Raw genomic sequence first — 283,070 nt, forward strand, 5'->3', positions numbered from 1 at the left:
TGCGGGCTTTTTAAAATTCAACCCACGAAAAAAATGTTATCTATCTATCTATTTATTTGTTTGTTTGTTTATTTATTTATTTATTTTTTTACAGTGGTGCACATATTTTCCTCGAATTCATCAGGTCATAAAAAGAGTCCTGGTACAACTCTCGAATTTATAGACAGCCAGGAAAGGCAAATTTTGGACTTCTACAGACATTGGGATGTTGTGATGATTTGATAATGACTCTGAATAGTCTGTAATTATATTACAGTCCCGCTAATACCGCAACACCGCCCTCCCCCACCTCTCTCCTCCTTAAACAACATGATTTAATGCGAGGCCTTAAAAGCCGTACACGTATATGGAATAAATGGTTCCATTTTATTCTCCAAGCAGATCTTATTAAAGAAAGCAAAGCTGTATGTTTTTGGTGCCCTCAGGTGCAAGCCCCGAGAGAACTTGTCGCGAAGGCAGGCCTGCATAGAAAACATGTCTGGAGCTCACTTCGGGGGTTCATTTTTCATGTAAACACTTTTTTGGGGGTGGGGGGGGGGTCTGCGCTACTGAATCTACTTTGTGTTTGCTATTTTGTTCAGGAGACAGGAAGGTCAGCTTTTTGTATAATGTGCAGAATGATAGCAGCTACAGAGAATGATGACGGCTGATGCAGGGACGCGCTAATGGGGGCGGGCGGGGGGGGGGGGCAAAACAAAGATGCACAGCAAATTGACATGCATCTGTGCGAACAATGTTTCTGTATTCCTCAAACAGAATCGTTGGCTGTAATCCAGCTCCAGACTATTCGGAGGATTCTTGAAATGCAAACACTCAAATGGATGTTTGCTGTGTCTTTTACGCCAGTTTAAACTCGGTTTATGCCAGCTCTCAAACTGTTACGGCTGACTTAGGTCACGTGCCTCACACTGTGATGTACACACTCTATTCTCTATGACTCTTTGGAAGGGGAGGTGAGGTGACTGGAGATGAGAAATGACCCACAGGGCAGTGAAGTGTGGGCCCTGATTGCTATTAAATGCTCCAAGGACCACTCTAACCATCCAGGAGACAGGCGGAGTGTCGGACACCTGCAGAGGGCTGCACGGGGTCATGCAAACACTGCACAGCTGACAGAGGCACGAAGCCAAGAAGTCAAGAAGCAGCCACCATCAACGGAGGGGAGAACGCTTTATTTTCATTCTAAAACAAACGTAGCCGTCAAGTCAGCTCGTTGAAGTGTTTATCTGACTCTTTCATCGTGGCGACATAGGATGGCAACAGAAACGTTAATATGGGCGACACACACAAATAAAAAAAGTCATTTAAATCCAATTTTCTCATTCAAAATAATCCCCCTGTCGGATGAGTAGGGTGGTTGTTCCAACATGGCAGGAACCTGATGCTCAGGTCATTTATTAGTAATGTAATTTTGCGTTCATTTTAGCAACCTTAACCTTTCAGGGATAGCGGTTACTACAGTGGACAGCCTATCAATGTTATCAGGTTACAGGGTGCATGAAAGGTTTAAATACTCAAATAGAGTTGTCAGTGTCTATTTGAGCCCTCATATTCATGAAATGTGTGTAGCTTCATTGGCGTGCGAAGGCATGTTGATGTCTGACATGCATGCATGCACATACATGCAGACGGACGTTTAGCCATGAGAAAGCAGTCGTCAACGGCAGGAAGAATGATAATAGAGAGTAAATGCCCATCTGCCTCATGCGTTTGCGCCACACAACATCAAAGCTGGAAAATGTTACCATCTTCACACATTTGACAGTTATAATTTTTTAACTCATTCAGTACCAGCCAATTATAGACCAAGTCTGAAAAGACGTTTAAAAACGTCTTTGGGAGTGAATGAGTTTTAATTTACCTTGACTATTAAAAAAAGATTTTCATACCTTCTTCACAATCATGATTGTAAGCTGTCACCGATGACCGTTTTTCTTTGAAAACAGCACATCGCTAGAGCAACAGCGTGCGGGAAATGAGAAGCTTTCAATAAGTTTTCATCTTTAACATCTTCAGATGAAACACTCAAAAGTTTGAAGACAATCAGATACATTTTCGAATAGTTTTGTTAAAATATGACCCAAAATTGTGACAAATTCCAAAGTAAATCAAAATGGCCGACTTCCTGTCCAGTTCAGCGGATGGCTCCAAAACCTCGTACGTCTCCCAGAATTGGGTGAAACGTGCAAGAATGATTTGTTGAGAAGGAATTATGAAACACAAAATTTGATGCCCCTGCCCAGTCATCTGTCATGAGTCGAAAACTCCACCACTCCCCGTCCCAGGTGTTGAGATGGTACGGTCCAAGTTTGAAGTCAGTGGGGTTAACAGTCTAATACGCAGGTGTCAAATGCCGAGGGGCGTAGTTCAAACGTATATTGTGTGTGTGTGTGTGTGTGTGCTGTTGTAAATTTGGGATTTCTCCATTGTGACACGAATAAAGGTTTTCTTATTTTTATTCTTCAAAACCCCCCCCAAACAAACAATGGGAACCTCACCTCGTCAGGTGCTCTTGCCCGAATGAAACACTATTTATTTCCTGAAGTCACAGAGAGCCACAGCAGAAGGAGGAAAGAGCTGACCGACTCTAAAACATCATTCGCGTTACATTTTAGGTGCATCGAAAGTGCGGTCTGCGCTTTGAAACAACGCAGCAAGAGCAACAAAGATGTGACGTTTTGCAGTCAGTAGCTAAACATGGCAATTCTGTGCGATTTTTATGTCCTGTACAAATGAAGAACACAATGAGACAAAGGCTATTTATGAGACCATAAAATTCTGAGGTTATCTCAAAGTTTTTATTTGATGCTGACATAGTTGAGCAAGAAATGTGGGGACAATACCAAAGGTGGTCTTTTGGTTACTCGTATGTCCTATTATAGTTGTGCGCTAACAACCCTTATGCATAGTTTATTGTTACATTCGCGAGCAATTCCACTGGAAATTTTCATTATCTTTATTTCACTCAGAGCGAAAAGACAGCTCGCGATATTTCATGACGAATAACAAAACAGTTTTTGTTCCTTCATTTTTCATATCTTCACCCGAAGGTGCTGCGAGTAACATTTACTGAATCTCTTCATCAGTCCCGGTCATCTTTCACTCGATAATTATTCCTTTGAGTGTCCACATCTGGCCAGATCTCTTTCATTTAGTGTCTCTCACTTTATCTGGAACGTGCAGGCGACCGTGAGATGAATGGAAGGCAAGCCAGACTTGCAGATGTTTTTCATGGACTGCAAGGCATTATTTATGAGGGGGTTGTTACAGCATTTCCAGCTTGCTGAATTAATATACAGATCAATATACTGGGGGGGGGGGGGCAACTCCATTCGTCAAGCAATCATCCCGCATTTGTTTTATGCACTTTTGTGAGCCGAAAGAATATTCAAAGCAATTTCTTGCGTGGAAGTACTTGTAAGTAATCGTTGGCCGGCGCATGAGCTACTATGAACTAAAGACTAAAGGCATCGGTGACTTTGACACATGCCACTACAGCCAACATCACTGCAGATTCCATCCATCCGTTACGCTTGCACTTTCTTTCTTTTTCCTTCAGGAGCTTGAGGAAAAAACTACCCTTAAACTTGAGGAAAAAAGTCCCAACTTGATAAATTACAATAAAGACGATTGCTGACTTTCATACAGGCAGTTAAAATACCACTCTAAAAAGGTTTTGGGGGGCACAGCTTCATCAAGCCAACAAAAATTATTCTCATCAAAGAGCGAGAGTCATTCTACAAGCCAAGATGTGAATGTTTCGTTTTGTTTTTGTTTTACAGTCTGTCAAGCCTTTTTTTACAAATATGTGGACGCCCGGCAGCCACGGCAGAGTCAAATGGAAGCTCCTCTGCCAGCCCGGTGATCGTACCCCCCTGCCAAGAAAGTTGCGCCAATTCAGACCATAATAGAAGGTAACATACCCATCCGTGGCGGGGTCATAAATCGTCACTTTCAAATTTGGTGCCTCTCGTGAACGCTTTCAAAGGGACCAAGCAGGCGAAAGGGGCAAGATCTGGGCTGGAAGTTCCCAGCCCAGCTCGTTGATGGTCTGCACCGTGTGGTCTCATGATGGAAGATGACTCCTACTGACTGATGACCCCTGCGTTTGTTCTTTATGTCTTTCTTGACCTTGCCTCGGCAGTTCACACTTGTTGGCACGAAGTTTGAAAGTGACGATGAAGTCAAAAGTGTTGTGAGCGACTGGCTGAGACCCAAAGATTTTTACGCTGGGGGATTATGGAAGCTTGTGCATAGATGGGGAAAGTGTGTAACAGTGCTTGGAGGATACTTTGATTTATTTATTTTTTTTAAAAGTCCTTATACCGAAAAATTCACCTGATTGAATGAACCTCGTACCGTATTTTCCTCACTAAAAGGCGCACCTAAAAGCCATCCATTTTCTTAAAAGCTCACGGCGCGCCTTAAAATCCGATACGCCTTGAGTACGGTCATGACGGTAAAATTTCGACCCTAAAATGGCTCCTTGCTCGAGATATGCTGACAACGCAGAGTTCAAACTTAAGGCGATCAGTTACGCAGTTGAACACAGAAATAGAACAGTGGCAAGAGAGTTCAACGTTAGCGAGTCAACATTATAACTTGCTGTTGGTTAAGTGAACTGTGTCGCTGCTTTATTAAATATGTTTTACTGACATCTGATCGTTCCGTTGGTGTTTCCTTGAGCATAGCTCCATCTAGTGGATGCATTGTAGATTGCGTCTTATAACGCGGTGCGTCCAATATATGAAAACAATTACAAAATAGACCATTCATTGAAGGTGCGCCTTTTAGTGTGGAAAATACGGAAAATTGTGCTTTGTTGCCCTCATCCGGTTTTCCTCCAGCCATCCACGCTGTGAATTCTTTTGTCAAAATATTTCCATAGATTAAAAATCGCGGTAATCATGTCCTGTCACGTTTACCCATCCCGGCCAACAAGGGGGCTTCTCGTGTCACGTCCAACATGTTTTGTCCACGGTGGCCTGAAACGTGATACCTGCGGACGGTGGAAACGTAACATAAACATAGCATTAGGACTTCGACTATCCAGGAATGATTCCTCCCTGGGTAGTTTCAGCATCTGTTATGGACACCTTCTTGATCTCTCCCCAGTGAGGAGTTTTGGCATACCTAACCCAGATCAGGCTTCAGGGGCAGTCCTCGGACACGGTAGTTAAGTATAAAGGAATCGGCTCTCACTAATGCAATACAGGGAATGTGTGCAAAATGTGAAATAAAATCAACCTGCAAATAATAAAACTAGAACCACTTCTGCGTGTGTACGGTTTTTTTTTAACGTATCAACAGAAGATTTCGTAAGATTGAGATATATAACATGGCTATGGAGAAAATATTTACTGAATTCTTGATTGGTGTGGCGTCAGGTGCCACAATCCGTATAAATACCGCCTGTACACTTGTTTATAAGAAAGCCCCCATCTGGCTTCAACAAATAGTCAGACATGCCGCTGACCTCTGGGATTTTTCGAATGGAAAATATAACAGAGCTGTTTGCTGAGCGGGGTGGTGGGGGGGGGGGTAGTAGCGGAGCAGCAGTCAACTGTCAAGTGACAGACAAGACCATGTTGTAAAAAAGCACAGGCTCCATATCCCAGAGCCCAGCCCCTCTCTCAACCTGTAAACACAGACCGTCGCTTTTGAAGAACTATCCAAAAAACAGTGGCCTTATAAACGTGATGTTGCATTTCTTCAACGTGATCTAGTGGCTTGAAACGCAAGGTACATTTTAAGGAATTAGCTGACATATTTACAACGATGGCAAGGAGTCAACAAAAGGCACTTCTAGTTACAAGAAAAACGCGAGATGAAGGTAAAATGATCAACCATTCCGCAGCATCGTTTCAGCCTCAGCTCATATTTGGGTTGAATCTAAAGCACGGGATTATGATGCTTCTTAATTTGAAAGTACATTAAACAAGCCCGACATTTTTTTTTTGTTACTTTTACCTATTTTATGACCATCGTGGTTTAGTCTAGAAGGCCCCTAAAAGCAGCCGGTGACAGTTGATGCATACACAGAGCTGCTGTAACTTAGGGCAGATTCAGCATTGAAGGAAGTCAGAAGGTCAGATGTTTCAAATAAACACGACGAGGCTACAGTGGCTGTGTGTGGGTTTTTATTTTTTCCTTTTTTTTAATTTTTTTATTCGGACACATGTTGGGAGAGATGGCACGCATAAAAAACAAAATAATTATAATGGAGTGTTACATTGTTGAACTCATCAGTTCCAGTTAAACCTCGTGGCAATATTATTTGTGTTATGTTTTCAGAGAAACTTGATGTATTGTTGTTGTTGTTTTTTTAATTGCAGTCATCTTGTTTCGCTCGTCTATTTGAGCGCACCTGCTTTGATCACGTACCACAAACTGAAAGCAGCGTATGTGTTTACACATGCCGAATCACTATTATTATAATTGATTGACAGTGGTACCTCGACTTATAAACGTCTCTTCCTTCAAAATTTTCAAGTTACGAAACACCTCAACAGGCAAATATTGCCTCTTGTTACGAAAGAAATTTCAAGATACGAAAGGTAAAAATATAGTTTGAGCTACTCACACTATTCCTGTGAGCGCAACATACTTATAACTGCTCTGCCATTGGCTACTACCGAGCATCATCCTGGCATCCCATTGGCTAAGAGGGGTCTCTACCGAATGTGTCTATGTGTGTAGATGGACAGAAATGTGTCTCTGCAGCATCCTCGTCAATCGCTGCTCAGGCCATGAGGTCTTCCGATAGTTTTACGTAAACGTGAATCACCCAGAAAAGGTGTTCCAGAGTCGGGCGATCGCTAACTATGCTGATGTTTGCCTTGGACATTTTCAAAGGATTGTTAAAAGCCAACAAAAGCAAACGTCCTTGGATCAGTTTTTTACAAAACGTCAGGCAAAAACCACTTCGGAGAGAGAAAATGAATTCAAGAGGGCAAAACAACGATGAGGACGCAGTTAAAAGTTAAATGACCATCATTTTTATTCTTTATTCTCAGTTTTTTTTACTTTATGCACAACTCTCGTTTATTGTGCAATAATCTCATTGTAACATGTTTTGTCGCATATTTTGATGCATTTTTATGATTTAGAAAACATTTTTGCGGGGATTGGAACGGATTAGGGCATTCACATGGAAAATGCGCCTCTACTTACAACATTTTCTAGTTAATAAATTTCTTCCAGAGCCAATTAATTTCACAAGTAGAGGTACCACTCTATCTGACTAACGTCCAGATCATGAAAACAACGAATTCATGGCGTATTAAAAAAAATAGTAATTTTATCTTTTCATAACAAAACATCTTAACCGGTCACAACTATCGTGATATGATCATGATAAACTCTATTTGAATTACATTCCACGTTACATTATAATGACTTTTATTTTCCTTTTTTTTATGACACATTCTCAAAGATTGGAGTTGTCCTAATTGCTCAATGCAAAATAATATGACCTCCCGTTTTCCAAACTGATGATAGAGGGAGTAAAAAGCAACACTCAGCCACTCCGCTCGAAACAGCTGGGCCGCGATAGTATTCTACTTCAGACTGTTTAGCTTGATGGCCTTTCGTCCACATCAATCACAGGAGGAATGGAGCCACAAGCATTTAATCAACACTTCACTCAGTGAAAATGGTGGCTTATGTCTTCGTACCACTTCTGCACACATTCGACATAAACAGAGCGGTATGAGCGAGCAGCAGCCATTGCGTCGCGTCTTGTCTGAATGCACACGCCGAGAGAGAGATGAAAATCTTCCAGATGATGAGGACACGTTCATATTTTACAGTTCGCCAGATGTGCGCGGAGTGCTATGATAATAAACTGCTTGTTATGAAGCCATCATCTTCCAAAGCTTGTCTAGTCAACTTCAGTGGAGTGTGCTGGATGAATTTTTGTAAGATCTCATCGATGTCGCCTTTTAACCTCGGTACCGAAGGGGCTGCAGGGGAACGCTGACCTTGTAGATTTGAGAATGTGTAAATATAAATGCATTTGAGAAGTCACACAAAACCCTAGGTAGCATCTTGCCACATTAAAAGCAAAAAAAAAAAAAAAAATCGATGAACAAGTTGGGATATTTTACCGCAGAGACGATGAACATTTTAGGTAATACACACATAACAGGAGAAGTGACCGTGACCTCTTATGAACCGGACTTGAACGAGTCCAACTCACAGGAACACAGAGAACCATTTTAGAGCACGACCGTGTGTGAAATGTGATTTTTTTTTTTTTTTTTGCCCAAATAAGCCATCCTGCAACCGCGCCATATTTTAATGTAATTCACATGCCAACAGACACGGTGGTCCGCTGACTTTTGAGGCTCAAGAGTGGACACTGTGTAATATCAATATGTGATCAGAGACAAGATAAAGAAGCCGGGCGAAGTAAATTACTAGCAGAAAGGGAGGTAGGGGTGGAGTTAGCAAACGTGCTCACGGCCGCATGCTCAAAAGTTTGGACGAGGCTTATTTCCTTTATTATCACCTGCCTCAGCTGTGACTCAGAATCACCTACTTTGCCAATTCAACCGAAACCCACGTCACCGTTGTGATAAACTCCCCTATCAGTTCACACGTTCTAATATTACGCGTGAAATGGAAACTCAAGGTACTCCAGGCTTCCCAAAGAAAACTTCCACAAACTGTTAAGATGTGATTTTCATTCAACGTGATGCTGACTGGTTGTTCGTGACGTTCAAAGGCAGATCTGCGAATACTCCGCCCGTCTTTGAAAAAAAAAAATAAAACTCCGATGACATCACCAAGGCTCTGTCCAGTAATCCCGGCCGGTGAGTAAACTCCCTGCTGACAGCGTGACGAATGGCTTGTATGTTTGACTAGTTCGATACAAAGCAACCATGTAATCTAAATACATAAGGTAATATAAATACAAAGGGACCGTATAATGTCGCACAACAGCGGTGCCGGCACCAATTGTGTGTGGACCATCCGTACGCAAGACTGACATTTTCTTTCGGCCCCCCTCCCTGCTCAATCTCTACTCGGGTAGGCTGGCACTCTCTGTGTTTAAAAAAACTCCCCGGAAAGTTTATAGTGAGTGTACCTCTGCTGGGCTTTGTGTGACAAGTTTGAACGCACCATACCCATCAGCCTCAAAACAGCCGCGGACCTCCCTGGAACCCACTTTGCCACTTTCCATTCATGCATTCCCCCAACTTCCTTGAGATTTCCGTCTCTAAAATCCACTGTTGACAATAAATATTGTCTTTGTCACGCTACACGCAATGGGGCTGCTTTTTGTTTACCTCATGTTTTGTTCTGACGTGTTTGAGAGGGCCATCCTCTGTGTGATATTGAAAGATATTCCAGTGGAACGGTCAGGTAAAATGGTTGCCCTTCTGGTCAATAAATATGCAATAAAATGATTCCGTCTGCTAAGTAATGTTGTGAATGTGACAGACATGATCAGTCATCAATAGACTTCATCTCAGCCAGTTGGCACTTTGCTGAGAAGTAAATTCAGGGCATCCTCCATGTTTGGTTTCTTGTTTGTTTGTTTGTTTGTTAGCATGTTAGCATGTCTTGATCCAATCGATGTCTGTTCTCCATCTCAGACCAAGAATTTTAGAGTCAAGAGGGCCGAGTTAAACAGAAGAGAAGTGAACTGAACAGTTGTGCTGTGTACTATAGTGGAAAAAAAGTAATATGGTGGCAGGTGGTACTTTTGTTTGTTTTCTTCTAGATTTCAGATTTTTTTTCTTCCTAAAAGGTGAATTGAAGATTAGCACGGTTGTATTACATGGGTACCGGCCATTTTAAAACTGAGAGCTACGTCTTGGGTATTGATTAAAGTGACGGGCTACCAGATAGATCCACACTTCTGAAATAACAAATATGATCAAATTTTCGAGGTTCAATTAGCTCCTTATCCCTGTTTTCCTGTTAGCTTGTCTCCACGAACGCTATGATTTAGTCATGCTGAACTTTTAAGACGGTAATACTTCATCCATCCATCCATTTTCGAATCTGCTTATCTTCACAAGGGTTGCAGGGGGTGCTGGAGCCTATCCCAGCTGTCTTCGGGCAGTCGGCGGGGGGACACCCTGAACTGGTTGCCAGCCAATCGCAGGACAGACATAGACAAAAAAACGATTCGCGCTCACACTCGCACCTAGGGAAAATATGGAGGGTTCCACGGGAGGGAAACGGAGTACCCGGAGAAAACCCGCATAGGTACGGGGAGCCCATGCAAACTCCAACACAGGAAGGCCGGAGCCGGAATCGAACCCTGCAGCTCTCTGTTAATCAGCTGTCCACCGTGTCGCCTTAGAATAGTTTTGGTTAATATTTTGATATTTTATATGTCACCAGCTGGCATTCAAACTTCTGATTCATTGTAGAAATATATTCATTGAAAACATCACGCCGGCACTCATTCTGACCCGCCTCCATGCAGATTCAGTCCGCGCCGGATTTACACCAGTCACGAGAATACATATCCACTTTTTAGTGCAACCAGCAACAATTTTGCTTGCGACACAAAACACGTGTGAAGTGCTCTGAGCAGAGCGTGCAGATGTACCACTCGACTCAGATGCATTTAGTGGAGAAAACTGACGCGAGCCAAAGAAATGGCAGAAGTGGGGTGACAGTAATTATGAGTGGCAGCAGAACACATTTGCTGCCTGCTTAACTCTTTCCGTGTTAAGACCCGACTTTGATTTGAGACCTGGCAACTCCAACAGAGCAAACCAGCCATTACCTCACTGCTTTTATAAAAGTGCAGAATTCCTCTCCAAGCAAATCCAATTTACCCACAAACATTCATTCCAAGATCACATTTCTCTAAAATACTTGACCTCTGTTCATTTTCGCAATGAAGCTATTAAAAAACAGCATGGCTCAGCAGCTTTTGTCTTTCGTGGCTGTGATCTACCACGCTCTTAACACGTTACCTTTAGTCTGTGACAGATACTTGTACTTGCGTAACGATTTGGCACAATTGCCGAGTAGATTCAACATGTTCTTTTCTCATTTCAATCAAATCGTTGTCTGTCTGTCTAGCTTAGTTACGGACAACCATACGCTTTTTCCGCATGTAGCTGTAGTAGCATGACAACCTCTGTTCAAACTGAAAATATCTTTTTGCTCGGACTTTTATCATCACTAGTAGCAGACACTTAGCAGAGGAGATGCACGGCAGCACATTCTTCCACCCAAACATTAAAACGTGACACTCTGCAGCGACTCGAAGTCTGTAGTCTGTCATTGGATTTAAAGTGGATTCTTTTTTTTAGGTGCCAATTTTTTTTTTTTTGATGTAGTTACAGAGAAACCGCACTCGTTTAAAAAAGCAATTGACATGTTGTGTCTCTGGAGTATATAGCGTCTCATCATCTGAAAAACACCCCACCTTCTTTAAAGCAGAAAGGAGAGTATTTTCCCAAACTCACGGCCTTAGATGAATCTGCGTACGCTCACTGTGAATGTAGACTGTAGCAGAAACATTTAGAATATCAGGGGTGTCAAACTCATTTCTCTCACGGGCCACATTATAATTACCGTTTCGCTTGGAGGGCCGTTATGACGGAAACCATATAAAGAAGTCAAGAATAATGTTTTATTCAATTATTGTTTAAGTAACTGGAACGAGGGGTTTGGTAACAAGAAAATGCATCCAATATGTCACTGATTGATTACATATGAACATTTGAAATTTTGGTTGAGATTTTAGCAAACATCATGGAAGTTGTCAAATTTGATTTGCTTTTGTGGGCCACTTAAAATGATGTGGTGGGCCACATCTGGCCCCCGGGCCTTGAGTTTGACACGTGTGATTTTGATAATGCATCCCCTCAAATATTCAGAACATCACCATCCGCACATTGATTTTGACAGTCAGAAAATTAAAATAATATAATAAATATAAAATAAATAATAAATATAAATATAATAATAAAATACATGAAAACGATAAATAGATGGAAATTAGTTGGATAGGAATGATGATGTTTTTATCCCATGCTTTCTGCGCAAGCATAACCATGACAGAAAACGTCTGATTTCTGCGTGATGAAGTTGTAGGGTGTAAGGAAAGATCAGAACTCAAAGAGCAAATCATTGAAAAAATAAAAAATAAAAAAGGAGGACTTGTCACACGTGTTCAGTGAGCTTTCCTCTCTTTGAAAAATAAACAAACCCCTCGTGACGTACAGCTTCTTATCTCCTTTGTTGTTCCCTTTGCGATTTGCGTTACATTTCCAAAATAAGCAAAGACAACTAAAGTGGAATCCGACGGTCTTAGGAGGCGGCACCAAAATAAGTTATCTGTGCATGGAGGTGGCAGGACTTTGGCCAGGGATTGGTTGGGGAGGAAGACAAACTCGAAGATTTAGATCTCCTGAGACAATGACAGGGAGGACAAGACAGCGGAGATCGGATGAATTTGCTTTGAAATGAGGAGAGATTTATCTGAGTATAACACATGATGACAAATGGAGATGATATTTAGTATACAGAGAGATATGCGCGTTTTATTGATCGGAACTATATTATATTTAATTTATAAGTACTCTACATTCCAAACCAAATAGTGTACATACACATCCATTATCTGAACCGCTTTTCCTCAAGAGGGTCATGCTGCAGCATGCTAGCTAGCTAGCTAGCCATCTAGCTAGCTAGCTTGCCATCTGGCTGCCTTTCCAGCAGCTCCTATATTTTGTTGTTCTACTTCTTCCTTTCATAACTTTGCCGCTGTGAATTGGGAATTTCTCCATTGCGAGACTAATAAAGGTTTTCTTATCTTATCTTAATTATCCATCTATCTAGCTAGCTAACTAACTGTATATACACATACTACAAGAGCTCTTTAAAGTAATTTTTACTTAAAGTAGTAGGTATATATTAGCCTATATCAGTCTAATATACAAAAGGCCCCTCATTTAAAGACCCTCTATGTATATACAGGATCACTGAGTAGTCATTTGAGCGCTGCATGCCCCTCAGAAGGAATAAACACTGGTGTCAGTCTGAACCCTCCTGAACTCTAATTGGCTGCTAATTGGCAAATGAGCCTGACCTGTACACTTGAATACTCACATGAACACATAAACAAGCATAAGTCCGGGCACAGGGTTGGGAATTTTTTTTTTTTTTAGATTAATTCTCATTTTAAGGCGAGAACTAATGCTGCAAGTTAACAATGTTACCATCATTTGTATCTGGATTTGAGCTTCATTAATCTCATCGATATACAGCTGAAGTCAGACACATGGAGATATTAAACATACACTCTCACTTTTAGACTTTCCAATGTGCGGCAAATGAACCCGCGCTTGCCTTCATTGAAGCAAGGTAAATGCACCACTACACAATCGATGACTTACTCTATTGTTTTAACCCTTTCAGGGGCAGCGGTTGCAAAAGTGGACAGTTTATCATGTTATCAAGTTACAGGGTGCATGAAAGGGTAAAAATGCAATGCCATTTTATTTATTAAGAGATCTACTTGAGTAAACGTCAAGAATATGCTAATGCTAACAGCATGGACAAATATTTTAAATTTGTCATTAAGTTCATCACCGGTTTAAGCTTTAAAAGTAATCCGAGTTGACATAATCCTGGCACAAAACATTTAAACATTTGGTGCCTGTGACATTTAAAACTCTCCTTGACATTTTATGAGATTCTGAGAATTCTGCCAACAATCCCAAACCAGTTTGAATATGATGAAACATAAAGAGATTTAATGTTGGATTCTGATCGCGTAAAGAGATAATTAATTATTTTGTTCATTAGATACAACACCAAAGAAGTAAACACTGCAGATGTGCAACGGAATATGTTTACTTTCCGATACATTTCAAAGCCTCCTTTGGGGACACGGTGTTTAAACAGCGTTATAACTTGAACATATCTGGCTTTGATGGGTGCAATTGGAAGCCAAATTTCTAAAGAGCAACTCCGTGTGATGGAATGTTGTGTACAACAGTTCAGGGTTGGGATTCCTATTAAGCAGAGCAATAAGTAAGACACATTTTGCTCGTTGCTACGCCAAGAGCAAAAAGAGAAAAGAATTCATTTGAAAGAAGTCGAAAAAAAGGTACAGTGGTACAGCAAAGTTCAACTACAGTATATTTCATGAGGTGACCGTCTTTTAAGATTTTACTGTGCACATGGTCCTCAGTTTCCGCTCGTACGGGCAGATACGTAATCCAAATTTACATGAAAGTCAGAATGTAGGTTTTCGATTACACGCTCTTGGTGCACCTGACAATTTGGTGACAGAGAGTAGACTAGACTTTAGACCTGCTGAAACCAGGTCTAAGTTGTGGTGCAGGTGATGTAATGCGATTTTGGGGGGGGGGGGTTGATCTAGGTGCAGGCAGAAAGATTCTGTGCTCCGCTGATCTGTGTGTATCATCAGATTTCATCAATAATTGTGCTAATTTTTTTAATTCTTTTTATTGTTTCAGATAACGATCAAGCATTGCTGGTGAGTATGATGTATTTTATTTTTTTTAATGCTTTTGTCATGTTATTAGATAAATATTGATTGTGAATTGACCAGCTAATGGTAACGAAAAATACATGAGGTAGAAACTACCAAAATAAAACCAGTGACACACCGAACAGAAAAAAAAAGTCTTCTCACTCACCGACAGGTAGGTGACACTGTTCTTTTTTTCAACTTCACCACCAATTTGTTTTCACTTTTACCATTCACTTAATCATCTGTCTATTACTCATCTGCCCAAATCAACCAACCAACTAGCTGTCCATCGCTCTCTCTATCAAGCAAGCTTTCATAATACTAACCAATGAAAGAACGACACAAGTCGTTGTCGTTACAGGGCCATAATATGCGGTCGCTGTCCCTCCTCTGTTCTTCTGGCAAAATGTGACATTCGTGTTTTGACGAAGTAAAGCACAGACCGCTGCCTGGGTAATCCCAGATTTCCTATGGTCCGACTCTGACTTTTGCAAAGGGCTTTTTTTTTCAAATGATTGCTTTGCTACACTACTTCAGAAGGAGGCAGCAGGCATGAAATTCAATTACGGAGCACACGCTCCAGAGCCTCTTCTGCTTTAATCCCTCGTTTGCCCCCGAAAGATTCTCAACGTCTTTCAACCAAGTTCTCTCTCTTACCGAGTGTTATCCTTCTCCGCGCACCGAACATCTTGTATCATTTTCTCCCATGCAATAACTGGCTTTGAACTCAAGAATCCACCCATCCTTTGAGTTTTTTTTTTTTTTTTAATTGACACATTCTTGCACTTTTTACATATTCTGCCATTCTTGACCTCCGGATGGTACAGTTCATCCCTCTCACCCACAATGAACTTTCAAAAACATAAGTATGAACTGCAGGAAAGCATACAGTCAGTCGACCCGGCGTTGGTCATCCTAAGTAGCTAGACATTTTACGAACCAAATTATATTTCCCACGCGTATACTCATATTGAAAAAGGACACAAATGAATAATCAGCTTGGTACATCACCATTTCTTGTTTTATGGTTTGCATTATTTGTTATTTATTGAGTCAAAAGTAATCTTTAAACATTATTTAGGATTCCCATCCAAAATAAAATGTTATTGACTCAAACTATGACTAAAATCTGTATTTACAGCATAAGTATTAAATACCTCATTACCGTATTTTCCGCAAGGTGCGGTGCCCCCAAAAGCATTCAATATTCTCAAAAACCGACAGCACGCCTTTTTCACCCCTTGCACCTTATTTATGGATCAATATTCTGATTCCTTGGATATGGTTTATATATGTTCTGGAAAGTGCTTTGCTACAGCTACAGCGGTTGCAAAAGCTTGATATAAATAAATATGTGTTGTATTGTATTGCATTCCCTTTAGCCTAGCTCCATCTTGTGGATGCATAACGCAACTGCAGCCACAATTGTAGCTTCTATTCTATGCGCTTTATAACGTGGTGCGACCGATATATGAAACCCGTTTTAAAATAGACCATTCATTGAAGGTGGGCCTTATAGTGCAGAAAATACGGTACTTGCTGTCCTGGTCGCAAGGAGTTGAGATGTGCAGATTTGTTTCACTGATACATCTGGCAAGTCCTCATCAAGCTGTTCAATTACAATTTGGCTTACTGACATAAAGTACATGGCAAAATCTTTTCATTTTAATGTTGGATCATCATAACCGTGTCGTATCTCTCGATCCAAGGGGCTGTGGGAGAAATGCAGGGTTTAAGGTGGGTCAGTGCCAGGCACTCTGTTTGGTCTGGACCACCAAGAAATGCAGGGAAGTTTCCCTGCTCTGGATACTAGCCTGGGAAATCTAAAATCCCATATTCCTCTCCCATCCCCAGACCCTCTTGAGTATAAGATAGACAAGGGGGGTCTAATAATGTCATTTCCCCATACTCAAAATACCTCCACTTAACTATATTGACAAGAATCTTCTCATGCATCGTTTTATGTCTTCGTCTGGGACTCCAATTTGACCCTCTTCTACTCACTCTTTGACTTTCTACTTGTGTCTCTGCCTTTTCTTCTAACGTCCATATGATGGGATGTTTACGTGTGAGGCTCCGAGAGGCCGACTGGAAGCGGCAGTTGTGGTCTGGCCCGTGGTCAGACACTGATTGGCAAAGGGTAATGACATAATACCAAGACCCGTGCAGCAAATTGTTAGATGCGATGTCGATAGGAGCAGCTAAAGCAACAATCGAATTCTCGTAACGTTACACTCAATTGGAAAGCATTTCTCGAATCGAGTCAGTGAGCAAACTACAGATTACGCGCTTACTGGAGTCAAGTGAGTCAAGATCAGAAATATGTACAAAAAGCTGAGACAGTACTTGATAAAAGGCACGGCTGTTCTTTTATCGGAGTTGCGAACAAAGTCAGTTGATTGTATGGGAAATCCACGCTTTCTGCAAGAAGACATAGTTAATGGTGTCAGAAAGGGCAAGAGGCTTGGGACTCGCAAATCACATCCGCCGGCATGAGGCTTTTCAATCCAACATGATGCGCAATGGCTCCATTTGAACTTTCACACTGTCTGTTTACATGGCCCTTCAAGATTTGGGTGATTCCAATTATGATGTTTGTGATTCAGTGACAGACAGTTGTTTTTTTCTGAACGCTTAGCGGTTGATGGCAAGAAGTGGGACTCCCCGGGGGTTGCTGGCATGGGGGTGTGTAGTACAATGGATAGAAATAGCTTTCCAGACCACAGGGAAAGCCCCTATAAATTGTGGGACACTGGTCACAGTCTTGTTGATGGTCTTACAGCTGGACTAGTTGTGCTTGTTTGTACGGATGACGTTACGCGACGGGCCTTTTTGGCAACACTCTTCAAAATTCTTTGTTTGTCGACTTGCAGATGGGAAACAAGATGTGTTCATGTTCTCGAGAAGTCCTGGGGGAACAAAGGACTAAGGGGTGAAGATTTTGCCAAAATGCCGTGTCGCCTTGGCAGGACTGCAGCTCAAGCATGCCCAAAATGCCACTTTAATGTTGCTAAGGCGTTTGCCATTAGTCACATGAAGTCATAGTAACAAAAACTGCCAATATCCAAGACAGACAGCTTGCAATGAATCCGTTTGGTATTTAAAAGGAAAATGGTACCAGAGCTCGAAGGAATTTGTCCAGGAGCCATCAGCACCATGCAGGGACATTGGGAGTGAAATGTGGTGCATCGAGGCCAATAGTTTCAATAACATTCACAAGTTGGATCAGTCACTATCATGTGTGTCTTTATTAATTTTTATTTCTGATTTGAAATTGTTTTTATGATTCTGAGTCCTCAAGTGGATTGTTGATTTTGGTTTCCGTTGTTCTTTTATTATTTATTCTCAACAAATTACACAGGAAAATAATCAAGAGATGTAGGTTGAGTTAAATGTTCAGTTTACTTTTTAATCAATATTTATTCCTCAAATCAATAACAAGATTCCAAGGTTCCAGCACTGGTGTCACGAGATTTCATAATCAAAAGATAACTTTGACTGCTTCTTTGGTCCAGTAGCGGCACGGCTACTTCGTGGCAGCTAAACTGCTCATGATACGTCGGTAGCATGTACAAACTCCTCTCACATTATCATTGTGTTGTGTTGCATGACTTCTTTTACTCCATGTTGCTTTGGAGATTTCGCCACACAAGCAAAGGTGAAAAACGACTTTGTCATAAGACTTTCATCCATCGCAGGGCATACTGGAGTCTATCCCAGCTGTCTTCGGGCAGTAGGCGGGTTACACCCTGAACCGGTTGCCAGCCTATCGCAGGACACACAAAGACGAACAACCATCCGCGCTCACACTCACGCCTAGGGAAAATTTAGAGTGTTCCATTAACACTTCTTCTGAGTTTTCACCAATTTTATGGCCGTGGGGCTATACAAGATGTATACAACCTTCTCTGTCATTGTATCCAGTGTGAATATGTGGTAGAATATCTACATATTGTAAAGTTAAACAGATGATATGCACTTAAGTTGTAGAACTGTCATGGGAATTGTAGCTCCTGTGGATGCTAGCGTGTTGTGATAAAGCTAGCTTCGCGACTGAAATGCTAGTATTTGGTCATGACGACATCACCACTGCCTAACACCGCCAACTACTGTAGTGACTGGGGACGGTAGGAGGTCTAACGATGCCAATGAGCTCCAGCCTTGCTCTGAATCTAAAAAGCAGTCGAGAATTGGATGGATGGATATACGTAGAATTATACAGTGTATCAATACATAAATGAGAACAAAGGTCAAATAGTCAGCCTCCCAGCTTATTGGTTCAGTTACTTAAATATTCGACGCCGGCAGAAACCATATGCTGCGCTGGCAGCACTGAGAGCAACCGCTTTGTGCTTTACAATGAATCATAAGAGGGGACATTTTTCAGTTGAAATAGTGGCCCTTGTGAATGTGGTGGTGTAGCTATAGTTCCCCTCATGTCAGAATGTGTGGGAAACGCAAAAAAGGGGCCGTCAGTGTCACTCGCGTTGCCCTTCTCACCAAGATTTCTATATCTCACGAGTGCTTCTGAAAATGAGGGGAAAAATTGTTTTCAGCCGACAGTGAAAGCATTGAATTAAAAATAAAATTGAAACCTGACGGTGTCACACCTGTTAACAAACCAATTTCATTATTTGAAAGTCCAACGTCGGAGAAAGGTCTTGAAATAGCTTTCCCATGAGTGTCTGGTCAAAAATAAAATAAAGGGGGTTGGCAGAAGCCGCCCACAACACACTGGTCCGACCCTATCATGGGAACCATGCAGAACTGTCTGCAGATTTCCTAGCAGAAGACTTAAAACAGCCATCCCCGAATTCCCCTTCTACACATCACTAAAATCCAAATTCTCATTTATCTTGGGCATGCTATAGACTGGACGTTACTCCTTGCGAGTGCGTGCCTGCATAACTGCCAGACTCATCTTCAGCTCTGACACGTGTAGCTTTAAATGACTTCTTGACTTGTCTTAAACGCGGTGAGCGGGCAGAGGAATAAGCTCATCGCATTTAAAGTGGGAGAGTGAAGAGCCAATAAGACCCGCAAACAAACAAAAAAAAAGGGCATGCTAGCCACACACACATGCTAACGTAGCATTCTTCAACAAAAACATTGACATGAAACACACCGCAAAATACCATTTATTAAAAGAAAACATTAATGCTTCACAACTTACATCGCTGGAGTATCTTCTGAAAGGCCAAGAAAATATCCACTAGAGAAGAAGAAAAGTGAGGATTCCGGTTTCAGTAATTCGGGTTGTCGGAGTGGTAGATGAAGCAGATTCAGTTGAAAGAAGTCACCAAACAGCAATGTGCTTACCTTAATTCATTCTCAGACTACACTCTATTTTAGGGACCTGACTTGGCCACATAACCCTTTTTCCACTGTCGTTTTTTTTTTGTTTTTAAATAATCCTCCCTTTAACTGCGCTGTTATTCTGGCGTGATAAAGCAAAGCGAGCACATGCTATCTGCATTCTTGTGTGGTTGAATGGCTTTGTCAGGAAGAGTAATACAGTTTGATGCCTCCTCCTGTCACATTGAGATTGTTTACATGAGGGACAGCTCAGAGATCCAGGAACAAGACAACGCGCGTGCACCTCTTACCCACAAAGAACGGCCTCCGTGGGTGGGCAAGCCTTTGTTCCGCTCATGCATCAAAATCTTGAAGTGACCTTAGATGCATAAAATGATCAAACAAATTTGTGTTAAAAAAAAAAAAAAAAAAAGGTCAATTTCATGACAAAGATTCACTCCTCTTTTTCAACTTCTGTTCTTAAAACAGCCTTCGAGTCAAAACAAAAAGGTCACAGATGAAAAGGCCTCCTTCTTTAATGGCATCCGGGGAGTTTGGGAGGATTGTAGGGTGCACACTAAAGGTCAGGAGGTTAGTTGTGGTTCATGTATCTAAGGGGTCCATGAAAGAGGACCGAAGAGTCTTTACTGCATTGTGCTATCCACTGTTCAGAAATTTTGTTGCAACATAATTGAAGTTTAACAACAATCAAGTTGTTGTATGAGAAAAAAAGTGTAATTTTACCATTAAGAATTAAAAAATATATATCAGAAAATATTGTTATTTTAATCAAGGAAAGTTTTGATTTTAAAAACACATGTCGGCTAAAGTATGCACGAGGAAACTGAGGACTGTTGAGGATATAAATTGTAAATTTTGAATTACTGTTGAGGATATAAATTGTAAATTTTGAATTAGGTGCATATCATATGCAATATAGACTTGAAAAACACGATTTGTGCACATTAAAAGAAATTTCAGTGCATTAGTTCACAGTATCAAATGAATTATGTTGAAATATTAGGTGTATAATAAAAGCAAAAATAAAACGTGAAAAATACATGTAAAAAAAGCAATAAATAGGCTTTACGTGATCAGGGTTTTTGGGGTCGATTAGTTTAGATTAGTGTGAGGGGAAAAAAAAAACGTATTCACTCACTGTGCCCATCACCGAAATATATATCTATTTAAACGACTTGTATGTTGACACCTGTCATGGTGAAAATGTTATGAAAAAAAATGTTAACACCTCTCCCAAATTTTTCAAAAAATGTTGATCGTTAAATATAACATGTCATGTTTAGCTGAACATCGGCAGTCATTCGGGGAGCCTTTTGCTAAAATAATTGCGATCTTGGTTCAACGGTTGCCAGCAAGTCCATACATTTACTTAGCTGATACACTAAGTAGCCTTCGGCTTCTGCTTTAGTTATAATGTGGGTTTAAATTCATTTTGGCGGGTGTGGATAAAAACCTCGAAGACCGTTGGGCTGGTGATGTGTGAATAAATTGCGCCTGCCTTCAATAAATTTGATACGGTCGTGTTTCATGGGTGCACCCGGTTTAACTTTATATGCAGAATGGCCTCAGTGCAATACTTAAAATAAGATTATATTGACGTGTATACCTTAACGGAGCATCGTGTCGGACAAGCTTTGTGCTCCCTTCCCTTGAGGCATGTACCAATTAAAATGATGGGTTAACTCAAATGCAAATAACTAGCCAACATTAGCACATACATGTAAAATATTTTCTTTACAAAATAAGAGTGTGTGTGTGTCCGCAAAAGCCACTTTGTGAGTACACACTATCTGGCGCTTAATTTGAACTGGGTTCCCAAATGGCTCTGCTCTTGTCTGTCCAAACAGCAGCTTAGCCCATCGGTGGGAGTAGGTTTTGTGTATGGCCTACTCATTGACACTCACGTGTGAATTTATGATGCCCAGCACGAGCATTATAGAAAGCATGGCATGTTGTGTAACTTGAGCAACTGACCTCTGTGTTCAACTTTGATCCGAAGGAAGTCAGTTGCCAGTAAAAAGTAGTAACCTTTCCGGGGTCGCGAAATAATGCTGGCATGAGATCCCATCAGTGAACAGCCTACAAATCTTTATGAGATAAGACTTGGGATGTCGTACTGCATGTTTTTCGAACTTTACTCGCGACTTATGCTTCCAGGAGCCAACGCGACGACCAATAGCAACAAAAAAAACAGAGGGATGTTTAAGTGACACTCGTCTCACTTTGCAGGCGATTTGGAAATACGCCCACACTCCAGAAGCATGACAGTAAAAAGACACCATTAGCTACTTCTATGACAGCTTTGTAATAAATGTCACAAGTACAAACTCAGTCTCACGCAGACACTAGACACAGCATCAGCAGCGAGCGCGCACAGAGGGTCTGCAAAATTGCGTCGAGGGTTCAAGGTAAACAGAGACGCTCACGCAGATTGATATGTATCACGTTGAAGGACTGGAGAGATTTTATAGGGTGGAAACAATTCCGTTGTCTGTTCCATTTACTTTTTAAATTATATAATATTAAATATATTTTATTATCCATCCATTTTCTGATCCGCTTTTATCCTCACAAGGGGCATGGGGCATGCTGGAGCCTATCCCAGCTGTCATCTGGCAGTAGGCGGGGCACACCCTGAACTGGTCGCCTACCAATCGCAGGGCACACATCGACGAACAACCATACGCGCTCACACTCACACCTCGGGACAATTTGGAGTGTTCAATCAGCCTCCATCCATCCATTTTCCGAACCGCTTGATCCTCACTAGGGTCGCGGGGGGTGCTGGAGCCTATCCCAGCCGTCTTTGGGCAGTAGGCGGGGACACCCTGAATCAGTTGCCAGCCAATCGCAGGGCACACAGAGACGAACAACCATTCACGCCCACACTCACACCTCGGGACAATTTGGAGTGTTCAATCAGCCTGTCATGCATATTTTTGGAATGTGGGAGGAAACCGGAGTACCCGGAGAAAACCCACGCCTCACAACTCCACACAGGAAGGCCACAGCCAGAATCAAACCCTACACCTCTGCACTGTGAGGCCGAGCCACTCACCAATTGACCAGATATATTTTTTAATGATATATAAATACTGTATATATATTTTTAAATACATTACACATTTATCTTGTGGGGACAGGACTTAGAGGACACAAGGCCAAGCCTCCACTTCCCTCTCTACCTTTGGTTTTTAGTGTCCAAAGAAGCCAGACAGTACGTTAAAGGAAGGAAAAGTAAAAAGAAAGAAAGCTATATTCACTTCCAGCATATATTTTTCTTTCACAAGCAAAACGAATGAAATACTTTAATCATCGGAGATGGATTTTCACCTTTTAGGAAAACAAAGCAATTTGTTTTCTAATGAGTTATTAAGAACTTTTCAAATCACAAATGAAGCAATGCGAGCTTGTCGGGCTTGATGCTTGCCGAAAACATCATTCTTTCCCACGTGATAAGAGGACCGTAAAGCCTCTCCACTGAAATTATGCTGAAATGATGTCATGCGAGTTCTCTCAGCTATGACAACATCAACCATTTCATCGGCCCAAATTGCCAAGAGCAACATCCTCCATTTTTTTCCGTCCATCTCCTCCTTACAAGTTTTGAATATTTCAAACACAGAAGAAAGAATATGTGTCACTACTCTCAGTGAGTTGTGGAGTTTTTTTTTTTTAATCCGGCTCATCCTTTTCGACTAGATTGATCGATTCAGCGCAACATCTGTTTCTTGAAACAAACAGCGAGGTTGTAACTCAGTGAATGAATTCACAGCCTGATCCAGCTCCATTCATCCAGACCACTGGCCTTTCTGGACACTTTGACTTTGCTCTCTTTCAACCCTGTTATTTTGAACTATGTATGCACACTGCTTAATAGATAGATTGCTACACCGACGGATTTCAAAGCCGGTGAACTCAAGACCTTGTGGGACTATGTTGTCAATACCGGCACTTCGAGTACCGCTCCAAAACATCACAAGCCTTCAATCTTATTCTGCTACTTAAGCATGTGGAATTCCTGCTGCTCAGGTCTATGGATGCCACAATTTCATGTTTTGTCTTGACCACTGGCTACGTTGAAGCTACCTGTACAGTATATTTGAATATATAGCCAAAACTATGACCCTTCCAGATAACTGAAATGAAAAACTGGCATGGCCACGGCTGTATAAATTGGAGCAACTTTGTAAAAAACGTTTGTAACGAATGGGTCAATGTGCACCTGTGTTAGAAGACATGCCGTGAAATTTCGAAGTATTCCACAGCCAACAGTCAGAGAATTTGTTTACATGCAGTCAATAACATTTCCAAAAGCTAAATATTAGCAGGCGGCACGTTAGCATGTCGGCCTCACAGTGCAGAGGTGCAGGGTTCGATTCCACCTCCGGCCTTCCTGTGTCTGCGTTTGCATGTTCTCCCCGTGCCAATGTGGGTTTTCTCTGGGTACTCCGGTTTCCTCCCACATTCCAAAAACATGCACGGCTCCAGCATCCCCCACAACCCTTGTGAGGATAACTGGATTAGAAAATGGATGGATGGATGAATATTTGTAATATTTGGGTTTTGAAAGGCCAAGTAAACACCCACAAAAACCTGAATAAGACTCCTGGGTTGCCGCTTTTCTCACCCGAATATTTGATCTTATAAACGCGTATCTGAATAGCTCCATTGAATGGAACATTGTTTTGCGGTTTGCACATACTCTGTCCGCAAGGAATCTCGGTCTTTCGGATACAGGAAGTGTTTGTACGTGTGACGTCTTGCGCAACAGAACAAACCGGAAATACACGTCAACTCAGGTCGCAGCAAGGCAACACAATTTTGGAGCGGGGATGAAACCAACTACTTCATTAGTTTATTTATGTCACATTAGATCAAGACAGTGTGTTGAGACCTTCATGGAATCGAGTTCCATGGCCAAGCTGCACGTGTTCTACCTGAACCAGTTCAATGCAAGCAAGTTCATGCGCTTGATGATATTTTGGGTGAACTTATCTTAAACAGTTTTTAAATATACCACTTGTCCTTTTTTTGAGCGTCACTAGATGATCAAGGCCAATTTTTGACCGTCGATGTCGCCACAGAGAACTCAAACAAATGCAATCCGCAGCTGAATGTAAAGCCCCAAGCCCTTCTACTGTAAGACGACATCTTTTGTCGATTGATTCACCGAGTCATCGAAGGGGAAAGGTCATAATACTGTATATAAGTCCCCCCACCATGGTTCACAGCCCGTGAGACAAAAGTGCTGCTCAATTACCAGCCTTAGCTATACCCTGACCGGCCAACCACGGAGGTGACCACAAAAGAACTTGGTAGCATTCAGCAGGAAATATCACCACAGCCAATTACCCATGAGCTCATATGTTGCCAAAACAGCCTTTTAATCCGGAGAGGTCAGCTCACCGAGGGCTGGCGCAGCGTTCAGCATCAACTAAATCCAATGAGTCAGAGGGTGGCAGTCAAAGAGGGAAAGTGTTCATTTTGGCAAAATACTTATTTGAAGTGCCGCATGTGTCAAGGAAGTGTCAAGTGTTCATGCTACACTGAAAAAAAATGGCGTCTCGGCTAGTAGCTGGACATTTACTTTAAAAAATGTATCTGGATGTAAACTAAATGCTTACTCCACTTAAAAAAAAATTTGGATCCAGATAATTTTATTTTGTGCCACCACTTGACATAAAACTGAGTAAATTCAATACATTCTTTTTTTCTTCAGTGGAGAAAAACTTTTCGATTCAGGGAATGTTGTCATTTGGAATTTTACTGATTCACAGCAACTAACAGGGAGCATAATCAATTTGGGTTCCTCGAGCTTACTGTCTTAATGGCTGATGTTTGAAACAGAAAGCGTGGCACCTTTTTTTTTTTCCAATTTATTTGTAAATATCAGAATACTTTATTCAATGCAAACGATGGAAAGGGAAGGGAGTGTGGTTCCCTCAGCTGGTGAAAATCTTGGGGAAAATGTGTATTTGTTGAACGTATGCTTGTGTTTTTCTGTCCTGATCAATATTTTAAAAACAAACAAAAAATTCAGCAAATAACGAACAATTCATATTTAAATTATTGTCAATTTTCCAGATGACTGGTCTGGTAAATATCTTGAAAATTCCACTTCTGCAACACCACCGAGTCACACGAAACACTGGTCCAGAATGTTGTAAAAGGTCCACATCCAACAGCGCAACATTTAAAATCATACCTTTCAGACGTGAAATTAATACAATTCCCGTTTCCCAGACATACTTTCCAGACGACTCTTCCATGGCTTTCATCGAACCAATGACACCTCGAACTTATACAAAACAGTCGAGAGACGACAGTATGATGTTTTACATGGTTCATTCCTCGCAATCCTTGAAATAGTCCGTGCGGCGATGAATGATGAGCGCTTATGTGTTAAAAAAAAGAAAAAAAAGAAAAAGGAATATATATACACAAATGAAAGTATAGAAAGTCAAGAGACTCATACTGTACTTTGCTGTCTGGAGAGGAGGGGGAAAAATGGTAAAAACACCAATTGTGCCACAAATCTCCTCGGAGCCACGCGTGCCGTCATCTTTAGAGGTCAACTGGCGAGCTAGCATAGTATGAATAATGTCTACATTTGTCACAGTTAGACGTTTCACTGTGAAGCTGTGTTCTACTAAATTACTAATCTTCGGTATTATATTGGGATGATTCCTTCCTGGTGTAGGTCATTTTAAACAATAGACAATAAAATTCATTAGGAGAGGGAAGCCACTTGGCTGTGGGCACGGGTGTAACCTCAACAACCAACCATTCGCCCCCCCCCCCTCAAAAAAAAACCTTTTCACTTTTCAAAAATGATAGTTTTCTTCACACAAAGTCAATAGATGTTTAAACCAAGCCACCGTGTCTACAAACGAACAGCACCACGCCCTTGTTGATTTGTCGGACAAGTGTAAACATTATTGTTTACTTGGAACAAGTCACTGGTTGGGAATGCAAGCTGTTTGAGTGTGTGTGTGGGGTGGGGGGGGGGGGGGGTGGACGGACCATGAATATGTACAGTGTGCGACTGGCTGAATCTGCACGTATATACTTCACTACAGTGGCCAAACACTTCTTCCAATATTTGTAAGCACTTCAAGGTCCTGGTATGTAAACTCTCAATCGGAATTTTTTTTTGTGTGTGTAATTATTGCATTAATACTAATGAAGAAGAAAGACTGGACACATCTGCACGCTTTGTGAGGTCATTGCATTCTCCGGCGCAGGTCGCATTACCGCACAGTCAAAGTCTAATCAGGCAGAGTAAACAAAAGAGTTGAAGAGATAATTTTGAAAGCAAATGAAGGAAGGTCATCATCAGCCAGCAACTTAATGGCACAAAAAATCGATGTCAATTGATCTTTTCATGACACACACACACACACACATATATATATATATGTATATACTGTATATGTAGATAGTGCGTGCGGTCAACACTGTGCATTCAGATGACGGTTGAAAGAATATGAAGCAACTGGGCAAGGATTCCATCTCATGAACTCAATCCCTCTAAGCCTCGTCACAAACTCACAAAGGTCTTTGACAGATTCAGCTATGATATGCTTAAAACCCGTTTGTGCACCAATGTAGAATAAAGTCATTCGCGTGTGCAAAAGGGGCATTACTTCACCTGCCAGCTATGTTGGCCTTTTTGAAGGTGTGTTAAAATGTAATCAACATTTTTAAAAATCGTAACCTGTCACACACTACACTGTGTCCATATAAGGTCGATGCAGAGAAAGACGAAATAAAAACAAACAAACCGACAAACACAGAGTTCAGTCCAAATGTAATGATCAATTATGCCGATTCCCCTTACATATGGATCAATATTCTGATTTCTTGGACGTAGTATTTTAAAAGTACTGTAAAGTGCTTTGTGACAGCTGCAGCGGTTGTGAAAGCTCTCTATCAATAAAGCTGTATCGTATTATATTGTATTCCCTTTAGCATAGCTCCATCTAGTGGATGTATAACGCAAGTGCAGCCACTACTGTAGCTTCCATTTTATGCTCATTATAATGCAGAGTGCTCTATATATGAAAACAGTTTTAAAATAGGCCATTCATTGAAAGTGCGCCTTTTACTCCAAAGGCCCCTATAGTACGGAAAATACGGTAGTTATCTTAATTCTACTTTCCCGCATGAGATGTTTTGTCAGCTCCAATTTCTGCCTTCCCCCTTTTATTTCGGAAAGTGAAAAGCATCTTCTGTGTGGTTGCGATCTAATCCAAAGACCCACAAGCGAACAGCAACGATGGGTCGAAGAGAAACGTAGGATCCGTAGATGCACGAATGCTACAAAATAAGGAAAAAAAAAAAAAACAGTACCAAACCAGATGTTTTACATCTGGTAGGATTTCTTCATAACAGAAACACATAAGTTATTATTACAATTACTCATGTCTTGCCATGTAATTAGACATCACAGGAAAACCAGTCTGCTGCGTTTCGGCATCAGGAATAATGTACAATTTGTGTGCCAGTACGGTTAACTTGGACTCTAATTGGACACATGTGGCGGGATGTGTTCAAGTAATAATTCATCAGCTGACGATGAATGCACATTGAACAGTAAACTGGGAACATGTGTGCTGCAGTATTAAGTTGCTTGAACTGTCATGTAATAAAGCAGGTTCCCCGCAAAATTCAGCGAGACCAAAGTTTCTTTTGGCAAAAGATTCACCTCCAGTCGAACAGAAAACCAACCCCAAAGCGCAAAACTAAGCGCGCTTATTTTGCATTGGTCTACTGGCAAATCTTTTGTGATCTGCCCATTTCTGAACAAAGATGTCTGTGTGCTGCATTTGTGTTCCGGGTCTTCGCAACAGCAGAGCAGTACGACAGGGAATTAAACAACCACCACCTCAAAACGGAGTTTCTCTGCCTATGACTTGTAAGGATAGACCTGCGACTTTCAATGTCGTTGATGGACTAGTGGTGTCCAAACTACGGCCCGGGGTCCACTTGAGCCCCACCTTTCATTTTTTTTCAGCAGCCGTAAAATGACAAAGAACACACACACAAAACAACGAAAAATGACATTTAACATCGGCCGCAAAATTAGTCAAAAAGGTGAAGGTGGGCAGAGTCAGGTTGCCAGAAAAAAAGGTGCGATTTCTACTAATATATTTGTTAATTTAATGTTGAACTTTTCTTTAAATTTGAATCTACAACAAACCCAAAAATAACAATTGATCTTCAAAATACACAGAAGTGAATAAAGACTATTCCATTTTAGAGGCAAAAATATTTTCTTTCACTTTGTGCTCTATGGCTGATTTATTAAGACATCATATTCATGAATGATCCTCAAGTAACTGTTTGAAAAATGCTCACTTTACTCCAGTTTGCAGAGCTGGATCTATTCTGAGATATCGACGGCTGTTGGCCACCCCAAAAATCCTCCACTATTTGCCTTAAGATCTTAAAGAGAAAGCTTCACCTTCAAAGACTCCCGTATTTTGCGCACTATAAGGCGCTCCGGAGTGTTAAGACCCACCTTCAATGAACGGCCTGTTTTAAAACTGTTTTCATATAGAGGGCGTGCCGCATTATAAGGCGCATAGAATAGAAGCTACAATAGTGGCTGCGGTTGTGTTATGCATCCACTAGATGGAGCTACGCTGAAGGGAATACAATACAATACAACTTTATTGATATCGAGCTTTCACTACCGCTGCAGCTATAACAAAGCGCTTTACAAAACATTGAAAATACTACATGCAAGAAATCAGAATATTGATCCATATATAAGGCACATCGGAATATAAGGCACTGTCGGCTTTTGAGAAAATTAAATGCTTTTAGGTGCGCCTTATGGTGTGGAAAATACGTTAAATGATTTTTTTTTTTTTTTTTTTGTCCAGTCAAATGTCAGCTTTTGTGTGTTGCCTTGTAAATTGTCTGGGTGGAACGACCAAGTGTTCAGTCATTTTCGTCACAAAATATTGACCATGCAAAACTGTTGACAGCTTCATAATACTATACACATTTTTATACATACCGGCTTAAAAATAAGAACATTTAAATAAGGACAATTAAACCTTGATTTAACCTACATGGAAATATTGGTCTTCGGATTTAACATACAAATTCCACAGAGAGTAATATTGGAACACAAAATGCCCGAAGACTTTGTTGTTGTTTACTCAGGCACTACTTTATACATTATACCTGTCAGTGGCAGTTTTCGAGGGTGGCAAGCTGCCACCTTTACCAAATTCCTTGCCACCCCACTTGCCAGCCCTGTTGGCGAAGAATTTACAAATACTAAATTCAAAATGTTCCAATAAATGTTCCTTATATTGTTTTCAACTCTTTCAACAACTCTCCATATCAGTCAACGGGGAGGGACAAACTTCTCACAAAGTCTGTCGCTCAACCTTTTGCATCTCGGCCCACTCTTCATAATAAGATGTCAAACTCTCTAGTGTTTTATCTGTTCGGCGGCACACGGCGCTGTGGCATTCGGTTTCCTCAGTTTGCAGTTATCAGTTATGCAAAACCTTCGAGCAGTTTCCCCTTCCTTGTGCTGACAGCACGGCCCTGATGCTCAATTCGCGAGTCACCAGAGTCATGTTTGTTTTTTAAGTGGGGATAGGGTCGGCTGTAGAGCCAGACATTTCCTCTCTAATATCTTTTAAAACCCTAAAACATAAACTGTGTCATTACTTGAAATTGAGTTTTGCTCCGTGCCCGTAACGGCGAGTAAACAATTTGCAAATCTATGAAAATATATGAAAGGGGCTGCAGCCTTAGCTCATGCCGCCGTGCCACAATCGTGTTATTAATGGAAGAAACCAGATTGTTTGGATATCATATCCCCATGATAATTAAATCCAAATGTTTTGAAATGAAAGCTTATCCAGAACATGACTGCTGGCTGTATTACATATGAATTGATTCAGTGCATGTAAATAAATACACGGATAAGAGGGTTTGTACATGACTGAAAGCAAACACTGACCTTATTTTTCAGTAAACCCATAGTGGCTAAGTTATCTTGTTGCTATGAGAGCAGCCTTGTGGAGTCAACCAAGACAGAAAGCGGGGGGTGGGGGGGGGGTGCATGCGCAGCCCCTTCCAGATGGATGATGTTGCCACCAAGCACAACAAATGGCATCGGATGCTTGAAAGTGTCTGGCTTTGCCCCGTGCGTACAAACAAAAGACACCGTGTAGCAGAGACAAACGCGGCACTCAGCGACGCTCTCAAATTTCCACTTACCAGCATGCGCTGCTCAGGCCAGCTGCTTTCCATAAACAACAATTGGATTGACTTATTTCAATTTGCCACACTGACTGTCGTCTCCGTCGAAACTCCCCTCACAGATGTTGAGAATATTTACGTCCACTTTTTCCAGCGTAGTCATTCTTCAGAGAAGACAAGTGTGGTCCTCTGCAAGCTCCTCCGACCTCTTACTACGCTAATTCAATGCGCTATGCAGATCTGACAGTGACTTCCTTCTTTTTCTGCCTTCATTGTCTGTGGACAATGACAGTGCCATAAAAATGACACTCAGTGGCATCGATGGGATCTCGACATAATTTTTCTGGGAAAAAAAAAAATTGTGACTCAGGGCACCAAATTTGAGAGGTTGACCCAGTGGTGTCGCAATTTACACTTTTTCCTCAGTGAGCATCTAAAGCACTGGTGTCAAGGTCAAGGCCCGGGGGCCAGATTTGGCCCGCCACATCATTTTATGTGGCCCGCGAAAACAACTCAAGCATGTCAAGTTCCATGATGCTTGCTAAAGCCTGAACCAAATTTTCAAATTGTCATATGTAATCCGCAATAACAGTCAGTATCCTTGACTTCTGAATTTAAAACGCGTTATCCATCAATTTGTTGTGCGCTGTGAATGCAATATGTGGAGGTGATTAAACATTTACTGTATGTGGTTTCCCAAAATTCATGACGGCCTTCCAAGGGAAAACCGCAACTACAATGTGGCCCGCGACAAAAATGAGTTTGACAGCCCTGATCTAAAGGATCAACTCACAAATGTATTTTGTTTTTATTTGAGATGTGTATGTATGTGTGGGGCAAACAAAAAAAAGTGGTGATCACCATAAGATCAGAAAAAATAATTAGCTGGTTGCTCAGTTCATCCTGACAATCCTCCCGTCCGAGACTCTGCCTATTTGTTGGAAACATTTTTTTTTCTTTCAGAAACATTAACCCCAAAATTGATTCATTTCCATTATTTCCTCAACTGAAAAAAAATAAAATACAATTTTTGAACAAATAAACAGTTGGCGAGCAACCTGTTCCGCTTGCAGGGTTCATCCTGGACCGGCCAACAATCAATCATGGGGCACATACAGAGACGAAGAACCACTCACACTCAAATTTGAATGACTTTTACCTCATAATAAAATTCCTACAATGAAAGTCTCTCTTCCTAGTTTTAGCATAATGTATTTGACTCTGCTATATAAACGACATTTCCAGTCAAGGGGTGATAGTCATGTTTCTTGGGTTGTTCTGTTTTTGATCTGTGACGCATGGCGATGTCCTATAAAGGTTTTGAACATTTTACCAACCTTTTCGATTTACATTGCTGGCTAACGTAGTCGAAGCGGTTAAGAAATTGGAAGCACGTGTCTTTTTTTTACTTGTTTCATTTCAAGTTTTTTTGGGGCTGGCACATCAACAACGGTAATATCCTGTTCCACGTTTTTTTGCATCGTGTTTCATTCCCGTGCCACAAACCTAATCTCATGACGTGCCATCAAAGGCAGGCAGCCGTCGTGGAACTGGTCCACGGTGGGCAAACATGAAAGGGTATCAATTCGAGGCCTGATCCTAATCTCACGGTGTGTACCTGTTCTAATATCCAAGCATCTGTTTAAACAAGAAGCAGACTCCGGGGTCGTTATTGTAACCCCCCTTTTTTTTTTTTGATTGAATCAGGTAAATGAGCCAGGTATCAAATTTTGGATCTGAACATGAAGGTGGACAGTGCGGCGCTAACGTCACCACATACTTTGCTGTGAGTCATTGGCCGCGTCGGTTGAAAGGGGAGGAGTTAAAGAGTGTATGGAGTGACCTAATGATGTAGTCATTTACCATCGGGCAAGTCACTTCTAAAAATAACAGTCGGTTCAGACTGAAATAGCAGCTCTATTTCTGTTTGGTGTTTCTGTTGGAAGCCACTGGTGTGCGCTCTCCGGGGGGTGGGGGGGTGTGATTGCGATGGAGAGCAGGAAAAAGGGAGAGAATTTTGTTTTGTTTTTCACCCCCCTTCTTTAGAAAGAGGGAGGGAATACCTTGGAAGGATGAAGGGAACATTTTCCATCCATCCCGTTCGGAACATGCATCGTGTAACTATGTAACTTCGAGTCAAAACCGAATTCTGTTCTGAAGAACTCATCGGGTTGCCTGTCGCTTGATGGAAGACTCTGGTCTGTGTTTGCTTCTACGGTATCGCCTTCTCCTCACTCAACAATGGGCATGTAGCGACTGGAAGCAAATTGATCCCATTCGTCCCGCAGCTCACGGTTAAGCCACTGATGTGTCACGGTGATTACGAAGAGGGTCAAGAATTACATAATTAATCACCGCGACTCTTTTCATGCAGTCAGTATGAAGACGCGAGTGCTATGAATCATGGTGACATCAAGATTCTCTTGAATATGAATCCCCGTTGCTATCATGACATTCGCCCCATCTGTTCCACACAAACTCATGTTGAGGTTGGCTTGACTTTAAATGCCTTTTTTCCGCTACAAGAACTTCGGCGAGTCTTTTTTTTCCACCGCGTATATCGTGAAATGTGTTTGCCCCCCGTACAAAAAAAAATTACGAAAAGTGACGCGTGTGTGGGGGAGTAGAACAACAGCGCTACAATCCTGAGCCTCTTTGACGATGACTTCTCTGCAATTTGGCGCATCAAGACGCGAAATAATAGAGCCAGGATTTATTCACGTGTCCCTTTTTCAGACGAACCCGTTGAAGCGGGAGATTGCCCCCTTTCTGAAGTTTGCGTTTACACAGCTGTTGCGGCTCAACGCTTTGCGCGGTGACGTCAGCGAGGCAACAACAATTGCTTTCGATGTCAAGCATCCTGGGCAAGTGTGTCTCGGGGGTTTTAACGTCACGCGACGTTTTGGTTTACGCGCTGGCAAGTGATCCACCTTTGTTATGTTATTGTTATGTTTTGTTATGGTACCATTTTGGAAGAGGTCAAATTTGCGGCGACCCTTCAATGTGTATTTGGCAATGCAGAACATTGCATTGATTATAATTAAATCACACCACTCCTTCAATGTTTTTTTTTTGTTTGTTGTTTTTTAAGAGCCGTGGCACCTCATCGTATCTGTTGTTAATGAATTTAGAGAGAGAATAGACCGGAGAAAAGTACAGGTCGAATCATCATCCAAACCTACTCAGTAGTCCACATCCTCGGTTTATTTTAATCTGAGGCTTCATTTATTTTCTTTCTCGTCTCAAATAACCCACAAATGTCTGCTTTGAGGATTAACACAGATTTACCGGGTTATACACCGCCTGTACTGTCTATATCATGCAATTTTATCTTTCCGTGCACAAAGCGCCGCTTTCCGTCCATTTCGCCGCATCTCAATTTCTGTCAATCTTCCATTGAATTTATTTCTCCATCATATGAAAGTGTCAGGTAAGGATCTGAAGCTTATTCCTTACAAGTAACATCATCCGTTCACCTGTAAAGGAGCTATAAATCTGCTTGTGATTATTTAGTCTCTACTCATGAGAAATATTGGCATGAAATCCCATCACCTGGTCCATATAGGAGCCCCAGGGTGAATTTTCAGATGCCAACGGAGTGAGGAACTACATCACGAGATCCGAAAATGTCAGGCATAGATTGACTTGAGAGTTTGAAAAGAGTGGTTCACGTCTAGAGCTGAGGTGTGCCAAAAGCTGATATTGCCAAACGTGTAATCACATTTTGCATTGCGGTAAACTTCATGATTTGGAAACGGCTATCTTGATCAGACATCGATAAAAACGGACTCCTTGATGATGTCACCGCTAATGATAACGGGCTCCAAACAGGATCAGGGTGAAAGATTAAAGCGGGGATGAGGCACCTACAGTTAACCAGGTACATGATGTAATCGCTCTCAGGAAAATCGGCTGGGTTTAAACACATGAAATTCCAGAACCAATTGGAAGCAGATTTGACCTGACAAGTGTGATTGTAGCATGTTGTTTGAAGACCAGAAAGGAACTCTGAGAGTGTAGCTGGTGGGGCTTGTCATTATTATCATTTTAGTCATCCATAAAATCCTCAAACGTTGCATACTGTAGGTAGCGGGAATTTAAAAAGATGAAGATGAGCCTCAAGCTGCATGTGCCCAGCAACATAAAAAGAAAAGCCTTTGTAGCCACTGAAGTGAACTTTCAGACATTTGTTTCTAATTAGGTGCAGCTCCCGGGATTAGCTCAGAAGATACGTTCCTTCCAAACGTCTCTCTTGTAAACAAGCCTCTCCCTCTCTCTGTTGATCTGACTGAGGTCTTAATCCTTGGCTCCTGACAATCACCGGCACGAAAAGATCTGCTTACAATCTACCACTTTGATTGCTACTGCTTTGTCCACTAATGGTTTTTGTGCGCGGTGAATGCTGACATAAGTGCTGTGATACAAATGCTGTTTTATGTTGAAATATTCTTTCTGTGTTGTCCACTGCAAACAGCAGAACAAAGTGAACAAAATATGTGGCTTATTAATAGACATTGATAAACGTGTTTATGTAATGTAATTCCCCAAATGAATTGTTTCTCAAATTCTGGCCTTTGAAAGGCAAGCTCGATAACAGAAAAGCAAGAACGTGGCATTTAGGTCATGGCATTGCCATAGATTTTCCAGATTGCTATAAATACTTAATCCAGCCATTTTCTGATCCACTTCTCTTCACAAGGGGTGTGCTGGAGTCTATCCCAGCTGTCTTCGGGCAGTAGCAGGGTACACCCCAAACTGGTCGCCAGCCAATCGCAGGGCACACTTCGACGAACAACCATTCGTGCTCACAGTGACTCCGAGGGCCAATTTAGAGCGTTCCATTAACTTGCCATGCATGCTTTTGGAATGTGAGAGGAAACCGGAGTACCCAGAGAAAACCCACGCAGGCACAGGGAGGACATGCAAACTCCACACAGGAAAGCCGGAGCCGGAATCGAACCTTGAGCCTCTGCACTGTGAGGCGGACGCGCGAACCAGTCGATAACCGTGCCATGCATCACCTACTACACTCAAGGCCCGGGGGCCAGATCTGGCCCGCCACATCATTCTATGTGGCCCGCGAAAGCAACTCAAACATGTCAATTTCCATGATTCTTTCTAAAATGTCAACCAACATTTTAAATTCTCATGTGTAATAAATAAGAGCTATATTCTAAGCATTTTCTTGTTACCAAATCCCCTCATGATTAAACAATAGTGGAATCAGCAGTTATTCTTTACTTCTTTATATGGTTTCAGTCATAATGGCAAGTGAAACGGTAACTAAAATGTGGCCCACAGCATAAATGAGTTTGACACCCCTGATCTACTATATAAATACATACATATTTGTAAGGAGCATGACTTTGTAAAATGCACAGCAGAGTTGAATATGTGCGTTGGCCCCATGGGAAATTTTGCCAAATCTCCTCTGCATGGCACTTCCTCCTCATACTGGTTCACCAGCCTGGGCACACACAGCTGTGGAATGCCATCCCATTCTTCAACATTTTACGCATGTCAGCCATTATTTATTGGTCACATTGGCGTTCATGTCACACCGAAGATGATACGACAAGTGTTCAATGGGCTTTGAAGGTCAGGACTGCTGGCAGGTCATTCCGTCCTCTCCTAAAATGACTTCTCCCACTGAGATAGTTTGTGATAAAGCAGTGGGGTAAATCTGTTGGTGCCGCATCGCAAGTAAGAGTGAGTAAACCGAAACATGTTTTTAATTCGCTGCATCTGTTGCCAAAACCAACACAAACGGACTTGACATTGGTTGTGAGTTTGAGTCGACGACAGTACAATAAGACAACGGAGATACGGTTTACTTTGGTTGGACTATTTGAAAGGGAGCAAGCGTTGTAAGTTATATTGGCAAGAATCATCTACTGTTTTCTATCATTCTCCCATTGGATGTGATTTTGGGGTGTAGTCCTGGAATGAGATAAATTGAAAACGTGGGATCCGTAACCTTTTGATGCTGACTGGGAAAAGCACATTGGTCATGCGATTATGACTTCACAGTTTACACCAAACAATTCTTCATATTTATTGCTGTAATGTTTTGTCAAGAAGGTTTATAAGTTTGATCAAACACTTGTTTCAAGCAATAACAACAACTCAAGGTTGAAAATGGAACATTCAACATTTCTTCAAGATGAGGAAATGTGTAATCCCCCTAGCAAAAAGTGAGAACATAAATAAACCCATATGACTTGTGCATAGTAGTTTTAATGTGAATCCAGGTGTAATTTTGAACGGGAAGTTTAATTTTATTTCGGAGGGGACCATTTTCCTGGAATTTATTTCATTGAAACAACAGCAGTAGAAAGTTTTCAAAGTAGTAGAGCATGAGCTTTTTCAAGATAAACAGTGTAAATTGTGTTAAGTACAATTCTGCAATTATGGTGATCATCTTTCTTTCTTTAATTGATGAAAATATTCCTGAACAGTTAAAAAAAAATCAGCCGAGTAAGTGACTGATAATGCATTAATCGTTAAGGCAAAGGTGTAAATGATTCATTTTCAGTAAGTATCCCTTGTCCATCATTCCAGAATATGTGCCCGTCAGTAACTGATTCATTTCCAACTTCTCTTTACCTAAATCTTCAAGTTCGTGCATTGCAAAAAGGACACTATAACACATTTCCCCTTAAATTAGAAAAACAAGTCAACCTTTGCATGATCACCCCAAATTTCGACTCAGTCTCTAATCATCTTCCTAAGTTACCTTAAGCCCACGGTTATGAATCTTAAACTCCCTGCCTTTGAAGTCAGTATCACAATGTGTAGCTGAGTGAAATATCTTCATCCTTTTCGATCGTACTTTGATCAACTCCGAGGAGTGAAGTAGAAAACGACTTGAACTGAAATTGGACCAGTCAAGCAGAGCACATGCGAATTTTGCAATCGTTTATGAATGACAGAACCTAATATTATTTCACTGTTATTTACGTTTGCTCTTTGTTATTCCAGATCATTTCGCTTTGTGAAACTCAAGGACGGTGGAAAAAGCTGGCCAAAAAAAACGTATGGCATTATTATATTGTTGTCAGTTTGCCGTTCCTGAGAGGTGAGATAAATGGCAGAACCTTCATTCACTGTCTTTGGGCAGTAGGCTGGGGACACCCTGAACTGGTCGCCAACCAATCGCAGCGCACACAGAGATGAACAGCCATCCGCGCTCACACTCACACCTAGTGAAACTTTAGCGTGTTCCATTAATCTGCATGTTTTTGGAACGTGGGAGGAAACCGGAGTACCCGGAGAAAACCCACGCAGGCACGGGGAGAACATGCAAACTCCACACAGGAAGGCCGTAGTTGGAATCGAACCCTGCACCTCTGCGCTGTTAGGCCGACGCGTTAACCAGTTGACCACCGGGTCGCCGGTATTATTCAGATTGCATTTATTTTAAGATAAACTACGAAAAGTAACGAATTACAATATACACCCATTCCATTGGTCAGAGGGATATTTGTTCCGGCAAATTGTCTTAAAAAGTATTACGGCCCAGTGGTCGACTGGTTAGCTAGTTGTCAATCATACTGGCACAGGAGGAAAAGTAAGTGACCCGAAACGAAAATCAGTCTTTCAAAATAAAACAGGAAGTGACAACATAAACAACCCTCACTGAGGTGTGACACTCGGTGTCTGCAATGTCTTTTATTTCTATTTACATACATATTATATAGTTGATATGCCCTCCATGTATGATGCTCTCATCTCATATTCGTCTTTTATCATGTTGGGCTGATCTTATTTATTTTTAATTATTTTATTTATTTATTTATTTTTTCTGGGGTGTCTCAAAGAGCCACGAAAGCAAACCTGAAGCACATATGTTGTCAATTTTGATCACTTCTTCACATATGTCTGAGTGACTCAAAATGACTGACTCATCAACAATTTGGTATTGAGCAAGGGGCTTTTTTTATTCAATATTCAAGCTCTTTGGGCATCTTTATGTAGCGAATCTTGTTTGGATAAAGCATGGTCAAAAGGTTTTGTGGATACAAGTGGCTTTGTTGTGGATGTGTCACGGTATCTGGTAAATTGATTTTTGAGGGTATACTTGGTTCGTCCATTTTGAAATAGTTATTCAATTTCCCAGTATCAACAACAAAAAAAACAATTACCCTTTGCTAACCATTTTCAGATCTGTCAAACTTCAAAATTGAGAAAAAAAAATCAACATATGCCTCTGACCAGTTTTCTATGTTGAGTATTGTTTCAAATTATTGACTTACTGGAGTGACACGAGTTTGATCGACAGATCAGCTCCTGGGAAAAATGGCATTGAAGCAGGTTGGTGGGCATTAAGAGCTTTCAGTGACGCCCCAAGGCAGGCTCATGTTATACCCTGTAAGAGAAAGGCTAATATTTTACAGTCGGCGTGGTATTTACCAGAAGCTTGTATCCTTCACTTCAGATCAAGACGCAAAGTATCATAACATTCTGAGGATGAGCAATGAAGCAGCTTCTCATCTCTCTTCCGAGGATAAGGCTCACTTACTTATCAGTGAGGGTTCAGTCATTGGTCATATGGACTACAAAGACGTTCCGCACCCACCCCCCTTCTCCCCCTCAAAACAGCATTTGAGTACTCAGGAATAAATGTGGACGCCTAACATGAGATACTTAAGTCCGGCATGTGAAAAGTGACACCGGAGAACTCGTTGCATATGAACCGCAATGTGATGTAATCCATTAGAAATGGCAATAAAATGCGGAAAATCTTTATTTATAAAACTTGAGAAGGAGAAGGCAGACCGTTTGATTGATGGAATTGTTACTGAGTGCACTTAATAATGCTCTAAATTTGGATCTGATCTTGTATCCCTGTTGTGAGCAGGGAGTTCTGGCCCGCGATTCGGGCATTACCTCAGCTGCTTTGAGCAAGTGTTGTGTGCTTGAAAACCGGGCAAGACGGCCAATGTCATCTCGTCGTAATAGTAACTCTCAGCATGCTGAATTCGGCACAGCTGTTCTTCGGCTAACAGCGAAACAAGCTCGGTTGTGCACATTCGGATATATTCATCTTATTGCTGAAAACTGAAAACATGCGAAGTACTTCGGTTGGTTCGGGCCTGGTCACGCTGGGAGGTAAAAAGAGGTCTGGATTTTTCAAACTCTTGTACCCTGACTTGAATTCTGACAAGTGATGCCATTGTAACGTCCGATGAGACCATCCATCTATTTTTCCGACTGATAATCCTGTCACGGGGAAGCTAGATCCTAAAACAGCCAATTTGTTTTGTATAAATTGTGTCCATAAATGAAACTAAGACCAACACAGCACGTGGCGTAAACAATCACCGTTTATTTTAAAATGTGAAGTATGCGTGATGCCATCCGTGGCACCCGTCTCTGATGTCTTAACTCATTCAGAACCAGCCAATTCTAGACCAAGTCTGAAAAGACGTTTAAAAACGTCTTTGGGAGTGAATGAGTTTTAATAAGTTCTTGTCCAACAGCAACAAATGCAAAGTAAGTTTTGAATGTTTGACCTCACACCCCCGTTTCTTCAGGTGTTGTCCTGATTCTGACACAGCTCTCCGGAGCAGGGAAATTGCTGGATTTGCCAGACCACCTCTGTGATGGTGCTTGTTACAGCACAGTGACAAGCTGACTTTGATGTGTCGTGATCCTGTTCTTGTGTGAATCCAGCAGGTGGAAGTGAAGGGCTTTTCCTCCAGCATGCACACCTGCCGCCAATATGATCATAAGAAGAATAACAATAAGAAAATCTTTAATTGTCTCACAATGGAGGAATTCCCAATTTACAGCAGCAACGTTATGAAAGAAAGAAAGTAGAAGAACAAAAAGTAGAGGAGCTGCTGTAAAGCCAATCATGTTAAACCAAGCATTTCAGAACTGCCAAGATCCCATGTCTCTGTCGGAATATGGACCTCGTCGCTGCTGTTCCTCAGGTGTTTTCTATCCATCTCGTCACTTGTCGCCTTTGCGCTCGGGCCTCTGGTTTTGTAAGTATTGATGTTTTTTGTCTTTGAATCTCGCTCATGTTTTTGTTGTTGCGAAATTGGACCTGAGTCATTTCGTTGATATCTCGGAGTTTCTTTTTCCTTGCCTTTGCAAGCACTTTTTGTTAATGTCTTGTTTTCCAGATTCTTTTGACCAGCTAATTTGTCGGTGGGCTTTTGTATGAAATCAGTATTTTTGCACGGATTTTTGTTTGTGTCTACGTTTGTGGGATCCGATCACCATTCAGTTCGTCCCCGAACTGTGTCAACACGTATATGAATGAATCCATTTTGTGTATGTGTGTGTGTGTGTGTGTGAATTCAGACCCCTGATGTTTCTCTTTGCACTGGCTGAATAAAGCGGCCTCCCGCAAACCCAAATACTAACTAAAAACAGATGCCCGAAATAAGGCAGTAATGGGTTTTAATACCACAGCACGTTGGAAAAAAAAGTCAATTCAATTAATTTAATCTTATTTTGTCAATGGGCTGCCCATAATAAAATCATCTGGGTCCAGATATATGTTTTAAAGTAGATGTGTAGTCCAATGGAAAAAAAAAAAATCTGGATCCGATGATTTTATTTCATGCAACCACTTGACAAAAAAATTTGAGTAAATGTCCCACAAAACATACCACAGTGCCACTCTCACCGTATGTATAATTACGGTATATTCAGAATTATTCGTTGATGTTCTTGTCTGGAAATGTTCAGTTTCCACCTGGCCTCCTTAGTGGAAGTGAATTAGAGTGTAAAATAAATACAGTCTTTTAATAATGCATAATATAGTCATTTATTGAAGAAAGACTTCAATCCCCATTAGACTTAAATAGAGCAGATGTATGCATAACAATCATATTTTGATGTTTTTTTTTTCCATACATGAAATCAGATTTGGGAATGTGGCAATCAGTGTGTTGTTTTTTTTTTTCCACATGAATAATGTTCAACGGTTCAACTCTTAAATTTGCTGGAAAGAAATTCTGTTCATTTTGACAACGATAACATGTTTATGCAATTTTGTTTTTTCCCCCTATAAACGACGTGATGTCTGCAGTGCTAACTTTTACTTGAGATCCCGCGGGTGGAATTTGAGACACGCAAATGAAATTGTTTACTTTTTGAACAAGAGCACGATCGGTTTTCGCGCATTCCGCACATGACATGAATATTTCATTTGTGCAAGCGGCCTTCAAAGGCGATTTCAATACATGTCATGATGTGAGACGTTCAAGGAAAACTGAGAAGTTTTAGCATGTGCGCTAGTCCGACAAGGTTTTCGAAAAGTGCTTCACATATTCAGCTTTTAGGAACAAACATTAGCTGACACGTTAAAGCCCAGCGTTTTTTGTTATGGACGGTACGTAAATTGAATGAACAGCATTCAAAAATCATGTTATGCGTTGCATGTATTGTATACTTTATATGCACGTGTGCCTCTTGAGTTTTTAGAACAATCAAAATACATAACAGAGAGCAACACTGGATTCTCCGTGAGGAGTATTGAGTGTGGGCAACTGGTTTTCCCGAAAGGGAAAATGACCAAAATTAACGATGGCAACCGAACTTCATTTGGGAGCCATTTTTGGAGACATTCGCCGTCTTCTCTGACTTGCATTTCACCGCTAGAATAAAGATAGAGTTCACAAAAGGTCAAAATCCCATTCAAATAGTTTAAAGTGCATTTCCTCCCACAAATGATATGTAGCCAATCCAAAAGCCCTCAACTGAAAAAACCTTCAATCACGTCTGCCTTCAAAGTGCCGCCATCCCAACGAAGGAAAATCCAAAACAAAAAAAATTCCCAAAGAGTTGTCTTTAATACATCACATCAGTTTGGTGCATATTGTTTCTTGGCCAACACAAATAATACACGGTTTCTTTTAAATCAAGAAGGACATGTTGGGACAGCCAGCCAGGGTGCAGAGACTACAGAAGGGAAAACTAAATTACGATGCCTTTCTCATCTGACTTGTAGTTTCAGGACTGAAGAGAAACATTGCAAATCCCCAGATGTTTGAGCCTGCAGCTGAAGTTATTGATATTTTTGCTCGCTCCCAAATCTATGAACACAATCTATTAAATATTATGGCGAACTTCAACTTTTGTACCAGGGAAAGAGTCAGACAGATAACCGAACGAGTGGTGAGTTTATGATGAGCTGTCCATTGTAGTAACCGCTGTCCCTGAAAGAGTTTAAAAAAAAATCATTATGTAAAATGAACCTGATGGATAGGTCACATTTTAGCACTTGCCTACAAATAACCTCAACCATGTGTATCTATCAATGCTTTATGAGACGAAAGGTCCTATTTTTGTAGATGAATGTAGGTGTCCTAGGAGTTAAAAAAAAATAAATTAAAAATTGGTGCATGTTCATTTTCGTGACAGGGCAAGTCTACGTACCGGGAATTTGGCAGACCGCGCTACGACCGAGGACTTGACAATTTGTTGAAAGTAAGAGGCAAGTGGAAGCCAATCTACAGAAAGTAGACGAGACTTTAGACCCGGTGAAACCAGGTCTAAGTCATGGTGCAGGTGGTTGAACACCATTTTTTTTTCTCAATGAACAACAGTAAGACTCAATCAGGAAGTAGCTACATGGTCCTAAAAAAGCTGAAATTATTAGTATTTTTTACATTATAGTTTATTTTGTTTACATTATAGTGTATTGAGCCTGTACAGGATTGTGTTTGCTAATTTGAACCCTTTCATGCACCCTGTAACCTGATAACATGATAAGCTCTCCACGGCATTAACCGCTGTGCATCAAAAGGGTGAAAAAATAAATAAGTAAAACGAACTTGATTCATCTTGAGCAGGTCACATTTTTGAACGTGCATACAAATATCAACCATGTGTCTCTATCAATGCTTTATGAGGCTAAAAGTCCTATTTTTGAAGATGAGCGTACGTGCCCTCAGAGTAAAAATTGGCGCATCTTCATTTTCATGACAGAGCAAGTCTGGTTGACCATGTTTGGGAATTTTAGCAGACCGCGCTCTGACCGAGAGCCCTTTCTATCACTTTGTACGAGCACCTGACAATTTGTTGACAGAATGTAGACTGGACTTTAGACCCGGTGAAACCTGGTCTAAGTCGTGGCGCAGGTGGTTTAACACCTTTTTTTTTGACTGAGTGAACAATAGTAAGACTTGATCAGAAAGTAGCTCCAAAGTCCGAAAAAAAAGCTGAAATTATTATTATTTTTTAATATTATAGTTTATTTTTTTACATTATAGTGTATTGAGCCTGTACAGGATTGTGTTTGCTAATTTTAACCCTTTCACGCACCCTGTAACCTGATCACATGATAAGCTGTCCACTGTAGTAACCGCTGCTCCTGAAAGGGTTAATGTATTTTCAAATTAAAATGTACGTCTGCCTCATCAGCTGCTAAATCGGCTCATTAAAAAAAAAAAAAAACTCTTGTACTTCTGGGATTGGGTGCATTGTCGTGAGGATATGTCCACCTTTCTTGAAAATGAGGTATGAGGCCTGCTCAGCTTATATTCCTTTCAAATTCAGTCGCGGGCTGACTCTTTAGCCATTGTCGTGTCTGTGATGAAATAAGACATCTGCCGTGCTCTCCGAGGCCCATTAAGTCGCACCACCTTTGAGACGAGCGTGCGCCATCATGCTGTATTTTTTTTTTCTTTTCAGTGAACACATTGCGGTGAAGGGAAATGATCTATCACTTGGAGTAAACTGTAAACAGCCTAATGACATGTGGCAATATAAAATGGAAAATTCAAATAAACATCAGTGTGTCTGTTTGGAGGCACTGCTGGTACAATTGGCCAAACACTGGGCATTTGAGTAATCATTACCAGTCATAACTCAGCACTCTGAAGATGTTAAAATAAACAGTATACTTCGGTAAGGCATATACAACAAGGCCCAAATTTACTTTAGTCGTATCACAGGAATCTGTGAGGTAAAGGACACTCACCAGCCGTGCCAGAAACGGCATCTTTTAATGTCACGGCGTGTCTTTTCGTCAACAGCGAGGCGCTTTTTCTCGTGAAAAAGTCTCGATTCTATTGCCTTGGTGGCCTCGGCGGAGATTTTTTAAATGTCGCGTGACATACGAAGACACCTAAATTGTTTTGAAACCTTCAAAATTTACCAGAATGATTTACACCTGTAACTCAGAAAAGCTCAACAGAATATATGATGTGACCAGGAATGTTTTACAGGCTGTATTTCAGTGTTTAGCTTATAAAAAAAAACCTAAAAAACGAAACAGATAAAGCTTCTTTTTACTTTTTGATTATGAGCGTTCACCACAGTGGACAGCTTATCATGTTATCAGGTTACAGGTTCTTATTACTTGTGCATGAAAGCATTAAAAAAACCCAGAAATAGAAAAATGCAATATCCTTTTTGTCAGCTCTCTCTCTCTCTCTCTTACATGAGGTGTTTTCCAACATCTTACACTGAAACCTCAAAACGTGAGCACTCCAGCAGCTGAAAATTCCAGATTTTGGCAAATAAATTGGACCAAAACAAGCCCTGAAGTCGCCCAAAAACCCGAGCTCAAAGCATTCTCGTGAAAGTAATGTAACGACCTTAACCTACATCGTGAAACGGTGCATCTACGTGATCTTTGACAGTATTTATGATGCCACTGGAGTGGATGCGTCTTTTTCTCCGCGCTTAATACATCAGTCAGTAATAAACAAAAGACCAACGAAAAAAAATCGCACAACACAAACTCAGCTGTGTTGAGTCTTTCTGCGAAGCCCCCCCAAGTACTTGCAATAAAGACAATCATTGCTGCGTGTTCATCACTCCATCTCATTGTCAAAGTTGATCGTTTTTAAGCTTTATTCTTCAACACTCACTTTTTATTTGTAATTCTTTCTTTCTTTTTTTTTTTTTTTTTACTTGTATGATACTGTAATTAAGGGCGGCCCGGTAGTCCAGTGGTTAGCACGTCGGCTTCACAGTGCAGAGGTACCGGGTTCGATTCCAGCCACCAAGTGGAGGCCTCTCTACTTATGTCTACTTTTGAAATTATTGGAATGAATGTCCCAAGGGCAGCCCGGTGGTCCAGTGGTTGACGCGTTGACCTCACAGTGCAGAGGTTCAATTCCAGCTCCGGCTCCCCCGTGTGGAGTTTGCGTGTTCTCCCCGGGCCTGCGTGGGTTTTCTCCGGGTGCTCCGGTTTCCTCCCACGTTCCAAAAACATGCATGGCAGGCTGATTGAACACTCTAAATTGTCCCTAGGTGTGAGTGTGCACATTGCGAGTGTCATGTGACCAAACGCAGAAAACAGGTGTGCTGTGACGTGCGCAGTGCAAGCCCAGCGGCACTTTGCCGTCATTTAAAAATAAAAATAAAATGTCACCCTCTTCCTTGAGTGGCTGAAAACTAGTGGGTTCATTTTTAATTAATATTCCACAAAACTAATATTAATCAGTGTACTGTGTACTGTACAGAATATATTCATAATTCTGTGAATTATTTTTTCCATGGCAGGCTGATTGAACACACTAAATTGTCCCTACGTGCCAGTGTGAGCTTGGATGGTTGTTCGTCTCTGTGTGCCCTGCGATTGGCTGGCAACCGGTTCAGGGTGTCCCCCGCCTACTGCCCGAAGACGGCTGGGATAGGCTCCAGCACCCCCCGCGACCCTAGTGAGGATTAAGCGGTTCGGAAAATGGATGGATACTGTAATTAAGGCAACACATATGCAGTACTGTCCACCTGGGGGAGCTCCTCTCCTGATGGACAGCTGATCATGTTATCGGTTTACAGGGTGCGTGAAAGGGTTAAACGATGATATTAAAATGAAGGAGGCAAGTTATGTGTTGCAGAGTGTTCCGGTCCTTTGTGGCAGAAATGCTGACTTTGGGGAAAGAAGAGGTTCGTAAAAAAATGCTGGAATGAAGAGCGCAGGTGGTGGTATGCCCGGTGAGCAGAGAGCGAGGATGGGGTGGTAGTGCTGTCAGTGAGTGTTAACCAATGTGCATCTTTGACCATGCCACTCAAAACCAAGGCAGTAGTAACTTTTTAAAGAGTAAAAAAAAAACAAAAAAAAAACCTGTCAGATTTTTCATTGTATCTCATTTGATTATTTACATGTGCCTAATTTTGTCGCTGGCCAGTGTAAAATCCCTGGAGCCTACTTCAATATTTTCCACAAGCATTAATGAACCCACAGATGGAAGGCAATAATTGCACTGGAGGTGAAAATATTCGTGACAAAAAGTCCCAAAATGATTAACCAGTTAAAGTAAATAAAATGCTAAATGCTAACCAAGGCATGTGAAGTAAGCATCACATTCATATGTCACACAGCCAATCCCATGATAGCTTATTTCGAACCCAATATCCTGTTTCAGAGAGCACGAGTCTACGGCATGTTGCTTTTGGCCCCTTACCAAGTTGCCAAAGTATGAAAATTACCCATCAAGTAATAACATCCAGTTCTTTAAAAGCCATCAGCGTTCTTTTAACAGAAGTCTGCATGGCTGCGAGGCCAGACCAGACTGGCAGAACATGACTTCCACATCCACCGCCGCCGCAAACCACAAGCCCCCAAAATCAAAACCCCCTTTACACCCTTCACCCTGATGATCAACATAAATGGGGGGGGGGGGGGGGGGGGGGGTCATTCCGAACCCTTTGTAAGGCCACGTAATTCAGCAACCGCAAGACTTGGCGATTATAGCTGCTCATAAAACTTAGATAATACAGCATTGGCTTCCACTTGCCTCTATTGGGTTTTCTCATGTACTCACGGGCCTGCCGGACAAAGAAATAATGTGTTTTTTTTTTTTTAGGCTGGTATTGTTATTAAAGTTTAGTTTGGGGCGATGTCAGCCCAGTCACACTACAGTGATGACTAATACCTTTACATTGACATCCAGAGTTTAATTAAGCTCTCATCACAATTTTTCTTGAGACACAAATGTAGAAAGTAACCAGATTTCACTATTTCAACTGTTGTTCGGATGAATTGTGGCACATTCTCAGTTCCAGACTTTGAAAATGACATTTGTCGGTTAACCAGCTCGGCCAGCAATGACTTTGGCACGGGTTGCATAATAGTTTTTCGGGTCAAAGACAACTTGTGACAGAAGGGGAAACATGTACGGTAGATGAAACCGGATGCGAAAATGAATCACACATTCTCTGTCCGCTTGCGGTCTCCCTGCGGTTGTCGTGCTTTCCAGCCATTAATGGCTGGTCGCTGAAGTCACTTATTTTACTAAATCAAACACTGCAGTTGGCTCCGTGTGGCTTAATAAGCATTCTTGAAAAGGGCTAGTTTGCCTTGGCATCACACTGACCAAGCATGAAAGAGTAACTGGAGTGAACAGTTGTCAGTTTGCTGGACTAGAGCCCCCTCTTGTGGTGACTGACAGTACTTTCGTGGTGGCTTACAGTCAAGAGTGAAACCACACTCAATCAATGTGTTTCTGCTAGGAAAAGATGCCATTTATTTTTAAAAAAATATATATATACTACAATTCCTCACTGCAGTTGTCCGATGATAATCGTGAATCGTTCTTGCTGATTCTGGCAGCTAAAAAGTCTGGTAAATCAAACAAATAATCAGGATGTATTGTATTGAGGGCTTCTGGGCTGCGTTTCAGAAAGCAGCCTCTAGATGGCAGAAGGGAGCAGGTTTATCCAATCAGTAACCAGGTGGGCCTCTTTGAGGCTGACAAGAAAGTTAAACAAGTTAAAGAAAGTTAAACTCAGTTGCCTGCTTGAAAGTGAAGAGAAGGGCTTGAAACTATATGAGATTTTTTTTTTTAAGGCTCATTTTATAGAAGACATTTCTTTTTTTAAATCATTGAAATTTGGCACGGCTGTGAGTCAACTTAACTTTTTTTTTTTTTCCTTTTACTTTTCCTCACTGCGCCAACAAACCCATTCTCATAAAGCTCAAACAAAAGTTCCCAAGCTAACAATGGGTACCGGTCAGCAGGTGCACAGACAGACAGAGAAAGGGCCGGTCCTATTTCAGCACCCCCGGCAACGGCCTCATTAATGCAAACACCGCGTTGCTATGGAGGCTGCAACACATAATTAGTTCCTCCTCACGCGGTTTGGGCCCAGAGGGACAATTCCTCAACAGACATGGACGAGTCACCTGCTGCGGACCACAGACTGGACTTTATAGAAGACTACGTGCTGAGGACTCTCAAAGTCAAACACGAGCGCTGGCAAAAATGTGTGTCCAGCGGAGACAACTTGCAGATTCTGCAGGACTTCCTGGACCAACCGCAGCAGCGGATTTTGGTGATGTGTGTGACCTCGACCGGACTGTTACAGCCGGCCGCCGCCTTCACATTCCACTCCAAAAACAAAGCAGTGTACTTTCTAAAACGAAGTAAAACAGTCCTGACTGCAGAACGCATGGAGGATAACTTGGTGTGCGGCGACTTGTCTTGCTCGCCTCTTGACCAGTTTTCTGCCCTGATTGAGGAGGTAAGACGGCAGCGGAATTTGTATTCATCATGTGGATGGCTCCATTGATCCATCTTTCTACCTTACGAAGTAATCAAGCATAAATACCTTACAGAGAAAACCTTTCTCAACTGTCTGTGCTTTACGTGAGTATTTATTTTGGACTTTTTACTTTTGTGCATTTACTTTTGACATGAGACATTTGTACTTTCTACCGCTTCGTACCAAGGTAAGGCCAACCTCAGTTGATTTGATTCAGTGAAGCAAGATATTCCCCAGCCATGGCTTTATTTCTGAGAATCGGTTGATGTTGTCAACATGTCATTTTGTCAGTGACGCATGATGTGTGCACAGACATTTTTTTTTTTTTTACGAAGAATCAGAATTGATTGATTTATTGGCCATGGATGCAAAAATCACACAAGGAGTTTACATTCGGCTTACAACCCCTTCAGAGAAACGGACAAGACGACAACAATCAACATGGGGGGGGATTGAACGAGAAGCTTGGCGGGTCGCTGTTAAGCGCCCGATAGCTTCGATGTGAAAGGAAAACAGGAGGAAAAACAAAAAACAACTCAAACCATTATCTCAATGGGAGGATGGTTTGAGCCACCTAAAAATTTCATATTATATTTTACTTCATTCTGCATGTTTAAAATCGACATTCTTACCCTCTGTGGTTTGTGTTCCTGATTTTAAGGTACACTAACTGGCAGGGTGCTCTGAGAAGGTTTGGGGCCCAGAGAAAAAATTGGCGCTTCTCGACTTCATTGAAGATGAATCCATTTTCGTTGAATCAATTGTCGTCATAACCTCTGTCTTTCATTTGTTGTTTTGTAATGCCATTTGGATTTATGCCAAGGAATAAACCCTGTATTTTTATGGACTTTGTGTCATGCTTCATGCTACATCCTGAGGGAGTGATTTCTTGGACGTAGTATTTCAAATGTTCTGTAAATCGCTTTGTAACAGCTTCAGTGGATGTGATGGCTCTATATAATATTGAATTGTATTGTATTCCCTTTAGCATACCTCCATCTAGTGGATCCATAACGCAACCACAGCCACTATTGTAGCTTCTATTCTATGCGCCTTATAATGCAGTGTGCCCTATATATGAAAACAGTTTTAAAATAGGCCATTCATTGAAGGCGGGCCTTATACTCCGGAGCGCCTTATAGTGCGGAAAATACTGGATTTCTCAAGATCAGTACTGCAACATGACAATACTTAATTCAACGGTCCTTGTCAGTCATTGGCCCTTACATCTCACCTTTTTTGTCGCCCCGCCCTAGGTTGTGGCCCCACTGCTGTCCAACGGTCAGAACCACACCGAATGGCCTCGGGTGGTAGCCCAAGATGTCAGGCACCTCATCCACTCCCTCAAAAGCAGCGTGTTTGTCATGTCAGGCCAGGTCCAAGGAAAGACCCTGCTGCCCCTTACCGTTGGTTTGGAGAATGTAGAGCAAGCTGCCTTAGAGATGGATAACGGGTAACCCAAACAAAGTGGACTGTTCGATCATGCATTTGCCCCCCCCCCCCCCTCCCACCCCCTTGCCCCCCCACAACATTTACATTCAAACCTGTGAAATTTCTCAGGGGGGAAACAATAGATAAGAGCATCATCCACTCCTTGGAGTCAACGGTGATTGAGTGGAGCCATCAGATCCGTGCTGTGCTGATAAAAGACTCAGCAGAGGCCTTGCTTGAAGACAAAAAGCCCACACCACACACAGAGCTGCTCTTCTGGAAGAACAGGTTGGCAGATCTATTTCCTACATCTACGAAATAGCCACCGGCAACCTCGAACAAAAACGTTCAATGTTGTGTCACAGAGCCCCGGAGTTAAATTATTGTACAACTTTTTGTCATTTTTCCAATGTTGAATTTTTCATAACACCTGCACCGTTTCATGAGAAATGCTTGTTTTGGCATCTCCTGATTCTAATCAAAGATTTTTTTTTTTTTTACTCTGTGGTAGAGATTCTCTGCTTTTATTTTCATTAGCAAACACGCTAGCTGTGATCAATACAGACGACTTACATCATATAATTTGAGTCTTACTTAAAAATGATTTTTATTGGATGGATAATATTTGCAATACAATAATATATTTCTTCATTATGGGTGGGTTCGACAAAAGGTGGATTTATTTTTTCTGAAACATGATGGCTTCAGATTACAATGCAATCAACGCAGGGTAAAATATGAACCGTCCGTGTTTTTATACTGTCGGTGAAACCTATAAACGAACAATAAGAATATTTAAAAAAAACCTGATGTGCCAGGAAAACAAAAGACATGTTTCAAATCAGTGTGAAAAGAAAAAAAAAGGACACATAAGGCTGTTTGCTGTTTATGTTCTATTTATCGTAAAAACTAAAATATAAATTCTACTTTAACGCCAATATGTACCATGAAAGATTTGATTTTTCAAAGAAATCTCCACCGTATGCATATTGTTACAATCAGAGTGGCTGAGAAAATGACTCTCCCTTTTGTGCCTGTGATTACTTACCAAATAAAAACTGGAATCGCATAATTCAAATGCAGCCGTTGTTACATTTACAAATGATTTTATTACACAGACCTTTAGGATTAGTCATAAATTATCAAAGTTCCGCAAGCACTCAAAGCCAGACAAATATGACCTTTTTGTGTTCTCTATTCTCTATTATTATTATTATTTTTTTGCCTTTAAGATATGCTGATTTGGAGTGCATTTACTCCCAATTAACATCACACAAAGGCAACAAAATGGAGATGTTGCTTGACGCCGTTGAGAGCGGCTATTCTCCTGCTTTTCAGAACATCCGACGGGAAGTCCGTGCAGGTAATTACAGACTGCACAGTGTGGAAAACAAAAAAGAAAAAAAAGCGGAGTTTTTTGTATGTGTCTACCTTTGCCCATTTGATATTGAAGCTTGACTTTTCTCAAGTGATGAATCCGCTTTTTTCACTTGGCAGCTGTGGAGGAGGCAAGGGACGTCTGTACCTACTTGACGCCACTGCAGCCCCTGTTTGAGGACATGGAGAGTCGAGAGTTTATCGAGGTCAAAGGTCAGATCGGTCCCCTGATGCACATGGTGTGTCTTATGTGGGCCAACTCGGCACACTACAACACTCCACGGCGACTTATTGTTCTACTGCAAGAGATCTGCAACCTCCTCATACAGCAGGTCAGCTGGCGTTTTGCCCCCCCCCCCCACCCCCAAGACACAGAATTCCTAAGACACTCTTTTAAGGCTGTTTTCTTTTTTCTTTTTTTGTTCTGCAACAAAAGCAATTTCTGAAATAAGCACCTGTCAGTCGGTGGGTGGCCAAGTGAAAACGAAGTGCAATGTTTGCCCATTAAAGACAAGTTGAGAGTATCCCCCCCCCCCCCCCCCGAAGTTCCTTAATATAAAAGCCTCATTAAAGCTTCCTTGCAGTCTTTCTTTTCAACACCGCTTTTAGGGCAGTTTCGAAGATTTGTTGCACATTGCTCTTTCAAGAAACATCTTTGTTTGGACTTTTAGCCTGAAAGAAAAAAAAAATAGACCACCACTTGAATGCCTTATGTCAGGCAGTCAACCCCCTTTTTTGAGAACATTAAATGACCAAACCCCCACATCAATACACTGTGCACAGTCTTCCTGCACAAAAATATTGCACAGTTGTGAAGGGCACTGGGAGTGAGGTAACATTTTAGGATATTCCATAAACTATTATGTAATTGCAATATAATGTATCGAACGTGCAGGTGTGTCAGACTCGTATTTGTCGTGGGCCACATTTTCGTTACCGTTTCCCTTGGAGGGCCGTGATGACTGAAACCAAATTTTAAAAAGTCAATAATAACGGCTTATTCAACTATTGTTTCAGTTACTGTAATGTGGGGTTTGGTAACAAGAAAATGCTTACAATATGTCTCTTATTTATTTCATATAAGAAAATTTTGGTAGATACTTTAACAAGCATCATGAAAGTTGACATGTTTGCTTTGCTTTCGCGGGCCACATAAAATGATGTGGCGGGCCAGGTCTGGCCCCCAGGCCTGGAGTTTGACACCTGTGTACGATTGGGTGTATCTCATCCGGCTGCTTGGATAAACTGACCAATTGTTTCTCTCCCCCAAAACAGGCTCGAGGTTATTTAATACCAGAAGAACTTCTCAAAGGAGAGGTTCCTGAGAGTCTCCTGAAGGTGAAAACATGCCTGGAGATTTTGGAACACTTCAAGAGCATCTTCGAGGACCGTCGAACTAATCTGGGCCAGTACCAGAGGAACGGGAACTTGGTGAAGCCTTGGGACTTCCCCGCCACTTTAGCCTTCTCCGGACTTGATCTCTTCATCAACAGAATCATGTCCATACAGGTAAGTACGTCCAAATGGATGGCAGCCTTCAAAATGATTGCCATTCTATATTCGTATCCATTTCTTGTTTCCGTCTTTCGACCATATAGGACATCCTTTTGGCAGCGGTGGACTTCTTAAAGCTTGAGAAATTAGAGATTGGAGGCCTGAGAGGTCGTGCGCTAAACCAACAGGTCCAGCTACTTCACCAGGAGTTTATGGATCATTTCAAGATCTTAACAGAGAAGCCCTATGACTGCTTGGACCTCCAAAACAAGGTGAGGAGGAGTACTTTTGAATCTCACGTTCCTGCTTGGCCTCAACCACTTCTTTTGAGCCGCCAACCGCACAAGCAATTTCAACCCTGAACACTTCACAGCACACAAGAGGTTACTCCAGAACGCGCTATTTGCGACCCAAACGTCATTGTGTTGATCAACCAAGTTGTTCCTGAGTCACAGCGAGAAAAAACAATTTACTTTTCTTGTTATACCCACTTGGAAAATAGAGTTAGTCGGATGTAAAAAGGAATATGCTAATGTATGTCGGCTCAATCTGATCTCACGCAGCTCAGTGGGGTCTCGGCTTTGGGCCTAGCTGTGGTTTCTGTCCTTGCAGGAATTTGCGAAAGGTGTGCGGGACTTCAAGTTGTTAGCGGATGACACAGACCGGCGGCTAGGAGCCATCTTCTGTCAGGCTTTTGATGATGCAACAGGATTGGAGCATGCCTTCAAGGTACTGGAATTTAATCCCACTCTTTGAAAACACATCATATCCACATGCACTGAGTCGTCTCTTCTCCATGCCTGCAGGTCCTGGATATGTTTGGGAGCTTGTTGGAGCGGCCCAGAGTCGCTCAGGATGCTTTGGACAGATACCCGCGCTTGGTTAGCATGTTTGACAAGGATCTGGACAACTGCAAAGTCCTTTACCATGAACATATTGAAATTGCAAATGAGCTAGGTAAGTTTTGTGTTAAAAGTGCACATGGACTTCTAAAACCCAAACAAACATTGCTCCCAAAAGCATAGTCTCCTAAAGCGACTTAAAAATAACAGAGAGGAATATGGGAGAGACTCCACCTCACACATGACATTAATAAGAAATGAGTAGCTATGGAAAATGGATGAATGGTTGGATAAGTATGTATTTTATTGCACTATCAAGGAACCCGAGGACCCGAAACACCTCTTGCATCGGATATCATTACTGTATATTGAGCAAGTTGTCAGTGACCGTGCCTGCACTCGCCGCCTCTCTATCCTCAAAGGACACTTATTAATATGGATTTTTTTTTTTAACAGCCACTATTGCATTCGTTAATCTATTTATGGTGTTAAATAACTGGATTTTTGCAAACTGCGACATTTACCTTGATCAGAAATTATGCATGACAATATAAAAATAGAAGTGACCGTATTTGAGTGACCTTTTGTCAGTGAAAAAGTTTTTGGGCAACTTGGCACCACTTTAAAACTCTTGAATGGGTGAATTAATGAATTTTACCATGTCACCCCTTACAATCATTTTCTCCCATTGAATGTAGAATAAGAGCATCGCACAAAGCAGTTTACAAGAACATGCAGATATAATTGATGCTGTTCCTGTGAAAATAGCTGCTAACTTCTTCTCTGGCCTTCATTTGAAGGAATAATCCATACCCTATTTGAGCAATTGTTCTCAGTCGACCGGACTTTATGGTAAGCATTCGAATAACAGTTACACTACTTTTCCACAGGCTCTGCTCCGGTGAATAAGAATATGCCAGCGGTGGCTGGAGGGCTGATATGGGCCCAGGAACTGCAGCGGCGCATGCAGACGATCTTCTCCAATTTCAGACACCTCTCCTATCCGTGAGTGTTCACCCATCTCCACAGACAACAGATAAGACAAACATCCACACATAGAGACAGACAACCATCCGTGCTCACACTCACACCTAGGGACAATTTAGAGCACAGGTATCAAAGTCAAGGGGTAGGGGCCAGATCCGGCCCGCTACATCATTTTATGTGGCCCGCAAAAGCAATTCATGTGACAATTTCCATGATCCTTGCCAGTCTGTACCCAAGTGCAATAAATAATCTTCAAATTTTGGAATCATTTTGTTCCCCTGTTTACACTCACTTGAACAATAATCGAATAAACAAGTTGTTTTTAAGATGTGTTACAAGGAAGTAGTGACAGGTTCAACGAAGGCTAAAGTGACAGCCGAAACTGTCAGCTAGGTAAGAGTTTTTCTCTTCACCATTAACCTTGCCATGCATGTTTTTGGAATATGGGAGGAAACCGGAGAACCCGGAGAAAACCCACGCGGGCACGGGGAGAACATGCAAACTCCACACAGGAAGGCCCGAGCCGGAATCCAACCCTTCACCTCTGCACTGTGAGGCAGACGTGCTAATCAGTCGACCACCGTGCCGCCTGATCCAACTTAGTGAATCTTAATTTTGGAGACGGAGATATAGTTTGGTGAAGAAGAAATTGACCAGCCTATGCAGAGGCCTGAATGCAATCCCATCAAATTCTGTTGAGATAAACTACACCAGAAATTATGATGCAAACTGTTTTGTCCAACATGAATGAATGGATAACATTTCCAACAGACATTTCTCAATTCCAAACATTACATTTTCTGTAGTTTTCTGTAGGTAATGCAACGTCCGCGTTACCTTTTACATTTCCTGAATCTAATCTTGTGAAAAACTTATTCTCTGAGACAGGTGCCTGGAGTCTGCAGAAGGAGTTTGGGTCATCCAGAAGTATGAGGAGCTGATGCAACTTGTTGACAGGTCGGGGCGCCTCATCTTGCTATTTTGCATGACATGTCATCATGCAGCCATGTATGCATCAAAAAAAAAACTGAATGGCAGATTGAAAAGAACTGACAGTTAAAGTATTGCCATTACAGTATTGTTATTATGAGGAAAGTACAGCACAGTGTTATGCAAGGCATCCCTCACTCGCCTGGCAAGGACACACACGTCCAACGTACGTGGGTTGTTTATCGCCAGAGACGTGGGGTGGTGAGATAATGAATGAATTGGACCTTCTGCTGCCTCATTGTCATTCATCTACATGGTGCAATAATGAGATGAAATATCCTTTTTTCCTCTAAATTTGGAACTTTTGACAACATTTTGGAGAGAAATATCGAGCAGTTGTAATTACTATTTACTGGTTCATTGTTGCGGCCTTGCTTGGTTTTGTGTTGCGGTAAGGCTAATGAACTAAAATGTGCCGCACTCTGACGACTGTACCGCCGCTTGTGACTAGATATGATTTATATACTTGAGCTCAATCGCAAAATAGATGAGGACAAGTGCTATACTATAGCCTCTAATGGTTGTCAATCTATTGCACTATGTACGGTATTTTCCATACTATAAGGCATACTTTCAAGAATTCGATTTTCTAAAAATCCGACAGTGCCCCTTATAATCCGACGCACCTTATTTATTGCTCACTATTCAGATTTCTTGGACGCATTATTTTAAATGTTCTGTAAAACCCTATACTGTATAAATAAAGCTATATTGTATTCTATTCCCTGGTGCATAGCTCCATCTAGTTGATGCATAACGCAACCACTATTGTAGCTTCTATTCTATGCGCCTTATAATGCGGTGTGCCCTATATATGAAGTTGTAAAATAGTCCATTCATTGACGGTATCGCCTTATTCTCCGAAGTGCCTTATAGTGAGGAAAATCCGATAGATTGTTGATGTTATCCACCTTACACATATTGTAATCGTGCGTAACATATTTATTTAGGAAGTTGAAGTCAAACGGGTAACAGTAATGAGTCTTTATGCTTTCGGTAGCCCTCAATGTCGCGAGCATGAATCAGATAACGGCCCCATCTGCTAAATCTATTTGATTTAGTTAGCTTATGAAGCAGCCCACGTGGAATGCAATGCAGACATGCAGCTCCAGGCTTGATTGATGTTCTCATTACTGGAGCACTGCTCTGTAGATGATCTCACAGGAGTCTCATAATCTCACATGCCCTGTCGCCACTCACTGATGCCAAGTGAGAAATCGCCTTTTAGACCACATTTAACATCAAAACCTACGAGATAAATCATCTCATTGAGGGGGGTGGGGGACCATTGCTGCTTTGAATTATGAAGGAACCAATAACAGAAAGGGGGGGGGAAAAAGTCTTCTGTTCCCTTCTTGCTCGCTTACAGTTATAATTCACCTTTACACTGACCACTTAAAGCTTGTAATGCCCCAAGGTTTAATCATTGCACTAACATTACAGATGGTTTCGTTTTCAGCGCCGGCCTTCTATTTTGGACTCTTCTGGAATTGCTCCATTCTTACAATGTGACAATGTGACATTCCTGGAATGCGTCAGAACAACACTTTGCATGTTCCCCTTTTACCGATTCACTTTTGAATGCAATATTTTACGCTCAGAAATTGGACAGGGAGATCATTTGGCCAATTACTGTGTTGAGCAACTGGGCACTGCGGCTCATATAAAGATAGTTTGATGAGAGTCACTTTTCCCCCATGGCATCAAGTGAAAATAAAAACAGAAAGAATACAGAATTGGACATAATTTCAATATCAATTTTGGGCTAGCCCGACGAAAATGTGCAAGATGTATTCAGGGCACACTGGGAGAATAAAATCAAATGATAAACTAATCCAATAAATGCTGGTATCTTAAATCAAATCTGTAACCCTGTGAGCTTTCATGGAGCGTTGTGCTGAATTAATTTTTATTTTAGCCCAAACTAAACGGAAATTCTTATCAAGCTAAATGCCAGCATTTTAGTGTAGCATCCTCATCATACGAGAAAGGTAGAAAATTGTATTGATGAGGATTTCACATAGTTGGCCTGTAGTCAGACACAATTTCAAATAACAATTGACACGATTCTAACATGCTTGTTGAGGTGCTTTAAAAAGAAATATAAATAAATCAATCAATCAAATATTTAAAAAAAAAAAAGCAAGACGGCATCCTGGGGAGAGAACAAGCAGTTTGGTAATTATTTGTACATGATATTCACATTTTTCATGGTAGAGATTTCTTCAAATAAACGTATTCAAGCATATAATTACACAAATATTAACTTCATGGAGAACTGGAGTGATGATCTCTGCATCCTGCTTAACTCCCATTCCAGTTGCTGTTCAAAGAATCTCTATTGCTGCCATAAGTGAATGCCATCATTATTCTAAACATTCCTGCCATGATTGTGATGGGCATCCTTACTCATTACTCCCCACTGACAAAATGCTGCAAGATTTATGACCATTACCAAGACATTGGATTGCCTCTGTGTCTGCGGTGCCACTATCAGGAAATGAAGCTCACGGCAAAAATCCAATAAGGAGCGCGCATTGCGCGCTGAAGTACTCATCATAATAGTTGCTATTTACAGATTGATATAGCCGTACGGAGGCCTGACATATTGTCTGTCCCTGTCGTCTTGCAGGTGAAGCAATGTTTATCCTCATCCAACCTCCAGCTGTCCCAACTAACCCTCCATTTCGTGCGAGCTCTCCCAGCTATTTGCCACTTCTGTGGCTAATTTAATGCAAGTGCGAAACAATGTTGAAACCCCTCTGGTACCATATTTGTGAGAACGGCTTGATGTGCCTGAAGTATACATTTTCTCGGTATTACTATTTCAGATACTGTTTCGCCCTGTATGAGGCATGGACGAGGACCGTTGACAGCAGTTGTCTTCACAACCTCAGCCTGCCCTTAATCTGCAGAGACGTGTCTTCTCGGCTGATCTCCGTCAACTTCAGCGCACAGGTTTTATTACATGGATCATGATGTACATATTGTGCGGTTTACAGCTGAACAGTAGGTATGGAATGTCTTTTAAAACATGCCCCCCAACCCCTTTCTGTAGCTTGCATCTGTGTTGAGAGAAGTCAAGTACCTGGAAGCCAGACAAACTGAAGTGATTCCTGACACCGCAGTGCAGATTTATACCACCAGGTGGCAGTTGTGGCAGTTTGTGTCCAGCCTGGAACTCGCTGCAGGACGATACAACAAGGTGGATATCAGAAGTGGGCATCCCGTCATATTAATGCAAGGTCCATAAGTTCCGTCAGTAACCGAGTCCGTCCTTCATCGTCCAAAAGCAATTGATGTCAAGTACTTAATTCACACACAGGCGCCAAACAAACAAACAAAAAAAGAAAACTGCAGATGCACATGCGTGAAGAGTGTGGTGATTGGTGAAATAAAAACAGTGAGGTCTGTGGGACTCAACAACATTGTTTTATTTTTTTCTGTATTTGGCTGCGTGTCAGTCAGTGTGTGACACCTGCGTGTGACGTAGTAACTGCAAGTCCGTTCTCGACTATCTGACGCCAATGATTCAGACAGCCTAAATTCTGACAGCAACTCACTGGCTGAGTCACTGGATTGATGATTCTCACCTCTGGTTAATATACTTTCTGATCTAAAATCACATATGAAGTGACTCTCATTAATAATAAAAAACACAGGTTTTTTTCACAATCTATTGGGAAGACAGCACAGGGTGCTAGTGGTTAGCATAACTTTCTCTCAGTTGAGAATTTAGGGGGTTGGAATTGTCTTTATTATAACATGAACCCCAAAAAATGTTGTTTATCTTTTTCCACGGGACAGATTAATGGCATTCCCCTTCATTTCAATGTGCAAAGTTGATTTGAGATAAGAATGATTCAAGCATAATCACCAAATGAATTCAAGTCAAGGTGCCACTGGATGATGGAAGAGAGCCGGATTGACTCTAACAATTGTTATCTTTATTATTATTATGATTAATTTATTTCTTCATTCCATTTCACAATACTTCAAATCACATTTTTATCTTCTTCCCCTGACCACATATTTTAGGTGATTCAGTCTGTGCTTGACGTGGAGAATCCGCTACTCCAGAGGCAGCTCAGGGATATTGAGACCCAAATAAGAAAAGGTGAAGAAAGCCTGAGTTGGAACAGCCAAGGTGTGGACCCTCGGTGCGCACGTACACACTCATCACTAAGCGAGAAAACATACGAGGACATTTAAAGCTGTGAAGAAAAATACAGTTTTTGTTCACCCCATCTCTGTCATTTGATGACAATAGCAGTAAATAGACAAAGCAGTAGTTGGCAGACATGTTTGTGTTTTTGCACTCAGTCGTGAGGATAACTGCAAACCACCCAGAGAAGTGTTTAGAAAAGGCCATGCAATAACCAAAACAAAATGGAAAGGGGAATGGACAAACATTGTGTTAATCACATCCATTACAGGTCACTTCGTTGAAAGTCGAAGAGTAAATCAAATAGATACTTGTTGAAAAGAGCAATCAAAGTCTCCGAGGGTGAAAACAAAACATCATGATCATCATCATCATTGATTCTTCTTCTTTCAATGGCATTTCATGGTGCACTCTTTACAAAGCTGCTGGTGTATTTCTGGCATCCAGGGAATTTTCTTTGGGGTTACCATGGGTAACAAGCATGTAGTTTTTAAACCACGCAGCCATGAACTAACCGTAAAAAATATGATTGCACTGTGACTGGCAAAAAGTCTGTTGCAGTTCAGGTCATTTGTCTTTGGCGTATCCATACGAATGACCTTACACGTCCAAACACTTTTACTCTGGAGATTCAAATAACAACCAACAACCATATTTACTCAAACTTCTTGGATATTCCTAGGCATTTGGCAGTATATTCAAGAGTTGCGGGATTCCATCTGTGACCTGGAGAGCAGACTCCAGAAGGCCAAAGACAATGTGGAGGAGATCCAGAATTGTATCAAGTCCTGGGCAAGCCCGTTGTTTGACAGGAAGGAGGGGAAAAAGGATGCTTTGCTCAGTCTGGATGATCGTGCCGAAAGGCTAGATCGTTTTTATTGTATGATACGGTCATCCGGAGATCAGATTCATTTCCTCATGAAGGTAATAAACGCATTTCCCTGTGTTTGAAATATTAAATTGGTATGCAACTTGGTCAACATACCGTATTTTCTGCACTATAAGGGGTTTCGGATTGTAAGGCACACCTTCAATGAATGGCCTATTTTAAAACAGTTTTCTATGTGCCTTATAATTCAGGCGCACTGCATTAGAAGGCTCATAGAATAGGAGCTACAATAGTGGCTGCGGTTGCGGTATCCATGCACAAGATGGAGTTACACTCGGATTAGAGGCTTTTGGGAAAATGGAATACTTTTCAGCGCACCTTAACGTGCGGAAAATATAATCATTGCAATTGTCCAATGTGCTGTTCTCAGAGGAATCTTGAGCTTTTTCTGTCAGACCCATCCTCCGACGAGTGGAAAGCTTACGAGGACTACATTGATGACATGGTTATCGATGGGTTTTATCACTGCATCGAGTGTTCACTCAAGTTTTTCCTGGATAACACAGGTAAGCTAGTCCAAAAACTCCACAGTGGTCCAAAAAAAAACAAAAGTCATGATCATTCTTTAAAGCTCGGCAAGCATTGTCGGATCTTTCAAAAGCGCTTATACAATGGCGTGGTTCTGATCCTCAGCCCTTGAAACAATGTCCAAATGTCCTTGAGAAAGCTACTGAACCCCCATTTGCTCTTGATGCTGTGGCGACCGAATTTCTGACGCACTTAACATTCCTCTGAGCTACAGCTGATCCCAGATGACTTGAGGCAAGCGGTTGAGCGGTTTAGATTCTTCAATCATTTTTCAAGCAGACAATTCACACAAGCACACAAAGAAAACACAACATTGTTATTGTGAGGTCACAATACTATTCATGCTCTCCTTCCTCAAACCGAAATGTAATATAAAAATGTTTTTCTATGCCCCGACACTGTAATCGATGGAGCTGAAACGTATCGCTGCCTTGAAATGCTTCTTTTAAGACATGTTTTTTTTTCGGATTTTATATGTCACAAGGGTATTTCTATTGACAGCAGGCTTGGAATAGATTTGTACTTGCTTGCTGTCAAACTGGACTAGGATTCATTTCAAGAATTATTGCCAGACTGCCGCGACTGTGCCCTTCCTCTCATCCCACTCTCCTCCTTTTTTTCTCTCGTTTTATACCAGCGTGCTGCATCTGTAAGCAAACATGGCCCAAGTCAAGGACATTGTTTGCCATTTTTTTATTTTATTTTAGTTTAGTTTAGTTTTTACAATTTTGGGCGATGGTTCATATCAGGTTAAGTTTGAGAATGTCCTGAAATTAGATTCCACACGTAAGGCCACGGAAGAATATAGCAGCAATGTCAAAAAAAAGGGAGGATTGCGGATTATATATGCTTCCAGTGGCTTTGTGAATAAAATATTCCAGAATTCAATAAACTGACACCCAATGTGTCTCTTATGACAGGAGCTAATGTTCCCAAGAAATGCTGGAAAACTCAAATTTTACGACAGCAACCGTAATATGCATATGAATGCTTAATCTGTCTCATTCATTTTAATCCATTTCATTCCATGGCTTTAAAGTGTGTTCAAATGGTATTTTGGAAACAGTTATCAGAACGTCTGGGAGAGATAATCTGAAATAATTGGAGACAAAATATGCATTTCTTAAAATCAAAATTTCCGTTGATGCCTTCATTGAATAATTTTGCTGTTTGGACCAACTATCTTTCCTATCGCAGGACTTTCTGATATTTTTTTTTCTTTTTCAGAATAAGAACATAACACAGGAAATGTTATATTTATTGACCTTATCACATGTTAAACTTATCTGGATATTTCACATCGTATATCGTTTCTAGCCGTAAAAACGTAATATTTTGCCAATATTTAATAACCATTATTTTTTCATGCACATTTAATAACTTCAGAACCCACATTTTAAAAATCATTATACATGTCACTTGATAACCATCACATTTGTGTCAGCTATGCCGAATGGAAAGCATCTGACGCATTAATCCGGAAATAATGAAAATACGTTTTGCAGAAGCAGGAAGTGCTCGTTCGTTTGCCCGTGGACCAGGCTGGAATTAAACCCAAAGTTCTGATGTGTGAAGTGGTCATCCGACCTGCTTTTTATGGCTGAAAACCGAATCAAAACATCTCATTCGAGACCGCGCTTAACATCTAAATGCCTCATCACATTTATTATTTAAACCTGAGAATACCCGATATATCAGAAAATCTTGAGTTATGTCCTCCAAAATATTGTGGCCAAAGCTTCACCATTGAATTTATTAACTGTAATATAACTTCCGTTCTAACCCCCTTTTTCTCCCCTTCTTCATAAATATAAATACTAGAAATACTTAATCTCAGCTACATTATGTCCCCTTTTAGTTTGTATATGAAAGTGTTTATTCTGTTGTGTTCTCAGATGAAAAAAATGTGACAGTGCCCCTCTTTGAGGCCCAACTGATTCTGGAAGTTCCTGATATGGTGTTTATACCATCTTTGGCGTTTGGAGAAAGTCAAAATTTCTTTGACCTGGTCGAAAGTCTCATCAGCGATGTATACAGAGTCTCTTCATTGGTGCCGCGCTTGTCCCAGCACAGTTCCTTTCCCCACTACCAGGTATTGACGTCTCATGAATTTTGTCAGTGTTTTTTTTTTTTTTCCATCTCCATATTTGACCCTCTCGCAGGCTGACATGGAAGACATGGCAAACTTGACAGAGATGCGTCTTGTCCTCATGGATCGCGTGCAGAGCGTCATGGCGACTTGCTGCACTTTCCGCAATTCAATGGAACGCTATAGCTACCTTTATAGAGATGACAGGAAGGAGTTCCTGTGCCAGTTCCTCCGATACAGCCATGTTACGACCAGCCAGGAGATGCAGGTTCAAGATGAAAATTGCATCCCAGAGAGGCCACCAACATTAAATCACTTTAAACAGCAAGTGGATAGGTGAGTGCTTGTTTGTGAATCATTTTACACAGTTCCTAGATATTTTGAGAACCTGTCTACCGACAAGGATTAAGATTTACCACACCCTTTTTGGTCCGTTTTTTTAAAGCTTCATTGAGTTTAGCCTTCCATATCGACTGCTGGGCCAAAGTCAATCAAGGATTTTGTGACCATTATGACTCAGTGTGGAGCTAGTGGCTTGAACACGTTAAAAATCTAACGCCTTTTACATGCAAAGCGGAGCTCAGAATGTATACATATTTATTTACCTATTTATTTTACGCGAGTGTGCGCAAAGACGGGAGTCAGCAATTAATTACCGAACTGCTGAATTACGATCAAATAGTGTTTGGATGTTGACAAATACAAATTCCAAATTGACGACTTCACCCAGCAATTAAGTACTGTATGTGCATATTATCAGAAGCTAATGCTAAGGTTAACGCTAATCGATGCATGCAGCAAAACTCAGTGCAGCTCTTCTTGCCTTTTGGATTTGCTGTAGTAGGTTCAGACAGTCTTTCTCTTGAAAATGGTTCTGAATCTTCACACAGCCTAGTCATTCTGGTCATGCATGAAGAAACTTGGTGTGGTGTCGGTTTTTGCATGAATTAGTGCCAGTGCTACTCGGTAAAAATGACCAAAATATTGACATGGTTGATTAATATCTGTACTATTGTTTTACACTTGATGCTTAGAATCTTAGGGACCATGCCGCAAATAACAAAGTAGAACTCTGAATTGTTCACTCTGTAGATATATTCTGATTCCAAAAGAGTTTCATAAAATGTCAAACTAATTTTACGGTACCCTGTAAAACAGATGTCTTGAAAATGATTTGATGACCAAAAAAAAAAAATCAATTGATAGAAAAGTAGGACCAGGGCTTTGGCTCTATCTTGTGGTGTCTTTGAGCATGTCCGAAAAAAAGCACAATCGACAAATAGGTAAAATCGCGAGTAGCAGCAACATTACAATTTGTGCAATAAAGTCTGACCCAAAGGATTGAATCCTTTTTCATTTTTATTGTGATTGAGGTATGAGAAGATCTATGAGGAGGTGCAGGATCTGGAGGCGGTCCATGTCTTCCACGGTTGGATGCGTGTCAATGGCCGTAGCATGAAGACTGCCCTGCGCGACATCATCAAGAAATGGAGTTTCATGTTCAAACAGCACCTTATTAATCATTTAACTAACAGGTGGAGACCCGTCGAATGTACAAGTCATGCCGTGCATTCTTCCATTGCGTGTTGCTATGTTGCAATTGAAATATTAATCTTAAAAAAAAAAAGCAATCCTGAAATTCCCGTTTAAAGAATATTGTAATCTATTCTATAGTCTTTCAGGTCTTGAGAGTTTCATCATCACGTCTGAAACTGGCCTGGGCCAGCGAGTCGAAGGAGACTATGAAACCCTGGTGGGAGTTCTAGGCCACCTGCTGGCTGTCAAGGAGAGACAGCACGCAACAGATGACATATTTGAACCACTGCAGCAAACCTTTGCTTTGCTTAAGGAGTATGAGCAGGAACTTCCTGATGATGTGCACAAGCAGTTAGAAGTAAGGACCCCCATCACTCCATCAACTCCAATGAACAATTCCTCCATCTTGGCTTTTTTTCCTTCAGGAGTTGCCGGAGAAGTGGACCAATGTGAAAAAGAAGGCGGCGCTAGTCAAACAGCAAGTGGCGCCTCTGCAGGCCGTCGAGGTCACGAATTTGAGAAGAAAGTGCGCTTCATTCGAAATGGAGCAACACAACTTTAGGGAGAATTTTCGCCACAATGGACCCTTCAGGTAACAAAGGTCTGCTTTTGTAAAAAAAAGAATGTGTCCTCGAAAATGCAAACGCATAGTACGCTGTGGGTTCAAATGAACTGCCTTTATACCAGACCTCCAATTTACATGGATCTCACGATCTTTTTACGACTCAAAAAATTAGGGTCTCCACCTCACCCGAGACCCTAATTAGTTGAATAGAAAATGTATGGAATGACTTGTTCTCTCTCTCCCTGTGTTTCATGCTGTCTATCATCCATGACTGATATGGTCTGATACCAAATCCTGAAACGGACACCGATCATATAAATCAGCTGCAATTTATTCAATTTTAGATCTGCTCGGTAACAATTACTTTAATAATTGATTCATTTCTTTTATGAGGATGAATCAGATTTAAAAAAAAACATTTTATGATACAAAAACAAGATGTTATTTCAAATGGACAGTGTAGAAAAAGCACAATCATGATTCCGTTACTGGTTTGGTCTATTAACGTGCAATGTTAAGAGAAGTGGGAAGGGATGCTCACGGCAAACAGACTGGTCTGTTGTTGGCCGCAGGCAGCAAATTACGGGCTGCGGGTACTCCGGTTTCTCTTTTTGTAATCGGCAATTAAAAGGCATTGATCGACAGACGCCGATCATGTACTTTTCCACAGAAATCGTCCGATCACTATTTGTGGCTCATTGATCCGAGTACCACTAATAATGATAATGGGCGGCACGGTGGAGATGGTTCCCATGTCCGCCTCACAGTGCAGAGGTGCAGGGTTTGATTCTGGCTCCGGCCTCCCTGTGTGGAGTTTGCATGTTCTCCCCGTGCATGTGTGGGTTTTCTCCGGGTACTCCGGTTTCCTCCCACATTCCAAAAGCATGCCGGTTTGGTTAAATTGAACACTTTGAATTGTCCCGAAGTGTGATTGTGACCGCCGATGGGTATTCGTCTCTGTGTGCCCTGCGATTGGCTGGCAACCAGTTCAGGATGTAACCTGCCTACTGCCTGAAGACCATTGGGATAGCCTGCAGCACACCCGCGACACCTTGTGAGCATAAGTGGATTTCCAAAATGGATTGTTGATCCATCTGCATTTGTGACATTATACATAGGACATATCCAATTGTGATGTTTGAGTCAAATATGAAGGTGTTATATGTGGTAAAGTCCTCAATTTAGTCACTCGATTTTAGTTGATGCAGTGCGGTATCTTTGCACGAATGTCACCTTTCTCTGTGTTGTCACTCATAAAGGACTATATTATCTTGAGGCTCTCACATCTGACAAGGCTAATTGAATCTTACAATAATGACAAGTAATTCTTTGGTTGAGGCGCTGGCGCCTTGTCTGTAATAGCTAATTGTCGCATTAGTTATGTGTGTAATTGATCTCCTCATAGCGCAGTGATTAGATCCCATTGATGTTTTGGAAATCATTTTTAATTAGTAGTTTGCAATTTGTGATGAGGAAAAAGCCAGTCGTGTAACACTGCATGCAATCCCGGCTTTGGCTGTCAACGGCCGTTATTATTGAAACGAGACCTCCACCAGGGTTAACGCGAACCCGTTTGCATTCATTCAGATTCGACAGCAAGAATCCTCACCGGATGTTAGACACATTTCACCGGCAGATCCAGGAACAGGAGGCGGTGATGGCCTCTCTGGTGGAATCCGCCAGCTTGTTCGAGGTGACCGTCTCTGAATACAAACAGCTTCGCCAATGCAGGTAAAAGACCCTAAGGAGACTTGCAAAAGAAAAAAGCACCATTCTATGCCAAACGCGGCACTAACGAGCAATTAAATCAGTGACCCTTTTTTTATATTCACACTCTGAATGTGGTTGGTTTCACTTTATCTGCTGTCATTCATCCCTGAGGCGTGAGGTGGGCCTGCTGAAGGAGCTGTGGGACATGATCACCGTTGTGGAATCCAGCATGGCGGAATGGAAAACGACTCCCTGGGGGGACATTCACGTGGAGGACATGGAGGTTGAGTGCAAACGCTTCTCAAAAGATATTCGAGGGATGGATAAGGAGGTGAGGCAATGCATTGGCGAGACTAATCGGATGGCTAATGTAACCTAAAGCTGTGAAAATGGCCGACCTGCTCAGCATGTAAAGGCGAGCGATTTCCTATTTCCCATAACTGACCAAATATGCTTCCTATCCAATAACTCATCTGAATCAAAGATATTCAATAAGTTATTTACAGATCTATTTTAATACTGCACATATTTAATAAAGGGATCACCGCAAAATAATGGGACGATTTACAGTCTATAAAATTCCAGTTATCCTCATGAAAAAAATAAAACAAAAATATACTGGTGAGGTTGCCGACAAATTAAAACCGTTAGCACTATTTTTTTTCTTCTTTTAAGTCTACCGTGTACTCCAACAGCTAGCATCAGTTGCTTGGCCCCTTTTTTTTTTTTTAAATATCTCATATTTTTACTGCCACTTGTTGATGTAGTTAATAACGACTATCCCATAAGTAAGACATAATGACTGGCACATGACAGACAAAACATAGTAAAGAATACAATTTTCTTTGATGGCGGCGCGGGCACCCGCAGCGGCTCCTCTTGTTGTATGTTGTCTTGAGAGGGAAGAAATTTCATCTGTGCTGTATGTTGCACATTTGACAATAACGTTGTACTTGACTTGACAACTTTATTTATGATCAATGTGCCAATCGAATCATTGCTTTTTTATTAAATTTAAAAGGCTTCGAAAAAAAACAGAAGGACATATGGACTGGGAAGTCTACATATAGTTGCTTTATTTCAACCCCAAACATCACAACAGCAAAATGGGTCCGACGACCCTGGACTGGTTCTCTGTCGGTCTCAGTGCACACAAACAGCCATCCACAGAGTTACACGGATGGTCTTCAATGATACAACTTCACCAGAAAAAAAAAAAATTCTCGCCCTTCACACTGATGATCGATAGACAACAGCATTTGATGTTTAGTCAGTCATGGAGCTACTATTAACGGAATTAAACTATGGGACTTCGGGATTCCCTCAAGGTTTTTTTTTTTTTATTCCAACTTCAAATGGATGAACAAAACCAAAGAAGACTATTACAAGCTTTTGGACTTGTTGTTCTCTGGTGACACTTGTAGATTAGAGCGTGGGAGGCCTTCGCCGGTTTGGACAACAGGGTAAAGAACCTCCTCGTCTCCCTGCGGGCGGTGGCACAGCTGCAGAATCCAGCCATACGAGTCAGGCACTGGCATCAGTTAATGACGGCGACCGGAGTTCGTTTCAACGTGGACCAGGTTTGTGATACATTCTCTTTCACGGTGAATTTTGAGAGCCTCAGACAACCCAAAATATTGAAATAGCCACATTGGACCAAAACAACCCAAAAAACAAATATGGCTGGAGCCGCAAAAACTTAAAAGCCTTATATAAGCCTTACATTGAAGGCAATACATGCTGTATGAATCTATATTAGCGATATTTGCCTACTATCAAAATGACTACGCTGGCTACAAATACACAATGAGCCGTCACGATTAAATGCTTTTTTTCCCTGCAATGCATCCTGTAGAGAAGGGGTGCCCAACCTTTTTTGACGGAAAACGTTAAGAATGTTTATATCATGTTTGTCCTCCTACACAAACCATATTAAAACAAAAAATATATTTCCCTCCCACATCTTTTTCCATTTTCAAACATTTTTGAAAAAGCTCCGGGGAGCCGCTAGGGTGGCACTAAAGAGCCGCATGCGGCTCTGGAGCCGCGGGTTGCCGACCCCCGGTCCAGACACTGTTTTCATTCATGGGTGATTGTTTTCACTCAATATTGATATTGTTGATTGAAGTGAATTTCAGAACGCAGCCCTCATCAAAAATCAGACCAATTAGAAAGTATCCATCGTCATGGAAATTTAACTTAATCTGTGATGTTCATGTTAATATGCTTGGCGTGGAAGAGGTTAGTATGTTTTCATCTTCCAGGAAATATACAGCTCTTTTAACTGTACCAATTTGTCCATATTCTCCGAACAATCCTTCTTGCGGAAAGCACACTTTGATACTGGGCGGATCCAATTCCTTGCGAGGTGTGAATTGCTGACCGCTCTGAAAGTTTTGCCTGACAACGGTTCAACCTCGGTGCGTTTGTGCAATGTTTTGGGAATGCTTATCCACCACCCACCCCCACACCCCTGCAAATGTTTTCGAATCGCACAGCCTTTTGAGACATTTGAATTTTGCCAGCATATCGGTACAAAAGGTTATTGGGTTTTGTGCACAGGAAACCACTCTTGCCGATCTGCTGCAACTAAACCTGCACTGTTTCGAAGAGGAGGTGAGAGGGATCGTAGACAAGGCCGTGAAAGAGATGGCAATGGAGAAAGTTCTCTCGGAGCTCAACTCCACATGGACAGGTCCGGCCTTAACTTGCGCTGTGGGTCTTTTAGCCTCCTTTTCAAAGTATTTCTTCGACTGACACCCCCCCCCCCACCCCCCTCTAATTCATTCACAGGTATGCAGTTCCAATACGAACCCCACCATCGGACCCAAATCCCCCTGCTGAGTTCAGACGAGGAGCTGATCGAGACACTGGAAGACAACCAGGTCCAGCTGCAGAACCTCATTTCTTCCAAGTACATTGCCCACTTCTTGGATGAAGTTTCCTCTTGGCAGACGAAGCTGTCCGTGGCCGACTCTGTCATCTCCATCTGGTTTGAGGTGCAACGCACATGGACTCACCTGGAGAGCATCTTCATTGGCTCCGAGGACATTCGCTCACAGCTGCCGGAGGTGACCAAGAGATTCCCTCTTGACTTTTCACGGTTGATTCAACAGCGAGTCTCGATATATCTCCGTGGCTTTTGTCTTCGCCACGTAAACCGAGACAAAGTCATCATAGTGGCTTTTAACCAAGAATCCATTAATCGGCGCACAGTGCTAGTTTTAGAGCCGCGCTTAATCGACTTCGAATGGCTCCCATGATATCAAGGCTGAGCCTCTACCCAGATGTTTATTATTATACGTTTTAATTCTCCCTCTCTCATGTGGAAAACTAAATCCCTTGGCGGTGTTCCCTTGTGGAATTTTCTTGCAGGACTCGAAGCGCTTCGAAGGGATTGATGCCGATTTCAAAGAGTTGGCTAACTCGGTGCATCAAACGCCCAATGTTGTGGAAGCCACCAATAAACCCGGTCTGTTCGACCAACTGGAGAACATCCAGTGCAGGTGAGGGTGAAGCCAATTTGAATTAGTTGTGTCGTTTCCACCCCTTTTTTTTTTTAAACCGTTCTGAAGCGTAATGTGCATAAGATTCTCACATGAATTCACAAACCTGCTCACTCTCTGTACATTGCGTTTCCCTTGACAGGCTTTCCCTTTGTGAAAAGGCTCTGGCAGATTATCTGGACATCAAGCGACTAGCTTTCCCTCGCTTTTACTTCATCTCATCCGCTGATCTCTTGGACATTCTTTCAAATGGGACCAACCCACACCAGGTGGCTGCATTTTGATTTTTTTTTTCCTAAAGCGCAAAATGGCAAATTTTACAAGTTTTACAAGTTTTCAGTGGGGGGAAAAATGGTTCACTGCAGCCTTTTAGCTTTACGACTGAGCTCAATAACATGATCAGGCAGTCCTGCAGTAATCATAGCAAAAAAAACAGTGAATGATGTCAAAGTTGTTTTCCATGACTCCAAACCCCAATTCCATTGAAGTTGGGGGCACTGAGTAAAACCTAAATAAAAACGGAATATAACGATTTGCAAATCCTTTTCAACCTATATTCAGTCATACACATTCAGAAAACACGACAAATTTTACGCATGCGAAAGGACATGAGGGAGGAACATCACAACACCACCTCCGCCTTCTGGCATGCACACAAAATACAATTCCACGCAACCTTGCATCAGCCTGAGTGACTGCCGTAATTCCCGGACTATAAACCACAATTTATTTTCCCCCAAAACTTCGAACTATGCCGTTTTTACTGTGGCGCGGTGTATTTATGAATTTCTACTGACGAGTTTTAAGCCGTCAATGGTCTTGTCACATCTGATCGATGATATAACCGAATATGTCGCAGTGGACTATTGAGTCTGCCCTCATACTGAATATTCACCAGCCATTTGCAGTTGGAGTGCACGCATATGACGGCAGAGCGGGCTGCCTGAGGAGAAAAATCCAGAAGTCTGGTTGGGTAGCGCTGCGCTGCTGTTTAGGGAGCAATAGAGTGAGAAAAGAAGAATGTTGACTTGAGTTTTATGAGCGTAGGGAGCGTGTGCCATAAATACAGCCATCTCTGCAGTGCCACCTTTGTCTTCTTGTTTGTTTAGCGAGCAAATTTAACTCTTGCGTCTTTGACTTGTAGACCGGAAATTACAGTATTAAAAAAAAAAAGCTTAATTTTAATCTGGGTTGTCAAGATATGGTATTACTAGGATCAGAACGTTTATGCCAACGTGACCTGTTGCAGCAGCTCTGTTTTCGCAAATGTTGGTTGGTGTACATTTTTTTTCTGTGAAAAATGTCATCACCGTTGGGGAAATACGGTACCGGTATATATTTAAAATACTAAGATTCTCACACACTATATATTCAAGACCAGCTACTGGCTTTGCCAGCTTCTTGCCCGAGTGCACGCCAAGCTCCAGCGAGGATTCCCCTGGAGCTTGGACTGAGATGAACACAGTCACTGGGATGCAAAGCCCGCCTAAAAGTGCAGGCGAGAAAGAAAATGTCCAAGTCCTCTGTTTCAATTACTGTTATGGGGAATGTGAAGTTTTTGGCAACAGCAGCGGATGAGCATAACACACTGACACGCTGTCTCATACTTTACTGAGACATGACGTGAGTGTGTCCCGACCTGATCTCAAAATGGTGCAGTCGAACAGAGATTTGACTCGTAAGCATTCAAAACAATATAAGGCGGGACTGCTTATTTTGTCAACGCGACTTGGTATTGAACTGCTAGCTATGGAAAATATGTCCATCTATCCACCAATGGAATTCTCTTCTGTCATTATGACTGTGTACATTCTGCCATCTGCTCCAGAGGCACAGCATCGTGATACAATTCATGCAGCCGTTGCCAGGTTACAGAGCCTGCACCCAGATGCTCTCATCCTCATTCTTTTAGTCACAGCAGTTTAGACACTATGCTGCCCCCTTTTCACCAGTATGTCCACTGGACAGTTAAACATGGACTTGCTCTATGTGGACTCCAGGTTTCATGCCGAGAAAGAGCACCACATATGTCCTCATAGCCCAGAAAGGGCTGTATTGTGGCTCTGGAGTGGCTAGGACACAATATAGACTCGTACAAGACTTGTATGGGAACAGGAAGAAGGTGAGGTGTGTTGCTGGAGTGACACAAGACTTCGAGATGGAGGTGGGGCTGCCCTGAGAGGCTTCTTGTTTGCAAATGGTGATGGACAGATTGACATTTGAGGTCAGACAGGAGTCTTCTCTGGCTATGTTTGAAGATGACATTGTACACTGCACTGAGAGTCGAGAGCAGGTTCGTGTGAACCTTGAGAGGTGGAGTTATGGACTGGATTGGCAGCAATACAATACATGTGCGTGAATAATCGGGAGGGCAGTGGAATGGTGAGGTTACAAAGAGCGGAGCTGTAGGAGGGTTGTCAACACTTGAGAGCAATGGGGAGTGTGAAAGAAAGGTTACAGCAGAAGGTACAGAGGAGAAGGAGAGATGGCAAAGCATGATTGATGACCCTTGAATGGGTCAAGCCAAAAGGGGGAAAAAACAACAACGTATAAACACTTTCCTATGCTGTACATTATTGTAAATGATCATTATTCCTCTTTTTATCATTATGCACAGTATTACCATGGGTATTGTACTCCCCACTTTAGACTACTGATCAATATTAGTAAATAGTTAATTTGTAAATATAATGTTAACAATGTTCATCTCCGCACCGCTAATCCTCATCCGAGTCACGGGCGAGAAGCGGGGTACACCCTGAAATGGTTGCCAGCCAATCAATCGCAAGGCACACGTTGACAAACACCCATTCACACTCACATTCATATCGACTGACATTTTTGAGCGTTCAATTAATAAATAAATAACTCCTAACCTTTGACATTGATGCACCTGACATTAAGACATTCCTTTTGTACAAGAATTTTCCACTGGTTCAGCTTTTATCTCTGGACAGTTTCTCAGCAGCGTTCTGAGTCAACTTGTTGTAGTACCGCGAGCTTCCACACTGAGGCGATGTTGCTCATGGTTTTCTGGATTCTGTCAAGACAATTTTGCGACCCATTCCAGCCCCGGAGAAAGTCAACTCTAAACAATATTTTTCTTCAAAAATGTCTGAGATCAAACAACACAACATGCCTTTCTATTTGCAAACTGTGATAAAACATTTGCATGACTGAGCTGCTTGTCTGTACCTTGAACCTTAATATACGTTGTCTGATATTTTTCAGGTCCAGAGGCATCTGTCCAAGCTATTTGACAGCATGGCAAAAATGCGATTCGAAGCAGATGAAAAGGGGACTCCTTCTAAGACTGGTCTGGGCATGTATAGCAAAGAGGACGAGTACGTCCCTTTTAATCAACCCTGCGACTGCTCTGGACAGGTATAATCGAATTCTAATGTTGTTTTCATGTCTTATAAATTGCTTCGAGGGTGAGTTAAAATTTGATTAGGCAATTACTGCACAATTGCTGTGGCTGTAACTGAAAAATACATGTGAAAAACTCTCTAGCGCACGTGCATACATACACACATGCACAGACTGTGTGTGTGTGTGTGTGTGTGTGTGTGTGTGTATATATATATATATATGAATGCACAGGTTATTATTTTATTTTAAGGGGATCATATACGTCCCAATCGGGAATGTACGTAATTTCATGCACCCTCATCCTGCTTGGCGATTACTTTATTAGTCAGGTCTTCCTCCCCCATACATATACACACACACACACACACAATGTATGGCCTGCATAGACAACTTTCATATGAATTGTTCAGAACATGTCAAGTCAAAACATTAGAACTAACTACTGCCAAACCGTATGAAGAATTATATTTTGGACATATTATTCGTAAGAATGATTTTTTTTTGGGACGTACCATGTCAGCATTTACAGTGCAGGGTGGAAAAAGATGTGAACCCCTTGATTAAGGAGTTCTCCAAGAGCTAATCGGAGTCAGCCACCCCAGGGGTCCAATCAATGTCACGAGACTGGTGGTGTCGGTGTCGGATGCCTTGCCTTATTAAAACACACACACACACACACTCACACATCGGTTTTGAGTGTCTATCCTCAAGAAGCATTGGCCAGTGTAAACCATTCCTGACACAAAATACCAATAGTTAAGAACTGCATGACGCTGTAAAAGGGTTATAAAATTATCTCTTAAAGCTGTGCCTCCCACGATGCTACTGGCAAACTTTTGTGTGGACAGAGGTAACCGAGGTTGAGTTGTTTGAAAGGCTTTGTGTGGAACTAAAAAGGCACACCACACCAATATAAAAAACCTCATCCCAACTGTAAAGCATGATGGAGGAGCCTGGTGGTTTGGAACTGCTTTGCCGCCCCTGGGTCTGTTGTCATTGATGAAAAAAATGAATTATCAAGTTTATCAAGGCATTTTGCAGGAGAACATAAGACCATCTGTCTGCCAATTGAAGCTTAACAGAAGATGAGTGATGCAACAGAACAGCGGCCCAAAGGACAAACGTGAATCAAGTGAATGGCCTCGACAGAAGAAAATATGCCTTTTGGAGTGGCTCAGTCAGAGCCCTGACCTCAATCTGAGCGCTGCGCTGTAGCATGAACTCAAGAGATTCACAACTAACATCCCAATAGGGTCAAAAATTCCTCTTAGTGTTCATATACCATATTTTCCGCATCATAAGGCACACATAAAATCATTCAATTTTCTCAGTGCGCCCTATAATCCGATGCACCTTATATATGGTGTCACAGTCTCTTTATATTCCCCATTGAGTTGTTTTCCTGTTAGTGTGTTCCTATGCCATCAAGTGGTGATTATTAGTAGGAACCAATTGTGACCTAAAAGAGTTCTGCCTGACACTAATTGACATGTGCATTCACCAACACACACTCAAACAGACAACTACTTTGTGAGATCAGCACCGCCATCATGAAACAAAGATAATACCAAAAGCATAGTTGACTACTGACCAAACGAAGGAAGAAGAAGACAAGCAAAACTTCTCAGGATATTAAGCCCCTAGTGGATGGTCTATGTGCCTTTTTGTTAAATTATCTTCATAACTTTTTGTCTTTCATTTATTCTTTAGTAATCCCATTTGTATTTATAAGTTTCATGTCTGTGTTTGTGACCAGTTCTCATTGTTACAGCTGCAGTGTTTGTGAAGGCTCTATATGAAGCTGTATTGTATTGTATTCCCTTTAGCGTAGCACCATCTAGTGGATGCATAGCATGAGCACAGCCACTATTGTAGGTTCGATTCACCTTATAATGCCGTGCGCCCGATATATTTTATAGTGCAAGAAATACGGTTCTTCTTTGCATGGTATAAGCTTAAGACAACTGGTTTTCTGATTGTGATGGACAGGAAGATGAGATCATATTTCATGAGCGTTTATTCAGAAAGACAAATTGTTCGAAGGGGTGTGAAGATTTTCTTGTGTGTGTGTGTGTGTTTTTTGTATAAGGTGGAGGTGTGGTTGAACCGGGTTCTGGAATCCATGCGTTCCACTATTCGTCATGAGATGACCGAGTCAGTGGCCACCTATGAGGATAAACCCAGAGAGCAGTGGTTGTTTGATTATCCAGCTCAGGTAAAATGACGACATGAAGCTTAACACTTCCGATATTCAACACACTTGCACAGTCTAATGTGATCCTTTACTTTTGTTGTTTCAAATGTTCTGCCTTTGCAAAGATTTGTTTTGCTTAAAATGCCAGGAATGTATTTATTACTCGGCAAGATATTCTGTTGATCAGATTAGCGAGGGAGGTGTTATCTGTCAGTTGTGACTGATGACCTAATTTGATGATAAAAATGACTCATACCTCAAACGTGAATCGGATGGATTGCTCGCAACCTTTATCATCGTATGGTAAGCAGGAAGAACAAATGTACTTTTCAGATTAAGGACACAAGATACATTTATTTGCCGTTCCAGAAAATTGGAAATGTAGGATTTAACACGAGCAAAAATGATCGGGATGATTGATAATGCCCAACTTTGCCAAGACTAATTAATGTAAAATATTGATTAAAAAAAAAGAGTGAAGTAACGACTTATTTGAATGAGATCGACCTACCACGTCAAAACGGATTAATTTCAAGGTGACGAACGCTACGCTGTATTGTTTGATTCTTGTTGACTTTGAACCAAAGCGGATCAGATATTTTCTTAACACACATGGGAACCGCAACTCGTCAAAAGCTTGAGAACCAGCAAAAAATTTCCAATGTTCACAATGCTAATTTCCCGAAAGTTATAATTAAATATAATGACAGGAAGGTAAACAACATCATCCGTTCAGCCACGTCGAAGCTGGAACCTATCCCAGCTGACTTTGGGTGAGAGCCAGCACAGTACAGCTTCGACTGTCACTCATAGGGCGTCTGTGGAAATATCATACACCCGATGAGAATAATTAAACATGCCGAAAAAGTTTCGAAAGTCTATTAGAATATTTGTCTGCAGTTGAAATGTTTGATTTCAAGCACGGGGTTTTTCAGGAAGTGTACAGCAACAGGTATCCCGTTGTGGCCGCCTGCTCTCTGAATGAAACCTCAATACTGCGCCGCCGTCCCCACACCGCGATATTGATGCTTCGAGTATCAGAAACATTTTGTCATCATCATGGATTGGGTTGGCGAAGTTAGCTGTCATCCTATCAAGGCACCTTGTTGGAGAACTGCCAATCTGTTGTCTAATTACTTTTCAGATAATTACCCGGGCGGCTACAGCGACTGCATTATCTTGTCTTTTATCTGTATCGCATTTTAGCTCCTAACTGCATCGCGCTGCATATGCGCAACTTTACATTTTTGTTCTTTAGAAGAACAACAAAAATATTCGTCATCTGATATGTCATGCGTAAATCTCCGCACCCATCTATAAACCGGTCATGCAAATGAAGTACTGATTACACTTACCATTTTTAATGCCGACCCCAAAATAGAAATGCCTTCTCGAGTTAATTATGTGACCCCCCCTGCCCCACCCACCATAAAACAAAATGAGTTAGCGAATATTTTATGATGTGATTAATTTGCATCCTTTACTAACAAGAACACTTTTGCCCTTTTCTTTGGCCTATTTTAAAATTCAGGAGAGCCTGACCTATGAATACAAATGTACTACGGATTACAATTTTTTTTTTTGACGAGGGATGTTAGTCAAGTGTCACTTTTCCAGCTGTGACATACATCAACGCTCTCATCTTAAGTGGTAGCCATACACGTTTTTTTCCCCTTTTTTTTCTGTTTAGAGCGATCAGGAATCACATTTCTGCTTTGAACGAGCAACCGGAAGGAAATGAAATACGTTGGGTCAAATGCAACCATGTGGTAGCATTTATGGAAGCGACCTTCCCAAAAGATTCATTAAAAATAAAAAATAAAAACACTCAAGACTGGGTGCTATTAATTTTGTATGCAATGAAAAGAACCCGTAAAAGCACCATTTTTATGCCTGAAGCATATGGACATCCATAATGTTCATATAAACGGTGTCTATTTTTGGCTAACCTCCCCCCTTAAGTTTCACCTTCAGTCGCTTTTGTTTTTTAAAAAAAATAACTACCGGTAAATAAATCGCACGAACGAACGTATGGGCTTCATCAAACAGTGATCATGTTTTCTGTGTCTGCTTTCAAGGTGGCACTTACCTGCACTCAGATCTGGTGGACAAGCGACGTGGGAATGGCTTTTGCCCGTCTGGAGGAAGGCAACGACAGCGCTCTCAAGGAGTATTATAAGAAACAGGTGTCTCAGCTAAACACCCTCATTTCCATGCTGATTGGCCAGCTTTCACCTGGAGATCGCCAGAAGGTCATGACCATCTGTACAATCGATGTCCACGCCAGAGATGTGGTTGCCAAGATGATTGCGCAGAAGGTGAAAATGAGACTTTTATCAATCTTTTAGAATTGACAGCATATGCATGATGATCTGGAGTCTGTTTCTCAGACCGTGTCTATTTATAGCAGTGGATCATAGATCCGTTTTCGATAAATCCCAATTCTTGACAAGGTCGCATAGCCTTACCGTGTTTCCGAAAAGAAAACGCCCTTGAATTGGAGTCTTTTAAAAAGACAACAAGCCAAACATACTCATAAACAAAACAGGATATTGGCTCCGGACCAACAAGATTATGGAGAACAAAATCCAATTGAGAACGTGACTGAAATTAGTTCAGTGATTCACAGGGAAGCACTTTTTTTTCCCAATGTTTAAACCAGGGTCCCCAACCTTTTTAGCCTCACGGTCCGGTTTAACACCAGACAATATTTTCAGAGACCGGCCTTTAAAGTCCGGATAAATACAACAAAATAATATGATATGACCGGCATGAAAATTGTGGTATTTTCGAAACATAATACGAATCACGACACGACACGAGGAACGTACTATCTGGCCGCAACACTCTCTGGTCGCTATGGTAATGTTTACACGTGCCTTCATAAGATAGATCGCAAAGACAAAGTGACCTTTATTTTTTACTCATTTTGCTATCTCCTGGATGTCATTTTAGAGGTAACCTATCACGGGACTGAGAAGCCCGCCTTCACCTGCGTCAAGAGTGACATATTGTAGACGGATGTAACAGAGGATCCGGTATTTTTTCAAAATAAAACACCTTTCGGATTCCGAAATGAATCAAACGGAAATAATGTAAGTTATGTATTCTCTGTGCAGCCCGGTACCAAATGACCCATAGGCTGGTACTGGTCCGCGGCCCGGGGGGTGGGGACCTCTGGTTTAAGATTAAGATAACCTTTATTTGTCCCACACTGGGGATATTTGCATTTTTTTATTTAGTTTTTTTATTCATTTAAGCTATTAAAACAGATTTGAGACGCTACTCTCTCGTAAAAAGTATGACATTAACCCTCTCATGCACCCTGTAACCTGATAACATGATAAACTGTCCACTGTAGTGACCTCTGTCCCTCAAAGAGTTAATCCGACACTAGCTATGAGCATTGAATAACGCACCCATTAAATCCATGCAAGGTACAAGATGTCACAAGAGGCATAATTCGTGAGGACTAATAAAATCTAATTTGGGATTTTTTTCCACCAATTTGTGGCTTTCTTTTCACTTGCTATTTTTTTTTCCCAGGTGGAGAATTCTCAGGCGTTCGTGTGGCTTTCACAGCTGAGGCACCGTTGGGATGACAAGGAGAGGCATTGTTTTGCAAATATCTGCGATGCCCAATTTTGCTACTCCTATGAGTACCTAGGCAACACGCCGCGCCTCGTCATCACGCCTCTCACAGACAGGTATATTTGTTTTTTTTCTGTGTTCACGCTTTAACAACTGCACTGTCGTGATTGTTTCTGACATGGATACGAATTTGGGCCCGGTTGACAAACTGATTGTTCATTTTATTTCCGTTTTTTTTTTTTTTTTTTTTTGCTTTCCAAGTGACGTCCAGGCAATATCTTTTATGCGCTACTGTCGGTATTGTGCTGCTCGTCTTGTTGAGAATCCAATTTTTCTACCTTTGTTGCTGTTGCATTTTTCTATTTAACTCGTTCACTCCCAACGACGTTTTTAAACGTCTTTTCAGTCTTGGTCCAGAATTGGCTGGTACTGAATGAGTTTTAATTTGTACATTTTTTGGGGGTCGATCACACTGTTCGAAGACAAAAAAAAAAAAAAAGATTCCTGTAATCTTATGGATCACAACAGACATCCATGGCAAGCAAAAGCGTTTGGATTGACTCACCTGGGGGGTGGGGGGGGGGGGGCTTGACCAACATTTTGTTTGTTCCCGAGCACGTGTTTTCACAGGCTTCCTGACAAAGTTTTAACAACACAGAGATAAATACCTGCCTCGGAGAGCCATTTGGCAAACGGAAGAGTGTGATTATGCATCTCCAGATCTGCCAGATTGACCCGGTATTCAATTTGAAGCCAGAATAAAGCAGAAACAATGGGCTTTGATGTCCAGATCAGCAGGCACTGTTGCGAGAATTCACCATATGCTGCGCGCCCTTGCTGGGAGCCACGGTGTTCATTTTGATAATGGATCATGAATGAAGGGCCATTTTGTCGAACGATTTCATCCAAAACTTGAGAAACAGCTAAAAAGTGTGTTTGCCGCACTGCAGGGGGAAACTGTGCATCTCCCAAATCATCGTTCTTTGGACGACACGGAACATGCAGTTCATCCAATGAACGGGATTATATTTTATTTAAAAATATTTACATGTATTAGGCACCTTCAGCAGATTAAAGATAGATAAACGAAAGAACAACACTCATTTAAAAATGGACAATCCTAGTGTTCTGTCTTCACCAAAATTATTGGCAAGGTCACTTCCTCTGTACATGTTGTATATTGAAGACAAGGGGGATTTCTGCACATATTTCGTGGGACTGCCGCAAAGCCTGTTGGCACTTTGGTTGATACACTGTCTCCAGATGGGATCATTTGTCTTCTCCCATTTTCTGTCTCCGTTGATGCTTTTCAATATCACCCCCCCCCCAGCCCCCTTCTTCCATACATCATTTATTAACCAGCAACTCATTAAAATGGCTGCTCCACTGCTATCGAAAGCAAGCCATTGGTTGTGTTTATCACCCGGATCGATAATGCCTTGATTGTCTCCATCAGTTCACATTCATTCCGCTGCTGCTTTTATTGACATGAAATTGGTCCACTGTTTGTTAGTACCACCAGGTCCCGTCGGAGGAGAAATCACGGCTATTGCTAGTCAGCCTGTATGTTAATCAAAGAGCACAGAAGCTGATTCCATTATAATATAATGAGGGTTATCTCCAATGAATGCTCAGCGAGCGCAGGGAAACTCTTATGCTCATAAGAATACAAATGCCACGGGTTTGTTATTTGGACTGACGTGGCGGCTGGAATGTAATTTGAATGGGTTTTTTTTGGGGGGGGGGGCGCGTGCTTCCATACGAAGTTTCTCCCCGTCATTCCCTCAGATAAAATAACTTCCACTCCTCTAAAAGGGCTTTGACGAAGATTTTGGAGTGTCTCTGTGGTGTGTTGTCCAATTATCCAGACGAACATTTGTGAAGTCACACACTGATGTCGGACACCAGGGCTCAGCTTTCGATTGCTGTTCTCATCTCAAAAAGTCAACTTCAAAGAATCAAGTTTATGACGATATATCTGTGGCGTTATTTGTGAATCCGATTACAGAAATGGATGCTCTACACCAAGGGTGTCAAACTCATTTCACATTGTGGGCCGCATACGGCCACAAAGGCACAAGTAATTGGAATTGAAAAATATAGTCATGCAGATTAAACGAGAGTTATAAAGAAAGGAATTTTAAAACCATTTACATATAAAATCTCTATTTAATCCCTGCCTACACTTTACAAACTAAGGAGAGTGCTATTAAATATGTAAAAAATATTCACATGTCCTTGATAGCGTCTGCTGTGTTGGGTCTGTCTCAGTGACAGACTGGGACTGCTGTTGTCTTCATCTCTGATCAAAACAATATTGCCCTCTACTCTGATCAAAACAGTGTGTCCTTTAGGGGATACTCCATGAATTGAACCTTATTAAAAATATTCATTCCGTGTCTTTTATGCATTTTTTTTTCACTTTTAAATGATCCTGAAATTAATCCTGATCGAACCTTCTTGGGGGACGGTTCTGGCCCGCAGGCCAAATATTTGACACCCTTGCTCAACACAAAACTGCAATAAAATAAACAAAAATAAAGTGCTACAAAATTACACACACAAAAAAAGGTTTTCAGAGATCAGCCTTCTGTGTTCCATTCAAGCAGACACCGTCGTAACGGACTTGGTTCATTCTCCCTGTGGTAATTCAACAACCCTGGAGATAATTTTCTGAAAAATGGGACTACTGCTCGTATTTGTTAGCGCTCAAACAAGTCACTTAATCAGTCCAATGTTTTGTTTTGTTTTTTTTCACTGTGGATGGTCGATTCCAGTATTTTGTGATGAATTGTTTTTTTGCTTCCCATTTAGATGTTACATCACCCTGACTCAGTCCCTGCACCTGACAATGAGTGGAGCTCCGGCAGGGCCCGCTGGAACAGGGAAGACGGAGACAACCAAAGACCTGGGGCGAGCACTCGGCATCATGGTCTATGTATTCAACTGTTCTGAGCAAATGGACTACAAAGTGAGTCAACAAGTCCACACGCGGCGGCTTTTACATTTGAACTAGAGTGCCCGCTCCCTGCCAACCCATGCTATAGCTTTCCATCGTTATGTCTGTCAACATTATGGTATTCATTTGTCATTCAAGGTGTCAACCATCTTCTCCGCCCTTCTTTTTTCATCTTCCCTCTTTTTATCTTTCTTTTTTTCTCCCCCCCCCCCTTGGAAGTAGAGCTGATTTGCTCCAACCTGACAGTTATTTCTTCACAGAGCCTTGTCAAAATGCCCTCCCTCCACCCCGGCTGCAAACTGATTTATTATTCACTCATGTATACTCTTGCACACCTTCTGCATATAGAGTGGTCAAAGGCAGCATAAACATAATCTCGCAATGCCGCTACCTCCCGCTTCCCCAGATAGGTGCATCATTACAGGATCCAGGCATACAGCACCCCTGGCTATACACATCCCAGCAAGGGTGTCAAAAAGAAGTGCTAATATACTCCAGGAGGAACATGGGCTCTACCAACTGGCATCCCAGCCCCACACTATTGCTCATTTCACTTTTACACTCACATACGCATCCTCACGAGTTGCGCTCACAAGTTGAATCAATCCTCCACATCTGTGTTTTGCGTCAGGAAATGATTCCTTTTGGCTTGTAATTGGAGAGAAGTCAGCTGCCTCCTTCATCTTGCTCCAGCTACTCCCTAGAGGACAATTCATAACTCAGAAAGTTGATGCTAGAAAAAATAAAAAAAGTTAAATGTGGGTGGGAAGCATTCGAACTGCTCGTTTTGCTGTGAGATTCTTGTTTTATGAGAGGGTGTATAACGTCTATTTGTTTATGTGATCCAGCAATGAATTGACATCGGCTAGCAAGTTATAATATCAAAAATAGACTAACCCGAAGGTGCCTGTCGTACTGAAAGTAGTGAGGGGAAAATGAAGCTTGACAAAGCACTCTAGATGGCGCTCTCGGTTAAAGACAAAGAGGAGTGCAATGGGAAGTTATTACATTTCCACTGAATCTTTAAACATAGAGTGCTGTCTAGAGGAGTAAAAAAAAAAAATCACAAGTGCTTCATGAAGCTTCATTTGACCATCACGGACTAAAAGGGCATTTGTTCATTGCACTGAAAAGGAAATCATACACAGCTGTACTGTATAGTACTCACAGATACAATTTGGAGTTCAACGAAGATGGCCTTTAACCCTTTTAGCGAGAGCGGTTATGACAGTGGACAGTTTATCAGGTTACAGGGTGCATGAAATGGTTAATATGTAGGCAACTTTATATTGGGGGTTTCACATCAAACAATATTAAACAATATCCATACAAATATTCTGATGTTTTTAGATATTTTTGGGCCCTCCCACACCCCATCCCCACATATATTAAAACACATCGAAACATGTGTTTACCTTGATGTTTCATTTCTATGTCACTGACTTGTGTTTATACTGTCAGCATCCCTGAATTTCGAAAGGCTGAGGCATGGACAAAGAATTAATGCTAATACTGGTGTCAGTATATGTGATTATTTTCACATTAGTTCGCATTTTTTTTCAAACCATTTTTCTGTACTCTTCAGTGAATAATGCACGATTTGTAATGAAAGAAAATGCAGCATATGCAGGGCATGTGTGTTGTTGCACTGCAATCGGTATTGATCCAATCATTTCGCCAACCGTAACGCAGTCTTGGGTGTCACTGATGATGTACGCATTAGCGAAGTGATATTTGGACCGTCGCTTCCCCACTGCTGTTAAATGGTCATTTTGCAATATTATTTTAGTTTTTTACATAAATCGCTGAAACCACTTTGGACTTTCTAAAAGCTACCCCCCCCAAAAAAAAAGTTAAAAAAATTAAAGCATCTTAAGCCTGTAAATTCCAATTTTAATGTTCGCATTATTGTGTTTTTTAAAGGGAGTGCTAGTTGACATTTTTAGTGTTTTCCACCAGCTTCAATATTTTTTCCAGAATGCTTGGTTTTATACCATAATCGCAGAGCGATTAAAAAACTGGTTTTCATGGCGGTGAATTTGAAATGTATAAATATTCATACTAATGCAGTCAAATTAGTAACCAAACTGATTGCTAATCTTTGAGCAAAAACAAATAATCGCTCATCACCCTACAATTTTTTTTTCTTGTCATGATAATTTGTATAATACAGCTGGCATTTTAAGGTTAAAATCCCATGCCCCACCACCCAAAAAAATGTTTTAGGTAATTTGTCAAGACAGGTATGCATTTCTTTTTTTGCCACAAGGTTGTACATTGGAAGAAGACAAAAGTATCAAGTTGTCAAAAAATTATTATGGGCAACATGTACTGTCCATTATTGTGCTTGCATTCATCTTTCAGACTTTGCAAATGAAGAAATGTGTTTGTAACATACTGACATTTTTTTTTTTTGTAGTCTTGACTGCACTCTGTGTCTATCCTGACGGTCCATTTGAATATTCATCCTCTCGGTTCTCTTTTTGGTCTGTCCATCAGTCCTGTGGAAACATCTACAAAGGTCTGGCTCAGACGGGCACATGGGGCTGTTTTGATGAATTCAACAGGATCTCAGTGGAGGTGCTGTCCGTGGTGGCCGTGCAGGTAAGAATATGTCATGTTCTGCCCTCAAATTCATGTTCTTGGTTTAAGTCTGTGAGCTCTGAAAATATGCCTTTGCGCCACAGCTTTTTTGCCCCCCCCCCCCCCCTTCAAGCTGATTTGTCAAGTGGTCTAACCAATTTGTTTGGAAAAAAAGAGCCACAAATTGTATTTACACCATTCACTTGTACATTATTGCAATTAGTTAATTTTTGTCTTGCTGGAACACAACTATTTAACTCATTCACTCCCAAAGACGTTTTTAAACGTCTTTTCAGTCTTGGTCCAGAATTGGCTGGTACTAAATCAGTTTTAAAAAACAAACTTCAAACGGATGCGACTTCCGACCGAATTCAGGCGAAAACCTGGGATGACGCCGATCATCGATTAATTGCTAGTTATGAATTGTGTGGATAGCCGCAAGTAAGCATTGACGAATCATCCAAAGCAAGTGCTGCCAGATTGAACGGCACCATCAAATCAACTGTGCGATTGCAGTCCGCTAATTTGTAGTTTCAGCAACAAAGGAAGTTCAGCGCATTCAAATAAAAAAATAACAATAAATGAATCGTTCGCCATACATGCCAATCATGAGTGAGCACACATTTCCACATAACAGCGACATTATCACTATGAGCTCCTGTGTCGAGACTCTGGGATGGGTTTTCAGTCTTTTTCATGCTCTCTGTCACAATGATCCAGTCAGCTCCAGTCTTCACCATCCCTCCACCTCATACATAGAAACACACAAGTATAAACGTGCCTGACCTAGCTAGCCCGTTAGAAGTCAGGCCGTTTCTATGTTTCGGCTGATGTCGGCTCTTCTGTCATTGCGCATTCTGCTCTCCCGCATCAAAAGAAGCCTTTCTTTGTGGCTGCGGTCTCACGTGCATTCGTAATCCCGCCTTTGCCCGTTTTGACATGATTTTCATGTAAGTGGAACTGTCATGTCGCATCATATACAACTGATAAAGATGCTGATTACGATCGTGTTGATAATGGTGCCGGTGCTCCCGAGTCCCCTGGCTCATTAGTCACAGCTCTATAAAACAGTCAGTGCTATGCCCTTCCCTTTCTGTTATAGCTTGCAATGAAAGTCAAGCAGTCTTCTCTTCAAGACCCCCGCAAGTGAGCGTGGAGAATTTTAAAGAGCCACAGAAATGACTAGGTGTTGCAAGGTTTTAATGAATAATAAATCATGGTCCCTTATATGTGAAGAAGTAGACCTTGAGAGAGGAGCATCAAATCTGTGCTGTGACAGTCAGCAGCCTGTTTTCACCGCTTGGCCAGCATCAGTGAAGCCTGCGACACAGAGCAAACTCCCACCATAGCAAGCATAGCCCGGCACAACTAATCCATCCTCTAAAAGCGGAAACGGCTACCATCGCAGGGTGACATCCGACATTACCGGTGGGGTCTGCTTTGACGCAGGTGGCAGGGTGAGTCCCATATTAGGAAAGCAGATACAAACAGACGGCCGCCAGATGTGATATCACAAAGATAAATTGGCGAAATTCGAGCTTAATTTCAGCCAATACACACTTGTAATATCAATATTCTAAAGTCCTACCACACTATGTGCACATTTATCCAGACATTTATTTATTATATTTTTTACCTTTGCATTAGGATTTTATCTATATAGGTTTGTCTACCTTAGAGGTCTTGCTTGTCTCCTTCTTCCTTCGTTTAGTTATGCTTTTGGTCTTACTTTCATGGTAGCTACTCAGAGCTCACAAACTGCGAATAATCACCACTAGATGGCATCGGAACACACTAACAGGGAAACAACTCAATGGGGAAAAGAGACTGTGCAACACCATACATAAGGCGTATCGGATTATAGGACGCACTGTCGGAATAGTGAATGCTTTTCGGTGCACCTTATAACGGTATAAAATACGGTACTTTGATGAGTGCCCAACGTAGGGTTCACCATGAAAATGCAGAGTGTACCTGCAGTGAGTCAATCATCCCCTTTAAAAATAAGCCAATTGGATGCCCTACTTTTGCATTTTGTGATGCAGCAAGTTTCTCTTTTTCCTGTTCTCTCTCTCTCTCGGGCTAATTCGAGGGAGTGATCTGTTGCCGAGAACTCATCCATGAAGCAATGTTCTTCCTCTTTCCAGCTGTCAAGTGCGTTACACTCTTTGACCACATTAGTCGAACCCTTTTGAGGGTATTATTCTAACCCAAGGAAACTGCGAAACAGCTTTTGGAAACTGCTGAAAGATGATCACTTTTCTCTGATTCTGCTATTTATAATTTCACAATTTTCGACTGTTCATTTTCTATGGGGCTGATTTTCTGAAGGTTTGTGTCTGCAAAAGATGCGAAACCGCTTCGCCTTGAAACTTGCTCGTAAAGGGTGAATTCTATTGTGATATTTGGCTCACGCATTATGATTCATTCGAATCTAAGAATTGGGATCACTGTTTGCACCCAAAAAACAGATGCAAAGTACTTTCTTTTTTTTGTACTGTTGTGCAGGTCAAAAGTATTCAGGACGCCATTCGAGATAGGAAACGGAGATTTAATTTCATGGGCCAAGACATAAACCTTTGCCTAACTGTGGGCATCTTCATCACGATGAATCCTGGTTACGCTGGTCGGACCGAGCTTCCTGAGAACCTGAAGGCTCTTTTCAGGTCAGTCAAACGGCCGCCTCCTTGGTGAATATTTGATATAGACGCTCATAGACATATCCAATGAATGTTCAAAGTGAGCCAAACTTGTTCCTCACATTGATAAGTCAATGCAGAGCTCACGAAAGATGTCATTCAATTTGATCCCGTTACGTGATCATACAGTCGAAAGGATCTTATATTCCAGTGTTTTCTTTCCATTTTTTTTTTCCTCAGACCATGTGCCATGGTGGTGCCAGACTTTGAGCTGATCTGTGAAATCATGTTGGTGGCTGAGGGATTCATCGATGCACGGGTTCTTGCTCGGAAGTTTATCACGCTCTACACGCTGTGCAAAGAACTGCTTTCAAAACAGGTAGTCAATTCCTGTTCATAGCTGTGGATCACCAGATTCTAACATGGGATATTTCCTAAGAAAGAAGTCACAGATGGATTTTTTTTCTCTATACTTGTATTTACTGTAAAGGCCGCAAGGCGCTTTTTCCCCACCCAGACAATGCCGAACACAGCAAGTTATCCCGTTGCATCCCACAGACTTTCTCAGTCACGCTTGTTGTCACACGAGGCCAATTTTGCACACGAGCTTCATTCGGCAGCAGTCAAACATAGTCTGTGACAGTGCAGCCTTTTACAAAGCCGTTTTGTTTCCTGTTTGGGAGACGCAGGGGACGTCTCGACATGGCCGTGGTTAACGGTAGCGCCTGTCAACAGTTGAAATGGTGGGAGTCTGTCGCCAAGCAAACAACAGAGAGACGAGGGGGTCGCACTGCTGAGATGAGTGTTTTTATGGCAGTCGTTCCCCATGCTCAGTTCTCGGTCTTTGTGCATGTTTTTTCAGCAATTCTCTTAAACATCCACAATGTATCTGAACCAAATCCAGGTTTTCTGTCTGTTCCAATGCTTTTGCCCAAATGCGGTGTTGCAATACAATCTAGATTTAAAAGCTGTTTTTTTTTTTTTTTTTTACATACTCGAAAAAAAATGAGTCTGTAAAAAAAAATAAAAATAATAAATTTATGAATACTTACATAGTCACGGCCCAGTGGACCAGTGGCTAGCGTGTCGACCTCACAGTGCAGAGGTACCGGGTTAAATTCCAGCTCCGGCCTCCCTGTGTGGGGTTTGCATGTTCTCCCCGGGCTTGCGTGGGTTTTCTCCGGGTACTCTGGTTTCCTCACATATTCCAAAAACATGCATGGCAGGCTGACTGGACACTCTAAATTGTGTGAGTGTGAGCACATTTGGTTGTTCGTCTCTGTGTGCCATGCGATTGGCTGGCAACCGGTTCAGGGTGTCCCCCGCCTACTGCCCGGAGACGGCTGGGATAAGCGGATCGAAAAATAGATGGATGGATGGATTTATATATTCATTTATACATTCATTTATCGTCATCTTTTTTCATCTTTTTTTTTTTTTGTCGATACCACGCCCAAAAAAGAGCCAACATTGTCTCAATGTTGCTTTCTATCAGTGCGGATGCTAACATTCAGCCTGTCCTTGATCACAGTCTCGGAGGTGATCCCACCCAGCTCCATGTCAGCTATGTGAAGCGCTCTACTGCCAGTGTACTACTAACTATGATTGCGTCTTCCTTCTTTCTCCGAAGGACCACTATGATTGGGGCCTCCGTGCCATCAAGTCTGTACTGGTGGTTGCTGGTTCACTCAAGAGAGGAGATACCAGCCGTGCTGAGGATCAAGTATTGATGAGAGCCCTGAGAGATTTCAACATCCCCAAAATTGTGACGGATGACATGCCTGTATTCATGGGGTTGATAGGTGACCTGTTCCCCGCTCTGGATGTCCCCAGGAAAATAGACCTGCACTTTGAGAAGCATGTCAAGGAATCTATTCTTGACATGAAGTTGCAGGCTGAGGAAAATTTTGTACTCAAGGTGCAGTAAACCTAATTTCTTGATTGCCCGTGCTGCATCGGATTTGATTTGGGTGACAATTAATTCAAAACGCACACGAGTGCAAGCTGTTTGCGAGACCAAGGACAGAGGGGGGGGAAAAATGCAATCACAAGATGTCTGAGAAGTAGCAACAAAGTCCCTTAATGGGATTTCATCTTTAACAATTTAGAAAGATATTACAGTTGTGGCACTTTCATTCAGATTTATCTTAGTTCTCACCAAAACCTGTTTACTCCTCATCCTAATCCTCCGATGGGAAAGGGCCATTAGTGTCCAACATGTCTGAGATTTTTGGATGAATTGCGCAAATATTGCAGACGCCAGTGGTTGGCTGCGATGAGGCTTCGGCTGGCTGAACTGCCGATCCTGTGCCTTTCGTTATATTACAAACTGATAACACATGCCTGGAAGAAGGCATCTTATGTCATAGACGGATGAACACAGGACCACGGGAAAATAAGTGCAATTCGCCTCAGGTCAAATGGATACGGAAACCACATCACACAACATCAATGGTGGCCGGGACTGCAACATACAACTTAACCTTGGCATTGTGCGAGACAGCCACAGAAAAAAAAAAAGAGGAAAAAAAAAAGAGAGAGAGCGAGAGAATGGCAGCGCGATCAATAACAACCATCCCCCCCCCCCCCTCCAGAGCTTGAACTTTTACTGTCTTTGTTTGTGCAGCCAACCTTTTGATTTCACGCAACACAAGGGGGAAAGCAGCAGAGTGAGAAAGACTGCATGCCTTTAGCATTAGCCCGTGCTAGCGTTCGACTCTTTCACATCAAAGTTGTAATCAGCCGGGGCCTTTGAGAGTGGAAAACCACCTGGGCTCTCGCTGAATGGAAGCGGATGAGGAACCCCGAGGAGCAACATCGATATGGCATTGATTGAGCTCGCCATGTGTATGTTGGAGTCGAAAATGGGAAGAAAGCCCTTTTTTCTTTCTCTCTCTCTCTCTCTTGTCGCACATGCTTGTCGTGTCCCTTCTGAACTCAGGGGATCAGCGAAATAATTACGTAAATGTTACTCAATACGATGGTTCACTCTCAAACGATGGACATTTTTTTAACCCTATAGAGTGTGCCCAAAGTAACAATAGTCCCCAACAAAAATCAATAACTGCTTCCCATGTGTGCTCATTATTGTCCCCCCCCCCCCCAGATTACTGTCGCATATGTGGACCAAAGGAATTCCGTATTGAAAACTACGAGTGGGAGGTGGGAGCGTGGAAAAATAGCTGGAACCATTCAGTGAAATGTAAAATAGTCCGATGAATTATTAAAACACGTACCTCGGTGTCAGACCGCGGATGCCTTGCTTCAAAAACAAGATTATATTCGTGAACAGAGCAGATCTCCGTCCTTTTCACGTATGCAAGCACAAAAGTTCAGGATGAGGAAATGAATCAGAGGAAGAAAACAGTCACTCTGTGTCTTTTTTTAAATAATTTTTTTGCGATTCTCAAACAAAACATGTTTCAATATTTCTTTCTATCTGTTGTGCTAGGTGGTTCAACTAGAAGAGCTTTTGACCGTGCGTCACTCGGTGTTTGTGATCGGGAATGCCGGGACTGGGAAAAGCCGGGTGCTGAGGTCACTCCAAAAAACGTACCAGAACACAAAACGTCGACCCGTGTGGGTGGATCTGAACCCAAAAGCTGTGACGAATGATGAGCTTTTTGGCATCATCAACCCGTCAACCAGAGAGTGGAAAGATGGTGACGAGGGATTCATTCATTGCACCAATTGTCCAATCTGAGCTATGGAATGACCCGATTTGACCCAAAATGCTTGCATATTGTATGTCACAGGTTTGTTTTCTTCGATAATGCGCGAACTCTCCAATATCAGTCACAGTGGACCAAAGTGGATCGTTCTGGATGGAGACATTGACCCAATGTGGATTGAGTCACTCAACACAGTCATGGATGACAACAAGGTGCTGACGTTACATTAAAAGAGTACTAGGAGCAGTCGTTTTCTGCACTATAAGGCGCACCTAAAAGTATTCCATTTTCTCAAAAGCTGACAGTGCGCCTTATATATGGATCCATATTCTGAAATGTTCTCTAAAGCGCTTTATTTCAGCTGCAGCGGTTGTGAAAAATATAAATGAAGCTGTATTGTATTCCCTTTAGCGAAGCTCCATCCAGTGGATGCATAACGCAACTGCAGCCACTATTGCGGGTTCTATTTTATGCAACTTATAATGCGGCGCGCACTATATATGAAAATCGGCCATTCATTGAAGGTGCGCCTTATACTCCGTAGCGCTTTATAGTGCGGAAAATACGGTAACTCAGCCTGCAGGCAATGCCATGCAAATCATAATAGTAAATACATATGATTGTATATCATTGAAATGTGGACACAAACTTTAGTCCAATGTATGTGGATATATCGTGTATAAATATAGTTTCTTCTTATATCGAGGTTCTGACCCTGGCCAGTAATGAACGGATCCCTCTGAACTCAACAATGAGACTGGTATTTGAGATCAGCCACCTTCGGACTGCTACCCCTGCAACTGTATCCAGAGCAGGTATACGATCGATCTATACAGGGTATAGTTATTTCATTTTTATTAATTTTTTGTCAGGTTTCATTCATTTTAGTGACAAAAAAATAAAAGAGGGGATGTCTAAGATCGGATGGTCTTGCTTTCCATCCCTTGTATTGCCAACGTCAATCAACTCCAAAGGGTCATGTGTTCAATTAATTGCCACAAAAATGATATTTTTGCTATAATGAAAGCTAGTTTTTAGTTATCTTTATCAACATAAAATGTTGTTTCAATTAGTTTTGTTTTTTTAGGGCTTTTATGATGGGCAGGGACAAATATGTCATGACTTCTACCACCATTTGAAAATTAGAATCAGGTGTAGTGAGATTTGAGCTCCCCCATAAATTACATGACCTTTTGATTTTTCGGACTAAACACAATTTCGTGAGTACATGTTCAACCTACAGAGTTAATCTTAGAAACAAAGCGTTTGCATTCAAAAGACAAGTATTTTTATTTTTTTTAGCTGCCACACTATTAACTTTCACTCAAGTATAAGGCAACGTCACATGAAATAATTTGCATTTAGTGCACATAGGTGCTGATTTTTGCTGATGGTTTTCATGCACCCATGTACAGGTTTTTTTTGGGGGGGGGTAAAAATGTAATTATAGGAACCTTGTGTTATGAAGTTTGTCAGGCTGATGTGATAGTGGCTCACATTTCTGACTTCAATTCGTATTCATGACAATTTAATTACCGTTAGAATAATTTAACATCAAAACAACAGTGTATCAACAGCATGTTTTATTTCATGATCCATTATGTGCGTCAATACTACTTGGGGGCGGATGCAATGTGGGTATTATGAATTAAAGCTCCATCTGTCCCGCTCTCTTCAGGAATCCTGTACATAAATCCGGGAGACTTGGGCTGGAACCCTTTGGTGTCAAGCTGGATTGACAGCAGGGAGGAACAATCAGAGAAGGCTAACCTGACCATTCTATTCGACAAGTACCTCCCCCCCTGCCTGGGGGCCATGAGAATGAGGTGAGAGATTTTTCTTATCGCGTAATATCAGTAGGAAACGGCAGCATTTGCCATTATATGGGCAGAGAGGTTGCCAGAGGTGGTGTATTGGGCTGAAACAAACTGGCTAAAAACATTTGGATTCTTGCTGTCTATAATAAAGAAAAATGGAGGCAGATGAATATTTTGCTGCTTTTTGTAAGGCCCAAAAAAATTAATACATCATGATGTCAAATACCATGTTTTCCACATTATAAGTTGCATCTAAAAGCATTCAATTTTCTCAAATGCCAACAGTGCGGTTTATAATCCGATGCACCTTATATATGGATCAATATTCTGATTCCTTGGATGTTGTATTTTAAATGTTCTGTGAAGCGCTTTGTTCCAGCTGCAGCGGTTGTGAAATCGCTGTACAAATACTGCTGTAGTGTATTGTATTGTATTCCCTATAGCGTAGCTCCATGCGTAGAATGTTTGAGTGAGTTTGATTGTTCTTCAGTCTGATGACGCTTTTTTTTTTTTTTTAAAGGTTTAAAACAATCATCCCGATCCCTGACCAGAGTATGGTCCAGATGCTTTGCTATTTGCTTGAGTGCCTGCTGACACCGGAAAATGTCCCGCCTGACTCTGCAAAAGAACTTTATGAGCTGTATTTCGTTTTTGCTGCTGTGTGGGCCTTTGGGGGAGCTTTGTTCCAAGATCAGGTACTGTTCATGCATCTCGGCATATTTAAAAGATGCTAAAAGGTTGTGTCGTGAAAATATTATTCAAAACTTTGTGTTTTTTCTGCAACGCTCTCTTTCGACCAAAATGTAATTTTAAATGTGTTTTGAATTGAAGAAATGGCAGCCCTTTGAGAAAACGAGGGATCCATACATACAAGCTGGAAGATAAAAACTGCTCTCTCCGAGGAGAAATGTACTCTCCTTTATTTCCCCATCACAGATGCATTTAAATGCTAAGTGGGTTTATCGACTGGAGAGTTGGAGGGGGTTACAGGGACACAACAGCAAGTAGTTGAGCGGGAAAAATGGAAGTCAAGGTGCTGTCAGTCAGAAGGTGATGAGGATACTGTACCTCGCTATCTGAAGAAGACAAATGGATGCATAAAGGCTGCCTGCCATCTTTCATTTTTCACTATTTAACTGCGAGCGCAGTGCCTGTTTTTTTATTGGTTTTATTTCTATTCTCGTTTTTTTTTATTCATATCTGATTGAATGAAACAAACGGATCCATATCTCCAAACAGAGTGGAAGCCATTTTAGGATATTGACTGAAACCCCCGTGGTCTCTCTGTGTGAATGAAGCTGGTCGACTACAGAGTGGAGTTCAGCAAGTGGTGGGTGGCGGTGTTCAAAAGCATCAAGTTTCCATCCCAAGGCACGGTGTTTGATTACTACGTTGACTCGGAAAGCAAGAAGTTTGAACCCTGGTCCAAAATGGTGCCAATGTTTGAGATGGACGCCGACACCCCACTTCAGGTACCATGACGATGTGCGATTGGTTCATGTTGGACAAGGGGTGACAAAAATTTCATAACTTTTTAACAAGGGTCTCTATGTGTTTCAGCGAGACTCCAGGTTTGCTGTTTTTTTTCTTTTTTTGCCACCTCAGATTTTATGGACAAATAGAATACCGTATTTTCCGCACTTAAAGGTGCACCTCAAAGCCTTCTATTTTCTTAAAAGCTCACAGCGCGCCTTAAAATCTGATGCGCCTTGTGTATAGTCATTACGATAATATTTCAACCCCAAAATGGCTCCTTGCTCGAGCCACGCTGACAACGCAGAGTTCAAACTTAAGGCGATCGGGTTATGCAGTTGAACACGGAAATAGAACAGTGGCAAGAGAGTTCAATGTTAACGAGTCAATGTTAAAACTTGCTGTTGGTGAAGTGAACTGTGTCGCTGCTTTATTAAATACGTTTTACTGACATCTGATCGTTCTGTTGGTGTTTCCTTGAGCGTAGCTCCATCTCGTGGCTGCATTGTAGATTGCGTCTTATAATGCGGTGCGCCCAATGTATGAAAACAATTACAAAATAGGCCTTTCATTGAAGGTGCAGCTCATAATCCAGTACGCCTTTTTGTGTGGAAAATACGTTAATGCCAATGACATCATTGCACAACTTTATTTGAAAAATAATATTCTGCTATTAGGATTCATGTCCTGTTGTCCTGCTACATCAACCAGCTTGATAAGTTATGGCGTATCCTGTCATGATAATAATAATAATTAATCATGCTGGCATCACACATACAACGTCAATGTTTCTTTTATCCAGGCTTGTCTCGTTCACACGGCAGAGACCATTCGAGTGCGTTTCTTCATGGACCGGCTGCTGGAGCACCGTCGGCCCGTCATGCTCGTCGGGAACGCTGGCACCGGGAAGTCCGTCCTGGTTGCGGACAAACTGACATCGCTGGATGCTGACAAATACGTGGTTACAAATGTTCCTTTCAACTATTATACCACATCTGCTATGCTGCAAGGTATCAACGCACCGTGATTTGTTCATACAGTATACTCCCCACTATTCGTCGACATTGTTTGATTAAAGTCCCTTTCCAATTGCAATACCCAAATGCACAAACGTGTGATAAGAAAAAAACAAACAAACAAAAAAAAAACCTGCTGTCAAATAGTTTGTCAAGCGCACGGACGATATTATGGGCAAGTCGAGTAAATATTGGATTTACATTTGCGGAGGTCACATCAACAAAACTCTGAATCAATGCTAATGTTACGCCGCCAAAACAGTAACATGAAGGTAATTTGGATCTTGTCGTTTCTTTATCACTCAGTTCTCAGTTAGGTATTTTCGCTTCACGAAAGTCCCCTGACAGTGTTCACGTTGAGTTAGACACCCAGGTAGCTGGGATAGGATCCTTGCGACCCTCATGAGGATAAGCGGATCTGAAAACGGATGGATGGAGAAGAGTGACAGTGACTTCACGAGCTAATAAATTCCGCAATTCATTGTGCACTTTTAACCTTTTTGTCTGCCTCATAGCCGTGTTGGAAAAGCCACTTGAGAAAAAGGCAGGACGCAACTACGGACCTCACGGCAGCAGAAGATTGATCTACTTCATAGATGACTTGAATATGCCCGAGGTGGATGCATATGGCACAGTCCAACCTCACACACTAATACGTCAACATATGGACTACAACCACTGGTACACCACTTTTACTGACAGTAATTAAAAAAAAAAATGTCATAAGCAAAAGTTCATGAAGCCTCCTTTTTATCTAGGGCATTTCAAGTGTCATATAAAGTTTGTTACCCAGTTTAATTAGATGACAATTTTGCCATATACTAACACAGAAATGGTTAATTTCGATTATGGAGTGGCAGTGGCTGATGAATGTAAAACCAAATAATTTAGAGCACGCGTGTCAAACTCATTTTTGTCATGGGCTACATTTTAGTTTCTCTTGGAGGGCCGTTATGACTGAAACCAAATAAAAACAGTCAATACAGTAATAACGGTCAACTATTGTTTCAGTTTCTGAAATGAGGGGTTTGGTCACAAGAAAATTCTTACAATAAGTCTCTTATTTACTACATATGTGAATTTTAAATTTTGGTCGAGATTTTATCAAGCATCATGGAAGTTGACATGTTTGAGTTGCTTTCGTGGGCCGCGAACAATGATGTGGAGGGCCAGATCTGGCCCCCAGGCCTTGGGTTTGACACCTATGATTAAGAGGAACGGCCGCTGTGATAAAGCCATGTTTTGTTTTGTATTCAGAAAGGTGGGGGACTTTTATGAGAGTGATGAACATGATCCTCCCTTGCCCAGATTTTGTTTCTTGTTTTTGTGACCATCCTGAACATGGTTGGTCAGCCTAGTTGCGATATGCTCGAGCTTTAAGGCTTGCAAAATTGAGCGGTCTACTTAGCTGCGGCACAACGTGTTGACGACGTGCCGTTTATGAGTGTTGAAGCATGTCGCCGGCATTGGGCAGCATCTCATCGCCAATAGAATCACCCGTGAGCAATTAATCTTGCTTTATCAAAGAGAGCAATCCATTGCCAACATTTAAGATCAGTCAATAAATTTGTAAAATGAACATACTCGTGTCAAGAACTGATCAATGGTGTAGATTTGTGAAAAATAGGAAATGGGACCAAATTTGGAGGTTTATGCCTGAGGTGGAAAATATACTGGCTTTACTTTACAGGACCAGTAGTTGATGATTGTTCTGTGTTCTTCAAGGTATGACCGTAATAAGCTCCTTTTGAAGGAAATACAACATGTTCAGTATGTGTCCTGTATGAACCCCACGGCTGGAAGCTTTACCATCAATCCGAGGCTTCAGGTATTTTTCCGCACAAATACTCACACAGTTGATGAGTCATGGTTATATTTCAAATGTTGTGATGTTTACTTGTTTCGGAGTTCATTTTTGGTCGGCATCAGGAAATTGTCATAAAGTCACGGTCCGGAGAAAAACAATTGTCCATTTTTGTCACTTTTAAAGTTTTTACGTTAATAGGGTGTTCGCGTTTTGGATATTCCTGTCACATAAAAATTTAAAAGATGACAAAAAAATAAAAAAATGGACATACGTGTTTTTCTCAGGATGACAATGTCTACCTGTATAAAATTGCTTGGATTTTTGCACAATTTATAAATGCCAAAAGCTTGCGTCTCAAAATGATGTGAACACTACAAAAATCTAACCGCAGCACAAGTGTGCTGGTGTCAATAACTGCTCATTAGAAACTCATTTGATTTATTAATTGCACTGCTCAACAAATGTTTACTACATTTTTTTCATCAGAGATGCTGGTAAAATATTTTTTTTTGCGCTGTTTCTGAATCTGACCTTGTTTTTTGTCTAGCAAATCAGGGTTCCATAATAATAATAATAATGATAATAAGAAGAATTAAAATACCAGTTACATAATATGGAATATTGTAAGCAATATTTCTGAATTAAGGATTAGGTTCAACAACAGGTGGATTTTTTTTTCTGAAAGGGTCATAGCTGTAAATTGCAAAGCATGGTAAAAACTTAACTGTGCAAGTTTCAGAAGTCAAATTTAAAAACATAAAATGTATTTTTTTTATTGTTTTTTATTCCCTTCCTTTTTTAATTTTTTATTTTTATTTTAAGAATATAAACCTTGAAAACCTCTACTTGCAGGTTTCCGAGGCAATATTGCATGTGCTTGGTATCAAAGTTGGTTTGATCTTGCCGTGCTTCCCTCCCAAGCAGCACAACAGTACATGCATGATTCTTTTCGATGTCCATCGCCACCATTTTCCGTCTGATTGCTGCTCTGCAACCAGCTTTTTTTAACACAATATTTTTCTCCGCAGCGTCACTTCTCGGTCATTTCCCTTTCTTTCCCCGGAGCCGACGCCCTCGCGACCATCTACACTTCCATTTTGACGCGGCACCTGCAGAATGATGGATTCACAGCCAGCATACGAAAGAGCTGCCCCACTCTGGTCCAGTTAGCCCTGGCTCTGCATCTGAGCGTTGCCTCCGCCTTCCTCCCCACTGCAGTCAAGTTCCACTACATCTTCAACCTGCGAGACCTCTCCAATATCTTCCAGGTAGCACATAGATGGCAAACAGCCGTAAAGGATCGGGAGTCATCCGCGTGGGATTTACTTGAAGAGAACAACCTCAGGTTAAATCTATTCACCATCCGATGTCAGAGGTCACCTTTATAAGTCACTCACCGCTGTCAAGTTATTCCACTCTCTATTTTCACGGCTCCACTTCCCACATGGAAAAAGCCAAGCTACTGTCACTAATTTTTCATTTAAATGATTATTGATTTAATAGCTGTGCCCCGAAAGCCAGAAATAAGTCTGGAATATATAATGGCTTTGCACTCGCACGGGTATTACTGATGACTTCATGTATTTAAAGAATATAATATCAGGGCACGAAAGCTCAACATGGGAGGCGCTTTGGGGGCAATATTTAAGTCAAAATATTCCACGCTTTCATGGAGGGCAGGCTCTTTGATTTAACATACTCCATTGTATAATTAATGCCTCAAGCTGCTTGGTTATAGGAACTTCAATTTTCATAAATCCACCTGGGAATTTACCAAGATAGCTCGGAAGTCTTTTTCTGATATTGCAATATATAGGCGCAATGAACTATAATCATCGCTCAAATGCCCCGATTAAAATTTGGTGATGTAATAGCTGAAACTTGAGTCCTGCAATTTCTGGTTAATATATGAACAATACTAACACTTGAAGGAGAAAAAAACATACTACATAAGATTCCTGAACAGTTTAGTCGAAAGTGGGGGGGTGGGCGATTAATTTTGCAAAGTGACTATATGAGAAACTGGAGTGCTTGCCAAGGGCCAAGCCAACACGTTAACCTCAACTTTGTCTATATTTTGTTTAATGCATTTCGAAAAAGCGGATTGTCTGGTTTCAGTAAACCGCTGCATGTGTCGATATGATATGTATTATTTATTTATTTATTTTAGAAAATACATGATTATTTTTTCCACCTGTGCACACATAATAGCTTTCAAAATAAAAGCACCACATATTTTGCGTTTTATTTTGGCTTCATGGTCACTGTGAGCGTCGGTCAGATACTCTGGATGTGGCCCCCGGGCCGTACTTGGCCCAGGTCTAAAGGCTCTAAACCTGCTCCATATTGCTGGCCATCATGTTCGGAACCCGTTGTGAAGAACAGCATCAGAGTTCTAAGAAGTCACAAATCATAATGTACATTTCCGTATATTTTTCGGACCATAGGTGCACTGAATTATTAGGTGCCCTATCAATGAACCAGTCTATTTGAAAACATACATAAGGCACACCCGTTTATAACGCGCATTATCGTTGTGAAGCAATTAATTGTACCATATCTTGATATGATAGGATTAGCGCTATTATGCTAGGTTCAGTCCGGACACGAAATATTGGGTAGCGCAGCATGTCTCGCTTGCTTTTGTGCTATATGCTAAATGCTATCTGGGTTGCTAGCTCAACAGCATTAAACAAGTGAAAGCAATGACCGGATATGTCATCTTCATCGCACACCATTATCAAACCTTTTTTGCGCTGTCCGATCAGCTATATGAGACATGAGAAATGCGTCGCCAGAAATACTCAATTTGCGTTCGGTTTGAACGCAGCATTCGGCTCATAGGACTGACTACATTTCTCCTGATTCTTCCATTTACATAAACATTTTCCATTTATGTGGCAACATTTAACTTCATCATTTGTTAGATGTTTTTAGTTCAGCTTATTGACCGGTGCAGTAACTGAGACAAAGTACATTTGTGTTGTCAAGCTGAAATTTGAATGTATTAAAAACTCTAAGCAAGAAAATCAAAAGTCCCCAAAAAGTACCACCGGGAGACGAGGGGAACTTAAACTTGCAAATTATATGGTAAAGTCTAATAATGAGTTAATGTTTTAAAGTTGACGATGCTAAACTTGGAGATTTGACATAATTAGCATCCCAAAGCTCAAGCCCTAATGACCCCATAAAAAAGTTAAATCGTACACAGTCGAGTGGTGGAACGGGCCTGCGCCATGCGATCCAAGATGCAACTGACACCCAATCCGACGTTTTTCTTCATTCGTGTCTGTCTTTGCACAAATAGAAAAAAAAAAAAAAAAAGGAAAATCAAGTCACAGGCTTGGGAAGCTTGTTCTGAGTTTTTCTGTCATACAGGGTGTCTGGAAAAGTCACTGAGGACTTGTATATTATGATCAGCAGTCATGTTTCGTGAGGTACATACAGGAAATGATGTTTTCTATTCTTTTCAGAGCAGCACTGTGGATTTATTGTTTTTTTCTGAGCAGACATGTTTCAAAACTGACTGTAATGCCGCTTGACAGATGAGAATAGGTTGGCACTCTCCTCGCTCTCATCTGTACTTCAACAGTAATTGCCCTTACAGTACCACGGTTACACTTTTCACAGGCCGGAAAGTATAGTCTTCGTTGACAACTACAAAAGCCTGCCCGAATGTCTCCAAGTGACCACTTAGTTTTGAAAGCCAGCACTTTTGGTCATTTGGGCACTTGAGATGTTTACCTCGACTGAAATAATTAGGCAATTTATTTATGTATTAAGGTTTTTCCTCGAGGGTAGGAAACAGAGCATTTATACCTTTTTCCCCTTTTTCTTTGCTGGTGTTATCTTCTCATGTTTACTTTATTCTCTGGACTTCCTTATCTCCAAATTGCGCTTCCCCCATGCATTATAATGACCATGAGACCCTCCACAAAACATAAGTGATGTAACTGCTGAATTCCAGAGATCGGATCGAGTCACATGTGCGAGTCTCAAATCGTTTTCCTTTGGGAAGATTAAGTCAAGTCCTGTGATGAGTAAAGCCAAGTTACATTATTTATGCAGATTTATATGCAGGATGCTGTTTTCAAAGGGACCGATATAAACATGAAAACAGTTTTAAAATAGGCCATTCATTGAAGGTGCGCCTTATACCCCGAAGCGCCTTATAGTTCAGAAAATACGGTAATTTGAAAACTATTTGATCGTGACCACACTAAACGTGTGTCGTCCACTTTAAAACAATGTAATACAAAAAAGGTGCTCTGTATTTTATATTTTATTTTACAACTACACAGTTTCCCCGCATAGAATGATTTGTTTTGCTCAAGCGCACTTAGAAATTGTGGGTTGTAGTTATTCACACCATTAGGCAGTGAAATGAAACGGGGGAAAAAAAAAGATCTATTAAAAGTCCAAGTATTAGATGATTGATCGAGTACTTGAGGAAAGCATTTCGATCTCAAGTAGTGGTAATAATGTCAGCTGTGTCTGATTTGTCCACATATTGCCTCACACAAACTACACTTTACATATGCGACATAACAAAATGGACTCAGGACGCAGTTGTCACCTTCGGTGGTTTGAAATATGAAAGCGGATCAGCTTCAACTGGCTCGGCCCTCCCCAGAGATGATTCTGTTGATAGGAATCATTCTGGACCTGAGAGGAAAAAAAAGACGTCTTAGGATTTCAAAAGAGGATATTATTAATTGTTCCTGGTTTGCTGTGCGGTAGTTTGCATATTCACCATCTCGCTTCATTCCATAGTACAAAAAAAGTATGTCTCTTAACTCATTCAGTCTCAAAAACGTTTTTATGTCTTTTCAGACTTGGTTTGGAATTGGCTGGTACTGAATGAGTTTTAAGTATGTTAAAAACTCGAAATTCCTCGTAGGTCCATATGTTTGTGCGAGTGAGAGTGGCTGTCTTAAAAACCTGAATTTTGCGTGTTTGGTCCCCAGTGGCGACCGAGATTTTTATCTTTGGGCCAAGGCAAGAAACGCATTAACATTGACCGTCCATTTTTATGTTGAATAAAATTCACACACACAGTTACTGCATTCACAGTTACACGTCACCATTTTTTAAATTTTATTTTTTGGGAGTTACATGTTTCCTTGTTGTGTTATCAAATCCGTGAATTGTTGATATCATCTTTAGGTCAAGTTCTTTGACCCATTCTGTGCTTTATTGGAACAAGTTTTGAAATGATTTTGGGTGAAATACAAATACAGCTGTAAACTCTGTTTCAAAAATCTTTTGTTGTGACATATCCTTCGCATTGAGACCAATTTGGCAGATTGGTGCTCTGGCGTCCACGTTTTTTAGCTTATTAGATTTTTTTGTTGTTTGTTTCGTACCTAGCTCTCGGTTAGTTTCTAATAGGTGTAAATATATCCAATGCTTCACATATTAACCCCTTTCAGGGACATCGGTCACGATAGCGGACGGCTTATCATGTTAGCAGGTTACAAAGTATCATTATTGGTGCATGAAAGGGTTAAAAACTTGCAGCCAATATTTTATTACTGGCTTTAGAGGAGGATGCAAATATATATTAATGCATATTTTATGAATATACTGTATAGTTAGATCAAAAGTTGTCAAACTGGACTTTTGGGAGGTACCACACTCGCCCACTACAGGTTCCTTCAGTTTGATGACTATGAGCATGCCGATTTGGCAATTAGGCAGGTTATTAGTTCTCCAGTTGTGTATTGTTGTTATGATATCCCTACAAACATTGCACGGGGTTAGCATTGAATTGGAGAGTTGCAAACATTTAGCTCAGAGCAAAGCTGGTTGCCATAAATCTCTCAGTCTACTCAGACTTTCACACAAGCTTCCAGAAACTGGAATCTTCCAACAGTCAGATAAAAGCAAAGAACTGCCATTATTTATGCCGCTTCCCCGACATGCCTCACCTTCAGTGCATTTCCCACTTTTTTTCGTGGTTTAAATTGGAACGAAGACGCTAAGCTCCCTTCTCTGTCTTCCCGCTTAGGGCATTCTCTTCAGTACCGGCGAGTGCCTGAAAACCCCTCTGGACCTGTTGAAAATCTACCTGCACGAGTCCAATCGCGTCTACAGAGACAAGCTTGTTGAGGAGCAGGACGTCCGGGTCTTTGATAAGATGCAGGCCGACATGGTGAAAAAGTTCTTTGAGGTAAGTTTTGACGGAGTTTTCAAAAGAAAGACCAGGGAGAGGGAAGGTCATTAGGCTACCTGCTCTGCGGCTTGGGCCTTGACATTGGTGAGCAACTACGAAGAAGAGAGATGGGAGGAGTGAAAATAATACTCCACAATGGGTGGGGGGGTGTCGAGTGAAGAGAGCAGTGGAGAGAATATTAATCAGGGCGGTATGGGGGTCTGGCTGTCAGGGCCTGTGCTGTCAAGCCCAACAAATTGGAAAACATTTTAATGGTTTTCTGTCCTCTGTGCCCCTTCACGAAACTCCTTGGGTCCATCACATGCACACTAGTCATACCACAAGAAGGATCTTGACAGTATACGTATGCATACACCCGCAAGAACAGGCAGTGAAGCACTTTCAAACCTCCGTAAAGCAACGACAGTGTAATTTGCCCCCTACTTTCAAATTCTTTTTTACAAGTCGACGAGCAAGTCTTCTGAGACGTTTCGGACAGCCCAGGATGTCAATTCAATATTATTTAAATGCAGTCTGCAAATAGAGCACAAATATACTGGAAACGGTGCACCGGAGGAAGTTGGCAGGGAAAACAAAACCAAATCGCTCCAGTGAAATATTCACGGAACCGATAGTTGCTGAAGTGGAAATGAACTAGGTCACCCTCTGCGCCACTGCGATATTCAGCTGTGCCCCCTGTCCAAACTGTTTAAGCTTAACACTAATGTTATGCTGACACGGGTCGTGTGTGTGTGTGTGTGTGTGCGTACCCTCCCTAAGGGCACGGAGGAGAGTCTGGAAAAGACCCGGAAGATGAACCTGTACTGCCACTTTGCCCACGGCCTTGGGGAGGCCAGGTACATGGCAGTGGAATCCTGGAGCAGCCTCAGTCAAAGCCTGCTGGAGGTACTGGACAGCTACAATGAGGTCAATGCCACACTCAACCTGGTGCTGTTTGAGGATGCCATGGCTCACATGTGAGTGGAAGATTACAAACCCCAGGGACATTGCGGGAAGACGTTAAAAAAAAAAAAAAAAAAAGAATAAAGTGTTTCTGTCATTTTTGCAATTGTCTGTCAAGGAGATGGACTGGTTTTGCAGGTATTTGAAGATGAATAGGTCCATTTTGTTTTATAGACTGTCAAAAGCAGAGACGTGGGACTGTCAGAAGTTATTTGCAAGAGCTGACAAAAAGACAGTGCCGACGAGAATGTCACTCGGTCGAGACGAGACTGCCACTGAGGCTAAATTGCTCATAAGAATACGCGGCAAATTACTTTCAAAGAAAGCCACGTCCTAAATCAGGGTGTCAAACTCAAGGCCCGGGGGCCAGACCTGGCCCGCCGCATCATTTTATGCGGCCCGCGAAAGCAAATCAAACATGGCAACCTCCATGATGCTTGCTAAAATCTCCACCAAAATTTAAAAGTCTCATATGTAATAAATAAGAGACATGTTGTAAGCATTTTCTTGTTGAGCCGTACCCTCACTGGCATTTCAGTGGGTTGCTCCGGCGTGCTGGAGCCTATCCCAGCCGTCTTCAGGCAGTAGACGGGGGACACCCTGAACCGGTTGCCATCCAATCGCAGGGCACACAGAGACGAACGATCCACACTGACGCTCACACCTAGGGACAATTTGGAGCGTTCAATCAGCCTGCCATGCATGTTTTTGGAATGTGGGAGGAAACCGGAGTACCCGGAGAAAACCCACACATGCACGTGGAGAACATGCAAATTCTACACAGGAAGGCCGGAGCTGGAATGGAACCTGGTACCTCTGCACTGTGAGGTCGATGGGCTACCTAATTCTTAGTAGGATGCAACAATACAGAGAAGTGCAAGTTGAGGTGAAGTTATCAAAAAATGTAAAACTGAAGAACAAAAAGAGAATTGTTTTATCATTCTATCAATGCCCTTTTTTTTTAATCGTTTGTGGCAGATCAGTGTTTCTTGAGGTTTGGCTTTGTCAATGTGACTGATGTACACTGATATAGATTGTGGGAGCGGGTGGTATGACAGCCAAGCGAAATAAACAGAATGTCCCATTGTTCCATTGCATCGTTGATGAGTCCGATTGCTGTTCGAGCAAACCTCCTCCTTACTTGTAATTCTTCCACTTCCAACCATTCTGTTCTTACACTAATCTGGCTGTCTGCACCCCCGCCCCACACGCGCAGCTGCCGTATAAATCGAATCCTGGAGTCTCCACGGGGTAACGCACTGCTGGTGGGAGTAGGCGGAAGTGGCAAGCAGAGTCTGACCCGACTGGCCGCCTTCATCTCCAATCTGGAGGTTTTCCAGATCACCTTGAGGAAGGGTTACGCTATCACAGACCTCAAAGTAAGCACAAACAAACCGAAGTCATGATTGAAACCATGTCCGACATGCGCGCCGCTCAAATTTGCCTTGTTTATGTCTAAAACCTGAGGAGATGCTGCTGGAATTCTTGACATAACCCCCCACCCCCACCCACCCATTCTTGGAATTTACACTGGCAGCCCTGCCGTAAAAAAAAAAAAAACAAAATAAAAACTAACAGTCTCTTGCCCACTTGTCGCAGAATCTCATGATGTGTCATTCCCCCACTCTGTGTGTTTCCCTCACCCAGAGTGACCTGGCATCGCTTTACATCAAAGCCGGCGTGAAGAATATTGGCACCGTGCTCTTAATGACTGATGCCCAAGTGGCAGATGAGAGGTTTCTCGTTCTGGTCAACGATCTATTGGCATCGGGTAACTGCAGGCTTCACTAATTACTGTCTGTCACGTTTTGCAGGAATGCAAAGCCTTTGGCTATGTCGCAGCCAACAAAATTGCGGTGCCATTCCTCCAGCTCTGTTCACAATGTTACTGGTTGGAATGGCAAGAAGAGTTCACGTGGATGAACCATTTTAAGTGGAAGTTGATGTATTCATTATCTTTTGTTTGTTAGCCAGCAGAATAATGCCAAAAAGAACAAAACTAATTGAGACAAAATATTGCGGAGGGGTGAGGTGAGAATTTAATTATGGTGTGAAATGAGATAAGGAATTAACCCTTTCATGCACCCTGTAACCTGATAACAAGATCAGCTGCCCACTGTGGTAACCACTGTCCCTAAAATTAAATCAATTATTATAATTTTTTTTAAAACGGCATTTTTGCCACATTCGTTTTTTTTTCTCTTCTCATAAAGTTAAAGAATAACAGCTGTGGGTTCTATGGCATTTTTTTAAAAGGTTGGGATTGAAAGGGGGCGGGGGCGAGGTGATCTAATAAATCTCATTTAATTGTTTATTGATGGCCTCCCCTTGTAACGTGTAGATTACCTTTAAGAAACCAAGAAGGAAAATCACTAAGGTTGACATACATTTGTTGATCTATAAAGACATGGTCAGAAGCCAAATAATATGCATTTATGACTCATACAGTGCATCTGTCACAAGAAGGTGTCATGTTGGTGGAGTGGAGGGAAGCAGGCATGGCAGGGGGGGAAAATGTTTTAAAAATGCAACGTTAGACAACGAATCAAGTGATTTGGAACCAGGAACTAAATACTGTAGAAACAAACTGACAAGACGACAAGGCACACCTGGACAGGGCTAACTAGCTGACATGAGGAGGGAGGGCTGTTCAGACCAGTTGGAGGCAATGACTCAAGAACAGACAGAGATGGCACAAACGGACCACGAGGAGCACAAAACTCTAAATGACAAAAAATAAAAATAAAAATACCACATCAAAACAATGTAAAAGCAACTCCTCCCCAAAATCAACAAAAATAAACAACGTGATGACCTCATTTAACCCTTTCAAGGACGGCGGTTACTTGAGTGGACTGCTATTCATATGTGTTTTTCTCTTATATTAATTCATCTTAATGTCACAGTTGTGCATCAACCACTACAATGGACCCTTTTGTCTGTTGCCATTCACTGCAATTATTACTTTTTTTCCCTGTCTAAAGCCTAATAAAAAAAAACTTGCGAAAAAAATACTGATTATTATTTGTGCATGAAAGGGTCAATATGAAAGGGTGAAAAAAAGCTCTATGTATTTTACCTACACCTGAAGGACAGGATGTGTATCATTTAATTATCCATCAATCCATCCTTCTTTTTTCTGTACTGTTTATCCCCCATCAATGCTCAAACAAAACTCACTTTGGAGCCGGCTTCGTAATCATTCAGGGGACCACAAAAGAGAAATCAGCCAAACAATTCCATTTTAATTGGCTGCTATGTTTTCAAAACAATTATCACCGTGGTCTCCATCAATACTTTTGTGCCTCAGAGTATTCCTCGAGAGAAGAGAGAATGAAAAGAAATGTGCTTTCTGTTGAAGTTAGTTCACGTTTCCAATCGTGACTGTCAGCTGGAACAAAGACAGCGTCATTGAATTTTTCATTTCACAAATCTCATTCAACCCATCTCCAGATTTCAGTGACTCTTTCCACACCCACCGGGTCCCCCAACAATGCTGCCAATGCAGTCACAAGGTGTATGGATAATTAAAAAAAAGAAAAAAAAAGAACTTGAGAAAACAACAAACAGCTGCTGTCACAAGAGTGCAGACCTCTCCCAAGGTTAAGCGGATAACAAAAGAAAAAGAAATCACTCCTCAGAAGGTTTTGAAACAGTTTCTATTGTCCTGATAACTAACTAGCCCACAGAGAACAAACCACCGGGGATCAAAACAATTCCTCATTGCCAGAGTTACTCCGCTTGCTTCGGTTCGGGATTGGCGATATTTCACGTACGCGTAAAATAACTGAATAGCCATGTTTCTTTTCGATTGCTTGAACAATTGGAACAATAACGCTTTCGCTTAAGACTTTCCGTCAGTAATATGCATCCTTTTTATTATTCAAGGGGAGATTCCTGACCTGTTCGCAGACGATGAGGTGGAGAACATCATTGGCAGCGTGAGGCCCGAGGTACGCGGCTCCGGATTGATGGATACAAGAGAATACTGCTGGAAGTTCTTCATCGACCGGGTTCGCAGACAGCTCAAGGTGAACTAATCAGATGCTCCGACACGTACTGTACAAAGAGCCGCGTGTTCTGTTACTGCACATTTCACAACTAATGATCCAGAGAAAGTTGTTATTTAGTGGCTCTCCTCCGGGGGGGGGGGGCGCGGAAAAGTTTGCCGTTAATTTGTCTCTCAGAACCCGGACCTCTGTTTGATCTCCTGTTTTTCTCAATATAGCTTCCAGTAAGTCGCCTTTCACCTCGCAACTCATTTACGATCGCAGGATTTTCATGGATAGGTACACATCTCTGCTTTAAGATGAAGCTCTCCCCAGACAATTTCCTCTTAATGATCTTTCGGAACGCTTTCATAGGTGGCGGTCTTTGTCATAAATCACTGGTATGACTGGAAAAACCTGCAGTTTTGCAGGGGGATGATTTCACAAACGTTTGACTACTTTGCTCCCTGTAGAGGATTCCGGGGCGGGGGGGGGGGGGGGAATTCTTATCCTGTCAGAATTACCATGCAGCCCCATCACCATCCATATCCACCTCCCTGTCTCGCTCCCAGCCCTGTACACTCCCGAGGTAGAGGAGTGAATAAATGAGGAAGGCGATCCCACTTGTCAGGCTCATGTGCGTAAAGAGCGGATCTGTAACGATGTGAAATGATCTGTCTGAATACATGGGTGGAAGAGTCTAATTTGCTGTGAGCAAGAAGACATGATAGCAGTGAGTTTTGCATACCATAACAAGAAATACGTATAGGAGTACCGTATTTTCTGCACTAAAAGGCGATTCGGATTATAAGGCGCACCATCAATGAATGGCCTATTTTAAAACTGTTTTCATATATAGGGCACACTGCATTATAAGGTGCTATAATCGGGGCTGTGGTTGCGTTATGCATCCACAAGATGGTGCTACGCTAAAGGGACTACATATAATAGAATACAGCTTTATTTATACAGAGCCTTCACAACCGCTGCAGCTGTAACAAAACCATGAGAACTGGTTGCAAACACGGATTTGAAACATGTAAATACAAATGGCATCACAAAGCCATGTATGAAAGACAAAAGTTATGAAGACAATTCAACAAAAAGGGACACAAACCTTGTAGGCTGACATCCACAAGGGGCTAAATATACTGAGAAGTCTTGCTTGGCTCCTTCTTCCTTCTTTTAGGCAGTAGTTACCGATTTCAGAATGGCTGCGCTGAGCTCACGAAGTTGTCTGTGTGTCGGGCAGAACCATTTTAGGTTACAATTGGTTCCTGCTAATAATCACCACTAGATGGCATAGGAACAATAACAGGGAAACAACTCAATGGAGAATGTAAAGAGACTGTAACACCACATATAAGGCACATCGGATTGTAGGTGTGCCCTATAATGCGGAAAATACGGTTGGTAGACAAATAAATAAATTAATAAATGTATCACGATGAAAGTGTGTTGGTTTCATATTTCTAATAAGTGCAACTTGTGGCTTCCAGATTGAGGGGCCTCGCCGTGTCAAACCAATGCTTCAGATAATGGAGAATTTGTTTGCAGTCATCTGAGTTGATGATGTTTGGAGGGTCCTTTGAGTTTTGCCTTCTGTATGTTTGTTGCTTTCGCGCCATGGAGCATCTGGTTGGGCCTCACAACAAGCCAGCTGTTAGTCTCCAATCAGTCCAACGTCGCCCGGAGCTCACCACAATCTTTTAATTCGCATGCCTGCCAGAGGGTGTGTTTGCTTAATGATGTAGCTTCGAATAATTTATTCCGTTTCCCATTTTTCATGCTGATTGTAGGGAGTGCTAATCATCGGCGGATCCGACCTCATATCGCGTGTGTGTGTGTGTGTGTGTGTGTGTGTGTGTATGTGTGTGATTGGTAGGTGGCTCTGTGTTTCTCCCCAGTTGGCAGTAAACTGAGGATTCGAAGCAGGAAGTTCCCTGCTGTGGTCAACTGTACAGCTATCGACTGGTTTCACGAATGGCCGCAGGAGGCGTTGGAGTCGGTCAGCCTCAGCTTCCTGCAGGAAGTGGACAATATTGAAGTAAGAACTGCTCCCCTTCTCAAAATGAATCGGTTGCATTTCTAAAGAACCGTTACCTGTTGCGCTCATGTCTGCAGCCCCAAGTGAAGGAGTCTGTCAGTAAATTCATGGCGTACATCCACACGAGTGTCAATCAGACCTCCAAAGAGTACTTGGCCAATGAGCGGCGCTACAACTACACTACACCAAAATCTTTCCTGGAGCAGATCAAATTGTATCGATGTTTGCTGGGCCAGAGGAGTAAAGACCTAAGCAGCAAAACGGAGCGCTTGGAGAATGGCCTGCAAAGGCTCAACAGCACCTCAGCTCAGGTATTTTTTAATTTTTCTCCCACGCACATTTAACATTCTTTTCTTTCTTTCGTTCACCTTGTGGTGGAGTCACAAGACTCCGTGTATGTTATCGGTAGAAACCATCTGGTCAAGCTTTAAGCTGACGAGAGGATCTTTTGGAGATAGTGGCGCTATGTAAGGCGTGTCTCAAAACAATGGCAGCACCAGAATAGAAGCTGCCATTGCAGCATTTTTATCAAAACAGGAGCACTTTATTAAAATGTCATTTTTTGCAGTGTTTGCTTGTTATTTTCTGATGTTATTCAGATAACGCTTAATTTTTCATGAACTAAAACATCATCATCCATCCTTCCATATTCCACGATTCAACTGGGAAGATGGAATCGACGGGCCTCTTTATACTGTAGGCGCCAACCGCGCGGACGTCGCCGCGGCAATGCTGCACACAATTTGTCACTGTACCTGTGCGCCACCCACATGCGCGGTTTTGAAAATGTGCATCCGGTGCGAGGTTTCTGTAGCTATTATGATGATTATGAGTCACTGATGGTGTAGTGATACACTCGCCTGACTTGTGTGCGGGCAGCGTGGGATCGGTTCCCACTCAGTGACGGCGTGGATGTGAGGTTGAATGGTTGACTCTATATGTGCCCTGTGACTGACTGGCGAGCATTTCAGGGTGTATAGTTTGCATTCTGCACGAAGTCAGCTGGGATAGGCTCAAGCAACTCCGCGCGACCTTGTCAGGATAAGCGGTGTCGAAAATAGATGGATTATTATTATGATGATGATTATTATTATCATCCATCCATCCATTTTCTGATCCGCTTTATCCTAACAAGGGTCGCGGGGCATGTTGGAGCTTATCTCAGCTGTCTTCTGACAGTAGGGAGGGGACACCCTGAACCGGTTGCCAGCTAATTGCAGTGCAAAGTTAGATGAACAACCATCTGTGCTCACACTCACACTTACGGACAATTTGGAGTGTTCTATTAACCTGCCACGCATGTTTTTGAAATGTGGGAAGAAACCCGAGTACCCGGAGAAAACCCACGCAGGCACAGGCAGAGCATGCAAACACCACACGGGAAGTCCGGAGGCGGAATCGAACCCGCACTGTGAGGCCGCTACATTAACCAGTCGATCACCGGACCGCCCCATTATTATCATTATTATTATTTTTGTTATTACCGTACTGGCCCGAATATAAGACAGCCCTGATTATAAGATGACCCCCTCTTTTTCAAGACTCAAGTTTGAAAAAATACTTTTTGAACACCAAATGAATTTTTATACAGAAAATAATTACAGTACATCTGAAACAAATGATTATAACAATATATTTGAGAGAAAAAGCATGTTATTTTGCCTCATTCAAATCTTAATATCTGAACATTTAAATATGTAAACTATTATTTTCTTCTCTTTTCTTTTTTACTGCTATTTTTTATTTTTCTTCTTCGTGCTAACGCTATTTTTATTTTTATTCTTTGTGACAGGGTTTCACTTTGGCCTGGGGAGTCAAGTTCAGCATTCACTTCAATAATATCTGGCGCCATCTAGCGCCGTGAATGGGTATAATTTCTAGACCCCGAATATAAGACGACTCCCACTTTTTCAGTCTTATTTAACTGCAAAAAACACCGTCTTATATTTGGGCCAATGCATTATTATTATTATTATTGTAAACACAAAAAATTCACCAAACTACACACACACATTGGGCTTGATTTTAACCTGAATCTGCATCAGAGTGATGCTTTAAATATGAAATATTGCAAAATTTAATCCGGGTGGGGCGAGGGCGCATTCCCCAGATCCCCCGAGAAGTGCAGTTTTGTTATTGTATTAAATTGTATGGGATACTAAAGAAAGGAAACTTGGCAGTAAAAGGTGTAAAGTAAAAAATAAATTAAAGGTTAGAGACAAAAAAACAAAAAACAACAAAAAAAAATTGTTTCATCAGCAGAAAGCTATTGGCCTCTATGGGTCACACATGCATCCACACAGGCATATTAATCATCCCGATTAAAAATAATGGGCAGAAAAATGCATCTTCACTTTTTTATAAATGTTTGTCATCGCAGCATCTGCGCAGGAGAGAGATTTACGTGCCTTAAATCAGATGGTTCACCCGAGTCTGTCCTTCTCACCCCCCCCCCCAAAAAAACCCACACTCAATGCAAACTAATATCCGCTATCTACAAATTGGTGCCACTGTATGTAACGCAGAGTGTGCCTCCCAGTTTGCTCCGCGCGCGCACACACACACACACGTACAAGTACTTGTTAATGGAGAAGTCTTCTAATTAGAGAGCAGACTCTGCAGTTGCAAGCTACCATTAATGCACACTGTGCCTGTTGATGCATCCATCCCACCATAAGTGCTCTTATTTAACATTCAGTGCAGGAGGTTGCGCAGCTCACCAGGGGCTGCTGTGGTCGTGATAAACAAGGGCCACTGGGGTTAAAAACAACACAAAGACTGTAGCACATGCTGTGTTAGTGCGTGATTCATCCGTTTCCCCGGAGGACGTTAGATTTGTGTTCCTCTGCGTTTGTTTGGAGGTTGCGTCTTAGCCTCAGTAAATTTAGATTTTTTTTTTTAATGTATTTTATTTATTTTTTTATGATGAATGCTCTCATTCTCTACATCACTAATAATGCTACTTCTACAAGCGAGGCTGGTTGTACTAATTGTCCAGGTTTCAATTGCTGTAGTGGTACGAGAGTTAGTAAATAAGAGGAATAGAAATATTTTACATGTCATATAAGGAATTGGAATAATGAACCCTTCCATGCACCCTTGTAACCTGATAACATGAAATGCTGTCCGCTGTCGTAATCGCTGTCCCTGAAGGGGTTAAATTTAAGTTCAGGTAAGATCAACAATAAGACAAATCAGCTCCTGTTGTACATTTTGGTTTGAACATAAAATCGGCATAGATAGAAATCATCGTTGGGAGTCAGGAAATTGAGAAGAACCATTGTTCTTTGTCAATTTGAAAGGTTTTAGTTGGTAAGATCCTTGCTAGAATTTTCAAATGTTCCGAATTTGAATTTGAGAGGTAATAAAAAATGTGTGTGTTCACCTGGCGACTGTTTTCAGGGCAAACGGTAACAGAAACTGTTTTTAGAAACATTTCTCTTCAGACTTATTTCCTGTGTTGACAGCCAAACACATTAAAATATATGTTTTTTCATTTAAAATCATCTTCTGTACTGTGTGCCCTCATTACGGTTCTGAGTGGGAGACAATCACAACAGACTTTCCCAGGCCACGTGAACCCTGAACTGGCTCCTCCATCCGTGTGAGGGCATCCATCTTCATTGACTGATTAGGTTGAGGCAGAAACGGACGACTGAGAGACGGCTGCTCAATACAACTGACAAGAATTAGTCCAGATGTGTAGACCAAAGCCAGGAAAGTTGAATAATGACACAGCGGGCCTTTACAAGGCAAGCAAATTCCAAGGTGAGGCAAAAGGTTAATCTATGAAAAGAGGGTGAGTACATGAGGGAAAACCACCTCAATGTAAAATCACAAGGGTTATTTAGTAGATTTTCCCATCAGTCTGATCGAGTGGATTAAAATGTGTTGACTGTGATGTCATCATTAGCGCGTGGCGTCAATGACTTCATTGGTCAAATCCGCAAAATAAGACATTCCAGCAAACACAACCTTGTTTACATTCCGCTTCCATGCGTTCGATCATCCAATCACAAGGTAATTGCATAAGTGTTGTTTTTTTTGTTTGGGTGTTTTTGTTTTGTTTCGTTTTTGTTTGACTGGTAAAAACCTGGGTGGCCCAGTGGTCAATGAGTTAGCTCATCGGCCTCACAGTGAAGAAGTGCAGGATACGATTCAGGCTCCGGCCTTCCTGTGTGGCATTTGCATGTTCTCCCCGTGCCTACGTGGGTTTTCTCTGGGTATTCCGGTTTCCTCCCACATTCCAAAAACATGCATGGCAGGCTGATTGAACACTCTAAATTGTCCCTAGGTGTGATTGTGAACGCGGATGGTTGTTTGTCTCTGTGTGCCTTGCGATTGGCTGACAACTGATTCAGGGTGTCCCCCACCTACAGCTGGGATAGGCTCCAGCACACCCGCGCCGCTCGTGAGGATAAGTGGTTCGGGTAATGGATGGATGGTTGGATTGATGGTTAAAAACTCCCCAGATCTTTTTATTTACATAAAGAAAGGAACTAGCTTCAAACTAGAGATGTGTGTTACTTCTTTCATTTTCACATTTTTTTGAATGATTGTTTGTCACATTAGGGGAAAAAAAACTAGTTGTTTTTGGGGCATTCACACAGGATCCATTCTAATAAACCTCAGGAAAACAAAAGAGGACAATTTTGGCACCAATATTTTGGAGCCTGGGGGTGCGAGCTTTTGTAAACAAAGACAAAAAGAGCATTAAAAAAATATATATGTTCCCCGTTGCCATCTAACAGCTGTCTTTCAAAACAAGAAATGTGAGAATGTCACATTGGAAACAACAACGGTGGAAGATGGGGCCGTGTGTGTGTGTGTGTGTGTGCGTGCGTGCGTGCGTGTGCGTGCGTGTGTGTGTGTGCGTATGTGCGTGCGTGTGCGTGTGTGCGTGCTGCTGAGCTTGACAATGCATCTCCAGCGAACGTTCATTATTGATTCAGCTGAGACACATGACTCCCAAAACTGCATTTCTCAACCCAAATATACTCCGGTTAGACCGATACAAGAGAAGACAAACCGTTGCTGTGAACACTTCTTTCCTGGCATGCGTAATCCAGCGTTTTCAGGCGCAACTCTGTGATTAGGAATTGTTTTGACAACCGTGTCGCCTGTAGGGTGAAACGTTTTCCATGATGCAAAGAAACAAAACTGCTTTTTTTTTACTACGTTGCTTGTGTCATACCATTTCATTCAGTGCAGAGGGAAATCGGAGGCAAACAAGGTAATCAGGCAGATAAAAAATAAATAAATATGGAGTTACCGAAATCAGCCGACGAAAAAGACGTCACATGCACACAGTCGGCTAGGTTGCTGTCCTGCAACCATGAACAGCAGTGGTCGAAAATAACTGAATGAATGCATGTCTGGGAGATTTACCCGGACAAGATCAAGGTAATCGCGGAGCAAATTATTTTTCTGTAAAATAAATAATGTACTCAGGAGCTTCCTGCAGCTTGAACGTAAGACGGCGAATGCGTGCAAAGCAGCGATTCTTTGGATTTGTCAACTTTTCAGACGAACGATGGCTAAAATGGGGGTGTTCTGTCCGTCATGAGCGACATTTTGCGACTGTTATCGTCACGTGGTCACGAACATCGGCGAATCAAAAAGAACTTTGGCGACACGTCTTACGGCCGTTTAAAGTTACAAAACGCTTGCCACTGTTCGTGAGACAATGCATTCGCCAAGTTTCCTCGCCACAAGTAAAAATTGTTTGCAACCTTTTACGACCCCTGACGAAACCCCAAATGTGTTCCCCTGGCGACGAGCATCCGCGGGCTTAAACGTTGCCGGAGTTTGCGCGGCCCAAGGACGTCATTCAACGCTACTCTGAAACTTAGCAGCGTTGATTGTGTTATGAGAAATTAGGAGTACATCAGCGTTTAATGTGCAACACCCCCCCCGCCCCCATGCTAATTACGATCCATTTTGAAAAGGGCTAAAATTGGCAGATAAAATTGGCCGACCGATGAATCGGTCGCGCCCTAATAATCATCCCTCAGCGTGATAACATCCTGAATCTGATCTGATTAGAAAGTGCAGGTGTTGCTTACTAAGTGACCATTTAGTGCAGTTGTCAAGGAGATACCTGCAAGGAACGGAAAAAAATGAGAGCTTCTCGAAGCCGCTCGTTCAAAGCGGTGAGAGGCTTTAATACCGCTGTATACAAAAACGCAGCCTGCTTACATATATCGAATACCGCCATTGCACGCGGCAATTAGTCGGGCCTTGCTTCCCCACGCAATCCCCACCTCCCTTTGCTCTTTCCCCACCACCTATTCATCATGTTGATGGCTCACTCGGTGCTCTTCTAATGTTTGACTGAATCCGTTGCATCCCCTGTCACAATCTGAAAAGGGGCTGTCTTGCCCGCGGCCTGATTTCCTGTTTTTCTTAATTAGCTGAAAGACAAGCATGGAAAAACAGTCTGTTTTTATTTCCCCCGGTGCAATATTTTGACAGAGTCAGATGGCGATGCAAGTTATGAGGACTTTGTAATACCCTTAATTTCTCTTTACGGCTGTCCTTGGTCTGAGCATGGCTGTGTGTGTGTGTGTGTGTGTGTGTGTGTGTGTGTGTGTGTGTGTGTGTGCGTGTGTGTGTGTGTGTGTACTGATAGCGGCCTCTTATCGCAAATCTTTCCATTTTATTCCCGATATGCATGCCATTCATTCCTACCTTTTCCTTTATCTCCTTGGACAGAATAAGATTTGTCCTGGTGTAAGCTTAAAGGTCACATGCATGGTGTCAAGCCAAATCCTGCAGGGCACAAAATGTTATCCGCTAAGGGTGAAGCCCCCTTTGTAAGTCTCATTTGTCCAGTTTTACGAAAATGCCAAATATTCTTTGTTGCGTTGAAAGATTTGGCCAGATATTTCGGTTTCTGTCATTGAGCTCGCTCAAGACCAGGCGATAGAATTTTGGGTCCATGATGGTGCAAAGAAAACAAAAAAAAAACAAAACCATGACCACTCTGTCAAATAATACGGATTCAGTTTCCTGATAGCATCTAACTCTTGGGGTGTATGCATGTATTTACATGTATTTATGACATTGCAGTGCCATAAATTGTCAAATGGTCAAGGTTCAATTTATTTTGGGACATGAGACCCGGGATGCTCTTACACAATTTGAACTGAGAAATATTTCCCTGAATGTTCTGGATTCCTGTTTACGTGTCAGTGTTGCACTCAGTCGAGTAATGTTGATCGGAGTTGTGCTGTAATTACCTGAATGTAGAATCACCTCAAAAAGTATTGGAACAGTAAGACCATCAAAAACAATCTTTCCCCCCCCCCATGAGGTGTTTATACCATAGTTTATATTAAAAAATAAATAAATTTGCGTGTGCAAAATTTCTGTTCCATGTGACTGAAGGGGGATGATGTGTTTTGTCGCCCAGGTGTAAAAGATGTCATTTAGAATTCGTCATTTTAGGGCTGTGGCAAATTTTGTTACAAGTAGACTTGATTTTAGACTCGCAAAAAGCAGGTCTAACCCGCGGCGCAGGTGATACAATGTGATTTTGCTATATTTGATCGAGGCGAAGAGACACAAATGTTAATTATAATTTCGTGATTAACTTTTGATTTCCCTCATATTTTATGAAGAGTAGTACACCTGGTGTTTACTGCAAGCTATTCAGTACCCATTATAAGATTGTGAGATTGACGGCTACTGACTCATCCATAGCTCGCCACTTTTCGAAAATCATCTGACCTCCACCCGCTGACCTTCTTCATTCCACGTTTCATCATCTTGACAGGTTGATGACCTCAAGGCCAAGCTAGCAGCCCAAGAAGTCGAGCTCAAGCAGAAGAACGAGGATGCCGACAAGCTGATCCAGGCAAGAACATTTGTGTTTGCACACCAACTCAACCTCACAGATAAATGTCGATATTTTCCCCATTTTCAGAAGTTTTTGTACTATATAGCTGGTTATATTTGTCCTGAGATATTTTACACTCACCCCAAGAGGGTAAAATGGCGTTTTGCTTGCCTGTGGGCAAAGAGATGGACAGCACGTTGCGCACACCAATTGTTTGCCACTTTTTTACAATTAGTTCTCAAAAATGTTCTTTACAAAATATTCTATGCAGCCCCACGAATCCAAACACAGTTTTCTGATTAATTTTGCATTTGCGGAATATAAATTAAGTGGCAAAATACACTCATTGTTATCGATCTCAGAGGACAGCCATTTTGTCACCGTCGACTGAAAATGACATCACAGTGCCTGTCTCAGGACTCAAATAATGACCATTCATACCCTGCGCACTTCCTAACCGGATGCCACAGTCCGAAAAATATCATCAACAATAAAAAAAGTAGTGTTTAAAAAAAAGATCGGTTTTTGTCTTTAGTTGTTGTAAAGACTTAAAAAGTACCCATACTGTAATTGTTTTGTGAACTGTATTCTAATTAGCATCTTTGCTCATTTTTTTTAAATCAATACACATAAAAATAATTACTTTTTTTAAACGGTCAGCTCTGTGTTGTACGAAATCTGAAACCCCAGACAGAACACATGAAAAACTATGCCCAAAAAAACCCCAAACCCGAGCCCCCTCTCACTCTACTATAATAAAAGGTGTTGGCCCTCAGGTAGTTGGAGTCGAAACTGAGAAGGTGTCCAAGGAGAAACAAATGGCTGACGATGAAGAGAAAAAGGTGGCGGCCATGACTGTTGTGGTCCGTGGCAAACAAAAAGACTGTGAAGAGGACTTGGCCATGGCTGAACCAGCTCTCATCGCTGCGCAGGAAGCACTCAACACTCTAAATAAAGTACGTCACTCTCCTTTAATGATGCACTTCTCACTCATGTGAATGATTTTTTTTGTTTTGTTTGTTTTTCGTGTTAGCTTTTAGTTGAGTCTACACAGGGAGGATCCAGACAGATTTCAGTAGTGTGACTAGTATGAGACAACGATTGACTAAGGAGTGGCAGGTTAGCTTGGTTTATGCTTGACGCATCCGCACAGCCCAGTTTTCCGCACCGCATGCCGACAAAAATGTCAAACTTTGTGGACGGTCCCAAGCAGAAAAATATGACTGACATGGACGAGCTCCTACCGACGTGTTCCTGGTACGCCATAAATGCCCACCCCAGGATGGGACAATATCAGCTACAAGCCGCAAGATTTCTGCAAAAGTTTTACCGGCCTGATTCCGCACAGTGTCCAAATTTCGATTGAATAAGGACCGACTTTAACAAAAAATAAATAAAAATCCAGACGTGATTGTATACTTTGTATTTGTTGTATTGTAAAAATGTATTTTCCCTCTCCCAATGTCAACATTATATCAATATACAGTATGTGGTTTAATCGATTTCATAATAAAAAAAAAAGGAAGCATCACAAAAAATATTTAAATATCATCAAAACGAATTGAGATTTAGCAAATAAATTATGCATCGAACTTATTTATTGAAAAGTATTTGTGTCAATATCAACGATACTGGATCTGTATTCGAGCGGTTGGTATCAACTCCGTATCAAGATTTAATCGATACTGGCGCGATGAGGTCGATGTTCCTGCTTGTGAGCTTGACTGCGGACGGTATGCTAAACAAATTTTTCCTCAGGCCTGTTCAACTGATGGCTAAGATGTGAAAGAAATCATGAAGGTTAATATTCATACATATCACAGTTTCCACTATTTATGAAAGGAAGTTTGATGTTCTGCACACGACTCAGCAATATCCACACATTCTGAGATGGCCAGTGCATCTGAATGTATTTCAAGATGCTAAGTACGCCGGCGTAACGCAACCGTGCGGAAGCAGTGGTCAGGCGGAACTGATTATCTTCACGACAAAATAACGTCCTGAACCTGTTGCTATGGTGGCTGTCGCCATAAGACACCACATAGCTCCGCCCCCTCTCTGCACAGGCCGTTCGGTGGAGATGAAAGACTATTGAATTTTATCCCCGACTAAAATAATGTAGTCTCTATGCTCCACTGGCATTTTAGTTCAGCCCATGAAACCCATATAGGTTTATGTGCCGCCTGTGGGAATTTATAAAACTCCCTTTACATATAAAAGGGTCTTTGTGGTGAAACAACCAGAACAGACAGTTCAATCACTGCTCTCCAAAGGTCTGTAAAATGTCCTAATTTGAATTCTCTGTTGTGTCCTCAAAGTCATTGCAGGTTAATCCCTTCTTTTCTCAACCTTTTACTTTTTTCACATTCCACCCTCCACCCCCCAAAAAAAAAACACCACACCATTCAAACCATTCATGGCTCTTTAATTATACGATGATTCCCTCTATTTTTTACCCCCCCCCCCCCCCCCCTACTTTAGAACAACCTGACAGAGTTAAAGTCATTTGGCTCTCCAGTGGCAGCAGTTACCAATGTCACAGCGGCTGTCATGGTCTTAATGTCGCCTGGCGGCAAAGTCCCGAAAGATCGTGGTTGGAAGGCCGCAAAAGTGATGATGGCAAAAGTGGATACGTTCCTTGATTCCCTCATAAACTTCAACAAGGAAAACATCCCGGAGGCTTGTCTGAAAGCTATTCAGCCTTACTTGCAGGTGAGTGGGTTTTTTTTCTCCTTTGAGCATAACTAATAGTGAATTTGTATTTACAGTTGGAGTAAAGTATCAATTGAAGTATAAACAAATCATCATACTTCACCAGCATTCGGTCAAATGAAGCTGCCATAATCGATTGATGCATTTGTATTTTTTTTTGGAATATGCAGCAAGCTTGCTTGTTATAAATAGCATCTTGTAAGTAGTTTTATGACACTGGTTGAAACTATACAGATGATAATGTCACTTTCAGATATTGGATGTCTCATTGGTATGATAGCTTGATCACTTACATGCACATCAAATCCTCCTGCACACCCCCTCCACTTTCCCAGAAGAAGATCCATACCCTGCCCAGACCCTCCATTCCAATTATGCCAGTAGCTCCCCCCCACCTCATCACAATGCGGTATCCACATGCAGTACTTGACTTGTCGTCGAGATTAAATTTGGTGAAAGTGTTTAATCAGCATGTACGTCTTTAATCCATTCAGGATCCGGCGTTCCAGCCGGAACTGGTTGCCTCAAAGTCGAACGCGGCGGCAGGCCTTTGCTCCTGGGTTCTGAATATAGTCAAGTTCTACAAAGTCTACTGCGAGGTAGAACCCAAGCGCCAGGCCTTGAAGAAAGCCAACGCAGAGCTGGCTGCTGCGCAAGGGAAGCTCGCCACCATCAAAACTAAGATCAATGTAAGACACCAGGCATAAAACACTGGATCGATACTTCCCAGCCAAAGGATATATTAAAGTAAACCCCCACTATTCACGGGTGATATTTCACTCCAACATAGTTCCTTGACGCTATTTATGTTGCTTTTAGACGGTGCTTGGTGGCACGGTGTGTTATTTTATGCAAATAGCACAAAATATGCAAATAGGTGAGTTTTTCATGGTTCAACAAAACAAGATGCAAATCGGTGAATTCGTGAATAGCGAACCCTGAATTTAGATCAAGTTTCTGTTCTCGGGTTCTGTTCTGCTCTCAGGTGGACACTTTAACAGAGTATGGGATGAAAAAAAAATATCCTTGTGATACGTATGCATAAATATTCTTGATACATGAACGTGGCTGAACCCTGTAGTTATATCAAATTGGATTCCACCGAAATGAAACCAAAACAACCCGAGGCAATAAACTGAAGGAACAATTCAGGAGATGAATTATTTTATCACCGTTTGAGTGACAGTTGTTGACACACGAGCTCAGCCAGTAATTCTATACTCCCCAGCAGTTCGTCGAGACAAAGCCGGTGCGAGTGCTATTTAGGCTTTTTACTGTTCATTAATCAAAACTCAACCCATCAGCCTCAAGCCGCCCCTATTGATAATAGCAGCTGTAAATAATTGTTTCTCAGCGGCGCTTGACATTCACCACCTCAGAGCGCCGGAGAGCCCCAGCAGAGCGTAAAGCTCTGGGCGGCCCCGGGATGCTGCAGCGGTGTCTGCTCGCTCGCGTCAAATCCTGCAGAGTTTCCACTGACGATTGTTAATAAGATCCAGCGTGACTTCTGTTTGTTATTTCTCACCCCACACCCCTGTCAGATCATTTGGGTTAAAAAGTGAGGAACGGGGGGAATACGCAATCCTCAAACTAATCTCCTGAACCAGTGTGCCTACGCCGAATAATCCTGTTTGTCCTTGTACTAATTGCTTCCACGTGACAAAATAAATCCATTGCAGACCCGACTTTTCGCTCGCTCCATACTTTGTGTCACTCACAGACGACGGTGAGTTATTTGTCTCTGTATGCCTCATGGTGTGCTCGGCACAATTGACAAGAGTTGTGTTTGTGTGTGCGTGTGCGTGCGTGTTTGATGGTCTCCCAGCACCTTAATGAGAACCTGGCCAAGCTCACAGCAAAGTTTGAGAAAGCCACCGCAGACAAACTGAAGTGCCGACAGGAAGCAGAATCGACCGCGCACACTATTTCCCTGGCAAACCGCCTGGTGAGCATCTCCGTTTTGCTCGATGCATTCGTCCGACACAGCTCTGCACAATCAGGGATGCAAATGGACACAGTCAGTCAGTCAATCAGCGTGCATGCGGGCAAAGTGACAGCCGAACGTAGCGCAGTCCCATTTGCATTCAGCGGAATAGTTTGCTAGTTGGGGATCAGTCCCGATTGAAGTTCAACATTTATTGCTGCACATAATAACAATCAGAATAAGAAAACCTTTATTCGTCTCACTACGGAGACATTCCCAATTTACAGCAGCAAAGTTATGAAAGGAAGAAAGTAGAGGGAGCTGCTGTAAAGGCAGCCACTCTGGCGGCGCCATCTTGAAGTCATAATAACATCACAACAAAAGAATACAACTAGCTAGCCAAGTTTTGAAAGCAAACAAGATGAAATTCAGAATGAGTGTCTTCTTGAGGATTAGGCTTTGTTTATGGTGTTGCTTCTTTTTTCAAATTTGTCAGCAGGTGTTGCGCAGTTTCAATATGATGTGATTTGGAACGACACTGGGTTGTTCCAAATCCTTGGTTTAGCCATGTGGGGTTCGAGCACATGGGGAGATGACACAAGGCACACGCTTGTGGAGCCTAAATTCAAAGCAGGAGTCAAAGTAGTTACATACAATCACACTTTTTTGCATTTTTTTTTTTTAATATGATGCCATTCCGACAATGTATTAATCCTTATGCAGACAGTCGGTACGTTTATGCTGTCTCCTTCTCAAATGCAAATCCATAGGTTTAGTATCTCTCTCACTCACATATGCATAATGTGTAATTCTGCTGACCGGAACAAAACAAACAAGCGGACTGTTGACGCCGTTAATCTAAATTATTATTTGGTAGCAGAATGCCTGACAGCTGCAATAATAGAGAGATTTTTTTTTTTCCTGTCTTGTCTTTCAGTCAGTCGCAAATATCAATGCAAATGTTGCCAACATGCTGAAGTGTGCAGTGTTTTTGTGATGTATGCTTAGAGAAGTTACTGCGGCGCCCAAGGGCGGTGTCACTTAAGTTTGGAAAAGCTCGGATATTAAGTTGAATATTGTTGATCCCTGGAGGAGAATGGCATCGCTGCCGCAGTAAAGAGTGAAAGTGTTGTTACATGAGCAGAGAGGCAGTAAAGGATATAACAGCCCATTAAAAGTGGACCTGAAGGTGGCAAACTTGTTTGCGAGGATATTTTCTTACGTCGTTCGAGACCGCAGATTAATTTATATCAGAAATGATGGGAAACCCTTTGGGAATATCGTGACGGTGCGTCTTGTTTTGAAGGTGGGAGGTCTGGCGTCAGAGAACGTACGCTGGGCGGACGCTATTGAAAGTTTCAAAAAACAGGAAAAGACGCTGTGCGGCGATGTCCTCCTGATCACCGCCTTCGTCTCCTACCTGGGTTACTTCACCAAACACTACAGGTTACAACTCATGGCTGAAACCTGGAAGCCTTATCTTAGTCAGCTGACGGTGGGTAGCTTTTATTTGTCTGATTGCTTACTGTCAATATCCATGCACTTCCATCACATTTTTACAAAAAAATCAACAAACAAAAAAAATACAGTACGTTTTGAAATGACTCGACTAACTCATGTGCCATTCTGACTGGCATACTGTAGATCAGGGGTGTCAAAATCATTTTTTTGTCGTGGCCCACATTGTAGTTGTCATTTCCCTTGGAGGGCCATTATGACTGTGAAACCAGATCAAGAAGTCAAGAATAATAGTTTTTTCAACTATTTAAGTGACTGTAATGAGGGGTTTGGAAACAAGAAAATACTGACAACAGCTGTCATTTATTACATATGATCATTTTTAATTTTGGTATTTATTTTAGGAAGCATCATGCAAGTTGACATGCATGATTGGCTTTCGCGGGCCACATAAAAGGATGTGGCGGGCCAGATTAGGCCCCTGGGCCTTGAGTTTGACACCAGTGCTGTAGATCGCTACAATGCACACATGTCATTTGCCACGACATTTTGACTGGCGGTTCCCTGAAACTGGATTTGAATTAGGTTTAAAAACTTACTATGACACAAAAATAGCCATGGCTATTTCACTTGATAGCCAGGTCACATACACAACGGTGATGTTGACGCATGTCACACTACCCTCTCCTTTCAGGAGTGGGCGCATCACCCACTCAAGTGGACAATTTCAATCATGCTCGTGGAGTACCCGATTCACCTCCAGCCCTATTGCTCGGAGATCACCTTAAGAGCCAAGCCATAGTTAGGCTCACGGCTAACAATCACACTTCTGACGCCATTTGGCAGACGCACAGCCACACATCACGATAACAACAACAACATATAAATATAATGAGCATGAAGCTATCGATGAGTCTCAAATCCTTGCACATATTGAAGTTATTTTCTTTACTGCAGTACTTTCACCATTTCCGGTAATGCTCTATATATCTGTTAATATTCTCCAAGGATCCCATACCGGTAACACCCGGATTGGACCCATTAACCATGCTCACGGATGATGCTGATATTGCCACATGGCAGAATGAGGGACTACCAGCAGACAGGATGTCTACTGAGAATGCCACCATTCTTACTTCCTGTCAACGCTGGCCCCTCATGGTGGACCCTCAGCTGCAGGGCATCAAGTGGATTAAGACCAAATACGGTGAACGTCTGCACGTCACCCGCATTGGGCAGAGAGGGTAAGTTGTTGTCTACTCCAGTGTTTCCCAAGCTTTATTGAACCAAGGTACAGATTTCCCATCGGGAAATATGTCACAGCACACCACTTAGCAAACTGATTCATAAAAAGTGGATGCATGGGTTACCGTATTTTTTGCACTATAAGGCGCTTATAAGGTGCACCTTCAATGAATAAAAACAATTTTAAAACGGTTTTCATATATAGGCTATACTACATTATAAAGCACATAGAATAGAAGCTACAAGAGTGGCTGCGGTTTCACTATGCATCCACTAGATGGAGCTACACTAAAGAGAATACAATACAATAAAATACAGCTTTATTTATACTGAGCCTTCACAACCGCTGCAGCTGTAACAAAGCCATGTGAATTGGTCACAAACACGGAAATGAAACATATCAATACAAATGGCAATGACAAAACAATAAATGAAAGACAAAAGTTCTGAAGATGTGTTCCTGCTAATAATCACCACTAGATGGCATTGGAACACACAAACTGGGAAATAACACATTGGGGAATATAAAACGACACTGACACCATACATAAGGCGCAGTGGACTGTCAGGTTTTGGGAAAACGGAATGCTTTTTGGTGTGCCTTATAGTACGGAAAATACGTTAACTTTGTACCTGCTGTCATCTAGTGGATGGGCATTCTCTTCTGCTCTGTTGCTATAGGTGGTTGCCAAGATAAATTAACAAACATTTTTTTTTTCATAAAATAGTTTTGGTCCAAATTACGCGGCACACCTGATGATATCTCACGGCACACGAATGTGCCGCGCCACACTGGTTGGGAATCACTGCTCTACTGAAATGAGGAAGTGTCCGTTTCTTCACAGTTTTACCTTGCGATTCATTTATTTAAAAAAAAAAAAGGTACCTGGACGTCATAGAGAGAGCTCTGGCACAGGGCGATGTGGTTCTGATCGAGAATTTGGAAGAATATTTGGATCCTGTTCTTGGACCTCTACTAGGAAGAGAAACCATTAAGAAGGGCAGGTAAGAAAACATTGAAATACACATCAAATACTATTTCTTGGACTTCAGATATTTGGGTTAAACATTTAACACAGTACCTGCAAATAGGCTCATCAAATGGTTGGAATTCCCACCTGGAACATATTCAGGAACATGTCTGATATTGCTCACTGTGGTCCAAGGAATGCTCAGGGGGTTTGTGTGACTGCTCAAACAAATGGAAAATCTGAGGCACAATTGCTGGAAACTAATTGCAAACTAAACAGCTGTAGTATGAACTGAGGTGTTAGAGAAAGTAAAAACGCTGCCGCAGTTTGGTTTTAACCACTAGTGCTTCGCCTGACAGGTAAACGAACTTAAAAGATCCCAAATGGAGATATTTGAATTTTACATCCCAACCTGGTAGTTTATGGTTTTGACACTGAGATTATAAAGGAGTGGTAACATCCTAAATCGAAAAGGGCATAATAGTTAAAGGAAAAAAAAAAAAAAAAGCACATGCATTTTTTATTTTACTGCTTAGCTAGGGGTTATTCTTTTTTTTTCGCCCATCTATTGGGCCGTAAAACACAGAATGTTCATGCCCTATTGTTTAAATGTCAAGGACTTGACCATCTTAAAAGGGGTTGATATGAGATAAGTCACATTTCATACCGGGCTTTCAGAAGCTTTCATTCACCAGACCTCTTTTTTTTTTTTTTTTAACAGGTATATAAAGATTGGCGACAAGGAATGCGAATACAACCCGTGCTTCCGCCTCATTCTGCACACCAAACTTGCCAGTCCTCATTACCAACCGGAGCTGCAAGCCCAGTGCACTTTGATAAATTTCACGGTGACAAGGGACGGGTTGGAGGACCAACTATTGGCAGCCGTGGTTAGCATGGAGAGACCTGACCTGGAGGAGCTGAAGGTGCGGATGCCACAGAGGGCGCAGAAAAAGCATTGCCTGATCAAACTCATCTCACTGCAAAGTGGAGTTCACGACGGAGCGCGAATATATCACCATCACGTAAAAGTGTGGTGACTTGTAATTGGAACCTGTCACGGTCACCAGGAGCTATCACACTAAAATCGTTCCAAAAGGAGCATACTTTAGCTCCTTCTCCCGTAATACTGTCGGCTTTGTGGTGATGAAAAGAAATATTTGACGAGGGGCTCCCGGGGTCCTCTTTAAACCAGGAAAAAAAAAGAAAAAAATAAGACGCAGCTCTCATGCTTATTATTACCCATCTTTAAACCAATTCATCAACAAAGAAACAGCATATCATAGAAAGCACCAGAAGAGGCTACAGGTCCAGTCACTTTGAATGTTCAGATGGTGCCTTTCATGAGCAGCTCACAAAGTTGATAATTACTGGGACCCTCGCTTAGGGAGATTGCTGCTCCTTTTACTGGATGCTTGTCGATTTTTATTTTTTAATAATGGGCCATATGTGAGCATAGCTAATTAAGTTAGTGCTGCATAACTTTTAAAACATACAGTTTGGGTATTTTAGAGGTGTGTGAAGACATCAGAATACGGTGTTAGGCTATTTATATGAGCATATTTTTTTCCCGCAGTCAAAAGTAGGGATGAGAATCTCAGAGTTATTAAAAAAAAGAATTCTATCACTCACTCGGATGCTGCTGCTTTTGGATAATGACGCTAGCGTTGGCGTCGTCAGCTATCGCTAACCGAGTCTTGATATATCCGACACAAGATCTTTGATACATAATACGGACATTGGAATTACAGTTAGTTGGAAATCTGTTTATGACTGAGGGTTTTATTTTTTTTTTCTCTCATGGACACTTTGTTTAACCTGAGGCTAACCAATGCTAGCATGCGCCCATTTGGCCCCCTCCCCTCATTAAAAACTGGGACGTATATAAAACCGACTGTTATATATTCCTACAGCAGTTACCCGATACACTGCAAATCCCTTCAAATTAAAAATGAAAGTCTGCAATTAAAGCGCATCTTGTTTTCGTCACAATCCAGTGCGGCTACCGGAGCTAACACCAAAAAAAGAGGACAAATTGTAGCGCTCGCAGTTGTCGTGTCACATCTTTTACTTGACTTCTTTTATAGTCATACATTTGTGTATACTTCTTCAAAATGAATCATCGGATGTGTATGTTCCCAGAGATGTAAGTGACGGCCCTTATTAGGCACCCTTTTTTCCCAGCCATGAGGATAACACTATGGTTCCACTCAGTTGATAACCAGCTGCACCTTTAAGCTGTCACCGCTGGTGTACTTTTGAGGATTAATGAGCAGCGCACAGTCACGATGTCTCCAGCATATTCCATGGATTGAATGTAAACGCAAGTGATTAAGTGAGAATTCACTTGATCAAAGCTCCAGCACCTAATGATGCCCCACGACTGTCTCATCAACAAATCTGCTCTTTTCATGTCAGCGTGTTTGAAAGGGATTGGCTGGTGGAGCTTCAGCACCACGGCAATTAGACAAATCGCTGAAGCACTTCCGCGGTTCCTCTGACAAGTGCGGCAACGCTTGTCTTTGCTTAAAACGTTTGGGGCTGGAATGTTGGAGGGATCAAAAGTCAATGTGGAACTCAAGTAATGGGTCGGACAGACGTGGGGACCGTTTACACGATAGTTTTTTTTTTTTCAAAGAAAATCTAAGTGCACATTAACAACAAATAACTCTTTTCCAGATTCTGAATAACACCTGGGAGGACAAGTAGTTAGTGTCTACGTGTGTGTGGTGTTTGTTTTTATTGAACTTCCATATGTTTGCTATATTCCGACCTTGATGCTTTTCACCCGTGGATAAGTCAGCATTTTTAATCAATTTAAAAAATGCGTGTGCAGATGTGACGGGGTGCTCAACATTTGACACACTAAGCAAAAAAATTAAGTGAAGAAGCAAGATGTTATTTAATGAAGTTTGTTTAATTAGCATTTATCTGAGAAGGCAAGGCAAAAAAAAAACAAAACAAAAAAACAAGATATAGAACTCACTCATCATTTTTAAATTAACATTGAAAATTGAGAACGGTGGCAGCGGGGGGGGGGGGGGAGATAACCTTTTCTGAAAACAGAATAAAATGCCATTGTGTGCATACGAATGATAAAAAAAAAAAAAAATCTGACAGCGAAGTACAAATTGGCTGTACCTGTTTGTAACCATTTGAATGACTTTGCACCATTATACCTTTAATGAGGTTTGTGTTGCCACTGAGCCACAAGAGCTCTCATTTAACCCCGCCAAAGATGGGCTAAGGAGCTTATAATGTCAAGTTGGCTTTTCGCAGGGCTCCCTGGGGGGGCAGCGGCCTCATCTAAAACCGTATGCCACAATTACGACTTCTCTTCCTTTCTTATGTGTTGTCCCGCTCCTGAAGATTTTTTTTTTTTTTAACCCAAGATCGTGTTTGTTAATGAGAGTCGCTATGCTCCACATCCCAAATTACCTTTCACAGGATGGCTCTGTGGCGTTCATTTGCCGAAAAAATGATAGATTGCCTCCAAAATATTTAAGTCCTAATGAGGGTGTTCTGCTGACTGGTTAATTGTTTATTTTTTATTTTTGCCTAGCAGGGGGTAATTACAAGTGCCAGTGGACAGCTAATCGCTATACGCAGCCTTGTAATTGGATCTTTTTTGGGGAATATTTTGAGAGTGGGTCGCATTTTCCCCTGAGGCGCACACGAGTGTGGGCAATAGAAGGTCACCGGTGACTCACACAGGCCAAATATCCGCCAGTAAAATCTCCTCCATTCCAAACTGATTTTTGTCCAGCATATTCAGGTCCATTCTTAAAAAGGCCACGCATCACATGCACTTCTGTCAAAGGTGAATTTTTTTTTTTTTTTTGGAGGGGGCGGGGGGGACGATGGAACGAGTAATAAATCCAAATGCTCACAAGAAGCAGAAGCGAAATTAGTGAATAACAACGGCGCAAAAATAACTTTAATCACCACGGTAGGAAATGCCGTCATAAAGAGAGCAATTAAGCAGCACGATCTGCAAACCTCACAGCTCACCTGCTGTGATTGAAGATAGGTAATGAATGTCTTTGTCATTAGTATACGCCACGGTAGAGCAGTAGAAGCACCTCATTAATGACTCGGCAGCGAGGTGAAAGTGGGTCACCATGCAAACTTGACATTCGGAAATCGTCACACAAGTGTACCAATAACAGCAAAAGCCCCGTGATGGAGGGTGAAGAAGGATGAAGCAAAAAAAAAAAAAAAAGTTTCGCTATTGATTTTGTTCTTGGAAAAGTTGATGTCGCTCTCTTGTGAAATTGTTTTCGCCTGCAGGAAGACATGAAACAAGTTTGGGATAGAGCTTTATTCCACAGTGAATATGTTGTGGATTAAAAACATTACTGGCCAAACGTTTTTTCTATATAAATATTAATTGAATCCATAATGACTCTGTGGCTAGTTTAAAAGAAGCAGACTGTATTGCAGATGTGGTCAACCTAAGCCCCCTGACTTACTTTCTTGCTGGAATTGACACACCAAGGTTTAGGTTGCAGAGTTTGGCAGACGTTTGATATCAGCATTCCAAAGGGAAACTGGCTAATCTGGCCCCGGCCGTTCCCATCTTGCATCTGGATAGCGATTAATAGGAAATTGATTAGCTCTGCCTTTGACACGCCCTTCGGTATGAATGTCATATATTGACTTGAACCTCAAGCATCTACAACCGCATCCGATAATATTGGACATTTAAAAAAAAAAAAAAAAGAAGAGCCTGACAACATGCAGCATGATTCAGCAATAATGCAGTTGATGAAAAATGTTTGATGTTTCTGTTTCTTTTAGTCTGACCTGACCAAACAGCAGAATGGTTTCAAGATCACTCTGAAGACGTTGGAGGATAACCTGCTCTCTCGCTTGTCCTCGGCTTCAGGGAACTTCCTGGGTGACACCGCGCTCGTAGAAAACCTGGAGACGACCAAACGCACCGCCGCCGATATTGTGGAAAAAGTGAAGTTGCTTTCAAATTTTATTTTATTTAATTTGCTGGGCATGGGAGTTGTATGATGACATAACTCGATTTTGATTCCCAAGCATAAATTCACAGACATTTCTATGTGGTTAAAAAAAACAAAACAAAAAAAAAAACAAATGTTGGACTCATTATCACTTTTTGTGAGATCGTTTTTGGCCGAAAATGTGAAATTAGAAAAGCTTCTACGGAATGTTTTTCTTGATTTTTCAGGTTTGCATAAATTCATCTTGCTATCCTCTAAAACACAGGTGTCAAACTCAAGGCCCGGGGGCCAGATCTGGCCCGCCATGTCATTTTATGTGGCCCGTGAAAGCAGATCATGTGTGTCAACTTCCGTGATCATTTCTTAAATTTGTACCAGAATGTCAAATTGTCAGGTGTAATAAATAAAATCGACATTTTGCGATAACTTTTCTGACCCTGTTGACACGCACTTGAACAATAAGTGAACAAACGACAAACATATGATTGACTGATTTCAAAACTAGTAATCCATCAATTTGTTGTGTACAAATCACAATACTATGTAATGATTAAACATGAATTCGGCCCTCTGAGGGAAGACGTAACTTCAAAGTGGCCCTGCGACAAAAATGAGTTTGACACCCTTGCTCTGAAACTGGAATGCGCGCAAAAATGTGTTGATTAAAGCTTTTTTTTTGATGGGGTGTGATTTTTGTTTTATTGTAGGTAAAAGAATCGAAGGTGACAGAAGGCAAAATCAATGAGGCTCGGGAGCACTACAGAGCGGCAGCAGCGCGGGCTTCGTTATTATACTTCATAATGAACGACCTCAATAAAATCCACCCCATGTACCAGTTCTCTCTCAAGGTAGCCCATCTATTGACCAGCCATGTTCCCACACCCCTCAAGGGCCCTCCTGTGAGATCCTTCTTCACACTCACTCCTCTGCTCCTGCCCCCACCCGCCTGCCCCACCTCCCTCCTTCCATTTGCTCACCGTGTTTTATGCTCTTTGCCCTGGTTTATTGTGTTTGTGGCTCCCTAATGTGGTTATGTAGAGCTTAACGTCTTTCATATTGTCAGCCGGCAAGCTCGAAGAAGAGGCGGTCTGAGATATGTTTTGCAATCACCCTCAACTCTCACCAGTACAGTTGCTGCGTCCCTGCTCCGGTCTAGTTTTCAAACTTAATCAAATAAAAACACACTTTTGAGTCTGTAATGACAACTTGTATGAGAGGAAAAGACTTTATGATGCGAGTTTATCACACCAGGTTAGGTCAAAGTATATCGTTGCTAAATTGATAGAAATGACTGTCAAGTACGGAATCCCAATTCCGAAGTCTCGGCAATTGAAGTTTATGCTTGAAAAAAAAAAAATCTCAATGACTCCATACTTGTAAAGTCGCTCACATGAAATGAAATCAGGCCACTGTCATTGGATACACATACCAATCCACAAAGGCCATGTTAAAAATATTTTCTTCTGCAAGCAAAACGAGATTTTGAAGAAGCACAGCGCGGCATAAATTTAGTTTGTCAACTCTGAACACACGCCGTGATCATGTAGTGGTCAGTCCCCCGCGTTGTGGCTTAAACAATCCTGGTTCGAATACTGATCATGGTATGTCCAAAGACAAGACTTCTGGCAGCCGAGTGGCCCAGTCGACCTCAGAGGTCGTGGGTTCGATCCCGGCTCCAGCCTTCCTGCATGGAGTTTGCATGTTCTCGCCAGGCCTCCGTGGGTTTTCTCCGTGTACTCCGGTTTTCTCCCACATTCTGAAAACATGCATGGCAGGCTGATTGAACACCCAAAATTGTCCCTAGGTGTGAGTGTGTCCCCCGCCAACTGCCCGAAGACGGCTGGGATGGGCTCCAGCACCCCAGCGACTCTTGTGAGGATAAAACAGATTGGAAAATGAATGAATGAATGAACTCCGAACACATGCGTAAATGAATGAAATGAATACCTCTCAGACAATGTCAAGCCAGCGTGTACCTTTTTCTGGATGTTCAGGAATCTTTTCCATATTTTGATACAGTTCTTGCATTGTCCTCATGAATGGACTCGACTGTCTTGATCCAACCTCCGTAGGTACTTTATATTTATTTCACTGCAATTAATGGCTAATGGGGAGAGTTTGGTTCATGCCAAACGTCTTGATTCAATTCTATGATCCATGGCTCATTCTATTTGATTGATTTTAAATGCATTAGTTATATTGAATAAAAGTTTTTTGGGGAAAAAAAAGTAACTTGATCCGTCAGCATTGTCTCATGAAGAATGTTGATTATGCCTGCCCCTGTGCCTCTGCAGGCTTTCAGCGCGGTCTTTCAGAAGGCAGTTGTGAAGGCTGAACCCGGCGATGATCTGAAGCAGCGGGTGTCCAACTTAATTGAGAACATCACTTCTTCAGTCTTCCAGTACACCACCAGAGGCCTGTTTGAGTGTGACAAACTCACGTACATTGCCCAGCTTGCCTTCCAGGTAAGCAAAAGGCTGGTTTCATCTCGACTTGCTTGAATGCTCTGAATACCTGAATCAACCAGCTGCGTGTGCTTCAAAGCACTGCGCAAGATTTCAAATTTTCTTTGTCATATCTGCAGATTCTAACAATGAACAAAGAAATAAACCCTGCTGAGCTGGATTTCCTTCTGCGATACCCTGTCCAACCCGCCGAAACATCACCGGTGGAGTTTCTTTCCAGTCATTCCTGGGGAGGAATCAAGGTACCAAAATATAGAAAAAGATACAGTACTTAGTTGTATATTCATTTGTGTGGCCCATGTAGACTTAATTGATATTAATCATATCATAGTAGGGTGGCCCGGTGGTCCAGTGGTTAGCGCCGTTGACCTCACAGTGCAGAGGTACCGGGTTCAATTCCAGCTCCGGCCTCCCTCTGTAGAGTTTGAATGTTCTCCCCGTGCTTGCGTGGGTTTTCTCCGGGTACTCCGGTTTCCTCCAACATTCCAAAAATATGCATGACAGGCTGACTGAACACTCTAAATTGTCCCTCGGTGTGAGCGCAGATGATCTCGTCTCTCTGTGCCCTGCGATTGGCTGGCAACCAATTCAGGGTGTCCCCCGTCTACTGCCCGAATACGACTGGGATAGGCTCCAGCACACCCGCGACTCTTGTGAGGATCATCTTCTTCTCGAGTCACTACATATCATCAGATGGTTCCAGTCCATTGTTGGATGCATTGTCTGGCATTCGGGGTGAGATCAGCTAGGTCCTCTTGGGTGCAAGATGTCGGGAGGAGTGGGCTCGTGAGGATAAAGCGGATGGATGGATGGATGGATTATCATAGTAACTATTTTTGTGTTGCAAAAGACTATTGTTAAGTTGGTTACATTTTATACATGTACGTATGTGCATTGTAGATTGATAAATATTTGTAAGAAAAACAAATCATTGTTTTCTCTTTCTATTTACATCACATACCAACTTCATTGGGAGTGGGCTTTCTATTGAACAATCTGGCACAGTCACTCTCCGTTTTGCAGCTGAGGTTCCTATCATTTCTGTAAGTGTACGGGGGACGTAATTATTTTTTCTTCATATCATCTTAACCGCTGCTCTGACAGCCCGTGTTTCACCTGGGCTCATCTTTGCGGCCCCGTGTCACTCTGAATTATCATTGCACATTGGATGACACATGAACAAAACCCGAACCTCCCCCAAAAAAGCCTCTGTAAAGAACAGGCGTTTGCTAATTCAGCCCTAAAGAGCAGAGGTTGTCCGTCTTGTCACATTTGTTTAGCAGCAAACTTAATGAAATGGCAGCACGCATCTTTAGCCTTTTACACTAATGAATTTTTCAATCTCGACTCCACGGATAGTATCTTAAGCTAAAGTCCACTTACGGGGTTTGGAGACAGCTTTTCCTGAACTGCACTAATGCCGAGGACTAAGTGATGGAATTCTCTCTTGAACTTGATACTTTGATTGTTTAGTGCTCCTGATGATATTAGTGGGCAATGAACCCCTTGAGAACCTTCAAGGCTGAGTTTTCAGTCCCCTTTCCTGTTGCAAATCCATCTTATGCCATTTCCTTTCCAACCTTTACCTCTTATTTTACTCTATTAAAAGTCCAGAGTGGTGTATGACCTTACTACGCAACAATGAACATACCCATGCTGATAATTGGACTAAATTTGAGGGGTTTTTTTCTCCCTTTGCGATTAAATGCATTTTAGGCCCAAAGATAATCTCGAGCAATTATCCAGGGGTGTGGAGTTTATTTAACAGTGGTTCTTTTTGTCTTTCTTTTCCCCCTCCTGGATTTGTTACAAAGCGGTTGAAGCTAATCATTGGAAATGTTAATCCATCCATCCATCCATTTTCCGATCAGCTTATCCTCACAAGGGTCGCGGCGGTGTTGGAGCCTATCCAGCTGTCTTCGGGCAGTAGGCCGGGGACACCCTGAACCGGTGTCCAGCCAATCGCAGGGCACACAGAGACAAACAAGCATCCACGCTCACGCTCACACCTAGGGACAATTTAGAGTGTTCAATCAGCCTGCCACCCATGTTTTTGGAATGTGGGAAGAAACCGGAGTACCCGGAGAAAACCCACGCAGGCTTGGGGTGAACATGCAAACTCCACATAGGGAGGCCGGAGTTGGAATTGAACTTTAGGCTATTAATGTGAATTGTTTCTATTCATTGTGAGATTCCACCAATCCTTACGCGTGTGAACAAATCTGGTTTGTGACTCCTTGATTGTGACATGACTCGGAAAATTTGCCAATAAGATGCCTGAAAGTTACGCTTTTCGCGGACACGAAGAGAAGAGCAAAAGGTTGAATGTTCATATAACATGTCAGTCCAGTCCAGACTGCACTGTGAAGCATGAAGTGTCGAAACATGTTTAACATTTGTTTTTCCTCTCCATTCCTTCCATCAAATAACAGTCGCTGTGCTTAATGGACGAGTTCAGGAACCTCGACCGAGACATCGAAGGCTCGGCCAAACGCTGGAAGAAGTTTGTGGAGTCTGAGTGTCCGGAAAAAGAGAAATTCCCACAAGAGTGGAAGAATAAAACCTCTCTCCAGAGACTGTGCATAATGAGGGCCCTGAGGCCTGACCGGATGACATACGCCGTGAGGTGAGAGGTGCAATGATCACTTGGCCTTTTCTCTCTGATCTGCGATGCTTTGACTGACCCGTGTTATTTGTTAAAATGCTAAACATTTAACATCTTGAACGTTGCCTCAAGGTTTTAACTTTGCTAGCCCTTCTCACTTTTGACTGCCAACCCATTTGCCTGATGCACAATAATAGCTTCAGCAGCACATCTTAAAGTCTTAATCGATGAACCTCACAAAGCGATCAAATGCATTAATTGTACAGTCTACAGCAGGGGTGTCAAACTCATTTTTGTCACGGGCCACATTTTAATTACTGTTTCCCTTGGAGGGCCGTTATGACTGAAACCAAATAAAAAAAGCTAATAACAGTTTACTCAACTTTAGTTTAAGTTACTGTCATGAGGGGTTTGGTTCCAAGGAAATGCTTACAATATGTCTCTTATTTATGATTTATGAAAATTTTAAATTTTGGTAGAGATTTTAGCAAGCATCATGGAAGTTGACATTTTTAATTTGCTTTTGCGGCCCGCATAAAATGATGTGGCAGATCAGGTCTGGCCCCCGGGCTTTGGGTTAAGTAATACAAAATAAGCATTAGTGCAGTACATAAATGTAAAAAGGTACAATAAAATATACAGTACTATGACATATTCTGCTTCTTGGGTCATCCTGTGTCACATTGGACACCAAAAAAAATATGTATGCAATGCATAATGTAATGATGGGTTTGGTCACAAGAAAATGCTGACAATATTTCGCTTATTTGACATGTTTCATTTGCTTTCGCGGGCTACATAAAATAATGTGGTGGGCCAGATGTGGCCCCCAGGCCTTGAGTTTGACACCTGTGATTTAGAGCCAAAATTGGAGGTGGTGCTCACTGGCGAGCAGGTAGTGGCCAGGCCTGCAACCATGGGGACCAGCTGAGCTCCCCTTCCAATGGGGTAACCACTTTGGAGGGGCCAAAGCGGTCAGGTGCTCTGTGAGCCGAGCGGCGGCCAAAAGCGGTCCAATTCCCGCTGACAGAGACTAGGGACATGGAATGTCACCACTCTGACAACTGCCCTCAGTTTGTCAGTCCGTGCCCCCCCCCGAAAAAAAAAAAAAAAAGAATGGAAAAAACCCGTCATTATCCAAAAGGTGAAAAATCCTAAATCATTCAAATGATACATTGTACGGTGGCTGCCCAAACACACACAACTCACATATATTTCCCATACATGTATTTGATGTGAAGCAAACAATAATAATAAATTGCAATGTTGAAATTGTTTCCCAGATGTCGGACGAGGGGGGGGGGGGGGGGATGCTAATGGTGATGAGAGTTTAAGATTGCGGTTTACCTTTAAATATCTGTCCCTCCATACGATCCGATTCTTTGAAGACACCTGTCAAAGATACCAAAATGTGCTGCTGATAGCATAGTCCCATTCTCCCCCCCCCCCCCCGCAGAGACTTTGTGGAGGAGAAACTAGGGGGCAAGTATGTGATTGGCAGATCTCCGGACTTTGCGGTGTCCTTTGAAGAAACAAGTCCGACGACGCCCATGTTCTTCATCCTCTCTCCTGGAGTCGATCCTTTGAAGGATGTAGAGAAACACGGTAACACTCACGCTGTTTTATCTTTAATAAGCCATAAAATTCCTCCTCGCGGCGTAGGGGGGCTTTATCAGAGCATACATACTGTGACCACAGCTGTCATTCCTTCATATTGTGGAAAAAAAAAAAAACGTGAGATTTTTACGAAGCAGACTATTGAAGTTGAAGTGCGGGCGTAGCTGCTCGCTAGTCTTGATTGCAACTCCATCAGATTATCGTCGAGAACAGCGGTTGTTCCATCACATCTGCCCTGTGTCTTCTCTTTTTTATTAACCATCACGGTGGAAAAGACTGGGTAGATTGAGGGGATTATACGAAAGGTCACCTATTTATGAGATGACACCAACGCTGAAAGAGGGCCGGCAGATAAGTAAATGCCAGTTATTTTACAGTTCTGAATGATGTGGATGTCCTTTTTTGTTGGGGGGGGGGGGCTGACATAGTACGGAAAGTCTCGTAATGGTCTTCTGAATTGGCTACCCAATAATTTAGTCTGGATATTTTTAATGCCAGCTTCACGGAGTGTTCACAATGCACACTAATGAACCCTTAGCCCCAAAAGTAGCCCCCCTTACGTCTGCTAATATTTGTATGACACAAATTCAACACGTTGATGACCGGCCATTGCGATTGGATTTGACTTTCTTGGTTCAAAGCCCGCACTGTTAAACAAACAAATCCATATCAGATTGAATCAGCTCGAGATGAAGCAAACAGACCTTGAACCTTGATGAAATCCTTTGCTAATATGATAACGGGGACGGATTTCTCCCGGAACTCATCTTTGAGGGGTGTGCTAATTGAATATCAGCAGACCTCATGCTGAGTGGATCAAAGCTGAAAGTTCTCATATCATCTCGATAGAGAGAGCACAGTGGTTGTAACAGTCGCTGAACGACACGCCGCCATGGCGTGTGTGTGTGTGTGTGTGTGTGTGTGTTTTTAATTTTTATTACAGCTACCGACGGCTTTAATCATTGCAGTTTTCATTTGGAATATACTGGCACTGATTAAATGATTTTGGCCTCAGTAGGGGGGGAGGAGGGTGGGGGGGGGGGAGCCTTGCTATCTGTCTGCCGGTTAGGTTCAACGTTGTAATGCCACAAAACTAATTGTCTTGTTCAATCTCTGCGACACAGGTAAGAAGCCATTTACTTTCTCCTTAAATTAAAGTTTTTAATGTCTTACTGGGAGTTAGATGAGAAGCTCAATTTCACTGCCATGTTGGTGCGGTGATTGTCAGCACAGCGCTCGCACCTTTAACGAGAAGCGAATGTAGGGATGATTATTTATAAAGTTTCTTACTACTTTTTTTTTTAATGACGCTTTTTTTTTTGTTGGGATGATAGCAGCAAGTTGCTTAACGTGCACATTGGATGAGTGGGTCTCAGCACCAAATATACATGTCGCTACATGTTTATTTCAGGAAGGAAGCTTGGTTTCACCTTTGACAACAAGAACTTCCACAATGTGTCTCTGGGTCAAGGTCAAGAGGCCCTGGCTGAACAAGTCCTTGACTTGGCAGCGAAGAATGGCCATTGGATCATACTGCAGGTACATTAGAACCATCCTATAGTCAACATGGAAATTAAACAAACCGTCTCGTTTAAAGTGACTCCATCTATCACCTCACTGAGTCGTCTCCAGAGCTGCCAACTGTTACTGATTGTCCGTATGCGAAATCACTTCATGCGAACTCATTACGCCTGTAAGACTGTTTTCCAATTAACCTTGTTCACCCACGGAATGTTCCAAAACCTTTTTTTAGCATTCTTCCCTTTTGTTGCCTCCGTCCCAGTTTTTTGGGGGGGTTTTGGCAATGTGTTTCAGGCATGATATTCAAAATGAGAGAATATTTTGAGAGAAACAATCATGCTCATCAATTTGATTAGATTTTGTTTGTATTCAATTGGTCGAAAAGAATTTGTGAATAATTGCATAGCGGCCCGCTCGTCGACTGGTGAACAGGTCGGCCTCACAGTGTAGAGGTGCAGGGTTCGATTCCGGCTCCGGCCTTCCTGAATGGAGTTTGCATGTTCTCCCCGTGCCTGTGTGGGTTTTCTCCGGGTAATCCAGTTTCCTCTCACGTTCCAAAAACATGCGTGGCACATTAATGGAACACTGTAAGTTGTCCCAAGGTGTGAGTGTGAGCGCGGATGGTTGTTCTTCTATGTGTGCCCTGCGATTGGCTGGCAACTGGTTCAGGGTGTCCCCCGCCGACTGCCCGAAGACACCTGGGATAGGCTCCAGCACACGCGACCCTTGTGAGGAGAAGTGGATCAGAAAATGGATGGATGGGTACAGTTTCAATAAGCCTGCCATGCATGTTTTTGGAATGTGGGAGGAAACTGGAGTACCCGGAGAAAAGCCATGCAGGCCCAGGGAGAGCATACAAACGCCACACAGGAAGGCCAGAGCTGGAATTAAACCCTGCACCTCTGCACTATGAGGTTGACGCGCTCACAATTGGACCACCGGGCCGCTATACATATGTGTACGTAAGGTCGAAGATTTTCTGTCATATTCGTTCACTGCTAATGACATGTATTATCTTATTGAATTGCGAGGCACATATGATACCATTGCCTTTGTCCCTGGTTCATCTGCATGTAAAAGTGAATAAAATTCTCTCTGGGAATTCTCTTCCTGGAAGAGCCCTGGCATTCAATAACAATTCAATTGCACAATATCTACAGCCGCAGTATCTGTTCCCCTCTTATCGGAGGGGGTAAGGCTCACGTTTGCATTTTAAGTGAAAACCTTGGTGGAATTATAATGAGAAATATCGATGGACTTTAAAAAAATAGAAAAACGCATGCCGGGCTCTTCTCCCCCCCCCCACACACACACACTTTTCTTTTAATACTGTATGCATTTATATGCCCGGATGGTAGACAAGGAGGAAAAAAAAATGGGATGTCCCGACTCTCCACTCAATAAGGATAGCACAGACGAGTGATTGTTTTAATTACCTTTGCATAAGAATTAAGATCAATAGGCTTAAAAAGGGATTGTCCCCCTGGCAACAAACCACCCACTCCCTTTATCATCATCTATCTGTCTGCCTGCTGAGAGCGAGATCCAAGGCACTGGCTATCAGAGAAAGAAAAACATTGGGGGTGTCATTATCTCACTTATTCTACCAGTTGTATCTCCTGATATTAGATTCACCCCCCCCCCCCTCTCCCCAAACATCCTGTATTTCTCTTCCTACACCCACATCCCCATCATTTCGCCTTGTAACTCTATGATGACTTTGATTCTGTACTTCTAATTAAATACAGATCCATTCCCGACCATCTTACCAGTCCCCACCTGTCTCTCATCTCGCGCTTCACTTTTTCTCACCTGCTGCCAGGCACAGGTCCATCAGGGCAGTGCTGGGTCAGTGGTTGGTTACCCTTCAACATTTGAGTAATTATACCGCAGAAGGCCAACTCCTCCTTCAACATTTGAGTAATTATACCGCAGAAGGCCAACTCCTGCCGAGATGGGCCAAAGAGACGCAGAAGCCTTGAAAGCAACCCCCTTGAGGGACAGGGGGCTGTGGTAGGAGGTGATGGGGAGACAATCAGTCCAGCAGATTGGAGCTGAATATCCCACACAGGCCAGCTGGTGGGAATCAACTGGCATCAATTGGCCAGATTTATTTTTTTTTGTTAAATCCACCGCATTAGCGGGTAGTATCAGAAAGAGGTGGTGATAATAAAAAAATAAAAATCATAATTTGACAAGGGCGGCCTGGTGATCCAGTGATTAGTGCGTCGACCTCACAGTGCAGCGGCACCAGGTTCAATACCAGCTCTGGCCTTCCTGTGTGGCGTTTACATGTTTTTTTTTTTTTTTAAATCATCGTAGTTTGAACTTTAAATTAAAGGCGATTGTGCTGTTTTCTAAATGTCTAAACATAATTGAATTTGGACGACGCCGCCAGTCATTCTGACAGCCCTTGCAACCGGGCCCGCAATCCAGTTTGCCCTGTCCAGCGCTCATATCGAACGGCTGCGTCCTCCATACCGGAGCTCAGCTGTGCACTTGGCAAATGGGTCAGCTGCATTCATTCACTTTTGCCATTGTGCGCTCTTCGCTTGCGTGATGAGCAGTTGGAACCACCGTTTTTGCCTTCCCTCTCGGCTTTGCATCGGATAGCAATGTATCAAAACGGCTTGCCAGCTGTGGCTGCTGATGGAATTTAAAGATTCATTTTATGTAAATAGAGATGCCTGTTTGATGCAACATTGAAACTCATTCAGTATCAGCCAATTCTGGACCAAGTCTGAAAAGACGTTTTTAAACGTCTTTGGGAGTGAATGAGTTAAGAGGAGGCAAGAACTAAAGTCTACCTGAACTTTCCCTCCATTTGAAAGCCCTGAAACAAGAGGCCTGCTCCTCTTTTGTGTTCTGTTTGTTAGTCGGTGCCGCAAGTGCATCCGTCTTTCTTCACTTGTACACTCTGTAGCCAGGGGATGAACGGTTTCATTACCGTTACAAATTGTCAGGCCCTCTCTCACTTCTTCGGTCGACATCTTTATTGCTTGACTAGTTACATGCCAAAAGGAAGGGCTGGTACTCAAGCCTGATGAAAAATCGCTCGAATTTAGACTTCTAATTTGTATCCCCATTCATTATTCTTTAGAGCACCAAGAGAAAAACGTACTGATCACTTTGTCTCCTCCAGCTATTGTCTTTGACGCCCCCCCCTTCACTTTTTCTCTCATAATATCCTTGAACTTTACACTAGCCCCCTTTTGTTAAATGTCTCCCAAAAAATCTGACAAACTGACATTCCTCTCTATCGTGTCCCCTCGCCTGGAAAAAGGGCTAACTTCAGCCATCATAAGGAAGATTAAATATGAAGAGCAAATGGAAATGAGAAAGTAAAGAGGCTTATGAATTAATGACTGGAGTTATTAGTGCTGTAATTAGATTTAGGGAATGGGCAGTGCTGCATGGTTAAATGTGTTGGGAGGTTGGTGTGGGGGGCACGGCTGACTGCTTATCATTCACTGGATGTCCTGTAAGTGTCAAGACAGTTGAGATGGAAAATTGAGCTCATCCGAGCTTGTGTGATCATACAAGTCAGCTCCGTTGCCCGGGCTGCACTCACCAGATGAATTTGCAGAAAAGTCAGGCTGAAGTATCAAGCGAGAGCGGTTGCTTAATGTTAGCATCTCGAAAATTGGTTTCAAGTGCTGTGTACCGTTTAATTTAGTGCCACTTCAAAGTCAGGGTGATAGGGGGGACGATACCAAATTTAATTCCTCCTTTTTGTTCGTTGTCGTGACAAATATAAATTGTATGGGCAGTTTCACAACCAAGAAGCGCAAGTTATTTTGTGTGTGTGTGTGTGTGTGTGGGGGGGGGGGGTTGTTGTTGTTGTTTTCAATTGTTTTCAAGCCTGAAGTCTTTCATATCGCAATTTTGCTTTTTAAACTGCTGTCTTGTTCCATGTAGAATATCCACCTGGTGGCTCGCTGGCTGGGTACTCTGGAAAAACTTCTCGAGCAGCGAGCGGAAGGAAGCCATGAGAATTTCAGGGTTTTTGTCAGTGCGGAGCCGTCCTCCACCCCTGAGGGACACATCATTCCACAGGGCATCCTGGAGAACTCCATCAAGATCACCAATGAGCCACCGACCGGCATGCATGCCAACTTGCACAAAGCTCTGGACAACTTCAACCAGGTAAAGATAAGAAACCCTTGGAGGGAAGAAAGTCGAAAAACATGAAAGTATTTGCATGCACAAAATAAATTAAAACCTTCCCGAAGATTCAAATCATCCAGTCGCTTCAGTCAGTGGGTTGTTGCGATGTGTTTGACAACACGTCAAGCGGAGACGCGGTGTTGTCCAGTGTTCGCGCTGTTCACTTGTCATCTCACCAATCTCCTCATAAACGACCCGCCGGGGAAAACAATCCCGCCGCTTGAGTGAGAACGTCTCCGCACAATTGCAGCGTATTAATATAACGTACATATGAAGTGTCGATGGCTAGTACTTGAGGTGTCCAGGGCCGTTGCTAGAGGCTAAAGTACAAACTCCACTCTTCGTATGTAATGTATTTTCCACATTATAAGGGGCTCCTAAAAGCATTATATTTCCTCAAAAACAGTGTGCCTTATAATCCGATGCGCCTTATATGTATGGATCAATATTCCGATTTTTTTTTTTTGGGACATAACTTTTTTAATCTTCTGTAAATCACTTTGTTACAGCTGCAGCGGTTGTGAAAGCGCGATTTAAATAAAGCTGTATTGTATTGTTTACCCTCTATTGTAGCTCCATCTAGTGGACTCATAATGCAACTGCAGCCACTATTGTAGCTTCTATTCTATGCACCCTATATATGAAAACAGTTTTAAAATAGGCCATTCATTGAGTTTATGCCTTACACTCTAAAGCGCCTTATAGTACGGAAAATATAAAATATACATTAAAAAATATCATACATGATATGTAAACGAACTGAACCACGCATGCGTAAGTACTTGGCGACAGAGGCAGGAAAATAAGTCGAAGGAAGAAACAGTGAACAGAAACCAGGGTTTGTAGGGCGACGACTGCCTCGGCCGTCTGGGCTCAAACGGAGAAACCGAGGAGCAGGACATGGGTGGATAGACAAGAGAACAATGGGTCCAATAACGGCTGCATCATTGCCACAGTGTCGAGTCGGCCCACTTGCTCTTCCTACGCCTACCTTACTCGCCACTTCAGTAATTGCTTTCATGACCCGTCCCTTACCCATTTAAGAGCCCCTGACATTCATGGCAACACTTTCAGGCTGTGGACAAATGAAAACTGAACCCGATGTTTCAAGAAGAGGCCTGCGACAATATAATAATGCCGTTCGTTCAACGAAGACCGAAAGAGTTCAGCGATACCAGCCTCACAGCATCCATAAACTGCAATGCAGTTTAAATAAATATATCAGTGATAATTTAAAAAATATAGATCATTTTATCTGATAACATGGTCCAATTATTGCTGTACATTAACAGTCCCTTTGACAGTTATGGGATTGGAATGACTCTTCAAACTGCAAGGGAAAAGAAATAATTTCAGTAACACTCCCCATTTTGATGGCATTGTGGTTTTTGGCAAGTGACCATGGCATGATCGAACCTGAAGTGAGATCTTGATCTCCCAAAATGTTTGGCTATTTCGTGGCATTCAAATAATTCAAATATTGTCCTAAACTAAAGTATCTTCAACTCCGTGCTGAATTTCATTTGCTTCAGCACATTGTTCACTGCCCACTGCTGGCATTCGTCTTTGCCATTCTTCTGCCAATTTAGGCCACGGGAGTCAGTGACTACAACAAATAAATATGAGAGCAACCTTTGACAGTTTTCTTGTTGTTTGTGGGTATCTTTTAGATTTTAGGTCATGATGATATACACTGTCCTTCTTTCACGTATTTACTTCTTTTATTTATTTAATTTTTTTGCTGAGAGCGGCAGGTGACGCAGCATATGCCAATTTTCATTCCAATGTTGCCCTCAAGATGCCAATTTGCTCAAATGAAGCCGTGAGCAGATGGCCCGTTCACTCACCCTGGAACAGTTTCATACCCATGGAGGACAGATGTGAACATGGCACAATGCGAGCATTAAATGCAACTAAAGTCACATTTTCACTTTCTGTTTGGTTTAATGGTGTGACCAGCCAATTCCTGGAACACATTGCCGTCATCGTGCTCAGTGCACTTTATTGACCTCTAGCTTTTTTTTCTTTTTTTTTTTCTTACCTTATCAGTTTTGTATTGCTCTCCATCACCACAGCTCTTCGCTGTCATTGCTCAGCTCTCTCCTTGTCCCATTTCGCAATCTTTAGCTTGTTCTTGATGATTATCTACCTAACAACGGCAACATGCTCGTGAGCCCTGCCTTATGGAGTGGCGAAATGATGTACACTGACGTGAGGTTGAAGGATTATTGGAGTAGCCCACCCGCAAGGCTGAAACCACTAAGCCAAAGAAATTACTTTTTCTTTTGTTTTGTTTTTTTTTTTGCTTTATTGTAAATCTTCTTTATCTTGTTTCCTATTCAGTCAGACTAAAAAAAAAAAAGATTGTTATTGTGTGATAGAACACAGATAGTGTTTTTGCTGAAAATAACGACTTTCATTTATCTGTCAAATTACAGGCAGTTCATGCATGCCGATGTTAATGTCATATCTGTGTCGTGGCTTTTCTGTATGTGTGCCGTGTGTTGTGATGGCTCTGTCTCTCTTGATTATCTGACTGCGTGTTATTTTTCTTGAGTACACAGGTCATGAAAAGAAAGGCTTTGCATCTCATTCGTCTGTGTGGAGCAAAAGGGAGTCTTGTGCAGAATGTTAATTAAAGCTCCAGAAGGAGTGTGTATGCGGCAGTGCTTTCGAAGTCACTGTGCGCTTTAGCTGTGAGCAAGCATGTGCATCGTAGGAGTCAGCTCCCCGGGGCACTGCCGCAGTGGCCCTCATCGTCACACTCCCCATGACATATTGATGGAATGAATAGAATCCAGCGCCCTTCGTTCCATATAGACTTTATTGGCATGCTTATTTAACAGTCCCTTTTCCACCAGAGATTACATTGCCATTCATGTTTTTTTATTAAGCCTGTCTAGAATAATGATCTCAGGAGACAGATGGAGGCTTGAAGCGCCTGACAGGTTGTGACAGTTAAAAGGTGATCCCGTTGTCATGCTTTTTGCAGTCCACACACTCCGCAAACTGTTAAGTGGGGACGTCACAAACGCATCGGACCATTTGTCTTTTTTTCACCAAGGCAATTCGTATTTTTGTTATTGTGCTTCATCAAAATGCGTCTGTTTGCATCGCTGCAAAACAAAGCAAGTTTCTGCAAAAATAAAATAAAATTCTACCAAATCGCTTGCGTCAGACGATCCATTCAATTTAGATTAGAATTTTTTATTTTTACTTTATATGCTGGGTATTCTTTGATTGGACGATTTTCTTATTGATCTTAATTCATTAATTATGAACAATGCTCAAAAATAATTATTTATTTTTCGTTCACATTTCTCGTATTTACATTCATCGCTTCTTAGCAATGAGACACAGGCAGCGAGCTATCCAAAGCTAAGTTAGCTGGAGAGACTTCAACATGCCATAAGCGGTCAGGACAATTCAATGGAAGACGCTTGGCCTTCGTAAAGTAGTGAAGGGAGATACCGGGATGAAGATTATGTTTGTTCGGTGTTAATTTACTGAAAAACACCAAATTTGAAGCTGTGTTGTTGGTCGCAAGAGTAGCAGGCGTCTGCTGAAGCCGCTCATCGTCACGCAGGTCACGTTTCCGTGCGCAACGAAGTCTCCAATCTCTGCCAATTCTGCTTTTGCAGTAATTACATTTAAAAAAAAAAAAAGACATTTTGGTGATGTTTGCAGTCGAAAGCAGCGCAATTGCACTTTATGCTAGCATGGGTGGGGGTGTTGGCAAACATTTGGCATCTTCGGCTTCATGGAAAAGAAAACTGCCTGCACCAACAAATGTCCATGTGGAAACACAGAACTGGCCAAACATTGATTCTGGGTGTCGCAAATATGGTTTCAAAATGGTTAATTATTGTTTTGAAGCAGACATTTTTGTTTCTACCAACTTTTTTTTATAGGACACGCTGGAAATGTGCGCACGGGAGAATGAGTTTAAAAGTATCCTCTTTGCACTCTGCTACTTCCATGCTGTGGTAGCAGAGAGGAGGAAGTTTGGTCCTCAAGGATGGAACAGATCCTACCCTTTCAACACAGGAGACCTCACAATTTCAATCAATGTCCTCTTCAACTACCTGGAGGCGAATCCCAAGGTGGGCTCGGCTTTTGCGTGGAAACAAAATCCATTTGTATTTATTCCGGAAAGCGTTACCGATTCTCTGACTGTTTGCCTGATTCTTAGGTGCCCTATGATGATCTACGCTACCTCTTTGGTGAGATCATGTACGGGGGTCACATCACGGATGACTGGGACCGCCGTCTATGCGGGACCTACCTTGAGGAATTCATTAAGCCTGAGATGATGGAAGGAGATCTGTGTCTAGCACCAGGTTTCCCTTTGCCTGGCAACATGGACTATAACCGCTATCACCAGGTTAAGGAAACACTGTGACTTTTACTGCGCTGTTTTATTTCCACTCAAATTGGTCACGGAATTCAACAAGGTATAACTGATTAGATTTTTTTTTTAAGTTGTAGCACTGGCTTTGGGATGTATGGCCAAGAGTATCCTTCAACACGCTGTTGATGGTGGAGAATTGCACGAAATGAATTGTTAATCAGCTCCTTTTCCAAATGAGACCGCAAAATCAATCTCAATAAACCTCCCAGATGGGCCCCACAATTTAACAGATTGAAGTTTTCAAAGTATTTCTCAGAGGTAGAGTTACTATAGTCGGTGGAAAGGAAATAGCAAACTTGGAGTATGGGTATACACAAAAATACCCGGATGAAAAAAAAAGGCACCTACTACTACTACCAAAATATATTTGCGCATGCATGACAGAATGATATATCGAGGGTGCCGTGTGATCGTGTTTTCATTCACCACCCAATGCATTTATTCTCATTGTGTGTTGGGGTAACTGATCTGATGATACATTTGGGTAAGCAGAGCATATTAAAGTAACGGCAATGCACAGCAGAAGGCACCCAGAGAATCTTTACAGAATCAATAGTTTAACATTAAAATGATGTGTCAAAAGACTTTCATATTGAACGTGTAAGTCCTTACAATTTGTTTCCCTGTATGTCGATGAACAAGTGGTCTAGTTCTGCACCACAACATACATACGGAGAAATACAACCAGGGTTAAAATTAATGACTTTTTTGCAGTGCCACTCAAAATGAAACTTTTTTATCTGTGTAATTCAGAAGTTTATTTTTATTTTTTTAACAACCTCTGCGTTAAAATGAGTGCAAATGACCTAATGACTTCTTTTAACATTTTAATTTCCCTTTAGCATAGCCAAACCTCAGCCACTATTGTAGCTTCGATTCTATGCGCCTTATAATGCAGTGCGCACTATATATGAAAGCAGTTTTAAAACAGGCCATTCAATGGTGTGCTTTATAATCCGAAGCGCCTTATAGTGCAGAAAATACGGTACGTACAGTATAATTAGCTCAAAATTTGTTGTGAAAATTGTCTTCCTAAAAGATGTGTCATCCCGATACACACCTCCCTTATCTTCAATTTATATGCACCTCGCTTTTTTTTGTTGTTCAGAAACAAATTGTGACAGATGCAGGCTTCATAAAGTGACTGCCACACCTCAGCCCAGTTCACCTTGCCTGCTATATTATGAGATCTGTCTCTCTGAGCCTGAACCCTGAATGGCAGGGTCAACTCAAAATAGAGCCAGGTCATTGTGTCAACAATTTCCGCACCGCTATAAAGACTCTCTAAAAATACAATCTATTTATGAAACATCTGACAGGCCATCCACTGCCAGACGGCCATCTGGAACTAACTTCTTGGGCCGCATATTTGAAAGAGACACAGGACGGGAAAGGAGTGACTCAGCAATTTGACTTATTCATTTTAGATACATACAGGTCGATGCAGTCAGCAAAAAAAAAAAAAAAGTTGATCAAGCAATCTGACAACAAAGTGTTTGTGGGTTGAAGACCTCTATTTCAAAAGAATATGATTAAAAACTGACAGCTCAGAGTTTACAGGGTTTTTTTTTGTTTTTTTTTAATTCCATGTCCAACAAAAATCGTATTGATCATCATGGACGAGCAGATGGAAAATGTGTTAATTTATTTATTTTTCCTTGCCTCATTAGCAGCTTATCAAGTGTTTGGATTTACAGACGTATTTTAATGACTCTATTCTTCCCTTGTCAGCAGTAGTTGAGAAAAAACACCTGATTTAAATAAAAAGTATGATCTTTCGAAAGAGTGCAGTCTCATAAATCAGTGTACCGTATTTTCCACACTAAAAGGCGCACTGGATCATGAGGCGCACCTTCAATGAATGGCCTATTTTGTAATTGTTTTTCATAAATTGGGCGCAGCGCATTATAAGACGCAATCTACAATGCCTCCACTAGATGGAGCTCTGCTCAAGGAAACACCAACAGAACGTTCAGATGTCAGTAAAACATATTTAATAAAGCAGCGACACAGTTCACTTAACCAAGAGCAAGTTCTAACATTGACTCGTTAACGTTGAACTCTCTTGCCACTGCTCTGTTTCCGTGTTCAACTGCGTAACTGATCGCCTTAAGTTTGAAACTCTGCGTTGTCAACATGTCTCGAGCAAGGAGCCATTTTGGGGTCAAAATATTACCGTAATGACCGTGCACAAGGCGCATCGGATTTTAAGGCGCACCGTGAGCTTTTAATAATATGGAAGGCTTTTAGGTGTGCCTTTTGGCGCGGAAAATACGGTAATTCTGTTCTGTTATGGGGGAAAAAAAACAACCTTGAATTATCTGGAATTAACCGTCATGTAGTACAATGGGAAGCTCTAACGTGGATTTATTTTCCTCCAGTACATTGATGACACCCTACCCGCCGAGTCCCCTTATCTGTACGGCCTTCATCCCAACGCTGAGATTGGCTTCCTCACGCAGACCTCCGAAAAGCTTTTCCGCACTTTGCTGGAAATGCGGCCCGGGGATGTAGGAGTCGGTGAAGGGGGAGGGGCCACACGAGAGGAAAAGGTAAATAGGATTCATTCTTATTCGAGCTGCTGCATGGGAGATGAGATGAACTGTATGAGTTGCGAGTTGGATGATTGTCGTCTCGTTAGATTATAATGAAACACCGTTTATTTTCGGCCACCCCCCCCCTGTTCATCACCATTTCCGGAAGCTCAGCAATGAGTCCCTTCTCGCTGAAGTACATGGGTCACGCTCAATTACTTTTGAATCTTGAGAGCAATAAAAATGTAGCATGTAAACACAAGTAATGATTCTGATTTGAAGAGTCAAGCTGTCGCCTTAAAGCTCCTATCGAAAGCACGGCTCTCCACAAATGTGAATTTCATGCTCGATTTTGGGAAGGTGCATCTGTTCCCAAATGCAGGATGACAACAGGTGACACTTTCTATCGCTAAATGCAGTGAAAAGCTTGTCAGGGTTGACTTTACCCATCGTGTTTTGTATATGCTGGTCTCCTTTTTGGTTCAGTGCAGATTTGATGTAAATGTTATTTGTCCCGAAAAAGCAAACGTGTGCAGTATTGTGCACTACCTATTCTCATACTGTTCAGGGACTCGCTTTTGTTTTCTTTAATACAATGAGCATTTGTTCAAATTTTTGATTTTTAGTTCATGGATTTCTCCATTCTATGATGAGCCTCACACCTAAATTATGATGAGGACCTCCAGGCAGTAAACCCTCACTTCCTCTCAAGATGGTCATTATGCTTGATACCGCATCGTGGCCAAGATCAATACCATATTTATTTTAAATATGAGGTAACACCGAAAGTACATTTATATTAACCAGCGTGTGTGTGAGTAGAAAGCAGAACAAGTGTCAGGAGAAGGGATTTCACTCCAGTCAAAAATACCCTAACATCGCCCATTTGCATGACTCCATTTTTGCACTTTCATTAAAAGTAAATAAATAAATAAATAAATACATAGATAAATATAATTCCATTAAAAAAACTAATACATAAATATTAAAATAATAATAATAATAATTCAACATGAACAGGATAATGGTAGAAAATTAATTAATAAACTTTGAATCAAAGCCAGCCTAGCTTTTCCTTTTTTTTTCCCCCCCGATGCTAATTTTCGATCATGACAAAACCTCTTCCTCCACATGACCTTTTTACCTCCAAAAACCTTATACTTGTCTCAGCATATGAGCACCTCAGAGGACCTTTTTGTATTGCGGGACCTCTGTCGCAGCCGAAACTGGGATCAGATATTTGAACTCGAGAAAGCCAGAGTTATGATGACTTCATATCCTTTCTCCGGCACCTGCCGTAATCCACCAACTGATTACCGATGCCGGTTGCCTCGGAAAAATGTCGACACAGCTTTCCACCACCAAAAAAATAATAATAATAATCACGTGAGCATTATTTTTTCTGAAGGGATTAGGTTGTTATTGATAGGGAGGAAAAAATATATCATTGCAACAAAAAAAAAGGCTCATAAATATTGATGGCCATGTTTACTTTGAACAAAATGGTTTCTCGGTTTATGATAATGCTGAATTTATACAACATTAGTCTTCTGTGAATGTCATCTGTCCCCGGCGTTTAACCATGGAGTCACATCATCCAATTGAATTAAAAAGAAATTGGGTGGAGGGAGTGAGGGGGAGAGGGGGGTGACAATTCTTCTCATGTGTTCATTTATTTGAAGGTGCGAACGATGCTGGAGGAGATCACTGAGAAACTCCCCGAGGAGTTTAACATCTCTGAGTTGCTGGGAAAGGCGGAGGAGAGGACTCCCTACCAGGTGGTGGCAGTGCAAGAGTGCGAGCGCATGAATCTCCTCACCCAAGAAATCAGACGTTCCCTCAATGAGCTCAGCCTGGGCCTTAAGGTGAGATCATTAAAATACAGGCAGGCATGAAATATTCAGAGTTATAAGACGTAACTCATCACCGGCGAAATGCCATCAACTCCTAGCGCCGCGACGGCAAACGCTGAGCGGCACTGATGCTATGCATTTCACCGAAAATCTTTTGTTGCCTCCGACAAAGGAAAATAGGTTATGTGAATTACAATTGGCCTATTATGTGCCCCTCCATCGTGTTTCATTAATTAAAATCAAGTGGACTGTCCACCCATGTCACCCACAAACCCCTAAATAAGGCTTTTATTTTATTTAATAATTGTTTGGGGGGTGAGAATTGCTATCGGTAAGGCTGACTCGGAGCTGCCTTAGAAAGTTGTAAAAGGATGTGGGAACAGTCTGTGGAGTCTGCTTGAGACATTTAGAAACAAGGAAATGAAAAAAGAGAGAAGGAGGGAGAAAACCGTTTGTCAGGAGTTATGAGGATCTCTCAACATTATTAGCGCCGATAAATCGGCTCGGTGATTTCAAAGCCATCGAGTCTATTGTACCAGCAAATGGAATCATATTTTGCCTTCATAGTAAAAGAAATAGAGGCCCAATAGAATGTGAACTATGGTGTCGCTCCCGAACGCGAGTGTGGATGAATTTGCACATCTCGACTATTTTTAACGAAGGTTCTACGCTGACGTAGATAAATATCCCGACGTTGATCATCCTCGTCAACCATTTTGTGACTGACACATGTTGATGTCAGCAATGCATTCGCTCCAGCATCAATGGGTGGAGTGCACCATTGTCGCCCCGCACGCTCGCTCATTATTCCTGAGTGCCATGATCGCCTTACTGAGAATACGTACGGCATTTTCTTTTCTGTTCGGACGTACTTGTGCTGTTTATGTATGAGTTCAATTTCCTCCGACTTGCTTGAATGTGTCGTTGAAAGATCTAATTTCATTGTTTTTTTTGTTTTTTTAAAATTATATATTTGAGCGCTGTCTTGTATTGATCCTTCAGGGGGAACTAACCATGACCAGTGACATGGAGACCCTCCAGAACGCTATTTTCCTGGACATGGTACCAGAGACTTGGACCAAGCGTGCTTACCCTTCCATATGTGGCCTTGCTTTGTGGTTCTCTGACCTTCTGGCCCGGATCAAGGAGCTGGACGTGTGGACAGCTGATTTTGTCTTACCTTGCGCGGTGTGGCTGACTGGCTTTTTCAACCCACAGTCCTTCCTCACCGCCATCATGCAAACCATGGCTCGCAAGTACTTCACTGCAGGGTTTTGCTGTTTTTTTGTTTCGACGGGCGGCTTGAATTTGTGAAATGCTTGGTGTGATATAGCGATTCCATGTTTGAATTGACAGGAATGAGTGGCCTTTGGATAGCATGAGTCTGCAATGTGACGTGACCAAGAAGAACCGCGAGGACTTGACATCGCCACCCCGAGAAGGGGCTTACGTTCATGGGCTATACATGGAGGGGGCCCGCTGGGACACACAGGTATAGCTCGACTTACTTTTTGATTTTGCTGATCTTTCTGCAGACAAGTATGTTGACATCCGCCTCGACACCGATGGCGACACAGTTACCAAAAATGGAAGACCGTCCGGATTCGTGGCCCTTCCCAAAATAGGTTACCATAAAATTGGAAGCATGAAATAATGTCTTTTGTAAGATTAGGAATTAATATCTTGAGGGCTAAATGAGTGTATTGATTATTTTATTGATCATGAAGCACAGTGTATAGCGTTGGTACTGCACCCTTTCATGCACAAATAATAACCCACATCAGGATTTTTTTTTTTTGTAATTAGTCTTGAGGCATGAAAAAAACAAATTATCATGACAGTGGATGGCAACACACATAAGAGTCCATTGTAGTGGTTGATGCACATCTGTGATATGAAGAGTAAGCATTCTTCATTGCAAGCATAAACAGTTCATCATTATTAGTATACAAATGTAAGATCACTTCATCCATTTTACGATCAGCTTCAGACTCGCAAGGGCCGCGGGTGTGGTGCCGGAGCCTCTCCCAGCTGTCTTTGGGCCGCAGGCGGGGTACACCCTGAACCGGTTGGCAGCCAATCGCAGGGCACACCGAGACGAACAACCATCCGGCACACATTCAAGGCTCACAATCACACCTAGGGGCAATTTAAGGTGTTCCGTTAGCCGGCCGCGCATGTTTTTGGAATGTGGGAGGAAACCGGAGTACCCGAAGAAAACCCACGCAGGCACGGGAGAACATGCAAACTCCACACAGGGAGGCCGGAGCCAGAATCGAACCCTGCACCTGTGCACTGTGAGGTCGACGCGCTAACCACTCGCGCCACTAACATAACTACAAAACATAATTATTCCTTCATTAACTCTAGTAACCGCTGTCCCTGAAAGGGTTAACGTCCAAACTCTAACCAAAGACGCAAGACTGACTAGCTCATGGAAACGGGTGGGGGGTGAATTCACCTTTCGATGCGCCTTAAAACGTACTCAGGAAATAAATACAGTTGGAGATGTTTTCCCTTCAGGGATTCTGCATTCCATTTGTGGCTTTTTTTTTTTGACTTGGCATCCCACTTGCGCATCATTCCGCTTCTCTTCTCCATCCCAAGAATGCTACCTCGACGCAGAATATGTTGCCAAGCTTTCAAGTCGCATCCCCCCGTAGACTTGTTAATTGGGGAATGTGCAGAGTGAGCACTCGAACACTTAGAGCTCCCCTTCGTTGAGTGGTTCCTTTTTTTTTTCTTCATTAAAGTTAGAGACGCGGGCAAATAGACTCTCAGTTAAGATGACTTGGTGGTAGCTTCTCGCCGCAAACTCATCCACTCCCGCCCCCTTCCGCCCTCCTCACATCTCCAAAGGCCGGTCTTGTGCCGGTGTCTGGGGGGAATAGTGTGAATAGGAGACTTAAGCAGTTCTGCGACAAGATAGAGATGTGTCGCAATAAATGTCAAAGATTTATGATAAGACCACTCATCTTTATTTATAACGTTCACCTCTGATTCAAAGGGGTATCATCCATAAAAGAAAGCAGGACGCTGAATTTGATATGCTCGAAGTGACTTTGATTTGAAATCCTCCTTGACACACCAGAGAGTTACAGTGTGTTTTTTTTTTGGTTTGGGTTTTTTTTTTTTCTTTCCAGTAGAGACAAGAAAAGGGTGGCCGACCCAGACTGCATTGCCCTTATTTGTCTCATGTTCAATTTGTGTGTATTATTTGTTGATCTTAACATGGAGCATTCTGAGGCATTATGGATTCAATGTCAGCGAAAGGACATTTATTTATTGATTTATTTATGTATTTCTTAATTTTAAGATCACCTTATGAGAACTTGAGAGAATAGTGCAGATTGGCCGTGTACTTTGGCATCATGGAGGACCACCTCAAGACGCTGGCAAAAAATACGATACATTTAAGGTCCTCGATGCACAATGGCTCTAGATACTTTTTTTTTTAAGTAGACTACACAGCGCCCCAAAAAATAAAAAATAAAAATCTGACGCCCGATGATTTTATTTTTTTTAATGAGTAAATTCAACACACCCCTTTTTCAGTGTAGTGGATGCAAAATAAACAAATAAAAATAGCAGCAATGCTTTTTCCTTTCGGCTCTTTTTCAGCCGACGAGGTACGTAAATTTGCAAGTTGCATTCGTCTTGTCCAAATTGCCTTTTTTGCATTGATGGATATTTTTCAGATCCCTACCACAAGAAACCGGAGGAGAAAATGTCGGTCATGTACGGCCGTGCCATTCTACTTCATTGAACACAGAATTCCTCCTTGGAGATTTCTTTCATTTGACAGTATTTACTATTTACCGCACAGGAAGTTACTGGTGTTTGACACTTCCTTCAAGTTTGACATCATTTGCAGATTCAATTAAGCCTTTTGTCCTCCGACTTTCCCAAAGTCATCAGGATTTACACACAGCCCCGCAATCCTCTATGCATGCATGGTGAAACTTCAGTTTGTCAAGCAGGAAATGTAGGAGGATTAATTAGCGAGACAGACCTCCCTGTTTCAGTATGTTCAGTGAGTGTTTTTTTTTTTTTTTGGGAGGCAGTGCATTTTGACTTTGTCTCAAACACCGCTGACTTTCAAACACACTTCAAGATTATGACAACGTCGTGTGCTGTGAGTGACCTACATGGCTCGCGTCAACCAGGATTAGTCCAACATTTAAATGCAAACTCAGTGGCAGCAAAAAAAAAAAAAGAAAAAATAAATAATAACGAGCTTTCACTGCACTTTAAACTCATTCAGTAGCAACCAATTCTAGACCAAGTCTGAAAAGACGTTTAAACACGTCTTTGGGAGTGAATGAGTTTTTGATTACTTCTTAGTTCTTTGACAGATGTCAATCTGTGCTTCACTGGATTGTCCCCCCATCTTTCTCTGTCAGACCGGCTTGATTGTGGACGCCCGACTGAAAGAGCTCACGCCGACCATGCCGGTCATCTTCATCAGGGCCATCCCAGTGGACAAACAGGACAACAGAAACATGTACCAGTGTCCGGTTTACAAGACCCGTCAAAGGGGGCCGACATATGTGTGGACCTTTAACCTGAAGACCAAAGAAAAGTCCTCCAAGTGGACCCTGGCCGGAGTTGCTTTGCTATTACAGATCTAAGCAGGATTCCAGGAACGTTCATGTGAAGGTTGTGTGATGGTACAACAGGGTCAAGGATCGGCTCACATTTGAACTGATGATACCGTATGCCGATTGTATTTTCTTTTATTTTGAAGAGAGAGGGGAAAAAAAAGTCGAGCATTTTATGACGTCTCTCTGTAGCTTTTCATGAATCTACCGCATTGCAAAAGATCAATAAATAGATAAGATAACTGAAATAATGCAGTTCTTCTGAGTTTATTTTCCATCTTCAGCACATTCGTTGAAATTCAGCTCACCTCAAATGGGTTTCCCCAAGTCACGATTACATATACTTTCTCTTTTACTTGTCTTTAGCTTCCATCACTCTTCATGAGCTTGAGGTTCCCTAAACTGGTCGCCGGCTAATCACAGTCCACACATTGACGAACAACCATTTGCGCTCACACTCACACCAAGGGACAATTTCGAGTGTTCCATTAACCTGACACGCATGTTTTAGGGATGTGGATGGAAACCGGAATACCCGGAGAAAACCCACGCAGGCACGGGGGCAGAACATGAGAACTCCACACAGGAAGGCCGAAGGCGGAATCGAACTCTGCACCTCTGCACTGTGAGGCCGACGCGCTAACCAGTCAATCACCGGGCCGCCGGATGTGATTTGGTACAGTTTAATTCCCCATCATTCACCACCTACCAGGGTAATATCCCAACTGAACCTCCTCTGAGATCAAACAGACCCTACGCCACTCTTGCCGTTCAGTCATTCCCTCCTAGATTACAATTAAAGAAAAGGCAATCTGTAAAGCAGCTCATGCAGATAGATCCCTTTACGGTAGATACTGGCACATTTTTCAATTTCTTTTTTCATCCATCATTTAGAGAGCCTTTAATAATGCACTCAGAGACAAGTCGGTGTGAAGGGGGTGGAACGGATGATACATGGGTAAGAATTTAAGTTAGAACAACCGTAACACAGATTCAAGCGGCATTATACGGTTGACCTTACAAATGTGAGTAGAACAGACCTTTTCATCGTGTTTTTAAATGATAGGAAGATGTCCACATGGCAGAAATTGATTGACTTCAGTACCGCTGACTTGAACTAAAAACAATGACGAAAAGTTGTTGTTTGGGGTTGAAATAATGACACCACTGCCTGCAAGTAATTGCTTGAAAGGTGATTAAGGATATAAGGTTAAAAAACAAAACAAAAAAAAAACATTCACCCAATCCACACGCCCAGCCAAAGTGCTGTTTCACGGGAGCTTTCATGCTTCCCTGCGGCTGCCTACACTTGCAGCACAAAGATGGCAAGGCCTTCCTCGGTGAAATGGATGTTGCTGTCCACAGAGTTAATGTGTTGCGTATACAATTCTTCTTTGCGGGCTTTGATCTTACGCACTTAAAGAGGAAATAGCGGATGCCAGATCCGAGAGAGAGAGGGGGGGTCAATTATTTACAAGAGACTCAGAGACTCATTATCACCAGACAGGTAGTGTTTGGTGAACTCTAAATGATAACAAACAATGGCAACAACATCTTAGTCGAGTCATTGAACAAAAAGGACGAGGAAGATGGTCTTGTCAAATTACGGTAACTACTATGGACTTTTTTTAACACAAGAAGAATTATCTTGTCATTGAAAAAAGACTTGGGCAATTATGCTCTGTGGCCGATGATATTGATATATATTGATTTACAAAATCAATATATCCATCCATCCCAGCCATTATCTTATCCGCTTCTCCTCACAATGGTTGTGGGGTGTAGTGGAGCCTTTCCCAGCTGTCTTTGGGCAGTAGGCAGGGGACACCCAGAACTGGTTGCCAGCCAATCGCAGGGCACACACACACACACAAACAACCATTTGCACTCACAATCACACTTAAGGACAATTTAGAGTGTTCAATCAGCCTGCCATGCATGTTTTTGGAATGTGGGAGGAAACCGGAGTACCCGGAGAAAACCCACCCAGGCACAGAGACAACATGCAAACTCCACACAGGAAGGCCAGAGCCGGAATCGACGAACCCATGACCTCTACACTGTGAGGTTGACACGCTAACCACTCGACAACCGGGCCACCCCCCCCCCCCCACACACATGTATATATATATATATATATATATATATATACACTTTTTTTTCCTTTCACCAATTTTGCACATTTGACACATTTTGTCACCTCACTTCATGTTTTTGATGCAATTGATTCTGAACCCTGCAAGCAGTATTGGAAAGAAGGATAATACTGGCTTTTACATCTGGTGAGGCACCGCCTCCCGCCCCTGATACATGGTCATCTCTGACGAGTGTGTGGGCGGTGGGGGCATCTTCAGCATCCGTATACGTGTGAGACATCTGGTGGTTGCTTGGTTACTGGTCGGTCCAGTGAAGCTAATAATGTGAATCCTCTCGAGAGACATTGCTGTTTAGAATGCGCCCTCACCTAATTCAAATGTCTACATGAGGATAATCGCACTGATTCAGCATCCACACATACAGTACATGTTTAACTTAACTCAACATTTTCATTTGTACCTTTTATTACACCTGGATATGCTGTCGGCTGAACGTAGAGTCCGAGGTGTTTCAGAATGGATTCCAATACTGGCGGTCACATACGGTATTTTTCAAACCCAACGTTTTCCCCTTGAATGTAATTACCGTGGAGTATATAAATTCGACCTCAGCTGTCTGCAGCCAGGGAAGTGTTTTTTTCTTCATGCTTTTATATGAATCTCGTCTGTTAGGTCGTCAAGCAATGCGCAGAGTGAATGAATGACTCATCACTGGTGGTGAGTAATGAATCTTGGAGTACGTGAAGGCCAAACAGCAGAGCTTTCATTGGAAGAGTCTGACGTCGTCCCCTCGCCGAAGAAAGCAAGACAGTCGAAATGTGAGGGGCACGCCACCACGGGTTCTTACCGCCAGAACTCCCACAGCGTTTCCGTCGTTCAGTGCACGAGAAGAGGCAAGTGTTGTGGCTGGATAAATCATGGCTGCTTCAACGTGACAGCACCTCTGCTGAGAATGTCCTGTGCATCTGACACTTCCTGGCCGAGATGAACACTGACTGCCATGCTGGAGCAAACTGTTGAGTGTATGATTTTGGATGATTATCCATCCATTTTCCGATCCGCTGATCCTCAGAAGGGTCGCGGGGGGTGTTGGAGCCTATCCCAGCTGTCTTCGGGCAGTAGGTAAGGGACACCCTGAACCGGTTGCCAGCTAATTGCAGTGCACATTTAGATGAACAACCATCCGCGCTCACACTCACACCCAGGGGCAATTTGAAGTGTTCAATCAGCCTGCCATGCATGTTTTTGGAATGTGGGAAGAAACCGGAGTACCCGGAGAAAACCCACGCAGGCCCCGGGAGAACATGCAAACCCCACACAGGGAGGCCGGAGCTGGACTTGATACCTCTGCACTGTGAGGTCGACGCGGTAACCACTGGACGCCTTTGGATGACCCGTTTAAAAATGTTAACTAATTCAGTGCCAGCCATTTTCAGACCCTTCTTCACCCTGCTATGTGAAAAAAAATGGATTGAATGCCGGGATTCTGAAACGTGAAAAACTGTCAATTTTGAATGAGTTATGCAATTATGGATGGGGGGAGGGGGGAGCATGGCTCAAGTTTGAGAGTGGTTGTCTCCCAACACGAAGGTTGTAGGTTTGACCCTCCGCCCTTGTGACCCTGTCGACGAGTCCTTGACCAAGGTATCGAACCTCTGCTTGTTCCTGAAGCTGCCTTATCAGTAGTTGAATGAGGAAACAAACATTGTTAAAAGAGCTTCAGTACCTTGTAGGTAAAAAAGCGCTACAAAAGCGAGAGCCCATTTTCCATTTGAAATTGGTAGCGCTCGATAACTTGAAACGCAGAACACGGGGAAAATTTAGAGATTAATTCCTCCCTCTCTGAGAAACCACTCGTGAGGTGTCCAACACACTTCCCAAACCCCACACGACATTCAGCAAGGGCAGTTCACGCTCTGCATGCAGTGGTCTTCATAATAGCGCATGGAAAGTGTTGATAAATGGCACAATCTTGCCTCAGTTTGGAACGCTAAGTCATTCTCCTCACTGCTCCCACCCAGGAGAGTTGACAGTGACAAGGGGTGGATTAGGCCACAATATTTGGGGACAATACACCCAGCCTGGCGTTTCGCTAGTCTAGTGACTGCAGTACTGCTGTGCAGACCAGCAGCGCAAGGAGCTGCTTTTTGGCTGCGACTGGTGCCGGAGGTAATTAGCTTTGACGGAGCTGATGAGTTGCTAATTAAATGTTTATCCGAATCTGGCATCTGTCGTAAAACAAATGTCTGTTAGCGGTCTACAATCATTGGATTATCACAAATAGCTTGGTTGTCGGGGCTGCACGTGGGGAGATAAACTGGAAGACAACGGTGGATTCGGAGTACTTTTTAGGCACTCCGGCAGAAACTAGTTTGACAGCAAAAGCACTTACCGCGTGCATGTTGGCAGATTCCCGTGCCTCATAATGGCACTGATTATCTTTTGGTCCACATTCAAGCTGACATTCATTGGAGGTTTTACGTTTGGCTGTTGCAATTATTTTTATCTTGGAATTTTGACATCTTTGTGCATTTGAATGTTAAATGCCTGAAGATGTCATATGAACTCAGGAATCAAAATGTGTCGAAAGAAAGTACAATAAAGTTTGTGCTTGTTGTGTCTTTGTCCTGTTGCACAGGTGACCTCACTCTGTTGGTCCTGCTGTTTTCGTGGAGGCAGCAACTACTGGCCTCCACATGTTAAACCAGTCATGAGGACAGCTATGAATAAATTACCGGTACCACACTTGTATGGCACCCATAGGACGTTGCGGGTATATGCCCAATTTTTTATTTATGTATTTATTGCTTTATTGGCGCAGCCCGGTGGTCCAGTGGTTTGAGCTTCAACCTCACAGTGCAGAGGTTGTGGGTTCGATCCTGGCTCCGGCCTTCCTGTGTGGAGTTTGCATGTTCTCCCTGGGTTTTCTCTGGGTACTCCAGTTTCCTCCCGCATTCCAAAAACTTGCATGCCCTGCGATTGGCTGGCAACTGGTTCAGGGTGTCCCCCGCCTACTGCACAAAGACAGCTGGGATAGGCTCCAGCACCCCCCGCAACCCTTGGTAGGATAAGCGGATAAGAAAATGGATGGATGGATGAATTTATTTATTGGTCTACAAAAGAATAAACCCATCGGTGATTGATGACATTATGGAAATGAAAATCAGTGAGATAATAATAATAATAATAATACATTTTATTTATAAGCGCCTTTCAAGACACCCAAGGACACTTTACAATAACAAAAAACACAAAACAATACGATAGCCAATAATATCAACCACTGCATCATGAACTCATTTCATAGAGTGAGTTGTGAATTACTATCGAATATGTTGGGGAACGATGGCCAAAAGAGCAGTGCACCCTTGCTGCAACTCAGTGGGGTCTTCCAAAATGAAACTTTCATTGTCGGTTATCTATGATCTCCCTGGCCAACTTTGTTCATGTCGGTCTGCTGACAGTTCCTTCAAAACATAATTTCCCTGCTCCAACCAATTGCCTGGACTCCAACGAATCAGTTTCTTCTTTGATTACTAGCAAATAATGCCAGCTGTGTTCACACCCACAACGGTGCAGGAGGCCGTTTTTTATCTTTGCCAAGCGGAGCGTATCTGCAAAAACACCCAAACCCTGTCATACTCGCCCCTGCACAACATGAAAAGGGAGCCCTTACAATGTTTCTCAGTTGCTTTGGTCCATTTCTTCGATCAAAATTCGATTTCTTAAAACCGCTCGGGCACATTAAAAAAACCCCAGTTGCTCATTTCGTGGTCCAAGTTGCACATGCTTTGGCACTGAAGATATTTGTGATGTGGATGAGAATGCCCAACAAAAGTAGGAAGGCCACACTGTCATTCCAAAAGTGTTTTATGAACAATTTTCCCAAAGGACGTTCACAGTTCTACTTTTTTTTTTTGATGATTAGTTTTTGTCTTTGCAGTGTTAAGTTTCCATTTCTATGTCACAATAAGTTGGTTTGTCAACATTATAGCGTCTACAGCAAAGAATCAAGGAATGCAAACCGTTTTCAACACTTTAGAATGATCAAGTTGAAAAAAATAATAATAATAATACTCACCTCTATGGACTGACCAACTTTTTGTACAGCACTGACATGTTCATTGACGCAAATATTTACTTTTGAGAGTTTCACTACGATAACTCGTTCATTAAATTTCTGTGCTTTTTGACATGATCACTTTTTTTTTCTTTTCTTTTCTTTTTTTTCTTTTTTGTCTTAACATTACAGGAACCAAAACAAAGAATGATATCTGAAGTCTCAAGAAATTTGTTGAAGTTTAGTGTCAGTTCAAAATTTTGGACAACTTTAGAGATTTTCTTTTCTCCAAATTGAACCTTCATGAGGTATGAAATTCTCTCTTCTTTCCCTCCATGGCTCCACCCACAAAACAAGCTGATTGGCAAATGGGCAGCATGTGTGCAACAAGGAAATCCTGCTGACCAAGTCAACTGCAATGCAAACAATCACAATAGCAAGACACTGTGCAGAGAGGAAATCACTGTTCAAAAGAAAAATAATGCTTCAAAGTAGGTATTAAAATCATTTGGCTGTTTTTCAGGTTGTCTCATTCAAACTGCCCAAAAAAAATAAGAGATCAAGTGCTGATTTGCATCAGAAAACATGACAGCAGATGGTTTGATTTATTGACTGAAAAAGGCCGTGCTCCTAACTGTCCACTTGGTTTATGTTCTAGTGAGACCTCAAATCTTGGATATGACAGCTGCAGCGCTCCAAGTCAACAGTTTGGAAAATGTTCTCGGGTGAGTCTGTTCCTCCCTGCTGGCTAGATGCTAAATATGGTTGAATATTAGCTGCTGTTCAATAAGTGAACTCTCATTCTTGCTAAACTCACACAAAATCAAAGCTCCAAATAAATAGTGAACGGGATCGCCTCACATGTTGTTCAGTCATCTAGTGCCTAAATTTCATGGATCGATTTCACATTTGAAGTATGTCACTTTCACCTTTTTTTTTTTTTCTTGGAGCAAAATTTTCATGTAATGTTAATATGCTACCAAACATGCTAGACACACAAAAGTGTATTTCCACAGCTATCACTGTTCCAGTATGTTGTACATGTATGCATAATCTTTTCATGTTCAAGTATAGACTGATCCAGAAATTGCAATCAAGGACACATACACGGAGAGTTCACTTAACACTGTTTATTAGTTCTAGTTTGCAGTGAACTGCATTTTACTGAGATGTGTTTCAAATGTGTCTTCTGTTGACTCCTTTAGACACCAAAGAGAGTCAAAAATCCAAATGTAACAATGACATTCCCCTTATCTATCTATCAATGTACTGTATGTATCTATCGATATTGGTGTGCATATAATATGTGATTGGCCTTTGACAATCATGACATGTTTTTGCGGTGCAATGAAAAATATGACGGTCCAGTAACATTTCTGAGAAGCCAGTTTATCCATTGCAGCTTGTTAGTCCGTGTGCGGCCCTCAATCGCTTTGTGTGTTGGTGAGTCATCAACAGTGAATTTGTATTTGGGAGGGGGGGGGGGCGCTATGTTGCTCTTCAGTCATGTTCAGTCACGTCGCTTGCTATACAACTGACCTTGTCTTGTATTACGTATCATTCGATTGCACAGTTAGTCATTTTATTGTCGCTGGTCAGTGGATATGCAGAGTGTGTGTGTGTGTGTGTGTGTGTGTGCTATCTATCCGTAATAATTGCTCCCAATGCCGAACAGATTCTCATGAGCCGCATAGTTGCTATTCGTGTTCATGTCATGTTGTGAGAATGGATAACAACTGTTTGGGCATTGTCAGCAAAGCATTATATGGGTGCCTGACATTAAAAGTACATTCAGTTCAGTTGTCGTCACCAGTATTTCTATCATGACTTGCAGGCGTGAATTATATTCACTTTTTGTTTTGTTTTTTTTTTAGTTATATCATCCGCTCAAAATGATTTATCCCAAGTTGTCACTCGTTGTTGTTGTTTCATGGAAACGTTTTTTTAAGGCAAATTGAAACTCACTTCTAGTCTTAAATACAAAGTAAAAGTGCAATTTATGTCCTGACACTAAAGTATGGGAGGTGTCTGCCCTCCCAGAGCTCGCCTTCGGACACCCTCGCTGTCACTCTCTCCAGAGTGATATAGTGTGTACTGTATCTCATAAAGAAGCACTGTAGAGAATACATGACATTTCTTATTTCTTACTTGCACTTAAATCCTCCAGTGTTTGTATTTTACTTTTCTTCAGTTCAGATTCTGAGCAATTTATTCACCCATGCAGCTGAAATGCCAAATGTCGTGCATTACAGTATATGCAGTATAACTAGTCTTGTTCTTATGTAGGCCGGATGTTAAAGTTCAGTTGAATTATAGAGACTTATGACTTCTGTCTGTGTTTCTCATTTCAACTAAAACAATTTAATAGGCTCATCCATAGTCACCGAAGGGGAGGGGGACTAAAAAAATAAAGAAAAGGGAGGGCACAAGTCCCAGTTCAATGTTGAGGCGTGACATTTTCATGCCACGAGGAAAGGTCAAGAACAGGAAGCTTTGATTCTGGTTGAAGACTATATATTGTAAAAAAAATAATAGCCTTAAGTCATTCATAATTTTTTTTCATTTTTTTTTAGTAGTAGGTTCAGTATTTACTGTGCATATATAGAGAAATATTGAAAAACTCAGCTTGGCCCATTGTCACTAGAAATGCCAATAAAACGTGACTCAAGAAGGATGTGACTGAATTTCACATTCCACAAGTATGAACGTACATCTAGCACCCCCCGAATAATGTTTGCACGCCACATTGTGTCATCCTCAAGTGTAATGCGGTGCGAATAAAAACACACGACGCAGACAGTCCCCAATATTGAATGTTTAGAAAAATATGAATGTTTATTTGTCCCTACAAGCATTTATAACCATAATGTTCAACTTCAGTGATGTCAATGGAACACGGTACACATCCAAGTATGAACAGTGGTATACATTTTTTTATTTTATTTTGTTTTTAATCTTCACACTGTCGTTCCTTTTCTCCCTACAAACAGATTTGTAAAGACACACACACACAGGATAGTAGTTTTTTTTTTCCTGTCAGATACTCGGTTAAGTGGGTTTCTAATCTCAACTAACAAAACAGTGATAATTTGTCGTTGATCTTTGAAAGTATCTATTTCCAACAGACAGTCTAATACAAAGTCCATTCAGTTCAGATCTGTCCAGGATAATGTTTCTACTATAGCTTATTTACAATCATCTACTTGAAGCAAAAGAAACCCAAAAATATTTATATATCATTGTCATGGTTTGCTTGCAAAAAAAAAAAAAAATGCTAGCCATCACTAAAAACTCAGAAACAATATAATTCCCCCCCCTTTAATAATTGTGCTTTGTAACCCACATAACCACTTAACGTTTTTAGAAATGGAACATCTGTTAGAAGCACCAGAGAGTGCAACTAACACCCATTTCAGCTTCTCACTTCGAGATGCTTTATAGTTATGAGTAGGACAGCGTGCACAAATGTTTTTTGTTTTTGTTTTTTTTTTCAATCAATTTATTTATATATTTATAAATGTTATTTATTACAGGTTCATCCAAGCTCTTCATCTGTGTTGCACATCAGAAATCAAGGAGAAATTTGGACCGCGGGTTTCTCTGCGCAAAGCCCTTTCAAATTTGCCAGAAAAGCTCATGGATAGATCGAGTCGATTGGCTGGACAAATGAGGGGGTGGGGTTGGGGGGGCGGGGTCAGTCGAGACTTCAAAAGACCTGGAATGAGGCTGAGGCCCTGAATAAGAGAATGAAGCGGGAAGGGAATGATAGTTGTCCTATGAAAGTGACCATTTTTTCACCTCCCAAATTAAAATAATCTGAATGTCGTGTACAGTGTAGCTCATTTTACCGGTCTCTCACTTTAAGCTAGTGGATGTTCTTGGTCCTGGGACATGGGTCAAAATAAAAGGAAATCACTACTGTCCTACTCTGAGTAGTGAGCACATCGGCCTACCAAGGCCAATGACACAATGCTGTTTTGGGGTTTTTTTTGTCTGTGCAGTTCAGGCACTCCTTGGTTGCCGTTTTTACACTGTCACCTCAGTCTTGCTTCCTGTGCGGTAGTGCTGTGGATGTGGTTGTTGTTGTTGCTGGTGATGCTGCGGGGCGTAGTGGAGCTGCTCCACGGTGTGAGTCCGTCTGGCGGCAAACGCCTGCCGCTTGGATACAGTCTGGTTCATTGCTAAAGTGTTGGAGTGTGGGGCTGCTACCACTCCGGGAGTTCCAGCGCTGACTCCGCCGCCGCCGCCGTTGTTCGAGGCACTGGGATGGGAGTGCATTTTGGTCATCTTGTAGCGATCCATAAGAGGCGTGGTGGGTATGAAGACGTCCGTGTGCGAAATGGCACGCGACATGGACTTGTCGCTTCCATAAAACCCACCGGAAATACTACTGACCATGCCACGCTTCAGCGACATCATCAGCTTGTCCGGCGAGAGCAAAGGATCCTGGGATAGAAGGCGGTCTTGTGAGTACAGGCGATCTTGTGAGTAGAGTCGTTCTTGAGAGTAGTGGCGGTCTTTTGAGTAGAGGTGATCCTGTGAGAGAAGTCGGTCCTTGGAGTACATGCGGTCTTTGGTGTACAGGCGGTCTTGGGAAGTATAGCGGTCCTGTGGAAGTAGGCGTTCCTGCGATCGAAGCCGTTCGGCAGATAGCAGCTGTTCGTCCGAGAGGATTCGGCCTCCGTAAGGCGACATACCATTAGACGACGTGTTGTAATCCTGCTGTGGGGCGCTCTGTGGGGACAGGACCCGATCCTGGGACATGGCTCTCTGGACGCGGCGGGGTCTCTGCCTTTGCTGGGACTGCTGTTGGGAGGACTGTGACTGGGAAGTTGCCTGCATGATGGAAGACTGTGGAACCTGACTTTGAAGCTGCTGTTGTTCCCGATGCTGGAGAACAGAATAAGGGTGGGGCAGAACAGAATAAAAAGGAAATTGTTAAGTCTCCCTGCGATTGGCTGGCAGCCATTTCAGGGTATCCCCCGCCTACCGCCCAAAGACCGTTCCGATAGGCTCCGGCATGCGACCCTTGTGAGGATAAGCGGATCAGAAAATGGATGGATGGATGTTAAGTCCTGTCTTCCTTTATTACTGTGTGGCGATTTTTCTCAGGTTGACTATCGTTCACTCCACATTCACCTACTGATGATGTCAGCATAGGGTGTTACTGTATATATCGAAGAGGGACTGATAAGCCAGATGAAGTGGCTTGGGCATCTGATTCGGATGCCTCCTGAACGCCTCCCTGGTGAGGTGTTCCGGGCATGTCCCAGCGGGAGGATACCCAGATGATGACCCAGGACACGCTGGAGAGACTATGTCACCCAGCTGGCCTGGGAACGCTTCGGGACCCCCCGGGGAGACCTGGAAGAATGGCTAGGGAGAGGAAAGTATGGGCTTCCCTGCTAAAGCTGCTGCCTCCGCGACCCGGCCCCGGATAAGCGGTAGAAGATGGATGGACTGATTCCGCCCCAGCCGTGTTCTAATCAGTACAACCTGACTTGGTTTGTATTTACTTTGTGGGGTAACTCGACAGACGAAGTGTCTCCGATTTGTAAGCTGCTTGACAGCCCTACCAGCGCCAATGATATCAACAAAAATTGCAGAGAAGGAATGACAACCGACAGTTAAGCCAGAATGATTTACAAGACTCAAATACAAGACTGATCATTTGTCTTTCAGAAGCAAATCAGCACCTGTTGACCCACCTGGTCTTGAGTGATTTTGAGAACGTGCAAGGGAAGAGTGCCTCGCGCCGCCAGGTCAGGCAGGTGTCGCTTACGAGAATAGTAGTCCTCAACTTCTTTATCTGCTGCAGAGGAAATGAGGAAGGGATAAAAACAGATGCAAGAGCTTGAAGGGGAGCTACAGAGAGAATCTCTTCCTGTTGGAAGGCAAGGGGAAGAACGCAGATCAAGAGCAATACATTTCTCATTCCGGAGAACACCTTTGCAAGATGTTAGTGTTGAGAGGAGACTGAGAATTTCAGTCAGATTATATTACATGCCAGGGACATATAATGTCCACATGTCCAGATTGGGAAGCCTGTAGGAGGCTCTGACTGGAGGGGGATGGGGGGTGGGGGTGGGATGGGATTTCTCAAAGGTCACACAAAAGGAGATTCAGACATTGTCACATCACATCGACACGTGGCATCCAGTACATGCTAAAGAGCATCGAGTAACGCCGCACAAATGACGGGTGTGTATTCTTGAATGCAATAATTTTCCCTTGTTGTGAATAGATGTCATGTACATAACATGCATTCAGACGAGAATATATATTTTTTTCCAGACACTCATGGAGAAAGCACAATAGCACCAACATGCCACGTGAAACCATGCAAACAAATGCAAATTTGATTTTTATTAAATTATTATTATTTTTTAGGGATCGACGAGTACCAATATTGGGTATCGGTATCAAGCTGAAACTGGCCTTATTTTAAGGTATCATATACTTTTGGAGTATACCAGCCACTACTAAAGGCAGAAAAAAAATCATAAATTAAAAAAATAATAAAGAAAAAAGTTTTCCTCAGTGTTATTTGGCTCGATAATTGCGGCAGTCTGACACATCGGCGAATCATCATCTTCGTCCTAAAGAGGTCTTTCTTCACAATATTGCATCATATCGTTCAATGAAAATTTTATGTCCCAAAGCGGGTATCTGTACTCGGGATTATATTCAAAAAATTGTAAAAATAAAAATAAAAAAATTAAAAAGTGGAATCAAACATCCCTAATAACTGTTGGTATCATTTTGACATCAATAGTTACACAAAATGTCATTGTTTGTTCTTCCTGAGCACTTGACACAAATGTGAAATCATCTCATGTCGTAAGACGTAGGGTGTCATTTAAAACCGGAGCAAACATGAGCCTTCTTGAGAATTCATACGCGACCTTTCAGTCTGAGCGATACGCGCGAGGCGCTGTTTATGCCACCTGTCAAGGCTACTCGCCGCCAAAATCCCCTTCAGCGGCAAGTCCCGCCTTCTTTCCGCAAATCGATACCTCATGACAAAATGTTCCTTTTCTGCGGCATAATGCACGCATTGCACACTCATCAACCGTATTACCATCGTTGAAAATAAGAACTTGTAATGTACAGGTACACTGCCTGGTGGAGCACAAATTCTTTTTCTTCCATTCGATCGCAATTTGCATTCATAAGCATTCCCTGAAAAAAAGGGCTCATCTCATTTCCCCTTCAGCACCATCCATTGCAACGCCGACAGTATTTATGTTACAATAGCAGCAACCGTAGAAACTTTTGGCCCTTTGTGGTGAACTCTGATGATGGACCATCCCTTATGTTTTCAAATCATCAGTTTTTAACCCTTTCATTCACAAATAATGATAACCTGACAAGCTGTCCGCTGTCGTAACCGCTGTCCCTGAACGGATTAAATGCGCTTCTTCTCTTCATATTCTATATTTTGTTCGATTGTGGTATTATGACCCATCAAAATAAAAGTGTTTATCCTCCAAAACGGCAAAAGGCAGTGCATCTTTCCCCCCTTGTCACTTTGCTGTACTCGTGCTTGTCAGCTGAAGAAGCGTGAGCCGTACCGAGTGAGTCCTGATGGAAGGCATTGTCGATGGCTTCCCTCACTTTGACTGCGAGCCAGTAGTGAAGTGAGGCAGGAATGATGAAATTACGCAAGCCTTAAGGAATATTTGTGTGTTCCACTTTAAGAATGTCATGAGATGAGACCGCATTGTGCTCCAGAAAGCCACTAAACGCACCATGAAATCAATACCGAACCCGGGAAAGACGTACGACAGCGACAACGTACGATTCGAGTGCAGTTGTGGAACACAGAGGAGGGTGGGGGGGGGGGGGGGGGGGGTACATCGGCAGATTAAATTGACTGCACAGTGGAAACTCTAAAGTTGAATAGCCGTGAGGTTGTACGATTTGGACTTTGAAGTATCTTAACCCTATCATGCACTTTGTAACCTGACAAAATGATAAGATGTCCACTGTAGTTCCTGCTGTCCCGAAAAGGATTCATGTGTGATGTGAGCTTTTCTTGTCCTTGCAAATGTCCACTGCGTCAAACTAAATAGCGTGCTGCAAACCAGTAGACGACATTGGAATTGCATACCAAAATAAATGTGAGGCAGAAAAAAAAAGAGTTATAAATTGCGCAAAAAAAAAAAATGCAACATAGAGGAAATGCAAATCCAGAACCTGCAAATGAGTGAGGGATGGGTGGGGCGAGGCGGGGGGCTTTACCGTAGATCTTTTTACACTTGACACTTGCGATAATCATTGTTTAAAAAGCATCTGTGGCATGCACGATTGTTTTGAAATCCAAATAAATCAGACGTCAATTTGGGAGCCGGTTGCATTTGACTTCAGAGGTTCCACTGTATTCACAAATGGTCATTTCAAGATTTATTTTTTCCTGATTATAGTTTTGGTCTAGTCGTTTTGTACTCGCTAAAGTTATCTCACAAGGGGACTGACATGATCGCCTTGGAAAAAAATGTGCTCAAGGTCATGTGGATCAAGGCACCCAAAAATAATCATGCATCAGAGATCCTGCTCTTGCATCAGTGCTGTGAACTTGGACCTACTGAGTTTCTTCAGGGACGAGAAGCGGTTGAGGTCGGCTTTGACGGCCGCCTCGTAGGAGGGCGGCAGGTGGGACAGACTCTGGAAGGAGCGTGAAAAAGACAGGTCGTAGGGCTCCGTCTGCGAGGTCAGGATGCCACTTATCCGATTGTTGTCTAGAGACACGTACATACATATACAGACACATAGAAGGGAGGAAAAAAAAGAATTGGGCAGTTCTGTCTTCTCCTTCCCATCTTCTCCCCGTTTAAAAAAAAAAAAAAGCGTAAAAGCACAATGAGACCCATGGAAGACCACCCGGTGAGACGGAAAAAGCAAAGATTGAACTTGGAGTTCTTAGTCCTACAAATATTTCCTGGAGGCAGATTTGCTGTAAACCAATCTTGCAGGATTCCCTGGCATGAACATTTTCGACTCAGTGCTTAGAGTTCTGCAGAAGTCAGTGAGCAGAGGAAGTGCCTATCAAATATTTGGATTTCGTTTGGCCCTGGATGCTGCAACTAATTATGGCAAAAAAATAATTGTCCTCTGTAATTTCAGTTCTGCACAAATGCTCTGACTGTTAAATATTCATTCAGCCAATTCTGGATCAAGTCTGAAAAGACGTTTAAAAACGTCTTTGGGAGTGAATGAGTTCACCAAGAATGCTTTTTTTTTTTTTTCTCCCGTCAAGTTAATGGCGAAGTGAAATTTAACTCGGAGCATGATACAAATACAATCCGCTGGATTGTTTCCTTTATACCTCTCATCTTCGGCCAAGTAAGACCTTGCAATTTAGTATAAACGTAGTCAGTATAAACATGTCAATTACTGTCAATACTCGGTCAGCAAGTGAAAAGTGCCTTCTCCAGTTCAAGATGTGCCACACCCCGAAGACGTTTCCGATCGTCTTTCAATCAGTTGGCCTGGAATTCCGCCATGTTTTTATTGCCATTACGGATGATTGTCAAAATTGTCAACCTTGCTAATTCGTAGTCGCGGTCTGAGCTTCGTTCGGGAGACTCCCCTTCGAAAGAGAGAGACGGCACAGACGGCGAGATTTGTCGATCAACTTAAAAATGGATCTCAATCCAGATGGTGTTCTTGTGTGCAGCAACTTGAAAAAATTGAGTGATTTCAAACCCAATGAGTAAAAAGTCTTGATGATCATGTTAGACAATGGCGCAATCCAAAAACACTTTTTCGGCCGCCCGCAACTGCACTTAGGGGTGTGTCAACGTGCTGCGGCCAATTCGTAGAAGTGAAGTCTTGTTTCATTTTCAAATCGTCTTGAAAGAGAGGGCGAAAGACGGCTCTTTAGAACAATTTTGTCCGTCTCGATGAGCGCCAATATTGTTGCTTTGATGGGACTGGAGTGACAGCATGGCTCAAACCTTGCGTGGCTATCTCAGCTTAACACCTGCCTTCTCCGTCGACTTATTCAAGAGAGCTGTTTCTTTGCCTGGACTTCAGCTAAAGCACTAAATTTAAGTGACTATGCCTCGGGGAACGACTGCAGGTTTAAAAACTCCAACTGGCTTTCATGACAGCAAAGTTAGGAGGTTGGAGGGGTTGGGGGGGGGGGTTCATACTGTATGAATATCGGGGACTCGGTGGGTGTTTGCCGCTGGACGCACTTGACAAGTGACAGGATTTGATGGGCGCAAGCAGTGTCCAACAGATTGGGAAAAGAAAAACAGAGACAGAGACAAGACCGCAAACAACAGATGTATGCCTGGAGAGTGACCCCTGCTTGTGACAGCGCGAGCGAGTTGTCATCAGGAACAGTATCGGGCAGTTACGCCTGCTCTGGCTCAATGTGGTGCGAATGTGATGCCGCGAAGACGGCAAGGGGGAGGCTCCTTCTACTTTCACCTTTCCCTTTATCGCGCCTTCCCACAAATGCGCGCGTTTTGCGATCCTCCCCGAGTCTCCCATCCGGCGCAGACTTCTACGCTCCGTCAATTTTTATCTAGCCAACCATGCCGCCACCCACTTTTTCTCCTTAATTCTTACTTGTCCATTTACAAGGCCCCCGCTCTCATTTTCTCACTCGCTCGTGCTCTATCTGGTTCTCCCATGTGAGCCTGCAAGTCTGTGGAGCGGCGCAGAGCTGCAGTCATGGGCGCAGCCCCCCCCCCCCCCCCCACCCACCACCACCCCTCCCAGACCAAAGCCGCCAATGAACAGATAAAAATACCGCTTTGGTAACGGTTGCGTGATGGAGGGGAGGAAGACAGCAAGACATTGGAGATAAGCAAAGCTTAAAAAAAAAAGGATAAAAGGGGCGGCAAAATGATGACGGGGAGAGAAAAAAATAGAGTGAAATGAGGAGGAAAGCTTGAGCACGGACAGCGGGGGGTGGGGGCCAACAATGGGGGGTCTCGGGAGCCGGAAGGGCTGTGAAGGATGTGTGCGGACTGCATCAATAAGGGATGATTTGACTCAGTCTGCGCGATAGTGTTCTCGATTCCAAAACGAATGTCACCGCAATAGACGCTCAAGTAGAATGGCGTGACATTTAAAATGTCATATTCGTCTTTTGGTTAACAAATCACCCCCAAAATTGATGGCGTGGCATGCATGTTTCGGAAGTGCGCGAAAAGGTGGCTTGGTATACATTTTAGCAAGCACGAGAGCTGATCCAGCTTGTAATTGAATCAACATCTAAAATTGCTCATGTTCTTTTACAATATCTAATCTCGAGCTACCGAAGTTTTACTCGAGTCGCAGTGCCCTCCCATGACTTCAATCACGGTGATGTGACCTGTTTTAGCGGATTTTTTTTTTCTAGTCTTGGCCTGAAGACAAGAGAAAACGTTTTTGAGACTATCACAAGTCGTTCGGTCTTTGAGGTGACATGACAAAACCAACAACCAATGGGTGAGCGCTAAAAAAAATAAAATAAAAAAAAAATCAAAAAAAAATCAAGAGAGCGGCAAGGTTGAAAACGCGAGTGAGTGCGGGGCCGGAAAATTGGCAGTGTGTATATACAAAAAATGTTAAAATTTTATTTTCACAATTTGAATTAAATTCAATATAAATGAGCCTTTTTTTTGTCGCACAAAAAAAGCAATCCAAGTATTTAAATATGACGACAAACTAATTTAAGGTGCGTGCACAAACCGTTAACAGAGGAGTTCATTAAAACTGCATCATGTTTTCATTAACAGGGCCAATGTGAGTTAAAATGTCTTCATTTTTGTTCATTTGGCAGATTAAATCATTGCCATCTATCATATGCTCATGCTTGATAACTTTTTTTGTTTTGATTTACCTCATCAATGAATGAAACGGTCCTTCTGTCCATTTTAAAAATCAAAAGTGGCCCTTGAGCACAAAATGTTTTGCTCACTCCTGATGTATGCAAATCAGAGGACATCAATTTTTTTTTTTTTTTTTTTTGAACACCGCTTATCCTGTTCAGGTTTGCAGGGAGCTGGAGTCCGTAGTAGCGACACTATTTGGACAGCCAGTTGAAGGGCACACCAACCAAACACATAAATGCTCACTAAATTCCAGTCTGGTTCAGCACTAATCTTTTTTTTTCTGTTGCTGTATTTCCAGTTTTACCACTGCCAAATTGAATTCCAAACTTGGAATTTGACTCTAATTCCTCTGCCCTGACAAACTAAAGAAATTGGACACATCAGACATTCAAGAAGCAAACCAACAGGACTATCCGATCCCACACAATGTCTTATTCCAGATTCACTGGCGCGCAGGTGAAAACCTGCCAAACTCACTGGCAGGTGTGTAAAAAGACTCGTTCAAAGACGAGAACAATGAATCCTGGAACAGATGGTGTGAACCCCACAGAGCCCTGACCCATGCTTCATCCAAGCAGTTTGGCTAACATGAAGAGATGGAAACAAGTATGACCCAAAATCCGTAGATGAAACGAGGCTTGAAGCTAGCACTTTTTTTTTTTTTTTTTAATGTGGCAGCATTTGGAATCTTTTGGGGATGATGACAACAAATATATTGTGTTGCTCTGCCAAACCTCTGTTATTGCACCTTTTTAAAGTATCCGAGAAGAATTCCGTTTCCCAAGTACCGTATTTTCCGCACTATAAGACGCACCGAAAAGCATTCAACTTTCTCAAAAGCCGACAGTGCGTGTCATAATCCGATGTGCCTTCTATAGGATTCAATATTCAGATTTCTTGGACGTGATATTTTAAATGTTCTGTAAAGTGCTTGTTTACAGCTGCAGCGGTTGCAAAAGGTCTATATAAATAAAACTGTCTTGTGTTGTATTCCCTTTAGCGTACCACCACCTAGTGGATGTATAACGCGACCGCAGCTATTATTGTAGCTTGTATTCTATGCACCTTAAAATACGGTGCACCCTTTTTATGAAAACAGTTTTAAAATAGGCCATTCATTGACGGTGCGGCTTATACTCCGAAGCGCCTTATAGTGCGGAAAATACGTTAAATGTAACAATACGGGACGGTTTTAGGTTTAAAAAAAAATAATTGCCCTCAGTTCTACATAATGGCACGTGTTTGTGGAATTTGCTAACAAAAGGAACAAACTGAAAACCTTTTTATCCAAAAGCTTTTTGGCTTGTTTACTACAGCCTGGTCATCTGGTTCCCTGGGTCTGACACAAACACCAAACAGGACTTTTTTTTTTTTTTTTTTTGTGGAAGAACACATGTGGGGTGTGTATGGTGACACAAATGTCATTCCAGTTTAACTTACCACGCCTCAATGATCGGTGGGCTACCAAAACCAAGTAGAAAAAAAAAATAAGTTCAGTCACATGTTGACGATCACACAAACACAGGCTACTTCATATTCAGCACAAGCTTGCGACAAAAGCCCCCCTCAGAAAAAGGAATTTCATCCCTTTTTTATTTTTATTTTATTTTTTCATCTTCTAGGCTTGTGATAAAGGAAGTGCAAATGATGTGAATTTGCTGTGCTATTTCCCGCATGTTTGTCACAGGCTACTGGGAGTTTCTTGGCAGTGGACTTTATCTCGGGAAAAAAAACAAAAAAAAACAACAACCGTAAGTGCTTAAATGTGAAGCCTGTCAGAGAGTATTTTCGGATTTTTGTACTTGTGTTGTTGGAATTGACTTTTCATGTTTTACATACATACACGTAAAATGAATTTTCCTTTTGATTACTAGGGTTGTGTCCATATTTGTCACAACCCCCCCCCCCCCCCCACTGTACATTTGAAAATGCGCTTCAAATCTTGGCTTCCTCACGTGTCTTATCATAGTTGGTTGAATATGAAGAAAAAAAATGTTTTCTGGCTTGTTGAAGATTTCCCCCTGCTTTCCTCTGTCTCCACTGTGTATCCTTATGCAACATAGCCAATTAGCGACCATGGGGTGGGGGTGGGGTTGGGGGGGGGCAGTCATTAGGACAAACGCGTGAGTGACGGCTGTAATAGAAAACAATTTCCCTTGATGCGCCGTCGCAGCGGTGCATGAGGTTACAGCGATCTACTTTTTGTTCTCCGGTAACAGCAGGGGGAACGTCGAAGGTTTCATACGGCCCGTCAGCCAGGGGACGGGCTGACCTCGAGCCAATTATTTTTCTCTCCCCCCCCGAGTTGGTCAGTGTCTGCTTCCTGCTCATAACTGGGATGGGAAGCTTCAACAATTCCACCCTCGAGAAAACATTTCTTTCCAATCGCAGAATGATACACAGTGGAGTTTGAAAGGGAGGCAGTGTTTTGAACAGTTTTTCCGTACAACCATGTCAAGTCTGTAATCGGGTTAATGGACAGGCCCATGCCCTGACGTCAGACAGTGAGCTGTGAATTGACTTGAATGTTCCCACCCCCCACCCCCCTCTAGTTTGTCTTACCATTCTTAGGGGTGCGTATGGGGCTACCTAGAGCCACATGGTTATAGTTGTGTGGATGGCTACCTGCAATGACAAAAAGCAATGACAGATCGGTTCAGTGTTCATGGAGAAAAAGAATGTTCTGTATCCTACCTAATACAGATGGTTAGAAGCACGGGGATGACAATGAAAGAGATCATTCACGACAAAAGTGTCAATGTTGAAATAGAAGAGGATTCTCTTCTAGACTGCTTTAAAAGATGCAGGAGCAGTTTTTCTCAGTTGTTTGGGAGTGAGTGTGGAAGATCGCTTTCATTCCAAAAAACATGAAGAAATCAAAGTCATGGACATAAATGAAAGCAAGATGCGTGAATCTGTAAAAGACAAAATCCACAATTATCCTGCAAAAAAGATGAAAACGTGTTTGCGGCTGCGGTGAACCCAATCCAGGCGAAAGAAAGATTTCAAAGGATGGGGCTTGCAAACAAGGTTTGGCTCATCTTGACTCGCAAGACCGTAGATGTAAAATATAACAGTAAAAAAAAAAAAACCACAACGCAAACCAAAATCGATGCATTTCAAGTCAAAACAAGATGGCTCAATGATTATAGCACAGGTGTCAAACTCACGGCCCGGGGCCCAGATCTGGCCCACCACATCATTTTATGTGGCCCGCGAAAGCAAGTTAAAGATGTCAACTTTCATGATGCTTGCTAAAAGCTGTACCAAAATTTCCTATTTTCATTTGTAGCAAATAAGAGTGATACTGTCAGCATTTTCTTGTTCCCAGACCCCTCATGACAATAACTTAAACAATGGTGAATAAACCCTTATTCTTCTTTATATGTCATAACGGCCCTCCAAGGGAAACTGTAACTCAAATCAGGCCTGCGACAAAAATGAGTTTGACATCCCTGGATTACACATTCTCGAAGAGCATGGGGACGCCAATGAAACACAGCAAATACAAAAACTCTGTCAGGCGTACATGATATGAAAAGATCCCGGCAGCATAGTAGGATGCGGATTCTATTTACATGCATTTTTTGGGGGGGGGATTATTTTCGCTTTATGAAAAAAAACTCCAATCCCACCGACCTCAATCAGGAAGACACACGCAAACATAAACTACTCGCAAAATCTTTTTTTAACCCTTTCATGCACCCTGTAACCTGATAACATGATTAGCTGTCCACTGTAGTAACCGCTGTCCCCAAAAGGGTTAACATGGTAAAGAAGATGAAAAGTAACTGCTTGACTGATTGTATTGATTTCGAACGTGTAAGATAATAATAATAAAAAAAAAAATAATAATACAATAACAATAGAAATAAAGAGGTTCTATTGAATCCCACTGATTGACTTGGAAATAAAAAAACAAAAAACTTGATGACATCCAGTATCGGGCTACTTCAGGCCTCTTGAGAAGGATCTCAACAGTTGTAAAATGTTTTTTTTTTTCTTGTTGCAAAGAAATTTAGAACATAACAACGTCATGCAAAAATAACCAAGGGCCAAATATGGTTCCTGGTTCAAGCGAGGTACAAGGGATGTTCCACATCTGCATATGCCGTGTCTGCGGTCATTTCCTCTCTCCCCCGGTGCACATTTCTCGGTGCACATGGCAACAGTATAATAAGCGCCGACACACTGCTGTTTTGCCGTGCGGGAACCGCGGCGGCTTTAATTTGCACTTGGGAGAGTAAACAACGGTTTCCCTATACATCATCCATCGTCCGACGAGGTAGAAGCGTTTGCAGTGGGCAGGGCAGGGCGCAGTCTCTGCTGGACACCGCAGTGTGGAGGCGCTTTGTAATGAAAGATGGGACCTTTTGCGAGCCCGTTGATCAAAGAAAGTTGATGAATGGCGGTTATTCTCAGCGGTGTGTAGGGACGCGTGCGTTTTTGTCATTGGGGGTTTGTATGTCTGAGCGAGAGGAAGGACGCATAGATGGCGGACCCCGTCGTAAGAGTGTTGTGCTGTCGACACGTCATTTGCTGTCTGCTGCTGTGTCTGTTTAAAAATACATTAGAGCCAACTGCTGAAACATCCATTTACATCTGTCACACAATTGACAGAGGATAAGGGAAGCCTGGTGCTCTCGTATTATGTGTTTCAATATTTGCTCCGTCTATGGAGATAGATGGCATGTGTATTCATAATGTTCTTTTTCCTCTTTTGTTTTTTTTCCACCCCTTTGGAAATATCACATAGAAAATATTATTAAAGTTAACCGACAGGAACTGTGGAAAAGGGAGACGCAATGGTAATTTTGTATTTTTTTTAAATGTTGTTTTTTGGAGACACATGAAATATAAATATATCACCCTCGTAATTATAAAAAAGTACCACCGTGAGTCACACCCATTGGGATGGTGTAATGTTTTTTTTTTAACTATTGCAAGTGGGTTTTGCTGTCCTGCTATTTTGTCCACCTAAACAACCTTATGTACCGTATTTTCTGCACTATAAGGCACACCTAAAAGCATTCCATTTTCTTAAGATCCGACAGTGCACCTTATAATCCGATGAGCCTTATATATGGATCAATATTCTGATTTCTTGGACGCAGTATTTTAAATGTTCTTGAAAGCGCTTTGTTACAGCTGCGTTTGTGAAGGCTCTATATAAATAAAGCTGTATTATATTGTATTCCCTTTAGTGTAGCTCCATCTAGTGGATGCATAACACAACCGCACAAAGCATTGTAGCTTCAATTCTACGCGCCTTATAATGCGGTGCACCCGATACAGAAAAACGGTTTTAAAATAGGCTATTCATTGAAGGTGGGCCTCATAGTGCGGAAAATACGATGTTTCCAGTCTTTATGCAAAAAAAGTATACTATAATGTGAAAATGACATCTTAGCTAACTAAATAATATTGTGTTTGGATGTCATTAGAGTTGACTGTGCCAGTGTAATTTCACTGCACATAGCCATTAAAATATCCATCAGTCTTCTGAATCGCTAATATTATTGGACCAATGTAGTTGATTTCCCCCCTATGCGTGTACTGTGACCTCTCTTGTAAAGCTTCAAATGAGCACAACGGTGCCGAGTTAATAAACAGGGTCCTTTGAGAAAATAATAGACTGTAGGTGGCAGTTTGCAGTTGTGCTTTTGCTGCACATGTTTCGAAAGCTACTGCAAGCATGTGAACAAAAGGTGACATCTTAAAGAGATCAGAGAATTGTTTTTGGGGTGGGGTGGGGGGGTTTGGACTGGGACAGGTTATCATTCACACCAGAGTGAAGAACAGCACTTGGAGCGTTGAGTGGATCTGCAAAGCCACTGCTCTTTGTACAATGTCGTTTATGTAGACAGCTTCATCTGCTCATTTGTAGATTTGATTGGTCAAAATACACGTGACAAAACCAAACCTACGATACTTCTTCGTAAAACCTGTCTGCCTGTTTCCAAACATTTTCTAGCATCTTAGAAGAGAATGAACATACATGAACCTTTGGGTGAAAATGGCCAACCTCATAACTATTTGAAATGTAAAGAATTGTACTCTGAAAATCCATCCATCCATTTTCTGATCCGCTTATCCTAAAAAAGGGTCGCGGGGAATGCTGGAGCCTATCCCAGCTGTCTTTGGGCAGTAGGCAGGGGACACCCTGAACCGGTGACCAGCCAATTGCATGGCACACAGAGACGAACTTTCACACCAGGGGCAATTTAAAGTGTTCCATTAACCTGCCATACATGTTTTTGGAATGCGGGAGGAAACCGGAGTACCCGGAGAAAACCCACGTAGGCATGGGGAGAACATGGAAACTCCACACAGGAAATCCGGAGCTTGAATCGAACCCTGCACCATCAGGCTGCCTACTCTGAAAATATCCTCATTAAAAAAAACAAGTTACAGATCATGAAGCGATGTTTTTGATTCCTAATAAAAATATGGATTGGCGATCCAGAGAAGAACTTATCGGAGCAAAAATATGGCTCATTAAGAGTCTGAACTGTAATGCTGTAATCTGGGGTCTAATAAGATATAGTGTACAGTACTCGGGATGAGTCCTTGCATCACCCCTGACCTCCAAAAGCCATGAAGTTGCTTAACATCTCGATATATCATCGTGGCCTCCTTGAGCGGACGTTTTAAAATAACCTTCCCGCACGCTGTGTCAACGACCATGAAGGTTAACGAAATGGAGCTAAGCAAGAAGATCTGGCGTCCCTCAGTGTCCATTACTTATTGCCATCATCATTAGCTCAAACTGCTGTGGTTTAATCATATAGCTGATTAATGGTGATTGACGCGCTTTCCAGATTGTTGGGTTAAACAGGGTCCCCATCTAAATTGCTAAATGGATGTTTTCTAGCACTTCGCCTAGGTCGCAGCTGTGTGTTTTCCGACTGCGTCAGTCAAATGCAGAGGCCGAATTAAATGTAAAACCTGTCGCGTAGGGTGCGGCGGTGTTCCGGTGTTCCACCGGGTTGCGTTGCCCAATGATTACTCATGCCATTTTCTTTTACGTATAACTACTTCCCTTGCAAACGAGTTTGCATAATAGCATCCAGATGGCACACGAGTGACTCAGTAATCTGACATTTTATGCGCTATTTTGTGGCACATCTCATCCGTATACAGCACTTGGGAGGCAAACGGGGGCCACCATGAGCCGACAAGTAAACACCTTGGGCCTTGCGCCGAGGTTAACTAAGCATTTGCAGAATTGATTGCAATGGCATGCTTGAAGGTACTGCGGAAACCAGAACCACATTGATCTGGAAATTTGCATTCAAACAGACAGCTGGCCTTGATATCCAGACGGCTTCGTGTTAGGGTTTCTAAGGTGTGGGCGTACTGTAACGGTCTTTTGGAGACATTGCAAAGGAAGTCCTGAAGTAATAATAATGAAAAAAAAAAAAAGGTAGAGCATTTGCGTAATGGTAATAGTAGCTAGAGGCTAGACCCTTTCCACACAGCATACTCAATACAAGGAGAGTTGTGATTTCTTTTGTGTATGTGTAGAGAGAGAGAGATGCACTGTATTTTCTGCACGATAAGGCACACATGAAAGTATTAGTTTTTTTCAAAAGCAGACAGTGCGTCCTATAACCCGATGCGCCTTCTACTGTATTTTTTCGGATTATACGTCGCACCAGCCAAAAAATGCATAATTAAGAAGGAAAAAACATATAAGTCGCACTGGAGTATAAGTCGCCTTTTTGGGGGAAATTTATAAGTCACACTGGAGTATAAGTTGCATTTTTGGGGGAAATTTATTTGATAAAATCCAACACCAAAAACATACATGTCACCTTGAAAGGCAATTTAAAATAAAAATAAAATAGAGAACAACAGGATGAATAAGTGTACGGTATACTAACGTTACATGACTGACATGCCTGGTAATGTCAGTAACGACGTAACATATTAAGAGTTATTCAGATAACTCTAGCATAAAGAACATGCTCACAAGTTTACCAAACTATCAGTTTCACTCCAAATCACGAAATCCAATGAAATCTTCATCCTCTGTGTCATTTTTAAACAACTCCCCCAACTCGGGAGGTAGATGATGCGCCGCTTCCTTTTCTGCGTCGCTTACGTCAGACTCATCGTCAATTTATCAACACAGGCCGAGAGCGCCCTCTTGGGTTTTAATGTGAAAATAACATGTGAAATGACATACCGGTTAAGTCGCTCCCGAGTATAAATTGCACCCCTGGCCAAACTATGAACAAAACTGCGACTTATAGTCTGGAAAATACGGTATATGGATCAATATTCTGATTTCTTTGACGTAGGATTTTAAATGTTCTATAAAGTGCTTTGTCACAGCTGCAGCGGTTGTGAAGGCTCTAGATCAATGAAGCTGTATTGTATTGTATTTCCTTTAGCCTAGCTCCATCTAGTGGATGCATCACGCAACCGCAGACACTGTCGCAGCTTTTATGTGTTTTTATAATGCGGTGCGCCCTATGTATGAAAACAGTTTCCATGTAGGCCATTGATTGAAGGTGTGCTTTATACGCCAAAGCGCCTTATATTGCGGAAAATACGGTGTGTATGTACAGTATGTGTACATATATATACAGTATATACTGTATATATATATATCCCCTTATGTCTTCCCCCAGCATCTACTTGTATCCAAGTTTCAGTCCCTTCTTGTAAGGCCCACCCGCTTCCTCGGTTCACCGTAAGCTCCACCCTCTTCATCTCTGTTCCAACAAATCACTCCCTGGCCTCTCCTTAAGTTGAGTTACTTTTCCCTCTTTGTATTCAGTACTTTTTATCTTATTGGATTTGTGACCTTTTGTCAAGCTTCTTCATCTTCCCTGACTGACAGTTTTATTTTCTATTCAGTTTCGCCTGTCAGGTGTATTGTTTTGTTTTGGGTTGTTGTTTTTTTGCAGTTGAAGTTGTTTCAAGATGTATTTGAAATGCAATAGTTTGCGCAAAGTAGAAAGGTTTTCTGTCAAAGGTGGGGTCCGTCATCGTGATGGAACGCGGTTTCTTGCACTTGCACTCCGAGACAGCTTGTCTTTGGATGCGTTTGGGTACGCGGTAGACAATGTAGCGAGTTGAAAAGGTGGTTTTAGAGATGGAGTTTCATGCACACCTAGTTTTAAATGCCACAATGCATTGTTGACGTCGATAAAATTCAGAAATTACCAGACTCGGCTCATAGCTGAATAGGGGTTTTTTTTTTTAACGCAGCGGACACATTGATTAGTGGTAAAGCTTTAGCTTACTGGGGGCCTTTCCTGTAAATCTCCATACAGTATGCATTGTGCAATGTCGTTATTATTTACACCGCAAGCTGTCATTTAAATATTTAGTATTGTCGCGGTCTAAGTCTTGTGCGCCAGATTTGAATATGGATGAAGTTCTTACGCTTCTTTTCAAATGTAGGCCATGTACAATTGTCAAAACGATGAGGATGACGAGAGGCGCAACGCAATGAAAAGTCTAAAGGCTTACTGTCTCCGTAAAAACGGCAATGGAGAAATGGGAGCTAGGGTAGGTAAAAAAAAATAAAGAAAATGTCCTGAAAGAAATACAATAGCAGAACACACACCTCTCCTGGGGCTAAACTGTTAAAAGAAAACTGTGAAGCACAGTATTAGTGTTTGTTGCAAGCGGAATATGGCGGATCGCTTGGATATAACGAGACAAAAAGGCAACTGTGGGCCAGTGACCAAAGTGCAGCCTTTCAATCCTTCATTCCTCAGCACTCATCACAGATCTCAGAGTCAACTCTCGACCGCGATCCTTTCCCAACATGGATCTCCAGAACCCTCGGAACCCCCCCTGCCATCCCATTAGCTCTGCCAAGTGGAGCTGTTGGATTTCCGAACAGCCCAGAGAAGGTCGTGCTTTTATTGAGCTTTTCCCATGTGCACGTCTATGTGCGCGTGTGACTCTGCATGTCCGCGCGCGCGCGTGTTTAAAGTGTGTTCAGTGTGAATATGGTTGTCTGTGTCCCACTGCTTCTGTTGACAGCCCAGTGACACTTGCGCGCCCATGGCCTCCTCTCGCAGCAAAGGAAAGGGAAACCACCAAGGGCTTGACATTTAACAACTGACAAAGACTGTTCACATTTTACCGCAGAATGCTAACTACCATAATAGCCTCAGTTTGAGGGAAGTGAGGGGTGGGGGGGGGGGGGGGGACAAAGCTTTAGGCCCCTGGGCAGTAGCAGCTTGAGCCTCCTGATTGATATCCCGAGCAGCGCCCATTGATCATCTGTGGATATAAAAGTATTTCCAGATGGTTATGCTTCTCGGTTTATCGAAATTTCATATCTACTAATGAGAGAGGGGGGGGGGGGGGGAAGCAATGAACAGACATTCCAAATGAGCCCAACAGCTATTCGACTCTGATATCATTCCGCATTCGTAAGTGCATTCTGCAATGAGCTCCGGATTGCAGTGCCCTCACAGCCTTTCCGAGTGCAATGTAATCCCACTTCGGCCTCTTTCTTTGCCCATTTCCAATAAGTAATGCCCTTTACCTCATAACTCACAATCACCCCCAAGACACTGCAGGCCAAGTGGTTACTTGACTTCGCCATGCCTCTCCATCTCGAGAAACGCACGCCGATCGTCTCAGCAGGGGATGGGCTAGGGCAAGAGGTTGAAGTGGACCTCATAGCAGTTCATTTTGAAACGGGATTTGCGGTGAACCCACGCGGTCTAGTGTGACCCTGTGTATTACAAGGCAATAAGAGATCCATTTTTATTGAAGCTGAGCTCGCCGATGTTCCTACAGTGCCAACACATTTTCGCTCTCTTCCGACACCTCAAAGCCAAAGCGGCACACTTTTTGTACAGGTAATAATCAAACAGTGTGACACTGTGATATTGCCATCCGATGTACCAACGGAGAATTCATGTTTTTGTGTAGACCTGTGTGTGTGTGTGTGTGTGTGTGTGTATTTCTGCACTCTAAGGCACTTCGGAATATAAGGCGCACCTTCCAAAAACCGTTTTCATATACAGTATAGGGCGCACTGCATTCTAAGCTTCTGTAGTGGCTGCGGTTGTGCAATTCATCCACTAGATGGTGCCACGCTGAAGGGAATACAATACAATAGAATACTGTTCAGCTTTATTTCGAAAGAGCCTTCACAACTGCTGCAGCTGTAACAAAGCCATTAGAACTAGTTGCAAACAGAGACATGAAACATATTTTCTTAATTTCATTTTGGCTGCGCAGAGCTCACAGGGGCGTTGTTTGTTTGTGTGTGTGTTGGCGAATGCGCATGTCAATTAGTGTCGGGCGGAACCCCTTTTAGATTGCAATTGGTTCCTGCTAATAATCACCACTAGATGACATCGGAACACTAAGAGGGAAACAACTCAATGGGAAATATAAAAAGACTAATTTCATACAAAAGGCGCATCGGATTATAGGGCGCACTGTCGGCTTTTGAGAAAATTGAATGCTTTTAGGTGTGCCTTATAGTGCGGAAAATGCGGTATAAGTGTATATAGCAGACTGTATATTGAGAAGCAAGTGATTTCTCCCAGCAGTTGATTGACATACCAACAGACTCCATTTGCAGACTGTTGAGAAGCAGACTTCCTTTGAGTGGAGGCGAGGAAGAGCTAGAGGGTCCGCATAGCGTGAGCAAGGATAAGCACAGATTTATCTGATGTCTTCTTCAAATAAAAGAAGTAACATCATCAAAACTGCCTTTATCCATGCCTTCATAGAACCAGACCTCCTCTCCACCGAGACGCACAGTTGAGCGTGCGCGCCGTCGCGCTTAGGACGTTCGTTTCAAGTTGACGACACAGATATTACTCCAGTTTAAGCAGATCAAAAAACATACAGTTCACGTTTGCGTACAGAGGCGTGAAAGGGGACCAGTTGGGTTTGAATGCACAATAGGATGAAAGAAAAAATAAAAGTACAATGTAGGTCAGCTGCAACAAACATCAAGAGGTACAATCCATTATTAACATTTCATATCTCTGTGTTTTGCTGGGATTCTGCTTAATTAGGACCAAATAGCTCGGGCACAAAGGCGGCATGAATCACAAAGAATTGCAGTGGTATTCATCACATTATTTTTATTTTTTTCCAAGACTAGCCTGCATCGGTAGGTTACCGATTGAAACAGAACCTGATTGGGGTGTAGCAGTACATAATGAATGTGTATTTCGGACCAACATTGTTTGGATGCACAATCGCGCGCAAAGTAATGGCAGGAAATACAATTTCCTCAATATGTACAGTATTTCATCCAAATATTTATGCAACGCTATTTTTGGAATCATTTCAAACACAAGATGGCTGAGGAAACGTCGAGGTAGACTTGAAAAAAAAAACCTGTGTGTTGAATTTACTACATTTTATTCCGTCAAGTGGTTGCACAAACTAAAATCACCTGCATCAAGATATTTTTTTAAAGTAGATTATACATCTACTTTAAAAAATACTAATAATCCAGATGATTCTAATGTGGGCAGCCACTTGACAAAATACAATTGAGTAAATTTAACAGGTTTTTTTCTCGTACACAACAAATTGATCAATTGCTAGTTTTGAAATCAGTCAACTGTAATAGTTTGTTCAATTATTGTTCGGGGGTGTAAACGGGGTAACAAAATTATTGCAGAATATCTACGTTATTTATTCCACATGACAGTTTGACATTGAGGTCCAGATTTTAGCGAGGATCATGCAAGTCGACATGCCTGATTTGCTTCTGCGGGCCACGTGAAATTAACTGGCGGGCCGGATCTGGGCCCCGGGCCTTGACTTTGACACCTGTGATCTATGCATTAATGATTTTAAAAATGATGTCAAGTTACTTGAAATTGCACTGTTACCGAAAGGTTTTACGATAGCAATTTCACTCTGAAATTTAATTCCTCTGAGATGTTTAGGTTTCGAAATCTGAACAGCGGCCAGCGGCCCAGAATGAATCGAGTTTGAGCTCAAAGCTTCCACGTTGTCACGAAGAAGCTTGAAGTAGATGCATTTGAAATGCAGCTAGCTTTTTTTCGACCAGTTATAACTCTGGACTGAATTTCCTCAACCCTTGGTTGCATCGTGACATTAAATACACATATCGCCATTGGCGTTAAGATGCAAGAAAGATTGATAGGTTCTGTCTTAAACTATGTTGGTGTGAATGGACTGTTGAAGGGTTTCGAATTGTAGTTTATGTACGGCTACACCCCGAGAACAAGAGCACAGGGACAAAGCTACACACGTGTTCATCTTTGGGACACGGACAACAGAACTCGGAAGACACAGGTTAGTGGCAATGCACTGGAATTTACACAGCAGGTATAAGATGCCTCGAAGCACTTTCAAAATATTCAATCCCAAATTCAAGTGATGGATTTTTATCTGAAATACTTTTCGACTTGAGTCAGGAAAAATGTAAACAGGAAGTGATTAGAGGCAACTTTGACCGTTTAACGAAGAACAGCCATCCCTACCATGGTGACTCTGGGAGCGGACGGGCCAATGTTTTTCTCCTAGAAAACACAACCAAGCGGTTATCTATTAGACGATTCGGTTTTGGATGAGATCAAAAACATGACAATGACAATCACAACAAAATATTGAACAGCGAGTATTTAGGTTGAGGAGTCAGGGTTGAAGAATAAAACCTCAAAATTGCAAAACTGTAAAAAAAAAAAAAACAACACGCCGGTGTTGACCTCAAACCCACGGACCAAATAAACGTCTATATTCACGATAAGGAGAGGTAGGCGCGTTGAGAAATGGAAAGCGGCGCCGCAAATAGGCTGATTAGCATGAATTTCAGATTTTCCACATGAGTGGACTGATAAGAGTGGGAGGTTTATGGAAACATTCAAACGGCACGTGTCAGCATTTCAATGCAAAAAGGACACAATGGATCGGGACATGGCAAGACTGCACTGGAGCGCAACGACGCAGTTTCTCTCCCTCCAATTTAGAAATATGCCTCTCCTCAATAACATCTCATTTCAGTTACAACCACATAGGAATCATAACAAGAGAGTAAGACGTGTCCATGAAGAGAAAATAAATAACCCGCGAGGAACACTGTTTGTCCGTCAATCTATAGTTTGATATGAATAGCATGTTGAACTCAAAAATCCATCCATCCATCCATTTTCCGAACCGCTTGATCCTAACTAGGGTCGCGGGAGGTGCTGGAGCCTATCCCAGCCGTCATCGGGCAGTAGGCGGGGGACACCCCTGAATCAGTTGCCAGCCAATCGCAGGGCACACAGAGGCGAACAACCATTCACACCCACACTCACACCTACGGACAATTTAGAGCGTCCAATCAGCCTGCCATGTATGTTTTTGGAATGTGGGAGGAAACCGGAGCACCAGGAGAAAACCCACGCAGGCCCGGGGAGAACATGCAAACTCCACACAGGGAGGACGGAGCTGGAATTGAACCCTCTGCACAGTGAAGCCGACGTGCCAACCACTGGACTACCGGGCCGCCCGAACTAAAAAATCATCATCAATAATTTCTTTCTCATCTCTTGCGACAACTCTCTTTTTCAGTTCCTCTTGTCCGTGTTTAGTGTGGTACACGCCATGTCACCAAACGGCACAGTGACGACTTGTCACCGTCTTACAAGGCCGACGAGCTGATCTGTGATGTTAACTCATTCAGTACAAGCCAATTCTAGCCCAAGTCTGAAAAGACGTTTAAAAACGTCTTTGGGAGTGAATTAGTTAATTAGACGGCATGCCTTGGTTCAGTGTGTCCCTATGGTCTTTTTTTTTTTTTGTGTGTGTGTAATGTAATTTTTTTTGGCTAGGCCAGTTTCATGAGTTATTTATTTAAATGTCTTATTTTGATTTGGTAATTTTCATTTAATTTTTACTCATTACTTTTTTTTTAGATTAATATCCCAACAGGTTTTGCTACTGTGTGTGTTTCCCGCACTGTTAATTGACTGCTTGTTGACACACTTTGATGATCTGCTACGTGCTATGAAATACACGTATATAATACACCCCCTTAAGTTGTACAGTTTGAATTTCAAATAGATCTCACCATGGGTCACATTTTGGAGTTTATTCTTATTTATTCATTTTTATTTATGATTTTTGCTTTCACCCTGATTTGCTTTCTTCTTTGTCATGACTAAAGGCAAAGATACTGTCGCTTAAAAATCCAACCAAATATGGCTTCCTGGAATCAATTGCCTTCAAACAACAACAGAGTGCCTCTGCACTTGACTGAAAGCTCCAGACGTCATCCGAATGCATTTCTTAAAAAAGATACAGCAGTTTACTCAGACGGTTTGCACACTATCTCTCATAATAATTCAAAAATATATATAATACAGGGATTGATGGTTGCTGTTACATTAACCCTTTCATGCACCCTGCAACATGATATGCTGTCCACTGTAGTAACCGGTGTCCCTCGAAGGGTGAGGACATATTTTACGTGGAAAATGGATAATCAAAACATTTGCTCCATATCAGTGTGACAATATCATTTCATAAATCCAAAGTACGTTTTTTTTTTTGTTGTTTTTTTTTTTCAGTTTAATTTAGCTTAATGATTTTAATGTGGCAATGAGTTGTTGTAATTGCGCACTGATTAGTGTCTGCAAGTAATTACAGACTGTAGTTCCAATACAGGAATAAATCTGCTGCTGGATCACAGCCAAGTATCAATCAATGCCTATAAAATGATCACATGAATGAAATGAATAATGTAAGACAAGGGTGACAAGGATAAAGTATTGATAGTTGCAACGTGTCCCCCCCCACCCCCAGAAGAGACGCTTCCTTTCCCTGCATTCTTTGCTTGCCGTGTTCAATGCTTTTGGCTTTTTGAAAGCGAACAAAAGGGGTGAGGAATTCCTGCAGGATGGGATATGATGTACAAAGTCAAATATGGCAAGTTGAAGCAGAATATGTGGCTTGCTGATCCATCTTGTGGCTTTTACACGCTATTTTATCATATCTGAGTATTCAACAGCGATGTGATTTTTGACTCATTTTTTTTTTTCCCTTTCGGCTCGACTGTCAATCGGCCCCTCAACGTTTCTGCTGCTTCAATTATTTTCTTTCTTCGTTTTCCATAAATTGAACTTGTGCCATGTCAAGGATTATCAGCGCCACTCTCAGATGCAGCATTTAAAGGGTAAGAAAGCAGCCGTTCCCATCGGCGAAAGAAACGAATCTGCTATGTTCACGCCCAAAGTGGCGCACAGCTCCCTTTTGAACTTTTTCAACACAGCTTAGTCTACCCCAAACGTTAACGTTTGATTTCCTATTTTTATTTTATTTTTTTGAAAAAAGAATTCTGAGTTAAAAAAAAAAAAAAATCGTCTCCCAACCAGGAACCTGCTTCTGCCTTTCAGATCTTTCGCAACCGACACCACCCTTTTATTTACAGTAGACCTCAAAGAAACATTTCCTCTTATCGCAGTATGACGCCGTGTATTTTGCAATGTGTGTGTTGTTTCAGCAAATAGTTTCTTCTCACTGAGGCGTGCTTGCAGGAAGATTTTGCATTTTACTCTCGCACCGCCAGAAACAAACAATCCTCTCATTTCTTACAAGGCCCGCCACGTAAAGCAGTCATTTATTTTGACATGTAATTTTCCAGAAGCCAGAGCGGAGAGATAAATTCCAAAGGTGACTGCGGAGGGATGAAATTCATAAAATTCAGACTTCTGAGGCCGGGTTACAAATGGCACACATTTTGTCGGAGGCTGCACTGTAAACAACACTGGTAGTGCTCCTTAATTGGAACAGCGCTCTGTCACAGACATCTTCACATACAGAGACACCCCATTGCTGCACAGCAACAAGGGATAGACAACCAGAAGAGCGGCAAATGGAGTGAACCCTCCCGCCCTCCCCGCAACGCAACCCTTTTGTCACTCAAAATCGAAAACATGAGCTCGGAAACTCAAACCCCTCCCTGACAAATTTTGCGTACATACCAAATCTCCAAGCCAATCTCGTCTCTGCGCCATTGTACCAATCCAAACGCCATCCAGTTGTGCGGCACTGAATGTGTGTTTGCTGAACCAGAAAATTCACCAAGCGGTGATGTAGCCTCGGTTTACAGTAAATGTGTGTATATGAGTGTGAATGGACAAGGAGATGTGTGATGAGTTATTTCAACCGACATTGATAGGCTGCATAACTACAAGGGGCCATGACATGCACTTTTAAGCTTTCCACAGTGAACTATAGGCGTATACTCTACATTATATATTAACCTTTGGCATGGTAGCGACTTCATTTTTGATCAAATGTTTTTTTTTTTAATGATATATTGCTTCCTGGGCGGCCCGGTGGTCTAGTGGTTGGAACGTCGAGCACACAGTGCGGAGGTGCAGGGTTCTATTCCGGGCTTCCCTTTGTGGAATTTGCATGTTCTCCCCGTGCCTGCGTGGGTTTTCTACGGGTACTCCGGTTTCCTCCCACATTCCAAAAACATGCATGGCAGCCTGATGGAACACTCTAAATTGTCCCTTGGAGTGAATGTGAGCACAGATAGTTGTTGGTCTATGTGTGCCCTGCGATTGGCTGGCAACTGGTTCAGGGTTTCCCCCTGCTGGGATAGGCTCCAGCACCCCTCGCGACCTTTGTGAGGATAAAGCGATTCGGAAAATGGATGGATGGATATATTGCTTCCGTATACCATTTTCCTTGAACACGCCGCAGAAGCGAACATCCTGGCTCCGGACAATTTTATTGCACCTACTTCGGCCAACTTTTACATCCATCCATGCCCAGCGCCGTTTGTTTTTCACACTTTCATTCCAGTGTAGGTGTGCTGTCATTGTGTTGAATTATTATTTTTTCATTCCATCTTGGAAGTTGTGCAGGTTGGCAATCTGGATTTGTCACGCTACGAAGACAAAAAAAACTGCCGTACCCTGCCGCCAATTGGCTAGTGGCTGTTAATTAGACTCATACAATTGGTGGTTTTAATCTTTATACTATAAATGGATTAATTCATTTGGACACAATTAAGCCACACACATAGGGCGGGTCTTGTTCAAAATACCTTACGCGACAAATTCGCCTCAGCGCCAGACTGCTTCTGAAGCCTTGTATTAGCAACTAGCATCTTTGAACAGCTTAAATTTTAATTCGAGGTAAAGATGAATTCCAAATTTAAATATATTGGAGGAGTTATGCAGATTGTCAGTATTGTGGTGGAAAGTTCTGATTCCCTGGAACACAGGTGTGTGTGTCGTTGTGAAAGTCAAGGCCCGGGGGGCAGATCCGGCCCGCCACCTTATTTTATGTGGCCCGCGAAAGCAAATCAAGCATGTCGAGTTCCATGATGCTTGCTAAAGTCTGAACCAAATTTCAAATTGTCATATGTAATCCACAATAACAGTCATTATTCTTGATTTCTGATTTTAAAACTAGTTACTCATCAATTTGTTGTGTGCTGTGTATGTAATATGTGGAGGTGATTAAACATTTATATGGTTTTCCAAAATTCATAACGGTCCTCCAAGGCAAACCGTAAATACAATGTGGCCCGCAACAAAAATTTGTTTGACACCCCTGCCTAGAAGACAATTTCTATCTCACCCAGGTTTTTGAATTCTTTTAATCAACACCTCACTGAGCAAAGATTCGCCAGCGTTATCTGCTTCGCTAATTACGCTGACATTAGCATATTAGCAAATCAACCAGCGTGACAAAGTGAATCCTTCTGTACCTGTGGTAAAATAATGGGTGTAAAACTCAAATGTGTGATTTGTTTCACATCCCCAACACCGAAACACACACGCACGCACACACACACACACACACCATTGCTCCCCTGCTGGGTGTATTGGATTGCTATCAGTCCCTGAGAAAGCGGCTTACATAACCACGCTGCCAGCAGCACCATCCCACGTCGGCCTCTATATTAGATGATAACATGGCTTTTTGATAATGGTGCTTCTCACTTGCAGTTTATGAGGGCGAGGACACTCATGAGCTTGCGCGAGAGAGTAAATGAGGCTATTTTTCCAGTAAAATATGTGAAAATCGATGTCGTGGAACGAAGATAAATGACGGTGGAAATCGTTTAGTCAATGTTCGTGAAACATTGGTAAAGCAGCATGTTACATATTTGCGCTGATTGGGTTCAGCAGTTGGCATTGTTGAGCGTGAAAGCCAATTCTGATGCAATTAACAAAGCCAGAGTACAAAAGTTCCTTTTTTGTTTTTTTTTTCTTCTTGCAAGAAGAAAAGCGTACTTCATTAATGCTTCATCGCAAAGAGCGATCCTCCAAGCGCAGTTAGAGCAGCGTACACGGGAGTAAGATTATATGACTGAGTGGCGAGATTCGATAAAGAAGGGCGAGTCCTATTTCGGCGTTCTATAGTACCACATGATCAAAGGGGCAAATGCTGTTTTAATTCCAAGAATCATATCTCATCTCTTGTGCACAAGCTTATTATAGAGAATTGTGCTGGAGGACAGAGGGGGAAAAAAAAATAGAGGATGAAGAACTAAAATCAAATGGCACTGCGACAGTATAGTGTAGTTTACACAAGATTCGAAACAATCTTTTTCCAACTAACCATGGCCACAGTGGGATTTATTTTCAATCCTGGAGTTTCATCCCTTAGACCAGCCCACTTTTTTTTTTACCCTTATTAGTGTATCAATCTAAAATAGCTTCCCATCAGAGATGGGCATTCTATCAATACTGACGGAAAGTCCGTAGATTATTGTCCTGCACTGGAATTGTCACAAAGTGGGTCGAGACCGAACGGACCTTCTTGAAACGTCACACTGAGGGACTCCCGATTTGCAGATGACCGATGGAAACGTCTGGCGTGTTTGTTGGTGGTGGGGGGGGATATGCACGGAATTTTCTTCGAGCGGACTGCATTGACTGTTGACATTAATGCGTCACGTGTGGGCCAGCGGCATGCTTGACCACCCACGCGGAGGCCTCATCCTTATTTATTTATTTATTACTTAATCTAAAAAAAAAAAGAAAATAAAAATGCAAGAAAAAAAAAATCATAAAAGTTGTGAAACATCAAATTTTCCATTCCAAATATGTAGTGTAGAGAAAGTTAAGCACGCTAGCCAACGTTTAATGACTGGGCATCACAATTCAATTCAATTCAAATATTACATGTGCAACAAATGAGGGTGGGGGGGGGCGGGGGGCGGAATGCTCTCTGCTGGCATTTTTCACATTTTTATTATTAAAAGGAATGAATAAATAAAGCGTGAGTCCTCAGACCGTGGCTGAGCAGCCCGGGATGCACGCAAGCACCTGGTGGTGCTGGTGTGTCGGGGAAAAAAAAAACAAACGGTGGAGGCGGGTTTTTCTGACTTTCCTAATGACTCATTTTTAGCGAGACGCTGAAGTAATTTTTAATCTGCTTTCAGAAGATCTCATGGCCAGCAAAGTTAATATGGCCGTTCTTCATGCTTTAAAACTGAGAAAAGGGTGAAAGTGATGCACAGAGACCAATTTTGGCTGCTCGATAGATGAGTACGCCATAATAATAAAAGAAAAAAATTACCACCAGAAAGTGACCTGTTGGTCGTTTTTATGTGAAGCGGTAAACTCGTTCAACATGTTTGTGGACCCGTCGTCAAAGTTCAGGGTGTTTAATTTTGGCATTTACTATTCAGAGCCATTTAATTATTTTTTTTTTCTTTCACTTGGGACACGAAAAATGAAAAACAACTTTCGCATTGTCTGTTTGGGTTTTATATGATGCTAATATTTGAATGTAGAAGTGATTCATTGAATTGCCGCTATTTAAAAATTATTTTAAATAGCATGCCGAATTGGATGGTCGACGCCCTTATAGGTGTCATTGTATTGATTAACTCCTTCCGATATGAAGGTAGCATCCCTGCGTTTTCTCTGTTCTGCAGTCATCTTTTTTTTAAGCTCTCTCAAAACTTTGAATTTAGCAGACATGCATTGTACAATTATGATAAAAACACAGTGCGGATGCCAGTTCCCTATAAACAACTTAATCGATTTCAAAATCGCGGTTCCAAATGCTGTCAGGAAAACGGGAACTGATGATAGTTTCGGAAATAATGACGCAGGATTTTTCATTGCCCTTCAATGCAAATGTGTGCTCATTTTAATTGGATACAACTCAAATTAAAATTAAACAGTTCTAGTGTTGTTGCCGCAGCAACCATGGATCATCTACTAGGCATTTTCAGTTTTTTTTTTTTTTTTTAAGCCTCCCATCCATTCATTCACTTTCTATCCCGCGTGTACTCATTAGGGTTTTGTTTGAGCTGGAGTCGATCTCGGCTATCGCTGTTTTCTGCTATGTTTACATCTGTCATTTTTTTTGTATTGAACATATTGTAAATTACACGTTCAAACTGTGAGGGTGTGTGGGGGGTAGGGGGGGGGAATAAAACAAACAATTGTTCCTTGCTGCCACGGTAAGTTCTTTATGTCCAATTAAATTAATTTTTATCAGACCCCGCAGGGGCTCCAGTGGAAGACGTTCCATAGCCCGTTAATTCAAAACTCATTAATAATGGAGCCATAACAATAAGGAGACCGTGTGGGTGGACTGCCTTCATGCTGAAATAGGAGAGAGAGAACTGCAGGTTTTCAGTCAACTGTCAGTCATTGGCAAAGATAACGCTTTCTTTAAATGCACATAGGGGAAACAAGCCCGCAGTTTTCAATTTAATTATCATTTTGCAGGAGTCCAACAAAGGAAACATAAATACGCAGTGTCGTATATGGTGGTGGGGTGGGGGTGGGGGGGGGGGGGTTGTGGTGCGTTTCTACACAAATCAGAGATTTGATTGAATGAGGACTAAAAAGTCATTTGCTTAAAGATCAACTATTCTTTTCTGACCTTTCCACTCACTTCTCCTACGATGTTTCGATTTTCCATTTACTGTTTCCAGGTGTATACATTTGAAAGAAGGGTTATGTTGCCATGAATGGGGGGGGGGGGGGACATCCGTGTCAGGTAATTAATTCTTGACTGCCATTCTATCCTGCGCTCAACATCAGCATTAAAAGGACTGTCGACATCGGCACAAAAGCCGACGTGACTTGATGAGGCGTGCACAATTTGCGATACGTTTTGCGACGAGCGCGAGACAAATCCGCATATTGATTTCGACGTACTCCCGCAACTATTGATATGTCAGTTATTATGTGAAAACCAGCAGAGCGTATCCAAGCGGCGCGGAAAGCCCACGGACTGGATTTTCCGTTGTGGTTTAATGGCTTTTGGCACCGTGCGTCATGACTCGCGGTGACGAGCTAATGAAGTCATTGAGATTTAGCGAGCAGCCACGGGGCTTGCGGTATGACTTTATTAACATTTCACAAAAGCGCCACCGGTCGCATCAGCGGCAACGGTGATTAATTTTGCGCCCTGGCAGATCAGGCTGGGGGCGGCTTGAGGGCGTGTGAACGTGATGAACCTTTCGCGGACCATATGTAGGCATTTAAATATATTTAAATATCCATACCGTCTCACTGAAGGGTAGCCTAATGCATTTCGCCATCGGTCTATGTGTTTGAGATTAAGTTTGATTACTGCTGATGCTAGTCGTTCTCAGAAAAAAACCCATTGAGCCGGCTCAAATTTGGGTATAAAAGGTTAATCCACTTTCAAATTGCCCGTTTCAAAATGGTAAAATGTCGGCGGCTCACTGGAATTTTAAATGTCTGCATGAAAGAAATGTGAGCAGTGGATGTACGTAGCATCTTTGGGCTGAATGATGAGCAGTCGCGCTGAAACGTAAAAAAAAAATGTATATTATACTGTATATTATAAAAGAAACAAAACACATACCGTATTTTCCGGATTATAAATCACTCCAGGGTATAAACCACATCACCCATAAAGTGCATAAAAGACAAAAATAAATGATATTGCGACGATTCCGCTCCATAAACATAAGTCGCACTGGAGTATACGTCACATTTGGGGGGGGGGGGGGTATTTGATAAAATGCAACACCAAGAACAGACATGTCATCTTGAAAGGCAATTTAAAATAAAAATCAAAGAGAGAACAACAGCCATAGATATGAACGGCTAGCTACAACATGCTCCTTTAGCGCTTCCTGCCGATATGGCAACGCTAAGCAGATGTCCATGCATTCCACTTTTTGATCAAACGGTACAGAGAGGCTTTTGGAGTGGACTGGACATTGATTGATAGCCCTTAAATCCGGTGGGCCAGTGGCTAGCGCCTCGATCTCAAAGTGCAAAGGTACCAGGTTCAGTTCCAACTCTGGCCTCCCTGTGTGGAGTTTGCATGTTCTCCCGGGGCCTGCGTGGGTTTTCTCCGGGTACTCCGGTTTCCTCCCACATTCCAAAAACATGCATGGCAGACTGATGAAACCCCTAAATTGTCCCTAGGTGTGAGTGTGAGCGTGGATGGTTGTTCGTCTCTGTGTGCCCTGCGATTTGCTAGCAACCGGTTCATGGTGTCCCCCGCCTACTGCCCGAAGACAGCTGGCATAGGCTCCGGCACCCCCAGTGACTCTTGTGAGGATAAGCGGATCAGAAAATGGATGGATGAATACAGCTGCCTGTTAATGGGAGGGAATGAGTTCAAATCCATTGTAGGATGAGTCACTTGAATGACATGGGTAGCATACGCTTGGCGGTTTCCCCGACGCTGGACAACGCCTTGCGGCATGGAGGAGCCACCCACCCACACACCGGCGCAAGGCCGGGTGCTCTGCAATTGCGTGGGCATGGCTGCCGGTTGGTGCGAAGGTGGGGGCGGTGACCGGGACGTCCGGCTGACCAGTGCGTCACGCCGCTTAGTCTGCCCGGGGAGATCAACATTAAGTCCAAGTACCCTTCTATCATGACTGATGTTTAGTGGGAGGTGTGCATACGGTTCACTCTCCACAGCTCGTTTTGACTCCATCCCCCCCGTGGCGGATTCCATTCAGCCCAATTTGTCGGAGTCAAGGAAGGATAGAAAATGTGGGGTCCTGCCGTTTTGCAAGGTCCACTAGTGTCTATTCTCCCCGTAAAGATTTCTCATTATCTTTTTATATAAATAAATAAAGTCGGTAGATCACATTTGATAGCATCCGAATACCAGGGAATTCCTCCTACATCGACGTCTCAAAAGATGAGTTAGCCTGCATTGAACACCTACTCACGGTTTTTCCTTGCAGAAGCGACAAATCAAACTATTTTTTTTAATCCCCCCCCCCAAACAGTTTTCTGCTGGTGTGTAAGCGACTCCCAGATTCATGTCATGTAGGGTAACAACTTGAAAGATGAGTCAAGTGGAAAATAACTGCTGTAGTATATTGTAACTCCGTCTAAACCAGTGAAGCATGTTTTTTTTGTTGTTGTTTTTTTTTTTGTAATTATGCACCGGAGCCATGCTTGAATTGTTCTCTCGGGAGAAAGGACTTGAAACGCACAACACGTCCACGTCAATAGATGAAATACAATCGATGTTGATGGGTGTGCTTAATTATTACATTCTGCGGTTCCCCGGCCAACATGTTCCCACTGACTCTTACATAGCGTCATATTTCAAATTGGCATGCATTTCAGTCAAATGAAAGCGAGGCAGTTTGATAGATTGAGACTGTGTCGAGATGATGCATTTCCCCCGCGATTGCTTTCATAGCCATTTCTCACGGCACGGGGGTGATTAGTTAGGCCGGTGGCTGACAACCTCTGCTCGTATCTGTGTGACGCAGTCATCTCATAGGAGGTTTCCCGTTACCAGCCGTAACGCCGATCTCTCATTGCTGGGCTCAATCAATGAGCCAAAATAATGGATTAAGGCACATTCCTATCAATCAGGCCTATGAGCGGCACACAGCCTTGAAGGACGGACGGCAACGGAGCTATTTATGACAGAGGGCGGAGGACTTTGTGAAATATCCCTCTGATTTTGTCCCCTTGGATGTCCCTGTGGCAAATCTGAAGGGTATTTCGGGAGAGACGCCCGAGCCAACCTTGAGCGGCACTTCCTGTAAGGAGACGAGAGTAGTAGGGTGGTCTTTTCAAGCACATAAACTTGGATCTACACGGGGGGATGAGTAATTAATGCGATCCAAAGAGCTTTCTCCTAATGGAGTACATGCAGTACATTTTAACACCCCTCAGTGTTTTTTTTCCTCCCAGAACCTTGAAAGCATGTCTTTCAACCAAAGATCGATGTTCTGTTACTCAGTTCTGTTCTTAAAATATCACCAAATCTATACATTTTCCTCCTTGACATGATCATGACGGAAATGTGTCACGATAAGACATTTAGTGTTTTTTTTAAAGATCAGTTCTTTGGGCGGTTTATTAAAGCATGGCAGCGATCAAGCCAAAGGGATTTCCCATGAGCGCGCATAAACTGTATGCGTGCATCAGCACGAACGCCAGATCGCAAGATGAGGGAGGAATTCTAACCAAGTGAACCCCAACGTATCGTTTAGCCATCCATCCATCCAGCCAGCCAAAATTACCCCCCCCCCCCGCCTTCAGTCATGATCTGTGATTCAGTTTTTTTACCATATTGGCCCAAATATAAGACGGCTCTGATTATAAGACAACTTCTTTTTCAAGACTCAAGTTTGAAAAAATACTTTTTGAACACCAAATTAATTTTTATACAGAAAATATAAAAATATAGTGTCTAGACCAGGGGTGGGCAAACTTTTTGGCTCGGGGGCCGCATTGACTTTTAAAATTTGACAGAAGGGCCAGGTCAGCACGAGCTATGGTACATTAAAAAAAAACTGCATTTGTTGACAGTCCATATCAAACATCAACAGAACAAAAGCATGAAAGTACGGTATTAATATACTTTTTTTAAGTGACAAAAGTGTTGTTGATGACCTATTTTAGCCTGTGCATCACTGCAGATGGGTTGTGATCAGACCAGTAGAAGTAGAGCGATACAGAGGTACTAGGTGGTCGAAAAGATTGCCCCGCCCCCCCCGTGTTCTGCAACTTTAAGTCAATGCGCCACCTGGCGGTGAAATGCCTGTCATTACAAGTCCAATTGAAATGAATGCAATCATTCACATCGAACCTTAATTGTGGACCAACCTTCGGCGGGCCGGATTAAAAAAACCAACGGGCCGGATTCGGCCCGAGGGCCGTAGTTTGCCCGGCACTGGTCTAGACCCCGAATATAAGATGATCCCCACTTTTTCTGTCTTATTTCAATGCAAAAAACCCTAACGAGGAGAAGCGGTACACAAACTGAATGGACGTTTAATTGTCAACACCCACATACCATGTCAACTAAGCGGCAACTCAATAAAAGTAAACGCGTGACTGCTAAAGTAAACAAAGGCATTAATTTCATATTGAGCACAAGTGAGGTTATAGCGGCATGGCCCTCAAAAACTGTTTCCGTTTCTTATATGCGCCTTTTGGAAAATGAATCGCCCACCTCTGCCCTACGTCCCGAAGCCAAATTAACAAGATACTTTCAAATAATGCAAACACTTTTAAATTGCAAGAGCAGCAAATTAGTCTTTAAATTAAAAAAAAAAAAGTCAAGTTGAAGATTTAAAAAAATTACACTCTCTTCTCACCCAAAATCGAACACCAAGCCTAAAAAGCCGTGCATGCAAATATGCAAACAACTTCCTTGCAAGGTTAATGAGTGAGCCAAAAGGCCTGACTGAAGCCAATGAGTTGCCAGCACTGCAGATATCCCCCCTCTTGAAACATGTTCCATTTACCAATATATTTCCTCGGAGGCATTGCTGAAACTGCAAAGCTAATTCCTTTTTTGTTTCATTTAATATCTTCTTATTTGCTGTGTCTGCCACACAGTCCACTGCGGTAAAGGCAGAGTTACAAGGGAACAATTGAAGTCTGATTGAGTCTGGATCAAAATTATGTTTACTTCTCCATGGAGATTTTTCGTCAAATGATCCAAATGAAGTTAAAGTCGGTAAATATTTGCCCGGATACACTTTTAACGTGAAATTGTTCATGCTTGAAAGGCAACGTACTGTTTATGGTGGCGCTGGTTCCCGCTTGCCAGATAACCCGTATCGCGCTTTGCTCAATACTGAAAGATGCTTAGCACATGTGAGCACACACACATACTCGCACACACACACACACACAAAGACACAAACTTGGTCCCAGCCATCGAGCGTCTGCCCAGGTTCCACCTTCAGCAATGGCAAGAAAGCGAAATAAATTCCCTTCCCTTCCTTGCAAGTTACCACACAACACGCCATTGTTCCATTCTCCAGGGATACCGCGAGCCGGATAATGACCGCAATATCCCACAATTGCCCGATTGTGAAAGAGCCGTGCTGCATTGTGGGATGTGGTGATCATCATCAGTGTTAAAGAGGACACATTAGGGGATATTGACTTGTGTTTGTCAATAAAAGGGTGGATCTCTGCAGTGCCTGCCCACACGTCAAGTCTGCTGATTTCTGAAAAATTTATAAATGAATGAGCTGGTTTAAATTTCGGGCAAATTGTGACATCACAGTTTTGGGTGATTTGTATAATAACAACCCTTATTCTCGTGTGATTGGGCAGCAAGTCTGCTGCACGTGCGATTTGCAGTCTGGATGTGGGGGGGGGGGGGGTAAAAAAATGCACTGGGGGCGTCTCTCCAGAATTCTCCGATAACATGCTAGGTTTGTTACTCATTGCTTTTTTTTGGAAAAATAGTTGCAATTGAAGTGGGAAATGACACAATAAACTATGTGGACATGTATCGCTAAATTAGCAATTTGACCCCAGACGTGACAAAAGTCGTACTTGATCTTTGCATTCGAAAATGCAAAATAACGGGGATATTAAGTGTGCGATATTTTTTTGTTTCAACTTTTGTGTATTTTAACGTATGAATATCAGAAACCTTTTATTAAGATACCGGGAACTATGGGTTTTACAATGTGAAAATCATCATCATCGAAATTACGTAGTTAATGAAACCGATGACAGGAGCAGTTTTACTCCGGGCCTAGTTTTATTTTTATTTTATTTTTTTTAAATGTCAGTTTTTCTTTAAAAATCAAGATTGCATTAGTCTTCTGAAACTGTTTGACTTTTAAAAGTTACCAACTATTAACCAGTGACTTATTCCTCATGTCATTTTTATTTTTTTATGTATCTCAAGAACATCATTCGACATCCCCGTTCTATTTTCAGTTAGGATAAAATATGGTTACGATGCAAAACAAACCCCAACTTTATTTGCTTCGCCGATGTACCATCAATCTGGGTATTGGTGTACATTACACCATGTAGTATGAATAAATAGTACATCATTCAATAAAACAAGGCTATCAGAATTCTGCTCTATGATAGTCCTGAGCAATAAGGGTGATATTAGTTGTACGTGGAGTTCCCCGCCGAGGACATGACAAGCCTCCATTTTACGCTTCCCTTGATGGACCGCTAAACAGTTCCGCACTGTTTAGACGCAACCCGAGGCAATATTGATGACGGCGGGCCGGGCTGGCGGAGACTGCCTCGAGCAGACAGATCAATGCCACATTCCGAGAATAAAGAGACTGAACTGGATGATTCACATTCACATTGTGTGCTTAAAAATGACTAAAGCGCCGCATAGTAGTCTATGATATAAACCGTAGGGAAAGAGCATCTCTGATGATATCCGATACTGGAGAATGCATGTTAAAGCATTTTATGTGGCAACTGTGTTTCCAACGATAATTCACATGGTTGTCATGTACTTGTTGTGACCCGAAGGCTTTGCTATAATATGCAAGGGGGGGGGGGCGTACTGTAGTTGGTGATGACGCTATCGAACGAAACACAATGACAATGGAATCCCGGAAGAAACTGACATTTCAATACCCTTTGTCAGCATGTAAAATGTGCTACAATGTGCACTGCTGGAAACACATACAAGTAAAAAAAAAATGCTTCGTTTGTGTTACATTCCAAAATCTCATCTTGACCCCCCCCTTTTTTTTTTTTTTTTTTTTTTAAAATGTGTGCATCCCCCAAAAACACAGTTGTCATGTAAACAAGTGGGTTCAGCGAAAGTTTTGAATCTATTTTCAAAATGTATTCATGGAACAGTATATCAAGCTCCTAATTAATTTGCCTAGCCGAAGGGGTAGTTCTCCTCTCTCGGGCTGCACTTAGCAAAATATCTTGCTTGCCATCATTCACACCCAAACGGAATAAAACCACTTTTAGCCGCGAATCAGTTTGCTGTCCATGCTGCTGCACTGAAAGAAAAAAAAAAAGTGGCAGAGGCTCTCATATTGGATGGAAAAGTACTCATTCTGTGACAATGTAAGAATGCTTTTCAGAGCAGTAAAGTAGGGCATTTTTAGAAGAGTAGGGCATCTAATATACTGTATGTACGTCTACTTTTTTTTACTGTATATATGTACACCTGTACCCTAGAGCTGGAGCTCCTTTGTACAATTCATACTGACAGTAGCATTGCAGTATAACTTCAGAAACCTCTCAAAAGTGTCTTTCCCGGGGGAATGCATGTACTTGCAACAAAATAGATCTGACAGTAAACAAAACCTTTAAATATAGAGCCAGAGACTGAACTTGAATCTGCAGTCTCATTTTTATTTTTTTCTCGATGTGGTTTACCGTTCTTTCAATTCTACTATACAGGCATGTGGGACTTCTCCGAGATAGATCTTGCGCTTTCTTCGGCTCTTCCTTAGGGATCTAAGTGCCCCCCTCCCCCTTCTACCGTCACATCTGTCACCCTAGGCATGTTAGCTGGGGGCTTTCTCTCCATCGCGTTCTCCCCTGGCTTCTGTCACCAACCGCTGTCCGTCTCAGCTGAGCCCACCCCCTTGTGTTCCCCATGGTGGCTTCTCGCTCTGCAGTGCTGCACTGTGCCAAACTTGAGGTAATTAAGACATAGAAACTGTTCCACTGAGCTGGGAAGAACAATAAAAGCTCCTGTCTGTCAGCAGTGGCAGCATGCGGCCAATTTGGCCTGTTTTGAAAGTTATTTTATAAATATGTAACAATTACTTTGTGCATATCCCCTACTAATGACTTGTGAAACTTCGTGGGGGGGGGGGGGGGGAGAAAAGTTGAATGAAAATAATTGTCTTCATTCTGCTCTCAAAACTTCAACTACAGGTGCCCTGCAACGCAGCCTTTCAAAGTTTGTAAACGTCCCCTTACATTTCAAACTTGACAGTTAACCTGACAAAATTATATCACAAGACTAGATGACGACGTCCAAAATAATGCCCACTCCACTCAATTGAATAAAACCATTCAAAGATTTGGTTTCTGTTCCCAATCCAACGCATATGCATGATACCATCCCTCTTTTCTCTTACTGACAGTGCAGGAAGGTTTAGCTCTTTGAATTATGAAGTGAAACCGTAATAACACATGGAGCAAAATTTGACTGGAACTTATTTATATATTGACAATGTCCCAGACTACACTAATCCAATGCGCTCTATGGGAACGTATTGAGAAATGACTAAATGCTAACTGGAACATGCTAAAGTGTGAACATGCTAACAGCTAACAATCTAAACTTAAACATGTACAGAGTACATCTTAAACGTGTACATGTACTCTGTAAGACTTGATTCAAATTGGCGCACGAGGCTAATTAACTGCTCGTTGCTAACGGCACGTGATTGAAGACCATTGGTAGCGCTGCTAACCGCGCTAAAGGCTCCCAACGTGATTATTTTTTTCCATAAGTGTGATGTTAATAAGTACAGAATGTGTCGTAATGCAAAGTTCTGAATGTCAGTTTGAAGTACTTTGTGAATTATAAATGTTTGTTCATTTATTTAATGTCGAAATAATTATTTAAAAATTTGTAAAAGAAGGAATCCCTATTTTTTGTTCATTATAAAATGGCAAAATGCATTTCCGGTGATTCATTCTTTTGATTGTGATAAAGAGTGGAAACTTGGTCTTGTAAGAGAGTACCGGTAGTTCGGGACTTCTTCTCCACATAGTTTTTTTTTTAAAGTAGGAAAATGTTAGGAATTGCTCATCCTTCATATTAAAATGGTAATAGCTACAGTATAGTTGAGAGCATTTCATCTGGGTGTAATACTGTAGTGATCTCACACATAGGCCAGTTCCAGTTGATTTTTAATGAGGCTATTTGAGTGTCCCCCTTCCTGTGTTTTCACAACTGCAGCATAGTCCTTTCAGGCCTTTCCCTGCAGTGTACTAACGGTCTCCACTGCTGTGTAAAAGAATCCCTTCCGCCATCTCACATGCTCCCAGTCCAAACGGCTAATGGCCCCTTGGGAAGCGTCGTTATTTATCACTCTTGAAGGCACCTTTCAATTATACCTCGGCTTGCCCCATGGTCCGGAATTGTCGATGGAATACCTATAACCTCGATCAACGATATTTCAAGGGAGGAGGGTTCGCTGAACCTGTACTGGTAACAACGCGGAGGCAATTTGCAGCACAATTCATAACCGAGGTGCGCTGGGAGAAAGTGATTGAGTAAGTGACAGCGAAGAGGTGTAGACATGGCTGAGCTTTCTTGCTCAGGGACTGGCTTCGGCAACCCAGCAAAGCTCCGCTCAGCACGCCAAGTCTTTCACGTCCCACGAGAATTTCCAAATTGGACCCTAATGGTACGCCTGACAAGGTGTTGATCTCTCATTCCTCAAGCTTGTGCTGCCTGAACAACAGTGTGAAAATGGAAACCCCGGGAAGCAGCCACCTGCTTTATTGACAGGCGCAGATAGACTCGGGATGTAGTTAAATATATTACGGTTTTAATAAAAAGACATTGGAAGGTTGAGTGATACGGATTCAGTGAATTGGATTATCGAAACGATTCGCCGAGAACAACAAAACAAAAGGTTTCTCATCACAGTTTATCATCTAAATGTGGAATTAGCAAATAAATGGGTGCTTAGTAAACAACTGCCCATTGTAAATTGGTAACGATTACAGATTACCACCGTAGAAGGAGTCATTTATCAGCTACTACCTCATAAAATTATCTTGACCGGAGATGGAACCAATATTAAACACCCGTTTTCCACTTAAAAGACTCGCCACCGCCACTTTGACCAAAAAAAAAGCAAGGTGGGGGGAGTTCCGAACCCTTTTAATTTTTTATACAAGAACTAGATTAGGAGATAAATCCCAATCTACAGACGATTAATTTGAATCCCATCCCTCCCGTTCCTCATTATTTGCACAGTGCAATATGCAGTCATCAACCTTGCGCTCTGAATGACAAGTCCGCACTCCAAATTCGGCACGGAATGCACAATTATTTATACCCCGCGCAGAGAGAAGGCAATTTTCCCCATTTGTTTTCCCGCACAATGGCCCCTGGATAATAGTCACGCAGCCGGTTGGGGGGGGAGGAAGGAGAAAAAGTGACCAAGTTATCTGCCTTTGCCAGTCTTCGTCTGAGCTTCTTCGCTTATGAATTATAGATTAGAGATGAGAGCGGGAGTTTGCCTCACAAGGAAGGTGGAGAGAGAGCTGCTTGAGGTCAACTCGGCAGAGTCCAAGAACAGTTTTTTGCCAGTCCCTCGAAAAAAAACCCCCAACACTTACAGGGGCATCCTCAAAATGCCTGCAGGACTGTTTCGAACAGATGATTTATCGCTCAAACCAGCAAGGACGCGGCTGTTTAATATACAGTTTGACTTTTCAAGATGATGAATAGCTTCGGTGAATAGATTCTCCTGCATAGTACAATACACAGGTTTTGACTTTCTTCTCGACGACACACGCAAGCTAACGTTTCCTTTTAGCTCGTTCCGATGTGGGGATTTTTTCAGTGAGAATATTTTGGGCAGGAGCTAATTGGGACCAAACAAGATGCTAAAATCGAGAGCTTTGCGGCTTTGGAGGTCGTGCGCGCATGGTCACGTTTGAATCTTTGAACAAATAAGATCTGCTGCTGATGATGAAATCAAGATTGCAGAGCCTTGAGGGAGGTCCGCGCCTCGCGTCACATTCAAATTTAGAAATTCACATGTGGGGAGATTAAAAAAAAACATGTCAGGGTTGGAAAATGTGGAGCCAAATCCATTTCATTTTGGAGTGGTGTAGGCCTCCTAAATTTTTCGTTGGTCATAATTATTTTTCAATGAATTGCTGGTGGGGTAAATGGGGTTGTGGATGTGTTATTTGCAGCTGAGATTTGCTCCTTTGAGGGGGTTGGGGGGGGGGGTTGCTTGTTTCTGTTTACTCCGCGTTTAATAGGATGGCACAATTTCTTTATCCTGCGCTTCATTTAACTCTAAAGTTGAAAAGCTGTTGGAAGCTTTGACATCCTATATATTTCCATTAAACAGCTGCAGCTTCGCGCGGAAGTTTGGTGATGCTTCAGCATGGAATGGGTCCAAGAGTCGCCAGGCACGCAGCCTCTCTTCCAATTTATTAGTGTACAGAACCCCGCTGATCAAAGATGATTAATAACAAACCCAAATGTGGGGAATTAGCATGGAAAAAGTCCCCGCATTCCAGCCGATGCATAAAATAGCTGCACTTACTTTAATGAGAGAAGATAAAAGTTCCCATGCTGTGCGGCGTGAAGCAACTTGATTGATGCTTCACATTAGGAGCTTTCCACAGGCCCCAAATGGGACGCCATAGCGCCCTTTTAAAGGATAGTCCCTCTCCCCGTGCTACGTATGCAAGGAGTTCTACCTCTTCTCTCGCCTTTATACAGGCAAACCTTGAAACTGTCGGTCAGACGATTTGGAAATCAACCCATATTTCTTGGAAATGTAAACCTCCAAACTTGTGGAGCTATGTATAAGGGTGCGATTTATACTCTCTTGCGATGTATGTGAGAAATTCTGAACACATTACCGTATTGGCCCGAATATAAGACGGTGTTTTTTGCATTGAAATAAGACTGAAAAAGTGGGGGTCGTCTTATATTCGGGGTCTAGACATTAAACCCATTCACGACGCTAGATGGCGCCAGATATCATTGAATGCTGAACTTGACTCCCCAGGCCAAAGCGAACCCCTGCCACGAAGAATAAAAATAAAAATAGCAGTAGCACGAAGAAGAAAAATTAAAAACTAGGGGTAAAAGAGAAGAAAATAATAGAAGAGATAACAGAAAATGGAGAAACGTAGTGACAATCTGGAGAAAAGTGGGTCGAAGATCGACAGTGTTATCCGGCAGCTGAGGAGAAGTTATGATGTGATTTACATTTCAAAAACCAGAAGCCCTTCATTTACGAATGTGATTGCACTTTACATTTGAATGAGGCAAAATAACATGCTTGTTCTCTCAAATATATTGTAATAATCATTTGTTTCAGATGTGCTCTAATTATTTTCTGTATAAAAATTAATTTGGTGTTCAAAAAGTCTTTTTTCGAACTTGAGTCTTGAAAAAGAGGGGGCCAATACGGTAATTCATTTCACATGTCATTTTCACATTAAACCACAAGAGGGTGCTCTAGGCCTGTGTTGAAAAATCGAAGAGTCTGACGTAAGTGACGGAGAAGAGGAAGCGCCCCATCTTCTACCTCCGGAGTTGTTTAAAAGTAACACCGAGGATGAAGATTTCATTGGATTTAGTGATTTGCAGTGACACTGATGAATTTGGTAAACTTGTTAGCATGCTAAAGTTATCGGAATAACTCTTAATATGTTACGTGAACAGACCAGGCGCGTTCTCCGTTCGTTGTTTATGCGTCATGTGATGTTAGCATATCGTACTTACTTAGCTGGTTGTTCTCTATTTTTGTTTTTTGTTTGGGATTGCCTTTCAAGATGACATGTCATTAAATAAATTTCCCTCAAAAATGCCACTTATATTTTTTCTTCTTTATTATGCATTTTATGGCTGGTGCAATTTATACTCCGTAGCGACTTATATCAAATCTGAACAAATCAGAGGTCACGCAGATCCCAAAATGGTCCAGAATATGACCGTGAGCTTCAACTGTGCCTGCTTTTCCCTCAGTCAGTTCGCTCTCTAGCGATCAGATATTCTTGGCTGCGTTCCTATCTTCGTCCCTTTAGGAAAGGCCTCTTTGTCTTCCCTCCAGCGCGGGTCCCGACAAATAACTCCTTATTTCCAAGTGGCTGCTGCAGAAGGACAATGATAAGAGTGTTGTCTCCCAACTGTCATTTCCTCTGTCTTCCCACACATCTGACATCACTGTAATTGACTGGAGTGTGTCTCGAAGTGGTGTTGTTCCCTGGGATACCCAAGAGGCTTGTCAGGAATTGTGGGGTGACTTGTCATTCACTGACCTCCACGTTTGTGCTCCGTTAGCTTTTATAGAGAACGCTGCAAGGCCCATGTTAATTTTGCAAGGCAGGGAAGTTGTCAAACTCGGTTCTTCGGCAAAAGGACACCAAGGATTCCTTAATGAGCTGTGTGAATAAGGGTGAAGTGAAACGGCGAGTCTGTTGGGGTGCTTATGAAGGCCTACATAAACCAACTTGATAAGTGAACGGGCAGCATGCTTATCAAGGAAAAATTGCTGCTCCGATCCTTGTAACAACCTTCAGCTTAATTGTTGATCTATCTTGCATATTCAGTAGCCGGAGCTTCAGAGGCACAAAGGACAGAGAATCTCAAATTTTGCTTTTGTAAAAATTACCTTGATCTTTCGTCTCTGCTAATGAATGCCATGGCCCTGGTTCGCTCTCAGTAGGACCATTTTATTGGCACTTTCTTACTGGTTATTTTACAAAATGCTAAGCCAGCAAGTCACCTGGCCACCTCCTCCGAAGCCAACCATCGATTTGTATGAGCGGTTACGATGTGCCCAGTTGTAACGTGCTGCCAATCAAAAACGGCCACAAAGCCAAGTGCGCAACCGACCTATGTTTAGGTGCTTAAAACAGATTTTAGCATCCCTATGGCTCCCCGATGCCAAACCAGGTTTTAACCAGGATATCAGACAGCGACTTTTCAAAACATTATTTATGGATGTCAAAAACGCCTATGAAGGTCCTTTCAGTGTATCCTTCGGCTCGTGACTTGTTACGCAAATTGACGATGTGAAAATCCATTTCGAAAAATCAAATCACGTTCGGCGGGGTTGCATTTTTTTCAAAATTCAGTCGCGATTAAAAGGTGAACGGCAGAACCGATTTACATTGCATCTGTCTGACATCCGGCTGCTAAGGGCTGTCGTGTTCAGCGGCAGGCCACCGGCAGCTGGTCGTTTTAACATTTGAGCAGTTTAGAAAGGCGAACCATTATCGACTATTTTTTTTTTCCATCGCTGGATGCAACTGGAATGCTTGAGCCAGAGAAACAAATGACATACATGTGTGACTTGATTAAAAGAGAATTAAATTATGTCAGTCAGCAGTGTCTTGATAGCGAAAAATGTATTCAGTTTGGATGAGCCGCAAATTATTTGTTTTTTTCCCGGTTTGTGGTCCATTTTTGTGGTTTTCGGCTTCCTCATTAGACTGCGGCGTTGATTACAAACACTTGACTTGCTGTGCAGAGTTATCTAAGCAGACGGCAACTGTTTCTTGATTAAGAAAATCCAAATAATCAAGTTTTTCACCAATATTGTCAAGTGTTAGTTAGTTAGTTAGTTAGTACACACAGTTTCGGAACAGCTGATCACTAAGTTACGTTACGTTTGACGCATTCTTTCCTCTTGAGAGTTCCTTTAATCCACAGGTGTCAAACTCAAGGCCCGGGTGCCAGATTTGGTCCGCGACATAGTTTTAAATGGCCCGCGAAAGCAAATCAAAGATGACATCTTTCATGATACTTCCAAAAAAGGTGTACCAAAATGTCAAATTTCCATCTGTAATAAATCAGTGACATATTTGTGAGCATTTTCCTCTAGCCAAACCCAAACGTCAGCCTTATCAAGACCATGAAGTGTGCGACGCGCAGAATGAAGGGCGCAATAGCTTTTATCTCGTGGCTTTTCAAGAGTGCAACGACTTGGCGCTGCTCCCCAATCAACGAGACAGATGCATGGAAAAAAAAAAAAAAAAAGAATAAAAATGGCTACGTTCAACCAAATAACAGCTGGCAAACGGAATATTTAAACGCACATTTGCATGCCGGCTGTCGACCCGCTCCGCACTGTGTGTCCAAGGTAGAAACATTTGATCAATGGGGGCAGGGGGGTTGGAAACGAACAACATCCGTCATAAGAATTTCTCTCTCCATCCATCTGCGCACACAGCTTTGCTCTCTTTAAACACTCTGCGGGGCAGGGAAATATGTGTGCAAATGTGACAGTGATTTACAGTCCCGAGTATGCCGTTGTGACAGTGAGTGAATGCAAAAAGTACGCCATACTTCCTCTGTGACGATAACAATTAATTTAATCCCGCTATTGGGCTTTAGTTTGCATATGTACCAAGCAGTGATGGGGGGGGGGGGGGGGGGGGGGGATTGGCAGTATGTCGTTTTCCCGTAGCATTGGGTTGTTTTTTGTTTTTAACTTCATGATTTTTTGTTGTTGTTAATGTTATTATCAAATAAAGTCTAACATGGATTTTAAAAAATGACATAATGGCCATGCACACCAGTTCTAATGGCTTTGTGACAGGGGTTGTGAAGGCTCTATATAAATAAAGCTGTATTGTATTGTATTCCCTTTAGCACACCACCATCTAGTGGATTCATGGCGCAACCACAGCCAACCACTATTGTAGCTTCTATTCGATGCGCCTTATTAATGCAGTGTGCCCTGTATCTGAAAACCGTTTTACTCAACTCAACTGTATTTATAGAGCACTTTCAAACAGCCATCGCTGTATACAAAGTGCTGTGTTTTAATTAAAATAGGCCATTCATTGAAGGTGCGCCTTATAATCCGAAGCGCCCGATCGTGTAGAAAATACGACCCTTGAATTGCCCCCCAGGACAAATCTCGTGAGGTTAGATGTGGATCCAGGATTTTGGAGCATTTTCTGGAACTTTTCCTCTTCACAACATTTCATTTCTGGGGTAGATCATTCTTAAAGGAAGCACAGTAGACCAGTGGTGTGAAGTATTACCTCACGAAGAAAACTGAAATTACCATAATTGCGTTGGCACACAGCCCAAATAGTCATAAATCCAAATAATCACAATCTCGTATTCTAATCATTTTATGGGTTGGACATGAGGAGTGAGATGGATGAAGTTGCGAGCCAGTTGGTGTATTTTCAATCTTTTTATTTTTTCTTGTATGACAGCTACAGTGGGGAGATATTTGCAGTTGGCTCCCAAGTGAATGTGACACTGAAAATCTCAAAACAAAGTTATCTTGACAGAAGTGTTTTTCTCAACTTTGTGATTTTGGTTGGTGTTGGGCGCGGGGGGGGGGGGGGGGGGGTGAAGTCCTTTTGGAATTATCCTCACGACAGGAAGTGACACAATGCTGGCTAGCAAAGTATTGAGCTGTAAATGCAAATAAAACCAAAGTTCAACGTACTTAATATTGTCACTTTGGGAAAACACAAGCCTCCAGCACACGTCAAAAGCAATTTGACTAAAAACAAATCAAAAAAATATTTCCCCCTCCCAACGCCCCCAAAGCATGTCACACTAACCGGTAGCAGGTGGCTTTGAAAGGAGTCATGCAGCTAACATCTCTACAGGAGATTTATGACAGCAGCCATGAAATATCGCATTGCAGATCAAATGCAAATACATGTTGGGTGCTGGTCGTCATTTCTGATTGTGCAGCAACATGTGCACTTTATGCTCCCAAGAATGTGAAATTTTGACCCAAAACTGGTTTCCCTTGAACTATTACATTTGACATTTCCATTACGTGTACACCCGTCGACAGCATTTCTGCACTCCAGTATATTGCATGTGCAAAAGTAGAACAATTACCCCCCCGAGCAGTGGTTCTTAATCTGCTGGTTGGGTGAATCGGTCTCAGGGGTTCAACGGAGTCGACACACCCGAGTCAACATGTCAATTAGTTATGACACGCTCATTTGGCCATCACTGGCTGCAGATGATCACATGACATTGCTTGTCCAATCGGTGCTGCGGGAAATTTAGTTCGCTTCGTAGTCAACGTTGTAAAATTTCAAAAAAAAAATTGTACTTATGTCTTCAAAGTTTATTTGTTTTTTTTCTGTTCTTAATAAATGCGTTTTTTTATACCTTGAGTTTGTAAAAAGTCATATTTTTGTTTTTCACGAATGAATTGTTTGGTGAATGTGCATACGAACTGGTTGGGTTGGTTACCGCTAGCAAGGTTAAAAATCACTGTTCTCGAGTATCCTGCAAATTCCGAATACTGTACTATACCCCATCCAGTCATCCATCTATTTTCGAAACTGCTTATCCTAATGAGGGCTGGTCGCGGGCTTGCTGGCAGCTGTCTACGGACAGTGGGTGGGGGACACCTTGAACCGGTCGTCAGCCAATCGCAGGGCACACAGAGACGAACATTCACACTCTTTCATTAACTTGCCACGCATGTTTTTGGAATGTGGGAGGAAACTGGAGTACCCGGAGAAAACCCACAGGCATGGGGAGAACATGCAAACGCCACACAGGAAAGCAGGAATCGAACCCTGTACCTCTGCACTATGAGGCCGACGTGCTCACCATTCGACCACCAGGCCGCCCATTATCCCCTATATTCTATCATTTTAAGTAGTGAACGTCGCCCCTTGATTTCAGATTGGAATTCTTTCCCCCCCACACACACACATACACACCAGCACTCAATCTCTTTTTTTTTTTTAAGTATCCTGTGCTAGTTTTATTTTGTATATCAGCGAGCACATATGAAGCATCCAGCTGTTATGATGCTTCAGAACACCCACTGACCTCACCTGTCCTCCCCGAGGGCAATCTAACCACACACACACACACACACACACACACACACACACACACACAATGTGGTCTGTATAATTTAACAGACCAAATATGCATAAGCCAGAGAAAGACATCCTGAATACAAAACCCAATTCTGTCTGTGTGGCAAATATAAACACTGTAATGTGCTAAAAAAATAATAATAATAAAATAAAAAACATATGAAGCAAAAGAGGTTTCTGATTCTGTGGCGTTGACTCTGTGTTTGTTACTTTCAGCAAGCAGGAGGTGGTGGTGGGGGGCGGGGGGGGGGGCAAGCTGTGCAAACCTCTTCAAAAAATAATGAAGCTCCACTCTGATTGATATTCAACCTGACTGCTTACTTAGTGTTCACCTCATTCTGGCTTCATCTCTTACTGACTGCTCACATCAGCCCACATTGATAGGACAGGTGCATGATAGAATTCGTCCACCCAATCTGGATTTAAATTAAAAAAAAAAAAAAAAAAAAAACAGAAGCGACAAATCAAGTCATGTACAGACCATTTCGAAATCATAAAAGCTCAGCTAGATAAAGGACTTGATTTTGATTCACAGTCACAGAGGGATGTTCAGAAAGAAATTCAAAAGCAAACTTTCAGAGAAGCTCGGTTAAACCGTTTCCCTTTTCCCAGCGTGGAATAAACGTCAAAAAGACGCCAAAGTGAGAACAGCCTCTTATTGATTCAGGCTTCAATCCGCAGTCATACCTGCCTTGAGGCGCACGACGTTACAAAGAGTCGTCAAAGAGCCAAAAGCTGCCCCCTCAATGCTTGAACGTCCTTTACTGCATCGGGAGACGACACGTTCACGAGATTTTTTTTTTTTTTTTTTTTTTTGTGAGGCAGACATGTGACCAGTAAAAATTCACGTTGCATGAGGTAAAAATGCTAAACAAGCGCCCCCGCGCTGACAGGTGCGCAGAGATCTGCATTGGTGTTCTGCGTACCGAGGGAAGAATTTGTTTCTAACATGATTCATGCAGCTGATTGATGATTTTTTGTTGCTGTTTTTTGTGCGTGTTGTTATTATTCATCCCTGGTGGAGGCGATTGAGTATAAAGAAGAAAACCAAAAAGAATTTTTTTTTTCCCCCAAGCATAAGTATGAGAAGGAATTGATTCGATATCAAAATCGAGTTGGCCCTCAACGATTCATTTTTTGCTTCTTTCTTTTGTTATTTGGAAAACTATGTACAAGTTGCACGTTTTTTTAATAGCACGACTGGAATAAATTAACTTTTTCATGATATTCCGATTTTTATTATTTTTTTTTTGACGGGCACCTATAGATGGTTGCATTGGCTGCGTATTGTGATTCTGCAATAGAGTGCAAAATTGCAGTATTATGCAGGTCAACTTGAAAAAAAAAAACATTATTAAAAGAAAAAACCAATGTACTTGTGGATTTTTTATCCAACTGTGCTCTGGAGAGCAAAAAAAAAAAGTGCATATTTTTGAAAAGTGTTCTCAAAGTGCAGACTTAACACATGCCCAAGTACATCACAATCACTCTTAAGATAATGAGCTTGATAACACTTGTAGTTACTGTGACCAGCGGTGACACATTACATAATATACACAAAGTAAAGTGCTAAAAAAGACACTTCTGGATACAAGAGGGAGAACAAGCAGGTGGTGACCTCAGGCATTTTTTTTTTTAAAACTGAACGATAAACTTTTCAAAAACACTTTTTTTTTTTTAAAAATACACTGTTTTGTAAACGAGTTAGAATCATATTTCATTTATTAGCGCTTTATATGTACACTTAAAGTGACCTCTCTGACATCACTGTTTGCATATTTAATGGCCTGTTTGTGTGTGTGTGTGTGTGTTTAAATGATTTTGATTGACCGCGTGAATTTGTAATCACTTGGATATCTGATTTACACTGCAGTCGCATCAGCAGTGGTTTGATTCATATCAGATTTGTCAGAGGCATTTTTTTTTTATTTTTCAACCAACACCAATCAGCCCCAATAAATCATGACCCGTGTCACCAAACATTTCCAAACAAACCTTAGAAAACAGGTTCAAGCAAAAGGGACTGTTGCTTTGCGATGCCCCATGCGGTGACACACAGGGCATCTGATTTGTGGAACCGAAATGGATGGGAATAAATCAACGCGGAGCCAACATGGCTGCATACTAATCAATGTATTACCCAAGGGATAACTGTGCTCCCTCACTAATGGCTGGCTGTGTGTGTGTGTGTGTGTGTGTGTGAGTGAGTGCTGAAAGGATGTCCTGCACTTCACGTCAGCTCCTCTCCCATCAGTTTGTATGGATTGTGTTCGCATTGTATTTAATTGCAAAACAGTGGCAGCAATTCGCAGGGATTATTCTGGATGGAAATTGAATCAGAGGACATTTCGCCGACATTACTGGCTCACCGTTGATTGCCTATGTGGACAGTCGCACTGGTCTCTTGTCATTCCATTCATTTGGTACGTACGTGTCGAGAGCATGGGAAGTATTCTATGTCCGGTTTAACCCTTTCACACACCCTGTAACCTGATAACATGATAAACCGTCCACTGTGGTGACCGCTGTGCCTGAAAGGGTGAACAAAGGATTGAAAGGCGAGGAAAAAAAAAAGGGTATTACCTTTTTGTGGACCTCGCCCCAATGTCACAAAACCAGAGGAGATGAAGTTGTGAAGGTCCGCGCCACCGCTGTTCCGCACACCCTCCTTCCCGTAGTGACCTGTTTGGAAACAGAACCATTTACAGGTCATACATACCTGAACCCTTTCACGCACACCGTCCACTGTAGTAACCGCTGTCCCTGAAAGGGTTAAACATTCAATTTGATGATTTATAGAAAGTGCTCGTCATTTGTTGTGTTGCAAGTATTACAGTTGAAATCATTTTGGAATGACAGTTATCCGCTATCGGTGAGGGATTGTGACCGGTCCAAATAGCAAAGAGCTGGGGAAGAAATTAAAATGAAAGATAAAATATGTAACCACCCCCAAAATATATATTAAAAAAAAAAAAAAGGATAAACATTCAAGATGAATTTTCCAATGAAAATGAGGATGGGGGGGGGAAACCCCCCAAATTATTAAAACATGTTTTCAAATGTTTTTTTTTTTCAATCAGTGAATTTGTGGGATCCCCTCATATTTGTATATTCTAGATCCATTTACAAATGATTAAATATTGTACACACCTTAGCGCAATGGATTTCGTTAGCGAATATTTTTAGAATCGATTGTTCCATCGATTCATCGAATAAAACACTAGTCAACACATTTTGACAAAGTTGTTTTGAATCAGACCTGCAAGTAAACTTTTCTAGATTATTTTTTGGCACCGATTCCAAATCTCCCTTTTTTTTCCTCTTGCACAGAAGATTTTAATATTATTATTTTATTTTTTTATTTTTTTTTACCAATTGACATTTTGTCACATCATGTATTGTTTATTTTTTATGCATTGATTAAAAACAACATTTAAGCGATATCACTCGAGAGGAATTGAGGTTGAACTCTGCTTGTGTGGTGTTTTTGTTTTGGATATGTGACACAACTTGCGCATTCATGCACTTAAGCACTTAGCCTACCACCCACTACAGTCCTCAATAAAAACAAAAAGTAGGACTATTAAATCCTCTGACAGAATCAACAAACAACAAGAAAAAAAAAAGTATATGCTGCGCTATATATTTTGCCAAGCTGAATTGCGCGGCATCCAATTCCGAGCAGTTACTGTGACCCACCCGCATCCCTGCGCCGTTTTGAACTCGAACCGTCCCACCGCGGTTCGAACGTAAAGGCTTTCAAATGACAGCCTGCGGTGCTATTTTCCCCCGCGTGGCTCTCGCCGCCTTTCGCGCTTTGTCATCGGAGTCATTGGTAGGTTACCGGCACGGCACGGCACCGCGACGGCAGCCCTTGAATCCGAAAGCCCCCTTCAAACGGAATGCCCCTCATCTCACGATGTGTATTTTCATCTTATTAAGGTGAGGTTGCTTGCTGTGCCTGCGGCAAAAAAAAAAAAAAAAAAAAAAAGGGGGGGGGGCCGCGCGATGAATTCCATATCCTTGCGACAAAGAAAATCACGATTTTTCACCTCAACTATGCCATGAAATTGAGCGTGCAGTGCATGAAGCGGGTGCTCCGCGCTTTCATAGAGTAATACTCCATCTGAATTCTATGCAGGACACCCGCTGCTCTGTAATACCTTAGAGAGAGTAAAAATATGAGTAATAATATATATATATATATTTTTTGTTTTTTGTTTTTTACAAACCTTGGTAGGTGGATTACTATGTGGCTGTCACTGGGGACGTATATGCAACTCCAAGGTCGATTTTTAGCTTTGACAAAGCGATGTGGGAAGACTATCCATGGATTACCGATTTTAGAGCGGATCTGCTGGGATGGACATACGGGCGTGCGCATCACGAATATGAAGTTTTGTATCGTTCACACAGAGGGCCCACCCTGTTGTTGTTTTCCAATGAAGCAAATGCAGGGGAAGTGCTGCTCACGCACACTCGGCGGGCTCAGGTTTCAGCCGGATAATAAGGGCCAATAAATGAGATTGAGGAAAGGAAACAAATTAGTGGAGGCCTCTCAGGGTGCGCACTCTAGTTAGTTTCTACCCCTTGGTGCAGTTCGGTTGGACAGGTGTGAATACAGCAAACTATTCTTGGGTGGACCAAAGCAACCTGCAAGAGATGATGCCGCCATGGTTCCAAACATCCTGTACGGCAGTTTATATAAATATGTCTTCTAATAATAATCTGGCTTGGACCCGTGGTGCAGTGCAGAGGTCGTGGGTTTGATCCCGGCTCCCGCCTTCCTGTGTGGAGTTTGCATGTTCTCCCCGGGCCTGTGTGGGTTTTCTCCGGGTATTCCGGTTTCCTCCCACATTCCAAAAACATGCATGGCAGGCTGATTGAACACTCGAAATTGTCCCTCGAGTGTGAGCGTGGATGGTTGTTCGTCTCTGTGTGCCCTGCGATTGGCTGGCAACCGGTTCAGGGTGTCCCCCCGCCGACTGCCCGAAGACAGCTGGGATAGGCTCCAGCACCCCCCGCGATCCTTGTGAGGATAAAGTGGATCGCAAAATGGATGGATGGATAAATAATAATCTGTCTTCGACAATTTAGTGTGTGCACCAACATTAGCAATAGCATGAGCAGCTAACATGATGAAGTGAGGTGTTATTGATTTGCTTCCGCCACTCTTGCGAATCATTCTGGTGACATGACTGCAACTGGCGTGTTAATAGATTAGACTGCTAACTTAATGGGCGCGTCTTTCGCTTAGCATGTGCGCAGTTTGCACTTGCGTACATACTCAGTCGAGCATTTCCTGCCTGGTTTTGTTTGAACTCTGTTTGGAGAACAATGAGGATAATGTCACAGTTGCAGAGTTGTGCTTTTAAAGTTTCACTCCTCCCTTGTTCAGCCATACAGTGGAACCTCAATTCAGAAACAATACACCGCGTACGTTATTCATCGAACAGAAAATAGTGTTCAGGCCGCTCAAAATGCCCTTTCTAAAGTAGCTCTTCAAGTCTGTTTTCCTAAATTAGCTGCAATTTACCATAGCGCCAGTAAACTTTTTATTCTTGTCATTTATCCGTCCCTCAGACATATTTTGGTACAATACAGTTTTGGAGGGGGGTTTTTTTGTAAGGCCCTTATCAATAGCATGTGATTGTCACCGAGGTGAAAAACAGAAGCACAAACATTGTTGATTATGAATGTGACCAGATGTTTTTTCTGTTTGAAACCTTTTTTTTTTTTAATTTACATAAATGTTGGACTGTACTGGGAATTACTGGGAACGACAATTATTTTATACTGTATTGGGTATATTGAGGTAATAATTTTAATTTAGTCTTGTGATCAATCACAGAAAACAATGACGAGACGGGGTTTCTGGTGACACTTCCAGGTGTGCTTCAATTTTCACTCGAGCATGAACCCAAACTAGAGGCGACAGACGTTTTGTTTTTTTTACAAATTAGCCAATTCAGACCACAGGAAATGGACGACACACATGAAGATACCCACACATGCTGTGGCTTCACACAGGAGCTCTCACGAAGGAGCTTTTATTAAAACTGATCATGCTTTGTTGTTTTTAACATGCAAGTGATGATTGCATTAGCAAGTGGGAGTCGGTGATATCACGGTGATAAACCTGCGCGCAGTATTAATTGCAGGGCGGCTACGGCCACGGGTATGGGTGTTTAAGAGCGCGTTATGATAATTACCTCAGACTGAGGGAGGTTACAGTATCACCCATGTCTGTTGTTTTGTCTCACTCAGCACGATTGTCATGAAACTTTACAAAGGGATGTAACATAGGCCAAGGGCCAGCTAATTATAAACTCAAGGGCAAATCCATTAAGTGGAGGGAAAAATTAAAATTAATAGACTTGGTGCAAGACCTGGACTGTTCAAGTGGCCCCTTTTTATTTTTATGTAAAGGTGAGTGCTGGCCAGGCACCGACTTGCATTAACCTCAGTTGGGAGTCTCAGTCATCATATATTGATCGGTCTATCGGTCAACAATGAGAGAACAGCAATTAGCTCAATGCATTTAAACGACTACGCGACATACTGTATGTTGGTGACTCAAGGCATTAAAAAAAAAAAGGGTTGAAAAGTGCAGCTGATTTATTTTCTTCGAAATGGAAAAAGGGACAACAAAACCACATCAACCTAAAGGTCATATAAGCTGGTGGAGCGAAAAACAAAAAAAACAAAAACTAAAGGTGCAAAGCGATTATCGCGATCACTGATTGTCTCCCAAAAAAAATGACCTTAAAGCTGATAAGTGCAGAAATACTCGAAACAATCTCAAAATATATTGCTACCACTTTTCAAGGCTTTATAAGTAGCTTATGAAGAATGGGCAACCCAAACTATGTATGAGCACTGGGTTGAAAAGTAACGCACACACGCACACACACATGCACACACACATGCACACACACACATACACACGTATATACTGTATACATATATATATATATATATATATAATGAGTGGGACTCACATAGCACCTTGTGGAGCTCCCAATTTTTAATTAATTAATCATGATAATCGCATTTTAACCCTTTCATGCACCCTGTAACCTGATAACATAAGCTGTCCACTGTGGCCTTCATGTGAGCTTTGATCTATTTCGTATTCAACATGTATGGAAGGAGAAAGCAGCCTTCAAACCAGGAAATCACAAAGAGTGGGCCAAAATACCTGACGAGAGGTGTAGAAGCTTCACTGAAAGTGACACAAATCATTAATCCAGAGAATTGCTTCATCATGTTGTACAACAAAATGTTAAGTTTGAGGGTGACATTTTTTTTCTGAAGGTTTCTTTCATCAGTTGGTTTGGAAAAAATAATTCTGTTGAACCACAATTCAAAAGTAATGTCTGACTTTTATTGGTTAATTTTCTTGATATTTGTACTTATTATTACCCTTATTATTTCTTTCATTCACAGGGGAGGTCCCAATAATTTTGTCCACATGTGTCAATGACTTATTTCAAATCGATGTCTGGTACTTGGTACAGTTGAGTAGATGAAGGTCACTGGCCACTGCATGATGAAAAGTGGTGATCATTTTTCTTATAATATCACTTAAATTCTTTTTCTTCTGGCAAAGCCATGAAAAAAAAAACAGCATTCCTTTTTGCAAACTGCTGGATAGGACGATTTGTGTTTGTTTATTTTCTTGAGTACTTGATGAGTAAAATGAGAGTACTTTACACTTCCAGTGCATGCAAACATTTCATCTCTTTGCATATGAGGAAAGAAAAGCAATTGAGAGAAACAAGGGAGACAGGAGGGGGGAAAAAAAGAAGTAAATTGTTGCCTCTGGATCGCGCTAAAATAAATCAAATTCAGTTCAGAGAGCTGACGGCCAAACTGCATTTTCTCAGAGAAGCGATTAGTGTTTATTTTAACTGAAGGCAAAGGTATCTGCTTCTCATTTTCTAGGTCTGGTCCTTGTTGTGGCTGCAGGGTATGCAGCAGTGTTTACACTCAGATCTAAAAAGACATCGAGCCCCCCCCCCCAACCACAGATGCATATATATATATATATATATATATACATATATATATATACTAGCAGCACCTTGAGTGATGCTCTCATATTATACTGTCTGCACGTTTTTTTTTTGCTTCTGGCACAGTGTTTTAAAAAACGTTATGTTGCTCCCAAAAACACATTGAACTTCGCAATGCACCAAGGGTACAATGTCATCACAGGACTCTAATGTGAAAATAAGGCAGCATATGTCATCTCGGCTGAAACGGAGCTCTGGGTTTTTGGAATAACACCGAAGCTGTGCATCATGACGTATTAATGATTTTACAATGAAATCAAGCTAATGCTCTTGAAAGAAGTTAGTGAGCTGGACTTTTTTGTGGGTTTACCTTTTTTGTGGGTCGCTACACTTGACGGTGGCAAAAGGAAAGAAACGCCCAAAGTGTCAACTTAAGTTGAGGGCCTTCACTCTGCCCATCATCAACCTTACTTTTTTCACATGAATGTTTGATGAGCGCAAGTGGGTGCCATATAGCACCTTGTGGAGCTCCCAATTTTTAGACCTTGTTACAGTCATAGCCCTTAATATTGAACCATGTCGGGACTGCTCGATGGTCAAGGCAGCTTGACCCATACAGTTCCAGCCATTCATAGCAACAGATTGATGGATAAATAGATGGATATTGCCTTTCTGGACTATAAGTTTCACCGTAAAATCGTTTTTTTTTAGCAATTTTCGGCGGCGGCCATTTTGACACTTTCTGTTCACTGAAAATGACATCACAGTTGCTCAAGGCCAATCATGGTTCACCTGTTTTCCAAAACTGCACCATGTTTGGTTATTACCTGAGCCCTGAGGAACTGTGATGTCATTTTTAGTCGACAGCAAAAGGGAAAATGGCCGCCTCCTGAGATGGACAAAAATGAGTAAATTTTACTGCTTAACTCATTCCATACATGAAATATTCATCAAAATGACCTATTTGGACAAGTGGGGCTGCATACAACATATTCCTGTCAAGAAAATGTTTGCTTCCCCTTTAATGCGGAGGACTACCAGTTTGATACACACTTGCTCTAATTACCTTTTGTTGTATGTTCTAAGTAATAATTCATGATGTTCATCCATGTTAGGGGTGTCAAACTCATTTTTGGCCCGGGCCACTTTGGCATTACGTCTTTCTTCGGAGGGTCGATATGACCGTGAAACCACAAAAAATGGTCCATTGTCTCATCGACGATTGAAATCAGTCAACTATAATAGTTTGTTCAGTGCGCCCTGGTGCTCAAACCATGTCCGTGACCCCTTCTCTAAATGCTTGCAAGGTCAGATAAAAGACAGTTTATAAGCCCACCCGCGGTCTGACCGGAAAAACTGCATCGAAGCAGCAAAGAAAAGAAGGAAGTGCAAAATGAAAGAATGCAGAATGCATCCACATCCACAACAAGCAGAATGAAAATGCTGGAAGCAGATGTTTGACAGATGGCAATGTGGCAGAAAGAGGACAAGTCTTCATGACGTACACGCCCAAACCAAAATATATTGGAAATAGTGCATGATAGTGAATGTTTCTGTCCTTTGTCGTGATGAGATTTCATCTGCCCTTTATATGGCTTTTTACAAATTCTTCTAAATTTGGTTTCTCAAATGTACGTCAAGTATGGAGTCCAAGAATTTGTCTTAAATAATTCAAAAATGTGAGTGTTGTAAATTTGGCAGTTATAAGCGTTCACGGGTAGGTTGTTGTTGTGAACTTTATTTGAAGAGCGCTTTAAAAACAACCACAGCTGCATACAAAGTGTGGTACACAAAGTTCAAATCAGACGTATCAAAATGAAACACCGTTAGAACACAAAAATAGTACGTGTAATAAAACAGCAAAACAATGCCAAGACTTACTTAGGCTGGGACAAAAGCCAAAGAATTGAAATGTGTTTTAAGCCGAGTTTTGAAAGCCTCACATTTAGTCACAAGGTGGAGCAGCTTGGAGAGGTAAAATGCAGCAGAGACCATTTCCACATTTAAAGACCAATAAAATAATCTTCATTGAACTCTAAAATCTACAGGAAGCCAGTGAAGGGAGACCAGAATTGGAGTTCTGTGCTCCCTCCTACGCGCTCCCGTTAGGAAGCCAGCAGCATCATTTTGGACCAACTGGAGACACTTGAAGGAGGACTGACTGACTCCAAATTAAAATGCATGATAGGAATGCAGCCGAGATGTTACGCAAGAGGCTTGACTTTTGCCTGCTGCTTAATGAAACAAAACAAGGATTAAACGGCACCAATTTTCTGGTCCGATTTAAAATCTCATCAATCGCACGCAAAAGTCATGTTAGCGCTAGTCTGACCAGTCACGCATTGTAACTGCTCATTGCGTACATCTGTTGATCCATTCTCATACAAAAATAATGTAAATGTCAGTCTGTACATTCATGTACACTCTGACGGAGAAATCATGGTCCCGACATCCGGGTCCTTACAGCTTGGCTTGGTCGAAATGACTTTTCACCACACGAACCACCGGTGCTTTTTCCACCTCTGGTTTTAATGCAGATGTTCACCAAATCGACCGATTCACCTGCCATCCACTTTCTGAAGAGTTACATCAAATCGCACATTGTTCGCGACTCCTTCACATGCTGTGTGTATGCGAGGTCACAACTTTCACCCTGTCAAACATCGCGGGGCTGCGTTACTTTGCCAGCCGGTAATTATCCATTGTCGCCGGCTCCCCTTCCCTTCTATGGCGCTCTCCCGCACACTCTCTTGTCTAAATGTGATGATCACAGGATGTTAACATTGGAGATTATGCAGCTGAAAGGTTGAGCACCGTGTGTGGTCTTTGTTGGCGTTTTATATATAAACTAGTGGATGCTTTTGAGAGTTTTAGTGTATTGAAGTGGATAAAAAAATAAAAGGAGGGCTCTTACCGTGGTTGGATTTAGAGGCATGAACAGGAGTGTAGTGGTTCTTGGATGAGGTTCTGACCGGTGTGTTGTCTTTGGACGAGCCGTTCATCGCTGCAAAGTTCTCGCAGTCGTATTGAGAGATGGGAATGGGCCCCTGTTGCCTCAGGATGTCGGCAAGGGCCCTGAGAATTAACAGTCAACAGCAAAATGTTATTCTACTCGAAACGTCTCTTAATGCTGATTTTCAAAATGAGGCAATAATACATCTGATCCCCCCCCCCCCCGCCGCCCTGCACACCAAATAGCGCCTAATTGTCAAGACGACGTCGTGCTATTATGGATAATTTGGGGCTTCTCTGTTTTGCGTGTCTCTTTTTTTTTTTCTTTTTTTTTTTTTAATATCCTGGGAAGATGATGAATGGTGAACCGGCATTGCATGTGTGTGAGCATCTCATCTAATTAGGTTGAATTGGAATATATATATATTTTTTAGAGCGCGCCAGGTGCACATGGAACCCTCGAGAGGGAGCGAGCAAGAGAGGCAGAGGCAAGTTCAAAAAGTGTTTGTTTGCTTTTTTTTTTTTTTCTGCCGTCGCTTTTAAAAGGGAAATCAAACTACTTTTTGCACGGCTGCACCGGCTCAAAGCTCCGGTAGATCAAATATAACATTGGGGGTAACCTTTTACTTTTAAAAGAATATTTCCGCTCCCCTTGCCTTCCCCGCTCTTGATTCAATGTGCAGCGGTGCATGCATGTCACACGACCTTGGTACAACCCCAACATTAACAGTATCCATTATTCACAATCTTAAGACTGTTGGAGTGTTGAATAATGCATACAAACCATTCAATCTTGAGGAATTAATGTGTGTCAGCATTTGTTTCCAGATGTGGGCGCAGTCTGCGGCCCACTCATGTATGATAACTCTCGCATGGAAAAGCCGCAGGAGGGAGCCGGAGCCAGCTGAGGGGATCAAATGTGGTCTCTTGCTATAACCGTCTCCGAGCTCTGCTAAGCGTTCTTGCCGATTGCGCACCTAAACGCACCACGCCGTCGCGTGCGGTCATTCAAGTGGGAAAGGGTCGCCGGGATGAGGTTCAAGGTGTGACATTTGACAGCCGGTTTGCCATTTTTGAATCGGAGAGGATGTGCGAATGCGTAGCCTATTATTGGAAAAGTGGGAAATGAAGCATGATTTTTTTATTTATTTTTTTGGATTGCGGCGTCAAACTCGAGAGCACCCGCGCATGCACACGCATTCAAAGAGAACCGTCTGAGTAATGAGCTTCTTTTGACTGTGTAATTATTTCAGGCTGCCATTCTGACACACTTCTTTTAGGGGAGTGGGGTGGGGTGGGGGGGGGGACATCTGCGAATGGAATCTGATGTCAAAGGCCCACGTCATTTGGCTTGGAATCAGTCAATCAATCCCTTGACAGCCATTTCAAGATTTGATATTTGTTTTTTGAGGGCACACCAAATATCCTTAATTTGTTTCATTGGACTTTATTTCACATAACATTTCACTATTGTTGCACATTTACAATGGCATTGCATTTGTGCCATTGATTTTTTTTTTCTTACAAAATGGGAGCGCATACCATTTATATATCATTTTGGCTCTGGCAAAAAGTACCAAATTTTACCTTGGGAGCCAACACTTACTAGTGAGGGATCAAAATTAATATTCACTGTAATGCCACTTTGGTCATTCTAGCGTCCACTTTGAACTTACTTAACCACTTTTTTTTTTAAACAATGAAAACTTGTGCCAACAAAAATGCTTGAACTATCAACAAGAGGCAGTAAAAGTAAATGGCATAAAGAAATGCCCCCCCCCCCCGGATGGCCACAGTCAGGAGACATTACAGTGACCATGCAATGAATTTGTTATGGTGGTTCTAGCTTGCAGGGAGGTAGAAATGTGCTGGAGCGTACTGAGAGTTGGATGTCATCGAATCTAACCCTGAGCCCTTTTTTTTTTTTTTTTTAAGCTGCAAGAAAACGTCTTATGTCATGTCATGGAATGCAATTTTACACCACTGCGGAGTACAGCCATGATAATGGATTTATGTTAAGTCAAAAATCACTCAATTATAATTGGAGCTTTTTGATTAGACAGCGTTCATGATATTTTTTGCAACGCAATATAGGCTACTTGTAAGTGCTCCTTACCTGTGTATATTCATCTCTTGGGGCGGTTCTGTGGCTTTGTCATAAGCAACTTTTGCGGACACTCCCATCACTATGATGAAGGCTATGATCCCACAGGTGATGTAGACCGCCGTGTTGGTCTGGTCCATGCCCTCAAAAGTCTCCCCCGTCGGTACTGGGGACGGGGCGGCCGTCTGCACCCACACCGGCGTTTGGTAGTTCGTGCAGGCTTTTTGATCCAGTCTGTCTTTCTTGTACTCGCAGCAGAAGCGCAGGTAGCAAGTCCCGCAGCAGTAGCGATGGTCCGTGTTGTTGCATTCGAACATTTTGTCATACTGCCCGCTGACGTCGTAGTAACCCAGGCACGTGTCGTGGTTGCTGGCCGGAGCGGGCTGCGGCGTCTTCGGCTGCGTCGCCACCGTGGGAGCCGCCGTGGCTTTGGGAACCTTCCTGGTCGTCTGTTTGGTTTTTTTCCCACCCGTGGCCGCACTCAGCACGCTCAGTGGATCCAGATAAATGAGAAGTAACAAAAGGTGCCGTTTCCCCATGGTGCGCGGCACAAAACAAGTCTACGATTTTTTTTTTTTTTTTATTTTTTTTTGTCGTCGAGGCAACTCTGATTAAAGCTTCGCAGAAGATTCAGTCCGAGCTAAGTTTCGCCGTCGATCGCTCGGTCCCGCGTGCAGCCTTCATGCTGAATGCAACTCTGGTTAGATTGCCTTCAAGGGCATATCTGGGCTGTCAGAGCTCATGAACTGAACTAAAGTCCGCTGCGGCCCATGATGATGCGCGGGTGGAGGTGGTGGTGGGGGGTGGGGGGGGGGGGGGTCGAGGGGGACAACCACAAATCCAAAGCGGGGAGTCACGTCTCTGGACGCCCGGACTCGAGCGCCCTTCCCGTTGGTTTTGCTTTGATTCGCTGTCCAAGGTGCTGACGACTGAAATTCAGGTTCGTTCTGCTCAAGTCTCGGTTAGACTGGAAACATAAGTAGAGCTCATTTAGTATGATCCCCTACGTCAGCGACACGTCATGCATTTCATTATGGCATTCTTGTATAAATGCAGGCGTCCAACTAACTTGCTGCAGTTGTGGCATTCTTGCAATCTAACACGCACGGGGGTTTTTTTTCCGTGATGCGTTTGAACGTGTCCACGTGGTTGATACTGATATTCTCAAAATATATATAGATATTTTGTAAATGTAGTCACATTGATGAAAACCATTGACTTTACAAGCTGCATATTTATAAAAGGGTGGATGTGGAAAGCCAACCTACCTCTGTTAAAAAGACCTGCTGGGAGTCCTTCTCTGTCTGGGTCCGCGAAAGTAAAGTAGACCATCAGAGCTGTGAAGCAGACCACCTCTCTTTCTCTCTACTTCTCCCGCCCCCCCCCCTTTCTTCCCCCGTCTCTTACATCACTGCGCCTGGCGTCAGAACTCAGTCAAGTGTCGGCAAATTGCACACAACCACCTCATTTAGACCCCCGCCATTCTGCAACAAAACACCACCATCCATTCTAGCAAGCCGGCTTGTTTGCATTGACACATCCAAATTAAATGGCGAGTCAGGTTGTTGACTGTCCACTGAAAAGCCTACTTTGCATTGCACCACATGCATGTTTATTTATATTTGCAATCTTCTTCGACTTTTTTTTTGTTGAAAAGACACACATCATTATCACTCAGCTCCACACCTCTATACATGCAGCATTTGCATGATGAATCCATAATTGACTGTGCTCTCAATGTCTGGTCTCTAGCCAAGTCACAGCAGCCATGATATTATGTAGAAATGGCGGGGGCAATTCTAAAATGAATTTCAGCACCGCTGTGCTTAAAAAAAAAAAAAAAAAAAATCACAGCGGGCCCAATTTTCGTGCCCAGCATAAATCTAGCGCAAAGTGCATGTTTTATTTATTTATTTATTTTTGTAGTTTCAAAGACAGGTGCGGGGAGAAAGGGGCGTTTGCGCCTATGTGAGAGTGAACACAGCTGACTTGCTTCCGGGCCAATGAAAGTGGTTCCGATTATTTTAAATTCACCGCTAGGGAGGTACGCATATAGTATACGCAAAAGCAGATCTAGATTTGAGTTGATGCGGAAAATCGAAGCGCATCAAGTGTATTTCTAAGAAAGTGCAAACAGACCTTCACTTGCGAACATTGTAAAGTTTACCAGGGCGATCGCGGATGTAAAAATAGAGCCCAGTATGTTCGTCTTTAAGTGGCTAAATCCGCAGAGTAGCTCATTATGACCATTCACACAATTTCATGACATGCAGTACCGCATTCGCAATTCTGTCTTATTAAAGATAATGTTTTGATTGACAGTGTCAGAGTGATGAAAAAATAACCATATGTTTGGTGGTGGTGGTGGTGTTCTCTCTATAGTCATGAGAGCTTTGTCGCATATCGTGACTCTCTGTTGTCGATTAAGTTTGGACCATGAAGTTCTATTTATTAATGAAGCTGTCAAGAATATGCGTGGTTGAGGACCCAAGTGCAGGGGAGGCAGGATTGCACTGAAAAACTAGTTTCATTTTGAAAGAACAAAAAGGCAAACAAGGTCCTTGGATTTATCAAAAATATGAAATCTACAAACGTCCAAAATAAAAAAAAAAGGATCAAAGTACCAAAACAAACATGAGGAAAAAGACACTGCATACTGCAATGTCATGATGGAAGGATGGAGAATATATACTGTGTATATATATATATATATATATATATATATATATAAGGATATACATTTTAAAAAAAATAGTCCAAGAGTAAATGTAATTCATAAAGATAATATTTAAAGAAAAAAAATCGCTCTGAGCGAATGTACCAGTGATGGCGAGGAATGTTCAAGGATGTCGTCTTGACATTTTACAAATGAAGAAATATTCTTATTTATTTCTCTTTCTCATTTTTTTTAACTTACCATCCGCATGCTGTAACTCCTTTGACGTTTGAATTATACATGACGCTGAGTACATAGTAAACAAAGATCTTTGATAAAGAAGCATTTCAGAACAACTCGTACTTTGGTCATTCCATCATCCTACCAGAAATAGTGCGTATGTTTGACCGTACACCTTTAAGGTTTGAAGCTCTGAAGCCAAGTAAACTAAATGGAGAACATCAAGAGACCGATTTGTTCATATGAGAGAGTGACCACACCCACTGACCAGCAAGCGGAAAAGGCAGCATCTTTCCTCTGCAGATGGAAGCATCCAGCTTCACTGGGGTGGCCGAAGCTAAAAAATGTGCTTTCTCAAATGCAATACAATTAAAACGCACACACATTACACTGATGTATTAATTTTACAATGTGAGGTTGCAACAGGCGGAACGTGACAAAAAGTTGAAAACAGTTTCGATCTGTTATAAGATGAGCATGTTTTAATTAGGATCATTATCAGAACGGAAAACATTTCGAAAGAAAATCAAAAAGTCCCGGAATGAAGGAAACACTTTACTCATTGGTTGCTTGATTCACAAATACAATGTAATTTACTCATCGCGTTTATCTGATTATCCAAAAATTGCATCAAGAGATGCGATTAAATCTACTTCTATTTTTAAACTTTTTTTAAAAGTTTGTCAAAATAGGCTGATAAAGAAATACATTACAAGCACCTGTTAACTAATTCACTCCCAAAGACGTTTTTAAACGTCTTTTCAGACTTGGTCTAGAATTGGCTGGTACTGAATGAGTTAAAAATGTATATCTTACTGATATAGGCTCTGTTTTGGAATTATCGGGGGAGAGAGGAGGGTGTTATAGAAGGACATGACAAGAGCGCCCTTCCTGAACCACAAATATGTTTTCCTGCTTGGAGCAGTTTGCTCACTTTAAACATTACATAACCGCGCTGTGCGCGGCAACTCGTCTAGACTCATGACCACTGAGTCATTTTTGCCTAAAAGCATTTGCAGTTGTTGTTGTCTGTTGTTGATGTCTAGGAAATGTGTCCCTTTCCAAAACCGGGTATGCTGTATGATGAAAAGCAACCGGAAAAAAAAAAGAGTAATAATGATATTTTTGGTAGGTTAAACGTATCATCCTATGATGATGTTTTGAGACCACACACACGCACACAAAGTAAAAAATATGGTCCTATAAGAATAAATTAAGTGTTTTTTTTTAAATTGAAAACAAATGTAATAACTGCAATGACAGTACATTTAGCTGTCATTGTGAGATTCCTTAAATTGTACGGAAAAGGATTTACATTAATGTCAGATCAACTCAATATTTTTGTGTTTAACTACGGTCATGTCACTTTTAAGTTTGTTCTGAGCACCCACGTTGAGGTTTTGACTGTCGAGGTTCTCAAATCAAATCCACCCATATTGACGCCTTGACATCGGTATTCAGGTCTGCTCTGCTCAAGGGCACAATCCGAAAGAAAACACAGTTTATCATCTTTACGGTGCCTATTTTATTTATGTATTTTTTTGCTGTTTATTTATTCTTATTGACATTATGTATTATTTCCTACAGGCGGGTTAGCAGTTTTCTCTCATATTTGGGGCAACAGAGTTTAGCATCGCCATTGCAGTCCTTTTTCTTTTTTTTTTTAACCGTCAATCAACTGTTACGCTAGCATGAATGCAGATAAATACGGTATATTCAAACACAACATCCAGAAATACCTTTTGCTGTTATTTTCCTTTCAATGGGGTTGTAATGCTCATCGCAATATATACAGTTAGTTAATATCCATCTTCTGCTATCCTCCTGTCGCCATTTACCTGAATCTTCCCGCATTAGCAGCACTCATTGCTGCTGTCTTGCAATCATTTGACTTTGTTTGACAATCTCTGACCCATCACGGGTTTTCCTGGTAAGCCCGTGGTACATTGTTGCTGTTATTCCGTCTGCCTGCAGAGGAAATATTATTGTGTGGACGATAGTCGGTTTCCATTACAAAAGTGATTTCAAAAGCTCCCTGACGGGAACAATCACGAGAAAATAGTTTGCATAAGTATCGTTCTTTTCAATTCCGCCACTGGTATGAATGCAGTTGTTTTGGGGTAATGGGTCTTCGTTCAAAGTCTAAGGTTCCTCCGATAAAACTCACCTTGGCATTTGGGGCGGAGTTGATGGGACGACTTTGTCAGGGGATTCGTCCCTCAGGAGTTTACATTGAAATATTTTTTGTTCCGAGGTACAAACATATGTCCGCACCGATGGATTGTGCATACCGAATGACGCGCTTGAGCAGCTGAAGAGGGTGTGATGATTTTTGCGTGTGAATGGCAAACTAACGACGATGCTGATTGGGAAGCTGAGAAGCAGTTGCTTGGTTACCACGTTTTACGATGTGATCCCGACTCATCATGAAAAATTTAAACTCATGACAGAACCATTCTGGTGAATTCCACCATGAGATATACAGTAGATGTTCTTGGGGGATATCTGGATCAGAGCTGAGGCGGGGTGGAGTCATCCTACTGTAGCACACAAACAAAGACAGTATGTAAATACACTGTAACGGATGTCACTCCTCAACAATTTATGAGCAAGTGACAAGATGTACAAGAAAGTGGGTATATACTGTATATATAAAATGTTTTTTTTTTGTTTTTTTAGCCGGAATTGTCCACAACTGGGATGACGTGCCATAAATATTTGAGATGCATTTGTGTTCCCCCCGCGATCAAAATGATGATGTCTTTTTCTCTTTTGAGGCTCACCATCACTGCCCATCATTATTCTGTACAATGATCGGTAATATTATTGTTAAATGTGATTAGCAGTTGAAGTCGACGGAATTATAATCACACGCGTGCAGAAGGGATATTACAAATTTACGGGGTGAGCGTTTCTGCTGTCAAGTAATCCGAGATGCTACCCGCCGATGCCGTGTTATGTCAAACGGATGTGGTGGTGGTGGTAAGAGATGTGATCTGACATATCAAATGGCGGCGCCCTCGAGGCTCTGTGATCCTGTGTATGGTGAGTCGCGAAAATGAACATTTTCACAAACACCGGCGCTGTGAGTTGATCGTTTAACTGTGATATTTATGATTCTGGTTGTCAGGATCAAAAAATAACTGAATAATGTTCAGAAATGCAGACACGGACGAAATGAGAAAATAAAAATATTTATTATCAAAAATGCAAAAGGCAAGGGGATCGTAATCCGAGGATACAAATGAAATGACTGGAGTTGCACGAAACCTAAATATAAGCAAGATCAAATGACAAAACAATGACGGTATTTACAAAATGTGGAACTAAGGCAACAAGAACGACGAGACCAAGAGGTCTAGAAAAGCAACACTTGAGCAAGAGCAGCAACAAGGTCAATAATCCTACAAGCGGCAGGCAGTTTGTCAGTCCTTCAATATGTTGAAGATTGATTGCATGACAACTCCAGCTGGTACTGAAACTTTTTTGGCAGAGCAGAACATGACACCGGTGCGAGCTGGCATTAAAAAAAAAAAAATCATTTGTTTATGATGCTCGCCTACAATCACAAAGAGCCTGTCCGCCTCAAACGTTTCTGGCATCCTTCAGCCAATATATGCGTCATCCCTCTTTTGCAAGTCTAAAGCATCTCAATGTGGCCTCTTGAGCTTTGTCTCCAAGTGCTACAGTGTTTGCTCTCCTTCCGATGAGCTCATTTCTGATTCTGTTCAGCCTCCCCGCTTCAGAAGACAATCTCAGTATCTTCAACTCTGCCACCTCCAGTTCTGTTTTCTGACTTCTGGTCATTGCTAGCATCTCCAAACCAAACCACATTACCATCCTATAAATCTTTCCTTTCATTTTAGCTTTTGCTCTTGCATTACAGCTCACCCCTGACAATTTCCTCCAATTGCTCCATCCTGCCTGTAGACTGTACTCTCTTCTTCACCTCTCTTCCGCCTTTCCCTATTGCTGCAAACAGTAGATCCCAAGAACTTTAGCACCTTGCACTTTCTACACCTCTACCCCTTTCATTCATACATCTAACATTGTCATACTGCGTCTGACCTTTTATTCCTTGTCACTCCTTTATGCCGTACCAACTCCACTCAACTGTATTGCTAGAGCACTTTAAAACAACCACCGCTGTATATAAAGTGCTGTACATGGAGCAAATATCCTACCAACAACAACGGTAGAAAGCACACAGACAGTAAAACTAAGATCAAGTCTGAGTCATGCTGAGTCAAAAGCCAAAGAATAAAAAAGAGTTTTAAAGATGGGCAGCGAGGGGGCTTGCCGAATGTTCAGTGGGAGGTCGTTCCAAAGAGAGGGACCAGCAATGGAAAAGGCTCGGTCCCCTCTGAGCCTCCACTTAGTAATTGGTACCTCTAATAATGTCTGGTCCACAGGTGTGTAGGGGCTCAGAGAGGTAAGGTGGGATGAGGCAATTTAAAGATTCAGATTAAGAAAGATGAACAAATAATAGGATCTTAAAAAGAACTCTAAAATGTATAGGGAGTGAGTGAAGGGAAGCCGGAGTTATGTGCTCCCTCTTACGAGTACCAGTCAAGAGGCGAGCAGCAGCATTCTGGACCAACTGGAAATGCTTAATGGAGGATTGGCTGACTCCAAAGTAAAGTGCATTGCAGTAATGCAGCCGGCATGTGACGTACCACAAAAATGTGATGTACCACATCCACCTCAAAGTCTTTCTCCAGCTAGTGTTGCTGTTGTTGACAAAAATTAGAACGAAATATTTTTGTCGACGAGCCTTTATCACGTGTGGGAAATGAAATTGCTGGTCACATGATGACGATAACTAAATCTGTAATGTTGTATCGACGACAAATTAAAAACTAAACTGCATGTTGGTTACAAAATAAAAACTGTGCTAAAATGTCTGACCTGTCACCAAATGTTATTTATCTTTCCTGGGTACCGATGTCTTTTTTCTCAATCCCGTCGAGAGTAGTATTGCATGGGATTGTCTTTGGAAAAGAACAGACATTTGAACACGTTTGTTACATATAGATGTGGGAAAAAAAACGGAAAGAGAAACGAAGTTGGAGAAACATGGCCACAAAATTGCAGGGGAAAAAAAAATCGAAAGAGACATCTCAAAGCATCCCATAATGCAAGGGTGTTCAAGAGCCCCCATCCAGCCTGGTTTCTCTTTCTTCCAACACACTTGATTCAAGCGATCAGCTCATCAGCAAGCTTTGATAACGATTCGAAAAAAGTCTGCCATAATGAAATGGAAGTAAGTCAAGACATTAATGTAATGATGTTTTTTTTTTTTTTGAAGGTTTAGCCCAACTGACGAGTCTGTGTTTAATGTCACATTTTCACGCTAGCTCTCGACGTTAGCTAAAAATGACCGAGACAAATGCTTAGCTTGACACAAAGAGGACGCAAAAAATTATCACTAACTCCAGCGGCACATCGTACCATCTTACTTTTCTTATACAGGGCTAAAATCGAGTCGACTTTCTGTCCTGGGCTAGCCTAACATACTTCTCTGCTGCTCCAGATTTCATCATATGTGCCACCGCCCACCCCGTTGGCATCTTTCATATATGCTTTTTTTTCAAATCTACAAACGCACAATGAGCTCCTTCTGACCTTTCCCTCTCCTCATCCATCAGCGTTCTCACGGCAAATATGGCATGCACGGTGCGCTTTATAAGGCATGAAACCGTACGGCTTTTCACAAAGCTCCCCTTATTGTCTCAACCCGACTACCGGCTGCTCTCTCGCAAGTTTTCATTGTATGGCGGCGTTTCCGCATTTCATCTTTTTCGAATTTAGCCAACCTCCTCTTTTGTAGTTTCTCCCTCCTCGGCGCTCTTTTTGTTTTTCATTTTCCGCATTTATGAACTGCTCAAGGTGCTCCTTCCATCTATTCGGCAACCCGTCTTCACTTCCCGGTACATTTCCATCTCTGTGATCACCTGCTGCAAATTCTTCCCTCCGCCTTTGCGCCTTCCTTTGTGTCCGACTCTTCGTGCTTTTTCCGTTTGGCCTTTGCCATCTCTCTCTCCTCACCTCCCGTGTCCTCTCTGTCTGCTCCCTTCCCTTCTCTCACGATCCCATCTTCTTCACAACCTCTTTTTCTTTCCACTTTCCCCGAGTCCCCTCATTCCACCACCAAGTTGGTATATCTTTTTTTGTCTGCCCAAAGGATACACCAAGTCCCTTCCCACCTGATCACCGTTGCTGTATTTATCTGTCCATCAGACACTTCCTCTGGGCTTTTCGAAACTCCTTAAAGTTCGCACAATATTCCTCCTTTCTTAACTTCCCCATTTGATTCTTTGTTCTGCCTTCTCTTTTTTTTTTTTTTTTTTTTTTTACGTCCAGAGGCATCTTATACATTGCCATCTGATGCTGTCTGGCTACACTCTCCTGTGACCGCCGTACAGTCTCCATGCTGTCTCAGATTGCGTCGTCAACATTGGCTATCGTCCATGCCTGTGCGCCTGCCTCCCCTCTTGCATATGTCATGGATGTCTTCTTGCAGTATATCATCCGCTCCCTTTTGGAAATAAGTGTTTTTTCCCCAGCCATTGTCTTTTTCCTCTTTGCAAAATCCACCACCATCTGTCCTTCCAAATTCCTCAGCACCAAACCTGCCCGTCACCTCCTCATCCCTTAAATTCTGACCTTTAATTTTTCAAATTCTCAGAACAACGTTCCTGTCCTTCCTTGTTTCTCTGTCTCCTACTCGACCTACCCCTTTCTACTTCATGTACAACCAAGAGTAGCCCAGTTTCCATCAGCAGCCTGCAAATCAACAGCACTGTTGTCAGTCTGGCGATGGAACACAAGATTGTAATTTACATATTTGATTTGGACAACGTTGTGTGCTGGATGCCCTTCCTGACGACGCTCCCTTCAGCAGTTACTTTGGGACCGGCATTAGAAAGACACTGGCTTGTGACTTTGTGGCTGGTTCTCACACTGGAGACCGTAAATATTTAATGTATCGTATTTTTCCGCACTATAAGTGTAGTATAAGGCCCGCCTTCAATGTATGGCCTATTTTAAAACTGTTTTCATATGTCGAGGGCACAGCATCATGAGGCGTATAGAATGTATAGAAGCTACAATTGTGGCTGCGGTTGCATTATTCATCCAGTAGATGGAGCTACGGTAAAGGGAATTACAGTACAATCCAGCTTTGTTTAGACCAAACTTTCACAACTGCTGTAGCTGGAACAAATTGCTTTACAGAACATTGAAATTACTACATCCAAGAAATCTGAATATTGATTCATATATAAGGTGCTTCGGATTATAAGGCACACTGTCAGATTTTAAGAAAATTGAATGCTTTTAGGTGTGCCTTATAGTGCGGAAAATATTAAAAAGCAAAACTAAAAGCAAAAGTGGATCATTTAGCTAAAGTCTCATGGCATATGATTTTCAACCGCTCAGTTTATGCGCATAATGTCGTGTCTGTTTGTATTTGTGTCTCTTTATATTTATTTAGAGGCAGTCACTGCTCTAAATGTTTTTCACATTTACCGATACTGTCCACTTGCATTGAGATTGAGTGGGGTGGTCGCGAACTGGCTAAAGCTGTGGTGCAAAGGCTCGCTTTGTGTCACAACTGGAACTGGCTTTTTGTATTGTTCATCACGTAAGGCCAATTTGGTTTTCGAATCCATCCTTTTTATTTGAATTATGAACTGCTGAACAACAACCCTGTTGTGTGTCATGTGTAACTTAGCAGCTGTCCGATGTAATCCCAATTGGTGTTATTTATTTTTTGTTATACTATAGTGGTGTACATTATCGCTATTTGTTTACTGTTAGCAAATTGGGTGAATGGATGGGGTAATTATATCGTCTTGGGTGTGCCAACTACTGCGGCGATGCATTTAAAAGATACGTTTATTGTGAAGAAGTAACATTCAAGGCACTACAAAAAGTTTGGCCGCTCGCGTTTGCGGGGCCATTAGTGCAACTTCACGGTGACCAGTTGAGCAGAATAAAGGCTTTTAAAAAAATTTGAGTGCCTTAGAACTTTTTTCACCCACCCCCCCAAGTAATTTTAAGCAAGCAATCATAACAAGTCATGCAGAATAAAGGCTGCGGAGACATTTTCACACTGCTTTTCTATTTCCATATGACCACCAGAAAAAAGCAGTGGAGCTCATAATCATTAAGGCGAGAGAAAACGTCAAGCTTGTTATTATGCATATATGGGCAGAAAATGCTTCATGTTTGGAGCACTTTGGCGAAGTTATGTGGCCTACAGGGCACAGTTTGCAAATTAAATGGGTTTCTATTCGTTACGTGCCCAAATGTTACCCTGAGATGATACGCATTACCTGAATGAGAGGGACTCAAGGCAGGAAAACACTTTGCTGGAACAGCACTGACAAAGCAAATGAAGTGGACCCCATCTGAGCAGGCCACCATTGTTCTTGACTCCTTTTGCTCTCTCTCTCCAGGGCCCAATCCTTTATACGTGCCGTGTTCTGCCATTACCATGACCCAATTTCTTTTGAAAACTGCGCTTCCCAAATCGCGGAAAGAGCTCTGACTGGTACAAGAGCTTTTAACACAAACTGCCCCCTTGAGTTAACTATGTGTGCTGCTGAGTCCTCTCCATAAAGTGCTTTGTCAAGAATTTCTGATAATGCTTTGTTTCTTTGCCCGCGGGGGCTACACGCGAAAGCCGATGGCTCTGAGCAGGCATGCCCGGCCGGGAAAGAAAACACACACAGCTTTTCTGAACATGGAAAAGGGGGACAAGATGAAGTGTCGCTTCTTGATCGTAGCTTTAACGCAGTCATTCTCTTTTTCTGGCATGCTAACGATGCGCTATTTGCCAAATGCTCGATTGTGCAACATTTTTACTCCGTTATTTGGGCTTTCTGCTGTATGCGCGACAGCAAGAACAGTCACACAAGGGCCGGGGGTAATTGTACTTGTCAACTTGTCATCACTTTCCATAACTACCTTGTTCGTTCAGAAATCCAGTCCCAGTTCCTCTGTGTGGAACTGGTAAGGAGACACCAGAATGTCTGAAATTTACAGCCAGATGTGGAACTGAATGAGTCTGTTTGAAGATCCCGGTTGCCTTTTGATCAGGTTCTATATTCTGAGTACAGCACGCTTATGAATGATTCTTACTGTAGTGCACGGCCGCTTTGTAGAAGAGAGTGATTTGCTGTTGATGTGTAGCATCAGAGTCTCCTGAAATTTGACACACTTATTGAGATTGAAAGGTTCCCTCGCAATGCCGTGCAATCATTGACAGATTATGATCATTTTCTTGAATTGTACTCACTCTTGAGATGCACACTTCACCATTTCATTCCATATGAATAGCTAATTTAACATGTTTGATGCGTGAGCATCATTAAGAGGTTTTTGAAGAAACCACAAACCTGACATGAATGTACATTGGTACACTAATGAAGTAATTGGCACGTATTTCTTCGGAACAAGAGTCGCTGATCCTTCTTGATATGTGACAAAGAAGTTGATGTTAACAATGTCTTGTTTTGATACGGAAATGGCGCAGTAACGGTGGTAAGTGATTGGTCTTTTTGTTAGAACATAATAAGTGACTATACGCAAAGACAAGGGTGTACGGTCAAGAAGGACAAATAGTCAATAGTTTATCCATTGATCAATACACTGTATTTTCTGCACTATAAGGCGCACCTAAAAGCATTTAATTTTCTCAAAAGCCGATAGTGAGCCCTATAATCCGATGCGCCATATATATTTACACAGTTACACAGTCTCTTTATATTTTCCATTGAGCTGTTTCCCTGTTGGTGTTCCTATGCCATCTAGTGGTGATTATTAGCAAGGAACCAGTTGTAACCTAAAAGGGTTCTGCCTGACATCAATTGACATGTGCATTCGCCAACGCACACTCAAACAGACAACTGCTTTGTGAGCTCTGCACAGCCATTATGAAACAAAGATAATACCAAAAGCATAGTTAATGTCTGACTCAATGAAGGAAGAAGGAAACAAGCAAGACTTCTAAGGATTTTTAGCCCCTTGTGGATGTGAGCCCACGAGGTTTTTGGGCCTTTTGTCGTATCAATTGTTTGTCTTTCATTTATTATTTTGTAATGCCATTTGTATTTTTATGTTTCATGTGCGTGTTTGGGACCGGTTCTCATAGCTTTGTGACAGCTGCAGCGGTTGTTGAGGCTCAATATAAATACATTTGTTTTCTATTGTATTCCCTTTAGTGTAGCACCATCTCGTGGATGCATAGCGCAACTGCAGCAACTATTGTAGCTTCTATTCTATGCGCCTTATAATCCCTTGTACCCTACATATAAAAAAAAAACGTTTTAAAATAGCCCATTTATTGAAATTGCACCTTATAATCCGAAGCGCCTTGTAGTGCAGAAAATACGGTATTTTACTTCAAGCATCACTTGTTGACTTCACTACTCCACGGTGACATTTAGCACATCATTTTAACTAGTCTCTTATCGCATGTTTTTGGCTTCAGGAAGAGGCACAGCTGTAAGCAGCGTCTGTTGAGAGCGCTAAATGATATCACTCTGTCACCTTAATTGATTTAAATTGTCTTCCATTTCTTGATGTGTACTTCTGGTTCGTGAGGTTGAACCACTAATGGCGGGGGTTATCCTCAAACCAGATATTTGGCTGGCAATCTCAAAAGCGGGGAATCATTCCACTGCACATCATGAAGGTGCATGATTATTATTATTATTATTTGTAAATGTGGTGGGCCAAAAAACGAGGACGGGTTCCCCCGTTTGGCCAATTTGCGCAAACGTTACCTGGCTTTCCCAGCTGTCCACGTGGTGTTGTAACGTTGATGGTAAATTAAAATTCATGCAAATTTTCTGTGCCTGTGAGTGCAGACGACTGCTAAGTATTCCCTCATTTTGTTTTTGTAATTACAGTATTGAAAAAATATTCATGATGTCATCAGCGACTTATCAATACGGACTTGACTTTAAATCGTATTAGTGTCATTGTCATGCAACTCCCCTTGTCCAAACAACCATTCACACTCATCCTCCTATCTAGAGGCCAAAGAGGTTCTCAAATGTTTGGGGTCTCACAGAGGAGATGGGGGGGGGGTTTGTTTATTTGTTTTATTGGTGTGCCGTTTCCCAAATATCTAGTTATGCACTTTTGAAAATGATAAAACCAAAAAAAAAAAAAAAAGTTACAATTTATTTTGTAGGACGTCACAATACACATTTGATCAGTTTGCATATTTTTATTTTTATTTTATTTTATTTTTTTAGTATTTTGGTCATGGTGCTTATCCTCAGAACGTGTGTGATAGGTATTGCTCTGAGGACGATGGCTTTTGAAGAACATGATGTCACCATCATGTCCAAGCATGGACTACAAAGTAGGATGGAAACCATCAAAGTTTTCATAATAGCTATATTTCGTGGCCAGCCGCAGAAACTTTTCAATCCCCGCAGAATTTGGAAGTCGTAGAGATTTACAGCATCGATTTGACAGCATCAGAAATGGACATTATGGCCTTCTGGAGGGTAGTTATGTAACGTCTAGGGCAAAGGTGGATGTGTCTCATGCTCTCCAGCAAACATAATTATGAGTGTAATGTTATGGGCTGAGAATATATACAGCAGGCAAACATCATGATGAAATCATGGTTGTTCCGATCCTTGTTTTTGTTTTATTGTGGTTCATCTCGTGTCCTTATTTAGCTTTTTAGTTCGCACACGTGTCCAAGTGTCCCTCATTGTCTCCTCAATTTGCTTGGATTCAGTCCTCGGGTTTCTTTGTCCCTGTCGGCAAATTGTATCATGTTTTTAGTGTTGCTTTCAGCAACTGACATGGTTTGCAGCAGGCAGAGAACAGTGAAAGTGCACGTGGAACTGAGAAGAGGGCAGAAAAGGGACAACATAACACTTTCGGAAAAGCCAACGAAACACAAGGGAGAATTTTATTTGTATTCAGAAATGACGCTTTCTAAACGGTTTTTAATTTGATATTTTACACAATCTCTTTCCAGCCTGCGATAAAATCCCTTCACTTGGTGACGAAGTAAATCAGAGCATTTTTTTCACCCAAATTTACCTTGGAACACAATAAACACTCACCAATGGAATAAAATAAATGGTGGAAACCACCATTTTTGATAAACAAACCTAATGCGTCTGAAGCGATTCATCCGGCGCAGTTCTGCCGGAGGTTGAAAGTCGTACGCACAACCGCTGAGCTGAAAGCCTGACCCGCTGATCACGCGGCCAGCTCCCTCTTTTGTAAGAATTCCGTGGAGTTGAGTGCACAGCGCGAGATGACACTCGCTCTTACTAAATTCAACTCTCACGCCAATATCTTCGGTCACACTCTACTAGGACCGCAATGCTATAAAAGAAAGAAAAAAGTTGAATGGAGACACTGCCTGAGGGCTTTATATTGCTCTCAGACCTCACGGCAAAATCTGAAAATTTTCCTGAAGCGGTGACGTTGTACAATAGCTACTAAGTCTTTGGACGTCATCATTTCCGGCTCCTCCGCTAAATGAAGTAAGTAATATAAATGTGTCCGGGGCGGGGGGGCGGGGGGGGGGGTTGTTTTTGGTCTGCCTGATGTAGTCTATATCCCGTGTTTGGATCCACTAACTTCCAAAGAGTTGCACCTTTGCCACTTAATTGCGATGTTTTCAAACAACAGCCAATACCAAAACTGATTGCCTCATTTCAAGTCAGAGCTTGTAAATGTAATTGGACAACTGTTCCTTTGATTAAAGTACAGACTCTGGTGTTTCAGTCTCAACAGACAGCTGAATTGATCCCGGTGGTCCTTGATAAACTCACCATCTGATAGTGTCTTTCCTTTTGCATTATGAATAACGCTGTATTTAATTGCATTGGCTTTTGAGTGCACCGGGGGTTCTTTTACATTCGCGACTAAATTAGACACAATTGCTGCTCACATCACATCACTATCGATAATTATAATTTTTTTTTTTTCGTTTAAGGTGCATTGCCTCAATTGCTGGGCACACATAGACAAGCAACCAGTCACACTCACAATCACACAAATTTTAAAGTGATCAATTAACCTACAACACATGTTTTTTGAATGTGGGTGGAAAACTGAGTACCCGCAGAAAACCCACGCAGGCGCGGGCAGAACATGCAAACACCACACGGGAAGTCCGGAACATGCAAACTCCATAGAGTGAGGCGAACGTGCTTACCAGTTGTCCACTGCGCCGCCCACACTAAGTAACAATGAAAATGAAACTACCGTATTTTCCGCACTATAAGGCGCATTGGGAGTAGAAGACGCAACTTCAATGAATGGCTTATTTTAAAACTATTTTCATATGTAGGGTGCACTGCATTATGAGGCGCATAGAATAGAAGCCACAATCGTGGCTGCGGTTGCGTTATGCATAGACTAGATGGCGCTATGCTTAAAGGAATACAATACAATATACTGCAGGTTTATTTCTATAGAGCTTTCGCAACCGGCTGCGGCTGTAACAAAGAGCTTTTCAGAACATTTAAAATATTACGTCCGATAAATCAGAATATTGATCCATATATAAAGCGCATCGGATGATAAAAAAAAATATGAGAAAATCAAATGCTTTTAGGTGCACCTTATAATGCAGAAAATACGGTACATACAATATATGATGCATTTGCCAGTTCATCCTCATCTGAACTCGAGGGAATAATGTTCCCTCATCATCTTGAGCAAACGGTTAAACCATGGTTAAACATTTATGCACCATTATTTATAAATTGCTCGCATGTCACATTATACAGTAAAGTACATTCGTGAGTTCTTCATACAGGTATGTTTATGCAGTTCTCCGGTAACAAGTGCAGCCATCAGTTACCACAAGGCAGTCACATAGTAAAGTGGTGCACTACCAAAGCTAGGGGGAACACAGTTAGCCCCCGCAAATCATGTCAATGCTTCCCGGAGGATGACTTTTCCAGATGCCACTGTTTTTCCTCTTCACTGAGGCTTTAGCACATTGTGGGTGTGTGGACATATGTGTGCTCATATCTGAAGTATGAATGTGGCAGAGTGGGTCACAGCTGCATATAAGAGCTCATTTTTCACAAACCAGAGGCCTTTTCTGGGATGTAGAGGAGAAATTAAATGAGTGCAGCAAATTTCATCCTTTTTTCAGGGTTCTGTGTTCTTTCCTATGAAATGGAGAGCAACATGGAGAAAACACGACAACGTAAATTTTCCAAAGAGGCTGTCATACCGATATGCATCCATTCCCTTCCTCCTCTTCCACTTTAATGGGACTTAGAACCAGCATTTCATTTCTCTTTGAGATCTTTTCTGCCTCCCAAAGATGATGAAAGCTTGTTTCCCGTGCTGACCTTATCTTTGTTGTAGGTGAGAAATCCATTTTAGAGAACTTGTATTTTCATTCGGCTTGGAAGGTTGGGAGCCCAAATAATTCTTGTGGAATTTTCTTCAATGACAAACCTATGCGTGCACACACACGCACACACGCACACACGCACACACACGCACACACACACACACACACGCGCAAAATTCATTGGATGTATTTTATTGGAAAATCTCAGATTTGAAAAAGGATTTTGATCAGAGTTCATGGGGGAGGGGGCTCGTCCCATTAGGGGTCGCCACATTGCGTCGTCATTCTCCACCTAAGCGTTTGCATCTTCCAGTCCGACACCATGACTGCCATCATGTCTTCCTTCACCACACCCATGAACCTTTCCTTAGGTTTTTCTCGCACTCTTGCCTGGCAGCTCCAGCCTCATGATCCTTCAACCAATATACGCCCTATCACTCTTCTGGAAGTATCCAAACCATCAAATCTGCACTCACTTTGGCCGGGGGCAATTCTTATTAATATAATACAGACAGCATTTATTTTGCTCCACCTATTTGGATATATGCGCATTGCACTCCAAGTGAATCGTCTTGAATGGCGCCCTTTGCGACAACCGCTGACAAGTATTATCAGAAACAATATTTACAATACATTTCCACCAAGCCTTATTGAGAATGTCGACAGCGCAGTCGTATTAATGTAGCAAAGTGAAGCTACAGTATTTGTTGCTTCATTAACTTGGAGATGTATCATCAACCAAGAACTCGCATTGCTTTTGATTGTATTATCTCATTTTAACTCCGTTTTACAAATATTATTTGCAGACTTTATGGCGAATACAAAGGACACATCCAATATGGCAGATATGCTGACATGTCGCTTTGAACGAGGAAACCGGTTCAACGGGTTTGAGCGGCATGGATGTAAAATAAAACTGGAAAGCAAAATAAATCTTCATTTTAGATGTTCAGAGAAATTGTAGCTACTGTAGGTTTTGTTTTTTGACGTCTCACACGGATATTTTCGTTGAGAAACTAATGTAAAATGTTCTTCCTCACTTTGCCATAGTGTGACGAAGCTCAACCGTCTCAATGCAGAATGCAGTTGCCGAATATCTGACAGATTTGGCAGCGAGCAAGTCCGTTTGTGAGTCAAGTAAAATCATCTCGTTATTTCAGTGTTCTTACTTTTGGTGACATTTGTGTTCGGCGGTGCACGGTGAGATTTTAAAAGCTGGGATAACAATGGCCTAAGTTAATCAAACCAGATCAGCGCAATTCAGAAACGTGAATGTCAGCATGGGGAGCGTCCACAAAATGAAGATAGCGCCTCGCCTGTTATTTATCAAGCGTGACACACTCACATTGGCTCAAGGAACGGTGGTCAACATTAGTTCAGTATTAGTTTTCCAGCTCATTACCCGGAGTTCCTTGAATCCATGTGTCTCTCCCGAGACACGTTCTGCTCTCGCCACAGAAAAATCCATCACATGAATTTAGCAACATTGTGGACAAAGGGAAAACAAACTGTGGCTCATGCCTAAAGCAAAAAAGCTGTGTGTTATGGTTTGTAGGGTCCTAATGAGTACTCCAGGCTCTCAATTTCTGCATCATCCATATGTGCAGGGCCATAGGCACATGGTGACTCTGCCTCAGAAACTGTAATTCTCATCGCTGGCTTCTATCTCACTGCTGTGGTAAATGAAATGTGCCTGTGGCTCCCCTAAAAAGCGCAGCTTTCATGAAAAGCTTTATGGCATTCATCCGAGCTGGTGATGCAAATCCATCAGGGGTAGTGGTTCATTTGAATATTGGTGTGGGTCTTATAATAAATGCACTTACTGTACGTGATCTACCTTATCATTTTTTAACATTGGCCCCAAACATGGGCAACTATAGATATTTCGATCCGAGAGCCCCAAGCCACTGGCTACGTTTACATGAAAAGTATGAAACTTACCATTGACCTTGTTTTCATTAAGACCAGCAGGCAAGCAAGCACATCAGAAGCAAAGAAAAGAAATAAAGACAAAACAGCAAAAATATAGATATATATAATCAGTTCGGATACAGAGCGATTAAATCATTTACACTCTGTATAAGTGAACTCATGATACTGCCCCAAGACTGCTGGGATAGGCTCCAGCACGCCCGCGACCCTCAATGAGGATAAGCGGCTCGGATAATGGATGTTAATCACAGTTTTTTGGGGGAATATTTGAGGGTTACAAAAATTGAGGGTGGGGGAGGGGTCCCCAATGCAATTTAGAAGGTGTCAATTATACCCAGATTCTCGCTGTTGGTATAACAACAAACAGCGTTCCATTGTATAGTTTTAAGTTGTAAAATCAACATTCACCACTAGATGGCAGACATGGCTTAGTTGCGCTTGCACCGGATCTTATACAGCCTTATATTACAACATGAGTAGGCCTGATTATTTTTGCGGATTTGGAATGGCATGTGGGACAAAAATAATAATACTACAATTTTCTATGAGTTAATTTTTGTGAAAAAATGTACAAAATGAAAATAAGTTCTTGCACTTAACGTTGGTTTGCTGTTCAACAGTTTTGTGTCGTCCTTGAATGGTCATTTTTATGCAAGAGAGCCCTTTGCTCTTGGGGCAAAAAAGAAACTAGTATTGTTGCAGTTGCTTTAAACCCTTTGTCGGTGAAAAGTGAACCTTTTGTTCATGCATTGTGAACTGTATTATTATGAAAAATTGACATATCTTAAGAGCACTTATCTTGCACATATGGACATATTTTGTCCATATTTAACATTTATGTCATATATCTGGTTTGGAAGTTTGTGGTCTTCTGTGCCCCCCCCTCCCCCACCCCCCGAGTGGCACTGATGAATAAGTGTGGCCCATCCCCGGCCTAAGGAATGTCACGAACACACCCATTGAGTAATAACACTATTAAGCACCGAGTAACTAACATAGTAAAACATTCCCAAGCACCGTAAAAGACACCGTGTCTGTTATACTTGTTTATATGACGCTGCTCTCTGCAAATCAAAAGACTACACTGATCTGCGGTGTTTTAAAAGCTGTAGGAAAGATGAGCTGGGTATGGAGTTAATGATAATTGTTCAAGGGAAAAGCTTGCTTGGAATGGTGGTTAATATACAAGACAAGAAGGAGGGCTGATATTTAAGTGGAAGACTTAATCCTGCAAATTGGTTCACTAATGGTGTCCACTGACAGCATGTTAAAAGAAGATATTTTGGATACGAGCCCCGCAGACTGCGCAATCACAGAGGCTGTGATGAACAGTATTTACTAACAAGCTGTAATCGAAAGAGATTCTTATGGAAGTGTTTAGTCATTCTCATTCATTAAAGAGTGATACCGATCGAATAAAGGACTCAGCTCAGCCAGGTTATCCAGTCTGTCCTGTACGATCCACCACAAGCACACCACCTCCTTGGCTGGGAAGTAGGCTCCCGTTTTGGTAGACTCAGGGGATAGCAGCAGTTCCGCTCCGTTAAACCTCTCCTTTAGTTACACTTTCCACCTTTTATTCTTTGTGAGTTATGCTAAATCATCTTTTACCGGAGAATATTGTGTGTCTATGATGTTAGACCCATGAGGAGCTTTGCCACAAAATGGTGCCAGCCAGTGTCCAGTCAGCTATCAATGAATCCCGGAGGAGACATGGAAAAGGATATAAAGGGCCGGTAATGAGGTAAAGTGCAGCGAGAGAGAGTACTAAACGGGATGGATAGGAACCGTTCCTTCTGTATGTGTGTTCCTCACAAACAGGCAAACTAACTGCAAAACTCCAGTCGTTTGTTTACATTTAACTTGAGCTCCGGCAGCTAACGCGAGTAGCCTCACACATGCTGTGATTGCATGATTACAAGTTCACCGCCCCGGTGCCATCATGCTGGTCTATGGAGACTTCAATTATGTTCCCCGTTCTCATCGTCAAACAAGTTCACGCCACATGTAGGCTGTGGCGTGAACAAAATTGAACATATCAGCTCTGGACGTCATCTATGCCAAATGCCAACGTGAAGGCAGCGCTTCTTGTATAGTTATTATCGTCGTGATATTATATTTCTTGGAGATTATGTTTTATGTTCAGTCATATGTACAGCTCATTGTCACAGCTCCAATTGTTGTTAAAAAAAGTGCTCTAGAAATACTTTTTAGAAGGTTTTTTTTTTCACTTTTTGGTCAGAAACTGGTGTTTTTGGTGAAACCAACTCATCTTGTGCTGCTGATTACTACGGAAGAACTTTTAGTGCCTTGGCAAGGCATTTTTATTCATTTCGCGCATTACATATAGAAGGTAGTTCACATGGTTAAAAAAACACAAGACTCAAAGGCATTGCAAACACAAGAATTGAAGACATTTCAAAGCAAAGTCAAGAAATAAAACAGTTTAGTAAAATTACCCCCAAAAAAATTTTATTTAAAAAAAAGCAGCACAAGACAAGGTGTTGGAAAATTTTATTCTGGAAATTCTTTGCCGCTGCTCAACCCGTATTGTTTTGTGTTTTTTGTTATTGTAAAGTGTCCTTGGGTGTCTTGAAAGGCGCTTATAAATAAAATCTATTATTTTATTATTATTATTAAAAGACTTACATCCAAGGGATGAGGATACAAGCATGTTTTTTTTTTTTTTAACCTGGATTGAAAAGTATCTACACTCGATGCAAACTTCAGTTTTGTTCTGTATCACTGAAGTTACTCCTTCTTTTGTTCGGTTCGGTATTTACACTGCCACAGAACCCGGGCTTTCTGCTCAACTGCATTTGAAACCTGGAACTCTCTCCGCTAGCCACTTGGGGACTCGACAATCATATGGTGGAAGGCAGACGCTAGCCTGGCGAGATCCAGCCCACAGGTCATAAATGTAACAAATGTGAGACTCATTGGCGCAGCAGTATATAAAACAAGCTTATTTCAGCAAGACAAGAAATATGGGCTATTATGTATGCTCTTATTCTTGATCCTTTGGGTATTTTGACAAAAGTAGTCCAAAGACGCCATACGAGAGCACCAAGGAATGACTTAAATTGGGCAAAAAAAAAAAAAGGAAAAAAATGTGTCTCCTTCCCAAAAAGATTTAGTTGCCGTGTACGATAAGGGGTTTGTCATTTCGGACCGCACAGCAGGCCGCCATTATGTTGTGGTTTGTGGCTACGAGACAAGAGAGGCTTTTCTTTTGGTCCCCAGATACATCGCGACTGTTATTAAAATGTCAAGGACATAAAAAGCATCAAGTCATCCTAAATAATCAACAATTTGTCAAAAGAGAAAACAACCCGGAGATTCATATAAAAATCGTTTTCCTATTCCAAAGACAAATATTCATCAATAGAAAGAACAGCAATGGCAACTTTCTTCCAGGTCTGACATCAAGATCATTAGTATGTAAGGGAGGCTTCGCAACACTCGGTTCCGCAGTCTTTGTAAGCCTCAAGGCATCGTCTTTGTCAAACTGGATCAATGGGATGAAAAAGTACTGTTAGAAAGGGGAGGTTTCGCTCAATCATTGCATCTCTCTTTGAGAGACGAATATCCAAGGTCTTCGATTCGAAATCGTCATTCAACGACGTCTTAAACTGTTACACACTGTATCGTCATTTGAGTCCTGTTTTGCGACTCCTCTCGCCCTTTTATTTATTTGCCGATTATATATTTCAAGACTGTTATCGAGCCATACAATATTGCTCAGTGACGACGCAAAAGTAAGAAAATTGATTCGATGAGAAGATGGAGCAGTGGATCCATTTAAACAACTTGCGTATTTGTTCAACAGTCGACAACAACCATACAAAAAAAAATGCTTTGGAAAAAAATAATTGAAACCCCCAAAATGATTCTAAAAAACCCTTTAAATATAAGATGTAATATTGACATCTCCTTCTCGGACATTATTAATGAAGGGAAAAAATGCATGAACGTCGCCAGTCATTCACTTGGCAGGGGCTTTTTTTAAAAACTATTGCGATCGTGGTTCAGCGGCTGTAAACAAGTCCAGACACTTACCAGTACTTAGCAGCTACGCCTGCTTTTTTTTTTTGGCTCATAAATAAATAACACACGCGCTGTAGCTAGCTCTTGTTTTGATGTAAATACAATGTTTTGGGGACTTTTTATCGGTCAAAAAAAAAAACCCGACACAAACTCTTTTACTTTGTGATTGAATGGCCGAGGCCGCCGAAGTGGAACTTCCGCCTCGCAGCGCAAAGGCTTTTGGCACACAAGACACGAGATGAGACTAAAAATAGATTTAGCTTTCAAGCTCACGTATACACAATGGTAGCGCGGAGCGACCTCAGAACAGAGGAGGTTGTGTTTGTTGCGATGTTTTTTTTCGCGGAACCGATGAATGATGTCATTGATAGATTGCGCAAATGATTGACATCACAGTCGATCAGCGATTTTTGCGTGAAATGCGAAATATCCACCTTTTTCGATCGACACGATCAGATCTGGTGTAAAGAATACGGATTGTAAAGCATGATGATGGCCCTGGTTTGGCTCGGCTGTCCATTCTTATCACAACAGCACAATGCCACAGATGGTGCAAGTTTTCCGGGAGTCTGCACTTGGCATGCTGACTGCAGGATTACCCTCCAGCGATGTTGCCTGTGAATTGCCTGTTGAATTCCCGACCATAAGTTGTACTCGAAAGACAATGGAGAGAATTTGGCAGTACACCTCCAACTGGGCCCACGATTGCAACCCAATGTTAAACTACACCAACGCCGGGACATCCAGAATCTTCACCTCCCAAGTCCTCGCCAAGCAAATGGCAAGTCCTTAAAAATTGGCGACTCGACTAAACACTGACTGGAGTCGTGTGACGCCACTCGAATCGCCCACCTTATGTCTTTTACCCCCTTCTATCGCTGGTATTATTGTTCGCGTGCAGTGAAAAGTGACAATATCGAGAGCTTGAGATCGGTCAATCAAATCTCCCAGGGATCATTGTGCCGCCTATCACAGGAATACACTATCTGAATGTGTTATCTGCTCACAGTATCTCTCTCTCAACTATATCCTGAGCTTGGATCAGATCCCAGAGCAAAGTGATTGAAAGAATCAGGTATGGGGTAATTGAGTTGGACCTGTAACTTGATAGATGCACCTGGCATGGTGGTCTGAATAAATGGGATTCTTTATTGAGGAAAATAATGATCGAGGAAGAACATGAAAATGATTCAAGATGATGGAAGGAGCTATTTGCGGAATGACAGAAACAGCTCTTCGTCTTTCAATTCTAATCCATCCCTCACACGGTGTCCAACGAAGCCCACTTCAACACAGACGTAGCAGTATGCGCTTCACATGACACACGCCTTGTCTAATATTTCATACCGCTCCCAAGCAAACTCCCCCGTGTGAAGAGATTGCAGAGCCGTATCATAACCTTTGCCGGCAACAGTGGTCGTAATAACACCGAGCCTATGGACTGAGACAAGTAGACATTTTATAATGAGGGATAGAATCGCTCAGCTATACGGCACCACTTCTCCTGTTAGGATCCTTAAATTACAGAAGCAAACCATGCGTGCCGCACATTCTCACCCTCCGACATATCCAGGGCCATACCTTTCTCTTAGTCGAATCGAGTCAACTCTGATCTGCTTCACTGAATCTGCTCGGCTCGTGGAATAGGGAAAATGACTTGCTTGGAACTGTATCAATGATCCATTTCCAGGAGAAGGGAGAACAAAAAGCAGTGGAGTGCCTTGCATTCCATTATGCTCAGGCCTATGGCTCAAAAAGCTTGGCGAGTTTGTGTAAAGTGTGTGAAAGCTTCATTTAAAATATCACCACACACTTTCAAACTCTTGTCTTGTGACCGCCTCGAAAGTGAGACAAGGTGCTGATGGTTGCGGTTCATAAGTGACAAGCCTGAAGCCACAAAGTGGAAAAAAATAAATAAATTATAAAAACTATTTTAAAAAGTTGTAATTAATTTTTATTAATTAAATTAAATTAATTAAGTATTAATCATCAATGCGATTGAGGCAGTTTAATTCCAACTGTAGCACAGTCTCAAAGATTTATTGGAAGAAAAAAAAATACAACATTCAGTGAAAATCTGTCTGTTTTTTAGACTTCTTTGTGTACCACGAACTGACTCCTGAACTTCCCAACAAATGATTTGCGGTAGGCCAAAGTAAAATCTTGCGTAGTGAGTCAGTCAAATCTTATATCAGGACAATATTTCCCCTTATGGAAGGTCAGAAGTTTACAATCCATTGATTATCTGGATTTAACTCGGATATAAAATCTCCATTCACATGTTGAGACCAGTGGAGAGGCAATAATTAGAGGCTTTGGAATTCATATTCTTAACTTAATGCAAATATTTGACTTTTTTTTTTTTTTCACAACAGATTTTGGTGAACAAATACTCCAAGTAAAAAACAAAAATGTTTTTATCAATGCTTTGAATACCGAGAATTTGGCTTTTTCCATTTGTGTTGCTCACACCCCATCGGTGAACGGTTGCCCATTACGCAAAATGTATGGACCCGTCCGCAAAAAGTAGTATGAACTGGTCCACGTCAGCAAAAATGTTTGTCTGTGTCTACTTTCTGTCAACAACTTGTCAGGTGCGCCGGGGTCGTGTCATGGAAAACGCCCTCGGTCCGACGGAACGTCCATTGAGGCGCGTCGTGGTCTGCCGAATTCTCAAACACGGGAAACTAAACTTGCCCTGGCACGAAAATGCAAATGCGCCAGTTTTTACTGCCGGGCACACGTCTACAAAATTATAAAGGCCCCATGAATTACACTTCTGGAAATTTTCATTCCAGTATGATTAAACGCAAAAATGGCGTTGCAATTCAGTTATTAGATCGTGGGGTCACCCGCAGATTGTAAACGATCCACATGGACATGGGCAATGTAATTTTCCAACTCGGCTCTAATTTATTGCAGTTAGATGTCTCACAGAGCAGTATATGGTGATTTTATTTGACAATAACGGCCTTAATACCGTTTGGATCAGACCATTGCTTCTAAAACAGCATTTCCATAGCGTTGTAAAATTGGTCTAACATGTTAATGGACCGACTCAGACTCAAGTATGATGTTCATGCCTGCACATTTGTTGACTCCACAAGTAAGTTTTGGTTTGTTTTATTGCCTTTTGTTGTGTAGTTTTCTTGAAGATGCCACAAAAAAAAAATGGTACCGTATTTTCCGCACTAAAAGGCGCACCTAAAAGCCTTCCATTTTCTTACAAGCTCACAGTGCGCCTTAAAAACCGATGTGCCTTGTGTATGGTCATTACGGTAATATTTCGACCCCAAAATGGCTGCTTGCTCGAGTCATGCTGCCAACGCAGAGTTCAAACTTAAGGCGATCGGGTTAAGCAGTTGAACACGGAAATAGAGCAGCGGCAAGAGAGTTCAACGTGAACGAGTCAATGTTATAACTTGCTGTTGCTTAAGTGAACTGCGTCGCTGCTTTATTAAATACGTTTTACTGGCATCTGATCGTTCCGTTGGCTTTTCTTTGAGTGTAGCTCCATCTACTGGATGCATTGTAGATTGCGTCTCATAATGCGATGCGCCCATTGTATGAAAAAAATTACAAACTAGGCCATTCATTGAAGGTGTGTCTCATAATCCAGTGCGCCTTTTAGTGTGGGAAAATACGGCACTGATGATGGCATAGAGGGAATATGACAATGCGGATTTACTGAACTGTAGACAGTGGCTCATTTTACACTCATGGCAGCTAGGAATGTTATCGGATGTGACTGAAAACATGATCTGAATGTCAGATGATGGCTGTAGTGTGCCTGTGGAATGGATTTGTTCAATTTTCATGATTTCTCATGAGAGAGGAATTCTATTTTGAGCAAGCATCTCTGGTAGGATTCTGTTTGGTGTTTGTGTGTCGAAGTAAAAACAACAACAGTCCCTCTAATCTCTTTGTCCACACCGGTTCAAAGCAGATGTTGAATTATAGCAAAGCGTGATTTAGTTTATACGCTGTGACGTTCACTCCGTCGACACACCCGGCCGGCACTGCGCAATATTGAGGAAAAGCATCCTTCACGTCTTTCCCGAACACAAACGCTCGCTGCTGAGTGGAGGGGGAAAAAAAAAAATCTACAGGCAGGTGAACTAATGGAAAGTCTCTCAGCCACGCATCATAAACTTTGTCGGCTCAAACAAGGGAAAATGAGGGTGGCGCGGAAGAAGATAAATTAGGTATAAAGACACATCGGGTGAATTGGGGGGGTTGCAGTGGGGGGGGGGCGGTGTTGGTGTCAGCATAAACATGAGTTATTCATCATTAAATGTGAAGTTTATTTAGTCGTAGGATGTATTCCAACAGCTCGGCTGCGTACCTGACAACTTTGACTCCTCTGTGATTAAACCAGGAGGAAGAACTGCCAGCAGGAGCTCACAAATTGGCTGCCACGCTGACATATGGATTATAGGGGAATTTGCATCTGTTAATGATGCTTGTTGGAAATTATACAAATAACAATTGGCAATTGCCGAGGCCGAAAAGAATTACCCACATTCTTTATTAAGCGCCGTTTCGTAATCCCTCGAAGGATTCTCCACGGTGGCATCTTTCCAACCCTCGCCCCTGCCGTTGGCTCGGCATGTTTCCTTCCACAACTCATCATAGTCCGATCGCTAGCTTGGCCAGATATTCCATCAACTGAAAGCGCGGGGAGTATATTTTCAGGTTCCCGATATATGGACAGATAGTAATTCCCTTTTGGGGTTGTCAAAAAAAGGAAGATGTAGATTTAATGCTCGAAATCGGATTGAGGAAACACCAATTTCAAAGAGAACATCATCTGAAGTATTAACCCTTTCATGCGCCCTGTAACCCGATGACATGATAAGATGTCCACTGTAGTAACCGCTGTACCTGAAGGGGTTCAAATGTAATTCGATTTTGTTTTTTTAGCTTGTGTTTGCCAAATGGTGTGGCGAATTTCCTTTTTTATTGCAATGTGGTTGCACAACTCTCGAGATGTTGTGAAGACCTTGTTGAATACTGTTGATTGATGCAAGCACTTTTTTTTTTCCATGCTGCTGAACTTAAGTCGGAGTTCAAGATGAATCAGTCATTAAGGCATGAAAAGAAAATCTGCCTCCAGCAGACAGTGCATAAAAACCGACTGAGTGCGCTAGAAGGAGACAGGAGTCAGGAGGGACACCAAGAGAAACGCGGCAGGGTTGGTCAGTTCTAGTTCTGCACTTTTAACCCAGCTGCAATATATCTGGACGTTGGCGCAGTGGAACAAAGTACGCCGCATATTTTTATTTTATTTTTTATGATCCTGTCACCAGCAGGTCAAAGTCAGTTTTTTCAAATTCAATTAAATCCCAATAAAAGGCGGCATGATTTTGAGCGTGTTCAACGCGAGGCTTTGACAACCGTTATATTTGATGGCGGCGTTCAAAGAAGGGCAATTTCACGTTTGACGTCATGTGGACTCAAGGGTTTATTGTTCCATCTTTTAGTGCAGGTGTAAGAAAAATGCGGCTTCGGTGTCCCTGCGCCCTTTTGACCGTACATTAGAGAAGCAACGCGATCAATCAAATAGAAAGTGGTCAGAGCAACGCAGGTGGTTATATTGCACATTAAGTTGGAGCACAAAGCAGTGGAATTGCACATTCCGACGGCAGCGTGAGGTATTGTTATAGCATGGTATTGCACCGAGTATGGTGGCCTTGGAGGTCAAAGCGTCTGCTCACGTCCGGTGCATGCCCACAATAAAAATGGGATTCCCGAAATCACAGATGAGATCAACATTTCCGCTTGTAATTGAGATGGGAGCATGTATGAATCAATGTGCATCTACAGTCAAGGATTACATTTTGCATCAGGACAATCATTAAATCAAGAGAAAATAATTCATTTGAATGAGAAAGTATCATATTTTCCGCACGAAAAAGGCGCACCTGAAAGCATTCAATTTGCCCAAAAGGCGACAGAGCACCTTATAATCTGATGCGTTTTATATATGGATTAAGATTCTGATTTCTAGTATTTTAAATGTTCTGTAAATTGCTTTGTGACACCTGCAGCAGTTGTGAAAGCTCTATCTAGATAAACGCTGTATTGTATTGTATTCCCTTTAGCGCCGCTCCATCTAGTGGATGGATCACGCAATCGCAGCCACTATTGCAGCTACTAATCTATGCGCCTCATAATGCAGTGCGCCCTGTATCTGAAGACAGTTTTACAATAGGCCATACATTGAAGGTGCACCTGAGACTCCGAAGCGCCTTATAGTACGCAAAATACGGTCATTGACTGAAGCTATTCATGGCTGATGGGCCCCGATGATCAGTCCTCGTATCAAAATAGGGTTGGACGCTTCTTGGGTCTCTTCAATGTAAAATTGCAATTAGCGAGAGCATTATTTTGCCTTTATGCCACAAGGAATTTGAAATGAAACGCTCATAATGTTTATGCAAGTGTAGCCTTTCAGTACCTTCACAAAAATGTCCCATTTACCATTTTGGCATCGGAGTCATTTTATGCCGAGTGCTTCCATTTTCAGGAACTCAAATGCATTTGAATAGTTGACTCATGAAACGGAAATATTCCAAGTCATTTTAGGTTTTATGATAAAATTGAAATAAAACGAATAGAATAATTATCAATAAATTTGATTATAAAATAATTCACATTGAACATTGCTTTCAACACACCCCCAGTCCTTACCTTTACTCCACTCTCATTTCAGCCGGCCCTGTTTCACCCACTATTATTAAAATTTTATTTTCTATGTGTTTTTTTGTTGTTGTTGTTGTATTTATTTTTTTATTTTTTATAATCCCTTATACCACAACCCTCCGGTTCCAGAGCCCAAGTCCAAACAGATGAGCTAGTGCCGCTCCTTTATGGCTCTTTTACCTCCAAAAGCCGCTTATTTGTGGGATGACTTTATGTCTCCCACCAATTCCATGTCAGTGCCGCTTAACGGTGACAGTAACAGAAAAAAGGCAGACAAATCCGAGCTTTAGCCGGTCGTATGAAAGGCAAGCAAGCCTTGCTTATTTCACTTTGGCTTTCAATAACAGAACTGAGATTTTGCAAGGTGACTCGTATTATTTCACCACAATGGCATACAGCGACAGTTTTCGAAGTGTGAGCCGTGGCCCACATGGCTCCTGCTAGCAAACATCAGGAGAGGCGCAAAAAAAAAAAAGTTTAAAGGCAAAATTGAGCTTTTTTTTTTTCCTTCCCTTTTGCGAGAGTCAAGGCATGAGCCCCGGCCAGTATAAAATGGACAAATTATGACCATGATTATTAAAATTTGAATTTTTGTGGACTAATGAGATGATGCCTCAGCGTGTTATTTGTTAGCGGATTCTTGCTAATGAGACCAAACACCTAATAGAGGTTAGTTGACCAAGTCAGTGGAGTTTTTGGTACAAACCTAAAGAACTTTTCGTATTGGCAAGTGAAAAATCAGGCCGATTTGGCGTTAAGGCATATTTCAATAAAACTTTTGTATCGAGTTATTTTTTTTTTCAAACAGTAAAGTAAAAGGTTGCGCTGAGCTCGGTAATACGTTTTACAGACTTCACGTTGGAACTTCTGCTGGGACGAGGATCTGTTTAACATCAGGGTATCCTTCGTGCCAGCCCATGAAAGCAAGCATAATTTAGCGAGAATTTAATGCAAAGCCACTCAGTGCTTGATGAGCTAGCAAGAAATGCAATGGTGCAACCGGGTCTCTGAGGGCAATCAACAATCTGAGCTAACAACCCACCGCGGGCAACATGCAGCGTAAATAAACACGGGCAGATCAAATGAAAACAGACATTTTCATGCAAGGATGTTGCTTCTTGCATGTCACTGACGCACACACACACACTTGAGACACAGTAAATGTGTTTGTATGATGGCATGAAAGTCATGCATACGATTATTTAAATCAACAGCATATCCTCTTGTGCTTGGGTGCGACTGTATTTTTTTTTCCCAACATTGCTTTTTTTTTCCATCTCTTGGTGGAATAATCTCAAAAAGGGTTCATAGTTTAAGAAGTGCAATGTCACCGGCTGGTTAACAAGCAAGGCCCGCATTCGTCAAAAGAGGCTTTGATTTAGGCGCGCAGTCAGTTTAGGGATATGCTAGCATGTATTCTGTCAGATGTGTGAAAATTTTCAGCTTGCTGCATTCGATGACGAATCAAAACAACAATAAGGAGAATATTCACACACGTCTTTGGGAGTCTGTCCTCAGTGCGTGCGTCATTGTGACTTTTCTATCCAGGAATGTACAATTTGCATTGCTACAGTTACAACCACCAGGGAAATTCGGGTTTTCTCTCAACTTCCAATCGTCGCCGAGGGAAATAACAAATCTCAGCACTCAAAGCAAGGTTCAGATATGAAGATTGCGCGTTGAAAGCGATAGCATTTATCTTGCTCTCCTCGATCGATTATATTGGCCGGCGACGGTACAGCTTGTGTTCCACGATTTTGCATTTGTCACGCCTTGCGCGTTCAACGCCGGTTATCAGCGGTCCGTTTCCTGTCTCGTGTCTATCGGCGCATCTCTACAGACGAGGGGCAAAGCTTAAAGAACCATGTTTGGGATGTCGAGGTTTCAAGGACGTGCGATTTATCAAGTGGATAGGTGCAAATCCTGCTGCTACTAGGCCAAGGAAGCGTTGCCAAAACTGGTTTTATCCTCTTCTTTCTCCACCCCTCAAATTGGAACAGATGGAGATGTTTGGCACCATTTCTTGGCTGAAACCTTCCTTCCAATGAAACGCCCATTCTTTTGCTTTATATACAGTATGTATACGCGAGAACCATCTGGGTGTTCGGGCTTGGCTCATCTGGGCTGATTAGGTTTTGGAGATACTCACTGGAGGTTTAGTCCTCATGACATCCACACCAACAGTGCAAACAAGATACAGTGGAATCTCGAAAGCAGATTGTCCATGCACAATTTAATATTTGACCAACAGCTTTAAGTCAACCGAGTCTCAGGGGCTGTACAAAAAAAGCAAAACGTTGTCAGCCTATGAGAATTTCCCAACGGGTTGAATGAAGTAGATCTGTATTGATACATGGATCCATCTGTACAGCTATCATCTCAGCTCATAGTTTGCAAATATTTTGGCGCAGAATGATTCATGAGGGGGATTTTAGTTTTGAGTTGAGGAGGTTTTTTTTAATCAGTTTTGAACGACAGGAGGCATATTTTTATCTTTTCAAGTAATTTCAGGAAGGACACTGAAATGAATGAAAACCATGGGAAATATGTTTGCCATGTGGAATTCATTTTTAAACCGCTCCAACAACTTTGTAGATTATTGTTAATAATAATGATAATAATAATAATAAGTAGTAATAGTAGTAGCGATACACTTTTTTTTGTTCATTTTGATACATTTATCAAACCAGAAGTGAAATCTTCACATCACTGTCGTGCACATAAAAAAATATAATAATAATCAAAAAATAAACAGCTTATTATTTATTTGAACACGTTTTTATTTTTTATTTTATTTTTTGCTCCATCCATGCAAATGGTTTTGTATAATTCTCTTTTGTTTCCAACACCGGTTGCTTCAGTCAAGTTGATCAAATCTTATCCGGACGCAGTGACACAAATACTTGTATTCTCTGATGGCACCTACATGCCGACTGCCACATTTTTTGAGAGAAGAATTCAGGATTTTGAGAAGAAATCTGGCTTTTCCAAGGGGATCCATCATGTTTTGCTCTTCGTTCCGAATTGTTTGCCCCTACTGCAAAATCAATTGCTTTCATCAACTAATAGGCAACTTCATAACAAACCACTCTGCTCTCTTCAAGACTATTATTATAGTCACCATTAAACGTGAGATTGCTAGTGACATGGCACGTTTGTTTCCCCTTTTACTCCTGGCCGTGCGTTTTCTCATCCCATAATTGATAGAGAGGAAGAGAGGGAGGGGCAGATGGAGAGAGACTGGAAGGAGAACACACAGAGAATTCCCCTTCCGGTCTCTCTCCAATTAGATGTATTATACAAAGAGCCCTTGGAGAGGATAGATTGCATGCCATCTAGAGTGCGAGATTACTCATGTCGGAGTGGCCTACTGAGAAAACTCAATGCTGAGCAATGTGTCAGAATGGAAATTAAATCTTCAAATGAACTACTTTTTAAAAAGAACCTATTGTGGGGGTGTTTTTGACATCGCTAACATGTGATCTGTCTTAACCCCCCCCCCCACCCCCCACTTAAATTTACACCATTTTAACTTTAACCCTTTCCTGCACCCTGTAACCTGATAACATACAGTAAGTTGTCCACTGTTGTAGCAACTGTCCCTGAAAGGGTAACGTGAACTCAGCAAAATAACACCATTGCTACTTAGCTCAGTTTCCTCAATTGTTTGCGCACCATTTCCAAATTTAAATACATTTTACATGAATCACAACTGTTTTTGACATTGTGCTTTTATCGTGCTGGACTAAATCGGCGTGGCTTGATCAACAGTGAATGCCTGAACGCCAGCAACTCTGACCGTGAACTTTGTATGCTATCAAATTAAAGTTAGCTAGCTAACCGATTGAGTGTAGGCAAAAACAAACGAATTCAAAGAAATTTACTGAGCAGAATGAGACTTCAAATTATGCAGTTAGCTACTTTTAATTAGACTTGCTTTTTTTTTTTTTTTTAAGCCGCAACTAACAACTCGTGGCAACGTTCGCTCCAGACATCTGATATGAGTTGAGTTGATACTGTATTAGCATTTGACTGCCTGACAGGCTAAACATCCCACTGTGACAGTGTCATTCTTATGTATGCGTGTGTGTGTGTGTGTGTGTGTGTGTGTGTGTGTGTGTGTGTGTGTGTGTATATATGATATACCATTTTACAATGTAGCCTAATGACTGTTATATTTCAACTGAACCTAAAATGAACATGGTGCACTTTTGCCTCACGTCAGAGTGAGCAAATTAAAGTGAGCCAATTATAGTTCTCTATTCTTTGTATAATTATTTTTGACCAGAGAACCCTAAGAAAAGCTTCACTCATGTTCTCGTCTGATGATGTCATCTCCTGCCTTCAAACTCCTTCACCAGCAAGGTCAGGTGGCTCTCAATGCTGAGCGCGGCGCTAATGCGGTCAGCTATAGATAATGAGGAAATTTCAGGGAGGGAGTTGACTTTCAGCATAACCCTGGGGAGGACGAAGACAGAAAAGCTTTAAGAAAACAAAAAAAAACAAAACCCGTGTACTCTGCAGCCATCTCTGATCTAAATCCGACAGAAAAAGGAGCCCCATTCCAAATGAAAGCAAGAGACGGTGCCTTCTCATGGGGCTGCATTCTGTAAAAACCCTGGTGGTGGTGGTTGTGGGGGAGGGGGGGGGGCATAAACAAGACGCGCACACACCCACCACCTCAGGAGCTCCAAGCAGAAAAATCAGCCTTTCACACCTTTTATTTTTCTCAGTCACACCGCGTTATATTGCTTTGTGCATATAAGCTGGCAATTCACCACCTTTGCTTGATAAATTCCTCACATCTCCATCGTCTGTCATTGGCATTTTCAGGGTGCCACCAATGACACATACCGTGCAGTACATAATGCACTGCCAAAATACATCTCATACGTTGGACACACGGGAACAAATATTTCAGATAATGCTCATTGAAACTGCCTTTCGCATCCACTTCAATTTGTAATACATCCATTTTCTGTGTTCAATTAGCCCTTTCTATATTGATACATTGTGTATATTATATATTATCATCATATTATATATGATGTTTGGAGGTAAAAACTTTGCAACCAAAAACGGCTTTCCCATCATTGGTCAGTATTGTTTGACAACCCGCTTTGAAAAGCAGTTTTGCTGACATCCATTAGTGTGTTTTGTATCCCTCAGTACGCCCACTGTGGAGCCTATAAACCAGTATGTGTGCACAGAAGTTAAAAAAAAAATGTCACCTATTACTCAGTCCACCTCCTGGCATGCAGACAAACACTCATTTTGGAATAGGAAGGTCAGAAAAAAAATGGGCATCCTCATTCAGTCCTATTTAGTGACGATGGCAGTGACTTTGCCCTCGCTTCGGTGGAAGCACAGCTTTGTTGGTGATACCCCTGACGGTCATACATGTATAGGCCACTTTACTAAACCATCCAGACAAGCACAGGATGATCCAATGGCTCGCCCAAAACTCAAATGGTTCTCAAATTTCCTACTTGTGTCGCCTATCTTGGTGAGGGGACCTAATAAATTGTGATATATGGATAACTGTTCATCCAAAGCGGGGATCGTTTGCCTGAGAGAAGGGTTGCAAATAATTCAGTGTATGGGACATAGCTTGATCTAACACCTAATAATAACAATGAGCAGTAAAGTTCTTGCCCTGTCTTGATCTTGTCTATGTCATTTCAGACAGCTGTGATCTATTCAATGTCACAAACATGCTGAAGCAGCGGCCCGACGCTACTCGCTGCAATTTGTATTGTAAGTCACACGATGGTTTACCGACGTGTCAGGCACGCGCACGTTGTCATCGTGCTTGGTTATGTCATCCGCTACGGTCGTAGGTGGCAGCTTTATGACTCTTTTCACATTGATGGGCGGTGCGGTCAATAAATATTCATAACACGGTGCCTTACTTTGCTATAGCGTCAATGATTTCCCTTCCACTGACTACTAAAGCAGGATACGCGACCCTGATTCCATCCTCTCGATCAAAGTCAAACGTAAATGTTAAACATGGTCAATATTCACAATTGCGAATTCGCATGTGTATGCTCAACGCAAAGGTCGGTCGATCCATCGACTTTGTGACTTTGACCCGAAAACGGAATTATTGCTGATAAGGAAGTGACCCGATGCTTCCGCTGTTGATGGAGACAAACTAGTTTTGTTGAGTGGTTGTAGAATGTCTCCCAAAACATCCACCATACTACAAACGGCAGAAAAGTTTGCAATCATAATGCCAATACCACATTACCTAACAGTTAGCCCAGTGTTTTAAACTCGAGGCCCGGGGGCCAGATCTGGCCCGCCAGGTCATTTTATGTGGTCCGCAAAAGCAAATCATACGTGTCAACTTGCTAAAATCTGTACCGAAATGTCAAATTGTCAAGTGTAATAAATAATGTTGAGATTTGGCAAGACCTTTGTTACCCTGTTTCCACTCACTCGAACAATAATTGAACAAACTGATTCCAAAGCTAGCAATCTATTAATTTGCTGTGCACAAGTAAGAATTTTGTGGTTTCACAGTCATAACGGCCCTCCGAGGGAAGACGTAATTCCAAATTGGCCCGCGACTAAAATGAGTTTGACACCCCTGAGTTAGCCTATCATTATGTATCATAATGTCAATACCAGATTGGCTAACAGTTAGCCTAACTATTTCTTCTTCTTTTTGTATTTTCCTCTGGGGGGCAGCAGTCCAGATACGCACCATACTGCCTCTCAAAGACAGGACTGGTGCTCAAGAGACATCTGATTTGGGGAAGGAGACTCACGATTGTTGTTTGGGTGGCCCATAAATTTCATTGAAGACAACAACAATTTGGTACATGTGTACCCAACTAAAGTGCGGTGTTAGTGTTTCTTTCTGTCCAGTGCAGCCACAGGGCTTTATCTTTTCTTGTTTCTTTTTTTTTTTTTTTTGTACTGGGTAGCAATTCACAAGATGGCTTTTGACATTGTCTGAGAACAAAAGTATATTTCTTAAGGACCACTATTGCATGTGATGCACTTTTCTGTAAGATTTGCTTCAGGTTACAATGACTCAAAGAAACAAGTACACCAGCCCTAGAGAGACACTTAAATCGCCGAGAAGCTGTTGTGTTGCTTTTCCACTCTGATAAAGCTGTTAAAGGACTTTGTGTGAGTCATCTGAACACTTGTATTTATCACTGCTGTAAAAAAAAAAAAAAAAAGTAATCCCTCAGGTAGGACAGTGGGGAGGTGTGACTTTCTTGGCAGTTTGTAGAGCAGCAAATGGTTTCTAATTCCTCATCTAATGTGCTCATGTAAAGTTAATGAGTGAACCGCAACTAAGTTTTGCCTTCAAGTCGACAACCATTCGGCAATGCTACAATGCTGACTCATGCAATTTACATAAGATCACTTGCTTTTTTTTTTTGTTTTGTTTTTGTTTTTTGTATCTCACGCTAGCAAGGACTGCAAATGACAAATGGTATGCCACTTCTTTAAAAATGCCCGCTTTTCTTTCGTGACTTCAGGACAAATTTAGGATGCTCTCGCTATTTTCCCATTTTAAACAGAAACAAGAATTTCAAAACCTTCTCATTTTCAAATTTGAGTCGGGGCTTCTCGGAGATGTCAGAAATTAAATCACACTCTTCCGGCGAAAGACAGGCTGCACTCGAGACTGGTTGCCAGCCAATCAAAGAGCACATAGATACAAGCAACCATTTGCTCACATTGACCTTCATTTCCTCACAAACGCGTAGGAATAAATGTACTCTGCGCACAAGTTGAGCATGTACGTTTAAGTCATCGGCAGATTCTCGACATACGCGTACCGGGCCATTTAATTCTCACTTGTGTGCAAATATTGATGGTTCATAATTTATGCTAAATGACAGCCTGTGCACACGCTGCACTAATTTGCATAAGCTGCGCCCATATTTCCTCAAAAAATAGTGTTCGTTTGACGCATCTCGGCTAATGCGCAGAGGGTTAAAGTTGCGAGAGATTTAAAAACATCATGTTGGCAATTCCACCAAAATCACGTGACACCAGCCATGCCGGGATTTAGACCGGCTTTTACATTTACCAAGTCAAAAATCCGGTCTATTTTCAGTCAACACATTGTCAGGGGTGTGCAAAAAAAAAATAATTAAACAAACAAAAAAATACACTTGGTCCGCCGTAATGCCCAGTAGGGCGCAGTGCAGTCTGCCAAATTGAGGAATGTTAAACAATGTCAGTCCTTATTTGTGTTCATGATCGTTGTCCTACAATGGCAACATTCATTGTCAACACCAAAATTTAACCACCCTTTTATATATCCTGATAACATGGTAAACTGTCCACTGTTGTAACTGCTGTCCCTGAAAGGGTTAATGATCGTGTGAGCGTGTGTGTGTGTGTGTGTGTTTGTAACTGCTACATACAAATATGGCTCGTAAACTATATATATATATATATATATATATATATATATAATTATTTTTTTGCTCCTATTCCCTTTAGCCCTGGACAGTCCCAACACACCAATGCCAGGATTACACCAATCCTTGTTGTTACTCACTGGTGACTGCAGCAAGAAGCGCACATGCTCGTGTGGCTAGTACTTAACCGGAATCCCCAGCAAGAGGATCAGAGATTCATGAAAATAGATTCTAGGGATTTATCCAGTTATCAAGCCAGTGCAGACAATCTCTGTTAAATGATAGCGGACCCCCATTGCAAATGGACCGCCCTCCTTGATCTACTGAGGGACCCTTCGATGTGTGGCCTTGCACTGGGGCTCAACAACTCTAACTGTAGATTCAATTAAACGGGGAAAAGGATTAGTGTTGAAATTCGGCAGTTTAGCAGTGTTGATGTCTCCACGCTGAATCTGTTTTCACTTTGAGCTTTCAATGAGGACTTTGATTATGGTGCTGTGATAGTCTGCCGACACGGGAGTATTTCTGCTTGATGGAACTTGAGCAATGGCAACACAGCTGACTGATTACGATAGGACATTGTCGTCACCGCAAAGCAACGAAACCGCATCGGAGTAGGCTGTGGTCCTCCACCTCGATATCATGGCGAGTGAGCTCTCGTGCTGACGTGTTATACGGCTCAGGGATTATTTCCCCATGTCAGCTGATAAATGACATGGATTACATCCGTGACCTAAGCATATTTGTTTCCACCTGTGTTTTTGTATCAATGTTATTTGCATATTTTCAAGACAAAATAGTCCAATAGAAAAGTGTCGTGTCAAAAATCCCAAATTATGTTTTGATTTCAAATCTTAATATCTGAACATTTATATATGTAAACTAAAGTGCAATCACATTCGTAAACGAATGGCTTCTGGTTTTTGAAATGTAAATTACATCATAACTTCTCCTCAGCTGCCGGTTAACCTGGCCGATCTTCGACCCATTTTTCTCCACATTGTCGCTATGTTTCTCCATTTTCTGTTATCTTTTCTATTATTTTTTTCTCTTTTCTTTCTTATCGCTATGTTTAATTTTTCTTCTTCGTGCTACCGCTATTTTTATTTTTATTTTTTGTGACAGGGGTTCACTTTGGCCTGGGGAGTGAAGTTCAGCATTCGCTTCAATGATACCTGGCGCCATCTAGCGTCGTAAATGGGTATAACGTCTGGACCCCGAATATAAAACGAGCCCCACTTTTTCAATCTTATTTCGATGCAAAAAACACCGTCTTATATTCGGCCCAATATGGTATTTTCGTCCTGCAAGACATGACGAAAATAATGTTGCTGATATTATTCTGGAGACATGTTTACTTTTTTTTATGACCTAAAAACCACTGAAAGATCTGTGATTCCATTAATTCATTTGGGTCAGCCGCAACTGATTTAGATTGAATTGGACAACCGTGAACTAATGAACTATATGCGAGGCAACACATTTATGCATTTCCAATGGAAAGGTCAGGTAGCGTAACAGTTTCCGCTGTCAAGACGTTTCCAAGCTACTTGGACGCCGTCTGACAGGAAAATCATTATCAGTCATTAAATGAGCGATAACCTGGGTTTGTGTCCTCTTCAAAGTTTTAGTGCTGGTGCTTTTCGAGATCAAAATGGCATCAAAGGTTTATACTTTTTAAAGACGAGGAGATTCTTCTCTCGCCAACACGACGATGCGCAGCCGACCATGTTCAGCTCCTCAACTTGGCTTTGAGTTTCACGGAGACACACATCGACAGAGATGCAAAGTGAATGTACCGCCTTAATCTTTCGATCAATGGTGCAGCTGTTCCTAATGGAGTGGCCCCTTTGAGTATTTTGCAGACAAATCATTATTATTATTGTGATTGTTGTTGTTATTATTCTACACCTTGGGAAGAGGAAAAAGTGACCGGACAAGTAAAAATAGAGCTTTTTAATGACATTGCAATTTTCAGTGTGGCCTGGCATCTTCGTCAAGCCTAACAAAATTGAAATGTTTTCCTCCACAAGAGCTGTGTTGCTCTTTGTTGCGCCGGAGTGACAATGAGAAAAAGGAGAGTAGATAATGAAATCAAGAACAGACAAAAAGAGGGCGAGAGAGAAAGGGGAGAGTGACAATGTAATTAGAGGTTGTAGAAAACAAGCAGTTGTTTAAGCTGCATGCAGTTACTGAGCGGGTGGTTATTATGTTGATAACCCCAAAGGAGGAGGGCTGTGAACCTTGATAATCCATTGGAACCTCTGAGATTGAACATTCAGGGACTCTCAACGACCTCCCATTTGTTATCATTTTGAAACTACTTTCCTCTTTGAAATGATATTTTTCGAGGGTCAGACAGTTGCCTTTCAAACATTTGAGTGCTATCTTTTTTTTTGTTTCATTTTCTTGATATATAATCATTTTAATATGATAAGCACCCATTAAAAGTAAAAAAAAAAATCAATCTTGGATTTTAAACACCACCAAGAAGGGTGGTGTTTGTGAACACGTCTGTCAAATTTGAATGAATTAAAAAAGAAAATTGCCAAGCACATACAATATGTGCTTGGCGGCTCCAAATTTGTGAAAAATAGAGTCGTCGCACCTCCTCGTTGTCGGACGCTGCGGGCTTGTCCCCTGAATTAGCTAAAAATATACCACGCTCAGCCTTCATCTGTCAATCAAATATGTGCGCGTGGCTCAGATGATATCTGTAGTGTAATCTGCAGTCTGAAGAACATGTGCTGTTGTTTAATAACCAGGTAACTTTCTCTCGAGTGTTTCTATTATGTGCAGGTGGTGACATATTGGATAAGCATGTTGCTCCTTAGCTAACCCGCCAGCAAGCTAGCTTACTCTCTGGCTGGCACAGAGTGAGGCGGTCGTGAATTGGTTGGCATAGCCACTGGCACGCGAGCCAGCTAGTAGGCTAGCATTTGCTAACGGACTGGCAAAGTACACCAAACGCACACTGAAGGGAAGATGCACGCGGTTTTTTTTTTGGTTTGTTTTGTTTTTTGCGTAGATTGCTAGTTCAATGCATTTGGTAGCGGTAGAAATGGGTGTAGTTATTATTACCAAATACCTGCCACTGATGGAATGACAGATGGTGGGAGAAGGGGGAAGTAGGTGGCTTGGATTTAGTCATGTCAAAAATAATTTGACAACTGAAATGGGAAGAAAAACAAAAAAGAGTGCAAGTCTGGCCGCGAGGCACACTCTAAATCTGCACAGGGGCGGGCTAGAGTAGGTATTGGTATTTTTATAGGCTCGTGCAGCTTGCCGCATTAAAAAAAAAAAAATTAAAATCTGGCATTTGATTTTGTGCCATTGTCGGCATGAAAGAAAGCAGATTTGATTGCCATCCTCCTACCTATACCACACTTATGGATTGTTTTTAATGGAAACATGCCTATTAGCGGCCTGCCGTAATTCAGTTTGGAGGGCTTGTTGCTTCTTGCACAAAGGAGCAGATTGCAGACCTCCAGCTGGGTTGCTGTCCTCATATGTCTCTTGATGATACTGGCCTGGCTCCTGGTATCTACTCCTCGCTCTTCATTCGGTGCTGGGAGACACGGCAAATTGATTCACAATCATCGTAGCTTCCAATCCAGACAGGTTAATATCCCAGAAGTAGAATTGGCTTGGAGTTACATTACCATGAACATGATCCTTTTTTTTCTAGCAGTGTATATTTGTTCGTCTCTTTCCATCACAGAACTTCGAATGCATATTTTCTTCTCGTAACAAGGCCTTGTTGAGACATCAAGTTCCAGACCGCCAAATAACAAGCAAATCATCTTATATATGTATTTGCGTTCCCGGTTCTCCCGGAATTGTTCAGATTTGTTGGTCAAATGTTGGTGCTAAATTTCGATTCCTAGTTAGCTGCAAGGAAGAAGTACGAATGAAGAAGGATGTTTCATGATGTGATTTCCTGCTCGCAGATCCGCCGGCTGCATTCAATAAATCTGTATTATCATCTCTGCATGACTCTTTCAAAATTAATAGGTCACGTTGGAAACGTCCAAAGCTACACTTTGTTCTTGTAAAGGCCCGTGGACATCAACGGCGCTCATACATGCACTGTCATCATCCATCCATCCGTCCATTTTGTATTCCACATAGTCTTCATTAGGGTCATGGGTGAGCCGGAGCACATCCCAGCTGACTTTGCGCAAGAGGCAAAGTCCACCATGGTCACCAGCCAATCACAAGTTACAAGAAAAAAATTCATTCATAGTCACACCTAAGGAAAATTTACAGTGTAAAGTGAACAGAACATGCATGTTTTTAGAATGTGTGAGGAAGCCAGAGAATACCCACGCAAGCACGAGCAGAAACATGAAAATTCCACACAGGAAGACCAAAGACTGGATGCAAACCACTAAGCTCAGAACCGTGCGACGATGCTAACCAGTCGACCACCGTGCCGGCATTATCCTCCTTTGTCTCATTTTTAAAATGTCGTTACTGTTCAGGCAATTTATTTCACACTGCGTATGTCATTTATACCAACAAAAGCAATTTTCATGTACAGTATTGCGTTCAGTAATTGTCCAGCATCTCGCTTTTCCTACTTGTGGCATTGTGAAGGTCTCTTTTATACTGCTGATTGTTTTCATTCATATTGTCCATCGTATTGAACAAGGGGGGAGAGTAGAAAAAGACCCGTGGCAAAATAAGAACCAGATACATACAGCAAGTGATGAGTCAGAGAGGATGAATACAAACATCATTGCAATTCTCTATCAAATGGAGTGTCAGGGCTATCTGGATTTCGGACGGTGAACTAAGCCTGAGAGACGTTTGATATATACAGTACATCGATTTTTTTTTTAAAGTACCGCTGCACCGTAAAACTCTAGATTCAATGCCATCTCTACATACAACTCTGTCATTTCATTCAACAAATTATGTACAGAGGGAAATTGGTCACGTCATGACCAAAACAAAAACAAAAAAAACTGTGTAACTGCTGCTGTTATAGCACCCAACAGCAAACAACGCTCCGCCTAGCATCCACAAATACAACTTCACACTGGAGCGCTTGGATATTATATGTCTACCAATGAAAGCGTTAGTAATGGATCATCTCTACTTGTACGGCATTGTAAACTTACCGACTGAGGTCGTGAGTAACCGAACAGGTGGCTCGTCAGCTTTCTGCGCCATAAGGCTCGTAAACCCCAGTAGCGGCTTGTTTACGTCCAAGCATGTCATTTGTGGGTGGGGGTTTTTTTTTTGTCACTGTGGGTGATGAGAATTTTTTGCTGAGCGAAAATTGTGTGCTCACATTTGGCTGTAGCACCTGTGATCAATCAAATGCGTGAAATTCATGGCGAGGACGCAGATGCTGCGGCTTTTTATGAAGTTGTTTACATGCACAGAAATCCCACCCCCTCTCCCACTTTTAGGTCTGCCTTGCTTTTAAGACACAAAATTGCACACTAAAGTGCCAAAGTGTGGCGTTATAATGGCACTCGTGATAAGTGTACTCAGCTAGCAATTTGTTGCTAATTTCTCAGTGCAGCCAAATTATGTCAAGGTAACGCAGCGTGGTGCAAACACGGAAGCCAACCGGTTAGAACTATTGTTTGTAGTTTAAAGCGGACATATGGTGGAAAATTAATTAGATGAATGTATGTAGACCCATCAGGTGGGAAATTTGGCAAATTGGCAGCTAGCGGTGCAAACTTCCAGAGCAAAAGAAGCACTTTGAAGTGGTGGCACTGCATTGTTGGCATGGATTAGCATAAACTAGCTGACAATGTGACCGGTGTGATCTTCTGAAAATAATACGATAAATTTCGTCTGAGTTGTGGGAGTGGAGGGTGTATTTGTGTTTGGCAAGCTACGTTAATTGACAAGTGTAGCTGACAGAGTGAGCCGAGTTCACCGCATTTACTTGATTTCTTTGTGCCAACACAGTGGTAGCGCGCTGAGCGTTTGTCTTTGACTGTGTGTCTGTGCAACACGTACATACGTAAAATTTCTTTTTACTTCACGGTCTGGGCTCTGCTAATAGAAGCAAGCAGCCGTTTGCTGCGAAATACCTGCCACGGAGTTGATAAGACACCTAGCATTTATTTTCAATTGTGACATTTTCTCAAAGTAAATGTAAATAGTGATGTTAATTTTTGACTCTGATATCTGCTATTATGTAGAGAAAACTTGTTTCAACACTGACAGCTCACTTCGACAGCGGCAGCTTTTGATTACAGCGGACCCCCGCTATCAGCGGGTGCAGATCGGATTCAAGAAATGGGGGGCATGGGGACCAAGCTTCTAAAAGTACCGTATTGGCCCGAATATAAGACGGCCCTGATTATAAGACGACCCCCTCTTTTTCAAGACTCAAGTTTGAAAAAAGACTTTGTGAACACCAAATTAATGATTATAACAATATATTTGAGAGAAAAAGCATGTTATTTTGCATCATTCAAATCTTAATATCTGAACATTTAAATCTGTAAACTAAAGTGCAATCATATTCGTAAATGAATGGCTTCTGGTTTTTGAAATGTAAATTACATCATAACTTCTCCTCAGCTGCCGGTTAACCTGGCCGATCTTCGACTCACTTTTCTCCAGATTGTCACGACGTTTCTCCAATTTCTGTTATTTCTTCTATAATTTTCTTCTCTTTTCCTTCTTACCGCTATTTTTTATATTTCTTCTTCGTGCTACCGCTATTTTTATTTTTATTTTTTGTGACGGGTTCACTTTGGCCTGGGAGTCAAGTTCAGCATTCGCTTCAATGGTATCTGGCGCCATCTAGCGTTGCGAATGGATATAATGTCTATACCCGAAAATAAGACGACCCCAACTTTTTCAGTCTTATTTCAATGCAAAAAACACCGTCTTTTATTCGGGCCAATATGGTAGTTCATAGAATATGAGTTGCATGCTTCCGGTGACTCCCAGACTTCGAAACGTGATGAACTCTATGCCGGGCTTGTAAGATTCATCTGCCTTGCCAAATTTGCGATCCGACTTGAGGAAGAAGAGTGATTAAAATTCTGACTCTGAGGTGCAATAGTCTTGTGGAACTTCAATGCATCATTCGTGTATGTGCAGTCCAGCTGGAACATTCCTGACGGAAATTATATTTATTTTTTTATCGTGTAACTCTATCAGGTTCACCTGAAGACAAAAGACACACGCAGTCACACTTTTCATAACACTGCATGTATATGTTGATCATTCACTTTGCGCAGATGCAAATCCGATCAGGGAAAAAGGCTCCGAATGTCTTTAATTTTGCTGAACTACTGATACAGCTAACCGAATTTTAGCTCACGGCCACACTTTGTATTTTCTGGTTCTCCTTGAACAGAACAACTGGAACAGATTAATTGAGTGAGTCGGACTACATTAACGAGTGACTGAGAGGAACCCGAAACCGCAACAACTTGGAATTTTGCTCATGTGCAGGGTGGAGGGTGGGGTGGGGGGGGGGGGGGGGGGGGTGGTGAGATGGCGTGTGAAGGCAATGCATCAAAATGCCTTTGTGGCGCTGCTGATAACACGGCGCCGGCTCCTGAATAATAGGTTCGATTGAATTAGCCATCCACTTTTCTCCACGCTTCTCCACCACAAAGTAGCTTCATCCTGCATGCTGCCATGCCCAAACGCTTGTGATTGAAGACTCAGGGGGAGGGAAATGAGGTGTCCAAGTGAAAAAGATCAAGATGGAACAATAGAAATAGTCTTTTGATTTGGGAAAAGCTCCGTTGGGCCTCCAGACTGTCCCAACAGGATACCTCTTGTTTGACACTTGATCTTGAAACGAAAGAAGAGAACTCCGTCGTCACGCTTTGCAAAAGGGAAGCATTCAACCGTCTCTCAACAATTAAGCACTTCGAACAAAATCAGTCCCTCACATGAGTGATTTTGACTGCACGGCACATTAATCAAAAGTGCATTGAGCTGAAGTGTGCTACAGTATGTCTGAAAGCATTTCATCCAGAAACATCTGAGACCTGGGATATAAAAAGGAACATGCTATGGGGCGTCTTTGTGTTCAACTTGCCGCACTCGCCGGCAGAATAGGAAACATGAAATGGGGGTGGGGCGGGGGGCGGTGGGGCTCCAAGTGGAGAAGAGGTGTCACTGTGGATCATGTTGGATCCTACAGGCTCTGACTTTGAACACCATGACTGCTTATTAATATTCCTGTCTCACTGCGGGCTTTCGTGGAGGCTGAGATGGGATTGCCGTGATAACCGCAGTATATGGCAATGGATGCAATCCCCTGAATTACCTGGAACCTGACCAGCAAGCTAAGCCACCTATAAAGCGGCCTGGAAGTAAATCAGAGCCTGTAATTGGCTTGCCCCCCCCCCCTCCCTCTTTCATGCTGTTGTGCATCCCTCTTCTTTCCAGAGCATTGTTGACACAATTTGTGGTTTGGCTTGACATTTATGAAAAGATGGGAAATAATAAGTTCGAAGGAGAGGTGATGGAAAGAGTGGTCATCATGATGCGTTTGAAGTACCTCGCTACACGTCATAGAAGTGAGAAAAAAAACATTTACAGTTTTGCTCTGATTCATTTTGAGTTGGAATATTAATAAAACGGGGCGGCCCGGTGGACGAATGTTAACAGTGTCTGCCTCACAGTGCAGAGGTGCAAGGTTCGATTCCGGCTTTCCTGTGTGGAATTTGCATGTTCTTCCCGGGCCTGCGTGGGTTTTCTCCGGGTACTCCGGTGTCCTCCCACATTTCCAAAAACATGCATGACAGGTTAATGGAACACTCTAACCTGCCCATGTGAGTGTGAGCGCGGATGGTTGTTCGTCTGTGTGTGCCCTGCAATTGGCTGGCGACCAGTTCAGGGTGACAGCTGGGATAGGCTCCAGTGCACCCCGCGACCCTTGCGAGGATAAGCGGATCGGGTAATGGATGGATGGATAGATATTAATAAAACCTAAATCACTTGTGTCACTCAAACAATACATGCCTGCATTACTTAAGTCAAATAACTATTTGAATTTTTAATTTGTTAGTTATCGCATTTGAGTTTCCTCAAACCATTTGAGTTGAACAAAAACGTCAAGCGTCTCAATGAGGATATTTCATATGCACATCCATTTTAAATTATTCAAATATACCCAATAAATTGAGCTCCCATGTAAAACTCAGCTGAATTTTGTCCTTAAAAAATATCATGCTATTATAAATATGAGGGAAAAGAGTGATTTTATTTTACATGACATTTGTTGCATCTCCCTCTTTTTTTTCTTAGCCTGCATACTTTCGATATCGTAATGTATATGTGTCATGTCATCTTTTCTTCCAGTATATTCCTTATTGCATATTTCTTAGTCATCTTGTTATTGTAGGCAAACTATCCCCACATATATGGGTCAAATATTTTTTTTTCCAGCAGCTCATCACAGTGTATGTCAAAGATCTTTTTTTTTTTTTTTTTTTTTAAACCACACACATTAGCCACCTCTGAACTCAGCCAGTTAGAGAGAACGCTGACCTCAGATCCGAGTTTAAAGGTTGGTTCAATTTTACTCTGCGGTTCTGTACTTAGATGAAGGGCAAGCCTGAGGTTCAACGAGACAATATAGCGTCCTCTTCAGCTTTTTCACCACCACTCCTGCTACCCCGCGCTGCATTGCCTCTTTCGAATGTATTACTCATACGTATACCTCTGCTGCTGATTACACCCTGTAGCCATACGGAGAGGGCATGAGAGCAGCGCCTCATTTCTGAATGAGGTGACACCCGTCTAAGCAGATCTGATGTGAGGTCAGACAAAGCCGAATGAGATGCCACGCCCACGCCAGTCAGCCGAGCGCAACATGGCAAAGGTGAAATGCGCCGTCTCCTCACTGTTGTCATGATAACTACCTGCCTGCGGCTCTGAGTGGGTTTCTTTCCCTGTCCCCAATACCTGACGAGATTTATTTTATCATAGCCTCCTCCCAAATTTTACTGCGCTATTCGAATTTTAAGGCTGCTAAGATATCGCTTGTAAAATTGAATCGAACCATTTGAACGCATCCTGTCACATCAGTTTTAGATACAAAGTGGATGCATGTCAGTCTTTATTTGCTCGTCCAAACCTGACGTTATTACGGTCGTCGATGGCAGGGAATGGCAATTTTTGAAAGTGCTACTTTCGCGATATTTTTTTTAATAGTTGATGTGCATAATAGCCCCCCAAAATTCATTGAGTGTTTAGCGTTCTTACGGTGGTGTGGAATCCATTGCGATTTATGTCACGGAAAATAGGGCGAAAATAGTGCACTGCTTGACGACAACCAGCGTGCTGCTCCTGAGTCAGTCTTGACTAGTTTCTGGCGTGAGAACATATGTTGCAGCTCCGAAAAAAAAGGAGAGCTCTAGTGTTGTTGTTTTTTAAATGTACACTTTATTAATGCTTTTAACAGTCTCAACAAATACAGGCGCGTCTCTCCCGACTCCGTGCCTGCTCTTCTGTCGTTCCGACTCGAGAGGCGTTCAAAGACCGCCCCCGAAAAGCGTAAATTAACGATAACTTTGCTTACACAAGCAAAAGCGAAAATAATGCACCAAACCGAAAATCAAGGGAGGAAATCACTAAATAAATTGTGTGGGAGGGCGGGGGGGGGGGGGGGGGTGAACACACAAACAAAGGAATAAATAACATAAACAATTCTGCGACAGTCCAGTCTCCAACACATATCAGCTACATTCAGCATGTTTTTGACTGTAAGACTGATGTGATAAACACCTGCTTGACCGTGTCACCAGAATAACACCAAATAAAATAAAGTACTTGGTGTATTTTCCGGATTATAAATCGCAGTTTTTTCATAGTTTGGCCGGGGTTGCGATTTATGGGTTGAAATGTTAAACACATCGTATCATTTCACATGTTATTTTCACAGAGAACCGCAAGAGGGTGTTCTAGGCCTGTGTTGATACTTTACACCTCCATCTTCTTTCTAAGTGACACAGAGGGTGAAGATTGCATTGGATTTGGAGTGACACTGGTGGTTTGGTGAACTTGTTAGCATGTTCTTTATGCTATAGTTATCTGAATAACTCAATATGTTATGTGAGCATACCAGACATTTTATTTTTATTTTAAAAATGTGACTTATACTCCCGTGCAACTTATTAGTTTTTTTTCTTACTTATTATGCATATTATGGCTCGCATGTTGGGAAAGATGGAAATTAATGACTCGCTGTGGCAACCCCTGAAAAGGGACAAGCCGAAAGGAGAAGAAGAAGATGCATATTATAGCTGGTGCGACTTATCCCCGGGAGCAACTTGTAGTCCGGAAAATACGGGACTTACCCTTTGATATTCTCGATCACTTTGTTTGGCAGGAAAGTAAAATAAATAAATAAACATGTCATTCGTCACTGTCTATTCTGCCGTTTGTAAAACAGTTGGAGGATTCTATGTGACAGTATAACTCTTCTTGGAAGAGCACAAGTTTGACCCCAAATGCGGATGAAAATTTGAAAATGGCAACCAGTTGTTAGAGCAATGTTAAGGTGTCCTTGAGCAAGGCACCATCAAGTGATACAGTGCAGTTTGCACGCCTCTCATTTTGTAGACCTCCTTGAATGTGTGTGAGTTTATTCTCAGTGAGATGTGCAACACAAAATAAATCGCAATATGCTGAGTTGAAGTCCCCCTTGAGTTATATTGACTGTAATTAAATAAAACATATGGTATGAGCGATTTAGATAATGGGTGGATGGATTCTTGATGTCGACAAACATTGTCATTTTCCACTGCAGAATGTCACCTCATCTGACAATCGTTTCATGAACGCAGGAATTTAGCGGCCAACGTAATGATGACAGAATGCCGTGACGGGCAAAGGAAAAGAAAAGAACAGATATCATATATTTGGAGTACTTAGGCATTTATGTTTTAGTCACAATGTGCTTCGTGCCAAGCCCAATCAGGCCCCGAGGACAACAGTGTGACTAATGTCCCTCCCCTCCATCCCCCCCGCCCCCAATCGATTAATTTAATGTATAATCTCTCAAAGAGTCTGTATGTGTGTTAAGTGGCAGCAGTGACAAGGGGAGTCAAGGACATTGTAAAGATGCGAGGCTCCCTGTCTTACCCGGGGATGGCGGGAAGAGTATAATGAGGTCTCCCCAGGATCCGTGTCAACCCCACCTACCATCCACAAACGCTCACACATCAGAATCCCATTAGGCTCGCCCAATGCGCGCCACTCAAGTCGATCCATTTACTTTGATCTGTATCAGGACGGTGAGCCAATGGCTTCCACTGATGGAAGTCAATACATGAGGCATGCGTTGCGTTTTATAACTTCTCATAGGATATATGATGATCCTTCAAATCTGGCTGACAGGCAAAATCCAACACAAGGCTCAGCTTGAATTGCTTGTATACAAATTGTTGGGTTTCGAGAGTGCCTGCCATCCCATTCGTGAAAAATGATCAACCAAAGAAATATTTAGTCTGTCTCTATTTCAGCAAACGTTTCTGCATTCCAGCCCCGTAGTTATGTAAAAACAGCGTGGATATCTAACAGAATAAATACCTGCAAGTTTTTCCGCCCATAAAAAAAAGACCAGCAAGGATGGCCGCCGTAAATCTCAAAAGGAAATATTTCTTGAACATGAACACAGGTGTTGGCAGTTTGACCCTGGAACGGATTCATCCATTATTGAATTTGACTCTAAAACTGAAAAAAAAAAAAAAAAATTGAAGGCTAATCGGCAATCTGGAAAGCATTGCTATCGGCCTTTAGTCGAGCCTTCCACTGTCGGTGTGATTTGCATGCATCTGTTAATGTTGCAAGGTGTCATTTTTGAAGTTAAGCTGAAGAGAATAGACTTTACAAAGATACGGTTATCAAAAAAATGAAAGAAGGCATTCCCAACTGCGAAGTTGAAAGCTAACAGCCTTGATGAAGTCTGTTCATAGAACGCAGACAAATCTGTAATTTCACACTCGCACTAACACATTAGAAAATAGTTCCGGTCTGATTCCACCAACATTGTTGTAGACCATTAAAGTTGGTGCTCCGAGTTTGCCATGGGCATTGCAGAAACATTTTTTTTCTCAGAAGTATAAGAAAACTGTTTGAAAATGTGTGTCCACCGGGCGGGGGGGGGGGGGGGGGGGGGGGCGGCAATCTCTGTTGAGATACAATATGTTAGCAGAATTTCAAAGAAGAATGTTTGCTTTTATTAAATGGGGTGTGGCGGCTTTATTTATTTCTGCTCGGAAACATCAATCTCTAAATTTTCAAGCTTTATGTACATAAGATGCTCTCTTCAAGAAATAAACACCGCCATCTAGTGTGCTTTTTTTTGTGGTCAATCTGAGCTGGTGAGCTCGTGGGGGGGGGGGGGGGGTGTAAGTGTTGCAACGGTAAAATGAATGATCCAAATGTCTTCAAACCCGTCGTCAAAACCCTCACTCGGACCACCAGGCACTTCACTCTTTTGTCTTATCTGATCCCCAGGGAGCAAAATAGATGCACGCAAGTGCCACAGAAATCCCAGTTGTAGATAGGACATCGAAAATCAATAGTTTTCCGGGAGTACAGCCAGAAAAAAAAAAACTCTTTAGTTGACTATTTGTTTACGATAAAAGCTTCTGTTTACAGATATGAAAACTATACTTAATATATTTTTCCATGCAATTTAATATGAGACTAGTCCAACTCTCTTAAAAGTGTTCTGTCAGCCCTTTCATGCACCAACAATGACAACCTGTAACCTGTTAACGTGATAGGCTTTCCACTGCATTGGCCTCTGTCCCTGAAAGGGTTAATATTTTTATTTATTTGTTTGGGGTGGGGGACTATCATGTGTTCAGTTGTAGTGGTGACATCTGATGTAAGAGAGTGATTGCATTTTTGTGGCTTGTGAAGGTAATGATACAGCTTGTGTTGGAGAGTGTCAAAGAGAATGCAGGGTTTGAGCCAAGAAAACACGTCTGGGGTTTATTGATGCTTGTGGGGATGGCAAAGTAGCAAAAAAAAAAAAACCCAAACAAACAAAAGAAGAGCTTTGCTTGTCTTGTCAATGCAAGAAAATATCCAATGGGAGGTTTGACTCTTTTGAATACGTTGCTCTTCAGTCCCAATTCTCCAATCGAGCAACATTTGTAACGATTTACAGACCTCCGAAATCCAATACAGAAATTCGATTGTATGTTTTGATTTTGACAATGCTGTTTTTAGTGGCTGATTTAAACACTCATGTTGATGATCTGAAAGATGGAAATGCTGAACATCTGGCATGGGGACAGGAGCTTTTTGCGGTATTGCTGTTTGCTGAATGCTGCCTATGTTGCGCTAATGAGTTTAGCTAGCTAGCAACTGTTGTGTTAACTTCGGGATGTAGGCTACCTGGTCGCGTCCTCAGAATTGTGCTGAACATCTGGCATGAGAACAGGAGCTTTTTGCGGTATTGCTGTTTGCTGAATGCTGCCTATGTTGCGCTAATGAGTTTAGCTAGCTAGCGACTGTTGTGTTAACTTCGGGATGTAAGCTACCTGGTCGCGTCCTCAGAATTGTGCTGAACATCTGGCATGAGAACAGGAGCTTTTTGTGGTATTGCTGTTTGCTGAATGCTGCCTATGATGCGCTAATGAGTTTAGCTAGCTAGCGACTGTTGTGTTAACTTCGGGATGGAGGCATACCTGGTCGCGTCCTCAGAATTGTACTGAACATCTGGCATGAGAACAGGAGCTTTTTGTGGTATTGCTGTTTGCTGAATGCTGCCTATGATGCGCTAATGAGTTTAGCTAGCTAGCGACTGTTTTGTTAACTTCGGGATGTAGGCTACCTGGTCGCGTCCTCAGAATTGTGCTGAACATCTGGCATGAGAACAGGAGCTTTTTGTGGTATTGCTGTTTGCTGAATGCTGCCTATGTTGCGCTAATGAGTTTAGCTAGCTAGCGACTGTTGTGTTAACTTCGGGATGGAGGCATACCTGGTCGCGTCCTCAGAATTGTGCTGAACATCTGGCATGAGAACAGGAGCTTTTTGTGGTATTGCTGTTTGCTGAATGCTGCCTATGATGCGCTAATGAGTTTAGCTAGCTAGCGACTGTTGTGTTAACTTCGGGATGGAGGCATACCTGGTCGCGTCCTCAGAATTGTGCTGAACATCTGGCATGGGAACAGGAGCTCCACCACTGATTCGCAGGCACCGTC

The 283,070-nt window shown here is 42.1% G+C and overlaps 2 protein-coding genes across 6 annotated transcripts; one reads left to right on the plus strand and one right to left on the minus strand.

Annotated features, from left to right (window-relative positions):
- Positions 1 to 49,120: 49,120 nt before the first annotated feature.
- On the plus strand, positions 49,121 to 158,971 carry dnah9 (dynein, axonemal, heavy chain 9). The gene is made up of 78 exons (XM_086138349.1): positions 49,121 to 49,471; positions 50,749 to 50,945; positions 51,053 to 51,211; positions 52,156 to 52,286; positions 52,421 to 52,632; positions 53,576 to 53,809; positions 53,899 to 54,066; positions 54,407 to 54,523; positions 54,601 to 54,751; positions 55,527 to 55,641; positions 56,512 to 56,580; positions 59,445 to 59,571; positions 59,672 to 59,818; positions 60,652 to 60,760; positions 61,461 to 61,702; positions 62,038 to 62,173; positions 64,091 to 64,287; positions 64,358 to 64,620; positions 65,658 to 65,819; positions 65,959 to 66,178; positions 66,246 to 66,412; positions 67,973 to 68,116; positions 68,267 to 68,426; positions 69,520 to 69,675; positions 70,658 to 70,790; positions 70,889 to 71,166; positions 71,471 to 71,601; positions 71,744 to 71,870; positions 74,833 to 74,985; positions 77,063 to 77,188; positions 79,246 to 79,485; positions 80,714 to 80,874; positions 83,573 to 83,729; positions 86,217 to 86,321; positions 88,809 to 88,966; positions 89,180 to 89,318; positions 90,570 to 90,857; positions 92,391 to 92,601; positions 92,695 to 92,822; positions 93,317 to 93,425; positions 94,289 to 94,436; positions 94,948 to 95,122; positions 95,726 to 95,899; positions 96,703 to 96,910; positions 97,432 to 97,597; positions 98,642 to 98,744; positions 99,752 to 99,991; positions 104,734 to 104,895; positions 105,658 to 105,854; positions 107,057 to 107,219; positions 107,488 to 107,611; positions 109,729 to 109,871; positions 111,715 to 111,876; positions 111,954 to 112,187; positions 119,654 to 119,734; positions 120,493 to 120,672; positions 122,198 to 122,428; positions 122,923 to 123,117; positions 124,254 to 124,373; positions 125,659 to 125,847; positions 126,819 to 127,054; positions 127,938 to 128,060; positions 128,748 to 128,952; positions 132,827 to 132,991; positions 133,707 to 133,847; positions 135,294 to 135,464; positions 135,584 to 135,706; positions 137,897 to 138,090; positions 139,526 to 139,674; positions 141,098 to 141,225; positions 145,126 to 145,353; positions 149,286 to 149,477; positions 149,567 to 149,758; positions 152,167 to 152,337; positions 154,002 to 154,184; positions 155,175 to 155,428; positions 155,529 to 155,664; positions 158,576 to 158,971. Exons 1-78 carry the CDS (start codon positions 49,121 to 49,123, stop codon positions 158,801 to 158,803), a joined length of 13,392 nt encoding a protein of 4,463 aa, XP_085994475.1. The 3' UTR covers positions 158,804 to 158,971.
- An 8,767-nt stretch (positions 158,972 to 167,738) lies between these two features.
- On the minus strand, positions 167,739 to 230,883 carry shisa6b (shisa family member 6b). Of its 5 annotated transcripts, none has more exons than XM_086139003.1 (10): positions 230,828 to 230,883; positions 229,572 to 230,526; positions 227,418 to 227,578; positions 219,069 to 219,167; positions 190,227 to 190,265; positions 179,326 to 179,388; positions 178,204 to 178,224; positions 173,518 to 173,670; positions 170,638 to 170,741; positions 167,739 to 169,819 (listed from the first exon to the last, which is right to left on the minus strand). In XM_086139003.1, exons 2-10 carry the CDS (start codon positions 230,096 to 230,098, stop codon positions 168,956 to 168,958), a joined length of 2,031 nt encoding a protein of 676 aa, XP_085995129.1. In that variant the 5' UTR covers positions 230,099 to 230,526; positions 230,828 to 230,883; the 3' UTR covers positions 167,739 to 168,955. The 5 variants fall into 5 exon arrangements, with proteins under 5 accessions (XP_085995129.1, XP_085995126.1, XP_085995130.1 ...); XM_086139000.1 differs by having other exon boundaries at positions 219,069 to 219,248; XM_086139004.1 differs by lacking the exon at positions 190,227 to 190,265.
- Positions 230,884 to 283,070: the final 52,187 nt, after the last annotated feature.

The sequence above is a fragment of the Hippocampus guttulatus genome, chromosome 19 (assembly GCF_054856545.1).
Source record: "Hippocampus guttulatus isolate MCC_2025c chromosome 19, RoL_Hgut_1.0, whole genome shotgun sequence".
NCBI classification, from domain to species: domain Eukaryota; kingdom Metazoa; phylum Chordata; class Actinopteri; order Syngnathiformes; family Syngnathidae; genus Hippocampus; species Hippocampus guttulatus.

Coding starts and splice junctions, on each gene's coding strand:
- dnah9 (XM_086138349.1), top strand. CDS start 49,121: ATGGACGAGTCACCTGCTGCGGACCACAGACTGGACTTTATAGAAGAC. Junction 112,188..119,653: donor TCAACAGCACCTCAGCTCAG/GTATTTTTTAAT, acceptor TCATCTTGACAG/GTTGATGACCTCAAGGCCAA. Junction 155,665..158,575: donor GGGCCCGCTGGGACACACAG/GTATAGCTCGAC, acceptor TTTCTCTGTCAG/ACCGGCTTGATTGTGGACGC.
- shisa6b (XM_086139000.1), bottom strand. CDS start 230,098: ATGGGGAAACGGCACCTTTTGTTACTTCTCATTTATCTGGATCCACTG. Junction 178,225..179,325: donor CATACGCACCCCTAAGAATG/GTAAGACAAACT, acceptor TGGTTTTGGTAG/CCCACCGATCATTGAGGCGT. Junction 169,820..170,637: donor TCAAAATCACTCAAGACCAG/GTGGGTCAACAG, acceptor TCTGTTCTCCAG/CATCGGGAACAACAGCAGCT.